Source organism: Callithrix jacchus, chromosome 17 (assembly GCF_049354715.1).
Source record: "Callithrix jacchus isolate 240 chromosome 17, calJac240_pri, whole genome shotgun sequence".
Taxonomy (NCBI): Eukaryota; Metazoa; Chordata; class Mammalia; order Primates; family Cebidae; genus Callithrix; species Callithrix jacchus.
The window spans coordinates 74,871,909-75,094,593 of NC_133518.1; the positions used below are offsets into that span (position 1 = coordinate 74,871,909).

General features: G+C 40.8%; 3 protein-coding genes, 1 non-coding gene and 1 pseudogene across 77 annotated transcripts; 2 read left to right on the forward strand and 3 right to left on the reverse strand.

Annotated features, from left to right (window-relative positions):
• Positions 1–21,856: 21,856 nt before the first annotated feature.
• EPM2AIP1 (EPM2A interacting protein 1) lies at positions 21,857–25,610 on the reverse strand. The gene has a single exon (XM_002759726.6). The coding sequence runs from the start codon at positions 25,513–25,515 to the stop codon at positions 23,692–23,694; it is 1,824 nt and encodes a 607-aa protein (XP_002759772.1). The 5' UTR covers positions 25,516–25,610; the 3' UTR covers positions 21,857–23,691.
• Positions 25,611–25,914: 304 nt separating this feature from the next.
• MLH1 (mutL homolog 1) lies at positions 25,915–79,709 on the forward strand. 25 transcript variants are annotated; one of them, XM_078354589.1, is made up of 20 exons: positions 25,915–25,948; positions 28,722–28,812; positions 31,735–31,833; positions 35,231–35,281; positions 36,579–36,652; positions 39,398–39,470; positions 40,618–40,709; positions 42,793–42,835; positions 42,982–43,070; positions 45,404–45,516; positions 50,272–50,365; positions 52,928–53,081; positions 59,427–59,803; positions 62,217–62,365; positions 69,261–69,369; positions 71,322–71,385; positions 76,176–76,340; positions 77,184–77,276; positions 77,567–77,680; positions 79,389–79,709. In XM_078354589.1, exons 4-20 carry the CDS (start codon positions 35,255–35,257, stop codon positions 79,554–79,556), a joined length of 1,998 nt encoding a protein of 665 aa, XP_078210715.1. In that variant the 5' UTR covers positions 25,915–25,948; positions 28,722–28,812; positions 31,735–31,833; positions 35,231–35,254; the 3' UTR covers positions 79,557–79,709. The 25 variants fall into 25 exon arrangements, 23 of the variants coding, with proteins under 23 accessions (XP_078210715.1, XP_078210716.1, XP_078210725.1 ...); XM_078354590.1 differs by having other exon boundaries at positions 28,727–28,812; XR_013528741.1 differs by lacking the exon at positions 25,915–25,948 and adding an exon at positions 25,951–26,104 and having other exon boundaries at positions 77,551–77,680.
• A 1,182-nt stretch (positions 79,710–80,891) lies between these two features.
• Positions 80,892–201,170, reverse strand: LRRFIP2 (LRR binding FLII interacting protein 2). 50 transcript variants are annotated; one of them, XM_078354606.1, is made up of 32 exons: positions 200,884–201,170; positions 199,357–199,423; positions 179,434–179,558; positions 177,879–177,993; positions 174,262–174,406; positions 155,264–155,350; positions 153,544–153,594; positions 149,039–149,095; positions 148,896–148,940; positions 146,499–146,567; positions 144,273–144,314; positions 142,152–142,217; positions 139,928–140,002; positions 138,595–138,642; positions 138,472–138,513; positions 137,589–137,636; positions 137,084–137,140; positions 133,832–133,900; positions 132,655–132,744; positions 125,152–125,196; positions 123,333–123,449; positions 120,494–120,565; positions 111,741–111,911; positions 103,100–103,192; positions 100,523–100,615; positions 93,630–93,731; positions 93,216–93,348; positions 91,195–91,244; positions 86,650–86,770; positions 83,305–83,384; positions 82,626–82,730; positions 80,892–82,192 (listed from the first exon to the last, which is right to left on the reverse strand). In XM_078354606.1, exons 5-32 carry the CDS (start codon positions 174,349–174,351, stop codon positions 82,082–82,084), a joined length of 2,229 nt encoding a protein of 742 aa, XP_078210732.1. In that variant the 5' UTR covers positions 174,352–174,406; positions 177,879–177,993; positions 179,434–179,558; positions 199,357–199,423; positions 200,884–201,170; the 3' UTR covers positions 80,892–82,081. The 50 variants fall into 50 exon arrangements, with proteins under 50 accessions (XP_078210732.1, XP_054103221.2, XP_035133889.3 ...); XM_054247246.2 differs by having other exon boundaries at positions 138,595–138,645; XM_035277998.3 differs by lacking the exon at positions 179,434–179,558 and having other exon boundaries at positions 138,595–138,645.
• LOC144579971 (prefoldin subunit 1 pseudogene) lies at positions 127,828–128,338 on the reverse strand (annotated as a pseudogene).
• Positions 161,620–161,725, forward strand: LOC118149018 (U6 spliceosomal RNA). The gene has a single exon (XR_004736192.1). It is a non-coding gene; the product is annotated as a U6 spliceosomal RNA (small nuclear RNA).
• Positions 201,171–222,685: the final 21,515 nt, after the last annotated feature.

Sequence of the window (222,685 nt, forward strand, 5' to 3'; positions counted from 1 at the left end):
ATCCATGCAGCTGCAGCACACACACACACACACACACACACTACTCTGTCTTGATTTCCTCATTTTGAATGAGCACAGCCATTCATCTAGAAACCAGTGCTCTATCTGACCCCTGCCCTTAGCAAGAGCTGCTTCTCTCAGTCTCTGAGCCAGCCCTGACAGACACAGATATATAATCAATGGCCTTCACACTCACAGTCCTGACTACCTACTACACCCACATGGATGGGCTAATTCTGGTACCTCCCAGACCCTTAGAACAAGTGATTCTCAACCTAGGGTGATTTTCCTCTAGGGAATATTTGGCAAAGTCTAGAGACATTTTTGATTGTCACAATTCTGCTGGAAGGGGGAAGGGTGCTTCTGGCATCTGTTAGGTGGTGGTCAGGGATGCTGCTAGGTAGTTTAGAATGGACAGGTGAACCCCTACATTAGAGGCTCCCCTACTCCAAAATGACCTCATTTTAACTAATTATACCTGCAACAACCCTATTTGCAGAACCCCACAACAAAGATTTACTCAGCCCGAAATGTCAGTAATGCCAAGGTTGGGAAACCTTGTCTTAGAAAGAGCAATGGGCAACTGCCTGTCCTTAGCCACCTGCTAATAAACCATCTAGGCTGCTTCCCCGAGATAAATGGCCATGGATACCACAGACACAGCTACTTGGACCTGAGTGGGCAGGCACCTATCCCTAGGGCAGCCAATATGCAGATTATCCATTTTCCCCTGAGGCAAACTGGTGAGAAAGCTATGCCAACAGAGACCACAGCAATTTGCTGGACCAGACCGTCTCTCAGCAATTTGAACGGGAGGTTAGGGGCAACCAGTAGTGGGAGCAAAAGATGAAAAACAATGAAAGAGCAGCTATAGGGGCCACAGGGCCAGATTCAGCTGAAGCCATCAGGTCGAGAGAGAGATACACAGAGTGAAGGCAGGTGGTTGGGAAAGCAGCAGGAGTGCGTGAAGCTGATGAGTAGGGACAGGGGCACTGTGCTATTAGATGATCAGTAAATCTGTTAGCAAGAGTTAATAAGCCAGCCTGGGCAACATGGTGAAACCCTGTCTCTACCAAAAATACAAAACATTAGCCGGGTGTGGTAGCATGCACCTGTGCTCCCAGCTACTCAGGAGGCTGAGATGGGAGGATCACTTGAGTCTGGGAGGTGGAGGTTGAGTGAGACCCCCATCTCAAAAAAAAAAAAAGTCAGTGAGAACCAAGCTGTCCTGGGGAAACATCCGTCTTGTTCCCAAGCTGTAGGAGGCCTGGCTGCAAGGTAGTTTCTGCAAATTTGTGAGTCCTACTTCCCTTGTCGGTGCCTGTGACTTGATGATAGACTCTCTTGTGAGTTGTGCCCCCCAATAAGGACACATGTAAGTTTTCACTCCCAGTAATTCAGAATATGGCCTTATTTGCAAATAGGGTTGTTGCAGGTATACTTAGTTAAAATGAGGTCATTTTGGAGTAGGGGAGCCTCTAATGTAACATGACTGGTATGCTTATAAGAAAATGGCTGTATGCAGACACAGAGAAACAGAGAGAATGCCAGGGAAAATGGAGGCCGAGATAAGAGTGATGTATCTGCAAGCCCACGACTGCCAGATGTCACCAGAAGCCAGGAGAGAGGCAGGGAATAGATTTTCCCTCAGAACCCTCAGAAAGAATTAATCCTGCCAACACCTTAATTTTGGACTTCTAGCCTCCAGAACTGGGAGAGAGTAAGTGTCTGTGGTTTGCAGCCACCCATTGGTGGTACTCTGTTACAGTAGGCCGAGCAAACTAATACAGACCCCATTACCCATAGTAACCCAAGTGTGTCCCTGTTGCTGACAGTATTTCAGCCCTCACCCTCAAGTTTATAAGGCTCCAGGACTCTGGGTCTCTTCTGACCATGCCCCTCCGTAGGGGATGAGGACTCTACCAGCCCAAGGGAATGTGCCCATCCAGAGTCCACACCTAGCTTCTAACCCACATTTGGGCTACCTAGACCCCAAAATTTCCTGCCCAAACAGCTCTAGGAGTGATTTAAGAGCCTGGTCAGGCCTGGTTCTTGAGTCTATCTTCCTGAGAGTGGGCCAAGTACCAGCACACATATCCCCAGGTCCAAGGGTTGACCAAGGGGCAGCTGTTTGCCAGCACTTAAGGAAGCTGTGGACAGAACTTGGACTTGTGGCCTGCGTTGTGTGCACACATGTGTACTGTATTCTGTGGGACAGAGTAAGGATAGGAAGAGAAAGAGAGCAGGCTGTAGGCTCTGGATCTCCATTTGAACTCTTGCCCTGGCTCCCAGGACAGTTAGGGGTGGACCTATGACTCTTACCCCCACAGGTCAGGATGAATGTCCAAGGAATGGGTCCCAGCATCTTCATGCATCACTCTGTTCCTCCTGCAGGCCCCAGCCACAGGAAGGGACTGTGCCTCATTTCTCTTTCTGTGCTGTGACCCATCCCCCTCTGGGTAGCACCATACACAACCAACTTCAGCAGCTGAGTCAACTTCTGCTCCCCCTTCCTGCTTCCCCTTCATTATCACCTCCAGAAAGGGGATCTGCACCAGATTTCTGCAGATTTCTCCAGCATTCTGCACCAGAATCCTGGCCTACTCCTGTAACTGGGGCCCCCAGGTGTATTAAAACAGAGGTCACATTCAGCTGTCTACAGAGCTCAGGCAAATATCACAACTAAATGTGTCTGGCCAGGTAGGTGTAAGTGCCCAGGAAAGGTACGGTCTCCAGCAAACTGGGATCTCCAGGCTCCTTCTCAAGTGGCTCCAGCTAATTGTTGCCATGGAGTTGGTGAGCTCGGTGCCAAAAACTTGATTTTCTGATAGACACTGGGAAACTTGACTTCATTATGTGAAAGTTTCTGTTAAGCTAATTCGAACTTTTGACACAGTGTTTTACCAAATAAAACGCAGCCACAGACAGGCCACATAGGCTGGCAAGCTCCTTACCACAAATAAAATCAAATACCTCTATCAGATCTAGCTGGCAACCTGAGGAAGCCTGAAGCTATCCTACACCTGGTTTGTCCTGACCTTACTGAACTCTAGACAATTTGAAGAACTACTGATATTTTCACGTGTTCTTATTTTTGCGGCCTGATATGACCGTCCCACCTCTTTCCATCTGGCAAACTCCAAAAGATTCTTTATGACTTATCTTTATCATTACCTCCCATGTGTAAACCTGGACTGTCCCAGACAGACAGCCCAGCCTCCCCATTTTCACCACTTCCTGCTCAATACTCCTTATTCATGCCTCTATTGCAGTCCTTATCACATCATTTTATAACTGCTTGTCATCTGTCACTAGATGGCGAGCACCTCGAAGTCCAGGACTTTTCTTGTTCATTCTGTGTTCCCAGCTCCCTGGCACGTTGCTGACACAATGCTTGTGGAATGAACGAATAAACAGCACCTATCAGTACTGAAACCAATGTCATGAGGTTACTGGATATAATTACAAATTAGCATTCATGACAATAAGTTTATCATCATAAGAGCTTTGGAGTGGAGGAAAATAATATTCAGCAGGATGGCTAAGGAATTTGCATCTGACCTGGGAAACATTCTCATAGGGAAGGGGAGGGAAAGAGGAAGAACAGTCTGGAAATGAAACCAAAGGACTAAAGGACAGAAAGCCCGCAGTGGTCTCTGATGGCGAGAACACTAGGGTGTCGAGTAAGGCAGCAAATGGAGTAAAATAATTATAATAGCCGGGTGCGGTGGCTCACGCCTGTAATCCCAGCACTTTGGGAGGCCGAGGCGGGTGGATCACGAGGTCAAGAGATCGAGACCATCCTGGTCAACATGGTGAAACCCCGTCTCTACTAAAAGTACAAAAAATTAGCTGGGCATGGTGGCGCGTGCCTGTAATCCCAGCTACTCAGGAGGCTGAGGCAGGAGAATGGCCTGAACCCAGGAGGCGGAGGTTGCAGTGAGCCGAGATCGCGCCATTGCACTCCAGCCTGGGTAACAAGAGCGAAACTCTGTCTCAAAAAAAGAAAAGAAAGAAAGAGAGAGGGAGGGAGGGAAGGAGGGAGGGAGGAGAGGAAGAGGAGGAGGAGGAAGAAAGGTTACAAGTGGTTGTTACCGGGAATGGGGTAGAAAAGAAGTGGGTAACGATACTGACACTTTTTATTACGTCTTTCAGTACTCTCTGTTCTTAAAGCATCAACAGATTTGAGTACGTAGACTAACAGGGACTATTTGGTGAAGAGATCTTTCACTATGTGCACTTGCTACGGATATGTTTATGCTTGCTGCCTGGTAGGCATCCTTTACTAAGTAGGCCCCTGTTGCCAGGGAAACCAGCTCTCCACTGATACCAGAGATAATGGGGAGGCCTGCTGCTCACCAAGCAGCCTTCCTCGTGAGCTATGCCCGCACCCTCCTGAACTGTCTCCTGCTCCTGTGTGATACTGTCCTGCTACAGGAAGTTTACCTTTGCTATCTCTCACTTCCCTCTTTGTGACCTGTGATACTGGCTAAGGGAGCTGAGCCATTCAGCAGTGACCTGTTGCCCTTGGTTTATTATAAGCAACCTGTTCACAAGAAATGAGCTGCTATTTTATAAATGATATGCATCACAGCACACAGAATCACATCAAAATCACATTAGTTTTTTCATACTCGCTTCATTGACCCCAAGGGAAGAAGTGGAGAGCAGGGAGAGGACTTTCTCTTCTTTTTAATACCAATTATGTTAAGGTATAAAGAACATGTAGTAAGTTCACAGACTTTAAGTATACAGTTTGATGAGTCTTGGCAAACATATAGAACCTGTGGAACCAACACCCGAGTCAAGATATAAATACTTACATCAACCAAGAGCCAACCCTTCTTGGACCTGTCTAGTCAGTAACCCATTCCCCTCACCCTTGGCCTCCCTGCCTTCCTATCTGCACTCCTACCCCTCACTGCTCTGATTCTGTCACCGTTGTTTAGATTCTTCTGCTGTTGATCTTCATAAAACCAGTATATTTCCTTTTGGGTCTGGTTTCTTTTCCTCAAGAATAATGTTCTTTTTTTGAGACAGAGTTTCGCTCTTGTTACCCAGGCTGGAGTGCAATGGCGCAATCTCGGCTCACCGCAACCTCTGCCTCCTGGGTTCAGGCAATTCTCCTGCCTCAGCTTCCTGAGTAGCTGGGATCACAGACACGCGCCACCATGCCCAGCTAATTTTTTTGTATTTTTAGTAGAGATGGGGCTTCACCATGTTGACCAGGATGGTCTTGATCTCTTGACTTCGTGATCCACCCACCTCAGCCTCCCAAAGTGCTGGGATTACAGGTGTGAGCCACCATGCCCGGCAGAATAATGTTTTTAACATTTATCTATATTGTTATATGTATCAGTCGTTTCTTCCAGATTAGTACTCTACTGTATGGATGGAGCTATTCTGTTTATCCGTTTTCTGTTGACAGACATTTTTCGTCACTAGAAGTCCAATGCGCTATCCATTGTGTCACAGAGCCACCCTGTTGACAGACATTTTTCATTCCCAGTTTTTGGTTATAATGATTAAAGCTGTTATGAATATTCTTGAACAATGAACATTTTTGTGGACATATGTTTTGATTTTTTTTGTGTGTGTGTAAATCATCACACATGTCGCTCATGTAAAGACACTAGCAGGCAGGCCTTGTGTGGGCAACAGGGCCATTTATTTCGTGCTCGGGTACAAGTGGGCCAAGACCGAGAAAGGAGTTAGGCCAAGGGGGTAGGAAAGGGGATTGGTTATATAGGTTGGGGCAAATTATCTGTTAAAGGTGGTAATCTGCCGGGCGCGGTGGGTCACACCTATAATCCCAGCACTTTGGGAGGCCGAGGCGGGTGGATCACAAGGTCAAGAGATGGAGACCATCCTGGTCAACAATGTGAAACCCCACCTCTACTAAAAATACAAAAAAATTAGCTGGGCATGGTGGTGCGCCCCTGTAGTCCCAGCTACTTGGGAGGCTGAGGCAGGAGAATTGCTTGAACCCAGAAGTCAGAGGTTGTGGTGAGCCAAGATCCGGCCATTGCATTCCAGTCTGGGTAACAACAGAGAAACTCAAAAAAAAAAAAAAAGGTGGTAATCTATCTTGGGGAGGGGAAGGGTATCATGGGATGCATGGTCACAGAGATAGGGGTCATTGATTACAAACAGGCATGACCATAAGGGTAGGGGGGTATTTGTTGCAAGCAGAGGGGAGGGTGTGGAACATTACATAGTTACAGGGGTGGGGGGCTTGAGAAAATTTTCACAAGGCTGAATAAAAACAATGGTTGCAGGTTGCTAGGGGAGAGTAATTAGTTGAGGCAGGAACAAATTGTTTCACTTCTTTCTGTGGCCACCTGGTTACTTGTTGTTACTTCAGACTTCCTGACTCCTGGGGACCATCCAGAGGTATACTTGCAGGTCCCCAAAGCTATAATGGCCAGGCTTGGACTTGGAGGTCTGACGTAAATACCTAAGAGTGAAATTATTCAGATATGGGATAGGTTTATGCTTAACTTTATAAATAAACTTGATTTTTTTGTTTTGTTTTGTTTTTGTTTTTGAGACGGAGTTTTGCTCTTGTTACCCAGGTTGGAGTGCAATGGTGCGATCTCAGCTCACCGCAACCTCCACCTCCTGGGTTCAAGCGATTCTCCTGCCTCAGCCTCCCGAGTAATTGGGATTACAGGCAGGTGCCACCATGCCTGGCTAAATTTTTTTGCATTGTTAGGAGAGACAAGGTTTCATTGTGTTAGCCAGGATAGTCTTGATCTCGTGACCTAGTGATCCTCCTGCCTTGGCCTCCCAAAGTGCTGGGATTACAGACCTGAGCCACCATGGCCAGCCTGCAGAACTATTTTTATCTTGCAAAATTGGAACTCTGAGCCAGGTGCTGTGGCTCACAACTGTAAGCTCAGCACTTTGGGAGGCTGAAGCAGGAAGATCGTTTCAGCCCACGAGTTTGAGACCAGCTGGGGCAATATAGTGAGACCCTGTGTCTATAAAAATAAAATTTAAAAAGGCCAGGCATGGTGGTTCACACCTGTGATCCCAGCACTTTGGGAGGCCTAGCTGGGCAGATTGCATGAGCTCAGGAGTTCAAGACCAGCTGGCCAACATGGTGAAACCCTGTCCCTACTAAAAATAAAAAATTAGCCAGGTGTTGTGCTGTGTGCTTGTAGTACCAGCTACTCAAGAAGCTGAGGCCGGAGACTCACTTGAACCTGGGAGGCAGAGGTTGCAGTGAGCCGAGATCGCGCCACTGCACTCCAGTCTGGTGACAGAGTGAGACTGTCTCAAAAAAGAAAAGGCAATAAAAGGCGTAATGTAGGCTTTAGAAATTTATTTTATATTTATAATGGGTTTGATGTACAATAAAGATATATTAGTTATTGAATAAGGTATAAAATAACGAAGGATATGGTGGCCGGGCGTGGTGGCTCACGCCTGTAATCCCAGCACTTTGGGAGGCCGAGGCGGGTGGATCAGGAGGTCAAGAGATCGAGACCATCCTGGTCAACATGGTGAAACCCCATCTCTACTACAAAAAATTAGCTGGGCACAGTGGCGCATATCTGTAATCCCAGCTACTCGGGAGGCTGAGGCAGGAGAATTGCCTGAACCCAGGAGGCGGAGGTTGCGGTGAGCCGAGATCACGCCATTGCACTCCAGCCTGGGTAACAAGAGCGAAACTCCGTCTCAAAAAAAAAAAAAAAAAAAAAATCAAGAATATGGAAAAATAATGAAAAAATAAAATAGGAAGAATTAATTTTAAAAAGCAGAAGTCAATGAAATAGAAAATAATACTGATATATAGGCTGGGTGTGGTGGCTTATGCCTGTAATCCCAGCACTTTGGGAGGCCAAGACAGGAGGATTTCTTGAGCCTAGGAATTGGAGACCAGGCAATATAGGAAGGGTAATATAGGAAGACCCTATCTCTACAAAAAATTTAAAATTAGCTAGACATGGAAGTGTGTGCCTGTAGTTCCAGCTACACGGGAGTGATGCTTGAGCCCAGGAGTCTGAGGCTGCAGTGTGCCCTGTTTGCACCACTGCATTCCAGCCTGGGTGATACCTCTCTCAGGGGAGACCCTGTCAGGAAGGAAATAAGAGAAGAAGGAAGGAAATAACAATAATAATAATATATAAATAGAGGAGCAAAAGACAAAAATCTGTGGTGAGCCTAGTTAAGAAAAAGAGAAAGCCCATGAGAGAGGGAGCATAACCTGAGCTACAGAGAAAACTAAAATGTTAAAAATAACTCAATAAATTTGAAAACCTTAATGAAAAACTCCCTAGGAAAATTTGTTAAGATTGAAATTAATTTAATATGTTTAAGAGAAGAAATGGAAAAGCTGTCAAAGAACTACCTAAAGTGAGGCTGGGTGCAGTAGCTAACACCTGGAATCCCAGCACTTTGGGAGATTGCGGTGGGAGGAGCATTGGAGCTCAGGAGTTCAAGACCAGCCTGGGCAACATCGGAAAACCCCATCTCCACAAAAAAAATATTAAAATTAACCGGATGTGGTGGTGCATGCCTGTAGTTCCAACTAATTAGGAGACTACGGTGGGAGGATCACTTGACCCTTGGAGGTCAAGGCTACAGTGAGCTGTGATTATGCCACTGCACAGCCTGGGCAACAGAGTAAGACCCTGTCTCAAAAAAAAAAAAAAAACAAAAAAAAAAACAAAAAACAAAAAAACAAGCAAACAAAATGTAAAGTGGCACCATTCTCATTCTTTTTTTAAAAAATTGACTTGCCAGGTCCGGTGGCTCACGCCTATAATCCCAGCACTTTGGGAGGCCGAGGCAGGTGGATCACCAGGTCAAGAGATTGAGACCATCCTGGTCAACAAGGTGAAACCCCGTCTCTACTAAAAATACAAAAATTAGCTGGGCATGGTGGTGCGTGCCTGTAGGCCCAGTTACTCGGGCAGCTGAGGCAGGAGAATTGCTTGAACTCAGAAGGCAGAGGTTGCGTTGAGCCAAGATCGTGCCATTGCACTCCAGCCTGGGTAACAACAGCAAAACTCCGTCTCAAAAAAATAAATAAATAAATAAATAAAATAAAATAAATAAATAAAAATAAATTGACTTATTGGCCAGGCATGGTGGTTTACGCTTGTAATCCCAGCACTTTGGGAGGCCGAGGTGGGTGGATCACGAGGTCAAGAGATCGAGACCATCCTGGTCAACATGGTGAAACCCCATCTCTACTAAAAATACAAAAAATTAGCTGGGCACAGTGGTGTGTGCCTGTAATCCCAGCTACTCAGGAGGCTGAGGCAGGAGAATTGCCTGAACCCAGGAGGCGGAGGTTGCGGTGAGCTGAGATTGCGCCATTGCACTCCAGCCTGGGTAACAAGAGCGAAACTCTGTTTCAAAAAAAAAAAAAAAATACAAAAATTAGCTGGGCGTAATGATGGGTGCCTGTAATCCCAGCTGCTCAGGAGGCTGAGGCAGGAGAATCACCTGAACCTGGGAGGCGGAGGTTGCAGTTCGCTGAGATCATACCACTGTACTCCAGCTTGGGCGACAGAACCAGACTCCATCTCAAAAAAAGAAGCAATTATTTTACTGATGTATAATAGGTGTACATAGATTTGGAGTACATGTGATTTATAAAGTTCAAATTGGTGTACTTGGGACATCTATTACCTTAAATATTTATCTTTTCTTTATGCTAGAAACATCCAAGCTATTCTCTTCTAGTTACTTTGAAATGGTCCAGATTACTGTAAACTATAGTCACCCTACTGATCTATCAAACACTAGGTCATATTCTATAAACCCATGTTTGTATCCGTTGATCAATTTCTCTTCCTCCCCTCCTCCTGATACCTTGCCTGGCCTCTGGTAACCATAAATGTACTCTCTATCTTCATGAGATCCAATTTTTTAGTTTCCCCATATGAGTAAGAAGAGCATGCAATATTTGCCTTTCTGTGTTTGGCTTATTTCATTTAACATAATGACCTTTAGTTTCATCTATGTTGCTACAAATGACAGGATTTCGGTTTTTTATGGCTGAATAATATTCTATTTTGTATATGTACCACATTTTCTTTACCCATTCATCCACTGATGAGGACATTGACTGATTCTGTATTTGGGTTATTGTGAGTAATGCTGCAAAGAACATGGGCGTGCAGATACCTCTTTGGTATATTGATTTCCTTTCTTTTGCATATATGCTCAGTAGTGGAATTGTTGGATTATGATTGTTCTAGTTTTAGTTTTTTGAAGAAACTCCATATTGTTCTCCATTGTGTCTGTACGAATTTACATTCCCACCAACAGTGTATGAGGGTTCCCCTTTCTCCACATCCTCGCCAGCATCCATTATTGGCTATTGTTTTGATAAAAGCCATTTTAACTGGGGTAAGCTGACATCTCATTGTAGTTTTGATTTGCATTTCTCTAATGATTAGTGATGTTGAGCATTTCTTCATGTACCTCTTTGGCCATTTCTGTGTCTTCTTTTGAGAAGTGTCTATTCGGAGGGGTTGGGAAAAAAAGGAAAGTGAAGTGTCTATTCAGATTTTTTGCCCATTTTTAAATCAGAATTTTTTTTCTATTTGTTTGAGCTCCTTGTGTATTCTGGTCACTAATGTCTTGTTAGACGGATAGTTTGCAAATCTTTTCTCCCATTCTGTGGGTCGTGTCTTCAGTTTGTTGATTGTTTCCTTTGCTGTGCCGCTTTTTACTTGACATAAGCCCACTTGTCTGCTTTCACTTTGGTTGCCTGTGCTGCTGAGGTCTTACACAAAAAAAATCTTTCCTAGACCAATGTCCTAGAGCATTTCCCCAGTTTCTTTTAATAGTTTCACAGTTTCACATCTTAGACTTAGGCCTTTTTTTTTTTTTTTTTTGAGACAGAGTTTCACTCTGTTGCCCAGGCTGAAGTGCAATGACTTGATCTCGGCTCACTGCAACCTCCTCTTGCTGGGTTCAAGCAATTCTCCTGCCTCAGCCTCCCAAGTAGTGGGACTACAGGCATGTGCCACCATGCCCAGCTAATTTTTTGTCTTTTTGGTAGAGATGGAGTTTTACCATGCTGGCCAGGCTGGTCTCAAACTCCTGACCTTGTGATCTGCCTGCTTCAGCCTCCCAAATAGCTGGGATTATGGATGTGAGTCACTGTGCCTGGCCTCGAGTTAGTTCTTTAATCCATTGTTTTTTTATAGGTGAAAGATAGGAGTTTAGTTTAATTCTTCTGCATATAGTCATCCAGTTTTCCCAGCAATACTTACTGAAGAGACTGGTTTTTTCCCATTGTATATTATTGTTACCTTTGACAAAGATGAGTTGGCTGGGTGGATTTACATACAATTTCTCTATTCTGTTCCATTCATTGGTCTATATGTCTTTTTTTATGCTAGTACCATGCTAATTTCGTTACTAGAGCACTGCCGTAAATTTTGAAGTCAGGTAGTGAAATGCTTTCAGCTTTAGTCTTTTTGCTCGGGATTGTTTTATCTATTAGGGGTCTTTTCTAGTTCCATATGAATTTTAGGATTTTAAAAAAATTTCTATGAAGAATGTGATTGGTATTTTTATAGGGTTTGCATTGAATAGGTAAATTGCATTGAGTAGTATTGTCATTTTATTTGAGACAGGGTCTTCACTCTGTCATCCAGTCTAAAGTGCAATGGTGTGATCATGGCTCACTGTATGATCATGGTTCACTGTAACCTTGACCTCCTGGGCTCAAGTGATCTCCCACTTTAGCTTCACAATATGCTGGGATTACAGCTATCATTTTAACAATATTAATTCTTCCAGTCCATGAACGTGGAATCTCTTTGTGTGTGTGTGTATGTTCTCTTCAATTTCTTTCAGGCTTTATAGTTGTCCTTGTACAGATCTTTCACTTCTTTGGTTAAATTGATCCCAGGTATTTTATATTCACTGCAGTTATTGTAAATGGAGTTGCATTTTTTTTCTAGATTGTTCCCTTTTGGTGTACATAAACGCTACCGTTTTTTGCATCCTGCAATTTTACTGAATTTATCAGTTCTACTAATCTTTCTGGTGATGTCTTTAGGTTTTTCTAAATATAAGTTAATGTCATCTGTGAACAAGTCTGTCACCCAGCCTGGAGTGCAGTGGCACCATCTTGGCTTACTGCAACCTCTGCCTCCTGAGTTCGAGTGATTCTCCTGCCTCAGCCTTCAGAGTAGCTGGGATTACAGGTGCCCACCACCACTTCTGGCCAGTTTTTGTATTTTTAGTAGAGATGCAGTTTCGCCATGTTGGCCAGGCTGGTCTTACATTCTTGACTTCAGGTGATTCACCTGCCTTGGCCTCCCAAAGTGCTGGCATTACATGTGTGAGCCACCATACCCAGTCCTTCCATTTCTTTTTTTTTTTTTTTTGAGCCGGCGTTTTGCTCCTGTCGCCCAGACTGGAGTGCAGTGGCGCATTCTCGGCTCACCGCAACCTCCGCCTCCAGGGTTCAAGCAATTCTCCTGTCTCAGCCTCCCAAGTAGCTGGGATTACAGGCATGTGCCACCATGCCCAGCTAATTTTTTGTATTTTTAGTAGAGACAGGGTTTTATCATGTTGGCCAGGATGGTCTCCATCTCTCGACCTCGTGATCCGCCCGACTCGGCCTCCCAAAGTGCTGGGATTACAGGCGTTGGCCACTGCACCCAGCTCACTCCTTCCTTTTCAATTTTTTTTTTTTTTTTGAGACAGTGTCTCACTCTGTCACCCAGACTGGAGTATAGTGGCTTGACCTCAGCTCACTGCAACTTCCACCTCCCGGGTTCAAGCGAGTCTTCTGCCTCAGTCACCCTAGTAGCTGGGATTACAGGCAAGCGCCACCATGTCCAGCTAATTTTTGTATTTTTAATAGAGATGGGGTTTCACCATGTTGGGCAGGCTGGTCTTGAACTCCTGACCTCGTAATCCACCTGCCTCGACCTCCCAAAGTGCTGGGATTACAAGAGTGAGCCACAGCACCCAGCCCGTTTTCAATTTTAATGGCCTTTATTTATTTTTCTTGCCTAATTGCTCTCGCCAGTCCCATTCCTTTCAAATGTTTAATTTTTTTTTTACATTTTATTTATTTACTTACTTATTTATTTTTGAGACAGAGTCTTGCTCCATCACCAGGCTGGAGTGTAGGCTGGAGTGTAGTGGCACAATCTTGGCTCACTGCAAACTTTGCCTCCCGGGTTCAAGCAATTCTCCCGCCTCAGCCTCCCAAGTAGCTGGGACTACAAGTGCACGCCACCATGCCCCGCTAATTTTTCTATTTTTAGTAGAGACGGGGTTTCACCATGTTGGCCAGGATGGTCTCGATCTCTTGACCTCATGATCTGCCCACCTCAGTCTCCCAAAGTGCTGGGATTACAGGCGTGAGCCACTGCGCCCAGCCTATTTATGTTTTTACAGAGATAGGGGTCTTGCTCTGTTACCCAGGCTGGTCTCCAATTCCTGGGCTGCAGTGATCCTGTCACCTCAGCCTCCTGAGTGGCTGGGATTACAGGCACACACTGCTGTGTCCCGCTAGTTACATTTTTTTCAGATAATTTTTTTTTGAGACAGAGTCTCGCTCTGTCACTCAGGCTGGAGTGCAGTGGTGGGATCTCTGCCTCCTGGGTGCAAGCGATTCTCCTGCCTCAGCCTCCTGAGTACCTGGGACTACAAGCACATGCCACGACGCCTGGCTAACTTTTGTATTTTTTTGTGGAGATGGGTTTCAACATGTTGACCAGGATGGTCTTGATCTCCTGACCTGGTGATCCACCTTCCTTAGCCTCCCAGAGTGCTGGGATTACAGGTGTAAGCCACTGTGTCCGGCCCTCAGATAAATTTTTTCAAATCCTCTAGAAACAGGGAGTATTTGTGCTTTTTAGACAATTCAGAATACACACACAAATATAACTTTTTTTTTTTTGAAATGGAGTCTTGCTCTGTTGCCCAGGCTGTGGGCAGTGGCATGATCTCGGCTCACTGCAACCTCTGCCTCCCAGGTTCAAGCAATTCTCCTGCCTCAGCCTCCTGAATAGCTGGAACTACAGGTGTGTACTACCACACCTAGCTAACTTTTTGTATTTTTAGTAGAGACGGGGTTTCACCATCTTAGCCGGGATGGTCTTGATCTCCTGACCTTGTGATCCGCCGGCCTTGGCCTCCCAAAGTGCTGGGATTACAGGCGTGGGCCACCGTGCCTGGCCAAAGTGTTTCTAATATTTATTATACATAGAACATATTGATTTCTCAAAGATTTCTAGATTCCTAAAGGATTTCTGAGTAAGCACTGAGAGATAACATGTCTTAGCCATTGCCAGTGAGAACCAAAGAAAATATCATGAAGATTCTGAGGTCTTCCACCAAGAGAAGTGTCTTAAAAGAAATGGAGGCAGGCCAGGCACGATGGCTCATGCCTGTAATCCCAGCACTTTGGGAGGCCGAGGCAGGTGGATCACGAGGTCAGGAGATCGAGACCATCTGGCTGATATAGTAACACCCTGTCTCTACTAAAAATACAAAAACTTAGCTGAGTGTGGTGGTGTGCGCCTGTAGTCCCAGCTACTCGGGAGGCTGAGACAGGAGAATTGCTTGAACCTGGGAGGCAGAGGTTGCAGTGAGCAGAGATTGCGCCACTGTACTCCAGCCTGGGCTTCAGAGCGAGACTCCGTCTCAAAAAACAAAACAAAACAAAACAGGAAATGAAGGCATGGAACCAGTCAGGTAATGACAGCAATGATAGAATGGGAAATGTACTGCACCAGGTCAAAACACTGCTTTTCTTCCTGGTTCTGCTACACAATTCAGGATAACCTTAACCACCTCTCTGGGGCCCAACTTCTTTACATTGCAAAGAAGTTGGAATAAGTTATCTTCTATGGACCCTTTAATACTCAGTTCCATAAATTCTGACTCAGAGGGGCCAGTGAGAACTCTGATAATTGGAGGTAATATATGGCTTTGAGTAAGACAACTTTGGTGTGCCTGTCAGTTCAAATCCTCCTATAAAGTCTCCAATCTCAATCCACCCCAACCACAGGCCTGGGGGCCTGTAGCTGTATATTATGGATCCTTTTAGGAAAAAATACCTTGCTAGTCACAACTATGTTCTCCCTTGAAGAAACATGAGTAGGTGAAGCGAGTGTTGAGAGAGAATGAAGCAGTTGTGCAGAGATCACAGACAAGCATCAGGGTAAGAAATACATCTTGCTTTACTGCTGAATTTCCAGTACCTAGCCCTAGCAGACTTTCATGACATAATTTTTTTTTTTTTTGAGGCGGGGTTTCGCTCGTTTCCCAGGCTGGAGTGCAATGGCGCGATCTTGGCTCACCGCAGCCTCCGCCTCCTGGGTTCAGGCAATTCTCCTGCCTCAGCCTCCTGAGTAGCTGTGATTACAGGCACGCGCCACCATGCCCAGCTAATTTTTTGTATCTTTGGTAGAGACGGGGTTTCACCATGTTGACCTGGATGGTCTCGATCTCTTGACCTCGTGATCCACCCGCCTCGGCCTCCCAAAGTGCTGGGATTACAGGCTTGAGCCACCGCGCCCGGCCTTTCATGACATAATTATTGAATGACCACTGAATTCCATTCCCTCATGTGGCTTCCATGAGAGACTTCCGTATTTCTCTAATCATTCCATTATTCCTCCCCCTTAAGCTAGTGCAAGTTGCTTTCTTAACAATCAGAAAGCCCTCCCAAATATATTGTGATATTCTCCCCTTCATAACCACCACTTACTTCACTACAGGTATATGTCAAGCCTCAGGAAAGACAACACCAAAGATGGGATCCCACGTTCCCGCTCAGGAATATAGAATTGGCATATGAATTAGGTCGGTTTGCGAGTAGCACTGGAGGTGATGATGTCTTGGCCGGTAGGCGAACTAAGAAAGCAGATAGAGAGAGAAAGTAGACAACAGTGGTTCTGAGACATCCCTATATTTTCCTGCTAGGGACTGAATGTTTGTTTCCCACACCCCCATTATGTTGAAATTTTTTTTTTTTTTGAGACGGAGTTTTCCTCGTTACCCAGGCTGGAGTGCAATGGCACGATCTCGGCTCACCGCAACCTCTGCCTCCTGGAATCAGGCAATTCTCCTGCTTCAGTCTCCTGAGTAGCTGGGATTACAGGCACGTGACATCATGCCCAGCTAATTTTTTGTATTTTTTTTAGTAGAGACGGGGTTTCACTATATTGGCCAGGATGGTCTCGATCTCTTGACCTTGTGATCCACCCACCTCGGCCTCCCAAAGTGCTGGGATTACAGGCTTGAGCCACCGCGCCCGGCTATGTTGAAATTCTAACCTCCAATGGTATTTTGAGGTGGGGTCTTTGGCAGGCAACTAGTTCAATAAACGTGGAGCCCTCATGATGGGATTAGTGCCCTTGATCATGATGGTTTCACACATATGTCAAAACCAATCAAATTTTATTCTTTAAATAAGTGCAGTTTCTTGTACTTCAATTGTACATCAATAAGGTTGCAAAAAATGTGTTCAGTTATTAACTGATTTCATTTAGAATAACCAATAATGTACCAATAATAGTACAACATTTAAGGCAGTCCCTTATGACTGTGCTATTTTGGACTTAATAACAGTACTTACTGATTTATTCCACTGCTTTCCCAACTCCCTTTACCCTCTGCTCCCAGGCTCTACCTAGTCCTCATAAAAGTGAATGATTATGAATGTCATAACCAATCTGGTAAATTCAGGCCAGGCATGATGGCTCACGCTTATAATCACAGCACTTTGGGAGGCCAAGGCAGGGTGGATCACTTGAGGTCAGGAGTTTAAGACCAGCCTGGCCAACATGGCGAAACTCCGTCTCTACTAAAAATAAAAAAAAAAATTATCCTGGCGTGGTGGTACGTGTCTGTAGTCCCAGCTATTTGGGAGGCTGATGTGGGAGAATTGCTTGAACCCAGGAGGCGGATGTTTCAGTGAGCCGAGATCATGCCACTGCACTCCAGCCTGCGTGACAGAGCAAGATTCAAAAAAACAAATAAAAATTGGTAAACTCTAATTCAGAATTAGTAGAACTGGAATGCAAGATCTTACACATTCCTCAAATTTGTTAAGGTTTTGTATTTTAATCTCTACACATCCCTTCCAGGAGTCAAACATCAGTTTAAACTGGGGTAACTGATTAAACATATTCCAGTGTCATAGCTTATGTCAAAATTATCTACTTAGATTACAACCTCTTTTAAAGACAAGGCCACATCTTTAATTTTGATTCCCAAGTTTCCAAGCACCATGTCTAGTACAGAGGAGAGTGAGAAGGAGCAGGGAAAGGGATAAAGGATACGAGGTAAGATAGGAAGAAAAATGGTGTATGTGCAGAGTATGTGTGGGAGATTATGCAGGGCCTTGTAGCCCATGATGAAAACACTGGACTTAAGTTTGATTGAATACAAAGCCACTGGTGATTCTGAGCAAAGTGGCATGGTCTGATTTATATACACATATATATATATATATATATCTCGATGTATACACACATTTTTTTTTTTTTTTGAGACAGAGCCTTGCTCTGTCACCCAGGCTGGAGTGCAGTGGCACAATATCAGCTCACAGCAACCTCTACCTCCTAGGTTCAAGCAATTATTCTGTCTCACCCTCCTGAGTAGCTGGTATTACAGGCATGTGCTACCATGCCTGGCTAATTTTTGTATTATTAGTAGAGACAGGGTTTCACCATGTTGGCCAAGTTGATTTTGAGCTCCTGACCTCAGATGATCCACCCACCTTGGCCTCCCAAAGTGATGGGATTACAGGCATGGGCCACTGCACCCAGCCTAATTTGTATTTTAAAATAAGGATCATTCTGAATGCTATGTAGAGAATATGCTATTTGAGGAAAATATGGAAGCAGGGTATATACCAAAGAGTATACCAAGAATGGGTGCACATGTTCACTGAAAGACAGATGTGATTATTTTCACAGTAACTTTATTCATAATGACCACAAGCTGGAAACCACCTAAATTTCTATCAACAGTAGAATGGATTAGTAAGTTGTGATGTAGTCACACAATGGAATACCACACCATGAACTGCTACTACATATATCATGGATTACTCTCATAGATACATTGTTGAACAAGACATGGAAGAGTGCATATAATTATTTCACTGTTTTAAAACAGGCAAAACTAATTCGTGGTGATAAATGGGGTTGGCGGGGGGCCTGGGGAGCACAGGGATACCTACTGAGGTCCTAGAAATGTTCTACAATTTGACCTGGGTGGTGCATTCAAGGGCATATATAAAAGTCCACTGAGGTATACACTTAATATTTGTACACTTTTAGATTTTTACCTCAATAAAAGGTTGAAAATATATTGGAAGAAAGCATATAAATGAAGACGTTAATCAGTGTTGTTGTCTTCCAAATACTTCTGGTTTTCCTCCTAGGTATATGTAAGGATTACACTCCTCCTAGCACGTTAATGTGGCTATGTGATTTGCTTTGGCCAGTGAAAGTGCTTGAAGGGTCCGTAAGTGATCTGCCATCCTCTCTTTTTTCATTTCCCAAAGTTAGCAGCCACACTCTCAGTGGTATCTGCTTTGTTAGCCTGAGACCCAGAATGAAGGCAACTTAAGAGCACAAATTGGTCAACTTTTTCTGTAAAGGGCCACAGAATAAATATTTAGGTTTTATGAGATGTACACTCTGTTGGAACTACTCAACTCTGACATTGTAGAACCAAAGTAGTCACAGATAATAAATGGACAAGGCTATATTCCAGTAAAACTTTATTTAGACAAGAAGCTAGACAGATTTTGCCCATGGGCCATAGTTTGCCAACCTATGACCTAGACCAAAGTACCTAGCCAAGTTGCAACAGAAAAGTTATGTGAGACAGTGAGATTTTGCCTTTGTTATCCAATGACAAGCTAGCCCACGATGACACAGAAACTGGTCCCTTGTTTTAATTCACTTACTGGGTAGGATGAGGCAACATTTTAATGACAGAAGGATAAAAATGAAAAATCCTTTTAAAAATAAACAAATAAAAATAGTATTTTGGCCAAAACATTGATCAAAAGCCAGTTTTGCCAGCCAGGTGCAGTGGCTCACACTTGTAATACCAACATTTTGGAAGCCTGAGGTGGGTGGATTGCTTGAGCCCAGGAGTTTGAGACTAGCCTGGACAACATAGCAAGACCCAGTCTCCACATAATACAAAAATAAGCTGGTTGTAGTCGCGTACACCTGTAGTCCCAGCTATTTGGGAGGCTGCAGTAGGAGAACTGCTTCAGCTGGGGAGGCAGAGGTTGCAATGAGCTGAGATTGCACTATTGCACTCCAGCCTGGGCGACAAAGTGAGACCCTGCCTCAAGGGGGAAAAAAAAAAAAAAGCCAATTTTGCAGCAAGAACCAAATAACTAGATGACTATGATACCTACTGTTATGATATCTGAATGATTTAATATGCCTCAGACTAAAAGTCCAACTAAGATTATACTAGTAAATCCCTTAAATTGGACAAAATGGCTTATGGAAATAGACTAGGGAATGGCTTTCCCACCTACCCCTGAAAAGCCTCAGTTACCCAGAAATTAAGTTAGAGAGGCATGGGAACAAAAAGGCAAAGATACACAGCAAATTTAAAAAGTATACATTAACTAGATATGACTTTTCGGTCATCTCCCTTTGGGTGATAAGGACATTCTGCACATATAAAAACAAGTGAACTGAATATATAGTGACCAGAAAGGCTGAGTCATTCTTCTATTTTGTCAAATTTACTTACTTTTAAATCCCAGAAGAGCCAAAAATCATCTGTAAAGCAAAGTAGCAAGTAAATAGCATGCCATTTTGTCCTAGTGTTGATGCCTACAAAGGGAAAAATGATTATTAACTCTTAGGTGGCATTATCTTTTTCCAATACGAAACGTAACATTTTAATCACTTATGTATTGTTTTAGTTCACTAGATATTTGTCCAATCTTTTCCCTCTCTATGTAGGTTCCTTTGAAAATAATTTTAAAAAAAGAAAGATTCTATACATGGATAAAACTTAGTATCAGTGGATTTAGGTGTGTATATCTGGTTTTGAATTCTGAGTTTACTACTTACTATGTTTACTAGGGAAAACTGCAATTTCAGTTTGTTTAACATTCACATAAATATGAGTCACATGCTAAGCACTACACTAAATTCTGGGAATACAATGAGATCCCTAGTTACAAAGAACTTAGCTTCATTTCTCAATTAGTCATATGCGGATAGAAGTTACCCAATGGACAGTCTAAGGCAGAATGACTGTGGAGGTCAAAGAAGACTGTGAAAGAGCTTCAAAAATTCTAAAACACTACACAAATATTCATTTATCCAAACATTTATTGAAATGCCAGGCATTGTGCTAAGCACTAGCGATATAACAGTGAACAAGGCTTATATGGTCCCTGCCCTTACAAAGCTTACAGTCTAGCAGTGATCAATAAGCATTAACAATAAAGTGTGCCAAGTGTATGTTTAGGAAAGAACAGGGTATACAGAGAATGCATAGTAAGGGCACCTAATCTAGAGGGCATCAATGAAGGTTTCCTAGATGAAGTGGCATACTGAGACCTTAAAGATGAAGATAAATTTGTATTGTATACTAAGAGCAATGGTGTAAGCAGTAGAATGATATGATCAGTAAGTCTTCTGGAGCAATTTGGTTGTAGTGTCGAAAGGAATAAAAATAAAAAACAGGGAGACTAATGAGGAGGCTGTTGCTATAATTTAGGTAGGTTGATGGCCTGAATTAAAATGGTAGCATTGGAGAGTTGGGTAAAGTCATGCACAAATCAGTTTTTGGCTTGGGTAAGGACAAACAAAGGAATGGCTGGTAGTGGTAATGCCATTTGACATGAGAGGAAGAGCAGGATTGGGGGCAAAATCAATGATACGTAGTGCCTGAAACAGCAAAGAGGATTTGTTAGCAATTAGACGTACGAATTAAGAAAGGTCTAGAAAGGAGATATGAATCTGAAAGTTATTTGCATATAGGTGGTAATGAAGCCATGGAAAGAAATGAGATCAGCTAGCAAGATGACATAGAATAAGGCAGTCTGAAACAACGGTTTTTAAACATACAAAACCCAGATATTTAAGGAAAGAGATGCCTACAAAGACTAAGAGAGCATACCCAGAGACGAATCTCCTCAAAGCTAAAGTCATCAAGTGTTTCAAGGAGGGCAAGACTATTAACAAGGACTTAGTGAGCTTAGTAGAGCAATTTGAGTGGCAATACAGGAGACTGGGAATACAAATCTGTCAAGAAAACTAGTAGGAACGAGCTATAGGGCAGGGCAGTAACTGGTAAAGACATAAGAGTTCTTTTAAAAGGTACTCATTTTAACTATATTCACCGTTACAAGAGGACCAGTAACAACTATATTTATATATATATATATATATATTAGAAAAAAAAAAGACTGCCATGCAGTTACAGAATTACTTATTACAGAAAACAGTAAAATACACTTTTTTTTTTTTTTTTTAAACAAACAAGACTAGTTTATAGCAAATTCTCTATAGCTAGGGTCAATTGAAAATCCTTGGCTTATATCTCCCCCTCAATGACTATATAATACAAACTAATTTTATTAACACCTTAAGCAAAACATACTGGAACTTCACAAATATACAAGATTTCCATATTTAAGGAACTGGGGTTAGAAAGCAGAAGTGGCTTTCAGGTCTTCCAATCTTTCTCTCAAGTAATAAAGCTCTGCTGTGAATATTCAAAGCTATTGGGAAAATACTGGTGGATGTGGCTGTTTTTTTGTTTCCCACTGTTGTTTTTCCAGATATGTAAGCTTACTCTGTTAACCAAAATCTCAACTTGACCATTCTTGATAAGTACCTAATCAACATATAACTTTTTGTCTTAAATATGTTTAACAAGACAGAGCCCTTAAATCGGATTCAATATTAATTCCTGATTTACAAGGAATATTGTGAGCTAACAGGCCTTTATCAATGCCTTTATTGCACTTTACCAGCCAAATGTGGAAGGTTAGAATTAGTCTCTCCTATCTAGTATTGTCAGTTTGCCCAACTTGCGCTTTTAATTTTGCTTCGACCACTTATCTACCCTGTCCCTTGAAATAAAATAATCTACATTTTGGGAGGGATAATTCTTCATTGTGCCAGGCTGTCCCATGCACTGCAGGGGGTGAAGGTCTCTAGGCTTAAATGCCAACAGAAGCTCCTAAATATAACAACCAAAAAAGTGCCCCTACACATTTCTCAGCATCCTCTGGAAGGACAGGTTACCACGTCTGGTTGAAAGCCACTGGCACAACTTTCGTTTTTAGGCCCTTATGGAATTTATTTTGATTGCCCAGACAACAACTCCATCCAGATTCTTAGTTGTAGCCCGGTTCCTTGAATTTGCTGCATTAGTAACCACAGATTAAGGTGTTTCAATAGTTAAGACAGGACTTTGGAACAAGAGTTTTTAAACTGCATAATACTTGAGAGGATCTATAAATATAAATTGGATCCTGTTTACAATTTGTTTTACATAGTAAACTTAATATTGCCTTTTCATGGTTAACAAGTTTGGAAATCACTGTTTTGGCACAAAGCAGGTATCTTACTAGAAATACAGAATTACTGCAATCTGTGAATAAGACTGCTTTTAAATACTTCTACTTGTGTGCTGTCTTAAGTACAGAATGTGTAAGACAGTTGCAAATTCTAGAATAAATCCATTTCTAGCATCTAACAAAATCTGATACTGTATCATTTTAAAACAAAGTGTTTCTTTTAAGCAGGATTTAAAAAAATAAAGCAATAACACCCATGCAGATAAGACAAAAAAGCTAAAGTATCTCACATCTCCTAATCTTGGAGTGCAAACATCTTTTCTCCTCATCCTTTTTGTTAGGGCCAAACTTCCGTTTACGGTTAAAAAAAAATTACTACCTGGTAACCGTTAAGATTCTATACTTACCATAGTCCTTTAATAGGCAAGCGGATAAAATAGCCCCCCGTTATAAAAAAAATTCAAGGAAAACCCCCAATAATTAGTCTTATCTCCAAACTGCAGGAAGTCTCCTATATCAGCAACTTAAAAATGATTCTAATTACTCCTTCTATCAGTTATGCCAGTTATCACTGAGGTGGGTGATTGGGAGGGAAGAGGAAAGAAATCTGTCAATATTACCTTCAGACTCAGAAATGTTTAAAAAAAAAGTCTCAAACATTTTGATGGTTAGACAAAACACCGCCACTGTATGTATGGTCTTCCTTTTTGGAAATTTATGAACTTGCTATTTGAGTTTCTGCAAATTGGTTCAAAAGCACATTTAAGGAGTTGATAATTTAAGATTATATGAATCAGAATTTTAACACTCCATTAAAATAAGAGCTGAAATTTTTGGCATATACCTTCAGAACACCTAAAAAACAGACTGCAAATTCAACTCACATAATTAATACTAAATCTCTTTAAAATTAACTATCATAAAAGACAATGATTTTGTCATTAACCTAAGTTTTAAAAAAGGTGGCATTTTCATGTTTCAGTCCCATGGTGCCATTTGAGATGAAAAAAAAGGCAACTGTCAGAATTTGAATTGTGATCAGTTTGGACGGCTGGTACGCGGTGCTTTCTCACAATCCAAATTAGCAAACTTGAAAACTCAAACCAATTTTTGCTTTTAGAATTAAAGTACTGTTGAGTTTCTCAATCTTGTACTACAAAGCCTTACGGATTCGATTCATTCCTTTCTCTCACAAGATCATCCCAACTGGGCTCCATTTCAGTTGTGGCAACCCGAAACAGGGCTTGGAGATGCTCATCTGTCAATGGCTGACTCAAAGTGTGTTGGTTTCGAGTCAAATATGAAAAAGCCTTTTCGCAGATTTGGTTACTATCAAACAAGGATGCCACCTTACAGGCAACCCCTTTGATAATTGGGTAAGATTCAGCAGACAATCCAGCATAAAACTGCCCCAAGTCTTTGATTCTGTATTCATTCCAAAGATTAGTGTTTGCCTGAAGTTTTGTTAGCTCCACCCTCACTGAAATAGGTGCATATTCAGGTTTAAAGTTAAATGGATTTGAAAACAGTTCTAAGTCCTTTTTAATGAACCGGAGGTCCTTAAAATGTCTCTCAAATTCTTTTTGTAGACGACAGATCACCATTTGATACCTATCAGGATCAAATATTTTTTGATCTTCCTTATTTTGCTGTTTGAGCTCATCAACAACTTCTTTGAGGGCAGGAAAGTCCGTTAGATTTTTTTCCTCAATATGCCTTTGAAATAAATTCAGCTTAACTTCGAAAGTACAAATATGGTCAAAGGCGGAAGCAGCAAAGACCTTACTAACTCGTAATTCTTCACTGAGTACTCGAAGGTGTTCCATAATGTCTACCAAGAAGCCAAAGTCACAAAGCCACTGTTTGTCTGAGAAGTGGACTGTGGTTGCCCCTACTGAAACCAAGAACGCTTCCATCTCTTTTCTTAGAGAGAATATTAGTTTCAGCGTTTTCCCTCTCCTAAGCCAATTGTTCAGGCATCGTCCGTTAACCCTTTCGCCATGCTCTGATTCAGACTCAGTTAGTAAAGTCTGAAATTCAGGTCGCCTGACACCTCTGGTCTTAATCAAAACTATCCATTCGGATATGGTATTTATGATCTGATTCACGTCTACATCGTAGGAGCTCAAGAGTTCCAAGTGAAGAAATCCTGAATAGTGAATCACATTCCAACAGTTGGGGCTGACGGCCTTTTCTCTCATGTAAGAGACGAGCCCCGAGTTCTCCCCAATCATCCTCAAAGTATGGGTCGTGGTGAGTCCGACCATCCTCTGCAAGCTAAGCCCCGCCGTCTGCAGGGCCTCCAGGATGGCCGACATGAGCGCGCCGACGCTGAAATGATGAGTCAGGTTGATGATGGTCAGCAGGTCTTCCTGCACCTCCAGCTCAGCGCCCACACCGCGGATGAAGACCAGGAGGTAGTTCTCGTAGGCCACGAAAGCCTGGTCGTCCAAGGCAAGAGAATAGGCTTTGAAGTCCCTGGCTCGGTTAAAAAGCTGACTGCGTAGATTCCTGTCAATGCTCAGGAGCCTCTGCCTGGCGCTGTCTGGAGACAAGTCAACGCCTTGCAGGACGCTGACGTGCTCGGGCAGGACCTCTCGCAGCAACACCTCCATGCACTGGTAGACAAAGTCCCCCTCACCCCAGCCGCGACCCTTCAAGGCCAAGAGGCGGCAGAGCCCGAGGCCTGCACGAGCAGCTCTCTCTTCAGGAGTGAGCGAGGCCACGGGCAATTCGCCCTGACGCAGACGCTCCACCAGGGCCGCGCGCTCGCCGTCCGCCACATACCGCTCGTAGTATTCGTGCTCAGCCTCGTAGTGGCGCCTCACGTCGCGTTCGCGGGTAGCTACGATGAGGCGGCGACAGACGAGGCACAGGGCCCCGTTGCCCTCCGGGGGCTCCACAACCAAGTAACGCTGGGTCCACTCCGGCCGGAAAACTAGAGCCTCGTCGACTTCCATCTTGCTTCTTTTGGGCGTCATCCACATTCTGCGGGAGGCCGCAAGAGCAGGGCCAAACCGTTAGAAAGGCCGCAAGGGGAGAGGAGGAGCCTGAGAAGCGCCAAGCACCTCCTCCGCTCTGCGCCAGATCACCTCAGCGGAGGCACACAAGCCCGGCTGTGGCATCTCTGTTCCTATTGGCTGGATATTTCGTATTCTCTGAGCCCCCTAAGAACGAACCAATAGGAAGATCGGACAGTGATTTCTAACGCGCAAGCGCCTATCCTTCTAGGTAGCGGGCAGCAGCCGCTTGAGGGAGGGACGAAGAGACTCAGCAACCCACGGAGTTGAGATATTTGACTGGCATTCAAATTGTCCAATCAATAGCTGCCTCTGAAGGGTGGGGCTGGACGGCGTAAGATACAGCTGAAGGAAGAACGTAGGCCCGAGGCACTGAGGTGATTGGCTGAAGGCACTTCCGGTGAGCATCTAGACGTTTCCTGGGCTTCTCTGGCGCCAAAATGTCGTTCGTGGCTGGGGTTATTCGGCGGCTGGACGAGACGGTGGTGAACCGCATCGCGGCGGGGGAAGTTATCCAGCGGCCGGCTAATGCTATTAAAGAGATGATTGAGAACTGGTACGGAGGGAGTCGACTCGGGCTCATTTAAGGGCTACGACCTAACGGGCCGCTCCTCTTAATGGCGCGGACACACCTTGCCCTGGGCAGAGGTGTGTACAGCGCATGCCCACAACGGCGGAGGTCGAGGGGTTCCCTGGCGCGTGCCAGTCAGGCCTTCTCCCTTTCTGCCAACCGTGTGTTTACCGCTCTCGCGAGACCTTGTAAGGGTGATTTGGGGTGCGAGTGGAGGAGTATACTTAACTGTCGCCTTAATGGTACCGTTAACTAAGGAAGTCAGTTCATCTAAAATGATGCAGAAGATACAAAGTTAAAAGATGTATAAAAGCTTACAATGGGGAAAAATCTGTTTTTCAGAGGTGACTGTTTTCTTGCTAATTCCAGAAATCATCTGTACATATCCAAAGGCACAATTCATTTTGAGTTTCATTCAAAAGACAAAGTTGGAGTGTTAGGACAGGCTGATGCACTCTGGGCTTCACTTCTGATTACCTTGGGTTACACTATTGTTAAATTAGTGACCCCACTTAGTGTTTTCCTGTCGTTTACTTGGGAGGGCGCACTTCGAAGATACCAGATTTTATGGGTCGTCTGTGGATTCTGAAGCTTAGAACTGTCACAAAAAAATGTGGAGGGAGGAGATTTGAAACATGGGGAAGGAAAAGTGAGTGTGGACTGTAAACCTCCAAAAATCCGTTCCCAAAATATACCTAAACGTTATGTCAGATCCTTTTTGTTAAAATCAGTTGATGTTAGTGAAGTCTGTACATTAATAGGAAAAAAATGCTTCAGTGAAGAGTGGTAGGTTTCTAGAGGGATTTGTTGTGAAAGTATAAACTATTCAGGGCAATGGGACTGAAAGATCAGTGGGTAGAAAGGACCGCTGAAGGAAAGGAAGAGAATTGGAAGGTAGATGAAAGAAGTAGCAAGGAACCTGGGGATGTTTTCTCCTTTTCACTTGTAATAGCAGTAGTAGAAGCAGTGGCAGAGTGGCTTTTGTTTCTACTGTGTTAGAATGCTGTGACAGAACAACTGGGCCTTTTATTGTACTGTGCCAGAATACTGTAAAACAAAACTAAACATACTAGCTTGGTGGCTTGTAATTAATTCCTTAAGTGGAGATTTTTATATGGAGTCCAGTTATGCCCTTTTTAGCATGTAAGTTGAGATGACTAAATACAGCTTCACTACAGCAGCTCATGAGAAAAGTCTTTAATATTTAAGTAATTTACTGTCTTCTTTTTTTCTTTTTCTTTTTTTGAGATAGAGTCCTACTCTGTTGCCCAGTCTGAAGTGCAGTAGCATGATCTTGGTTCAGTATAACCTCCACCTCTCGGGTTCAAGCTATCTTCCTACCTCAGCCTCCCAGGTAGCTGGGAGTACAGGTGTGTGGCACCATGCTTGGCTAATTTTGTAGTTTCAGTAGAGATGGGGTTTCACCGTGTTGTTTAGGCTGGTCTCGAACTCCTGACCTCAGGTGATCCACCCACCTCAGGTGATCCACCCACCTCAGCCTCCCAAAATATTGGGATTATAGGCAGGAGCCACCGTGCCCAGCCTAATGTCTTTTATCTGAATAAAGAATTGTCTGTGTGGGGAATAGATAACTCTTTCTCATGCAGCCCCTGCTAGAAAATTTGTTTTCTCTAGCAGGTAGTCTGTGCTTGTAGGCTACTCTTTTGAAAGCACAAAATATTTATTGATTTCTTTTTTTTTTAAACCAAGTTTCACATTCTTTGGCTGAAGTGCAGTGTCTCGATCTTGGCTCACCACAACCTCCACCTCCAGGTTCAAGCGATTCTCCTGTCTCAGCCTCTTGAGTAGCTGGGATTACAGGAATGTGACACCATGCCTGGCTAATTTTGTATTTTTAGCAGAGATGGGATTTCTCCATGTTGGTCAGGCTGGTCTCAAACTCCTAACCTCATGTGATCTGCCCGACTTGGCCTCCCAAAGTGCTGGGATTATAGGCGTGAGCCACAGTGCCGGGCCAAGAAATTTATTGATTTCTTTTTTTTATGTTATTTTTAAAGATGGGGTTTCACCATGGTCAGGCTGGTCTTGAACTCCCGACCTCAGGTGATCCGCCCGCCTTGACCTCCACAGTGCTTGGATTACAAGCGTGAGCCACCATGCCCAGCCCATGGTTTCTTAAAGATGTGTTAACTTTCTGCATTACTGTTTTTTTCTTCCCTCCATCATAATATAAAAGGGGATAGTAGAGAAAAACATTCAGGATTTTAATTTTTTTTACTGACATTTTGTTAGAGTCACTTAAGAACCTGAGGATGAATAAAGTTCAGGTAAAAGTAAAATTAGTTGAGAAGAGGTATGTGCCAAAATAAATCTATTTTTAACTTCACTTGCTGTCTTTCCTAGAGGAACAGAAATAGTGCTGAACATCTATTAGAAATGATGGTTGCTTTGCCCCCTCTTCCTTCTCTCTCATACAGTGAGTGAACTCATATAGTGTATGAGCCTGTAAGACAAAGAAAAAACACATTGATGAGGCACTGTTGTATTTATTTGGAGTTTTTTTAATAACTGCTTGGCTCATTAAAATATGTACATTAGAGTAGTTACAGACTGATAAATTATTTTCTGTTTGATTTGCCAGTTTAGATGCAAAATCCACAAGTATTCAAGTGGTTGTTAAAGAGGGAGGCCTGAAGTTGATTCAGATCCAGGACAATGGCACTGGGATCAGGGTAAGTAAAACCTCAGAGCAGCAGTGTGTTTGTGCACTTCATGGAAGGGGCAGGACCGTTCTCTGTTCTGGGAACTAGGCTTTTGCAGATGGGATTTTTTTCGTTGAAAAATGCAATACCAACAATAAATATTTGATGAGTACCTATTTTTTGCTGGGCACTGTTCAGGGGATGTGGCAGTGAATAAAGCAGATTAAAATCATTTCACTTCTGGTGCTTACATTGTAGTGGTGGGAGACAGAAATAGTATGTCAGATAGCATTAAGTTCTATGGAGAAGACTAAAGCAGGGAGGAAGATAGGAGCGCACAAGCCGGGAAGTATGGAATTAAATTGAGTGGTTCAGGAAGGCTTCAATGTGGATGTGATATTTGAGAGACCGGTGGAGGTCAAGTAGCAAGTCAAGTGGCTGTTTAAAGGTATTCTTGGCATACGGAACAATGTAAACAAAGGTTATTAAATGGAAGCATGCCTGACATGTTGAAGAACTGTCGAGGAAGCTAGTTTGTCTAGAGGCTGAAAAGGAAAAAGTAATCAGAGATGAGGGCTGAGTAAAAACATGTAAGTCCTTGTGGGCCAATTTTTAGGTTTTTTTCTGAATATGGTGGGATACCATTAGAGGGTTTTAAGCAGAGGTTACCTGGTTGTGGTGATTTTTTTTTTTTTTTTTTAATCCTCTGTCTTTCAACGTGGAAAATAGACAGCAGAACAGGGCAGAAGGGGTCCGTCCTGCAGACGGCTTGGTCGCAGTAGAGATGAAAGAAGCAGTGAGATTCTGGGTTGATGATGGAGGCAAAGCTCTCAGAATTTGCTGATACAGGGTGTGAGAAAAAGAGGAATCAGGAATGATTTCAAGGTTTTGGCCTGGTAAGTGGAAGAAAGAGTTACCACTTACTAAGATGGGAAAGACTATGAAAGAAGCAGATTTTCGGAGAGATCAGAAGTTCATTTTGGGGCATGTTCAATTTAAGATGCCTGTTAGTTGGATGTTTGTGAGTTTGGAGTGCAGGATAGAGATTTAGGTATAAATATTTGGTGGTTGTCTGCATTTTAATCGTATTAAGTCATGAGACTCACCTGAAAAGATGCTCAACATCATTAGTCATTAGGGAAAGAAGGAAAAACCACAATGAGATACCACCTCACACCTATTAGGATGGCTCTTACCAAAAATAAAAACAAGTGTTTGCAAGGATGTAGAGATTGGAATTCTTGTGTATTGCTAGTGGGAATGTAAAATAGTGCAGGCTGTGGTGATTCCTCAAAAAATTAAACATAATTATCATATAATCCAATAATTCCACTTCTGGGTGTATACCCAAAAGAAGGGACTCAGACGAATATTTGGACACTTATATTCACTGCAGCATTATTTACAGTAGCCAAAAGGTGAAAGCAACTAAGTGTCCATCAATAGAGGAATGGATAAATAAAATGTATTAATTTCAGCCTTAAATAGAAATGAAATGTTGACACATGTTACAACATAAATGAACCTTGAAGACATCATGTTAAGTTAAATAAGTCAGTCACAAAAGGACGAATATTGTATGATTCCTCTTATGAGTTTCCTAGGGTAGTCATAGTCATAGAGATAGTAGAGTGGTGGTTGCCTAGGGCCGGGAGGAGAGGGGAGAACGGAAATTATTGTTTAATTGGTACAGAGTTTCCTTTGGGGAAGATGAAAAAAATTCTGGAGCTGGATCATGATGATAGTTACACAGTAGTGTGACGGTAGATAATGCCACAGAACTGTATACTTAAAAAATGGTTAAGATGGGAAATTTTCTGTTACATATATTTTACTGCAATTCAAAAAATTAGATTTTTTCCCCCTTTTTTTAGAGGCAGGGTCTCACTCTGTCACTCACACTGGAATGCAGTAGTGTGAACATGGCTTACTGTAACCCTGACCTCCTGGGCTCAAGCAGTTCTCTCATCTTAGCCAGCTAAAGTAATAACTATAGGCGCACACCACGCCTGGCTATTTTTTTTTTCTATTTTTGTTGAAATGGGGCCTTGCTCTATTGCTGAGGCTGGTCTTGAACTCCTGACCTCAAGGAATCCTCCTGTCTCAGCCTCCCAAAGCACTGGGATTATAGGTGTGAGCCACTATGCCCAGCCCTGGAGATTTTTAATAAAGAAGCTTGTCAATTAAACAAAAGCCCTGAGACTGAATGAGATAATCAAGAGAGTATGTGTAGATAGAGAAGAGGTCCAAGGATGGAGTCTTGGGTGACTCTGATGTCAAGAAGTGGCGACATGAGTCAGAAAAAGCAGTGACTGAGAAGGAGCCCCCTAGTAAGAAAGGAGGAATGCCAGGACCTTGTGGCATTCTGGATTCGAAATGAGGAAGTTACTGCTAATTTTAAAGCTCTTCTCAGGCTGGGTGTGGTGGCTTATACCTGTAGTCCCAGCACTTTGGGAGACTGAGGTGAGCGAATCACTTGAGCTCATGAGTTCGAGACCAACCTGGGCAGTATGGTCATCTCTACTAAAAATACAAGAAATTAAGGCCAGGTGCAGTGGCTCACGCCTATAATCCCAGCATTGCGGGAGACCAAGGCAGGAGGATCATTTGAGTTCAGGAGTTCGAGACCAGAATGACCAGCACGGTGAAATGCCATCTCTGCTAAAGATATAAGAAAAAAGTAGCCAAGCATGGTGGTACGCACCTGTAATCCCAGCTACTCGGGAGGCTGAGATGTGAGAATCTCTTGAACCTGGGAGATGGAGGTTGCAGTGAGCTAACATGTGTCATTGCACTCCATCCTGGGTAACAGAGCAAGACTCTGTCTCAGAAAAAGAAAAAAAGCTCTTCTTAAGAGGATTTTCTTCCTGGATTAAATCAAGAAAATGGAATCAAAACGATTTGGAAAAATGAGTAACATAATTATTTACCTGTCTTTTTGGTATCTAATAGAAAGAAGATCTGGATATTGTATGTGAGAGGTTCACTACGAGTAAACTACAGTCCTTTGAGGATTTAGCCAGTATTTCCACCTATGGCTTTCGAGGTGAGGTAAGCTAAAGATTCAAGAAATGTATAAAATATCCTCCTGTGATGACATTTGGCTGTCATTTTTTAGTATGTATTTCTCAACATAGATAAACAAGATTTGGTGCCTTTTACTTGTTAACTGTATGCAAATCTGAACAAAATTAATGAACTCTAACTTTTTAAGACAGAATTGTTCATAAATAAACTCTTTTACCTACAGAGACCTCTGATACTATATGTCTCTTGATGAAAGTACCCAATACCACCTATGAAGTTTCTTGTCAGAAAATCAAATGCAAATCTGATCATTACATATGGAAAATATAGGAGACAAGGAAGCATGATACATGATACTGAGATTGGGAAACTACATGAAAAAAGACTTGTTCCCTTCAACAGATAGATGGCAGGGGAAGAAAAGAGTAGAGAAGGGAATAAAGAACCTGTAGATTAGAAGACATTTAAGCGGAATGTGGATAACCCCCCATATAGGCACCGAGGAAGGAGAGCTAAGCAGAACCCTGGCACAATTAGGGCTTGAAGAATATCTCAGTTTATAGTGTTACTACTCAGTTATTTCCTTTTATATAATCCTTTATGTAATCATATATTAGTTTATAGAATTAGGGCTCAAAGAATATCTCAGTTTATAGTGTTACTACTCAGTTATTTGCTTTTATGTAATTCTTTATACAGCCATATATTAGTTTATAGAATTAGGGCTTGAAGAATATCTCAGTTTATAGTGTTACTACTCAGTTATTTCCCTTTGTATAATCCTCTATATATAATTGTATAAGAGTTCATAGTTTGAGTGCCTAAAAGTATTTCCCTACGTATATATATATATAGTTAGTTCATAATCAGAGGAATGCCTAGAGTAGACACAGTACAGAGCATGAATTAAGAAGCAGCTTATAATCAGAGGAATGCCTAGAGCAGACTCAGTGCAGAGCATGATTTAAGGGAAAAACAGTTATACCAGGACAAGAATCCATGGCCCAGGTGGCAGCATTCAGGATCCTAAAGATACCCGCTGTATGGCAGGCCTGGGACAAGAGCCACTCCTCCTGATAAAGGAGTTGTAGGACCTCGCTCCAGTTCTCATGGAAGGCTGCCCTCAGACTGGCAATCCACCTTGGTGACTGTGAACTTTATCAGCTCTTGCTGCTGTGCTGCTCGAAAAGCATCTTCCCATAGAACTCATTGGAAGCTGCCGTCAGGTGGCGGTAACCCTGACAGCTCTGTCACTACTGTGTGACTTAAAGCATCCCCCCATAAATCTTCTTAGAAGCAGTTTGCCCATAGATAGATGTATTGCACACTGCACCCTCTTTACTGCGCATAACCCGCCTTTAAGCCTCGGTGACCTAATGGGGGTGAACCCCTTACTGCACACGGCGCTTGCCTCAATGACCTAATGGGAATGGGCCCCTTGCTGTGCACTGTCCACCTCCTAGCCTAGGTGACCTAATGCGGGTGGAACCCTTGTTTACTTGCTCACCACCCTATCACTGTCCTTTTTTTTTTGAGACGGAGTTTTGCTCTCGTTACCCAGGCTAGAGTGCAATGGCGCGATCTCGGCTCACTGCAACCTCTGCCTCCTGGGTTCAGGCAATTCTCCTGCCTCAGCCTCCCAAGTAGCTGGGATTGCAGGCACGCGCCACCATGCCCAGCTAATTTTTTTTTTTTGTATTTTTAGTAGAGACGGGGTTTCACCATTTTTTGACCAGGATGGTCTCGATCTCTTGACCTCGTGATCCACCCACCTCGGCCTCCCAAAGTGCTGGGATTATAGGTGTGAGCCACCGCGCCCGGCCCCTATCACTATCCTTAAAGACGATTTCACTCACTGCCCTGCCCCCTAATCTATACACAATAAATACACACGCTTCTGGACATTCGGGGCCTCGCCTGACTCCACTCATAGGTGACGTGGCCCCTTGAGCCCAGCTATGTTTTCCTTGTACTTCTGTGTCCTGTCTCTTTATTTCTCAGATTCTGCACCTCAGCACAGCATAAGGGACACCTCACGACCCTGTGGGGCCTTCAGCCCCACGTCGGCATATGAACCAGGTCCAATGTATAGATCTTACCTAAACCCTGATTGAGCAAACTATTAAAAAAATGTTTTTTGAGACAAATATTTGAATATAGGTTGACCATTTGATGACATTAAGGAGAAATTATGAATTATCTTGGTATAAAAATATTGTCGTGGGTATATTTGTGGGTAAAATTATATGACATAGGAGTAAATGCTTTAGAAAACAGATTAAAATATTTTGAAGGCTAAAATAGGATTTTGTATTTTGTGACTCACTTCCTGATGGATATCTTTCCACCCAGTAAATATAGGCCTATCTAGTTTTTAATGACGACACAGTATTCCATTACATGTATATACTGTAGTTTGTTTAAATGGTTTCCTGTTGAACATTTATGCTCTTTGCCATTTTTTCCTGTTTAAGGTTCTTTTTTTTTGTTTGTTTGTTTTTTGGAGACAAGAGTCTTGCTCTGTTACTCAGGCTGGAGTGTAAAGCCATTCTCCTGCCTCAGCCTCCTGAATAGCTGGAATTACAGGTGTGCACCACCATACCTGGCTAATTTTTGTATTTTTAGCAGAGACAGGGTTTCACCATGTTGGCCAGGCTGGTCTAGAACTCCTGACCTTGAGTGATCTGCCTGGCCTTGCAAAGTGCTGGGATTACAGGCATGAGCCACCAATCTAGCCGTGTTTAAGGTTCTGATGAGTGAGTATTCTTATTGTACACTGTGTTTTGTTTAATTATTTCCTTAGGATAAATTTATAGAAATAACATTCCTTGGTGAAATAAAAATACGTATTTTAAAACTGTATTAGTTTCCTGTTGCTGCCAAAAATTTTCCAGAAACTTAGTGGCATTAAACAATACAAATTAATTTTTCTACGATTCTGGAGATCAGAAGATATGAGTCTTACTAGGCCTCACTAGGCTAAAATCAAGGTTTTGTCAGGGCTGTGTTCCTCTGTGGAGGTTCCAGGGGACCAGAGAAACTATTTTACAGTAGTTATTTTAAGGGAATGCGAGTGAAGTTGGGGTTGGGCTGTCAAAGAAGCTATTACTTTTCATTTTTGGCCTTGCTGTAGTTTGAATTTTTATCATGTACGTGCATTACTTTTTTTATTTTTTTTATTTCTTATTCCTCATGTATTACTTTAATTTTAAAAAGTAAAAGGCAGCTGTGACTCAGTTTCTGTAATTTAGATCAATTTACACCAAACTAGTGTGGTCTCATGTATCATCTTACTCACAGTGACTGCTAGATTATTCCAAAAAGGGATGATTTTCAAGACTTGGTTTACACTGAGACTGCCCCTGATTTTAAGGATATTTAGTTCAAACTCTATGAAGGAAGTTTCGTTTTGGCCTTGCAGCTCCCTGGGTCATTTTCCAAACCCATGGCCTCCTGGAGTCTTCGCCTGGATGTAGGTAATCTTCGTGGTTATTATTTCATGGTAATTATACGGGGAAGATTTATGAGGGATTTCTGTGTACCAGCCATGGTTCTCAGCACTTTGTATTAATTCTTACTCCTGACAGTAACTCTGCAGAGGTTCTACTGTTAACCAGTTTTACATGAGTGAACTATGGCCCAAGGACATAGTTAGAAAGTGGCAGAGTGTGGATTAGAAACTAGGCAGATTGACTCCAGAGTCTGTGCCCCTGTCCACTTGGCTCCACTACTGGGGAAGAGGCCTCTGAAGCAGCAGGATCTGTTGTGCCATGTGTAGTGGCACTCTCTCTTCCTGGAGTGTTCTACTCTGCATTTTCATGTCTTATACAGGTCTCAAAATCAAAATCATTTACTGTTTTTTTTTCTTTTTTGAGATGGAGTCTCACTCTGTTGCCCAGGTTGAAGATACGGGATTTCACCAGCCTAATCAGGCTGGTCTCGAACTTCTGACCTCAGGTGATCCACCCACCTAGGCCTTCCAAAGTGCTGGGATTACACGTGTGAGCCACCGTGCCTGGCCTTACATTTTTTAATGATGAAAATTAGTTCAATTACATTAACCAGGGAAGTCCAGCTAGGACCTGGTGATTTCTGAGCCTGACCCTTGTGCCTTTTAATGAACTGAACTTGCCACAGCTGTATATATTGTCTGCGGAGATGCTGTCACACAGACCCCATCATGGCATAGTTCCTGAGTTACACCTTTACATACTGTAATATCCTCCTTGTAAAAAAGAGACAGATTCCAAAGGGCTGACAAACCAGTCTTGGTTATAAAGGGGAAAAGTGATCATGGGTTTTTAAAATTTGTTCTGTCTTAATTGCATAATTTTAAATTTGTATTTCAAATTGTATAACTGCTTATATAAAAAAGTTTTGAGTAACTATATAAAACACTATTTGGAGTGTTTCCTTTATCCATTTATGAAAGCAAGTCATAAAAATTACTAGATGACACTTCATTGAGAATATTATTAAACATGTCTATAGTTGTACCCCTGAACACAATTGCTTATTAACCCATTAATGTTTTGGTGTGTTTTAAACTTTTTAATACATCTTTTTCACTTGTTCTAGTAATTATGCTACAGATTGATTGATCCTTTTTTTTCAACAAGTCACCAGATTGAGTGAGTGAGCAAAGTGCTCCTGGTTGCCACATATTAATACAAAATGATAGAGGCTATCCAGATAACCTTTCCCTTTGGTGAGGTGACAGTGGGTGACCCAGCAATGAGTTTTTGTTTCTATTTTCTTTTCTTCCTTAGGCTTTGGCCAGCATAAGCCATGTGGCTCATGTTACTATTACAACAAAAACAGCTGATGGAAAGTGTGCATACAGGTATAGTGCTGACTTCTTTTACTCCTAAATACTCATCTTGAAATGTATTTTTTTGCCTGCATTTCAGAGCAATCCTGTCTTAACATCAGTGTTACCTTTTTTGGCAGAGATCTTGGGTACATTTTCTTTTCTCCCTATTGATAAATTGATAATCCACAAGGATGATTATTAGGTGATACTCTTACTTCATGGATTTTTTTTTTTTTTTTTTTTTTTAAGAAGGAGTCTTGTTTTTGTCACCCAGGCTGGAGTGCAATGGCATGATTTTGGCTTACTGCAATATCTGCCTTCTGGGTTCAAGCAATTCTCCTGCCTTAGCCTCCCAAGTAGCTAGGATTACAGGCACCTGCCACCATGCCCAGATCATGTTTGTATTTTTAGTAGAGACAGGGTTTCACCGTGTTGGGCAGGCTGGTCTTGAACTCCTGACCTCAGGTGATCCACCTCTTTCAGCTTCCCAGAGTGCTGGGATTACAGACATGAGCCACCACACCCAGCCCTTTGTGGATTCTTTTTGTTTTGTTTTGTTTTTGAGACGGAGTTTCACTCTTGTTACCCAGGCTGGAGTGCAATGGCACAATCTTGGCTCACCGCAACCTCCGCCTCCTAGGTTCAAGCAATTCTCCTGCCTCAGCCTCCCGAGTAGCTGGGACTACAGGTATGCGCTACCATGCCCAGCTAATTTTTGTATTTTTAGTACTGATGAGGTTTCACCTTGTTGACAAGGATGGTCTCAATCTCTTGACCTTGTGATTCACCCATCTGCCTCCCAAAGTGCTGGGATTATAGGCGTGAGCCACCACGCCCTGCCATGGGATATCCTAAAAGATAGGATATAACATATTCCAAGTGCCTAGCAAGGTGTCTGTTACACATAGGTATTCCAAGTAAAGGGTAGCTGCTGATACAATTTCTGCCCCTTTGCCCTTCAGTTGAGGTATTGCTTTGGACTGATTAGAGGGCTGTGGTAGGGATGCTAAAGGTTCATGTTTCCTTAGCTGGCTACAGAGCCACCAGCTCCCAGCACCTGTGTGTACCTGTGCTGGTTTGCCTTCACACAGTGGCTGCCGGCTATCTGTTATGCTGGCACAGTTTTCAGAAGCTGATGAATGGCCTTGGGACAGAACAAAAATGAGATTCAGGATATCAAAATCGAACCTTTGTTTTTATAAGCATTGGCCATTCACTAGTTGAAGACTTGTAGGAGTACCTAATTCATGCCAAAAAAAGATAATTTTTAAAAATCACACAGATTGTTTGTAGATTAAAAGGGAAAATAGGCTGGTTATGGTGGCTTTGCCTGTAACTTTGAGCGGCTGAAGTGGGAGGAGTGCTTGAAGGAGTTCAAGATCAGCCTGGGAAACAAAGCAAGATTCTCTCTACAGAAAAATCTTTTAAAATTAGCAGGGTATGGTGTTGCACATCTATAGTCTTAGCTACTCTGGAGGTAGGAGGATTGCTTGAGTCCAGCAGTCTGAGGCTTCAGTGAGCTATGATTGCACCATTGTACTCCAATCTTAAAAAATAAAAAAGGGAAAATATCTTCAACAAAGGATAGTTCTGTTTCTCGTCTTACAGATAAATGTGTGAAGTAATGGAAGATGGAGATTTCAGAGTACACAACAGTAATACTAGGGGGGTTTGACTGTGAATTATAATTGCCCTAGATCCATATGGACTGATAAGATTAGAATCCCCTGTCACTAACTGAAGAGAGTTGTGAGTTAATGCCTTCCTAGATAGCCTAGATTGTAGTGGGCCCCCTTCCATAGCAGTCATCATCTTGCAACCAGCCCCATCCAACGTGCTCTCAGTCTGCCTTTCCAGCATCCTCTCTACCTATTCCAGGCTGCCTTGTATTCTAAAGGCTCTATACTTCCATTTTTGTTTTGGCCTTCCTGGATGGTCTTTCCCACTGTCTCCACCTGAAACCATTTCTCTCTAAAGAAGGATGAATTGCCATCTCTCTGGGATGCTTTAACCCACCCTCACTCTCACCCCAGGCTGAATGGATGCTTCTCTAGATCACTTAGCATACTGTTCTACAGTTAGGTAAAAAGTCTGCCCCTTGCTCTATATCAAGAGCTTTCCAAGACCTTTCTTTATTACCAGGCTTCATAGACCTGACACATGGTAGCCCCTCAATAAATAATTGCGGAAATTACTAAACAGTTTTACTGTTAACTTAGGCAGTGGCAAAACTATTTTTTTGGTAGCTCAGAAGTCAGAAAGTAAATAGCAACATTTGCTAGAAGAATAGATATTTTTTAAAAATCCAATTCAAGGGCCACGTGCAGTGGCTCATGCCCGTAATCTGAGCACTTTGGAAAGCCAAGGTGGGTGGATCCAGGAGTTCAAGACCAACCTGACCAACATGGTGAAACCCCGTCGCTACTAAAAATACAAAATTAGCCAGGTGTGGTGGTGGGTACCTGTAATCTCAGTTACTTGGGAGGCTGAGGCAGGAGAATTGTTTGAACCCAGGAGGTGGAGGTTGCAGTGAGCTGAGATCACCCCGTTGCACTCCAGCCTGGGCAACAAGAGTGAAACTCCATCTCAAAAAAGAAAGTCCAATTCAAATGATTATGGAAGTGGTGGAGAAATAAATAGGAAAATGATAAATAATTAAGACAGTATATAACATGGCTATATTTTAATGTATTGTTGGTATTATTTTCTTTTGTCCCCTTTGGATTACTGTCCATCTCTCTACTGGTTAATTAATTTGTTATATTTTCTTATTAGAGCAAGTTACTCAGATGGAAAACTGAAAGCTCCTCCTAAACCATGTGCTGGCAATCAAGGGACCCAGATCACGGTAAGAATGATACATGGGGGAATAAATTGTTGAAAAGAAGATTTGTTTGTATAAATATTGAAATATAAAATTATCTCTGAGTTTTCAGGGTAATAATAACATGAATTTGCACTAGTTAATGGAGGTCCCAAAATATCCTCTAAGCAAGATAAATGACTGTTAGCTTTTGTGGCATGGCCGCCTGCCACCTCCTTGTCTTTTTTAAGGGCTACGAGATTCTTTATTGGGATAGCAAAAATCAATGGCAGGGTAGTTGGCATTGAAAGATAATTAAGCTTGACCCCAGAAGGCATGGGTTAGAGCCCAGGCTTGTCACTCATTGGTTGTATGTCCAGAGGCAATTTACTTAACATCCCTTAACCTCAGTTTCCTCATCTATCAAATGAAACAAAGAATACTTGCCCTCAGAGATCTTGTACCAGGGTGACCACAGTGTGATTTCTAAGAACTCCAAATGATCTAAGAAATTTTGTGATTATTCTTAATTTGATAAGTATCTTTTTTTTTTGAGATGAAGTCTCACTCTGTCGTCCAGGCTGAAGTGCAGTGACTCGATCTCGGTTCACCGCAACCTCCGCCTCCCGGGTTCAAGTGATTCTCCTGCCTCAGCCTCCTGAGTAGCTGGGATTACAAGCATGTGCTATCATGCCTGGCTAATTTTTGTATTTTTAGTAGAGATGGGGTTTCACCATGTTGGCCAGGCTGGTCTCGGACTCCTGACCTCAGGTGATTCACCCACCTCAGCCTCCTCAAGTGCTGGCTTTACAGACATGCGCCGCTGCACCTGGCCTGAAAAATATCTTTGAATGCTATGTGATATTATAATTGTTTGTCGATTTACATGTGTGTCTCACTAAATCATGTACTCTCCTGAGCAAGATCATGCTTTGTCTTCATATTTTCTGCACAAAGCAAAGATTCTGACACAAAAATAACCCCCAGTACATATTTGAAAAAAATCAGTGAATGAATAGGAAACATATTCTTTAATTTTTCTGTTAATGCTGCCTTATCCCTGGCCCCAGTCAGTGCTTGGAGCTGTGCTGTTGGTAAATGTAATTGGATTCACCACCTTAAGACCTAGCTTCTTGGGTTTTAATTTCATGTATTTCTATGAATTTACAAGAAAAATTGATCTTCTGTTTAGGTGGAGGACCTTTTTTACAACATAGCCACGAGGAGAAAAGCTTTAAAAAATCCAAGTGAAGAATATGGGAAGATTTTGGAAGTTGTTGGCAGGTATAGTCCAAAATCTGGGAGTGGGTCTCTGAGATCTGTCACCAAAGTACAGTGTTCTAGTACACATAAGTTGTGAACAGTCATGAGCTAGATGGTGAAAAGTAAAACCAGCTTACAAATAGTTAGGTAAACTATGACATTTATACAGGTCAAGGTTTAGTCACCAATTTTGAGCTTTCTCTCATCTCCCCAGGAAAGAGCAGTTGGTCTTTAGATCAATGAGAGCTCTTTGATGGCAGACAAAACAAACTGGCTCTAGCCAACTTGAGCTAAAAAGAAATTTATTGGAAGGCTAGGGGTTATCACATGAAGTGTGTCCAGCTGCTCCTTGGAGAGAGTAAGAATCAGGGTGCCTCTGGGACCTAATGTCGTTACTGTACTCCAGTTGTTTTCATTCTTTTCCTGACTTTGCTCTAGAGTCAGTTTCTTAACAGAGTGCATCCAGTTAGGAAAGTTTAGGTCACATGATGATGTGCCCATATCTGTGGGGAAAAGGTTTCTTGATTGGCAGTCTTACTAAGGGTGCATGAAGTAGAATGGAATAGAGGTAGTTTCCCAAAGGAAGATGAGAGGCTGTTACCAGAAGGAGAAGGGATTCAGGACAGATGAAAACAATGTTATATCCATGATAGACTTACTCTACTGGTATAGATGGCTTTAGTATAGGCTCTCTGAACCCACATGTTGTTGAATGTGATAGGGATATGTTAACTACTTTCCAGTACTTTTTTTTTTTTTTTTTTGAGATGGAATTTTTTTTTTCTTTTTGAGATGGAATTTCCCTCTTGTGTCCTAGGCTGGAGTGCAATGGTTTGATCTCGGCTCACTGCAGCCTCTGCCTCCCAGGTTCAAGCGATTCTTCTGTCTCAGCCTCCCAAGTAGCTGGGATTACAGGTGCATGCCACCATGCCCAGCTAATTTTTGTATTTTTAGTAAAGATAGGGCTTCATCATATTGGTCAGGCTGGTCAACTCCTGACCTCAGGTGATTTACCCACCTCAGGCTCCCAAAGTGCTGGGATTACAGGTGTGAGCCACTGCGCCTAGCCATTTTTCAATATTTCTAAAGAAATCTAAAATGAATAAAAAATTTCCTCTTAATAAAATGACACAGGTTTATACATCAAGTTTCTTTGCTTTTTCTTGGAATTTATAAATCAACGTCAGAATATTTATTATCTCCTGAAGATAAAGGAGTTCTAGTTGACTGTTTTGGTTCTGGGTGTGGTAAAGTGAAATATTGTTACTTAATTAGTGCATTTTGCTAGACACAATCCTTCGGTTCATGGGCTCCATAGAGAAAAAAGAAATAAACAATTGCTAACCAAGAAAAGGTTGGGAGATACTGGAACAAGACCCAGGGGCAGGAAGAAGCCAGTGAGAAGGAGGTATGTTGAGGGCTCTGAGAGGGAGTAAAAGTGTTCAGGGGTTGTTAGAGCTAGCTTCTCAAGATGTCCTTTGAGACACCCTGAAATAAAACTGCAAGTGAAGAAGAGATTGTGGGCTAGGCGCGGTGGCTCACGCCTGTAATCCCAGCACTTTGGGACGCTGAGGTGGGCAGATCACTTGAGGTCAGGAGTTTGAGGCCAGCCTGGCCAACATGATGAAACCCCATTTCTACTAAAAATACAAAAAAAATTGGCTGGGCATGGTGGTGGGTGCCTGTAATCCCAGCTACTGCGAATGCTGAGGCAGGAGAATCGCTTGAACCTGGGAGGCAGAGGTTGTAGTGGGCCAATATCGCACCATTGCACTCTGGGCAACAAAAGCGAAACTCCGTCTCAAAAAAATAAAAAATAAAAAAAGAAGAGATTGTGGTGTGATATCCTTGAGTCTGTCAGCAACCTATAAAAGCAGAGAGGAGTCTGTTTTGATTCAGTCACATTTAGCATTGATATCTCCCTGAACTCTCTACTGGTTTATTTTTCTGTGGTAAAATATTAATAGGCCGTATGGAGATATTTTTGTTTATATGTGCCTTTGTTTAGATTACTCAACTCTGCTAATTTATTTAACTGAAAGGGGGCTCTGACATCTAGTGTGTGTTTTTGGCAACTCTTTTCTTACTCTTTTTTCTTCTCCAGGTATTCAATACACAATTCAGGCATTAGTTTCTCAGTTAAGAAAGTAAGTTCTTGGTTTATGGGGGATGGTTTATTGTTTTATGGAAAGAAAAAAGGGAATTTTTAATAGTTTGCTGGTGGAGATAAGGTTATGATGTTTCAGTCTCAACCATGAGACAGTAAGTCCTTGTGTCTTCTGCTCTTTATCAGCAAGGAGAGACAGTAGCTGATGTTAGGACACTACCCAGTGCCTCAACCGTGGACAATATTCGCTCCATCTTTGGAAATGCTGTCAGTCGGTATGTTGATAACCTATATAAAAAAATCTGTTACATTTCTTGTCTTGATTTATCATTTCCTCACATTATTTTGGAACCTTTCAAGATAGTACCTGCCTTAAGACTGAGTTTGCTGTAGTCAAATACGTGGGCTTGTTTTTATGCTTCAAATTTGTTAATGCAGTTCTTACTTCATGTAGTCAACACTTCCTCGGTACATGTAATCTCCTAGATGTTGTGGCTGTAAGTCATATGTTCTTTCAAGGTCTTGGTCTTTGTCTTCAAAATATTTATAGTGTAGTAGAATTATTTATCCTTCGGTGCTCCTTCTTTTCCTTGTATTTCTGTTATCTTCACTTTAGGATTTTACTTATCATTCAACATTTATCGCCCCTCATATTCCAGGCTTTGTGCTAGAAGTTAGGGATATAAAGACAAATAAAATATTTCTTGCCCTTAAAGACTAGATTTGTAAGTGCCAGATCTTCATTATCAAGGAAAGCGTAAGAGGGGAAAGAAAGTACTTGCATTATGGATTCCTTATAGTGCTCCCCTCTGCATGTAAAAACCACCATTTCCATCATAGATTCCTAGCTGTCTCAGGACTTTATAAACCCCAAAGTGCCTATGTCATGTGAGGGGGAAGAATACTGAGACCCTTCCACGTATGGGAGATATATGGATGAGACAGCTCCTAACTTCACATTTCCCAGAAATCTGAAAAGCAGCAGCAGTCATTTCAGTACCCAGTTTCTACTTTGAAGGACAAATAATTTATTATTATTATTATTTATTATTATTATTTTTTGAGATGGAGTTTCGCTCTTGTTACCCAGGCTGGAGTGCAATGGCACGATCTCTGCTCACTGCAACCTCTGCCTCCTGGTTTCAGGCAATTCTCCTGCCTCAGCCTCCTGAGTAGCTGGGATTACAGGCACGCACCACTGTGCCCAGCTAATTTTTTGTATTTTTAGTAGAGACGGGGTTTCACCATGTTGACCAGGATGGTCTCGATCTCTTGACCTCATGATCCACCCGCCTCGGCCTCCCAAAGTGCTGGGATTACAGACATGAGCCACCGTGCCTGGCCAAATAATTTATTCTTTAAGCTAAACCAACTAAGGAACAACTAGTTTGCTTTTAACTTACTATTTTCCTTTTAATTTAAATGAATTAATTTTTTTAAACTGTGCTCCTAGAGTGACAGAATTCTGTTCTACAGTGTAACTTTTCAGAGCATCTTTGACTAGATCTTAAGACTATACTTAGTTGTTATGAAATTCTAGGGACAGTACAAGATTAGAAATCCTCTAGAGCAGCATTTCCCAAAGGCTTCCAGAACACTAGCCTCTTAAGGCATTTTTGGGAAAAAAAAGTTTGCTAGTTCAGTGTGTATGGGAAATTTGACAAGCCATACCCTCCATTGAAGACACTCAGAGCACACATTACTGCATGAAAAGCTTCCATCCACCAGCCATTTGGCCCGCCCTTATTGAGTGCCTGCTATTTCCTTGGTATTGTACTATATGGTAGGGACATAGTAAACAAAGCAGAAATGACTCAGCTGACTTTTTAGTTGGAAAGACACATTAAATAATTATGCCATTCATTAGCAGATTGTGCTAGATGCCTCCCTGGAAAAATAAAGGACATAAAGGGAAACTCGGTAGGGTCAGAGAAAGGGGATCGTTAGAGAAGGTTGTTTGAATAAATAATTTTTGAAATATGAAGGATAAATAGGAATTAACTAGGTACCAATAGGTTAGAGGTAGAGTTTTCCAGACAGAGGGACTAGTTCTTAGGAAGGTCTTCAGAGAGGAATAAGTGTGGCTTGTCTGAGGACCTCTTTTTCGCCTATTAACCTTCCCTCCCCAATAAACACTCTGGGGAACAACACACATTGTAGAACCACATTGTGGTGCTATTCAGTATAGTAAGTAATTCAGCAGAAATAAGTTCTTGGAATCGGAATCTCATCTTTGGGATTTAGTTACTAAGATACTTTCAAGTTTCAGCAAAATAAGGTTTCGAGGTTGGACTCATTGTTCTATTCCAGCAATTAGAGCAGTGCCTAGCACATAGCACAAGTGCTTGAAAACACTGACTGAATAGGGTGGGTGGGTGGATGGATGGGTGGATGAGAGGGTAGGTAGGTGGGTGGGTAGATGGATGAACAGACCAATGGCTGCACGAATGGACAGGCACAGAGGACTTCAAATGAACCAAGTCTCTGTGTCCTTCATTTAACAGTTAGTTTATGGGAAGGAACCTTGTGTTTTCTAATTCTGATTTTTGAATAATGTTTGAGTTTTTAAGTATTTTCAGAAGCTTCAGAATCTCTCTTTTCTAACCAGAGAACTGATAGAAATTGGGTGTGAGGATAAAACCCTAGCCTTCAGAATGAATGGTTACATTTCCAATGCAAACTACTCGGTGAAGAAGTGCATCTTCTTACTCTTTATCAACCGTAAGTGAAAAAGAACCACATGGGAAATCCACCCACAGGGAATTTTATGGGACCATGGGAAAATTTCTAATCAACAGGTTTGATTACACATAGAGAAAGTTCATGGCAAAGTGTGGTTTTATTGGGAAGCATGTATAATTTTTGCCCTAAGTCTGTGCTCAGCCCTCCCACATGTGCTCATTGCTGGTTCACTGTCGGAGTCTGGTTCTCACCTCTAAGAGGAATCCCAGGAGAGGGCATAACAGGCCCCCTGTGAGCCAGCCCACCTTCCTCACCTGCTGGTGTCAGAGTCATTACAAGCAAGCCCTAGCCAGAGCATTGCTGGAAGAGATTAAGGGCCACTGTTTGAAATTGCACAGCAGGACACAGAAAAGGGGTACCTTGGGCATAGGCATTGTCATCAAAGAAATTGCTGAGATACTTGAGATTTTCCTCCTTAAGGAATGAGCTTTAGGATACAAAGAGCAGTTCTAGAAATTATGGAGGAAATTAACTAAATTAAATACTTAATTTTCTTAAATTCCTTTACAGTTTTTATCTCTCTGCTAACATAGTGTTTACATGATTCTTATCTACTAACCAAACGCTATTTTATATTCTGCTTCTTATAACTTAATTGTGTATTACAAGGTTTTGATGGTGACCTAGCAAAAACAATCCCAAACATTTTTCATTTTCCATCCGGAAATAAGATGCATCTTTCCATTTCCATGGTTTCAGTTTTCATTTTTATCTTATAGGTTGTTTATTGTTTTAGAGGATTTCATAATAATTTTATAGTTTTTGTTTTGTTTTGCTTGTTTGCTATTGGAAATGAAATATTCCCTCTTTCCATTTATAGTGCTGACCAGCTGTAAATGTTTCAAAATATGCAAAACTGTTATATATAGAGCTGTTTTACAGCAGTGTTCAAGCAATATGGAAACAATAAAGAGAGAGCCAATCGTTTACAAACAAATTCTGTTAAACTGATTTTTATTAGCAGGGATTTTCCTACTTCATTAGGAAAGACTTGACACCTGATGCATAACAAAGCTTCTTTTAATCAAGGCTCAGAAAATGCTTTTTATTAGTTTTTTTCTACCCATGAAGAATAATTGCTTTGTAACGCACATGCCGGCCGTAAAGCAGACAAAGGTGTAGGTGCTGTCTGACTGGCCTCTGTCTATTCTGTTGGGGCTGCCTGCCACAGCCTCTGCATTATGATTAGCTAATGTGTTCACAATGCCAAGTTCTCAGTAGCAAAGAAAGGTCAAGCTTTTATGTGTGCCATTCCTTCATTTATCTACACTGTGCAGGCACACTCAGTGGCAGAGACAAAGAACACTCCTTTGTCCCATCTCAGGTTCAGAATTCTCAGCAGACGGGCTCCAGCTGTCCTTTTGTCATGTGCCCACGCCTGCTCCAGGCCTGTGTGGTCAGGACACGTGTTACAGAGTATAGTGACGTTAATGATGGGACCCTGGATGTGGTGAACACTCAGAGAATGTTAATCTCTTCATTGATAAAGTCACAGCCACTCTTCTTGTTGGGAATAAAAAGATTTGACATATCCTTGGCTACAACAACAAAGGACAACAGATAATCAGCAGGTCATCTAAAATCTGTCCACAGGGAAAGGAGAGCTGTGTTCCTGAAAATACATCTTTCTCTGATTTTAGTATTATTTTTTCCTGCATTTATTTCTTTCTACCCTCTCCAAACCAGCCTCATTTCCTAAATTACCTTAAATATGCATTGACGAGGACTCTTGATCCAAGATGGCCGACCACTAACAGCTCAGGATTGTAGCTCCCAGTGAAAGCTCAGAGAACGAGACAGCGCCACATCTTTAGACGAATTTTCGTCACTCACGGATTAGCCAATTCCCAGTGGAGGAGCCCCACGGGTCGCCAGCGCGACTCTTGTGGCCGCCACAGCGGTTTTGCCGGCGTCTTGGCGCAGCAGCTCTTAATGCAGAGCCAACGGGACTGCTTCCCCTACTGACCAGAGTTTGGAGCTCCGGGAAGTCAGAGCCACTTGTTGCGGACTCAAGAGGGAAGCCAGACCAGAGATTCCCGGGCAGAAGAGCACCATCAGTCTTATCTCTGCTATTTAGGCTGCCACAGTGGGTTGCTCGGATCCCAGCACTGGGAATCAATAAGTCAGACGTCGACTCAGAAACCTAACTAGAAAGGCGGTTCATCTACAATGAAGGGAAAAAAACAGCCTAAGAAGGCCGAGTATACACAAAATCAGAAACCATCAGCAACGGAACAAGCCCTGATGGAAAAGGACTCATCAGCAACTGAACAAGCCCTGATGGAAAAGGACTCATCAGTAACGGAACAAGCCCTGATGGAAAAGGACTGTGTTCCATTATCTGAAGTAGGCTTTAAAAGGTGGATGATAAGAAACTTCTGGGAGTTAAAGGAACTTGTTCTAACCCAATGTAAAGAAACTAAGAACTTGGAAAAAAGGTTCGATGAAATGTTGAAAAGAATAGACAATATAGAGAGGAATACAAATGAACTTAATGGAGTTGAAAAATACAACACGAGAACTTAGTGAAATATGTACAAGCTTAAACAGCCGAATGGATCAAGCAGAAGAAAGGGTATCAAAGGTCGAAGACCATCTTAATGAAACAAAACGACAAGACAGGAATAGAGAAAAAAGGATAAAAAGGAATGAGCAAAGTCTCCAAGCAAGATGGGACTATGTGAAAAGACCTAATATACGCTTGATTGGTGTACCTGAATGTGATGGAGAGAATGAATTCAAGCTGGAAAATACTCTCCAGGACATTATCCAGGAAAATTTTCCTAATTTAGCAAAGCAGGACACTATTCAACCCCAGGCAATACAGAGAACACCACAAAGATATTCCTCTAGAAGACCAATCCCAAGGCACATAATCGTTAGATTCACCAAGATCGAAATGAAGGAGAAAATATTAAGGGCAGCCAGAGAGAAAGATCAAGTTACCCATAAAGGTAAGCCTATTAGGCTTACAGCAGATCTCTCAACGGAAACCCTACAAGCTAGAAGAGAGTGGGGGCCAATATTCAATATACTTAATCAACAGAACTTTCAGCCCAGAATTTCATATCCTGCCAATTTAAGCTTTACATTTGAAGGAAAAATAAAATCTTTTAGGAACAAGCAAGTACTCAGAGATTTTATTACCACCAGGCCTGCTTTACAAGAACTTCTAAAAGAAGCATTATACACAGAAAGGAACAACCAGTATGACCCTTTCTAAAAATACACCAAAAAGTAAAGAGCATTAACATAAAGAAGAATTTTTATCAACGAAAGGACAAAATAGCCAGTTAATAGCAAATGGCAGCAACCCTAAATTTAAATCGACCAAATCTCCCAATCAAAAGATACAGACAAAATCTAAGGGTATATCCAAAGATATACATAGACTCAAAATAAAGCGTTGGAAAAAAAAAAGTACCAACCAAATGGAGAGCAAAAATAAATAAATAAAAAGGAGTTGCAATTTTCACATTTGACAAAATAGATTTCAAAGCTTTAAGGATACAAGGGTAAAAGGATTAATGTAATAATAAGAGATCTTAACACCCAGATACATAAGACCCATAATGAGATTTAGATTAAACGAGACAGAAAATTGATAACGATATCTGGGACTGGAACTAAGATCCAGAACAAATAAACTCAATAGAGGTCTCCATTTTAAACACACAAAATATACATTATCCACAAAATCTAACGATATATCTAAAGATATACAAAGACTCAAAACAAGGGGATGGAAAAAAACTCACCAACCAAATGGAGAGCAAAAATAAATAAATAAAAAGCAGGAGTTGCAATTCTCACACTTAATAAAATAGATTTCAAAGCTACAAGGATGCAAGGGTAAAAGGATTAATGCAACAATAAGAGATCTTAACACCCAGATACATAAGACACATAATGAGATTTAGATTCAATGAGACAACAAATTGATAACGATATCCAGTACTTGAACTCAGAGCCAGAACAAATAAACAAAATAGAGGTCTCCATTTTAAACACATAAAATATGCATTAACCACTTTAAACACTCAAAATATTGATCGGCCATTATTGAAACCCATTTTAGGAATGAAGTAATATTCCTTTTTCCCTCTTTTTATTTTTTTCCCCTTCTTTTTCTCTTTTTCCCTAAAAAAAAAAAAAAAAAAATATGCATTGAACTTGTACTGACTGAAATTCTGGAAAACTGTGTGGCTACTCCACTGTTGAAACTTTCTGAGCAAAGTTAGTTGCTCTCTCTGCTCATCATTTAGCACACGCACCTTTATAACAGTGCTGACCACTTTGGGTTGGAATTAGTGTATTTACCAGCGTGTTGTCTACCAGTGCTTGGTGTGTGTGATATACAGTATATACTTGCAGAATGAAAAGTCTGAGGGCTGATGTCATACTTCCCACTGTGCGCAGTGAGAGCACAGCTGGTGCCTCTGCATTATGATTAGCTACATGGGGTGATGGGGGCAAAGGGAAGTGAGGATGAATGTATTGCCTTATCATGATTTATGTTACTTGGATGAAGGAAAAGAGTTTCAAGCGAATAGTAAGATACTGGGCTGGAAAGTGGCAACAGATAAAGGTGGCCCTTTCTTCCCAGGGATGTGATGTGCATATTTCTCCAGAAATGTTGTTCCTGAGGAAATTTCATGACTTTGTGTGAATGTACATCTGTGACCTCACCCCTCAGAACAGTCTTGAACTGGCTGCTTTCTTTTTATTGTTTAGATCGTCTGGTAGAATCAACTTCCTTGAGAAAAGCTATAGAAACGGTGTATGCAGCCTATTTGCCCAAAAACACACACCCATTCCTATACCTCAGGTAATGTAGCACCAAACTCTTCAACCAAGACTAACAAGGTTCAGATGTTCTGTAAGGCTCTCCTCGTTGAAAGAATGAGCATGCTAATGGTACAGTCAGAGTGAATCCTATACACCCCTGGCAAACAATGTTCTGTCCCTGCTCACAGGTACAAAGTATCGTTTTCCTTCATTTATTCACTAATTTAGCAGAACCTCACTAAGAGCCTCCTATATGCCAGGCTCTGCATTAGCAATACAAAAATGAATGCCATGCCTCACCCCTTCAGGAGGCGCTGACAGCTCATAGGCAGAGTAGAAACAGATGTGCTCTGAAGTCTCTAAATATTACTTCTGCTGGGGTTAGTTGGGAAGTTGGGAAGCCACAACAGCTACTGTTTTCTCTCACGCCCCCCACCCCCCCCCCCCCCCCCCCCGTAAAAGACCATCAGCCAGGTGCAGTGGCTCTAATCCTAGCACTTTGGGAGGCCGAGGTGGTCAGATCACAAGGTCAGACGTTCATGTGACCAGAGTGACCATGAATTTTTAGTGGAGACCAAACCCTGTGTCAAAGTTAGCCAGGAGTGGTTGCAGTCGCCTGTAATTTGAGCTACTGGGGAGGCTGAGGCAGGAAGATTTGCTTGAACCTGGGAGGTGGAGGTTGCAGTGAGCTGAGATACTGCCACTGCATTCCAGCCTGGATGACAGAGTCAGCCTCTATCTCAGAAAAAAGAAAGAAAGAGAAAAAAAGACAGTGTTTTGCTCTGGAGGTTCTTGTCTTAACATATAAACTGCTGATTGCCCAGATGTTCCTGTTACTCATGTAAATAATTTAGCAGTTGTATTTTAGCAGGCATCAATAGTTTAGCACTTGGATTAAATAGACCAAACCCCATAGTAGATGCTTGAAATGCAGAATAAATGTGAAGCACCCCCTCTCTAAAGGAATTTATAGTCCATAGCTGACTTATGGAGGATCTCTTTCCATTATTTCTGCCTCTGTTTCATATACTTAGCATTTTTATCCCAGCATGAGAAAAGATGACTCTTAGTAACAGTACTGTATTTGCATAGGACATAGTTCATACTAAAATCTCTTAAGTCTGGAGCCTTTTTGCCCTGAATAGAAATTGTGTTAGAACGAATTTATCTTTGTTTTAATTTTGATTGAAAAGGAAAGAACATAAAAATTATAGTTAAAGGTAGTTTATTTTTTATTTTTTTTGAGATGGAGTCTTGGTCTGTTGCCCAGGCTGGAGTGCAGTGGCACACTCTTGCCTCATTGCAACCTCCGCCTCCCAGGCTCAGGTGATTCTCCTGCTTCAGCCTCCCGAGTAGCTGGGATTACAGGTGTATACCACCACACCTGGCTAACTTTTGTATTTTTAGTAGAGCTGGATTTTACCATGTCGGCCAGGCTGGTCTGGAACTCCTGACCTCAGGTGATCTGCTTGCTTTGGCCCCCAAAGTGGTGGGATCACAGGCATCAGCCACTGTACTCAGCCTAAAGGTAGTTTTAGATGAAATGTTTTCAGGTTTTCTCTTGCAGAGTAACAAACTGGTCCAGTTATCACCTTGTTCCATCTCCATATTAATCAGGGTCCAGACAGGAGGTAGAAACCGTACAACGATTTGAACAGAGGAATAAAGAATTACAAACAGGAGATTAGAGTAATAGGAACAGAGTATTAGAGACAGGAATAGCAGACATAAAGAACAACCCACTTCCTCCTAGAGCTGAGATAGCATTCCCTCACCACACTCCCTCACTTCTGACTGAGATGCAGACCTTGTTGAAGAGAATGTAACTGGCTCACTGCAAGGTAAAGTCAATGAGGCGGTCCCCAGTACGACTCTGAGGGGATTCTGGGGAAAATTGCCCATGAGAAAAGGGCAGGTGCTGCTGGCCACCTGTGCTGAAGAACTTAAAGTCTCAGAAGAGTGCCCCCTAACCTGGCATAGAAACCCCTTCCTCTTCCTGAGTCTCTCTAGCACCTTCTACTGGCAAAGCTTCACATTGCAAGCCTCCATTATCACAGAGGAAGCAATGAAAGATGGACTCAGAGCTAAGTCAATAAGTTGGTAGCTAGCATAGCCTCTAAATTGACTTTTTATATCATTTTATTGACAGAAAGTGTTCTTGCATATATTGTTCCTCATATAATAGGGGACTTATTCATGGCTGTAGAGGAGAAAACAGATAGTAAGAAGTTAAGTGACTTGCCCAAGTTCACGTAATAAAAAATTTCACTAGTTCTACATATAGTATATGTGGCAGGTACATATAAAGCACTTGGCATGAATTTAATTCCCACTATAAACTTGTGAAATAGGTAATTCGGTTATGTCCACTTTACAAGTGAAGAAACTTAGGCAAAGAAAGATGATATAACTTACACAAAGCTACATGGCTCTTAAGTAACAGGGCTAATAGTGAAACTCACTCACTCAGACTTGATCCTGAGGTTTTGACCACTGTGTCATCTGGCCTCCCCAAATCTACTGGCCACCAAATATACCATATGTGGACTTTGTCTCCCCTCTCCCACTATCTAAGGTAATTGTTCTCTTTTTTTCCTGCCAGTTTAGAAATCAGTCCCCAGAATGTGGATGTTAATGTGCATCCCACAAAGCACGAAGTTCACTTCCTGCACGAGGAGAGCATCCTGGAGCGGGTGCAGCAGCACATCGAGAGCAAGCTCTTGGGCTCCAATTCCTCCAGGATGTACTTCACCCAGGTCAGGGCGCTTCTCATCCAGCTGCTTCTCTGGGACCTTTGAAATGTGCCCTGCCAGACATGAGAGCCCAGATTTCTGCCTGTTACTTAGGAACTTTCTTTGCAAGTATTACCTTGATAGTTTTGACATTTTCTTCTTTGAGTCTAGTTATAAAGGTATTGTGCTGTTGTTCCTGGGCTTAGAGTCATGAGGCCAGAGCTCACTACCTCACTTTGCCTCCATCTGGAGCCTTAGATCAACTTCCTAGGAAAACGAGCTGTGTGAAAACAGAATAGGGTGCCTCTTCAGTGTGCTCTTCACTGGAGATGTTCAAGAGGAGGATAGTCCCACCTACATAGGGCACAGTGGAGGGGCGAAGCCCCAGGGAGGCAGCAGGAAGAGTAGAAAGAGTGGAGGCTCTTTCTACTGTTGGACAGACCTGGGTTACCAGCCGTATGACTAACTTTCCCGGGCTTCCATGTCTCCTTCAGTAATGAAGGAATGGGTCATCCCCACATGCAAGGATAGTTACAAGCAGTCAGAGGACAGCAGATGTCTGGTACAGCTTCTAAGTACTTATTATTCTAAGTCACTTCACTTCTCTGAGTTCTGTTTTCCTATCTGTAAGATAAGCAGTTTGGATAAAATGATCTCCTATATACTCTCCTGGTTCTGAGATAATGTGGTTGTTGGCAGGCCTTTATTTGTGGTGAGGATGTTCGTCATAAGCACACTGAAACTACAGAATAGAAGTATTTTCTCCATTAGATTATGCTGGGTCCTAGAAGCAGAAACTGGACCTCTGTGAGACCCTGCTTCACAGAAAACTTAAAATTCCCAAGCAGATGAATGCTTCTCAGAAGGACATTCACAGTTATCCACCTGGAAAGAATCTAGATGGAAGGTGGCATGGGCACTAAGCAGTGTGATTAAACCCAGCCAGGGCAGCCCCAGCAGCCTTGGAACCCAAACACTGGAGATTGTTGATGCAGAGAAGAAGGGAGTCCTCACAGCTTCCTGTTGGTGACATCTGAAAGGGGTATGTGGCAGGTGGGAGGAAGAAGTTCTGTCTGGAAACCAACCCTTTTTCCTCTATTATTGATTGAATCCTGGTGCCAACATGAGCCCCAGGTCTTGTAGAGGCCATAAGTCCCTATGCCTTGTAGTGCCGTGAACAAGATGAGACCACACGTGCCCCCAGTGGGTTAACGTGTCTAGCAAGGCTCTTGGAGCACTATCGGATACACAGAAAATGCCCAGTAACTGTTAGTTGGTTTGTTATCTGTTGTTGTTGCTCACTTAGGCTCTATGCCCCTTTACTGCTCCTTTTATTCTACCTCCCTCTGCACATGTGCATCCAGACTCCTCTTGGAGCTACATGCTGGGTTGAGTGCCCAGGGATGCAGCATAGATGTTGCTGCCTTCCACAGAGGCGCTCATGGTCTACTAGAGAATATATCCCATGGGAGAGAAAAAAAGACTCGGGAGAATATAGGACGGGTCCGTGTCCTGGATTTGGGCAGTCACGAAAGGGAGGGAAGAGACATGGAGGCTGGGACCCAAAGGCTAAGTAGGAATTTGGTGGGCCAAAGGGGAGGGGAAATGGAAAGAGTGTTTCTGGCAGAGGAAATGGCAAGGATAAAGGCCTGGTGGTGCAAGAGAACATGTGTTCGAGAATCTGAAAGTTCAGTGCAGTGGGTCCAGTGTTCTCTACCCTGGCTGCCATTAGAATTACATGGGAAACTTTTAGAAAATTCCATGTCTGGGCCCTCCCCAGACCAATAAATCATTCTTGGGTGGTGGGGTCTGGGTATCAGGATTGTTTAAAGGTACTGTCACATATGCAGCTGGGGCTAAGCTGTGCTGGGGCCTGAGTATGTCAGGGTGAGTGGCAGTGGTGGAGTTGAGGCTGCAGAATTCAGGCCAAAGAGAGAGGTTTTCATCAGGAAGTTAAAGAGTTTCGATTTCAACTTGATGGGAATGAATGGGATTTTTTTTTTTTTTTTTTTTTGAGACAGAGTTTTGTTCTTGTTGTCCAGGCTGGAGTGCAATGGCACGATCTTGGCTCACTGCAACCTCTGCCTCATGGGTTCAAGCGTTTCTCCTGCTTCAGTCTCCCAAATAGCTGGGACTATAGGCACACGCCACCATACCCAGCTAATCTTGTATTTTTAGTAGAGACAGAGTTTCCCCATGTTGTCCAGGCTGGTCTCGAACTCCTGACCTCAGGTGATCCACCTGCCTCAGCCTCCCAAAGTGCTGGGATTGCAGGCATGAGCTACCATGCCTGACTGGATGGGATCTTATTTGCCTTTTATGAAGAGCTCCCTGGTTGCAATATCAGAATGGATTGGAGAGGAGCAAGATGGAAACCTACAATGATTTGGGAGAAGCGGTGAGAGGCTTGAGGCACAGGAAGTAGCCCCATTCACTAATAGTTGAGCATGTAGAATTGCCAGGATCTGGAAATGGTTTGGCTAATGGAGAGTGGAAGGAAAGGCCCAAAGTGTGAAAGGAAGATGGAGAGCATGTTGCCTAGCCCAGAGTGATTGCCGTTTGCTCTGTCCTAATTGAGGTCTCAGGGATTTGCCGGAGATCATTGAGTCTGTGGCTTCATGGGGAATAGAATTTCTCAGCATTCCTCCTTGTCTTATCCTGGGTTAGTCAGCTTCATTTAGTTAGATTACATTTTATTTTCCAGTAGAACTCTGCATACATCCTGAGCAGTGTGTCTTCAGAGGGATCAGAGGACCTGCCTCTTTCAGTTGGTGCATGACGCCAGCTTGGTGGTCTCCTTCCTGCTTCCTGTTTTCAGAGGGGTTGTCAGAACACCTTCTCTCCCTGCCAGCAGCAGGTCACACTGGCTCCTATCTCTTTGGCCATGGAGCCACCATCTTTCTACTCTTCATCGTGTGCCTTGCACTCCACTGATCTTGGCCAGTACAACAAAAGCCCTGGTTTGCAGTGAATGCATTTGGTATGGAAATCAGGAACCCTGGGGATTCCACTCATCATATTTGGTTGCTGTGTTTTTCCTCCAATCTTTCACCGTAGTAACAATTAACTCAGAAGACTTCTGTGACCACTTGTGTGGGGGTTTCTCCCCACATACTAAACAAGCAGGCAGTTCCACAGTGGACACCAGCCGGCCGCCTCCAATTTAATTCCAACACTGTCTTCTTGGAGATAGCATTAGATCCCACAGGTTGAGGGTGCAGTCCCCAAGACTGCCCCTAGTCTCCTGCTTCAGACGCTAGTCATAAGTCTAAGACTCTAGAAGTTCTGACTAACCAGTTTCAAGTTGGGGTTCTCACGATCCCCCACTTTGTTTTTGATTAATTTGCTGGAGTGGCTCATAGAACTCAGGGAAACACTTAGTTTTCTGGATTTATTACAAAGATTTTAGAAGATGCCAATAAGGGTGGGTGCAGTGGCTCATGCATGTTGTCCCAGCACTTTGGGAGGCTGAGGCAGGTGGATCACCTAAGGTCAGGATTTTGAGACCAGCCTGAGCAACATGGAGAAGCCCTGTCTCTACTAAAAATACAAAAATTAGCTGGGTGTGGTGGCGCATGCCTGTAATCCCAACTACTGGGGAGGCTGAGGCAGGAGAATCGCTTGAACCCGGGAGGTGGAGGCTGCGGTGAGCAGACATCATGCTACTGCACTCCAGCCTAGGCAACAAGAGTGAAACTCCATCTCAAAACAAATAAACAAAAGATACCAATAAATAGCCAAATAAAGAGATACACAGGCCTTGGTCTGGAAGGGTCTGGAGCGCAGGAGCTTCTGTCCGCATATAGTTGGCTCCCAGCACAGGAATGAGTTCTTGTTCATTTTCCTGTCAGCCTTGACATGTTCAACTCCCCGAAGCCCCCAAACTCTATCTTCTTGGACCTTTTATGGAGACATAGGCAGGCATGATTGACGAATGGGCAACAGGGTCAAAATATGATTGGATGTAAAGGGTATGGTCTAAACCCCGTAAGTCCTGTTTGTTCAGTGCAGTGTTCTTTACCCTGGCTGCCATTAGAATTACTTGGGAAACTTTTAGAAAATTCCAATGTCTAAGTCCTCTCCAAACCAATAATACGTTTCCCCTTCTCTTGGCCTCTCTGTGGCTATTCTTTCTTCCATGGTATGGGGCAGGACCCCTATGGAACGGGGGTCTTATGACCCACAATCAGATTAGAGTCCTGCCTTGGACAAGTGAAAGGAACAGGTGTTACACATATACTTATGTACATTAAGTACATACTTGTATATATATATTTATAAAATTTACACGTGGGTTTTGTGAAGCAGAAATTAATATAACTACTATTAAAAATCTTTTAAGTCTCTGAAGTGAGAAGAGTCACTGACTGTACCTTTTTGTTTCCATTGGCCCTGTACTTCCTATCATACCCCAGTAGGAGGTGCATGATGTCTTATTATAACATTTTGGTAATAAGATTCATCAGTGGGTTCAGCTGGTGACCTCCTGATTCCCTCATTGTAAACTTACTCATCAACATTTAGCTTAATGGTTTCACCTTTATTTGGTGACCATTACCTGAATCAGTTATTTCATTAGATTGTAAGATTTTGATTTTCTGATTTTATAATTTCTTCTGTATTGACTATAATTTTTTGGTATAGAAGAACTTTCCCTTCTTATAGCTATTTGGCTATCCTGAAATACAGTTCTTACTAGAAAGTAAGACTGAATGCTGAATTATATCCCTCTAGCTATCAAATTTCGAAGGAATGAATGGTGCCCTAGTAATTTCCAGTGGTATGTAATGATGTTTCCCTTTCTCCCTGTTACTCCTTTCCTCTCCTCACTTTCACTTTTTTGCTGTTTCACTGTTTTGTCATAGCTGTTAACAGAGCAACATATTTTAATCAATTGTAATCACTTTTCTTTTTGATGTTCAGATTATCCCATCTTATTCCAGTGGAAGCAAGCCCTTGGAGCTGGTGCCCTCTACCTTTTAGCCCAATTCCATTAGTCTTGGTAATTGCCTTGTTTCTGACAAGACAAGATGTTGCAGGCACATTTTATACTGTCCCAGCCCAAGCCCTGGAATAGGCCTTTTCTTTAAGGAGCTCTAGTTCATTTTAGTGGGGAATGATATTTAAAGAACTATAATCTGGGATCTGGGAGTCCTCATTACTACTGGGTAGTCATTACTTTTAGGCCTTTCCAGTGGTCAGAGCTAGGAAATATGTATATATAAAATAGACAGTTGAGTGGTTGTTGCCAGGAGCTAGGAGGAAGGAGAAATGGAAAATTACTGTTTCGGGATTTTTTTGTTTTTGTTTTTGAGTCAGAGTCTCACTCTGTCGCCCAGGCTGGAGTGCAATGGCACGATCTAGGATCACTGCAGCCTCCGTCTCCTGGGTTCAAGTGATTCTCCGGCCTCAGCCTCCCAAGTAGCTGGGACTACAGGCGCACACCACCACGCCTGGCTAATTTTTTGTATTTTTAGTAGAGATGGGTTTTCGCCATGCTAGCCAGGATGGTCTCGATCTCCTGACCTCGTGATCCACCCGCCTTGGCCTCCCAAAGTGCTGGGATTACAGGTGTGAGCCACCAAGCCCAGCCAGAAGTTATTGTTTATTAAGGGGCACAGAGTTTCAAATTGGGGAAGATGAAAAAGTCCTAGAGATAGATGGTGGTGATGGTTGCACAACAGTGTAAATGTATTTAATGCCACAAACTCTCACTTAAAAATGGTTAAAATGATAAATTTTATATATATCTTACCACAATAAAAAAGTCTTCTACTGCTGGGCACAGTGGCTTACGCCTATAATCCCAGCACTTTGGGAGGCCAAGGTGGGCGGATCACAAGGTCAAGAGATTGAGACCTCCTGGGCTAACACGGTAAAACCCCATATCTACTAAAAATACAAAAAAAGAAAAAATTAGCCACTTGGTGGCATGCACCTATGGTCCCTGCTACTCGGCAGGCTGAGGCAGGAGAATCGCTTGAACTGGGGAGGCAGAGGTTGCAGTGAGCCAAGATCACACCACTACACTCAAGCCTGGGCGACAGAGCGAGACTCTGTCTCAAAAACAAACAGACAAAGTCTTCTTTTGGCAGCCCCTCCCCCAAGACAAATATATGAGAATTTTACACTGATATTTCCATTTAAAGATAATTTTATGATTATAAGGATTTTGCTTAGTTCTTGAGTTTTATACCTATAAACCTTTTATACTTCACATTTTAGGCAGGATTGCTTCTATAACAATGAGAATTATACCTCATTCTACCTTCTTTCTTAGTACTGCTCCATTTGGGGACCTGTATATCTATACTTCTTATTCTGAGTCTCTCCACTGTCATTTTTTTTTTTTTTTTTTTTTAAATACAGACTTTGCTGCCAGGACTCGCTGGCCCCTCTGGGGAGATGGTTAAATCCACAACAAGTCTGACCTCCTCTTGTACTTCTGGAAGTGGTGATAAGCTCTATGCCCACCAGATGGTTCGTACAGATTCCCGAGAACAGAAGCTTGATGCATTTCTGCAGCCTCTGAGCAAACCACTGTCCAGTCAGCCCCAGGCCATTGTCCCAGAGGATAAGACAGATATTTCTAGTGGCGGGGCTAGGCAGCAAGATGAGGAGATGCTTGAACTCCCAGCCCCTGCTGAAATGGCTGCCAAAAATCAGAGCCTGGAGGGGGATACAACAAAGGCGACTTCAGAAATGTCGGAGAAGAGAGGACCTACTTCCAGCCCAGGCAATCCCGGGTATGGCGTTTTGGGAAAAGTGCAGCCTTTCTCCTCTATTCTGTAAGAAAACTGCCTTCTGACGTTGGCTTTTCATGAATCACTTCCCTCTTCTCTCTGCCTGACTTGCCCTTTGCCTTCACTGGAATGGTGCTGTGGCCTTGTTTACTGTCTGCCTTTGACCATGGCTTGAGAGTCACCCATCGTGGTGTCTATTGAAATTACTAAAATGTCCACAGTTCCAAGTATGAGTTAAAAACACTTCAGATTGTGGAATAGTTGCCCAATTTAATAAACACACATACTAGAAATAAAGCAGGTTTATCTTTTATTTTTAGTAAGGAATTTTGATAGAGCCTCAACACCAGAAATGGCTAGAGAGAGAAGCCTAACATACTGGAGGATTCTTTTTCATCCTGCCCAAAGCTGCTTTCACTTATTTTGGAAAAGAAAACACTTGCTGAATCTAATTTATAAAACTCCCTGGCTGGGTGCAGTGGCTTATGCTTGTAAGCCCAGCACTTTGAGAGGCTGAGGCGGGTGGAACACCTCAGGTCAGGAGTTCAAGACCAGCCTGACCAACGTGGTGAAATCCCATCTCTACTAGAAATACAAAATTAGGCAGATGTGATGGCACATGCCTGTAATCCTAGCTACTTGGGAGGCTGAGGCAGGAGAATTGCTTGAACTCGGGAGACGGAGGTTGTAGTGAGCAGAAATTGTGCCATTGTGCTCCAGCCTGGGCAACAAGAGCAAAACTCTGTCTCAAAAAAAAAAAAATGACAAAAACAAAAACTCCCTGAAGTTTCTGAGCTAGTGGTGAAAGAAAGCTGGAAAAAAGCAGCAGGAATAATAATAATTATTATTGTCATTTAATTTTGGCCACTTCAAAATCTCTAAGGTGGATATTCTTTATTTAATGTGTACTCCTATGAAACCTGGAGCTCAAGATGAAGGAATTTTCCTAAGGCTGTACATATATTATCATGGCACTCATTAGCCATTTGAACTGGAATGTGTTACTTCAGTTTGCTCATTTCTGAGTAAGCCCAGGAAGATGACTTCTAAGTTTTTTCCAACCAGGCTCATTGGCCTATAATCCCAGCACTTTGAAAGGCCAAGGTGGAAGGCTTGCTTGAGTCTAGGAGTTACACACATAGAGAGATTAGCCGGGCATGGGAGTTACACACACACACACACACACACACACACACACACACACACGAGATTAGCTAAGCATGATGGCAAATGTCTGTAGTCCCAGCTACTCAGGGGTCTCAGGTACAAGGATCACTTGAGCCCAGGAGGTTGAGGCTGCAGTGAGTGGTGATCACACCACAGCACTCTACCCTGGCTGACAGAGTGATTACTCTGCCCTAAAAAAAAAGAATATTTTCCAGGGAATAATAAAGGAAGCTAATATTTATTGAGCGCCTACTGTCTACCAGATACATTACATGCATTATCTCAATTAATGCTCTTATCATCCCTGCAGGGAAAGTATTACATTTGTTCAGCACTTGCAGAACTAAGTGATATTTACCACAGAGTAGTCAAAGAAATATTTGTAAGCCCCATATCAAATTATATCACTTTTCTGCTGAGAACGTTTCTGTGGTTTTCTTTGCACTTGGGATAAAACGTAAATCCCTCACCCCACCCTTGCTTTGCCCTCCACTTTCCTTCTTCCACGTGGTGCTTTGGCCACACAGCTCTTGTGGCTGATCGGAACTGGCTGAGCTTTTTACCCTTTTTGCTGTTGCTGTTCTCTCAGTCTGGGAAGCCTCTCAGTCTGGGAAGCTTCCTGTCACTCAGGTCTCAATTCAAATGTTACCTCTTAGCTGGGCATGGTGGCTCACGCCTATAATCCCAGCTAGTCAGGAGGCTAAGACATGAGAATCTCTTGAACCTGGGAGGCGGAGGCTGCAGTGAGCTGAGATCATGCCACTGCACTCCAACCTGGGTGACAGAGTAGGACTGTGTCTCAAAAAAAAAAAAAAGTAAGCATTGTGAGGGTATCTTACCTGTTTTGTTCATTGCTGAGTGTAGTTAGTGCAATGTCTGATGGATGGATAGATGGAGGAATGAATGAATGAGATTGGACAAATTCAGCTCACTTGTTTAAGGCCCTGCAGCTCTATGGGCCTTGAGCAAGCAAGCTCAGAGGCTGCAGAAATGCATCAAAAGCTGTACTCCAAAGTCCTGCTACACTGGCTGTGTGGCCAGCTGCTGGCATCTGACAGTTGTCAGAGAAGCAGTCACCAGAGAACAGACTGATCTTCTTGGCCTGCCACCAGCACGGGTTTATCCACAGATCTGGAGAACCAGCACAGAGAAGTTGCTTGCTTCTCCAAAATGCAACACACAAAATTTGGCTAAGTTTAAAAACAAAAAAGAAAAGTAACGATCTGTCACTTCCTTTTCTTCATTGCAGAAAGAGACATCGGGAAGATTCTGATGTGGATATGGTGGAAGATGATTCCCGAAAGGACATGACTGCAGCCTGTACCCCCCGGAGAAGGATCATTAACCTCACCAGTGTTTTGAGTCTCCAGGAAGAAATTAATGAGCGAGGACATGAGAGTATGTAAATGCTGCGGCCTCAACTGCTAGGGTTCTGGAAATGGAGAAAGCAGTCATGTTGTCAGAGTGGCCACTAGTTTTGCTGGGCAAACTCCTCTTCCTTTACTAACCCACAATAGCATCAGCTTAAAGATAATTTTCAATTGGGAGAAAAATAATCTCTGTTTATTTCAATTAGCATTAATTGGTATTCTTGTTAAACCATAGCAGTCAGAGTAAAATCAGTCATTTCACCAGTTTTCAGTTTCTGTCTTAGCTAAGAGCAGTGTAATGGTCAGCAAAATTCTTATCTTGTGTACTGAATGGCATGTCCTGTTGCTGAAAGTGCACAGGTTTGGGAGGTAGCCATGTGCTCAAATCCTGGCACTACCATGTCTCTTTTGTGACCTTGGACTCCTGACCTAACGTTTCTATGCCTCAGTTCTTTCTTACCTATAAAGTGAAATTAATTTTACCCTTAAAGATCATTGTGCTGATTAGAGATAAAATGTAAATAATAACACTTGTTACAGAGCAAGGAATTGATACTTTTATATCCTGAAGACAAAGTAATAAATCATTATCATCTTTGTCAGAAACAGCTTTTGAGAATATCTGAATATAGAACTCTATCTTGATCCCTGTTACTTCAAAACTAAAATAATGGTTTTAGGAATGAAAAGGTGAGTCTAGTCACCTCTAAGGGTTGAACTAACCCAGTGATTGAGGTATGTAACAGTGAGTCAGCCCAGACAACAATCCTGACCCCACTGTGTGAGTGAGACAGTAATGCTCTAAGTGTAGACATCACTGTCCAGGGCTCTGGTAGGCAGTTCTGTACTTGAGAATTTAGCAGTGACCTTTTTATTTTTCATCTATTATACTTTTTTTTTGACACAGGGTCTCACTCTGTCACTCAGGCTGGAGTGCAGTGGTGCAGTCATGGCTCACTGTAGCGTCAACCTCCTTGGGCTTAGGTGATCCTCCCACCTCAGCCTCCTGAGTAGCTGTAATTACAGGCATGTGCCATCATGCCCAGCTAATTTTTTTTTTTTTTAGAGACAGGGTTTTGCCATGTTCCCTGAGCTGGTCTTGAACTCCTAGGCTCAAGTGATCCTCTCACCTCTGTCTTCCAAAGTGCTGGGATTATAGATGTGAGCCACCACACCTGGCCTATTACACATTTCTTAATTAAAGTAGTCAAATTTCAAAACTGTTACAAAGTGTATTTTAAAATATGACAATCTGGTTTAATTTTTAAAAGGAAAGAGTAGCCAAGGAGCAGTTCTGTGCCTTTCCCACTAGTCCCTAACCTTTTAAAACAGCTGCTTCTGACTCAGTGGTTTCTTAAATGTTTTCTGTCTCAAGTCACTTGTCTGAGCAAATTCGGAAGGCTTCAACTTGCCTTTTTACATTCATTCCCTTTTCTTAGCATTTGGGCCTTTGTTTTCATGTGGGAAAAGGCCCACAGGTCTTTTCACCATTTGGACAGCATGCAGACTTCCTGTGACCGAGGTTTGACAGTTGTAGAAGTGGTCGCCAGTTGGCTTCTGGTTTTCTTTCCATGCTTTACTCCAGTTGCTCTTCCCTTCCATCATTGTTAGCTTTCAAGCTGGGAACTTTTAAAATGCTTTTACGTAAAGGTGAGCTATTACTAAAGGTGAGCTATTACTTGATGCATTTAGCAGTCTTCCTTACAGTGATTTTAGTGGACAGACTCCCTCAGTTTGGAATTTATGAGTTTTCTTTAAGGGTTTGTCTCCCTTATGCATAGCAGGGTGGGGTGAAAGTTACAGTGTCCGTTACTTTCTGAATAGTATCAAAACTGTTTTCAGTGCAGTGTATTAATAAAACTAATCTGCCTCAAGTTTGGTCAGCTTTGGAGTCTTGCTGAGGCTAAAATGATATATCTAAATGATTTTAAATTGTGTATTTCTACACAGTATCTCATCTAATTAAAGAATAGTCTTGTGAGGGAGATAGAGCAGAAGCTGTTTTCTCTATTTTAAAGATGAGGAAAGTGGAATAGAAAATGAGAGGACAGACTAATTGCAACATCCCCACAATCAAAACAGGCCCAGGTTCATGCCTTGTTGATGGTGGGTTGCTACTGGCAGTGGCCCTAATGCAGGTAGCCCAGATGCATAACCAGGTCAACAGCCTGTGCAGTACAAGCATGCCATGTAATTCTGATTCCGTCAACTGAGGCTTTTCAAATATGCTGGTGTTGGGTTTTACAGACGGATTTGTTGTCTGCTGTGGGGAATGGAATGGGCTCTTGCTTTGGAGCCAGAACTCCTCTGAAGCTCCCACCACCTGCACCATTCAGAGGCCAGACAGAAATTTGTTCACTATTTTGGGCATGATTTTCATGCTTTGTAAATTGTGTAACACTGAAGCCCTTACTGGGCTGTGGTGATTAACACTTAAGATACTATGTGTGTGCTTTATAATCTATAAGGCACAGTTTAAGGGGAGGGACCTCTGACATGAACCCTACCTGCTGGTATCTGGTTGACACCCAGAGCCCCAAGCTGGGAGAACTGATTCTCTGAGTTGACTGCTGTATAGGAATTTGACTGAGACTCAGATTTGGCGAGGAAGACCACTAACCTTAATAGACCAACAGGCTGGCTACTCCCTGGTGAAGTTCCCAAGGCCAGGAAAAAAGTAAGAAATACATTCCTTGTAACAGTGTTCTTAGTTGTGCCTGTGTGATTATTTGATCAGTGTGTTGTCTGTGCAGGGATCATGTCTGTGGAGCTCAACACCTCATCCTTGGTGCCCAGCAGAGTGCCTGGCTTGTGTACTCAGTAGATATTTGCTAAGGGAGCGAGTCTGTGATTGAAAGGAGCAGCCTGGGAGGTAAAGCCCTAGAATCTTTATTTTAAAGGGTTATCAAAGTTGAACATTCAGGTAGACAGCTCTCTTGAATCTAGAGATTTACCTGTCCATGGTAGACATGCTTGCAGTTAACAAGTGAGGGTACTTTTGACGGGTTCCAGTATCCAAGCAAGCACTCCATGGAAAAGGCTCATCTGAGGATTAGTAATGACTGAATTTACTTACTGCTAGTCCCATAATTTTGATCTGTTAATTAATGGGGTTAAGAAATGTCATAAGCTATTTGCTACCATTTAAAGTGAAAGCACCCTTCACATTCCAGATATCCACACTTCATTTTATTTTCTTGCTATTTGGTGAACTGTCCTCAGTCTGAATGTATATACTCATGGTTCATTACCAGGTAGCCAGTGTTTTTGGTACAAGAAATCAGTACAGTGAACATTTGTCAAGTATCTTCTCTGTACAGAATGCACCATGCCAAGCTCAGAAGTAGGAAGTTAAATGGATAAACCATGACCCCTGCCTTAAAGAATACCATGCTGTTATATGGGCATTGTTTAATAAAAAGCTGGCTGCAACATTAGGTAGAATGAAAGAAATCGTCTAATAGAGATATAAGGCCAGTTCAGCAGGAAGCCAGGGTGAGATCTCCTGAGAGGAAAGGAAGGGTGTCTTGATTATCTCTGGCAGCAGCAAAGACACTGGCATACAGTGGCCACTGGAAGGCAGCCAGCAGGAGATGGGGGTGCCTACCCTGCAAGTGAGCATTAGGAACTAGAGGACCAATCGCCCTTCCTTCAGGTTTGGTTTCCCTTGCTGCTTCTCAGAAGAATATGCTGAGACTCAAGGCCTTGGTTATGAACTCAGATGGGTGGTTAGGCTTTGAAGCACAGACGGATTTTGTCCCTTTTTGCTGTTCACAGAATGGCAGGGAAATGCCTCTGGACCAGCACTGTGGGGACATTTAGGTTAGGGATGAAATATAGGTTGCTTAAGTCCTGCTAAGAGGCTGTGAAGAGGTCCGAGAAGCCTCACAATGCCCAAGGAAGAAAAGGCCTGTGCTTGGTGGTGCTGCCTCCCTTCCCTGTCCTGTTGGCAGGGCTGCGCTTCAGTAGCTCTGGATGCGTCAGAGTAGTCTGTGAACATTCTGTATGGAAAGTCTCTGACTGTTTTAGTGGATTATACTGCTGTCCCTTTTCTCCAGTGCCTCATTATTCAGGATTATTTAATGTTCTCCAGCTTTTAAAATAATCATTTTCCGCCTACGCAGAACATCCTGTAGAGACATTGAGTTTCCAGTGGGAACAGAGGGGAATACTTATTCTAAAAATGAAGAAAATAAACCTCTTTTTATGGAGGAAGGGATAGTATTGCAGAACTTCTATAATACTATGAGAATTCACTTGTGATGCCAAAGCTTAAAAAACAAGTATATTAAAAACCATGATATATAATTGCTGTGCTATGACCCCCTATTTTCTGCAACCTCTCTTGTCCCCTCTCTTCCTTTTAGTTGGTGATATTTTTACTTAGTTCATGAAAAAATATATATATGTATACACACACATAGATATATGCACAAGTATATATATGCGCATACCCACATATACAGATACATTGGTAAATTTAAAAATCATATTTATAAAATGTATGTAGCAGCTATAGAAAAACATGAACACTTGTGAGAATAGCACCTTTCCAGGAAATCAGCCATTACTGTCATCTTTGAGGCTCTTACGTGCTGCTTCCTGTGCCATCCCCTGCCCTTCTTCCTTAAAGGTGATTACTATTCTAAATTTTGGAAGTATCATTTCCTTTCTTTTTATTATAGTTTTATCACCTGTATTTGTAGTCCTAAAAATTTGTTTAGTTTTGCAAGCTTTAGATTTTATAAAAGTAGAATTACACTGTAAGTTTCATTTTTCTGCAACTTATATGGCTACACATATATTCCTAAGATTCATCCATCTTATGTACAGCTCTGGTTTCCATTTCCTGTATAATATAGATTCTGCTTCATGAATATACAGTTCATTCATTCTTCTGTTGAAGGACAGTGGGAGCACTCACATGGCCTCAGTCCCTGTCTCACCACATGCTACCCTGGTTCCCAGCTTGATATGAGTTGATCAATGGCCTGGCATACTGGATGAGAAGCTCTAGGTTATCTATTTAGGAGAGTTATTGATTGTTTTCCAGAGGGGTCATATTTGTTTATATTATCACGAACGATTTACAGATGTGGCATTTGCTCTACTTTCTGTCCATTATTTTATATTGTCAGATTTTTACCAGTTTGGTGATTGTGAAATGGTATCTGATGGTAGTTTTTATTTCCATTTTCTTGGTTGTAATAAAATGTATTTCATCCAGGCGCGGTGGCTCACACCCATAATCCCAGCACTTTGGGAGGCCAAGGTGGGCGGATTACTTGAGGCCAGGAGTTCAAGACCAGCCTGGCCAACATGGCAAAAATCCGTCTCTACTAAAAATACAAAAAGTAGCTGGGTGTGGTGTCGCATGCCTGTAATCCCCACTACTTGGGAGGCTAAAGCACAAGAATCACTTGAACCAGGGAGTTGAGGTTGCAGTGAGTTGAGATTGTACCACTATACTCCACTCTGGGCAACAGAGCAATAAATAAATAATCAGTAAATAAATAAGCATATTTCCTCAACTGGTAAGTGCCCGTTCAAGTTTTTTACCCATTATTTGATGTTTTTTTTGGGGGGGGGGGGCTTTTCTAATTAATTTTTGAAGTTCTTGATATAGTCTAGATAGTAATCAGTTACATGAAAATATCTGTCCCTAGTTTAGGGATCATCCAGTAACTTTAAAACAAATACTTGTTTTAGGAACAGAAATTATTAGATTTAATATAGGCAGATTTTCTCAATCGTTCTTCATAGATTGGCTTTTTAGCTTAAGAAATCCTTTCTAACTTTGCGGTAATTAAAGATACACTCTTAGATTGTGTTCTAAAAGACTCATACTGAAGCCTCTAGCCCACCTGGAATTGATTTTCACAAATACGGCATTTGTTACTGGTTGAAGATTGGCCCCTTCATAGAGCAAGTCTGTTAATAGTGTGGTATAAACGTAAGTTTTATGTGCATTGAAAAACAAAATTTCATATGACTTGCTTTATTGTGTTACTGACTTCATTGCGGTAGTCTGAAACTGCACCTACAATATCTCAGATATGCCTGTATCTACTTGTTTTTCGATACCTGTTATTGTCAGTTTGTTTGGATTTACCACATATTATTTGATCATAATTTATGGTCTTTCTGAATCTTTATTGGGGCCTTTGGTGGCTTAGTTTTTTCAGGCTGCTGTAATAAATTACCTTAGACTAGGTGGCCTATAGACAATAGAAGTTTATTTCTCACAGTTCTAAAAACTGGGAAGTTCGAGATCAAGGCACCGGCAGATTCAGTATCTAGTGAAGGTCTGCTTCCTCATACATAGCGCCTTCTAGCTGTATCCTTACGTGGTGGAAGGGGATAGCTAGCTCTCTGGAGTTTCTTTCATAACAGCTAATTCCACTGATCACAATTATGAGGGAAGACCTAATCATCTCCCAAAGGCTCCACCTCCTAATAGTATCAACTTAATTTTTAAATCCGCCCACCTCAGTCCTTTGTGATCTCAGCACTTTGGGAGGCCAAAGTAGGCAGATCACGAGGTCAGGAGATCGAGACCATCCTGGCCAACATGGTGAAACCCCATCTCTACTAAAATACAAAAAATTAGCTGGGCGTGGTGGTGCACACCTGTAGTCCCAGCTACTTGGGAGGCTGAGGCAGGGGAATTGCTTGAACCCGGGAGGCGGAGATTGCAGTGAGCTGAGATCGCGAGCCTGGCGACAGAGCAAGACTCTGTCTCAAAAAAAAAAAGAGTAGTGATAGTTAATTCCTCGTTTGTGTTTGTTTTCAGCAGGAGTCTCGATTCAGGCCTCTTTGCTTATTGGTGTCTCTCGTTGCGGTGCTCGGTGCTTTGGGCTGTGAAGGGAGGCTGGTAGGATCCCATTACGTAGCTGTTTTTGGTTTTATTTTTCGTTTTGCAGTTCTCCGCGAGATGCTGCATGACCATTGCTTCGTGGGCTGTGTGAATCCTCAGTGGGCCTTGGCACAGCATCAGACCAAGCTATACCTTCTCAACACCACCAAGCTTAGGTAAATCAGTGAGTATATGAACAAGCAGAGCTGCTAGAACAATGCTCCAGGGAGCACAGGCACAGAAGCTAAGAGCAGCATGAGGTAGATGTGTGGGCACAGGCTTCAGAGTCAGACAGATGTGGTTTCAAATTCAGGCTCTACCATTTCGCGTTTATTTGGCTGTGGACAAGTTACTTTCCTAATCTATGTCTCAGATTTCTCAGCTGTAGGTTGTGATATTACTACTTAACATGCAGGGGTTTTGTTTGTTTGTTTGTGAAGGTAAGAAATAACCTAAGAAGCCTAGTCCTTGGTAGTTGCTCAGTGCCCTATAAATGTTGTGAACCAGTTGGTGAGCGTTTGATGCTGCTAGAGAATTCTACTATCTGCTGTGTGCAGCAGAGGACTGTGGGTGATGCAAGAGAAAGACCCGATGCCTTCTTTCCCCCCAGCTTTGAGAATGGAGTAAAGGCTTACTCCAGCCACCAAGTGAGCCAGTGGGCTTGATCAGTACGGGAAAGGTGTTTAATTTGACCTCCAAGGCCCTGCAGTTTCATTTGACTGTTGCATGGCTGGCAACATATCTGTTGATTGTTTTCAGGGACCTTGGTGGATGAGCTCCTTTTGAGTCTAGAACCTGTATTAAATCTGTTCTCAAGTAGGTAATGCATATGGGAGGATGCTGCCACCTTGCATCTACTAGCCGTCACCTATCTACTGTGAGACTCTCCCTCTAAGCCCTGCTGTGGCCTCAGAGTGCTTATTGGCCCTGTGAGTGGGACAGCCACTATACATTGCTTGGAGTTGGTACATGAGATAGAAACCTATTCACCATCCCTTGAAAATGCCCCAGTTCAGAAGATTCCTGTTAGCACATGTACCTCCTTGCGTGTATTCAGAACTCATTCCTCCCAGGCTCAGAAACCCATTTGGTGCAGCTCTGTTCAAGTTCCTTGTCTGCTTTGAGAATAATTGGGCTGTCACTTTTTAATTTGTTGGGAATTCTACTCCCCTTGCTTTTTTCTTTTCCAGCATGTCTAAGGGAATGACCTCCAAGGCCCCAAATCACAGTTGCATTCATGTTTTCATCTCACAGATACAAATCCAGGCCAGACCCAGAATTGCAGCTGTTAATAAATGTGGATGATCTTCCAGTAAGGAGGTAGAAAAACATAAGGAGAGAACTGGGTTCGGAGTTGAATATCTGGATTCAGGTCCTTCCTTTAGCACTTTACTAATGACATGGAACAAGTCAGCCACTCAATAGGTGCTTCAGTTTCCCCACCAAAATGCAGGTGCTTTGTCCGCTTTGAAGAGAAGAAGTCCTTAAGCAAGTCTTTGTGGTTCAATGTGTTTTGAGAGCTATAAAGTATCATATAAATGTGGCATTTATTCCCATTGTGTTTCTGGAAGTAATTCAGTATAGTATATACTTCATAGCTGCTTTTGGTCTATTGCCAGCCAGTATATCATCCTAAACTGCATGTCAGTGTAGTATAATCCTGCCTTATGTCTACTTTTGATTATTTAGAAAGAGTCCCTGCCCTCCCTATACATTTCATATAATTTTTAATAATAAGTTGAAAAAAAGCGATTTATTGGATTCTTTGTAAGTGGGAGAAAGGTAAGCAGACAAAAAACTTGTTAAATTTTACTGCAGAGTGTCAGAAACCTTTTATAGTGCCAGGCTAGGGACAGAACATGAGTGGTAGCAAGTCAAACTTTGTCTGGTGCTCTAACCTGTCTGTTAGACGCTGGCCACTCAGAGCCCTGGTTGAAGGCTTTGGGAATCCCAGCTCTTTGGAGGGGTAAGAGATTTTGTTACACTGTTAACCAGATTCCACAGCCTGGCAGAACTATTTCTGACTCATCCATGTTTCAGGGATTACTTCTCCCATTTTGTCCCAACTACTTGTATCTCAAGCATGAATTCAGCTTTTCCTTAAAGTCATTTCCTTTTTTATTTTCAGTGAAGAACTGTTCTACCAGATACTCATTTATGATTTTGCCAATTTTGGTGTCCTGAGGTTATCGGTAAGTTTAGATCTTTTTCACTTGTGAAATTTCAACTCATCATTTCTGAAAATAGCTCTCTAAATTTTTCTAAAAATTCTTAGGATAGTTTCTGTATTGTATGATTTGCATATACTTCTTAGCAAAATAGTCATTTGGTAGCCAACTTAAACAAATGTTTATTAGTATAGAAGTTAATAAATATCTACTGATAATTAGCCGGGTGCATGGTTCACACTTGTAATCCCAGCACTTTGGGAGGCCAAGGGGGACAGATAATTTGAGGTCAGGAGTTCAAGACTAGCCTGACCAACATGGTGAAACCCCATCTTTACTAAAACACAAAAATAAGCAGGGCATGGTGGTGGGTACCTGTAATCCTAACTACTCAGGAGGCTAAGGCAAGAGAATTGCTTGAACCCAGGAGGCAAGGTTGCAGTGAATTGCGCCACTGCACTCCAGCCTGGGCGACAGGGCGAAACTCCCTCAAAAAATAAATAAATATCTACTGATACTTAATACTTGGAAATAGATAAAAATAAACATTGTCTAAAGCCATGGTCTAAACACAGCCCCTACCAACAATTTTAGTCCATTTTTTCCAATACTTTTTTGTTTTCTTTTTTTTCTATGCCTTTTGTGGAAACTGTCAAAAGACTTTTTCAATGCCGAATTTTAGTTGAGTTAAAAATCATACTACCTGTTTATATGGTTTCATATCTTCTTATTTCATTTGATATATTCTACAAAAAAGCCTGCTGAGATTTTGATTGGGATATGTTGAATCTAGATCAATTTGGGGTGAAAAACTTTTGTTAGATAAATCCCTTAGTATTTCACATTTTTTAATGCTAAATGGCATTTTTCAAAAATTTTCTTTTTTTTTTGAGACAGAGCGTCTCTCTGTCGCCCAGGCTGGAGTGCAATGGCGCAATCTCAACTCGCTGCAACTTCTGCCTCCTGGGTTCAAGCCATTCTCCTGCTTCAGCCTCCCAAGTAGCTGGGATTACAGGCGTTGTGTCATCATGCCCAGCTAATTTCTTTTAAAAATTTTAGTAGAGATGGGGTTTCGCCACCTTGGCCACAGTGGTCTTGAACTCCTGACCTCAGGTGATCTGCCCACCTTGGCTTCCCAAAGTGCTGGGATTACAGTTGTGGGCTATAGTGCCCAGTTTCAAAAATTTTCTTCTTCTTCTTTTTTTTTTTTTAAGAGACAGGGGTCTCACTCTTGCCTAGGCTGGAGTGCAGTGGTATGATCATAGGTCACTACAGCTCTGAACTCCTAGGCTCAAGTAGCTAGGAATACAAGTGCATACCACCATGCCTGGCTAATTTAAAAAAAAAAATTTTTTTTTCATAGACACAGGAGTCTCGTGTTGCCAAGGCTGGTCTCAAACTCCTGGCCTCAAGCGATCCTCTTGGCTCAGCCTCCTAGAGTACTAGGATTGTAAGCATGAGTCACTACACCCAGCCAAAAAACTTTAATTTCTGCTTATTTATTTCTAGTACATAGAAATACATATAGTTTTGTACATTAAGGCTGTATGTTGCAACCTTGAGTTCTAGTAGATTTTTTGTAGATTCTATCAGATTTTCTGATAGAATCTACAAAAAATGATGATCATGTCTTCTGAGAATAAGGAAACTTTTACTACTTCCTGTGCAATCTGAATGCCTTTTATTTCTTTTTCTGTTTTGCTTTGTTTTGAGATGGAGTTTCACTCATGTCACCCAGGCTGGAGTGCAGTGGTAGCTCACTGCTACCTCCAACTCCCGGGTTCAAGTAATTCTCCTGCCTCAGCCTCCTGAGTGGCTGGGATTACAGACACGCACCACCACACCCATTTTTTGCATTTTTAGTAGAGATGGGGTTTCATGATGTTAGCCAGGCTGGTCTTTGAGCTCCTGACCTCAGGTGTGAGCCAGCCACCTTGCCCGGCCACCTTTTCTTTCTCTTGACTGATTTCATTGGCTACAGCCTCCAATACAATGTTGAATAGAAGTGGTAGGAATGGGCCAGGCATGGTGGTGGTTCATGCGTCTAATCCTAGCACTTTGGGAGGCTGAGGTGGGCAGGTTCCTTGAGGCCATGAGTTTGAGATCAGCCTGGCCAACATGGTGAAACTCTGTCTCTACTAAAAATACAAAATGTAGTTGGGTGTGGCAGTGTGGCAGTGCACATCTGTAATCCTAGCTACTTGGGTGGCTGAGGCAGGAGAATCGCTTGAACCTAGGAGGAGGAGGTTGCAGTGAGCCAAAATTGCACGACTGCACTCCAGCCTGGGCAACACAGTGAGACTCTGTCAAAAAAAAAAAAAAAAGGAAAAGAAAGGTAAAACAAAATGTAAGAATGGAAATCCTTCTCCCTGATCTTAGGGGGGAAGTATTCAGTCTTTTAACATTAAGTATGCTGTTAGCCATAGACAGTTTTTTTTTTAGATGCCTGCTATGAGGTTGAGGAAGTTTCTTTCTCTTCTTTATTTGCTTAGAGATTTTATTTAGGATTGGATGTTGAATTTTTTTCAAATGCTTTTTGTTTTCACATCTCTTGAGATAATCATATGATTTTTCTTTTATAGTTTGTTAATATAGTGAATTATGTTAATTTTCATGTTAAATCAATCTTTGCATTCCTGGGATGAATCCTGCTTGGTTATGATATACAATCCTTTTTATATATTATGGGATTTGATTTACTAAAATTTTTATTATAATTCTTTTATCTGTGTTCATGAATGTTACCAGTTTATAGTTTTCTTTTAGTCTTTGTGTGGTTTTGGTATCTGGGTAATGCTAGTCTCATAGAATGAGTTGGTAAGTATCCCCCCCTCCTTTTCCATTTTCTGAAAGAGTTTGTATAGAATTGATGTTAAAAATTATTCTTTAATGTTTGGTAGAATTCAATAGTGAAGCCATCTGGGCTCGGAGATTTTCTTCAAGGGAAGGTTTTTAAATGCAAATTCTATTTCTTTAATAGTATAGATCTATTCAGATTATCTATTTCTTTTTAGGTAAGCTTTGGTATTTTGTTTCTTTGAAGAAATTTTTCCAATTAATCTAAATTTTTAAATTTGCTGACATAAAGTTGTTTGTAATATTTCTTTTACCTATGGATCCCTGGTGACATAACCTCACTCATTCCTAATATTGGTAATTTCAGGCTTCTCTTTTTAACTTGGTCAGTCTGGCTAGAGGTTTATCAATTTTAATGATCTTCTCAAATAACTAACTTTTGGTTTCATTAAGTTTTTCTTTTCTGTTTCATTGATATCTGCTCTGACCTTTATTCTTTCTTCTACCTATTTTGTTTTAATTTGTATTCTGTTTCATATTTCTTTTTTTTTTTATGAGATGGAGTCTTGCTCTGTTGCCCAGGCTAGAGTGCAGTGCAGTAGAGCGATCTCTGCTCACTGCAACCTCAGCCTCCCAGGTTCAAACAATTCTCATGCCTCAGCCTCCCTAAGTAGCTGACATTATAGGCATGCACCACCATACCCAGCTAATTTTTATATTTTTAGTAGAAATTGGTTCTCACCATGTTGGCCAGGCTGGTCTCGAACTCCTGACCTCAGGTGACCCCCCCCTTCCCCGCCCACTTTGGCCTCCCAAAGTGCTGGGATTACAGGTGTAAGCTACCATGCGCATCCTGTTTCATATTTCTTAAGGTAGAAGCTGAGGTCACTGATTTGAGGCCTTTCTTCTTTTCTAATACAGGTGTTAAGTGCTATAAATTTTCCTTAAGCACTGCTTTAGCAGCATCCCACAAATTTTGATAGTTTTCATTTTCATTCAGTTCAAAACACCTTCTAATTTCCCTTTTGATTTCTTCTTTGACCCACAGGTTATTTAGAACTGTTATTTAGTTTCCAGTCTCTTGAGGATTTTTACAAAATGTTATTAATTTCTAATTTAACATCATCTTGGTCAAAGAACATACTTGCCTTTCGTTTACACTTACTGGAACTTGTTTAATGGCCCGTCATATGGTCTGTGTTGATAAATGTTCCATGAGTACTTGAAAAGAATTTGTATTCTGATCTCGTTGAGTCAAATGTTCTAAGTATATCAAGTTGATACTGATGTCCGAATCTCCTGTATCTTTACTGATTTTCTGCCTTTTCTATTATTGAGAAAGAGATGTTGAAACTTCCAACTGTAATTATGATTTGTCTGTTTCTCTTTGCAGTTCTTAGTTTTTGCTTTCGTATATTTTAAAGCTCTGATATTGGGTGCATAAACATTTAGGATTGTTATATCCTTTTGATTAATAGACTGCTCTATTAATATGAAAAATAATGTACTGTGGGTTTATAACATATGTAAAAGTAGGAGGAACAACATCAGAAGGGGGGAAATGGAAGATAACTTAGGGATCTTATTTTTAACCGTAGTTTTCCCTTTGTTTCTGGGTTAGATGATTTACCTGAAATGTCATTCAATTTAACTTACTCTCTAGCCTCATCCCCCACTTTCGTTATGAGGCAGTAGAAAGAAATGATCTGTCTCATGGTTTTCTACAAATAGGAAAGTTGAGGCTACACAGAAGGAAAGTACCCTCCCCAGGGCTTCACCCTTCCCATCCGTTCCGCAGACTTTTTGTCATATCTTCTCTGTTGAAATGGCTGTTGACAAGGAGGAGGAGGAAAAAGGTTTTGTTGTGGATTGTTTGGGCACTTCCTTTGGGGAATATGGGGGATGAGTGTTAATCTGTGGTTTCTCACCTGCCATTCTGATAGTGGATTCATGGGAATTCAGGCTTTATTTGGATGCCCTGTTAAAGCTTGCTCCTTCATGTTCTTGCTTCTTCCTAGGAGCCAGCACCGCTCTTTGACCTCGCCATGCTTGCTTTAGATAGTCCAGAGAGTGGCTGGACAGAGGAAGATGGTCCTAAAGAAGGACTTGCTGAATACATTGTTGAGTTTCTGAAGAAGAAGGCTGAGATGCTTGCAGACTATTTCTCTTTGGAAATTGATGAGGTATGACAGCCACTCTTACACCTCTGTTGTATTCTTAAAATAAAAGTTCTGGCCAGGGGTAGTGGCTCAGGCCCGTAGTCCCAGCAGAGGATTTGGGATTTGGGAGGCCGAGGTGAGTGGATGACTTGAGGTCAGGAGCAGGAGTTCAAGACCAGCCTGGCCAACATGGTGAAACCCCATCTCTACTAAAAAAAAAATACAAAAATTAGCCGAGTGTGGTGGCAGGTGCCTGTAATCCAAGCTACTGGGGAGGCTGAGGCAGGAGAATCAGCTTGAACCCAGGAGGTGGAGGTTGTGGTGAGCTGAGATTGCGCCACTGCATTCCAGCCTGGATGACTGAGCAAGACTCCATCTCAAAAAAAAAAAAAAGTTCCAAGGTGAGGACTAGGCCTCCCCTGAGAAGCAGCAAGTGACAAACATGTCATCCTCTCCACTCCCTCTTTGAATTTCTAGGTTATGTAACTGTACTATTATCCATTCATGCCTCTCCTGTTTCCAGGGTGAAGGACCCAGACATGGAGAGCTGAACCCCTGCAGGCGACTGTAAATGAGATTATGCCATTCGCTCCCATTTCTTCTTACTTCTTGATCTTTGGGGCTCTCCATCTTGATATACTCTTTGGATCATTAACAGATCCAAAGAAAAGGTTGTTCTGCTGTGTGTCAGGATGAAAAATTCTTTTTAAGTGTTTCGCTCTGTCCCGTGCCCAGCCCGATCAAGTAACATGGTCACCCAGAGTGGCAGGTATGAGGACAAGGCCTGGAAAAGCACTGGAGAAAAGGGATTTGTTTAAACTATAACAGCATTATTTTTTGTTCCCGTGTCCTTTTTCCTGCAAGCAGGAAGGGAGCCTGATTGGATTACCCCTTCTGATTGACAACTATGTGCCCCCTTTGGAGGGACTGCCTATCTTCATTCTTCGACTAGCTACTGAGGTCAGTGATCAAGCAAATACTAAGCATGTTGGTACATGCATGTGTGCTGGAGGGAAAGGGCACCTGACCACCCTTTGATCTGGAATGATAAAGATGATAAGGGTAGGACAGTTGAGGGCCTCCTCTCATCCCCACTAATATTCATCCCCAGCAGTATTCAGCAGTCCCACTTACAGTTTTAATGCCTAAAATGTCACACCTAGATTTTTAGCTTTAAGTAGTCTGTGATCTCCATTTAGACTGAAAATGTATTTAAATACGTACCTATTTTGAGGTATTCTTTGGACCAGGTGAATTGGGACGAAGAAAAGGAATGTTTCAAAAGCCTCAGTAAAGAATGTGCTATGTTCTACTCCATCCGGAAGCAGTACATATCTGAGGAGTCGACCCTCTCAGGCCAGCAGGTACAGTGGTGATGCCCATTGGCACCCCAGGACTAGGACAGGCCCCCATACAATCTTCAGGAAATGAAATTTGCCTATCTCTAAAATTTTGGGATTTCTTTGTGCCCAACAAGGTTCAAACACAATAGTCAGCTTTTATTCATTAGTTTTACTTCCTTCTGCTCATGGAGAACATATCTCCAGAGTGGCCTCAGAAATCGTCAAATATAAAAACACAAGCCATCACAGTGAGAAATGGGAGGTTGAGTTAGATTGCCTGAGGCTGGAGAGTCCATATACTCCCACTGATGGGTCTGAAGTGTGTAGCTAGTTTTCAGATTTTGGGTCAGTTGCGCCAGTCTGTCTGAGCTTTTGCCTTACTCTTTATCTGACCACTGCCTTGCCAGCAAAACAAGGCTCTGTAACTCCTCTTACAGGTCAACTTGACACAAAAAGGTTGCCTAGATTCCTAATGTTTTACTGTCACTTTTTCCAGTCAGATGATAATGCTTTTCAAATTAACAAGTATTTTGGAGGATGCTGGAGAGGAGAGTTGAAATATTCTAAGAATCAAAGGGTAGCCCACTTTAATCAGAGTATGACCCCTGATTGTTCACAGTCATCTCCTGAGCAGTGTGAGCCAGTTTCAGATGGGAGGCTGAAGTCCAGCTGGCATGCTCGAGGATTCCAAGTCTGTGGGTGGGAGGGCGGAGATTCAGTCCTCTTGGTCAAAGCCTCTAGGGAAATTTCTCATTCCAGTGGCGAAGGCAAGCAACACATTTACCAAACTGTGTGGCAACTATCTCATTTGATTGGAAATTTTACTTCAATAAAAGGAAGTACACCTGAGAAAGAACATTTTCTTTTTTTTTTTTGAGATGGAGTTTCGCTCTTGTTGCCCAGGCTAGAGTGCCGTGGCGCCATCTTGGCTCACTGCAATCTCCGCCTCCCGTGAGTGATTCTCCTGCCTCAGCTGGTCTCGAACTCGCGACCTCAGGTGATCCACCTGCCTTGGCCTACCAAAGTGCTGGGACTACACGTGTGAGCCACCGTGCCTGGCCAAGAAAGAACATTTTCTTACATGTGAGATAGCTAAGGCTCACATGGAGGAAAGGAATAATGAGGCAAAATCATCCCCAATAGTATTTTCATTACTTCCCTGGGGATTAGAAAACAGGACTACGTACAGAGTTTTCTAATGTTTGTAATGTAAGTTAGGTACTTCCTACTGTTGCCGTCCAAGTACAGGATCTGACATTATGTTCTATCTCCTGCTACAAAAACTATTTTCTCCCTGAATGAAAATAAAGGTTCCACAGGAGAGAGTCCCACAGAGCAGTGGCTTCTTTTCTCCCCTTAAAAAGCTCATGTTGGCCAGGCAGTGGCTCACACCTGTAATCCCAGCATTTGGGGAGGCTGAGGTGGGAAGATGGCTTAAGCTCTGGAGTTTGAGGCTATATTCAGCTATGATCACACCACTGCCCTCCAGCCTGGATGACAGAGCAAGCCCTTGTCTTTAAATAAATAACAACAAAAAAATCCTCTTCTGTTCAGGCCTGTGGGATCCCTGAGAGGCTGGCCCACCAGATGCACTTCAAAAGCGCTAGGTAACACAGCCCATTACAAGCCACCAAGTCTTTCCAGGCCCAGTGCACATCCCATCAGCCAGGATGCCAGGATATGTTGGGATGCAATCAGGGAGGCTTATGACATCTAATGTGTTTTCCAGAGTGAAGTGCCTGGCTCCATTCCAAACTCCTGGAAGTGGACTGTGGAACACATTGTCTATAAAGCCTTGCGTTCACACATTCTGCCTCCCAAACATTTCACAGAAGATGGTAATATCCTGCAGCTTGCTAACCTGCCTGATCTATACAAAGTCTTTGAGAGGTGCTAAATATGGTCATTTGTGCACTGTGGGATGTGTTGTTCATTCTTTGTATTCCGATGTTTTTGGGAGCACTTAAGACTTACACTTGCCTTCTAACTAACTGGTAATGTTCTTTTATACATGGTGGATTGATTATAAATAAATAGACGTGTCCTAGCATAATTTCTTATTGAATTTTATTATGTATATACTGTGTCAGTTCAGATGCCTTTTAAAGAGGCCCTGAACATGTCACAGGCTCTGATGGCATTGACCATGGAGAAAGCTTGACTTGATCATCTAGTGTATTCAATAACCAAAACTAGTAAGAAAAAAAAAACAAACTTGAGGAAAGGAAGAAAACAGTCCTTATTTCATCTATAGTAAGTATGAGTTGTTGTTTTTTTTCTTTCTTGAGACGGAGTCTCACTCGCTAGAGTACAATGGTACGATCTTAGCTCACTGCAACCCTCCACCTCCTGGGTTCAAGCGATTCTCTTGCCTCAGCTTCCCAAGTAGCTGGGATTACAGGCACGTGCCACTATGCCTGGCTAATACTGTATTTTTAGTAGAGACGGGGTTTCACCATGTTGGCAAGGCTGGTCTCAAACTCCTCACCTCAGGTGATCTGCCCGCCTCGGCCTCCCAAAGTGCTGGGAACACAGAGGTGAGCCACTGCCCCCGGCATAAGTATGAGTTAGTCATATTTATTGTGCCGCAAAATAGGCGAGGTCAGTTTTGAACAATAAGAACTCCACAAAGTAGACCAGGGCACCTCAGAAGTGAGGTTCCATGAGCCCAGGTGTGGCACAGGCTGAGTGACCTTGAGTAGAGAGGAAGAGGGGTTTTCTGAGCTTTAAGAGCTGGGTCACACAGTATGTTGCTTCTAGCGGGGATGGAGTTCTAGAATAAACCTGCACTTTAGAACACCTTTCCACCCACCCCCCAACCACACAATGTTGCTACTATTAGAAAAGGTATAGGCCAGGGCACGGTGGCTCACACCTGTATCCTAGCACTTTGGGAGGCAAATCCCTTGCTGTCAGGAGTTTGACCAGCCTGGACAACATGGCAAAACCCTGTCTCTACTGGAAGTACGACAATTAGTGGGCTTGGTGGTGCACACCTGTAGTCCCAGCTACTCAGGAGGCTGAGGCAGGAGAATCGCTTGAACCCGGTAGGTGGAGGCTGCAGTGAGCCAAGATTGTGCCACTGTACTCCAGCCTGGGTGACTGAGTAAGACTCTGTCTCAAAAGAAAAAATGTATACGAAAATCATCTGAATTCCGGAAATTGGTATCTGTATTTTTTAAATGAAGGGCTAAAGAAGGAACAAATATTAGAAATTTCATTCACTTTTGAGTTACCTTTTGAAAGTCTAGTTTTATTATCTCATGTGCCTTTAGTTACTAGATTTTCCCCAATATGTTTTCTGTGTAAACACTTTTTAAAGATAAATTAATAATTTCAATGAAACCACCTGGGTACTGAGAGCAAAAGAGAATCATAAATCCTGCAAAACAGTTGCACTCCATGGCTTAAAAAACCCTCTTGGACAGGGCACCTCTAAAGATGAAACTAAAGTCTTTAAAGTTCTACATTCCAGATTATTTTTCCTTGAGAAGGAGACAAAAGAAGACAGATGTGGTTGCCATGATTTGTTTTGAACTCTCCTGTAACAAAACGAACATGTCAGTAGCCAACTGTGGTTGGCAGAAGGGTATATTTAATAGAATCTTAAGGCAGATTTCTGACCTGCCCGCACTGCCCTCCCCTCCCCCTTTGGGTTTGTTTGAGGTTTCATTCCACACATAAGCAGCAGATAAAATACTTTACCAGGTACAGCACAGTTGTATTGAAGAATAAAGGACCTGACTCTTACTTTAAGAGTGTTAGGCCTGGACTTCCCCTGCCCCATGCAATAACGCAAGTTTTATATACACTCCCCATATTTTTTCCTAACATTTTCTTATATAAATTTAAATATTTTACAAAAAAAGGCTTTTTTCCTCCAGACATATAAATTTGAGTGAAACACAGATTTCTCACCCAAGAACTTGTTTCTTCACCAAAATATAAATGTTGTCTGATATTAAGGGTATATGTCTTTTGACCACTGGAGATCACTGTAGTCTGAATTGCACCGTGGAGAAGGCACTTGTGTTTTCTGAGGTCTCCAGCAAGTATTATCTCAGTGAGCACTCACAGAAATGCTGTCTGTCCTCCAAAACCCGTGCCAAGGCCTCCGAGTGCCCAGTTACTGAGGCAGCTGGGGGAAGATGTTAAGTAAACATGATTCTACAATTATGGAGATAAAAAATAAAAACAGCATGGACTGGTTCTTAGTCTAGAATCAAACTACAACAACATCCGAAGTGTTCATTCACGAAGATTCAAACTGGCTTCATTCGCTCATAAATTATAAAATACAAAGGTGGCTGTTTTAACGACAAAACTCAAAACAGTACTAAAAGGGGTTTGTGTCAATGGACAAAAGTCAGTCCCTCTAGGTAGGGGCCCAGGGAGCAGCACCCAGGTCAAAGGGTGGTCTTCCTACTGCTGGGCCAGAAGTGCGGTCCTATTGGCCTTCATCTTCTCCAGCCGCTTGGCCAGGTGGCTGTTGGTCATCTCCATCTCCTCAATCTTGTCCAGTGCTGTTCGTAACTGGAGACAGGGAGAGTGCAGTCACTACATGTGGTCAGAAACAACGTCCAGTGCTACTTTATTTTCAACTTCTGGAAAATGAAAGCACTGCTATTGGGATGGCCTTGTGCAGGACCCACAGCCTCATTTTTTCTGTCAGGTAGAGGTATTAAATGATGATACTGAGGATTCTTTATTCGCTTTAATCACAGAAAGGATGAAATTGGAGAAATAATCCTGATCTGAAGCAAAAACAAAAACTGTCTTTTTACTTACTATCTAACTGACCAAAACATAAAAGGAGACGGCAGTCAGTATGCAGGTCAGAAACCAACACAAATTAGTAAGTAACTCAACTGCTGTTTCCTTAAGCATCACATTTCTTACACAGCTAAGAAATTTATTTCCAAAAGATATTTTTAGGAATGTATTTTCCAAGAAGCCTGTGAAGTACCTCTCGTTGTAGCTTCCTTTTTTCTGCTTTCAGTTCATCTTCAACCTTCTCAGCATTCTCAGCAGCAGTTTTGTATCTCATAACCTGTCCCTCAAGCCGGCTAATCTGTAAGTGTAAGAACACAGGCCTCTAGCACTGGGCACTAGAAGTCACCGCTTTTTGGTAGCCAAGATGGAAATACAATGTTATAAATGCCAAGTAATCTAACACTAACAAGTCCCCTAAGGGAGAGTCATAGGTCCTCTCAGAACTCATTGCTATTTATAAATCAAGAAATGTCCCCAGAGAGGATTACAGCTGTAGAGTCATTTTAGGGCCAATTTCCCATGCTAAGTTTTATGATGACCATAGTATTTAAGTCCCAAAGAGACTCACTAAATGGAAAAGTTCTTAGACTTTCTGGAATGTATACTAAGGGATTTTGTTGCAAATGATGATCTTGAATTCTCTTGAAATAGCTACAAAAACCAGTGATAGCTATAGTTTCCTATGTTCTAAGAGAAAACAGAAGGCTAAAATGCCCCACCAAGTGCTCTCTGCTGGCTTTTCTATTTGAATACAGAACTTTAATGGATCCAACTGCAAAGCATCCCGAGGCAACCCAGGCACTCCTGGGCTGTCAGCCACTTAGATGCAGGAAGGACATTTCCATCACCTGGTACTGTATACAAGTACTTACACTTTGCTCCAAGGTGGTTATATCTTGTTCTGCTTTTGAAAGCTTAAATTTGTATTCGTTAATTTGTCTGTTGGCATCTCCTAGAACAGAAGATAACAATGAATTATCTTCACCTGTCAGAGATGGACAGTATGAGCCATCAGAAAGTGCCTTTGCAGCACCGAGAGGACCATACAGTATTATGATTAGAAAATACAAATGCACACACAACAACCACAGCATCTTCAGCAGCCCATGTTCTGGACGGTATATATTACAAGATGCTCTAGCACATACGATACTACAGTATAACTTGCAACAAGAGTTAGAAGAAAATTCATTCTTCACCCTATGATGTGTGTGAGCAGAGCTTCCCTGCCACTTCAGCAGCAGCCCCTGCCAACCTTATGTGGAGCCTGTGGAGCCTCCATGGCCATGGGACTGGGCCCTCTGGTTCCTTGAATCCGGCCCCATACCTTCCCATCTCCCAGGTTTTGCTTCTGCTGTCCAATACCCTAAGGGTCCTTTTCTCCCACTTTAGACTTAACTCATAAACAACTTTCAAGGCCAAGCTCAATTTTCACCTCCTACATGTCTCTCCTTAGTTAATTATAACTCTTTCCCTTTCTGTATTTTATTTGCATTTTATAACATTTATCATGCTTTTTAAACATCGTATATGTATATAAGGAGGGGGCCTGTCTTGGCCTTCGTAAATCTTCCTCTGTACCTAGCCAAGTGCTTTGCACGTAGTGTATGCTTAAATAAATATATGTTGGAATAAATCCTGTTCAGTAACATGATAATGTGTTACAGGTAGAGCTATAAGTTATCAGATGAACATCTGACCTAGGAAGTAAATCACTTAAAATGAAAAGTTTAGAAATGATGGGGGGGACTTTTAAAATCCCTCCAAGAATCCAAATTTAGCAAAAACCAGTCTGGCATGATTAGAGTAATAAGATTTCCAAAAGATAACCAAATCTAACCTACCACAGGAAATATTCCGATTATCTAACTTAAGAACTTTGCTACATTTCCACATGACCAAGGTACAATTGTCTATAGTCTTCAATGTGAGAGATTTTTCTAATTAGACCGTCACTGTCACCTTAAAAGTAACAAACAGGGTTACCATTTCCCCAGAAGCCATATCTGATAGTGAAAGAGAACTATTCCTATTTCTGAACTAAAAGAAGCTTCAGGATCTTATTTTTAAATTGTTAACCTCAGCAACCTATTGATTATCCAGTGTGCTGCTTCCTTCTCACTCTCCACACTACCTTTCCCTTCTTGTTTTCAAAAGCTTAAGTCCCTTGTCTCAGTAATTTCACGTGTGTTTTGAAATCCCATTCCAAAACACTCGCATAATAAGCAAGGCACTATCCAGAACCTACAATTGCTCCACTCCTGGCCTTCTGGTCCAGGGGAGCTGCTTGCTTTTGTCTTTGCCAGCTTTCCCACAGTTCTGCAAAGCTCACTTTGTTCTACACCCCCTCCCAGGTACTTAACCTTCTTCAAATACCAGCTATTTGACGCCTACCTACTCTAGGAAGCATTCGCATATAAATGCCAGCCCATTCCCCCTCAACCTGTTTCCTTTTAGATTTCCTGCATAAGAACAGTCTCTCAGGTCTACCCCCTACCCTCCCTCTGGGACTGCTGACAGACACGGAACTGGTTCAGGCTCACCATCATAGTAGCTTCCTAACTAGTCAGTCTGCCTCTTCCTATGTCCCTGTCCTCATCTACCCTCCACACCAAAACGGCACTTTTGAACAAAATATTCACCAGGAAATGTCACAAGTGTCCCAACTGACGTCTAACAGAAGAGATAATACCAATGTCAAAAGTTAATAAGGCTTAATCCAAAAAATCTTTTTTTTTTTTTTTTTTTTTTTTTCTCAAAGAGACAGGTTTTCACCACATTACCCAGGTTGGTCTTGAACTTCTGAGCTCAAGCAATCCACCACCTCAGCCTGGCCCCAAGAACTCTTTTCTTGGCAGCCTATCTCAGAAGATTTAGATGAAAAGTCCAGGAAATAAACAAGATTTTAATATTAGTTATCAGAAAAGTCACTATTTTTATTGGAAAATAAAAATCTTCTCTGTCCGAGAATTATACAGAATCACTAACAAAGGCTAACTACAAATTGCTGCTGAAATCTTCCTACCATGGAAATTAATGTGAATACAGTGATCATTTTATTATGAGGTCAAAAGTAGAAACTGAGAAAAACTGGAATAATCTGGGTAAAATGAATAGATGTTATTTTGTGGACTTATATTTCACCTAATAAAGATTAATTTGGATTAATAAAAATACTTCTAGGAAAATTCTTAAACTATTCAGTTTAGTGTAAAATAGTTCCAAATATATTCCTCCAATTATCCAAGATAAATTCCAGAGAAAAAAATCTTTAATGGGGAAGGCAGCTTCCTGTATGGGAGCTTAAAGATGACACATGGATGTGGAAAAGAATAGTGCCAGGTTATCAAAAGGCATTTCTCTATGTGCAAGAAGTTCCTGGAAATCACTTTACTCAAAAAGAGGAAGAGCAATAAACCTCATCATCCCCTGAAGCACACAGGCTAGGAGAGCCTCTGTTCAGCCATATTGCTGACTAGGACTGTTTTTCTGGACTGGCCAAGGACCAATCTCTGCAGCATACCTCTTAAGAAAAGTGTATTATGGCAGGGTGTGGTGACTCATGCCTGTAATTCTAGCACTTTGGGAGGCCGAGGCGGGTGGATCACCTGAGGCACCAGGAGTTCAAGACCAGCTTGGTAAACATGGTGAAACCGGATATCTACTAAAAACACAGAAAATCAGCTGGGCATGGTGGGAGGCGACTGTAATCCCAGCTATTCAGGAGGATGAGGCAGGAGCATTGCTTGAACCTGGAAAACAGAGGCTGCAGTGAACTGAGATCGTGCTACTGCATTCCAACCTGGGCATCAGAGTGAGACTCCAGTCTCAAAAAAGAAAAAAATGTAAGCAGGTGGTTCACGCCTGTAATCCCAGCACTTTGGGAGGCTGAGGCGGGTGGATCATGAGGTCAAAAGTTCAAGCCCAGCCTGGCCAAGATGAAACCCCATCTCTACTAAAAATAGAAAAATTAGCCAGGGGTGGTGGCAGATGCCTGTAATCCCAGCTCCTCAGACAGGGAATTGCTTGAACCCAGGAGGCGGAGGTTGCAGTGAGCTGATAATCACGCCACTGCACTCCAGTGTGGACAACAGAGCGAGACTCCTCTCAAAAAGAAAAAAAAATTGTATTACGAGACTCCAGCAGCCTGCTAACAAACCCACTCCTGGGACACAGTCTATATACAGACTGGGACTGGCCTGTGCCCTGGTACCTACTCTGCATTTCGATGAACTGCAAGTCTGAGCCATTCTGCAGTCCGGCCGGGTCACCCACTGTGCCATCATTCCTGGAGCATTTCTGTCGTTCCTCTTCTAACTGAAGCCTCAGTTTTCTAATCTGAAATGAAAATAAAGGTTCATCAGCAAGTTCCAGTCTCTCAAATGAAGCCAATGCTTATTCTATGGCCACATCATAGAACAAAGCAGACCCTTACCATAATAGCCACACAAATCATTAATTCATTCAAAACCCGTTTTCTTGAGTGCCTAATAGGAGACACGCTGTCCTAGGTGCTAAAGATAAGCTATGAACAAACATTGAAAAGAGCAAGCCCCAGGACCAGGTGTCCCAATAAAAGTAGCCATATTTTAAATTTTCTCTGCTTATGGAACAGTACATCCTTGGGGTATTTTTTGTTACTTTTATTTAAAATGGAAAATTCCAGCCAGGCACCGTGGCATGTGCTTATATATCCGGCTACTTGGGAGGCTGAGGCATGAGAATCACATGAGTCCAGGAGTTTGACATAGTAAGACCTCATCTCTAAAATAAAATAAAAATGTACACAGCTAATTGATAGGATATATTCAAGGGATTATTTTTAAAAATGGAAGAGTCCATGAGCAGTTTTTTATTGTTGTTTACTTTTAGACATAGGTTAAATTTTCTTACTTAGAAACCTTTCTGTATATAAAAATAATTGGATATATAGAGATGGCTTCCCAGCTGTCCTTAACTCTATCAAAAGGGGTCAAAGGGAAGCCTCTGCACTAAGATTAAGTTTGCTGTTCCCCAATGGGAGAAGAGTGAGCTCTGTATTGGGACTAATCTCTATACTTCCCAGACATCTCCACCCTTTCAACACACATAGTAGGGTCACCATCTTTAGCTGCCTTGAAGGAACCAGGACTAATCTCACGTCTATCATTACTATTTACGTGCATCTTGCAAAGGGTCATGTCCTTCTGCACTCTTTCTCACAAGGGTCTGTATGCCACTAACCTTCATCTCCTAACCTTTCCCAATGCCTGAAACTTTTCCACTGTGCCTTCTAGAATTGCCAGTCCATTATCAGCAAACCATCTGCCCTCAATCTCTTCTCTGAGCATCCTCCCTTTACCCTCATGCTGATGAGAACCCTCTCCCTTAAGAATCCTGCTTCTGCAGCTCTCTCACTTTCTTTTTTTTTTGAGACAGGGTCTTGCTCTGTGGCCCCGATTGGAGTGCAGTGGTGTCATCTCAGTTCACCTCCACCTCCCAGGTTCAAGCAATTCTCCTGCCTCAGCCCCCCAAGTAGGTGCGATTCCAGGCACATGCCAGCAAGCCTAATTTTTGTATTTTCAGTGGAAGGGGTTTCACCATGTTGGCCAGGCTGGTCCTGAACTCCTGACCTCAAGCGATCCACCCGCCTTGGCCTCCCAAAGTACTGGGATTACAGGCATGAGCCACCGTGCCCAGCCAAGCACTGGCTTTTTACTTCCACAGCCTCTTACCACTGAACCTAAAAATGGAATAGGTGTCCTCTTGCTTTCCTTAGGGTTATTTTCCCTCCATCTTCCCTAAAAGTCCCAGGTCTTAATCTCATCTCGTCAAATTATATATACTAACTACTTATCATTGCCATAATCCCATTCCTTCATTACCATTTATTAAATAGCTCCCAATTTGCACTTCCTCTGAACTATTCCTGTCTGAATTTTTGGCAATTTCAATGTATATCTAAGTAGAGGATCTCCCTTACAAATGATCTCTCAATTTCTGGAACACCTCCTAAGGTTTGGATGTCTGTCGCCTCCAAATCTCATGTTGAAATGTAATCCCCAGTGCTGAAGGTGGGGCCTGGTAGGAGGTATCTGGGTCATGGGGCAGATCGCACATGAATGACTTTGCACCATTCCCTTGGTGATGAGTGGGTTCTTGCTCTGGTAGTTTACACGGTATCTGGTTGTTTAAGAGTGTATGTCACCTCCCCACTCTCTCTGGCTTCCACTCTTGACTTACGTGTCTACTCCCTCTTCACCTTATTCTGTGATGAGAAGGTTCCTGAGGCCGGCTGGGCGTGGTGGCTCACATCTGTAATCCTAGCACTTTGGGAGGCCAAGTTGGGCGGATCTCCTGAGGTTAAGAGTTGAAGACCAGCCTGGCCTGAGGCCTCAGGAAACAGCTCAGAAGCTGAACAGATGCTGACACTATGCTTCCTGTGTCAGCATGGAAGAACAATTGCAGAACCATGAGCCAATTAAACCTCTTCTTCTTTTTTTTGGAGACAATGTCTCACTCTGCCACCCAGGCTGGAGTGCAGTGGCTCGATCTTGGCTCACTGCAGCCTCTGCCTCCCTCCTGCCTCAGCCTCCCAAATAGCTGGACTACAGGTGCCTGCCACCACGCCTGGCTAATTTTTGTATACTTTTTAGTAGAGTTGGGGTTTCACCATGTTGGCCAGGCTGGTCTCGACACTCAACCTCAACCACCTGCCTCAACCTCCCAAAGTGCTGGGATTACAGGCATGAGCCACTGCACCCAGTGAAAACATTTTTCTTTATAAATTGCCCAGCTTCAGATATTCCTTTATAGCAAAGCAAAAAATGGACTAACCCACCTTCCTTCTAAGGATCTTGCCATCTATCCCTTCTTACCCTCAGCTACTCACTCTCACAGTCAAATACTAGATCTCATCATTAGACAGTTGTAATCCCTACACAATTTAGTTCCATGGATCCTCTAACCACTATTCCTCATCTTTCTAGGTCATTCTTTCTAGACCAGAATTCCAACAACCCTTCAACCACACTGGTACCACTAATCTACAGATTACATCTTTCTACTATACCTAATGTGTTCCCAAATATCTCCCAAATCCTCTTCATCCAGTTTAATCTTAAGGTCCATCATTATAATCATTTTCTTACAAACTCCCTCACCTCTCCTGCTCCATTAATACTGTCCTGGTAAAATCTAGCTCTCTACCCATTCCACGCCTGTCCCTATGCGCAGAAAGTAGGCAGAGAAAAACATAGAATAAATGCATTCACACAAACCTTCTCGATCATACATTGTTTATTGTCTGATGTTTTTGTACTAGAATGTCTCTCAGGCAGGAATTTTTTTCTAAACTGACTTATTCACTGAAATATCTCAAATACCTAGAATAACACATGTTAAATAGCAGAATCTCAACACTTGCTGAATGACTGGAGTTCCAAAACAGAGAACACAGAGGATATGGGAGGGAAAAAAATCAGTAACAAAATCATTCAAGAAATCTTCCCAGAACTAAAGAATAGGTGCTCCTAGAATTGACAGGGGCCCAGCATCATACATGAAAACTTAAACTCACATCACTATCTTCAAATTACACCAGAATACTAGAGACAGAATAGGACACAAGCTTCCACAAAGAGGAGAAAAATAGATAACAAATCAGAAAAGATCAGAACTCAAAACGTTCATGAAATCTCAATAGCCATACTTAAAGCCACAGCACAACGAGGAAATGTCTTTTAAAAAAATCTTAAGGAGAACAACTGCAACTCAGGATTCTATACCCAGCTGAACTATTTTAATCAAGAGAGAGTGCAAAATGAAGACATCTTCAGGCCTGCAAGGTCATGAAAAATTAACAACCCACAAACCCTCTTCTCAGGAAGTTACTGGACAATGTACCAAAATAAGAGAATAAATAAGGAGCAAGGCATAAGACACCAAAAAAAGGAAACCCAATCCAAAGAAAATCCCCAGATGTCACTGAAGGGGAGGACCATCATCTATGTAAGGAGAGAGCAAGCCATTAGTTTAGAAAGGGACAAGTCAGATGCACCAAGATGCAGCAAACTGGAACTGAAAGAATGTCATATGCATCTGAAAATCCTGAGTGGGTTTAATCTACTGTTGGAGACTGCCTAAATTGATGACAGAAAACCAAGCAAATACAAAGAAAAACTATAACATTAACTTTAGAGGAAACTAACAGTTGTGAAGGAGAAACTGTGATCCTCAAATGCAATCTGGCTCCACTGTGAGCAGTGTTCAGAGGGTCCTAATGACACAAGCAGACTGGAATTACACTGTTTCTTTATTAGGAGGATATGGGAGTGGGAAATATGTGTATGTGTGGCAGGGACAGAGGATGAAACAGCGAAATCCTCATCTTCCTAAAGGGATGTCAATATAGAATGCCTGAAGCAGAACGATCAAGAAGCAACATAAGTATGTTATAGAGACACAAGGACTGTACACAAGAATCAGCTAAAAGCACTTAACAGAAATGGTCAGGGGTGAGGACAGAGGTGCCAGGGCAGGGGATTGCTATGCTCATAACAAGCTTTGTAGAAAACTATATGACTCTTTAAACTATGTGCCCTTAAAAATTTTTTAAGAACAGAAAATAACAGGCAAAATATCAATTATCTATCCTTCAAATCTCACTTGAGTACTGATGTGTGAAATAAGTATATTTCTTTCTAATGTACATTTCGGTTAGCTAGTATTTTACCATGTAACTTCGTTAAAATTATATTACATTCCAGTAAGAATGCCTTTACCTGTGACAGCAGTTCTTCCTTTTCTCCAGCAAGTTTTCGTAGCCTTACATCTAAAACAAATGAAAAAGATCGTAAACTAAATGTGATAATACAGTATATACACAATTAAAACTTGTTCAGAGTCATAAGCTAATATTATCTGATAAGCTACATTACTTGCAGCTGTGGCTATCTAAAGAAATAAGGCTTTAGTAGCATTACAGAACAGTTCCTAATGATCTAAAACGTACTTCCACACACTGATACTTGTCAGGGCACCAAATACAACATTTGCTCCCCAAAGCAGTGATTTGCCACTTAAAGATAAACTGAAGTAAAAGGAAGTCCTTGTTTCAAGTTTTCACTAGTAGACAGGCAGCTCATGTCAAGTGTGTTCCCACAGGCTGAGCCCTCAGCAGGAGAGCACCAAATATGTGAAAGAAGATGGGTAACAGCAGGACTGGGCGAAGGAAGCTGGAGGAGAGAAAAAAGAGGAACACAATGCTGGAGGAAGCAAAGTCCCCAAAAGCCAGTGGGGAGGGAAGGGGACCCACTCCAAGATGTGGGCAGCTGGGCCAGGCGCGGTGGCTAACACCTGTAATTCTAGCACTTTCGGAAGGCCTAGGTGAGTGGATTACTTGAGGTCAGGAGTTTGAGACCAGTCTGGCCAACATGGTGAAACTCTGTCTCTACTAAAACAATTACAAAAATTAACCAGGTGTGATGGCAGGTGCCTGTAATCCCAGCTACTCAGGAAGCCGTCTGAACCTGGGAGACAGAGGTTGCACATTGCAGTGAGCTGAGATCACACCACTGCACGCCTGACTGGGCGACCAGGTGAGACTCTGTCTCAGATTAAAAAAAAAAAAAAAAAAAAGATGTGGGCATCCATGGGTGATCTGAGGCTTGGTAGCAGCATCATTAGGGCTCACTCCTGGGCTCTTGAGGGGTTGACTCTTCCCAAGCCTGCATTAAAATAGGCCCCTTCAGCTGAAGAGATACTGTGGTTCAGTTAAAAAAGCAGCTAACACCTGGCCAGCCACTACCCTCTATAAACAGTTAGGGTCACAGCCAAATATAGATCCTGGTTTCTTCTGCACCTTCCAAGCAGGTCTGCCTGTTTGGACCTGCAGACCAGGGAAACAGCTGCAGGGAACACCCTGGGCTGCCTGTGGCCGTATTCTCGTTCCATTCTCCAGATGTCTCTTGCTCACCCAGCATCCTGCTTTATTCACAGTGCCCTACAATCACGTTTCTAGAATGCTCCACGTCAGAGAATGTGCTTACTTTTAAATGTTTTTCAGTTTGCTTCACACTTCCATCGCTCACTCCTCTAAGAAGCTAACACATACATGAAAACAAAATGAAAAAGGGAAAAAAGATTTCAAAAAAAAAATAAAAGTTAGCTAATAATACGGTATCTATCTGTGCCATTTTTCTTCCTCTAGAATAGATTTCTTAGTGGGGTCAATGGATGGGCGGCTTTGGTTTCTTGGAGAGACATGTCAGCAACTGTGGAGTTTGTTGGAGAGAGGTGTCAGATTCTCAAAAGGTTACATTTAAGAGGTTTAGACTTTAAGAGTCTGGGAAGCCCTGCTTTGGAAATCACACTTCTCTGATATCTATCTTTTTGGTCATCTGTTTCTTGGCTTAAGAAATGTGGTGGAAAAGAGGTACAGAACCCTGGGGCAAGCAGCGGAACGTAAAACCAGATGTTCAAGGGAAGTAGCACAGGTATACTAGACTCTCTCTTTGCAGGAAGTTTGCAGTTAAGTAAAAAAACAATGAGTATAGACCCACAATACTTCCATCCACAGACCTTACAGTTACACTTATTGCTTACAATGACTCAGATCCTGGTTTCCCAAGGTCAAGGATGTCTGAAGACAGTGTGCTAATGTACCCAGATTCTTCTGGCTAAGGATCCACTTCAGTCTCAGACAGCCTTTATGCTGTTTTTGTTTTCCAAGCTGGGATATGAAAAAGCAGAAAACCCAATAGGGCAACATTCATCCACGTCAACATAGCAACCAGTATCTCACCTAGTGGCCCTTCTCCTGCTGACTCCAAGACCTGAGCAGCTTCCTGAGACACAACAGTGATGGCTCCAACCACGGGTTCATGACTGACATCACCATTGGGAGTGCCATCGGGGATTATAACTAAGCCATGTTTCTGCAGGGAGAGGAAAAATCCACCATCACAAAAGGCCCACATGGAAGCAGTAAGCTCTGTGAGGTAATTCTGTAAGAATACATGTTTGCCACAGGTAAAACCTGGTTAGAATCAGTTACATGGATTATAGCTCTGTGTAAGAAGTAGCTTAAACCTACCAAATCTGGATTAGGGAATAAACACTGTAGTTTGTATTCCAGCCAAGAAAGATGGCAGGGCAAAAGGAAGAAAGCCGGAGTAGAGCAGCGAGGGACCTGAACCCCAGGCTCGTGCCGACATACCTCTCCTGTCTTCACTGTCTTCTGCAGGTCAGCCAGCTCCTCTCTGAGCATATCTCGCTCATTCCTAAGGCAGGCAATGTATTCTTTCTGTTTCTCTAGGGCCTGGTTTTAGGCAGGGTAGCAAGGAAAACAATGGCACAGAAAAAGAGCAGGTGAAAGGTAGCAGAGAAGTACCTAATTCAAATAAGCAAAGATAAAGGCATAAAAAGCAAGGAAGCAGTCAAAAGATTGGAACAAGCAGTCAGATATGGGAGGAAATAGAGTTACATGGATATACATCTCCAGAAGAGAGTTCTCATAGAAACTGGCTCTCATGCATCAATTTGGCAAAGTATGTTTAATCAAATTAAGCAGGGAAATAAATCTTTCTTTTCCAGTCAATGAAACAAAACAAAACAGGAGAAGAAAGATGAAGACAGCGGCCAGAGTAAAATAAAACTTTCCTTACTGCCTCAGTACGTTTTCATTTGATGAACAAAACCCACATTTCATGTTTAACTAAAATAGTTTATTCAAGAATATAGCCGATTTAAAAAATATATTCTGGAATAAAAATAACTGTGATACGTAAGGTATTCTAACTAAATACTGGCTATAGATTGTTCTCCAAGTAGTGAGGCAAAATACTCAAATACCACTTAATTTAAGATAGGTAACCTCCAAAAGAATTCAAGGATCATTTCTGAAAATTTAATTAAATATAACTGAGACTCATTTGGCTTTCTGTTATACTCTCAAAATGTGAAAAACAAAACACTGACAAAATAAATACAGCCAAGCTATAGAGAGTTACAGAATATGGATTTCAGAATCAGGTTTGGGTCCTGGCACATACTTGTCCTATGCCTCAGTTTCCTTACCCGAAAAGCAAGGGATAACAGCACCCAACCCAAGGGCAGAGGCATCAATTAGGCATAAATCAGGGTAACACATTGCCTATTATGCCTAGATAGCAGGGACAGTTCAGGAGGAGTAGGTTGGTGATTTCATTTGTAAATTTCCTGCCATTTCCTTAATCTCACAACTGTCAGCTGAGGACAGTGCAGAAGCAGAAACATACTTTGGTCATCGATGAAAAATAAAATCTATTGTAAAAGAAAATAACCCAGAATTAAAAATACACCCAAGGGGCTGGGTGCAGTGGCTCCCGCCTGTAGTCCCACCATTTTGGGAGGCCGAGGCAGGTGGATCACAAGGTCAGGATATCAAGACCATCCTGGCTAACATGGTGAAACCCCGTCTCTACTAAAAATACCAAAAAATTTAGCCAGGCGTGGTGGCACATGCCTGTAGTCCCAGCTACTTGGGAGGCTGAGGCAGAAAAATCTCTTGAACTCAGGAGGCGGCGGTTGCAGTGAGCCGAGATTGCGCCACTGCACTCCAGCCTGGCCGATGGAGCAAGAATCTGTCTCAAAGAAAATCAAACAAACAAACAAACACCCAAGGTAAGTAGCCTACGCACGAATCTGACAACTGGCCTATTTGAAAATGCCTTTCCCCACATATTTTTGTTCATATATTTAATGTCTTCTGAACGCATTGCCATTAACCCAAGAAGTTAAACTACAAGAAGTAACTTTCAGTTCACTGTATTTGGAAGTGGGACAACTAACTGCTGAGTTACTGAGGGCTGAATAGCTGGGAAATTTAAAAAATCATTTTAATCCTATTTTGCAACTAAATAGGGAGCAAGTAAGTAAGGGATGAGAGCAACTACCATTTGTACAGCACAAATTATATGGCAGGCACTATTTCATATCATTGCTCTCATGTTATTTTATGTATGAAACCTCTACATATCTTGTGGAGTACCTGCAGTATCACCATTTAGCAGATCAGAAAATTGAGGCTCAGAGTGGTTATTTTTTGCCCAAAGTCACAGTAAGTGGCAAAGCCAGAAAATGAATCTGGTTCTCTTTGTTTCCAAAGCCCTTGCAGTTTTTCAAATATCCCAGCCCTATGAAGGCCACATTACCTTCCCTTATTGTTAGCCCAGATGACGCTAGGAAAGCAGTCCGTGGGACAAACCCCACTCCTCACTTATCCAAACTGCAGTGTCAGTGTCTGACTTCCTTTCAACAATTTACATCCACAGTATACGATGTGTCTCAAGTCTGCCTGTGAATTAACAATGTGGTTTCTGGCACCATCTAGCTAGTATTAGCACTCCATTACATTAATAATTAATAATAAATGGAACACTGGGAATGTTGAGTGTCACTTTAATCTCTGTGGGTTAGGTGTTTTTGGTTACTGCTATGTGCATGCACAGTTAGGCCATGCGTCACCGCATATTACTGGGTAAATGGTCACTGTCACAACATGCTCTAGATAAACATAAAAGACCTCTGAGGAACAGGCCAATTTGAAACTGGGAATTCTAGCAAATTATATACATGACATTTGCTCCTCTTCCACATCTTATTGCACTGGGTTTTATTTTTACCTTCAGACTTTTAAATTTCCTCTTCCCATAATTATAGACGGGAAAATAAAATACATCCTGTAAATTCACCCATTTCACCACAAAGTTTGAAGACTGCTAAAATACCTTATAATTTGATCAAATGTATCCATGCTAAGTCTAAAATCTTCCCTATTACCTGACCATATAACCACTACCCTTGTGTTTGCATGCAACAATAGCTCCTACAGAATTTTTTTAGGGTACAAAGTACATGCTGGTAGAGTTCAAAATAATTCTTTATCCCTGACCTAACCTCAAATTCTACCATCCAGAAGCCAAAAGGATGTGTGTAATGGGCTGAACTTTTGGGCAAAAAGTTAATTCGCCACATAATTATATTGGGGAACAAACATCTTTGGTCAGAATGGAACTGAGTTTCTCCTGGGCCTGGGCTATAGAGATACGCAAGTTGTTTGCATACACTTATTCTATACATGGGCTCTAGGTGTTTAGAACCACAGTGGAGCCAGGCGCGGTGGCTCACGTCTGTAATCACAGCACTTTGGGAGGCCGAGGTGGGTGGATCACAAGGTCAAGGGATCGAGATGGTGAAACCCTGTCTCTACTAAAAATACAAAAAATTAGCTGGGCATGGTGGTGCGTGCCTGTAATCCCAGCTACTCAGGAGACTGAGGCAGGAGAATTGCCTGAACCCAGGAGGTGGAGGTTGCGGTGAGCCGAGATCGTGCCATTGCACTCCAGCCTGGGTAATGAGCGAAACTCTGTCTTAAAAAAAAAAAAAGGAACCGCAGTGGAGCTAGAGTTAAGAGCAGCACTAATGAACTGCACTTTAACCTGGGAATAATGGACATGTCTTCATCCTGAAAATCAAGCTAGAGACAAATGATTCATTACGTAGTTGCTGACCATACTGAAAATGTGTCTTTTAAGTCAAGGGAGGTCCACTGCCCTTGTTATCATAATGATAACAGATGTTGGCAAGAACATGGAGGAACTGGAACCCTTGTTCACTAGTGGTAGGAATGTAAAATGGTACGGCTGCTACAGAACACTAGGTATAGCTATCACTCAAAAAAATTAAACACAATTACTGTAGGGAGGGAAGGGGACCCACTCCAGCAATTCCACTTCTCGGTACCTACCAAAAACTGAAAGCAAAGTCTTGAAGGGTTATTTGTACACCCGTGTTCACAGCAGCATTATTCACAATGGCCAAAAGGTAGATGTGTCGATACATCGACAGAAGAATGTGGTGTATACATAATGGAATATGATTCGGCTTAAAAGGGATGGATATTCTGACATAGGCTGCAACATGAACCTTGAGGGCATTATGCTAAGTGAAATAAATCAGATACTCTATGATTCCTACAGTATTCAAATTCACAGAGACAGAAAGTGGAATAGTGCATGCCAGGGGTTTGGGGGAAGGGACTGAATGGGGAGTTGTTTCATGGGTACAGATTTCAGTTGGGGAAGATGAAAAGTTCTGATGGTGGTGACAGCAGCACAACAACATGAATGGACTCAATGCCACCGAACCGTACACTTGAAACTAGTTAAAATGGTAAATTTTATGTTGTTTGTATTTTAGCACAATTTTTCAAATTAAAAAAATAGAACCAACTGGCGATTCAACAACTTGGACGAATCTTGAAGGACTTATACAGAGTAAAAAGGGGTGATTCCAAAAGGTTTATACTATATAATTCCATTTTTATCACATTCTTAAAATAGCAAAACCATACAAATGGAGAAAAGGTTAGTGGTTCTCAGGGCTTGGGAGGGAAGGGGAGATAAAGGTTATGACTATAAAAAGGCAAGAGGAAGAGAAATCCCTTACAGTGATGGTGATGGACATGTTCTGTATCAAGGGCAGTATCCTGTTGTGACATTGTACTGTAGTTTTGTAAGACGTTACATTTGGGGAAAATTAAGCAAAGAATATATAGGATCTCACTGTTAAGTTTTGTTTCTTCTTCTTCTTCTTCTTTTTTTTTTTTGAGACCGGGTCTTGCTGTGTTGCCCAGGTTGGAGCACAGTGACACGATCTTGGCTCACTGCAACCTCTCCCTCCCAGGTTCAAGTGATTGTCCTGCCTCAGCCTCCCGAGCAGCTGGGATTACAGGTGTGCACTACCACACCAGGTAATTTCTGTGTTTTTAGTAGAGACGGGGTTTCACCATGTTGGTCAGGCTGGTCTCCAACTCTTGACCTCAAGAGATCCACCATCCTCAGCCTCCCAAAGTGCAGGGATTAATGGCATTAGCCACCGCGCCCAGCCCTGTTTAGTTTCTTAACAACTGCATGTAAATCTAAAATTCTGGTCAGGCAGTGGCTCATGCCTGTAACACTACCACTTTGGAAGGCCTGTAATACCACCACTCTGGAAGTGGCTCATGCCTACCACCACTTTGGAAGGCCAAGGTGGGCAGATCACTTGAGGTCAGGAGTTTGAGACCAGCCTGGCCAACCTGGTGAAACCCTGTCTCTACTAAAAATACAAAAATTAGCTGGGTGTGGTTGTGCATGCCTGTAGTCTCAGCTACTCAGGAGGCTCAGGCAGGAGAATCGACTGAGCCCGGGAGGTGGAGGTTGCAGTGAGCCGAGATCATGCCACTCCACTCCAGCCTGGGAAACAGAGAAAGATTCCATCTCAAAAAAAGAATACTAAAATAAAATCTTCTCCAAATAAAAGCCAAATAATGTATATTTTGAATTGAGACATTTGAGGGGTTTCTATGACTGGTCTAAGATTATCAGTTTAAAATACTGAGGCACTCATACAAGCTAGAAATCCTGGACATACACATCTGTGTTAAAGAAAATTATGTAAAGTCCTAAAAGAAGCCCATTCTAGGCCGGCCACCCACCTCAGCCTCCCAAAGTGCTGGGATCACAGGTGTTAGCCACTACACCTGGTCCAAACTTGTTTTATTTTTAAAGAAAGGGTATCACTTTGTTGCTTAGGCTGGGGTACAGTAGCATGATCATAGCTCACTCCAGCTTCAATCTTGTGAGCTCCAGTGATCCTCCCACCTCAGCCTCCTAAGTAGCTGGGGCTACAGGTGCATGCTCTGCAAATTTTAAAATTCTTTTGTAGACACAGGATGGGTCTCTCCCTGTTACCCAAGCTGGTCTCAAGCTCCTGGCCTCAAGCAACCCTCAATCTTTGGCCTCCCAAAGTGCTAGGATTACAGACATAAGTCTACAAACTCTTAAGAGGTAATGGGATCTTCCCAGGTGTATATTAATGACAGAGGTCCTTGGAGTGATGAAAAAGACTGGATCCTGCTGACCACTGGTCGGGCTTCAGAACATCTGTAACAACATTCTGAGGGTATGATCCAGAAGGTTTCATATCCAGGCATGTCTCTCAGAGATGCTCAGGGATCTTTAACAACTATTCCCTATCCCACCTAACCTTAAGCATGTTGTTTCCTCTGCCCTTCCCTGACAAGGTAAGCCTCTGGCAGCTATGGCTAAGTGGTTCCCCTACTGCAGAACAGAGAGCTCAGCCAGGTGATGGGACTGCCAATCAAAGTCCACATGAGATGAACTGGAGGGAATTTTTTCCAGCCTTTGGTGTATGTGCAAATCTACCTGCAGGACTTAGCAAAACAGCAATGAAGACATTTCATTTATCTGGGCCCTTACTTGGGGGAGTTCTGTGGTTATAATTACAGACAGCCACCCTAGGAAGTCTTACATTCCTATTCATTTCTGTAATTAAATTAATTTTAATCCCTTCCTATTTTATTCACCAAGGATTTATAGGATGCTAATAATTTTCTCCCAGCTACTCTCTTCTTATCCAAATTCTTGTAACGTAAGGATAACAAGTTAACCACAGAGTTTGAACTGAATGCCTATGGCTGTTTCTGGATAAGAATCCTAAGGGAGGCCAGGCATGGTGGCTCACACCTATAATCCAAGCACTTTGGGAGACCGAGGTGGGAGGATCACCTGAGGTCAGGTGGTCAGGAGACCAGCCTGGCCAACATGGTGAAATCCCAGCTCTATTAAAAACACAAAACATTAGCTGGGTGTGGTGATGCATGCCTGTAATCCCAGCTACTGGGGAGGCTGAGGCAGGAGAATCACTTGAACCTGGGAGGCGGAGGTTGCAGTGAGCCGAGATCACACCACTGCACTTCAGCCTGGGGGTCAGAGTGAGGACTCCATCTCAAAAAAGGAATTCTAAGGGAATACAGAGGAATTTCCTTTAAAAGTTCCTACTTACACATTTTACAAGCCTAATGTTGGCTGAAAAGTAGAGTTCTTTCCAGGCACAACACCAGGTTTTCCCATGGAAGTCTCTTTCTACTCCTGCTTATTCATTTTTCATACTGTGTAAATGGCCAAGAATAATCAAAAGGACAGGTTCTTTGAATCTCTAACTTAAATTCCATTGTTGTAGTCCTCATCAATGAGCTTCTAACCAAAGCCCAATTTCATCTCATACCCCAATTTTTTTATCTTTCCAAAGAAGTGTCTCCTGGAGGTCAGACACCTCTTTTGTCATGGTGTCTATTTTCTGCTGCATGCGCTGCTTCTCCTGCAGAGGAAGAGGGGAAGAGAAGTAATAAAAGAGCAGAAAGAAAAGGGAGGGGGTTTGAGGAAAGAAATAAAAATAAAGCCGATAAAGAAACTTAACCAAAAGGGAAAGTCTGTGATGAACAGGAAAAGCAAAGTTGGTTTGCCAAAAGAAAAGATGACATTCACAGTCTTGGCCACATGATTCCCACTGGCTTGCCCCTACAAAAGTAAGCAAAGGAACCAGGAATAACTGTTCCAACCACAGCTATGTGGCAGCAGACCAGCTAGATTTTCTGTGTACATACAGCTCCATATGTGTATTCATGCTGTGATAACTGCCTTTTTTCAAACAAGAATTTACATTCCTAGAGAGGGAAATTTAGGTTTGCTTATGAACAAATGATCTTTTATCTTAGAGAACAAGCAGTAGTTTTGAATTTTATTTTATTTTTTGAGACAGAGTCTCGCTCTGTTGCCTAGGTTGGAGTGCAGTGGTGCAATCTTGGCTCACTGCAACCTCCACCTCCTGGGTTCAAGTGATTCTCCTGTCTCAGCCTCCTGAGTAGCTGGGATTACAGGCATGCGCCACCATGCCCAGCTAATTTTTGTATTTTTTAGTAGAAACATGGTTTCACCACGTTGGTCAGGCTGGTCTCAAACTCCCGACCTTGTGATCCACCCGCCTCGGCCTCCCAAAGTGCTGGGATTACAGGCGTGAGCCACCGCGCCCGGCTTGTTATTTTTTAAGCAGAATTGATCATTTTGAATTTCTGTTAGCAAAATCTATGATAGCAAGAACACCATGAATTTGGTATTATTTTAAAATTATTTATATTATTTTAAAGCATTTAAAATTGGCATTTAGCAATCTGCAAATGGCCTTTCCAATTAAGCAATGGTGCTTAACAGGTTTTCTTCTTATGCATTATTGGTAAATTACCATCTCCTACTTTCCCTACTCATACATTAGGTACTTTACCATGGACTTTTCAATTCCAAAGACCAAAAAGCATTATTTGTAATATTTAAAGTTTTTCAGCATAACCATATATACTAACATCTAAAAAATGTTAATTCTAAATGTAAAAAACCTCTCAAACTAGTTTTCAAACTTTGTATGCCTAGCATCTAAGCTAACGCAGCCACAGTGATGAACTATAGAAATCAAGCATTATATCCTTCTTAAACGCAATTACAATGAAAAACTAGAACACTTTACCGGTCCTAACTTAAGCTATTGCATTTGAGAAGCAGCCCCCAAAGCAGGCTTATTTTATAAAATCATAAAAGTGGTAAATTATATGTTTTAATTAGAAAAAGAAATAAGAAGTGGTTGGCATTTTGGCACAAAAAGATTTAGGAACAAAAAGGGAAAGAATTTCACATTATTTTAAAATACCAGCAGGATGCAGATTCTGGAAAATATGCTTCCTACCTCATATGGAGAAAAACTAAGAAAATTAACTTCACATGTAATCCTTTTTGGATAGATCCAAAAGGCTATCTGTATCTGCACTTGAAATCCACAAATTCTGGGTATGTTCAGTTATTCTTAATAATGACAAAACACCAATCTTCCAAATTTAAAAAGTCATTTATTTTTCTCTACTAAATGGTTTTTTAAAAGTCATTTGTAGAGAGAGATATTAAGAGGTAGGTCTGAGGGGAAAGAGGAAAAGAGGGAGAGAAAAAGAAAGGCTAGGGTCTGAGTAGCCAGGAGTGTGGACAAGTGTGGTACGTGAGTGACCTCCCCTGGGATCATTAACATCTATGCTTCCTAACATCTCTGGCCCGTCAACACTAAATTAACATTAGAAGCCTTTGAGAGCCACGCCTAGATAGTGGGCAGGATCTCCCCTCAAACTTATTTCCATATTTATGTAAAAGCCTCATCTCAAGAGGGAAAAGCACATTTAAAGAAAGAAGATGCATGCAACGGAGTAGGCCTACAAGGAGGACAAATGCAGTCAAAGATCCTGGTGTTCTGTGCTTCTTTCCATTCCTAAGATGCTGCCAACAATGTGGGCGTCCCTTCGCCTGCAGAAACCTGAACCTTCAGAGCAGCCATTCTTAAGCTTTTTGTACAGAAGGTATCTTGACATTTCTTCTTTTTTCATTTAGCCACCTCAGAATGTATCTACCTGAGTGAAAAATCAAACTTACTCCCCAAGAATCGTGCATTCACTAATTCCAAAGAATAATGTTACTCTCTAATTTTTCCTTTTGTCCATTTCCTACGATATCTTTAAGAAACAGTGTGCTGAGAGGAGTAAGAGTCACAAACATTTCTGCTACCAAGGGGGGTAATGTTTACAGGATTTATAGTATCAATTTTTAAGCATGATCTGGTTTCTGTTTGAAAAATTTTAGTTTACAGTCAAATGTAAAGAGACAAGTAAACCCTTGGATGCATCTTAACGCTCCTTCCCTCCCAAAACACACATCCTCATCCCATCCAACTCATTTTTTTCAAAAGTCAGTATTTCCACGTTCATGTGCGTACCTCAATAAGCTCATCTCTTTGCCGAAGGCCTTCTTTAAGTTCTTCCATCTTATGCTGCAGCACACTACACAGATGTTTCTGCCTTTCCAACTCCTGTTAGTAAACAAATGATATCATTTACACAGGTCATGGCACACAAGAAATCTGAAAACATACAATACAACACACAGGTTAAGTATGACCTTCAGAAACATGCCCAAACTCCTGATTCATAGTAACTTAGGACAATTGTGTAATTATTTATCTGGAAAACCTGAACTAATCAATGGCAAAATTATTATAAACAAAAGATAATTTAGTAAAGTAACAGGTTATAAAATGAACATGTACAATTCAATAACATTCATAGATACAAATAAAAATTTAAAGGAATAACAAATGTAATATCAAAATAAAATCAATATTAAGTCAAATATATATATGTAAACTTACAAGATATATCAAAAACCTATATGAGGAAAATTATAAAAAACATTCCCAAAAGACAGAGAAGTACAACTGAATAAATGGAAAGGCATACCATCTTCTTGGATTAAAAGTCTCACAACATTATAAAAATGTCAGTTCTCCCTAAATTAATCTATAATTTAATGCTGTACAAATAAAAATACCATCAGGTATTTATTTTCTCATCAGAGCAAGGCAAGTTGATTTGAAAGACAAACACAAGAAAAAGTAGCCAGAAAAAGACATGCTGAAAAAGAAGAAAGCCGGCCTTACCAGATCGCAAAACATATTATAAAGTTTCTATAATTAAAACAATGTTGTATGGCACATGAATACAGACCAACAGAGCAGAATAGAAGATTCAGGAAAAGACCCATTTACATATACAAATATATTTAAAAACAACAAAAATAGGAGCATCTCACATCAATGAGAAAAGAAAGACTTTTAAATTTGTAATGTTGGGATAACTGGATATCCATTTGGAAAAAGATAAAATTGGAATCATACCCCACGTCACAGACCAGGATAAATTCCAAATCAATCAGAGGTGCACATAAAGAAAGAAAGTCAGGGTGAATGGGGAAAGAGGGAAGGAAAGGGAGAACAAACTGTACAGGAACTAAAAGAAAAGTAACCAAGGAGTAGAGCAACCTTTACTAAGAAAATTACTCAGAAATCCACAAGCAATGAGGTAAAGGTACAATAAATTAGACTACATAAAAATAAAAACTTTGCTAGGCACAGTGGCTCATGCCTGCAATCCTAGAACTTTGGGACGCCAAGGCAGACAGATCACTTGATTCGATCACAAGTTCAAAACCAGCTTGATCACCATGGCAAAACCCCATCTCTAGTAAAAATTCAAAAAATTAGCTGGGCACGATGGTGTGCACCTGTAATCCCAGATACTCAGGAGGCTAAAGCAGGAGAATCACCTGAACCTGGGAGGTGGAGGTTGCAGTGAGCAGAGATCACTCCAGCCTGGGTGACCAAATGAGACACCATCAAATAAATAAATAAATAACTTTGGGCTGGGCCTAGTGGCTCACGACTGTAATCCCAGCACTCTGGGAGGTGAGGCAGGTGGATCCCTTGAGCCCAAGGATTCAAAACCAGCCTGGGCAACAAAAAAATCCAAAAATTAGCCAGGCTTGGTGACATGTGCCTGTAGTCCCAGGTATTCTGAAGGCTGAGGTGGAAGAATGACCTGAACCTGGGGAGGTCAAGGCTACAGTGAGCCATGATGGTGCCAATGCACTCCAGCCTGGCAACAGATAAGACTCTGTCTCCAAAAAATACATATGCAAATAACTAAAATTTTTGAATGGCAGAGAATCTTTAAAACTACAAAGAAAAAAAGCACTAACTGCACAGAAAAACAAGCTACAGAAATGGACAGTTTACAGAAAAAGAAATGAATAACTCTGAATACGAAAGATACTCATACTAAGAGAAATGGAAACAAACTATTTGTCTCACCAAAACACTAGTAAAAGTTCAAAACCTTGACAACATACTCCAGGATGGAACTATGGGGAAGGAAACTGGCCCTCATACGTTTTGGTGAGCATACAATAGTATAAAGCTTACAGAGGATCTTGGCAGTATCTTGCAAAACTACAAACCTTTCCACACAGCAGTATCACTCTTCACCATAGATACACTGGCCAAAATACAAAAAGACCTATGCAGTATGTTATTTCTGCAGGACTATTTTTAACAGCAAAACATGACAAACTTGAATGTCTATTAATAGGGAACTGGTAGAATAAAGTGTGGTACATCCATACTGTGGAATAATTATGCAGTGGTGAGAAAGAATGAGCAAGATAGCTCTATACTACGTCATCATAAAGTGATAAAATATAGTGCAGAACAGCATTTACAATAGTATGCTACCATTTCCTAAGAAAGGAGAATAATGAATACATATATTTTGAATAAAAATATATATATATACACATATATATCTTTTTAGATTAAAAATGGCTACCTAATATATCTTTTGAGATTTGAAAAATGGAAAGATAAACCATTAAATTTTTAAATTCCCTAAAGGAAGGAGAAAACAGGGATAAAGACACAGAGAAAGAAGATTAACTTCTTCAAATATATTTTCTTTGTTAACTTGACTCAAGATCTATAAAACTATTCTACATAATTGTAAAACAAAATTAAATTTAAAAAGCAGTTCCTAGTGGAAACAACTCAAGTGGCCATCGATAGATGAATAGATAAGCAAAATGTAGTATATATACAGTGGAATATTATTCAGCTTTAAAAAAGAAGAAACTCTTGTCACATGCTACAACACGGATGAGCCTTAGGACATTATGCTAAATGAAGTAAGCCAGTCACGAAATGATAAATTATTATATGATTCTACTTACTTATGAATTTGGTACATAGAGTAGCCAAATCCACAGAGACAGAAAGTAGGAGAACAGCTGCCAAGGGCTGGTGGGAGGGAGAAATGGGGAACTGTTTAATGGGTATAGAGTTTCCATTTTGCAAGACGAAAAATTTCTGGAGATCTAATGCACAATAATAATGTGAATATGCTTCACACTACTGAACTCTTTAAAATGGTTAAGATGATAAATTGTATGGTGTTTTTTTATAACAATTAAAATTTTTTAAATAAAAATTTTAAAAGTAATTCCTAAATATTGAAAATAAAATGCAGTGAATCTACCTATAGATCCAATTAGTAGCACAAAAAGAAACTATTTCAAGCAACTTCTAAAAACAATAGTTTGGCCATACAAGGACTGTAGTAAAAATAACAGCCAAGCAAAACAAACAAAATAAAAATCTTTTACCTATTTTCAGTAATTAAATTGTTAGTGTTAATGTTGGTATTGTTATTCTAGATAACTTGGGATAAACCAAAGAGAACAGAACGTAACAGAATTACTATCATCCGTAGAAACCTTGAGAACTAGGAACTGTAGTGTGGGGGAAAAAAAGATACAGATGGAAGACAGAAGACTTATGAACTGGAGGCATGAAATCATAATATATTTCTCATTAAAAACAAAAAACTTCATACATGTTTCCCAAATGTATCCACTGAAAAAAAACCCATAAACAGTGACCAACCTGGTGGCAATGAGCATCTCTAGCACTCACACTAAAAAAGAACTAGGGTGCCTTGTACAAATGCCTGATCCCAGGTTTGGGGCAGAAAATGTACAAGGTAAGACTGGAAAATCTTCTGCCAGAAAGCAAAGAATCTATCAAAAACAATTAGACTCACCAGAAGTACGTGTGAATTGACCTGAAGGGGTTCACATTAGCCAAAGATGGGACAATTTTAGCATCAAAAAGAACAAAAGCTGCAATGCACTGAAGACATCAAATGCTTGAATTTATAAATTCATATTGATATTTTAAGAGAAAAGTAGTTGGTCACTGTAAGAAGACACTCAACCGATTCATTTTTTGAAAACTCACAAAGGGAGAAAATAATTGCAAATAATATATCTGATGAAATACTTATATCTAGAACATATAAACAACCTTATAACTCAGTAATAAAAAGACGAAACCCAATTTTAAAATTTGCAAAGGATCTGAATAGACACTTTGCCAAGGAAGATATGCAAATAAGCAATAAGCCCATGAAAATATGCTCAAAATCATTAAGTCACCAGGGAGATGCAAATCAAAACCACAGCTTTTAGGATGGCTGGAATAAAAAGGTCAGATAACAGGTGTTGATGAGGATGTGGGAGAATCAAACCTGCATACACTACTGGTGTGAGAATATAAAATGGTGCAGGACTTTGGAAAATAGTCTGGCATTGTTTAAATGGTTAAACACAGATTTGTCATGGGAATCAGCAATTCCACTCCCAAGTATATACTTAAGAAAAGGGAACGCACATGTCCAGACAATGTACGGTGGCTCATGCCTATAATTCCAGCACTTTGGGAGGCCAAGGCAGGAGGATTGCTTGGGGCCAGGAGTTACCAGCCTGGGCAACATAGCAAGACCCTGTCTCTTAAGAAAAAAAAAAGTCCACAAAACAACCTGTACACAAATGTTTATAGCAGCATTATTCTTAACAGGAAAAAGTATAAACAACCCAAATGTCCATCAGTGCACAAATGGATAAACAAAATGTAGCATACCCATAAAATGGAATATTAATAAGCTATAAAAGGAATTAAGTATACTGATACAGGGTACAGCATGGATGAACCTTGAAAACATGATGCTAAGTGAAACAGCCAGTCACAAAAGACTATGTATTACATGATTCCATTCATGTGAGTCAGGAATAGGGAACACTATAGATAGAAAGTAGATCAGTGGTTATTACAACTGAGGGGTTTGGGGAAAAGAGGTAATAAAAACATACTGAAAGTAACTGTCATGAAGGTTACACATATATATGAATATACTAAAAACCACTGAATTGTACACTTTAAATGGATGATTTATATAGTATGTAAATGTATCTCAAAAAAGTTGCTTAAAAAGAACATTAAATAAGCCAAGAGCAATGGCTCATACCTGTAATCCCAGCAGTCTGGGAGGTAGCAGATCACCTGAGGTCAGGAGTTTGAGACCAGCCTGACCAACATGGTGAAACCCCGTCTCTACTAAAAACACAAAATTAGCTGGGCATCGTGGTGCATGCCTGTAATCCCAGCTACTCAGAAGGCTGAGGCAGGAGAATCAATTGAACCTGGGAGGCGGAGGTTGCAGTGAGTAAAGATTGCACCATTGCACTCCAGCCTGGGCAACAGGAGCAAAACTCTGTCTCAAAATAAATAAATAACGTTAAATAAATAAACTGGTAATGATAAAATCAGAACATCCCATTTTGCAGCCCTATTCAATTAAAGGATCTAAGCACTCACCTACAGCTTAACAGCTAGCCACACATCTGGACCTCCTGAAGGAAGACAACTGCACCTTCTTTGCAGCAGACTTTCCAAAAAAACTAAAGTTATATTTGATTAAGTCTCTATGCCTTACTACCTATGTACAGAGAATACAGAGGAAAGGGGAACATGGTAAAGACACTATGGGGATGAAAACAGACAACCTGTAAGACTGGGAAATATTAAGCAACCCGGTTTCTTCAACATATAAGGAGAAAAAAGGTGAAAGGAAGAGACTTAAACATTTATCAACTAATTTCAAGGTGTGAAACTTATCTAGATCCTGACTTTTTTAAGTGTAAAAAAGAAAAATCATTTATGGCATTTTGAAACTGCTAAAATTTTAACACTGACTGAATATGTAATATGAATTATTGTTAATTTTACAGGGGTGAAATGGTCTTTTGATTATGCTTTAAAAGAGAAACAATGGGCTAAAAGCAGGGGCTTGTGTCTGTAATCACAACACTTTGGGAGGCCAAAGAAGGAAGACTGCTTGAAGTCATGAGTTCAAGACCAGCCTGGGCAATACAGCAAGGCCTCATCTCCACAAAAAGATTTTTAAAAAACAGCCAGGTGTGGTGGCATGTGCCTACAGTTCTAGCTACTCAGGATCGCTTGAGCATAGGAGATCAAAGTGAGCTATTACTGTGCCACTGTACTCCAGCCTGGGGAGCACAGCAAGACACTGTCTGTAAAAATAATAAAATAAAATAAAAATATAAAACAAAATAGTTACTGTAATTCCAAGAGGCACTAAAGACATTTAGAAAAATTTTATTAATACTGCATAATTATTATTGAACGGTCCTTCTCTACTCTCACTATCTGCTTCTGTAAGGAAATACACCAGAGTGCCTGACCTCTTTGTTTATCTCTGAATATTAACATTCTACTGTACAAAGCAATAGTTATTTAGAACGAGAGAGCTTGGAGTAAAGCTATGTTAGAAAGAGATACTGTCGACCATCCTGGTCAACATGGTGAAACCCCGTCTCTACTAAAAATACAAAAATTAGCTGGGCATGGTGGTGTGTACCTGTAATCCCAGCTACTCAGGAGGCTGAGGCAGGAGAATTGCCTGAACCCAGGAGGCGGAGTCTGCAGTGAGCCGAGATCACGCCACTGCACTCCAGCCTGGGTAACAAGAGCGAAACTCCATCTCAAAAAAAAAAAAAGAGATACTGTCACAAAATCTTCTGCAACATGGTATGTGAAGCAAATTTCCAGGGTATTAAAAAAATTTAATAAATTTTAGGTTTGAAAAATATAAGAAGGCCCATCACGGTGGCTCACAACTGTAATCCCAGTACTGTGGGAAGCTGAGGTGGGGAGATTGCTTGAGCCCAGGAGTTGGAGACCAGCCTGGGCAACACAGTGAAACCCTGATTCTATAAAAAAAATTTTTTTTAATTAGCCAGGCGTGGTGGTACATGCCTTTAGTCCCAGCTACTGGGAAGACTGAGGTGAGAGGATCACTTGAGCCTGGAGACAGAGGTTGCAACGAGCTATACTCCTGCCACTCCACTCTAGCCCGGGCTACAGAGTGAGACCTTGTCTCCAAAAAAACATACAAGATTAAGAAAACAAAAACTATGCATACTAAAAAATCTATTACCTTCTAAAATAATCCAGAGAAAAACTAAATTGGTTAAAATAGCTAATTATAAGGGTTTTCTTCATTTTAAAAAATGCCCAAGTATATTTGAGATGATGGAAAGATAATTCATTTTAGTACTGACCATTATATACTTAGCATGAGATCTTACTTTAGTCTGATAGAGGCAAAGAGCCAAAAATAGATATTAAAAGATGTGTGGGACGGCAAAAAAAAGGAGTCCATGGGCCTCTAGGAAAAGCATGATGGCTCAGAATCTCCAAAAATGGCCTATAGGGTTTACAAGAAGAATCAAAGAGGAAACCACCTTTTGTCAGCACATAATGCTCTTCCACAGGCCACTGTCAGTCCAATATGAAAACAACCAGAAGCCTCTTCTTCACCATCTAAATAACAGTCCTAAATAATTTTAGAGCAGTTTTAGATTCACAGCAAAATTATGTTGAAAGTACAGAGAGTTTTCATATGCTCCCTGTCCCCATACATGCACAATCTACCCTAATATAAACATCCCACACTAGAGTGGTGTATTTCATTCTATCAGTGAACCTACATTGACAGATCACTGTCACCCAAAGTCCAGAGATTACCTTAGGGTTCACTCCTCGTGGGGTACATTCTATGGTTTTGGATTAATGTATCAATTCATGCATCCATAATAACATGTATCCACCATTATAATATGATACAGAATAGTATCACTGGCCTAAAAATCCTTTGTGCTCTGGTCTATTCATCCCTCTCTCCTCCAAACACCTGGCTAACACTTTTTGAATGTGACCAAAACAGGCCGGAATGGGCATTTCTAGCCCTCAAGGGAAGAAATTCCTATAAAGACGATGGCAGTAATGCTGGTCTCTTGGAGATTATATAAACAGCTTCTCTCCCTTTGTTTTGTGCAAATTCAGATTGTTGTCTCTAATAATTTATCAATACATATTTCCTAAAATATTTTCTGGATTTTTTTATATTAGCAATGTAGTAGCAATCCATTTATGGTAATAATATCCGTTTGACCTCTGCTTGAACTAACATCAACACTGTAAAAAGTCTGAAACATATGCTTTTAAAAGATCCCAATTTGTTTTCTGCAGTTGTCAAAGAGCAAATCCTGGTCTTGGGCAATGAGTTCTATTCTCCATCTGCACATTTTAACATTATAGCTTATAAACCTCTAAGGAAAACATCTTTCGATTTCTGACCCACATCTCCAAATTGCTGATTTAAAATAACCGATTAAAGACATCTATCCAATTATTTAGAAAATGAATTCTCTTGAACCGTTCAGAAGTTCATAGAAAAGAATGAATCATTTTGTTGAGAGTCTTTGGAACTTTGCGTGAGTTCCAGCAACTTATAACTGGAAGAAGTAAGTAACTCACCGTAACTGACCCGATTAAGAGACAGAAAACGAAGATAAAACTTTACTTCTATTCTATTTTCAGAAACTTAACAGAAGACATAAGCTTTTCCTTAGGAAAATAATTTTTGAAAAATAGAAAAGGAAAATATGTCAGGGCCTGAAACCTCATGGTGTTCTTTCAATTTCCTTGGGCCACTCAGTTTTGACTGAAACATCATTCCTAAGTAAGTATGCCACAATATTCCATCACTTTATAAGTGGCAGGCTTTTATTTTCTGTCCCACGAGAAAATATCAGATAATATTTTACGTTACCTTTGATTTTTCTTCATTTTCTCTATAAAATTCCGCCATCTGTTCCTCCTGCTCTTCGATAACATCCTTGAGTGTATCTACCTGGTAGATCAAATTGTTCTTCTCATTGTCTAACTGTGCATTGGAAACCATGGCCTTCTTGTATTTTTCTTCCACTTCAGACAAAGATTCCTAAATGACAGTTGAAGTCATCAGTCTGATATCTAAAATATGCTAATTGTATATGCAATATAACAGGAAATAACAGCACTGCCACAAACACATAAAGATGCATTTTCATAAAATACAAGTGGTTTGGGGAACTCCCTGTTTAGTAACATGCACATGAAACAGGAAGACAATAAGCCGATAATGCCTGTATAAAAACAATATGTGCTCTCTGTTCCCCAAGAAAACAAAATTAAGCAGCAATATGGCCTCTGAGGGATGAAAGAAGTACAAACAACGTATATCTGTAAGTCATTCAATGAATCAATATTTTCAGAGATTTTACTCTTACAGTTTTGATAACAAACTGGTGGTGTTCGGAATGCAGTGAGACCCCAGAATATGGCCTCTCTTTACATAAGTGCACTTCATACTCATTTGAATTTTGCCACTTTCTAGACAATCGTTTCCAGTACTTTCCTGTTCTGCATAAAAATGCCGATATAAAGGTAAATATTTTTTTCCCAGCAATTACCCACATTTCAGTCATGTTTAAATAAGCAATACAAAAATGTGTATTTTAAAAAAAGCTTGGCCACGCACAGTGTTTCATGTCTGCAATCCCAGTACTTTAGGAGGCCAAGGTGGGTAGATCTTGGGCCCTGAAGCTCAAGACAAGCCTGGGCAACATGACAAAACCCTGTCTCCACAAGAAAATACAAAAATTAGCCAGACGTGGAGGCCCACCTGTAGTCCCAGCTACTTGGGATGCTGAGGTGAGAACACTGATTGAGCCCAGGAGGTCAGGGTTGCAGTGAGCAGTGACTGTGCCACTGCACTCCAGCCTGTGTAACAGAGCGAGACCCTATCTCTACCAATCAATAATTAAAATAAAGAGCTTGATCTAGAGCTACAGTTTTGAAGTTAAAAAAAAGAAAAAAAGGCACCACAAAATGCCTGAAATGTTATATACCTCAAATTTTTCTGCCTGAGAAAACTTACACGTTTGTGTGTGTGTGTGTGTGTGTGTGTAACTGTATCTAATTTGGTAATTACTATTGCTTAGTGACTTTTTTAAAGCTAAAAAGAAGGTTTCAGATAGGAAAAGTAATCATTTATGGAAATAAATTTTTAAAATACTGGTGCAAATGTTTATCAATGAAATGGAATTAAGAGCCCAGAACTCTCACATTTAAAATCAGTTAATTTTGGACAAAGGGTTCCATATAACTCAATGGGAAAAGAATAAATGGTATTGGGACAAGCATGGGTACCCACGAACAAAAGAATGAAGTTGGACTCCTACCTCATACCACACACAAAAATTAACTCAACATGAGCCAGGATCTAAATGTGAGAGCTAAAACAATAAAATGCTTCAAAGAAAATATAGATAAATCTTCATGACCTTGGGATAGGCAATGTTTTCTTAGATACACCAAAAGCACTATAAACCAGCGGAGTGTATGTAATCCTAGCAGGCTGAGAAGCCAAGGCAGGCAGATCACTTGAGGTCAGGAGTTCCAGACCAGCCTGACCAACATGGTGAAACCCTATCTTTACTAAAAATACAAAAATTAGCAGGGCATGGTGGTGGGTGCCTGTAATCACAGGTATTCAGGAGGCTGAGTCAGGATAATTGCTTGAACCCATGAGGCAGAGGCTATAGTGAGCTGAGATCATGCCACTGCACCCCAGCCTGGGTAACAGAGTGAGATCCTGTCTCAAAAACAAACAAAAAGCACTATAAACCATAAAAAGATAAGACTTTGTCCAAATGTAAATCTTTTCTTTTCTGGGCACCGTGACTCATGCCTGTAATCCCAGCACTTTGGGAGGCTAAGGCGGGCGGATCACGAGGTCAGTTAGTTCGAGACCAGCCTGGTCAACATTGTGAAGCCTTGTCTCTGCTAAAAATAAAAAACATTAGCCAGATGTGGTGGTACGCACCTGTAATCCCAGCTACTTGGGAGGCTGAGGCAGGAGAATCGCACCATCACACTCCAGCCTGGGTGACAGTGCGAGACTCAGTCTCAAAAAACTTTTTTTTTCTCAGCTCACTGCAACCTCCACCTCCTGGGTTCACATAGTTCTCCTGCCTCAGGCTCCTGAGCAGCTTCGATGACAGGCACATATCACTACACCTGGCTACTTTTTTGTGTTTTTAGTAGAGATGAGGTTTCACTAAGTTGGCCAGACTGGTCTCAAACTCCTGACCTTATGATCTGTCCACCTCAGTCTCCCAAAGTACTAGGATTACAGGTATAAGCCACTTCACCTGGCCCAAATGTAAAACTTTAATGCTGCAAATGATATAATCAAAAAAGTAAAAAGACAACCCATAGAATGGGAGAAAATATTTATCAATCTTATATCTGATAAGAGACTTATACGCAGAATAATATATATACAACTCTTACAACTCAACAATAAAGGACACATAAATTAATTTAAAAATGGGCAAGGACCTGAATAGATATTTCTCCAAAGAGGATATACAAATGACAAATAAGCACAGGAAAACATGCTCGGCGTCATTAGTCATTAGGAAAATGCACATCAAAATCACAATAAGATACCACTTCACATTCACTAGGATGGCTATAATCTATAGCAAAAAATACAGAAGACAAGTGTGAGTAAGGATGTGGAGAAACTAGATCTCCTATATATTGCTGGTAGGAACATAAAATGGTGCAGCTACTTTGGAAAACACTTTGACAGTTCCTCAAAATGTTAAACATAGCGTTACCATATGACCCAGCAAACTACCAGAGAGAATTGAAAAGATATGTCTGGCCGGGCGCAGTGGCTCACGCCTATAATCCCAGCACTTTGGGAGGCCAAGGCGGGTGGATCATGAGGTCAAGAGATCGAGACCATCCTGGCCAACAAGGTGAAACCCCGTCTCTACTAAAAATACAAAAATTAGCTGGGCATGGTTGTCCATGCCTGTAGTCCCAGCTACTCGGGAGGCTGAGGCAGGAGAATTGCTTGAACCCAGAAGGCGGAGGTTGCGGTGAGCCAAGATCATGCCATTGCATTCCAGTCTGGGTAACAACAGCGAAACTCCGTCTCAAAAAAAAAAAAGAAAAGATACGTCTACACAAAAACTTGTACACAAATGTTCACAGCAGCATTACTCATAATAGCCAAAAAAGAATAAACAACCCTAATGCCTATCAACCGACTAATGTATTAACAAAATGCAGCAAACCCATGTAGTGGAATACTATCCAGCCATTAAAAAAAGACTGACAGTTATTATGACATAGGTGAATATTGAATATATTATGCTAAATGAAAGCCAACCACAAAACATCACATATTGTATGACTCCATCTGTATGAAATCTCCAGAAGAGGTGAATCTCTAGAGACACAAAGTTAGTGATTGGGTTTCTTTTCTGGGTGATGAAAATGTTCTACAGATGAGTTGTGGTGCTAGTTGCACAACTCTGTGAGTATGCTAAAAAAAACCACTGAATTAAAATTTTAAGTAAATTTTTATGGAATTTGAATTATATCTAAATAAAAATACACACACACACACACACACACACACACACACACTTTTTTTTTTTTTTTTTTTTTTGAGACAGGGTCTCATTCTGTTGCCCAGGCTGGAACCTCCCCAGACTCAGGTGATTCTCCCACGTCAGCCTCCTGGGTAGCTGGGACCACAGGCACGTGATATCACACCTGGCTAATTTTTTTTGTAGAGACAAGGTTTCACCAAGTTGCCCAGGCTGATCTCAAACTCCTAGGCTCAAGCTATCCACCTTACCTTGACCTCAGAAAGTGAATTACAGGTAGGAGCCACCATGCCTGGCCACACACACTTTTAATTATGCTTCATAAACCAGAATTGAGTTGTCAGGCAAGATTTAAACTAGGATTAGAAACAAATTTGTTTGTTTGTTTTTTGAGATGGAGTCTCACTCTGTTGCCCAGGCCAGAGTGCAGTGGCGTGATCTCAGCTCACTGTAACCTCTGCCTCCAGGATTCAAGTGATTCTTCTGCCTCAGCCTCCTGAGTGGCTAGGATTACAGACATTGCAACACCATGCCCAACTTATTTTTTTATTTTTAGTAGAGACGGGGTTTGATCATGCTGGTCTCAAACTCTTGACCTCATGATCTGCGTGCCTCAGCCTCCCAAAGTACTGGGATTACAGGCATGAGCCACTGCACCCAGCCTAGAAATAAATTTAACCAAAACAAAGAATATAAGCAGAGTCAATTATATGGTGCTCTAAATATATCTAAATGTAGCTTACTATAATGCAGACTTTAGAATAATTATCCATCTGAGAGGGTAATAGCAGAAAAAAGGTCTCATCACAACTCAGTCCCACATGAAACCACATGAACACCAGAATTTAAGATAGCCCAAGTACTAGATGCATGCACAAAATATGTAACACAATAAATAAGACATAAAATGTATGCAATGTCATCTTCCTTTAAACAGTAGACCACAAAAGACTGTTTTAAATGGAAGTGTCAAAGTATTTTAGTGATCTTAATCTTATTCACAGAGTGATACCCGTTTGAAATTGGTTTTACTTAAATGCTTTTTATTTATTTAGAGACGGAGTCTCACTGTGTCACCTGGCCTGGAGTGCAGTGGTGCAATCTCGGCTCACCACAACCTCAGCCTCCCAGGTTCAAGCGATTCTCCTATCTCAGCCTCCTGAGAAGTTGAGATTATAGGCTCCTACCACCTAATTTTTATATTTTTAGTAGAGATAGGGTTTCACCATGTTGGCCAGGCTGGTCTCGACCTCCTGACCTCAGGTGATCCCAGCACTTTGGGAGGCCCAGGTGGGCAGATCACGAGGTCAGGAGATCAAGACCATCTTGGCCAGCACAATGAAACTCCATCTCTACTAAAAATATAAAAAATTAGCCAGGTGTGGTGGTATGAGCCTTTAGTTCCATCTACTTGGGAGGATAAGGCAGAATTGCTTGAACCCAAGAGGCAGAGGTTGCAGTGAGCTGAGATTGCGCCACTGCACTCTAGCCTGGGTGACAGAGTAAGACTCTGTCTCAAAAAAAAAACAACATTGGCTAGGCATGGTGGCTTACATCTGTAATCCCAGCAGTCTGGGAGGCAGAGTGGGAGGACTGCTTGAGCCCAGGAATTGTAGACCAGCCTGAGCAACATGGTGAGACCCTGTTTAAAAAAAAAAATTTTTTTTTAAAGAACAGCACTTTCTAGAAGGCCTTAATTAAACTTAAAACCAATAAAATTGAGGCAAGTGCATATTTCGGACCCATATATGAACTATATATTCATATGTGATACCATCTATATATAAATGAGATTTTCTTAAGGTTACACTTTTTTTTTCTTGAATGATTCAGGTGAGTTCCTGACTAATATCCTAACATCTAGTAATAATAATGAACCTTTACGTTTTCTTTACACGCCTTATTGTGTTTAATCCTTTCAGTAACTCCCAGCAGGTAGGTATTATTTATCATCATGCCCATTTTACTGCCCATTTTACACATGAGAAAACTGACAGGGACACTAAGTCACTTGAGGCTGGTCAGTGTCAGGAAGAGGTAAATCTAACTTTTTCAAGAATGTTTTATTTATTTTATTTTTTTAGACACAGGGCTTCACTCTGTCACCTAGGCTGGAGTACAGTGGTACAATCATAGCTCATTGCTGCCTCCCTCCTTGGACTCCCAAAGTAATGTTATTATAATAAATGATATAGATAAGGCAAAAGTCTTCCTTGACCATGCTCCCTCCAGAGGCACAAGAACTATTGGTTTGGTAGAGTATCTTTAAGGTCATTTCCTATTTGTTTATAGTATAAAATATATACCCTTGACTTCGTGTGTGTGTGTGTGTGTGTGTGTGTGTAATTTTTTTTCTTTTGAGACGTCTCGCTCTGTCACCAGGCACCAGGCTGGAGTGTAGTGGTACAAGCTCGGCTCACTGCAACCCCCGCCTCCCGGGTTCAAGCAATGCTCCTGCCTCAGTCTCCCAAGTAGCTGGGATTACAGGTGCCCACCACCAGGCCCAGCTAATTTTTGTATTTTTTAGTAGAGATGGGGTTTCACCCTGTTGGCCAGGATGGTCTCGATCTCTTGACCTTGTGATCCACCCGCCTCAGCCTCCCAAAGTGCTGGGATTACAGGCATGGGACACTGCGCCCAGCCGACTTCATATATATTTTTAATACAAATTATATACTCTACATTTTGTTCTATAGCTTTCCTTTTTTCAATATTATCTTGGAAAGCTTTCGGTCACTATAGATTTACTATTGTTATTTATTGCTATAACTCTCTACTTAAATTTAATAAGGTATTAATTTTAATAGTTTTTAAAATGGGTTAATGGGTTTAATCCTTTGATTTACAGAATCATTAATCTTTTATGAAATAGATCACTTACATTTTACAATTAATATTTTACTACATTTTCTGGGTAATAGTACACACTATATACTAGTACACCATGGGCAAATACTGTATTAGCAATAATAACCAACCTTCCTGATATAAGGAAGGGCAGAGGGGAGAGTGGCTGAGAGCATCCCAAAGGCAAACATAACAAGAGTAATGTCACAAGCAGTAAGCCAACATCCTTCTTCAATAGGATACATCACACCACCAGCTTGGTCACCAATCAGACAATTTTTCTTTATTTTTGTGGTGTTTTTTCCACTTCAAAGAGTCAAGGATAAATGTAATCTGAAGTCTAGTTCAATTATACTCTGACATAAATTAGAAAAAGGGATCTCCTCTGTTCGAATCTCAAATCTAATCTGTTTTTTTGTATTTTTCAAAGAATGCAATAAATGGTAGCTCTAACATGTAAGGAAGAAATGTTTTAAATAAAGTAAAATGGCAGTAAGAATGCCCCTGAATCGCATGACTGCTTTCCTGATACACTGTTACACATGTGACTTCAATATAAGCATATTAATTCAATGTACCAGATTTGTTTGATCCAAGATATTTCTAAAAGTTGCATCTCTAAAATCTTAAAAGAGAGATCAAATTCTAAAGATTAAAGAAGTAAGATTAAATGAGAACATCAACTAATTCTGTAATTCTTCTGATGTTTACTGAAAAATGCATGCTGCTCTATCAGCAACTTTCAGACTTCCCTCATGGGACCATTGGAGGTCTCACCTTTGTTGGTCCTGAGTCTTACTCTGTTTCTCATGGACCATACCACTTGCATGAAGGGGTACGATAGCTGGGCTACTTCAAATCATGCCATGGAGCATGACAAAAGCCTTGCCCATGAAATCCATGCTTTGTCCTTTGGATATATCCCGAGTCATCTTTCTGATTGTCTTGCTTTTTGCTTTTTTAGAGGTGTAGTGTGTATTTTGCTTTTTTGTTTCTGTGTGTGTTTGTTTTGAGACAAAGTCTAGCTCTGTCACCCAGGCTGGAGTACAAAAGCATGACCTCAGCTCACTGCAACCTCCACCTTCCTGGTTCAAGCAATTCTTCTGCCTTAGCCTCTCAAGTAGTTGGAATTACAGGCACCTGCCACCATGCCCAGTGAATTTTTTTTATTTTTAGTAGAGACCGGATCTTGCCATGTTTGCCGGGCTGGTCTTGAATTCCTGACCACAGGTGATCCACCCACCTGGGCCTCCCAAAGCGCTGGGATTACAGGCATGAGCCACTGCGCCTGGCGTGCAGTGTGTATTTTGATTTCAAATCAGGACATACATGTGCTGAAATAAACTTTTGGCTTCTTCATAATAGGAGGCTTGAACTTCAGAATGAAACATAAGAGAAAGAAGAGCATGATAACCAAATGCTATTTACAACCAAACTGTCTGCCTCACACATTTATACAGAAAAACGTTAGTCATCCTTTCTGGGAAAAGATAAAGACCATTTAAATTTACCTCCAAATTCTTTAAGGCACTAGATCTGTGTCATGCCTTTTGACCTATAGGTTAAGAAAATCCCAGCCAAAATAAAATACAGGCCTTATGCCTTCAGGTTCCTTCCTCCAGGGGGCATATTTATAATAATGATGTCTCAGTTGCTACTTCCTCCCACATTTAATTCTGACAGTTTGGTAACAGAAATATGCAACATTTTTTCATTTAGCATGGAAGAATTTTGAGGTCCAATTCTCAATAAAAATATTCTTAGTATTTTTTTAGGTGTTTGCCCAATTTAATGTTGTATGGCTAAGACACAAGGGATATGCATGTATTTTTACAAGGTTTTAAAACTGTAAAGGAGGCTGGGCACGATGGCTCACACTTGTAATCCCAGAACTTTGGGAGGCCAAGCCAGGAGAATGGCTTGAGGCCAGGAGTTTGAGACCAGCCTAGGCAACATAGTGAGACCCTGTCTCTATAAGAAAAATAAATTTTAAAAAACCTATAAGGATATCTTCTGCTGAATATTCAAAAACTGTATTACACATTTAAACAGAAGCAGAGATTGGAAAGTTCACCATTCCTATGCACTGCAGGTTAAGCACATGCTTGAAAGACAAACACTGTTAGTACAGCTATGTGCAGTAGGTTAACAGAACTTGCAAAGCCATCGTTGCCAACACTTGTGCATACAGCGCATGCTTGGGCTGCAGAAGGGGCCCTGATACCTTTAGTTCCTTAAGGCCCTGCATGTATCTCCCTTCTACATCCTGTATCTGGTCCTTAAGGTCATAGAGATCCTGCAGGACATAGGAATGAACCATCGCATAAAACCATGCACAAACAGATCTTAAATCACAAAGGATTCAGATGAAACATGACTCACTTTTGTATATTCCAGACTAAAAGCAGAGAAATCAAAATACGAAAACATAACTCCCACTCCTAACCACTGAAAGGGGCAAACAGGTCAGGGGATAGTGGGACTGGGGAAGGTCCAGAGTAATCAATCTAAAGTTAAATATTTTCTTGGCATTAAAATCTGTTGATAACAGCATAGCAAATGGAGACCGGGCTCTACATAAGGGAAAAAGCTATATAAATTATAATACTTAAAAATCTTACCATTTAAAATATTTTATAAATCATTTTAAATTTTTTAGTATAATGCTTCACCTAGAACTAGTAAAATATACAGTAAATTAGTAAGAGGCAGAAAATTTTAATGATTCATACACAAGTTTTTAAAAATATAATAAATGAACATGAACAAAGTTTTCTTTCAATGACTTGGTTACCGGCCACAATTAACTAGAGAGAGAGGGAGTAAAGGGAGGGGAGTTAAGCACAAGCGTTTTGAACACAATGTCAAATAGAGACTATTTAAATGATGAGAAAAGCACTTGCTCCAAATGTTACCATAATCCTTATAAAAAAAGTGAAACAGGTCAAATTTTAAATGGAAAATACTGTTTCCCTCGTGCCTGACCTTGTTATATAAGGTCTATTCTGAATGCTCGATTTATGTCCAAAATAACTGCACAGGGCCCTAATTACAATTCTGCAATTATAAGCAGGATCAATTATTACAGGCTGATCATACACATTTTTAGTATTAAACTTTCCCCGCTCCCTTCACTGTGTCTCCAGTAGGTTTGACTGTCTTTTACTCATTGATTCATTTAATAGACATTTACAGAGGACCTATTAGGAGGCAAATGACAGGATACAAAACATCAGTTCCTTCAAGAAGGTCATTCTCTCAAGGAAGAAAAACAAGCAGCAAGCAGTGTGACAAAAGCAAGCTAAGTCTAAAGCTGGAGGGCCTTGTCCTCATATCCTTCTGTTCCACGAGAACGTCGCACCTAAAGGCAACTTATTCAACTTTCCACCCAGGCACTTATGTCTGGCGCATAGTAAGAGTTACTAAGAACTCAGTACTGATACCTTCAAAGCCATGGCCAGGCTGGCCAAGGTGCTCTCCTTCTTTGACACTGCTGCAAGCCTCTCCATCGTCCTCTAACCCCCAGCCCATTCCACAAGTAGCTCATTTCACAAGTCAGACTCCTTTTCCAATCTTACTGACAATTTTTTTTAAGGCTAGTCAAGTGAAGCAATGAAAGGGGAGAAGGAACAAAGAAATCTGTAACTGATTGTGATCAATTACTTGTAAACAGCACTGCACTTAGACCAGCCCCCACCTCTTACCGAGTCACCACCTGTCCTACTTCGTCTACTGTGTCAGTGAAGAGGGGACCTCCAGCCCAGGCAAGCCCATCCATCCAAGCCCTGGACTCTCCTCTCACCCACTCAGGCACTTTGATCTGTCAGTTACCCTCTCTCCTTCCTCAACCTTCATCCTCTCTCTCCACTGGCTCAACTCAACCAAAGAAATAAATAGTCCATCTCATCTTTAAAAGAAAGCTAAAACATTTGCTTAAATTTCTCTCTCCCTACCTATTGCCCAACCAATTTCAGGTCTCTTGTATTCACTCCAGAGCAAGTTTCTTACATTTTCTCCCCCGGCATTTTTGACTGCTCACCTCATCCTCACTGTTGAACCACAGAGTTACTGCTCTTCTGTCCTGCAATGCTTCCTCTGACTGTGATCAAAGTTATTTTTTAAGAATGCAAAGCAGATAGTATTGCTCTCCTGTTTAACATCCCATAGTTATCAGGGTAAACGGAATTCCTTTCAGGCTAGAATACAAGATGCTTTGTGATTTGACCCTGCACTACTTCTCCAGCCTTCACTCTTACTGTTCTTCACTTCTCATCCTACCCTCTGGCAACTTTGCTACACAGCGTGCTTTATGGGTTCTCTGAATGCATCTCTTTGAGAAAGGCTTCCCCCTTCAATTTCTTTGCCTGGTTAATTTTTATTTTTCCTTCAAACCTTAGCTTTTCTTAATTACCTTAACAGCCCTATTCTTGCTACTATTGTATAACACCACCCAGTTTTGTATTAGTTTGTCTTCCCTATGAAACAGGGAAAGCCTGAAGGCCAGAACATGTTTTGCTGCTTAAATCTCCAAGGCCAAGTGCTCAATAAATGTTGAATGAATGAATTAATGAATGCAATTTCTCTGACTACCCCTTGCCTCACAAATAGCAGGTTCTGTTACCCAAATATTATCACACTTCTGTTAGTATGAAAAACTGAGAGATAACTATATTCAAGCAGCTGAATACCATCATGGCTCAAAAGACTAATAATTCCCACAATCTAGATCTTTGTTCACTCGCATATTTTCCATTGAAAACATGGCCAGTTGTTTCTGAGAGAATTACTTTTACATGCATTACAAAGCGCATTTTGGCATCTGTAAATTAGCAGAAATTCCAACACCATCAAATTTTCAGGAAAGAGGACAGAAAAAAGAATTAACTAATCTCCTTCCTTTCAATTCTGAAACACCTGAGTCACACTTTTTAACTGTACTAATTTTTTTAAAAAGAATCATATTCCCTATTTCTACTAAGTCACATTAAAGGTTAAAAGTTGTAGTATATTACCAATAAGTCAAAAAACTGCTTTTAAAAAGAAAACCAAAAACTTTAGTTTACCCGTAATTCACTTAATGAGGTGTCTGGATCTATTAAGCTGCTGGTGTCCCCACTTCCTCGTCTGGATGAGTTTCCACTTAGAGGAGTTGTTGCTGAGGCAGAATTTCGAGATGAAGGCTACAAAGAGAAATATGACACTTCTAAGTCTCATTTCTTTAAAAATATGTTTGCTGTGGAAACTAAAAACAGGGCAGGGTGGCTGGGGGAAGATGTGGCCTTCAGATTCATAAGTTATCGTGTGTAATCAATGGTCAATTTCGATTGGCTTTGTGCAAAGAGGTATCCAGAGAAGGGCCCGAGCATACTAAGCAAAATTTCATTAACACAAATACCTTATCAGAATCTAGAATTCATGATAACCAAAAAGAAAACAGTTTTATGAGGGTGGTTTATTTTCTAAGTTTCTCTTTGCTATCCACTGAAGTGAGCACATCAGATTAAAGCAGTTTTGTATAACTAATATGCTAATCAGCACTTCCCCTTGTGAGTTTCTGAACTGCGTATGAATCTCTTCTTTCTCTAATACTTTGTTGATAAAGATGAAGACACTATTTGCCCTGGAGAGCAGCAACACTGGATATTACTATGAATGTAGGCTGTTCTTCCCAAAATTCGTTTAAATGTGAGATTATGCTATTCATTAATAAACAGCATGAATCTGTGCTGGTCAATATACTTGCAATTAGCCACTGAGCACTTGAAATGTGGTTAATCCAAATTGCGAGTTGAGTATAGGATGCATACCAGATTTTAAAGGCTTAGTGTAGAAAAAAGAATAAAATATATCTCATTAATAATTTTATATTTATTAGTTTTGTTTCTTTCTTTCTTTTTTTTTTTTTTGAGGTGGAGTCTCGCTCTGTTGCCCAGGCTGGAGTGCAGTGGCAAGATCTCAGCTCACTGCAACCTCCACCTCCCAGGTTCAAGCAGTTCTCCTGTCTCAGCCTCCCAGACTGAGGAGTTGCTGGGACTACAGGCATGGAAAACCATGCCTGGCTTTTTTTTTTTTTTTTTTTTGCATTTTTAGTAGAGACAGGGTTTCACCATGTTGGTCAGGCTGGTCTCGAACTCTAGACCTCAAGTGATCCACCCACTTTGGCCTCCCGAAGTGCTGGAATTATAGGTGTGAACTACCGAGTCCGGCCTAGTAATTTTATATTGATTATATGTTGAAATAGTTTCAATATTTGGATTAAATAAAATATCTTACCTAAATTAATTTTACCTGTTTCTTTTTACTTTTTAAAAGTGGCTACCAGAAAATTTAAACTTACATATAAGTTCAGATTTGTGGCTTGCACTATATTTCTACTGGACAGAGCTAATTTATCTTTCTTGGGTATAGCATAACATTAATTCTGATAAATCATTTCCCTAATTGACTTTCTAAAAATACTTTCAGAAGAAAGAGACTTTAACACAAAGCAAATCCTAGAAAGGAGTATTTTAACTTCAAGAAACAATTTATATATAAAAGACAATAAAGTCTCAGAGTTTGTCACCACCATTCCTAAAGAAACTTCATATTCAGTGTTTACTGGCTTCTTCTCAGGATCAATTTCTAGAGGAATGAAAATCAAAAAAGAAGATAAAAGCTAAAGAGGTGACATTCAAGGAAGTAAAATGCAGTGCGTTTTTTCTTCCCAGGGCCTCACATGATTTAACTCCGAAAGAATTTTGGAGGGTCAAGGACAGGAAATAGATGAAGGGAGGAAGAGCAGCTACATCAGACCAATTGTTGTAAAATAAATAATGAACAAGTCACAGATAACAAGTTTAATTGACCTTGATAATTTCCCTTAGGAATTTATATACTCACTCTTGTATAATTTTCAGCATACTGTTTGTCAGATTTTTCATCCAACTAGAAAAGAACAAAGATAAAAATCAGGAGAGATGCTTAGCAAGCTGTTTTTTTAAGGAGGAAAAAAGTGATCTTAATTTGAGTTTTCCAAGTTCAGTGATGTTTGAAGCCTAAAAATAAACATTAAAAATGAAATAAAAATTCCAGTTTAACATAAGACAAAATGTCAGCAACTTTAATTTTTATCCTAAGGAAGACATTGAGTAAGCAATCTATGTTTATGCTTACTCAAAAGTTTAGAACTTAGATAAATTTTCTAAGATATTTAAAACACATTAAAGAAGGCTACATATAAACAAGTTTTAGCGCTGCAAATGTTAATACAAAAAAAGCATGTACATATTAAAAGGAAAGGTCTGATAAAACCAAAAGTGAAAAAACTTTATTTCTAAACATTGTTAGAGCACAGGACACATAGATAAAGACTAGTACACTCAGCCAAAAAGTTCAGATTGGACTAACGCATGTTAAATATGTCACCAGAATATTTTCTCTCACATCATTAAGCATTATTTTTTTCAGTAATACATGCACATGTGACCCCCCCCCCGCACCAAAAAAAATCAAACAGCACAAAAGGATATGAGTAGGGCTCTCTCCCTACACCAGTCTCTTTAATAGCAACCAACCCCAAAGTCTTTAAATCATTCTAAAAGTGTCCCATATATGTTCTATATCTTCTTTTCCCCCTTACCACGTCTCAGAGATTTGAGAAAGTACTTCATCTTTCTTCATAACATTTATCACTCCCTGACACTATGGTATTTATTCACTTATTTATTGTCTGCTCTCTTTCTATAATGTAAGCTCTGTATGAGTATGTTCTTTTCTGTACTCCTAGTACCAAGAATAGTGTCTGGCATACAGAAGGATATTTATTTATTCATCCAAAATTTGTTGGATGAATAAATAAATCATACTCCATCTATACTAACAGACTTCCCTCATTTATTTTAAACAGCTTCATAGTAGGCTGTTTGGAATGGAAAATTGTCTCAATTTTCCATCATTAAGCTAACCTATCTTCTGCTGATAGGCCTTAAGGTTGTTTAAGACAGTGCTTCAAGAAGGGAGGTACCTTAAAAGTCTAGGCCAAGACCTTGACTTTAATAGCTAGGGAAAAAGAAATTCAGAGGTGAAAGATTTTGCTGAAACGTGCAGAGTTAAATCCAAACCTTAGTTTTGTAAATTTTCAGTTCAGTGTTCACATTGTTTACCTGTATACATATATATATGCTTTTCCAATTATCAGGAGAAAAAAGTCACATAGAGATTTAACTAAATGAAAATAACTTGGGCCAGGTACGGTGACTTACGCTTGTAATCCCAGCACTTTGGGAGGCCGCGTGGGCAGATCACAAATTTAGGAGATTGAGACCATCCTAGCCAACATGGTGAAATCCCATCTCTACTAAAAAATTAGCCAGGTGTGGTGATGTGTGCCTGTAGTCCCAGCTGCTCAGGAGGCTGAGGCAGGAGAAGTGCTTGAATCTGGGAGGCAGAGGCTGCAGTGAGCCAAGATCACACCACTGCACTCCAGCCTGGGCAACAGAACGAGACTGTGTCTCAAAATTAAAAAAAGAAAAAAGAAAATAATTCCAATTCCTACACAAACCTTCTAGGCCCAATCTAGAGACGAGATCTGAAAACTGTTCTCAGTTAATTATTAAAACATGAAACATCATTTCTGACTCTACTCAGATCACTTCACCTTAACTTCCCTATATCTGAATGTTCTTAGTGTTCTTTTTATTACCCACACTTATATTTATGAATATTCTTTATTATGATGAAAGTATTACATCAATAATATAAACACTATTTTTAGATACTTGTTATTTCTTGTAAAAACTCTCAAAAAGAAACTTTTAGTTCTTTTTTTGAGTTTTAAATATTTTAATTTTAAATATTTATTGTCCTTGTTTTTAACATAATTTGCACATTTACATAATTATAACGGCTGTGTTTAACAAGTGGCTTGCAACAAAATTCTTAAAAATTGAGTAACTGGCCCACCTGGGCTGGGACGAGCCAGCTGGAGCATACTGCTGCCCTCAGCCTCTAGGAGGCCTCAGGATTACAGCATCCATCTTATGATACTGGCCTGAAGGCGATAGTCTCGGAGGTGCTGCTGACTGTTGAACTTCCTTTTGGAATGTATGGGAGAAGGCAGGAAAAGGAATCTTGAGGCAGACTGCCATCCAGGGACTGCTATCCTGTTCACTTATTCAGCTGTGAATGTCAGTGTTCTTTCTTCCTCTTGTCTACTGCATGCAGGCCCGGGAGCTGAGGGGTTAGTGAAAGGTACAGGAAGGGAAAAGAGAAGAGGGCAAGAGCCCATCCCGCAAGGAAGGAAGGGCTCCAACGCAGAGGGAGCAGGAGCTGAGGTGGAGGCCACTGCCTCCCTAACCCTCTGTTCCATCCCTTGGCTCAAGAAAAGCAGGCTTAGCAGAGTGGACACTTTTTATTGGTCTGGCTGGCATGCCTAGTGGAAAGCTCAGGCAGAGCTTCCTATCTGCCCTGGCTCCCATCTTCCCTCTCCTGGGAGTTCATCACACACCCTGAGAGGGAAGAGTGTCCTGGGTTGAGGTGGGAAGTAAAGCCAGGGTAAAAACTCCAGGGCTGGGAAGCAAAAAGGGCTCAGGGTGATGCAGAAAATGTGACGCTGCCAGGCCATCCAGATGAAGTGTCCATGGGGCAGAGGAGGAGCTGTTTCCCTGTAGAGACTCCTCTGCCCTCATCAGGAATGGGAGAGGCTCCCTACTAGGCCCTTCGTGCCATCAGCATCTCCCTGATGTTGTCCTCAGCTTCCTTAACGCTCCGCTCCAGGTAGGACTTTTTCTGTTCTAGCTAATGTTTTCTTCTACTATTTTTTGCTTCTCTAACAGTTGATTGTGAATTGCTTCCTTGGACTGAAGAATAAACATTCTTCCTACACTTTCATATGTGTTAGTCTCATCTACCAAAGTCAGGATTTCTGTATCTCTAAGATGTGCATGGTTCTTTGTTCTGTTTAGCTGTTCGATCTGTATGTCTGCCAGCTTCACCTTCTGCTGAGTGTTAATAACTTTGGCCTGAAGCTCTGTGAAGGCCTTCCTCAGCTCAAGATCCACGGGGGCGGACATCTTGGTGCACTCTAGGCCTCATTTTGATTTTTTAAACGACATATAAATGTTTCAAAGCAAGTAATGACAGTGACTGAAATGATTTTTTTTAATTTAAATTTTATTTTTTTTGAGACAGAGTCTCACTCTTTTACCCAGCTGGGGTTCCGTGGTGCGATCTGAGCTCATTGCAGCCTCTGCCTCCCAGGTTCAAACTATTCTCCTTGCCTCAGCCTCCCAAGTAACAGGGATTAGAGGCACACACCACCACACCTGGCTACATTTTTTTGTATTTTTAGAAGAGATGGGATTTCACCATGTTGGCCAGGCTGGTCTGGAACTCCTGACCTCAAGTGATCCACCCACCTCAGCCTCCCAAAGTGCTAGGATTACAGGCATGAGCCATCATACCCAGCCTGAAATTTGTTTTTAAATACTATATTGCCAATTATTGCCATCAAAAATCCTTTTATGCATCTATAGTGCATTGCCCAATATTTAATGTATTATTCTTCAAAGCAAAATAAATATTATATTTGAATAAATTGCCTTACTTTCCTCAAAATATTTTCCAACTCTTTTCTGCCAATGTGTTAAAGAGAAAAGCAAGTAGTATTCAAAATTAAAGCAGTCTTCTAAGTTTATTTGAAATCCTTCCTCATACCCACTTCTCACAGAATGACCTCCAAACTCACCCAGTTTTTAACAGGCTGACCCTGGAATAATCTTACATTTCAGAGATCATATCACTGAACTAATCCATCACAATACTGACTCTATTGCTTTCACTATCTTCTGACAGATCCCAATTGTCGAAACCCAAACTGAACATACACCAAACCTCAGAGATTGTCAAGCCAGCAAAAATTACCCAAAGCCACCACGACACAGTTCTCTTATTTTGGCTATACTAACTTGCCCAGTTCTCACTTTTGAGACTTGTACTGCATTATGTGCTGTCTTCCATTTAGAAAAATACCTAGCTGAAACTTGGTATTCTAAGAGCCCAAGAGGATCCAACAGCCAAGAGTTCCACATGGCTGCAATGCAATGACAAGCTAATGTTCATAATGATGATCCAGAGTCTGCCAGATCCAGAAAAAAAGCTTTTAAAATGGAATAAAATTAACCATATCTAATATATTACGGCATAAAACTGTAATGAAGTATTTACAGTGTAGTTTCTTTAATGCAGTCATTGGATCTTGATCCTTTATTAACTTCTAATTTATATATATACTAACTTGATAATGCTACTGAAAAACTGTTTGAAAAAATATCCAATTCCTCAACCACAGAAGAGAAGACATCAATTGATTTTAACAATTTCCTACTGCCAAACTGGCTAAGGATTCCATTTAGAAATGGGTTTAATTAACAATTGGCAAAATTTCAGTTTTACTTAAAACACATTTGCATTTGTTTCCTTTATTGTAGCCCGACTTACACAACAGAAATAAAGCCAATGGAGAAGAAAATAAGAGTCTAGAGTCACCAAAAATATTACATAGGCTTGCAGAATCATGACCTGGCACCCTTTTTCAGGACCTGCTAGCTCAGAAGTTATGAACTATAAGCTTACAAACATACATAGTACATAATGAGGTAACCAGAAAATGTCTTTTAGAATTCTGAATTCATTGCCAATATTTTAAAATCAGAATATTTTATGTTGAAATGGAGATTTCCAGCTCATCTTTTTATAAAAGTGGGAGGGGAGGGGGGTCTATTAACATGAAGTCTCCTTTGTATTCATCTACAAGATGAGCTGGACTACAGCATACCCTTTAAAAGAAATACTACTAGAGAAAGTTATTTGCTCCAGAAAGAGGCCCAGAAAATATTGTAGGCTTTGCCAGGAGGCACAATTAATGATAAAGTACTTATATACAAATCGCCTGTAATCCCAGCGCTTCGGGAGTCCAAGGCAGGAAGATTACTTGAGTCCAAGAGTTTGGGGCTGCAGTGAGCTATGATGGCCCCACTGCACTCCAGTCTGCAATACAGAGCAAGACCCTATCTCTTTAAAAATATATATAGTTATATATGTACATATACATACATTTATGTATATATAAACATGTGTGTGTGTATACACACATACGTATAAATAAACCATTATGTATATATAAACATGTGTGTGTGTATACACACATACGTATAAATAAACCATTGGTTTGAAGACTAAAATAACAGGGGGCTAGCCAGATTTGTAAATCCCTGCTCTAGAAAACCTTTTGCTTATGTTAAAGAGTTATATTTAACTAGTAGGGGCAGGGGGAGATTTTTTAAACTTTCAGCATTTTCACTTATATGTAATTACTAAAGTGAATCACCACAAAAGAAATACAAGAAAAAGATAACTATTAATTCAGACATTATAAATTAAGAGGCTGACAGAATCCAGTTTTTAAGAGAACAGATGTAAACTATAAATTTAATTATCTATACTTATGGGGGCGGGGGCACAGAGAAGGGATTACTAGGCAAATTTAAAAGGGCACTATTTCAGGGGAATGACGTGGATCCAGTGTTCTAACCTTGTATGCAGAGAGTTACTCATTTGACCCACACCAAGATGATACTGCTGCATAGCCTGATTTGAGAACCAATGATCTGGAATATTTAAGGACCAAAAATGAAATTATCTTCTAGAATTAAAATAGTTCAGAAATAGCTGTTTAAATATGATCAGTGAAATGCTAATTACAAATAATTATTTCTTCATTAAAAAATGAATGTCTAACTTTTCTATTAAGAAGTGTTGGCCAGGAGTGGTGGCTCATGCCTGTGATCCCAACACTTTGGGAGGCTGAGGCAGGTGGACTGCTTGAGGTGAGGAGCTTGAGACCAGGCTTGGCAACAAAGCAAAACACTGGCTCTACAAAAAATATAAAAATTAGCCAGGCCTGATGATACACGCCTGTAATCTCAGCTACTGGGAAGGCTGAAGTGAGAAGAAAAAGAAAAGAAAGAAAAGGAAGGAAAGGAAGGGAAGGAAGGGAAGGAAGGAAGGAAGGAAGGGAGGGAGGGAGGGAGGGAGGGAGGGAGGGAGGGAAGGAAGGAAAGGAAGGAAGGAAAGGAAGGAAAGGAAGGAAGATGCTGCTTCTCACCCTCTCTAAATTGGTATAGTCTTAGTGTATGAACAAAACATCACTAATGTCATCAAGAGAGGAGAAGTGCCACAGAGAAATCAGGCTGTTATTTTGAGATGAGCAGATAGATCCTAAGTTGCTGGCTGGAGTTCATTCATTAACACAAATGCCCCAAGGACAACCTTTCCTAAATTTGGTTCCTGATGAATATGGAAGCAATGAATAGGCACACTTCTTCAGAACAATGCCATAATCCAAATGTTTAAAATCAATTCAGATTCTTACAAGTTAGTACAAATTCGTGACACTTTACTAAGTAGTGTATTTCATTATTCAACTTTCAAAGTCTACCTATCACTTTATAGATTCACTAAAACCGAAAAGGAAAAATAATTTTTTAAACCAATAACAAATGTCTGAATAAGGACTAGGTATTAGATGATACTAAAGATTTACTTATTCCATTTTCACAATACTAAGAAAAGAATAACAAAAAAAATTTTTTTTAATTAAAAAATTACTTATTTCATTAGTTATGATAATGATATAAAAGATCTGAAAAAATATTCGGTTAGAGATACATATTGAACTATTTATTGGGAAGTGACATGATGTGAGATTTGCTTTAGAATAATTCAGGGAAAAGAGGGAAGGGAGAAAAAATCCATGAAACAAAACTGGCAAAATATTGGTAACTGTTGCAGATGCTGATGGGTTCTATGTGGAGATATTTTCACAGAGGGGGGAAAAGGTTTTTTATAAAAAGGACATATTAATAAATACATTCCAAAACAGAGCAAATGTATTTGATGTTAACATGTTCAAACAATTATTATATTTTTTTTTTTTGAGATGGAGTCTCACCCTGTTGCCCAGGATGAAGTGCAGTGGCATGATCTCAGCTCACTGCAATCTCCACCTCCTCCTGGGTTCAGGCGCTTCTCCTGCTTCATCCTCCAGAGTAGCTGGGATTACAGGTGTGTGCCCCCCACACTCAGCTAATTTTTTTGTATTTTGAGTAGACACAGGGTTTCACTATGTTGGCCAGGCTGGTCTTGAATTCCTGACCTCAGCTGATCTATCTGCTTCAGCCTCCCAAAGTGCTGGGATTACAAGCAGGAACCACCGTGCCTGGCCCAAACAAATATTTCTTGAGACAATAAATCAAGTTCCCACTTATATTATAAACTAGCTAACATATTAGCTGTTAGTCACAAGCCTAGGGCAATATAACCAAACACCTCATGCAGTACACTCACACTGGACACATCTGGGATACTGATGTCATCCACTTCAGAAACAACACTTCCCCTACGATCGGAGCGACTAAAACAATCGGCGGCAGAAACCTTTCAGTCAGAAAAAAATGAGATGTTTTAAAGGTAAGAAAATAAGGAAGAAAGAAAAAGGTAAGAAAACTGGTCAACTGGGGAAACGTTTTTAAAATTTTCATGTGTGATAAAGTATCAAGAAGTAAAATGAGGAAACTGCTGCAATTAATAACGTACTCATCAAAATAAAAAAGAAAAGAGGTTCCTAAATGAATTCACAGCTCTACAATCAGCTTTTTTACTCATCTTAACTAGTCTTATGCTACAGAGAACATTTACTTCCTGAGGACTAGCAAATCTCTCATGTTTAAAACATTCATCACCCTAAACAGAGGCATTTCTAAGATAGTAGCTACCTAAAGCCTCTAATATAATTCTCAAAATTTACAATTCATTACAGCTAACAACTGTTAAGAATATATGTGCTGAATGCAGAATTATTTGCAGGGTGTTTACTGCACCTTTTCTCAGTTTACACAGTGTTCTCTTTGTATATTCCCATACACCAGGAAACGCAGGACAAAATAATGAAGGAAATGAACTATACTGGCCTCTTTTTGGTTCCCCAAACACACCCAGTTCTCCCTCACCTTAGGCCTTACATTAGAAGGCCTAGAAAGCTCTTCTCCCAGCTCTTCAGGCAACTGGCTCCTCACATTTCAGGTCTCAGCTCAAAGATCAGTTTCACAGAGAAGCATCTCTAATCACCCCATCCAAAGGGTCACCCAAAAACATACTGACCCCTCCATGTTCCCTATCACATTATCTATTCTCTTCACAGTCCCTGATATTTCTTTCTGTTTCTTTCACTACTAGCTTATTTTCCATCTCTTTTCACTAGGATATAAGCTCCATAAAGTCAGAAATCTAGTCTGTCTGGCTTAAAATAAAATTTCTAGTGCTTAACACGGGGCTTTGAATATAACAGGTACTCCACAAGATGCACTCTCAACACATTTTATAAGGCAAATTACTTATATAACCAAATTTGAGGAATATGCTCTTTTTGTCAAATGGAAATTTCACTTCCCAACAGATTTCATGTGATCACACGTTGTTGTCTCTTACAACTCATTTTATACTTTTGTATGCAAACCATGCTCACCACACTCTCCCTTCGTCCACGACTGGAACGATCAGAGGACACAATGCTTGCGGTGTCATCATTGGTAAACTACAGATATTAAATGCAGATAATGAAAAATGCAATTTTGTATGATCTTAGCTAATTATAAGCACGTTAAGGAAGATTTTGAGATGCATACAAGTATCTATAGAAGCAGCATAATTGGTACTATTGTGTACCCCTATATATTAACAGAAAAACTGGTACAAGGCATAATAAACTGCCATTAAAAATCAGGAGACATTTCCAAAAAGCACAAATAAAGTAAAACCTTACATTTTACTTTAGTTAAATTAAATTAAAGGTAAAGTGGCTCACACCTGTAATCCCAGCACTTTGGGAGGCCAACGCGGGTGGATTGCTTGAGGTCAGGGGTTCAAGACGAGCCTGAACAACATGGTGAAACCCCATCTCTACTAAAAATACAAAGATTAGCTGGGCCTGGTGTTGGGCGCCTGTTAACTACTTGGGAGGCTGAGGCAGGAGAATTGCTGGAACCCAGGAGGCGGAGGTTGCAGTGGGCCCAGATCACGCCACTGCATTCCAGCCTCAGGGACAAAGCGACACTTGTCTCAAAAGATTAAAGAAGGGGAGGTGCATAAGTAAGCCAACTGAAACGAGCTAGGGATTTCATACTTTTTAAAACTCTGGGCCCTTTGGGATCCTATCAGGGGTCAATAAATATACTTAATGTTTTGCTTGGCAGAGAAAATAAAAGAATATTTTCAAGCACAACAATGTAAGTCAACAACAGACTTTCCTACAACAAGGACAATAAAGTAATGATTCTTATTTTCCCTTCTTCATTGCTATGCAACTAGTGGAGATGTTGCTAATATCACCCTACACGGTTCTTCCTGAAGACTCATCTTCAGTATGTGTAGTTTATCTCCATTCTAACATCACTAGGCAACCATGCTGGCATCACTACAATAGTTATTCTAACCCCAACCTGCAAATGAAATAGGATCTAGCCAGCCTATAAGAACAAGATCCTATACTTGACTGAAAATATAAGCTGGATACAATAATACACATTTGCAGTCCCAGCTACTCAAGAGGCTGAGGCAGGAGGATTACTTGAGCCCCGCACCACATAGAAAGCTACCCTCTCTAAATAAAAATCAAAATTAGGCTGGGTGCAGTGGCTCACGACTGTATCCCCAGCACTTCGGGAGGCCAAGGTGGGTAGATCATCTGAGGTCAGAAGAAGTTCGAGACCAGCCTGGCCAATGTGATGAAACTGCATCTCTACTACAAAAAAAAAAAAAAAAAAAAAAAAAAAAGAGCCAGAATGGTGGTATGTTCCTGTAATCCCACCTACTTGGGAGACTGAGGTGGGAGAATTGCTTGAACCCGAGAATTGGAGGCTGCAGTGAGCCAAGATTGCACCACTGCACTCCAGACTCTAGGTGACAAAGTGAGATCCCGTCTCAAAATACATACATATATATATATATGTATTTTTAAAAGTGTGTATATGTATGTATAAAATCAAATTTTATTTGCAAGGGACCACCACACTCAGGAAACTAAAAGTGCTACCAGGACCAATAATTGCCAAGTGAATTTTTTTTTTTTTTGAGACGGGTTTTGGTGTTGCCCAGGCTGGAGTGGAATGGCGCAATCTTGGCTCACTACAACCTCCACCTCCCCTCCAAGCGATTCTTCTGCCTCAGCCTCACGAGTAGTTGGGACTACAGGCGCGTGCCACCATGCCCAGCTAATTTTTGTAACTTTAGTAGAGACAGGGTTTCACTGTGTTGACCAGGATGGTCTTGATCTCTTGACCTCGTGATCCACCCGCCACGGCCTCCCAAAGTGCTGGGATTACAGGTGTGAGCCACCGTGCCCAGCCGCCAACTTACATTTTATTACGAGGTGGGTTAAAAGTAAACTTCTTTCTTATGTGAAAAAAAGCTCTTATCTTCTTAAACATCCCTGTGTAACTTTTGTTAAATATAGCAGTGGCATTTTTGAGCAGTGCAACTTAGAAATGGTAGAACTGAGACAAACATATATAAAAGAAAACCCATATAGCTTGCGAATTCCACTCTACAAAGTTACCTTTGATGACCTTCAAAAAACTGCTTCAATTATTTCTCTAGTTTTGACATTGTCAAGGATAACAAGGTAGCCTGTAAAGTCATCAGTTGCCATTGGGAATGTAAATTAGTACAGTCTTTTTGTTAGGCAACATGGTGATTTACATCATAATTTAAATGCATATCCTCTTTGACTCCCTCATTTCACACTTGCAGATTTACCCATGTAAGTACACAAAAATACACTTGCATAAGGATGCTCACTGTGTAAATGTCTATAGTAGCAAACATATGACAGCCTAATGTCCATCACGGTGAAATGACTTTTAAAATGTAATCTTATGCACTAACGGAATATATTGCCATTAAAAAGAATGTGCTGATATGAAACTATCTCTAAGAGACATGAAGTGGAAACACTAAGGGTCACAGCTTGTTTAAAATTTTTATTAATAAAAAGAATGAAATAAATCTATAGGTGCTGATACAGAAAGCTACTTTAAATTTAAAAAAAATATATTGAGGAGTAATATGTATATGAACCCATTGGCACTCAAAATAAAGAGCACTCATATATGCATAAAATATCTCTGAAATGTTATTGAAGAACAGAGGTAACATTTGGGGTATGAAAATGGAGAAGGAGGAGTCTGGGGAATTTTGGATTTTCCTTAACTGATGTTATTTTTATAAATAAAAAAAAATACTCCAGAAAGATTAGGAAATTATAATTGTCTCAGTTTTGTCTTTTGTATAACATTTTTTTTGAAATCAGCTTGCTTTATTTCTTCTGCTCACTGCACTGATAGAAGTGCTGGCAAGCAGATGAAATGGCTCAATGTGCAGAAAGTAAAGATGGAAAGGAGAAACCTATACACTGAATTTTCATCACTGAAAGACAAAAAGTTCCACACAAATGAAAATTAAGTATAAAAACTTCAAAAATTCTAATGGCACTGTTTGCAGACTCATTTAAGAAATTACATGCTAAGTCACAGTTAGAGAGAAATCACCAATTATTAGAACAAATTAGTGCTTGAGTGCTTGAGTTTGTGTTCTAAGGGTGCACCAAAATCCATGCACAACAAAGTGAATCACACCATATCCTCAATATTCTAAACAGTGAGTACAGATTAACGCAACAATCAAAAGTTTCTACAAAGCATGCAGAGACCAGACAGCTCACCACTGGACTGCTTCGGACTGAACTTGTTCTTGATGAGTAATAACTGCATTCAGATGGCTATAAGGTTTCCAAGAAGAAAGGTTTTACAACAATGATCACCTCCTTTTTCTAATGAGAATACATTAGTGATCATGGACCTAACTTGCCCCTGGTTCTCAGGATAAAGGTTACTGTTATCCCGTGGTTCTAGAACTCTACCTCATCCCCACCCTCAAGATCCACCAGCCCTTGGATAGAGCGAGAAAAAAGGGGATGCCCTGAGAAGTGCTGCTCAGAACTTCTTCAGGAGGAACTAATGAACAAGAGAAGTGGTTTTTCTGTGTATTTCCCTAATACTTGAAGCTATGATTTCCAGCAGGCATATTATCACAGCTTGGGGAGTCACAGCTGGCTAGCTGAATGCAGAGTAATTACAGGTCAGATTAAATGACTTTCTCTTTGAAAGTAAACTGTGCCCACCTCCATCTCCCTCCTCCTCTTCAGCACCTCCCCTATTTGGACTTACAGTTCGAGAACCATAAGGGTTATATGATCCACCACTGTACAATGATGCCTACAGAACAAAGGAAGTATCACTTAGCTATTGAACATCAAGGTGGTTTGGAAAATGACTCAATGTTTTCACAATACTTGGTACCAAAAAAGTTTTGGAGAATGGCATAAATGTGTAGCCTCCCAAAACGAAAACTCCGAAGGCGGTAATACTCATTTATATGCGCATAGACTGCTATCAACCTTACACTTCGTTTAAAACACCCCTGGTTATAGTATTTTCTTTCACTGTTATGTTATGAAACTGAGAGAATTAACATGTATAAATTTATTTTCTCAAAAAAGGAACTAGAGCAGGAAAGGAAACTGAGGTACAAGGAGCATTTAGCCCACTACAACAATAAAATTAAGTTATAAAACATCAGGATCGCAGTCCACTAAAACAGCCCACAATACAACAAACAACAGCTTGAAAGCAACAAATTCCCAGCTCACACATTACACGGAGCTATTGCTTTTACTTTTCTAGTCAGCTTGCTTTATTAAAACCTAGTATCAGAGGCCAAGATCATAACTGTCCCAAAGAAAAACAGCATCCTTTCTGTAAGCAGCCATCTCACAGAAGTACGTGAGTGTGGTGGGACTCAAGCAAATCTATCTTCTCTATAAAAAACTGATTCTAAGCAAGGGCTACCAACAGCCCTCTGTAAAGGGAATATGCTCATTTTTAATACCCTTAAGTTTTATATTTTAAGCACAGGCAGCACATTCTGCAATACATGACATTAAAGTCATGTGTCCTCAACTATTTTGGAGAAATGCTGTCAAGCCACAGAGTTAGCACCATGACAGTTACCCCACCAGCAGTGCACACACTGGAAGAAGAAAACACAAACCAGACTGGCACTTCTCAGCAGACCAGAATTTGCAGGAGAGGCCTATGAAAAAAGTTCATTATTAAACCCGAAGAAAAGCAACTGGTAGCTCTGAAGGCAGAACATTCCTCAAAAAGTACTAACCCTGTCACTCTTAGATGTGGCCAGAGGGTCACTGTACAGAGAAGAAGACTGCTAAGAGACAAAAACAAAATAAGTAAGCAAAAACAAAAGCAAAGATGAACTGTCTCACCATCATGAATGCAGAGGACTTAAGTTTATGATTTTATACTCCATAATTCATTAGCAATTCCTGAGTGCTGAAGGCAGTTCAGAAAACCTTAAGTCATTAGCAATTGTTTTGAATTTCAACTATAAGGGATAAGAAAGAAAAACAGTTGGAACAGTTTTCTATAAATTATAAACATGTTTATGTCCTATTGGTGGTCTTGGAGCATTGTTGTTAGGATATGGAATGGCAAGTAAGAAAACATTGAGGAAAAGAGAGCTGTGGCACCAGGAGTGTGGCAAACAGTGACCACATCCCATTCACCAGCTCCTGGGGTGTTTTCAGCGACTTCATGACCGACTCCTAATTGGCTTACACTGATTTTTGGAGAACAAGATAAATAAGCTCCAAGTTATCATAACAAACACTTTTTTCCAAATTGATTAGAAAAACTGTTCTTCAAAACAAGCTATGGACAAAGGGCTTTAGTTGAATGAGATCAATTGTACTAGTCAATGAAGCCATGCACTAAAAGGGCACGGCATGTTTTTAAAGGAATTAAATCTTCCTTTTCCTGATGTCACCTGAGGACACTTTTCAAGTTCTTTTTCACCAAACCCAATCAGGATGAAAGTAAGAGTACTTAAATTGTGTGTGCAGGTTTTTAAAACATTATTTTAAATGTACTGTGTGCCATACATTTAATGTGTCTTACATGCATGATGTGTTAAATGTCTTTTAAAAAAAAACAAGAGATTCTAACATTACATAATTATATTCCTCTCATCCCATGTATAGTTTACATTTTTATATGTAAGCTTTTTTAAAAGGGTACCCACTCTGAAGTAAACTGATGCTTGCAACTTATTTTGAAATGTATCAAAAACTAAGATGAATTGATGGTTAGAGGGACAAATAGATAATTATGTGATAAAGGAAATATAATGAATTGTGTAATCTAAATTATAGGTATGTGATGTTCACTATATAATTCTGTGAATGTTTTTTGTAGATTTAAACATTTTCATTAAAAACAATTCTAATGGTACTGATTTATAAAGATGGTGATTCAATAGTTCCTACTGTTTAAAGAGACTCTCACAGACTATATAAATTCATTTACCAAAAACTAGTGTACACATACCCATTTACAGATTAGTTACAGCTAGTCAAAATGTAAAATGGGGAGATTAGAAATATGTTAAAAGTAAATCAAACACATAAAGCCAAAAAAGACTTTGGACAAACCCGAGTGTAGTAGGCAGAGGTGGGTTTGCAGTATCTAAGACTGCTATACTTTCTCTGGTCAAAGTAGAGGCCACTCTGCAAAAAGGAAAATTATACACATTTTTCTCAGGTTAAATGTTAACAACCTAACAACATACAAAGGCAAAATCTGATATTGCCAAATCCCTTCTTCTCCAAAATAATGTTTTAAAATCATTGGATCACATTAAGTCAATGTAACAATTAGTTCAAGCCCCTCAAACAACATTGGCATTAAAATTTGTTTTCAAAGACATCACTTTTTAAATTTAAAAACAAGACAGTAAATCCTCAGGCAAAACGGAAGGCAAACAATTTATTCTCATGTCATACTTGAGAACGTCCTTGAATACTCCTGGACAGCTGAATAATTACCAGTTTTATGATCCATCCTTAAAGCCACAGAAGTGATTAAAGAGCTTTGTATTTGGTTTCAAACATTTCCTAGTCCCATTCCTTGTCAAAATAAACTGACAAATTAAATTACCAAAAAGAAAGAGAGAGTACAGGCTGGGCACGGTGGCTCACACCTGTAATCCCAGCACTTTGGGAGGCCGAGGTGGGTGGGTCATGAGGTCAAGAGATCGAGACCATCCTGGCCAAGATGGCGAAACCCCGTCCCTACTGAAAATACAAAAATTAGCTGGGCATGGTGGCTTGCACCTGTAGTCCCAGATACTCGGGAAGCTGAGGCAGGAGAATTGCTTGAACCCAGGAGGCGGAGTTTGCATTGAGCTGAGATGGTGACACTGCACTCCAGCCTGGGCAGCAGAGTGAAGAATCCATCTCAAAAATAAAAATAAAAATAAAAAAAGGGACAGAGAGTATAATAAATTTGGTTTGATCTAAAACACCTATGGCAGGTTAATTTTCAATACAACATACATAATAAGCAATAATAGTATACATTACAGCTAACTGGGGGAGAGAAAACCACCTATAAAATTCCCTTCCCAACTTTTCTAGCCATCTTTTTTACTCAAGGTTAAGCAAATTTAGGCAATCTCTGACTTAAAGACTCCACCAGTGTTGACATTGAAGTTGAGGATGCCCCTAGTCGCACCCCACCCCTACCACTCGTGGCCCTGCTGTCCCACACCACTCCTCACTCCCCACTTACAACCTCAACTAGGCACTAAGGCTCACCTTTCCCTAGAGATTCCAAGATCCTACCTTCCAGGGCCTCTCATTAATGTCCTCCCCATTACATTCTCCCTTCTCTCCTCCCTTGTACCAACCAAAGCCTTCCAACCCTCTCCCAACCCAACCCAGGGGAACCCTAAATTAGCAAAGGGTTGAGACTGAACTTCCTTTGCTAGTACTGTAGAAAATGGGTGCTCCTAATGTACCAAGTGAGCATTGTGGAGACATTATTTTCCTCTCAGAAATTTGTTTAGTGGCGGGACACTGTGGCTCACGCCTGTAATCCCAGCACTTTGGGAGGCTGAGGCGGGCGGATCATCTGGACAACATGGCAAAATCCTGTCTCTACAAAAATACAAAAATTAGCCAGGCATGGTGGCATACGCCTGTAATCCCAGCTACTTGGGAGGCTGAGGCAGGAGAATCACTTGAACCCGGGAGGTGAAGGTTTCAGTGAGCCCAGATCTTGCCATGCACTCCAGCCTGAGACAGAGCGAGACTCTGTCTCAAAAAAAAAAAGAAAAAAGAAATGTTGTTTAGCAAGGTGGCTAAAATAGAGAGTATATTAATTCTGCAGTTTAATTACATTATAGTTTAACGAGTTTTCAGCAAGCTAGCATGGGAACTTTGCCATTACATATTTACTGCAAAAACCAGAAAATGCATTCCAAGTTCCCAAAACACAAACTTTTAGAATGAAACCTATTTGTGAGTTTAGTTACTGCCCATAATACCACAACTAAACCAATTTGAATTCTAAAATAAAGATGAAAATCTCACTAAACCTATTCTTGAGGTATATTCCAAAGGACAATTCATAAATGAAGATACTTGTTAATAAGCTTCTAGTGATGTATTACTAACTGGCTGCTGGGGTTTGCACATGTTAACGAGATTAAAACTTGCAAATGAAAGCAAAATTATTTTTAAAATTTCTGATGCATCATGTTTCAGCAGATTATCAAGTCTCAGTAATGCCTTAGTAGCACACCAAAGCAATCATAATTCTTCAGTTTCCTAATAGTATTCCATGAACTGTGGCATGAGACACAACAGAACTAACCAGTAGGTCTTTATGAGAACCGGAAGACCTCTTCTTCATTCCATGGGAGTGACTGTAAGAATGATGCTGGAAGTAAATGTTGTGAGTTAACTTTAATGACTGCATAGTGAAGTTATGAAAATAATTTAATAAAATTCATCTTGAAAAAAACACAAAGGTCTCTATAAGAAACACAACAGTTTACATGCAATTTATTTCCCAAAGGTTAGTGAACAATTCACTGCACTTTACTAGCGAGGCTACCTGGCTGTCTACACATCTGCATTCCTCCGTCACCTCCCTCTGTGCCAAGCATCTGTGTGTCTGGCCAGCTAAAGAAAACTTGATTATGACTTAGAGCCAGGCAGGATATTTGTGGAGAGCTTCACACCACACTTGAGTCCCTCTGATGTCTTTTTTTTTTTTTAATTTTTCAATAGAAACAGGGTCTTGCTCTGTCACTCAGACTGGGATATAGTGGCACAATGGTGGCTCACTGCAGCCTAGAACTCCTGGAGTCCTGCCACAGGCTCCTGAGTAGGTAGGCACACAGGCTTGTACCACTACACCCAGCTAATTTGGGGTGGGAGGTGCGTAGAGACAATGTCTTGCTATGTTGCCCAGGGTGGTCTTGAACTCTTGACCTCAAATGATCCTCCTGCCTCAACTTCCCAAAATGCTGGGACTACAGGCATGAGACACCATTCCTGGACTCCCTCTCTCTTCTTTATAATGGTATGGGTAACAAGATAATTCACTTCCTCCTATAGTCTCCCTTACCTAAAGGTAAAAAAGCAATCCTTTGGAACAATTATAACAGGACTCAGAGAACAAAGAACGTGACATTGCATTGTCCCAGAGAGTACTCTTAACCCGAATTAGTGAACCCACAGTATGTAAAGCTCAGGAGGAGAGCAACCAACATGGTATGGATTGCCCAGCATACCATAAATGGTCACCTTATAAAAGGGTCCTTTGAAGACAGGACTGTCTCAATACCTAACTTTTCCTAGGAGGACAGAGCCAAGCGCATACAGGGAAATTAACGCCAGGAAGACTACTAAATAAGGTAAGTTGGTAGATAAGAAATCTAATCTAGATGCATACTACTTGCCTGAAATAAGAGGGTGAGGCTAGATGTACCCTACCTATCAACAGCCAAAGGCAACAGACTGCTCCAGGCAAACCATCTCACATATATACAGCTGTATCCTCAATCAATGATTAAAAACTCCTTTTTCTTTTTTATTATGCATCTTTTTACATTTTACTCTAAACATATTAAGAGATGTCTACATAATTTAGAAACTCAGGCAACCTATTGATAAAATATTAACCCAAGAAAAACAAGCTATAACTTAACCTCTTCATTAAGGACATAACAAAAAAACATCAAACCAAAATGTTTGGACAAAACTGATGTCTTAGGTGTCCTCTAACATTATGGATGTTTTCTACCTAGCAACTTTACACCTGCTAGCTTGTGACATGTGACATAAAAGAGTTTGGGCTTGTGCTCAACATGAAGACCTGTTTCTAACAGTGTTAGAATGACAACGAGTATGTGTTAGGTGAGTGGCTCATCGTTTTAAGAAAAGATATACTGCTACCAGCTGGGCATGGTGGTTCACACGTGTAATCCCAGCACTTTGGGAGGCCAAGTTGGGAGGATCACTTGAGACCAAAAGTTTGAGACCAGCCTGGGCAGCATAGCAAAATCCCACCTCTACAAAAAATATAACAATTAGCTGGGCATGGTGGCACATGTTTATAGTACTTGCTACTCAGAAGGCTGAGGTAGGAGGATCCCAGGAGTTCGAGGCTGTGGTCAGTAAGCTATGATTGCATCACTGCACTCCAGCCTGGTTGAAAGAGAGGGACACCATTTCTAAAATTAAAAAAAAAAAAAAGATATTACTACCAATCCTAGTCCTCAATAGAGAAGAATAACTTGTATCTGATTTAGAAAAATTACTATTCACGCCACAACAACAAAACATTAGTTTTTTTGCTTTGTTAGTCATACATTTTCCCCAAAAGTTCACAACAAAGTCATGAAAGTTAGTCATCTTCTATAATTAGCATCAACAGATGTTTATAAAGTAAAACTCCACATGGAACACAAAGTCATGCACTACATACTAATGATGAGAGTCTTGATGATCTATCCTTGAACATATCAGACTGGGTTTCAGCAAAACATGAAAGTTGGTTTGTTTCCAAATTCAGAAATATAGAGAAGAGAAAAAGTAATATTTGAGGTTATTAAAAATCCAACACTACTATAAAGAAAAAAATTATTAAACATGAAAGCTAATCCAGTTGAATTAAAAAATATTCTTCCTCCTACTTTCCTAGTATAAAGTATTGCTAAACTGTTTGTATATTCAAAACTACATATTTGTTTTTCTTTTAAATGACAAAATTCATAATCAGTAATAGTGATATGAATTAATCTCAGCACACTATAGCATAAAACATCCGAAGGGAGCCTTTAAATACAAGAATTAAGGATCCTAAAGTCAAAAATGCTTTTTAAGAAAATTATCATCACTTTTAACATCATTTCCTATTGTCTGAAAAATGGCAAAAGCAAAGGATGAATAGGCAATGAGGCAAGTGCACGTAACTCGCATAGCCACGTTTACATAAGAACAAATGCAGCACCAAGATGGGGAGCACTCCTTTGGATCTGCCTGTGGACAAACACCTAAAAACGTCCTTCCTCAAGAAAATGCTCATTTCTCATTTTGGGAAATCTCGCCAACTCCACAGTACACATACAAGTGTGACACTGAAAATAAATCAAAGAAAAATATACAATATTCATGATAAGACCAAAACACCCACATTTCATGCAGGATCCTTTTAAAAAGCAAGATAATATGTTGCAAATCCAGGGAAAAAAAAAACTAAACAGTAACTTCATAGATTCATGGTTTTCACACATCATTTCAAAATGCTTAAGAAATGATGATATATATAATATGTATTATAAATGATATATATAAACTAGAATGCTTAAGAAATATATATGTATACATATGTATACATAAAATATATATATATATACCATTTTACCACTGGCATAAATTCATTGAAAATGTTATTGTAATAAATGCCAATTTTATTGGAGCAAAATATCTGCTTGTTTTTCTTACATTATCCTGAAACTGAGAGAATATACAAGCAATAAAAAATGTTATCATTGCATGTGTAACAAAACCTTGTTACAAAGTTTCTATAATGCATGATAGTAAGCACTTGTTAAACTGTGTAGTGGTAAAATGTCACTTACCATTGGAGTGACACTTCCCCAAAAATAAAGTTCCTTCTCTATAAAAATTTCTAAATTAACGAAATATCTAACCCCTTTGTTTTAAAAACAACAACAACAACAACAACTTCCATGAACAAAACACATATTACTCAAGTCACATATTCTAGCAATCAGGTAAATTCACGAAAGAGTAGCTGTCTACTCTCTCATCAACTTCTCTGTAGCACCAGTGGCATTTTAAACAGGCATAGGATTTAACAAGCTAAATTGAAATTAACCTGTTTCAATTTCCCTTTTCCAAAATATAATGCAGAATTCGGCTGGCTTTAAAAAAAAAAGTTGAATATATCAGGTAGGGAAATCAATAATTTGGACATACCAGTTGCTACTACAACAATGGGTAAACAAAAAGAATCACCCAATAAGTATAAGTTGGCATTTATATTATTAAAAAAAAGATTATATTATTTTAAAAAAGATTCAGTGGCTCAAGCCTGTAATCCCAGCACTTTGGGAGGCCGAGGTGGGTGGATCACGAGGTCAAGAGATCGAGACCATCTTGGTCTCTACTAAAAATACAAAAAATTAGCTGGGCATGGTGGCACGTGCCTGTAATCCCAACTACTCAGGAGGCTGAGGCGGGAGAATTGTTTGAACCCAGGAGGCGGAGGTTGTGGTGAGCCGAGATCGCACCATTGCACTCCAGCCTGGGTAACAAGAGCAAAAACTCTGTCTCAAAAAAATAAAATAAAATAAAAAAGATTCATCAAAGGAAGTAAAATTGAAAATAGTAAGGGCTCATCTCCAAATTTTTGGTGCCATAACCATAAAGAAAAAGAATTTTTTTAACTTAGAGTTAAAAAAATTTCCAAATTTGCTATTTTAATCTTTTAAATAAATTTTTTAACTGTCAAACTTGCCTGAAAGTTTTCTTTAGGAAACAAATTAGAAAGAAAGTACATACAGCAAGCAAAGTTCAGCAAGTGTCAATTTCTATTAGAATGTACCTATTACTCAAACATTCAGGACACTGAAAGTCAAAAGTGAATTCATAATACTAATACCACACATTTTCCTGGGCTACACACCATGGGATCTTTCCTTTTGGGTATACTGGCTCTGCTCCAAAGTGTCCCAGTTACATCCTTCGATGGGTTCTTCAGTGGAATTAAACAGTGCAACAGTAAATGATAAAACACAAAACTGTAAGTATATCTTAAAAGTTAAATATACCTTGGTATAATTTCACTAAAATTATACCAAGGCCACTGGTATATAAACAATAACTAAATACATGCAAGAGTAAAAATAGCCACCAATGAGAAAAGGTGATGTATCCCCACTGCTCTGATTCAATCGAGATCACTTTTTCTTCATTTTTATGCTGTGGCACAATCAAGGCTCACCACAGTCTCTACCTCCTGGGCAGCTCAAGCAATCCTCCCACCTTAGCCTCCCAACTAGCTGGGACGACAGACATGCAACACCACACCCAGCTATTTATTTATTTATTTTTAATTTATTTATGTTTAGTAGAGACAAGGTCTCACTACGCTGCCCAGGCTGATCTCAAACTCCTAGGTGGTTCTGCTGCATCAGCCTCCCAAAGTGCTGGGATGAAAGTTTGAGCCACTGTGCCTAGCCAAGATCACTTCATTTTCTAATTTTGGATCTCTACCCATTGTCTTCTTATATTTCAATGTATAAAGCAGTGACCAAGCAGCTACTAATGTTCTGCATTATTAATAAGCTAATCATTATACAAAACTAACAGACATAGATGGTTTCCACTCTAAATTTATAATTTTGTTTTAATCCTCCCTCCCCAATCACACTCTTGAACTACCTTTGCTGTTTCTATTTTTATATGTAATATCTATAGCATTGACACCAACATTTCCAGTCCAGATAGCTTCTGGTAAGCCACCTTTCAACAACATCATATATGAACGTTAACTGGACAAAAGGCGAGATCAAAAGTCCTAAGAATGCAGCATAAGACCACTATATTCACCTCACATTCAGGTAATGCTAATGTTCACACATCAAATACTATGTTCAAAAAGTATTAGACCTCTTAGTACATGGCCTTAAGTTTTTAAAAATAAGTGGCTGAGATATGCACAACTCCAAAATTATATAGCAAATCATAAGGAAATTCAGATCAGGGCTTTATTTCTAAAACTTAAATTTTAGAATGTCACTTTAAATGTCATTTAAATTTTAGAATTTAAATTGTAGAAATAAAACTCTCAATATTATTTAGGTAAAAGAAAAAAGTTTTATCTCAATTATATTTCTTTTAAATGGTACCATTAGTGAGCTTTCAGACTTGTTTCCAGGGAAGTCTAAACATTTAAACTGTGTTAGATATATACTCACAGACAGTAATGTACTATTACTATTAAAATTGTTCTCCTCTAAAATCATTTCTAGCCTGCCAATTATCTTAGATTTCTGTAAATATCTGTTAGTATTCTTAAAATCTAAAGTTTCATACTTAAAATATTCCTGATTTAATAACTAGTTTTCTAAAAAGATAGTATATTACATTTAAGAAAAATAACCAGCCTGGAGAACTTATTTATGAATATAAACATGTCAATAACTAGTATGCCAAAACATACTCAGTTTTTTAGAGTCTATTTTTATCATTTATATAAGGTAGAAAGAAAATTACAGTTGGGGAAAACAAATATAGACTTTAACATGAAAGATCATTTTAGTGATTAAAAAAGCTACATGGAGGTGTACGTACAGTATCATTACCAAAATGCACTTGTACACTAAAAGCTATTGAAATTTAGAAATTTTTTTAAACAAAATGGAAAAAATATATACATACAGCATTATCAATGTGCAAATTAAAAGTGCTGCTTTAAGGTTTAAAGTATACTTCTTTAAGAGAGAAATTAGGGTCTTGGCGTAATATGACGGTTTTTAAGGAGCAACTTCTCCTTTCTCCTGACTTATAACAATCCATGCAAAAAAACCTGGGACATTCTATAAAATGTTAATCAAAATGTCAAAGCACATACATCTTCAGGGAATTTTTCAAATCAGTTGTTCAAATTTTCCACATAATCATAATTAATCATCCAAGCCCCAAAACTATTTCTCATTTAATATGTTGTCATTTTCTAAGGTATGAAAGTAGGAAAAGTATGAACTTAGAACCAAACAAATGTTATTCTACAAGATCAATCTTAATTATTTTGTGATACATTTCCAAAATCAAAGGTCCCTCTATAGAAAAAGAGACTAGATCCCATGTTAATAGATCAAAATATTATTTTAGAGCTGATTTACTTATGATAATAATTTGAAAGAAAGCATAATTTTCCAATGAAAGGTCTTTGCCAATATCTTATAGTTTTTTATAAAAGGCAAAGAAATAAATTAATATTGTCAGATTGTTTAGGCAATAGTATTGAAGAAAGCTCACACGTAAGCTTTGTATTGTTTAGACAAGTTAAAATACCAACCCTGTGACTGCCAAGACTTCGAATGGACAATGCATCCTCAACTCCCTGATAAAAACAGAAATAAACACAGTAAAAGTTTGTGAGTGACTGCAGTAAGCTAATGAGGAAAAGTATTAGACGCAAGTTTATAGGTTATTACAAACCAGATAAGGACGATGGTGACTGGACCGGTGGGAATACCTGGCCCTTTCCGAGTCTTCCTGGGAAAGGAGAAAGTACATGGAGAGTTAATCACTGAACTTTGTCAGAACAACTGAGCAAAGAGCAGTCAGTTAACAGCACAGCAACAACTCCTGAGAGCAGACAGGTTTGGACATCTTATCTTTGGGGCAGCCACATTCTTTATTTGGAAAGAAAGGAGAAATAATCTTGGCAATGTTCTTATTTTATCAGGAGTATGTATGTCAGACCAATTGGAATGGTCTGTATAAGACCAAGAGAGTTTAATATACCAAGATAAAAGTATCTTGCAAGTATACTTTACAAACAGTTGAGTTCAGCATTAAAAACAGACGTTAATCTATTTTTTTCATTGTGATCATCGGTTTATGCAGGCAGGAAGAAGTGTTTACATTATCACTGATGTATTTCAAGAAGACAGTATATGGTTCTAAAAATACTTGGGTTATAATTTTGCACTTACTGTAAAGATTTCTTTTTTTCTTTCACCATTCTAACTAGGAAAGAACTAAGTGAAACAGAGCCTGGGTGTTGCTAATATGAAAAACTATTTATACTTAGAAATAATTACATAAATATTTTAGAGTTGGTCAAGTTATCTCAAGTAATGCCATAAGCAGATTATTTTTAAAAAATGACTGCAGCCTAACAGTTGACTAAATTAAGTTTAATTCTAAACTTTTCCACATTTAGCTATTTGGCGATGGAGTATTTAGGCCTGAGTCATGTTAAATAAAAATGGCTAGTCCCTAGAACCTAATCATCAGAAACAGTAAGGAATTTATCATATTTCAAAATTTCCAAGTCCAAAGTATTAAGTAACTTGCACTGACTGAAAATCTAAACCTTACTGACCAGCTGGGTTCATAGCTTATCTATGCTGTATTTTGCAAAACAAATCGGTGCCTCAAAACCAGGCACATAAGTGCCTGGTTGACATCTGCTATGACTGATGCCCTTGACCAAATCTGTTCTGAAGTCTGCTTATAGCATACTATGATTCAGTTTCTAATCATGTATTCTGATCTTTAGGAATTCATCACTGATTTACATTTTTTGTCGTGTCATCGTTTTTATGAGAGTCTTGCTCTGTCGCCCAGGCTGCAGTGCAGTGGCGTGATCTCGGCTCACCGCAACCTCAGCCTCCCGGTTTCAAGCGATTCTTGTGCTTCAGCTTTCTGAGTAGCTGGGACCACAGGCACTCACCACAACACCCAGCTAATCTTTGTATTTTTTAGCAGAGATAGGGTTTTGCCATGTTGGCCAGGCTGGTCTCGAACTCCTGACCTCAAGGGATTGGCTGGCCTCAGCCTCTTACATTTTTTGTTATGCAATAGACACATGTAGTCTGCAAGAAGCCAAGAAAATTTCTTCCCTTTCTTTATCAAGTGATACCACAAAAGTGTTGAGGGCATGTGTGTTAGCCTAGCAGGGTGGGTACAGCTTATTAAATCAGGTCTACGTTACTTAGTTTGGTTAGTTTAAAAAACCTTTACTATAAAGACGAGTTAACTCAACATGCTCCTTTGTAAATATATGGTTTAATATCTAATCTTCCCTTTATTCTAGCCTTTTTCTCATTCCATCTACCACACAAGAGCATTTTCTTTTCTTTTCTGAGACAAAGTTTCACTCTGTCACCCAGCCTGGAGTGCAGTGGCGCTATCTCGGCTCACTGCAATCTCTGCCTCCCAGGTTCAAGTAATTCTTCTGTCTCAGCCTCCCAGGTTCAAGCAATTCTTCTGCCTCAGCCTCCAAGTGCTGGGACTATAGTTGCGTGCCACCACACCCGGCTAATTTTTTATTTTTAGTAGAGATGGGGTTTCACCATGTTGGCCAGGCTGGTCTTGAACTCCTGACCTCAGGTGATCCGCCTGCCTCAGCTTCCCAAAGTGCTGGGATTACAGGTGTGACCTACTGCACCTGGCCCCAAGAGTATTTTCAAAAACCTCATCGAAAGAGTACATCCCATGAAATATGCAGCAAAGACAGATGAATTCATACTTTCAATTATGCCCCTTATATTAATAAAAAAATTATAAATTAGAATACCTTATAAAGTATTGATATGAAATACCTCTATATTTAAACAGCTTTTCTTTTTAGCTCCATTTCAAAAACTAGCCGAAAAAGACTTCAGAAAACTACAGAATAAAATATAAACCTCCATATGGGTCAGTTAATTTAGACAGAATAACTATAGATATTTACTACAGCATATATAGTAAGCTATATAGCATAATATATAAACTATACCTTAAATTAAGCGCTGTCCAATAGAACTTTCTGTGATCATGGTAATGTTCTATATTTGTACTAATGTAGTAGCCACTAGCCACACGTGGTTATTGAGCTATTGAGCACTTGAAATGCAACTGAGAAACCGAATTTTAAATTCTATTTAATTTTAGTCAATTTAAATTTAATTACCTACAAGTGGTTATCATACCTGATAGCACTTCTCTAAACCTACTTGACAAATATATTTAGGTAAAACAGTAAGGTAAGCTCAAGGTAAATTTTAATTACACCAAAAACATTCAAACCACATATTTTACTAAGGGTCTGCCAAGTAGGACCACTCTCATAAAGAAAGGCAAAACATTTGGGTCGTTTTTAATTACTTCTACCTTGAATGCTTTTGCATAGTGGCAAACATGAGGGAAACAGAAGGAAATTCCTGTATAAATGACCCTGGTAGCAACTCTATTTTTTTTTTGAGACAGTCTCGCTCTGTTGTCCAGGCTGTAGTGCAGTGGTGTAACCTCAGCTCACTGCAATCTCCACCTTCTGGGTTCAAGCAATTCTCCTGTCTCAGCCTCCCGAGTAGCGGGAACTACCAGCGTGCACCGGTAGTTCTGTCTCTACTAAAAATACAAAAAACACAGAGCTAAGTTTTTTGTATTTTTAGTAGAGACAGGGTTTCATCATGTTCATCAGGATGGTCTTGATCTCCCGACCTCTTGATCTGCCTGCCTTGGCCTCCCAAAGTGCTGGGAATGCAGGCATAAGCCACTGAGCACGGCTGCAACTGCATTTTTAAGAGCTAGAAGAGTCCTTAGAGATCATCTAGTCTGGTCCCTTCATTGTGCAGTAAGAAAGCTGCAGCACAGAGTTATTAAAGTAAGAATCTTTAAGATCACAAAGCTGGGACCAGCATTTAGACGTTCTTACTCACCAGACAACTGAATTGTAAAGATAATATCCTACACTGGCTACGTTTCCACTAATTACATAAGAAAAAAAAACAAAGAAAATGGCAAGGTATTCTGTTTTTTTACTCAGAGATTCTTCCTTCTCTGAAGAATAAAAAGCTTCATTGCCCAGGTATTTCTGGAGTACTATTTATATTGCCAATTGGTGTCTCTTGAATAAATTATACCAGTGGACAACTAGAAAAGATTACAGCAAACTGTGTTCTTAGGTGCCAGTTACACAGTGTATCCCTCTATTCCATAGTGAGGAAAATAAGACATCATCATTATCCCGAAAGTCCTTATTAGTACTAAAGAGCTAAAGGATGAACAAATATTATGATACCTTAATTTGTTCAAAATGATGCTTTGATACATTTAATGAAAATGAAATACACTCTTTGTTTTTAAAAGTTCACCTGAAAAAAGGATGAATGGTTTTATTAAAAGAAAACCACAGTCCCATGAATACACCTGGCCACCTTATCTGTCCACAAATGGTATTTATTAAGTTGAGGCTAAAGTCATTCCTTCAGTTTCAAATTAGGAAACTTCAAAAACTGTATTTACTCTTTCAGATACACCACTGATTAAGACAGATACTCAGTTTAAAAACAGAATCATTAGGTTCATGGAAAGTTGACTAAATTAACACTAATGGGAGGCCCAGGAGGACGTCGGTCCTTTTCTTCCTGGTCCTTTCACCTTCCAACACGTTAGCAGGTGTGGCACTCTCTCATACCTTCAAATACTGGTTCTGCAAAGGACCATGCAAGTTATTTTATTCATCAATTCTTTATAAACATATCTATAAAATTGAGGCAGTAATACCTGTCTTATAATATGAAATAAAAACCTATGTAAAGAGCACTAGCACAGTGCTGGTACATAGTATGTACTCAAAGTTGAATTCATTTCTGAGCTTCCTACCTTTTCATTTCCTATTCATGTCCCAACAGCACACTCCCACCCAAAAAGGGTATTATAATTAGAGGAAATTGTAAATACAGAAAAATTTCCTTCGTTCTAGTAACTGACACTCCTATTGTGGACTGGATTGTGTGTGTATGCATCATTTATTTTACTATAAATATTAGCCATTTGTATTTTGTATTGTAACTATTACAATACAACTTCTGCTTATGTGCTCACAATAAAGCAGCCAGAGAGACAAGGATAAGTTTACTTTGCAAACTATTAGTTAACGTTTTACTTCAAGACTGCATTACTTCAGCAACTGATCACAACATGCAGGACAGGCAATACTGGCCTACCAGCCACTTCTGAATCTGTCCCCATTTCTGATCAAAGGAATGATGAGAGTACTAGAAATGCAAAAGTTTCATAAACCAAACAGTTTCCATCATAATGCATTCTTCAAAAGCCTTAATCATACACATTTTCCCTAAAGAGCAATGATAGCTGACTCAAAGTCATACATTCAAAATACAGAAAATTCGTAAAGTAATTATGTTCAATAATAAGAGATGCATGGTTCCCTGTATTTTAGAGAATTGTGAATAGAACTTATATTTAATAACTGTCTCATTCATGCATTTATTTATATGTATTTTTCGGAGACAGGATCTCACTTAGTTGCCCAGGGTAGAGTGCAGTGGTGCCATCATAGCTCACTACAACTTCAAACTCCCAAGCTCAAGTGATACTCCCACCTCAGCTCATCCACTTACTATTATATTTAGTATAATTTTAGGAGTGAAACAACAATGAATTGTAACACATTCAATTCACTCAGAGAACTGCATTTCATATTTGAAACTATACACTAGGTTAAAAGGAAATTAGCAGCATGTCAATTGTTACTGTTTTACTTGAGCTGTGACAATATAAAATATTTATGTTGCTTTGTAACCTGCTCACAGAAAATTCAGCACCAAAATTAAAAGAAAATGTTTAATACTGCCCCACTGGCTTTTCCCCTTCATACTACACCACCACCAAAAATATTATGGAAAATTTCAGGGCCAAGTCATTGTCAGAAAAGTGAAAGCATATTTATTTCCTTTTAATCAGCCCAATTACCATATGCCTTTTTTTTTTTTTTTTTTGGAGACAAGAGTTTTGCTCTTGTAGCAGGTTGGAGTGCAATGGCACAATCTCGGCTCACTGCAACCTCCACCTCCTGGGTTCAAGTGATTCTCCTGCCTCAGCCTCCCGAGTAGCTGGAATTACAGGCATGCACCACCATGCCCAGCTAATTTTGTGTTTTTAGTAGAGATGGGGTTTCTCCATGTTGGTCAGGCTGGTCTCAAACTCCCGACCTCAGGTGATCCACCCGCCTCGGCTTCCCAAAGTGCTGGGATTACAGGCATGAGCCACCGTGCCCAGCCCCATATACCTATTCTTAAAATTTTTTTTTCTTCTTTCCTTCTGATGATACAAGCACATTGAAAGTTTGTAAATTATAGAAAATCATAGAAAGAAGGTAAAACCAACAATAATTCCACCACAGACAAACCACAGTATTAATAATCATTTCTTTCTAATAGATGCCATATATGGATACTGGTTTTTGTAATATAAAATTGGAGTCCTACCAATTTTATTGTTTTGGTTTGCTTTTTTTTCATATTCTGACATATTTTCCTCCATTATTAAATATGCTTTAAAACTGTAAGTCTGTATGACTTTATAGTGTTTTATGACATAGATATCATAATTCATCCACATTTTAGGACAATTAGAGCTATGCTAGTTTGTCATTGCTAAAGTTACCTTAGCTAACATAAAAAAGCACTCATAATACTAATAACATAACAATATACATAATAACAGCTAGATATGTGTTCGTTGTTACTACTTAAACAAATATCATTTTTAATTTGCTGGCACAGAATGGCTTGATAAAACGCACATATCAGTTTATACTATTCTCAGTGTTTCAAAGGAAATGAGATTCACATCAGAATAACCTAGTCAAGTACTGATTCTGGCGGAGACAAGCATGAAATTAGGGTTATTCCTTCAAATTACCTCTTTCTGTTGCCGTTCCAGTTCTCTCATGCGTATATCTCTTGCTTCTGCCCGGGCAGCCCGTTTTGCTGCCAGCCTTGCCTCTGCCTGAAAAGTAATATAAAACTCAGCTTTATACAACAAAAACAACCTGTACATCAGATTCAAAAATAAAGAACAAATGGGACTTTGCAAAGGAGATGGGAGGACAAGATACTATCTTTCAGCAAGTTTGATTGATTGCTTCAATCAGCTCTTATAAAGTCATTTCTTTCTCGAATTCCTAAGTCTCTCCTCAAATTTGGGCCTTTACCTTCAACTTCTTGATTACACACTCAACACATTTCACAGTTTGTTAGATGCCTCTCCAAACTTGCTCTTTTTCCAGCATTTTTTTCACCATTAATTCAATCACATAAACTAGAATCTTCAAAACCAAACTTACTTTCTTTTTGGAGACTGCCAGTAATCAGTCTCCAAGTACTGATAATTCTCTACCATTGAGTCTCTACCAAACCCATCTCAGCTTTCTTTATCTCACTGTTCCTGCTCATTTCGGGAACTCTTCATCTCCCTACTCCCCACCTCTCTCTGTTTTAAAATTAAGACAGAATTCACATATCATCAAATTCACTATTTAAACCTATACAATTCCAGCTGGGTGCAGTGGCTTATGCCTGTAATCTCAGCATTTTGGGAGGCCAAGGCAGAAGGATTACATGAGGCCAAGAGTTTAAGACCAGCCTAGGCAACATGATGAAACCCCACCTCTACTAAAAATACAAAAATTAGCCAGGTGTGGTGGTGCATACTTGTAATCCCAGCTACTCAGGTGGCTGAGACAGGAAAATTGCTTGACTCTGGAAGGTGGAGGCTGCACTGAGCCAAGATTGAGCCGCTGCACTGAGCCAAGATTGCGCCACTGCACTCCAGCCTGGATAACAGAGTGAGACCCTGTCTCAAAAATAAATAAAAGTATACAATTCCGTGGTTTTTAGTATATTCACAGGATGTATAATAATCATGACTAATTCCAGAACATTCTCATACCCCAAAATGAAACCTGGTACCCATTAGTGCTTCCTCCCAGCCCCTGGCAACCACTAATCTACTTTCTGTGTCTATGCATTTGCCTATTCTGGACATTTCATATAAACGGAATCATACCACAGGAATTTTTCATCTCTTGCTTGCACTATTGCAATTACCTCCAAATCCATCTACCTACTTCCAGAATCTGCCTTATAATTCATCTTCTACATGGTTATATGATAGACAAATCAGCCTTTCAAAATGTATTTCTTTTTTTTTTTTTTGAGACGGAGTTTTGCTGTTGTTACCCAGACCGGAGTGCAGTGGCAGGATCTTGGCTCACCGCAACCTCTGCCTCCTGGGTTCAAGCAATTCTCCTGCCTCAGCCTCCCGAGTAGCTGGGACTACAGTTGTGCACCACCATGCCCAGCTAATTTTTGTATTTTTAGTAGAGACGGGGTTTCACCTTATTGACCAGGATGGTCTCGATCTCTTGACCTCGTGATCCACCCGCCTCAGCCTCCCAAAGTGCTGGGACTACAGGCGTGAGTCACCGCACCCAGCCTTCAAAACGTATTTCTGATCATGTCATCCCACTGTGTAAAATCCTCTGCCAGCTCCTTATTACTTAAGGTTAAAGCAAAAATTCCACAGAACAGCACAAAGGGAAGAACAGAAAAAAAGAGAGGCAAAACAGAAATAGGACTTCTCATATTCAGGTCCCCATCTTACTTCCTAATCCAGTAGTCCCCCACTTATCTGTGGTTTCAGCTTCCCATGGTTAACTAAGGTACAAAAATATTAAGTGAAAAATTTGAGAAATAAACAATTCATAAGTTTTAAATTGCACGCCATTCTGAATAGCATGATAAAGTCTCCCAGCACATGAATCATCCCTTTGTCCAGCACATCTATGCTGTCTATGCTACCTACCTGTTTGATAACTATCTCAGTTATCAAATCACAGTGATTGTGTTGAAGTAATCCTCACCTTAATTAATAATGGCGCTGGAGGGCAAGAGCGATTCTGCCAATTAGGTATGCCAAGGAGAAGCCATAAAGTTCTTCCTTTAAGTGAAAAGGTGAGTGTTTTAAACTTAATAGAAAGAAAAAGGAATCATGTACTGAGGTTGCTAAGATCTATGGTAAGAACAAATCTATCCGTGAAATTGTGAAGAAAGAAAAAGAAATCGTGCTAGTTTTGCTGCTGCACCTCAAACTGCAAAAGCTACAGTCACAGTGCATGACAGCTACGATGGAGAAGGCATTACCTTTGTAGGTGGAAAACATGAACAGAAACGTGTTCTGATTGATGGCAGTCAGGTTTGTTACTATCCACAGTTTCAGGCATCTGCTGGAGGGCTTGGAATGTATCTCCCATGGGTAAGAGGGGACTACTCTAGTTGGTTCACGTGTACTGGATGCATCCCATCTCTCTCCACTCCTGGACTCTATTGCGTTCTCTTCACAAACTATTTGGCAGCAGCTGTTCTCCCTTCTCTTACCCAGTAAAATATCACCATCTACGAAGATTTCCCCCATTCCCTCTTTCATAAAGTAAGGCTCTATACCCACGGCTCTATTGTGACTTTATTATGTTGTATTAAAATTCCATGCTTCCCTCACCCCACAACCTTTGTGCCTCAATGTCTACTAAAAAAATAAATTAAGGTCGGGCATAGTGGCTCACACCTATAATCCCAGCAATTTGAAAGGCCGAGGCAGGCGGATTATCTGAGGCCAGGAGTTCGAGACTAGCCTGACCAACATGGAGAAACCCTGTATCTACTAAAATTACAGAATTAGCCAGGTGTGGTGGCACATGACTTTTGTCCCAGCTACTAGGGAGGCTGAGGCAGGAGAATCGCTTGCACCTGGGAGGCAGAGGTTGCAGTGAGCCAAGATCAGGCCACTGCACTCCAGCTTGGGCAACAAGAGCAAAACTCTGTTAAAAAAAAAAAAAAACCCAACAACAAATGAGTTGTAGGCCATAGGTCACAGTATCAAGGAAATGAGATAAGGAAATAGCTTAGTGGAATGATTTTTATCCTTCTAAGATTGGTCTGTAGCCAATTCTGTACAATCTACACTAAAACGAGACGTCCTTCATAAAACCCAACTTAGAGATCATTAAAATCTATTCTTTAATAAGACATTTTTAACTATGAAAAGGAAGGGAACAGAATGAACGTGGGCTTCAGAGACACAAACACCCAAACACCCTTCCCTCTGTTACTTAGCTAACTCGAGTTATACATTACCTCCCTTGGAGATTGTGTTAAAGAGAGGCCACTAAAACCACATGCTTTAGAAGAAATAAACAGGATTTAAAACTACTTTATCTAGTTCTTTCTGCACATTGTTACTACATGCTTGAAACAACATGGATAAGCAACAGTAGCAAGAAGCCAACATTGATTCCAACCTACTAGATGAAATATATGCTCTACAATTTATTGTGACATATTTTAAAATTATTTTTGAATAGACAATTATGGTACATAAAACATACTTTGAGATCGTTAACACTACCATTTTTACCTCAGAATACAATCAGATGAAAGAGCTGCTACAGATTAATTTTAATATACACCTCATATATACAAAATAAATGGGATATAACAATAAAGGACAACCAAGATTTAACTCAATTCAAAGTAAAGGCTGGGCGTGGTGGCTCACGCCTGTAATCCCAGCACTTTGAGAAGCCAAAGCGGGTGGATCACTTGAGGCCAGGAGTTCAAGACGAACCAGGTCAACATGGCAAAACCCTGTCTCTACTAAAAATGGAAAGAATTGGCTGGGCATGGTGGTACACGCCTGTAATCCCAGCTACTCAGGAGGCTGAGGCACAAGAATCACTTGAACCTGGGAGGTGGAGGTTACAGTGAGCTGAGATTGCACCATTGCACTCCAGCCTGGGCAACAGAGTGAAACTCTGTCTCAAAAAAACAAACAAAACAAAATAAAGTTGGCTAAAACACAGAATTACCATTTGATCCAATAATTCCATTTATGGGTATATACATACAAGAGAACTAGAAAGCAGAGACAACTTTTTTTTATTTTGTTGCCATGCTACCCCCATCCTTACTATTCCATTGTTGAATTAATTTACCTGAAACACCAAGGAAAAAGTGAGGTAAAAATGTCTCGAAGTAAAATGTTATTAGCTACATTCTGTGATGCCCAATACTCAAAGCAGTCTTAAACGTTCTGGATTTTAAATTTGGATTTTGTTACTTCTTCAGTTAAATAAACAGAGGGAAACAGGCTAAAATAAACTTGCTGTGGCTCATGGTGGCATTCCAAATCAGAGACTCATGCACCGCCAATCAATTGTATTCTACATTTTCCATACATCCAGTGGGTCTACAAGTAAGAAGGAACCTATTCAATGGGTTAGACAGTGTTGTTTCCCTAAAATATAATTCATAAATTGAATCTCACTTGAGTCTGCTATCTGGAAAGAGGGGAGGTTGTGTATATTTAAGCCCTGCATGTAAGGAACCACAAATAAGTGTATTTCTTCAGGGTGTATGTAGTACTCTAAGTATACAGTAGCTCCTCCTTATCCAAGGACAATCAGTTCCAAGCCCTCCTATAGATGCCTAAAACCGCGGATGGTACCAAGCCCTGTCCCACTGTCATAAATCAGAGCACGTTTCTGTTCACGTCTTCCACTCAGAAATCTAGTCTTTTCCATCATAACTATACTTATCACACAGTGGCTATAACTTTTGCAGTCTGAGATGCAATAGGAAAACCAGTGCATAATTCTTTTTCTTTCTTCACAATCTGAACAGAAGATGCATTCTTGCCACAGATCTTAGCAACCTCAGCACACAATCTTTTTTCCTTACTGAGAACTTCCATCTTTTCACTTAAAGGAAGAATTTCATGGCTTCTCTTTGGCATATCCAAATTGCCAGAATCCTCTTGCTCTTTGGGGTCATTATTAAATAAAATAAAGATTACTCAAACACAAACAATATGATACCATGACAGTCAACCTGATAACAGAGCTGGCTCCTGTGAGACGATTTGGCAGGTAGCATCCACAGTGTAGCTACACTAGACAAAGGGATGATTCATGCACAGGAAGATGCAAGATGTCATCATGCTACTCAGAACAGCGCACAATTTAAACAAAAACAAACTGTTTCTTTCTAAAAGTTTCCATTTAATATTTTCAAACTGTGGTTGAACATAAGTAACTGAAACCTCAGAAAGCAAAATCACATGAAGAAGAGACTACTGCACAAAGGTACAAGGTTTTTAAACAACTGTACAAGGTTTTTAAAAACGAAATGGGTACCAATCAACACTGTGTTACAGTAAAAATGTGTGGTCTATTTAAAAAACAACAACAAAAACCGGAAAGTATTTCCAAGATACATAATGTAAATGATCTGAATTACCAATGGAAAAAGTTTCTCTGCAAGATATTACCAGTTCAGCACTTTTTTCAGGATTCCAATTCTGATACTTTCAGTATTTCCACTCCTGTGCCAATGTTTTCATGACAAGACATTTTAAGGTCTGAAGAAGGCATTCCCTCCACACCCCACAAAGCCACTAACAGACTTCCCAGTCTTACCCTTTTTTCTTACTTTCCCTGTGGTTCTACTGGAAGAGCTATCTCTTCTGTTGTTGAAAGTCAAACCCTCCCAAGCCCCTCCAACACACATTCACACACATACACACCCTCCATTTTATGATGTCCTCCCTAAAACTTTGTCCCAACTATTTGATCTCTCTTCCTCATCTTCACTCTCTTCATCATAACTAGGTTCAAAGTCTCTCTGATCTTTAAAAGGCAAGTGAAAAATCTCACCCTGGTCCAATTCTACCCTGTCTTCTCTTTACAGCTAAGTTTTCTCACACCTCCCTCCTCACTCTCTTCAAGCAATTGCAATCTGGCTTCTGCTCACATCGCCTTACTGAAATTGCTCATTGCAAAAGTCACTAATGACCTCAACCTATCAAACCCAATAGAATTTTTCTATTCTTAACTCGTCTGTCCTTTCTGGACTTCCGATATCACTAAACACACGTTCCTTCTTAAATCTCTCATCTCTTAGCTTTCTTTCCCCAATACTAGTGTCTCCTGGTTTTCCACCTTATTCTCTGATTTCTCTCCTTCAGAATCCTTCATAAGCACATTTTTCCCTGTTAGTATCTTAAATTTTAATATAACCAAAGTTTTCAAGCTTGATTGATCTCTTGCTCTTTTCATTCTATATTCTCTCCCAGGTCATACTGTTACTCTGTAAATCTCTATGCGCAACCTAGAATTTTCTCCCACAATCCTGATCCAACTGGTTATTAAAAATTGAGGCTGTGTACTCAATTATGTGCAGCACATATACTAAAACTGGACAGATACAGAGGTCAGCATGGCCTCTGTGCAAGGATGACATGCAAATTTGTGAAGCCTTTTCTTTTTTTTTTTAATTGAGGCCGGAAGCAGTGGCTCATGCCTGTAGTCCTAGCACTTTGGGAGGCCAAGGCAGGCAAATCACTTGAGCTCAGGAGTTCAAGGCCAGCCTGGGCAACATGGCAAAACCCTGTCTCTACTAAAAACAAAAATTAGCTGGGTGTGGTAGCGCACATCTGTAGTCCCAACTACTCAGGGGGCTGAGGCACAAGAATTACTTGAACCTAGGAGGCAAAGGTTGGAGTGAGCTAAGATCATGCCACAGTGCTGCAGCCTGGGTGACAGAGTGAGACTCTGTCTCAAAAAAAAAAAAAAAATAACACCTGAGGCTCTCCCACTAGAACCTCAGACTCAATGCAACCCTAATTTAATTTATAATCTTTCCCTTAATCTTCCTCTTCTTTTTTATATTCCCCATCAACTACCCCATTACCCAAAATATGAAACAAAGATCATAAGACTCCTCACTCTTTTCTATCCTCCCTCCATATTTCAGTTGCTAAGTCTCAACTAGCTTCCATCAAGACTCTCTTTACTTTCCTCTGTGTTCCCACTGTCACTGTCTTAAAACCCGTCTCTGTAAGAAACACAAAAATTAACCAGGTGTCGTGGTGTATGCCTGTAGTCCCAGAACCCAGGAAGCAGAGTTGGCAGTAAGCTAAGATTGTACCACTGCACTACAGCCTGGGCAACAGATTCCCGTTTCCTGCCTTCTACCTCCTACCACTCACTCTCCACTGGATGGCTAAAGCAATTATACTGTAATTCAAATCTGAAAAAGGATTTACCCTTTAATGGCTCCCCAAGCTTTGAAAATCAAATGTAAATTCCTCAGCACACAAATTCTTTCATGATTGGTCCCTATTTCCTCTCTAACATCACCTCCTCCCATTTCCTAACCCCGCCCCAGCCACACTGAACTACTTATTATTTTGGCAGTTTCCCATCATAGTGCTAGCTGTTTTACACACCTGTCTCTACAGAGCTCTTAGAAGGCAATACACAAAAACCCATTAAGCAAGGCTGTTTATGGCGATACATATTAAAACTTTTTCTTGAAACCAGACAAACATAAAACCAGACAAACATTTATTTGCATTTGGTTTCACTGGTTCAAATGTCTAAAAGCTGGAATAAATCCACCTGCCTCTCTTCCAGGCTCTTCCTCCAACGTGTGTTAAACTGGCCAAGTATGGCATATGCCATTACTGATTCCTGGTCCTCCAAGGCCTAAGAGGCTCACCCCCGGGCAGGGCCCAGAGCCAAAGCAAATGCAGAAGGTGGCCACAGGTACAGTCTCCGTGGCATCAGGCATTGTTTGGGCTGAGGCACCCTAAGAAGTAGCTACTGGCTCACGATCATATGACTACTGCAGGAACAGCAACCCCAGCAGGTCCCAGCTCTAGCCAGTTTCCTCTGGGCAGCACGTGAGAATGGGCTCCCTGCCTTTTTGTTTGTTTTAATCTTTATCATCCAGATCGAGTTTCAAAGAGCTCAAAAATGTCCTTGCCACATGTGGACCTGAGAGCAACAGATGATTTTTCAGAGCCATATTCTTGTTAAATTTGGACAAAATGAATCATGTCTTTCAAAGTTTCTTTGTATTTCACTTCAGTTGGCAGTTGACCCAACATCCTTCCTAGTTGGTTTTGTTTTTTGTTTTTTTTTTTTTTGAGACAGGGTCTCGCTTTGTTGTCCAGGGTGTGATCATGGCTCATTGCAGCCTTGACCTCCATGAGCTCAGGTAATCCTCCCACCTCAGCCTCCTGAGTAGCTGGAACTACAGGCATGTGTCACCCTGTTACCCAGCTGGTCTCAATTTGTGAGCTAACACAATCCACCCACCTCGGCCTCCCAAAGTGCTAGAATTACAGGGGTGAGCTACCATGCTCAACCAACCCAACATCTTTACGCTATGCAATGAAAATACAAAACACAAAATGAGAATACAAAAAAAATGAAGCATTACATTGTAAAAGTGTTTGGTACAAAAATATACTTAAATAAAATACACATTTCAATAAAAATGCCTACAGTGAAAGCTCTATGCATTCTGAGAAACTTCACAACATCTAGACAGAGCCAACATTCATGGAGGATACCTGACCAACATGGAGAAACCCCATCTCTACTCAAAGTAAAAAATTAGCCAGACATAGTGGTGCATGCCTGTAGTCCCAGCTACTCGGGAGGCTTAAGCAGGAGAATCACTTGAACCCGGGAAGGGAAGGTTGCAGTGGGCCGAGATCCTGCCATTGCACTCCAGCCTGGGCAACAAGAACGAAACTGTCTCCAAAAAAAAAAAAAAAAAAAGAAAAAGAAAATGACTAACTCAGGGAGCTAAGACTCAGAGTTCACTGTGTCTAATTTTGTTTACTCTTCCATGACACTCATGCCAAAAGAACACTGAAAGACAAATTAAGTGACATAATATAAGAAACATAATATTTACTGTGTTGCCATGGTTTCCAAATTAACAAAAATTATTGCTCTATTTCCTAGCAACTTCCCTTTTTTTTTTTTTTTGAGACGGAGTCTCGCTCTGTCTCCCAGGCTGGAGTGCAGCGATGCGATCTCGGCTCACTGCTATACCCACCTCCCAGGTTCAAGCAATTCTCTGCCTCAGCCTCCTGAGCATATGGAGTTACACGTGCCCGCCTGGCTAATTTTTGTATTTTTAGTAGAGATGGGGTTTCACCATGTTGGCCAGGCTGGTCTTGAACTCCTGACCTCATGCCTTGGTCTCCCAAAGTGCTGGGATTATAGGCATGTGCCATCATGCCCAGCCTCAACTTCCCTTTAGTACAAAATTTTAAAATTATATCTTACAACATAATTATGTTTAACCACTTTTAAGTTTTTGGTAGTTGAGGACAAATATTTAAATTTTTCTGAGCATAAACACCAACATGTAGTAGATAAAATCTTAGATTTTTTTGTTTTTATGTTTTGAGATGGAGTCTCTCTGTCACCAGGTTAGAGTGTAGAGGTGCGATCTCAGCTCACTACAACCTCTGCTTCCCAGGTTCAAGCAATCCACCTGCCTCAGCCTCCTGAGTAGCTGGGACAACAGGCATGTGTCACCACACCCAGTTAATTCTTTGTATTTTTAGCAGAGATGGGGTTTCACCATGTTGGCCAGGATGGTCTTAATTTCCGGACCTCATGATCCACCTACCTCAGCCTCCCAAAGTGCTGGGATTACAGGTGTGAGCCGCCACACCTGGTCAAAATCTAGGAATTTTAACTTATTTTTTTCTGATATCAAACAACTCATATTTCACATGTTTTTTTAATTATAAAAAACCCTGTCTTTTCTAAGAGACAGGGTCTTGCTATGTTGCTGAGGCTAGTCTCGAACTTCTGTGCTCAAGTAATCCTCTCACCTCAGCCTCCCAAGTAGCTGTGACTACAGGTATGCACCACTGCACCTAGCCATTTCATAATCTTCTATGAATTGTTGTTTATCACCACTGAGAACATGAGCATTTTAAATAAGAGTAATTCTGCCTCCTGTGGAGTTTCTTTTCGGACAAATCCCATTTGCACACAACAACCTGAACCAAACACATTGGATAGTATCACTGAATTGTACACTTGAAAAAAAAGAAATCTAGGCTGGGTACGGTGGCTCATGCCTGCAATCCCAGCACTCTGGGAGGCTGAGGCAGGTGGATCACCTGAGGTCAGTAGTTCAAGACCAGCCTGGCCAACATGGTGAGATCCCATCTCTACTAAAAATACAAAAATTAGCTGGGTATGGTGACATGCGCCTGTAATCCCAGCTACTCGGAAGACTGAGGCAGGAGAATCGCTTGAACCTGGGAGGCAGAGGCTGCAGTGAGCTGAGATTGTGCTGCTGTACTCCAGTCTGGGAGACATAGCGAGACTTGATTAAAAAAAAAAAATCCACATGTTATAGCAAACACAAATGTAAAACAGCCATGGAGCTTCCTTTCTTACCTCTTACAAGTAAATTTGCATATCATATATATATATATATATTTTTTTTTTAAATATTTAGAGGTGGGTTATCACTCTGTTGCCCAAGCAGGAGTACAGTAGCAGGATCACAGCTCACTGAAACCTTGAACTCCTGGGCTCAAGCAATCCTCCTACCCCGCCTGCTGCGTACCTGGGACTACAGGCACATGTCACCACACTCAGCTAAACCAAATATGTTCACATGTAAATTCTGCTCAACAATCTCTGGACACTTTTTACTAGACTCCAATTCTTATTATCCTATCCTGAATGAGCTCAGGGATTCAACACCAGCCTGGGCAACAGAGCAAGACCCTGTCTTTATTAAATGTAATTGTTACTTAATAATTATTATAATCATAGTAAGAGGTTAAATGTACAGACTCTGGAGCCAACCTTTATGAGTTTGAATCCAAGCTCTGCTATTTCCTAGCTATGTTACCTTGGAGAAGTCACTAATGACTTCCTCATCAAGATCCTATCCTCTAATCTAGAAAAAATAATCATATGTCTGACATTCATTCTCTAGATTTAACAGAGCTGTGCATATGGACATCAACTTTCTTTGGGTCCTGAACTTTGGAAGAAATCACAGAATTTTAGAATCAGGAAAAAATTTCTCAGATCATCAGGTACAAAAATCAGCAACATTCTTGTGGCTGGGCATGGTGGCTCATGCCCATAGGCCAAAGTGGGCAGATCACCTGAGGTCAAAAGTTTGAGACCAGCCCAGCCAACATGGTGAAACCCTGTCTCTACTAAAACTACTAAAATTAGTTGGGTGTGGTGGTGCACGCCTATAATCTCATCTACTCAGGAAGCTGAGGCACAAGTAATCACTTGAACCTGGGAGACAAAGGTTGCAGAGCCAAGATGGCACCACTGCACTCCGGCCTGGCTGATGAGTTAGACTCTGTGGAAAAAAAAAATTGTAACTTTCACTTAAAGAAGTAGGCATAAAATGCATTTTCTTCATAATTTCAGCTCTAAAACAAGGAAAGCAGTAATACTCCAGGTTTCTGTAATACCTTTAAGACTTTGCAAACCATTCAAGAAGCTTCAATTTCTTCTCAAAAGGAAACTCCCCAATAACACTCATGAAACTGATTGTGGTAAGGCAGCTTCACTGGCTTTCACTCTACTCTCATCATTCTCCTTTTGAGAGGCTGGGTAACTTAGGGTCCCCAATCTGATACACAAGGCATGTGCTTTCAGACAATATTCATTGAAAGTCAACTCTCCAATTGCATTTTGTCTATGAAAATATCAAAGCCAAACACACACCCATGAAAGGTAAGCATTCAGATTGGTCTTCTGAAACCCTAGGGGACTTGCTAGTGATCCCTTCCAATGTGTGCTCTTTTGAGATCTTCCTACAGATATAACAGCTTGAGCTCCCAGAGCAAACATCAACATGCCTATTACAGACATGACAGGACTTATAAATCTACCCACATTCCTGCCTTCACAGAAGAGTCTTCAAATATTTCAATATATTTTTAAAATGCACTCAGAGGAGGCCAAGGCAGGTGCATCACTTGAGGTCAGGAATTCAATACCAGCCTCACCAACATGGTGAAACCCTGTCTCTCTTAAAAATACAAAAATTACTGGGTGTGGTGGCAGGCACCTGTAATTCCAGCTACTCTGGAGGTTGAGGCAGGAGAACTGCTTGAACCTGGGAGGCAGAGGTTGCAGTGAGCTGAGATGGCACCAATGTACTCCGGCCTGGGCAACAGAGTGAGAGACTGTCTCAAAACAAAAACAAAAATAAACCATACACACTCAGAGGCCAGGTGTAGTGGCTCAAGTTTGTAATCCCAGCACTTTGGGAGGCCAAGGTGGGCGGATCACTTGAGATCAGGAGTTTGAGACCAGCCTTGCCCACATGCAAAACCACGCCTCTACTAAAAATACAAAAATTAGCTGGATGTGGTGGTGCACACCTGTAGTCCCCGCTACTCAGGAGGCTGCGACAGGAGAATCTCTTGAACCCAGGAGGCAGAGGTGGCAGTGAGCCAAGATCACACCACTGCACTCCAGCCTGGGCAACAGAGACCTTGTCTCAAAATAATAATTAAATTAAAAATAAAAATGTATTCAGGTTTTTCAAGATGAAAAGCATTCTGGATGTGGACAGTCGTGGTGATGATTGTGCAGCAGTGAAAATGGACTTCATGCCAGAGAAGGACACCCTTAATGGTTAAAACGGTGTTTACTTTACTATGATTTTAAATGCACTCAGTTCCATATGGTAGCATACAAATGATCCAGTTTGTACATCATTTTGCTTCTTTTCCTCTTTATTCAGATTACCTGCTTTTTGGCCAATTGAGAAGCATGGAAACCTGAGCAAATACTAAGCAGCAAGAAGAAAAAGAGGCTATTTTTCTTTAATGATGGCATTCCCTGTTCACTTCAAAAAACAATCTGAAATTAGGAAAAGATAAACTCTTCAGATCTAACAACAACAACAACAAAGATTAAGCAGATTGTCTTCTTTACTGTTGTGGGGATTTTGTTAGTTTTTATTTGCTTCTAACTTAAGGCAATGTTTTTGGTGAAAGGGATAATCCTATTGGAGAAAATGAGGATTAGGAACCATATGTGAATGTCAACCATTCAGTGTATGAACAAACAGTATATGAGTGTTTAGCTATGAAAACTTGAAAGGCAAAAGAGAGACTAAGAAGGAACATATGAAAGAACTATTAAAACAGCTAAACATATTTCCTCTGAAGTTTGACAACTACTGTGTCACGTATTAGGTACTCCTCATGCAAATAAAGTCTTGAATCTTAACAATGAAAACTGGTCCTTTCAGGTTTCAAGTTAAACTTGAGCCTTTTTATCTTGTTACTAAAGTTGCCATATGCATGTTCAGAGTTCTGAAGATAGAAATAAAAACTAGAATTATTGGGTTTTTTAATGTCTTTTTATAGTACTAGTTTTATTATTACAGTATACATTCTATTAGAATTACTACTAAACTCAGTTATTTCATAACAAAATAATAGCATAAGGGAAGGAAAATAACCTGGAGGTATTAAAAACTGACCATTCAGGATAGGATCATCTGTATATTTTGGTTCATGGTCCCCAAACCTGGCTGGCCATCAGAATCTCACAGGAAGGGCGGGGAGAGAATGTATGTGTGTGTAAATACAAATTTCTACCTGGGTGTGGTGTGTGTGTGTGTGTGTAAATACAAATTTCTACCTGGGTGTGGTGTGTGTGTGTGTGTGTGTGTGTGTGTGTGTGTTTGCCTGTTTAAATACAAATTTCTACCTGGGCGCAGTGGCATGCACCTGTAGACTCAGCTACTCAGGAGGCTGAGGCAGGAGGATCACTTGAGCCCAGAAGTTTAAGTCCCACCTGGACAACATGGAAAGACCCATTTCCTTCAATCAATCAATCAATCAAGATTTCTGGGCTCAACCCCTACAGATTCAGATTTACTGAGTATGGGGTATAGTTAGGGAATCTGTATACTAATAAGTCTCCCTGGGAGATTCTGATGATTAGTCATGCTTTAGGAAACTTAGCTTAATAAGTTTCTTTTGCAAAAAGAGCCCATTTTACCTTTCTACTAGTCTTCTATTATCACTTTCAATTTCTGCTTTTTAATAAGCAACAAATAGCCTACTGCAAGCCTAACACTGTTCTAAAGGTTCACAAGCATTATCTCCTCTAACCATCACAACTCTGTGAGACAGGAAAATAATATTATTCCCATTTTACAGACAAGGAAACTGAAGTCTAGAGAAGTTACTTAAAGTTATTTAAGCAGCAACTAGTATAGCCGAACTCAAAGTCACACCACTAAGACTCCAAAGCCCACCTCTCCTGGAACATGAACAATGACTCTAAATGGCGGAATGTCAGCCTTGTTTCTGACACATTCTAGACCGTTATCTAACATCACCTGTTTACCCAGCTGTAAGCACGGCTGATAATAATACCTATCCTACTTAGCTCAAGACTTGTGAGAATCAAGATATGAAACTGCTTTCAAAGTCATGAAAAGTTCCTGAAAACAACAACAAGCAGCTATGAATGGTGGAATTAGAAAAGACTGATTGAGAACAATGTGGCATAGTAAGAGGTTAAATACACAGACTGTGGAGCCAAGCCTCAGGGTCTGAATCCAAGACCTGCTATTTCCTAGTTATGTAACCTTGGGGAAGTTACTTAACTTTTCTGTGCAATGGTTTCTGCCTCTGTAAAATGCGGATGGGAAAAAAAATGAATCCGGAATTTTTTCAGGATGAAATGAACCCATGTACATAAAATGCTTACAATAGTGTTTACCACATAGTAAGCACTCAACAAGTACTGGATGTTAAATACTACACAATTTTTTAAAGAAAGCATCACATTAAAAATAAAAAGTAAAATACTTAGTGACAACACACACAGAGACTAGAAGGTGGTAGCATTTTCCTCCCTTACAGAAATCTGGGTAAATCTCTCCAATTTTGAAAGAAAACATTCTGGGTAGTTTCAATTTTCAACTATAACTATGTTGCTTCCAAAATGCTTCATTTGTGCAAATACTTAAGATCACTCACTATATAAAGTAGTATCTACTTTTTCACTTTTAAATATCTTTCATCTTTTAACTGAAAAAGATCTCATTGATTTTTATTTCATTTTATTTTAAGTTCTGGGATACATGTGCAGGACCTGGAGGTTTGTTACATAGGTAAACATGTGCCATGGTGGTTTGCTGCACCCATCAAGCTATCACCTAGGTATTAAGCCCCACAAGCATTAGCTATTTATCTTGCTGCTCTCTCTCACCCCACCAAAACCCCCCGCCACAGGCCCCAGTGTGTGCTGTTCCCCTTCTCCTGTATCCATGTGTTTTCATCATTCAACTCCCACTTATAAGTGAGAACATGTTTGATTTTCTGTTCCTGTATTAGTTTGCTAAGGATAACGGCTTCCAGTTCCATCATGTCTCTGCAAAGGATAAGATCTTACTCCTTTTTATGGCTGCACAGTATTCCATGGTATATATGTACCACATTTTCTTTATCCAGTCTATCATTGATGGGCATTTGAGTTGATGTAAAACCCAAAACTATAAAAACCCTAGAAGAAAATCTAGGCAATGCCATTAAGGATATTGCCACGGGCAAAGATTTCATGATGAAAACGTCAAAAGCAATTGCAACAAAAGCAAAAATTCACAAATGGGATCTAATTAAAGAGCTTCTGCACAGCAAAAGAAACTATCATCAGAGTGAACAGACAAGCTACAAAATGGCTATCCATTTGACAAAGGTCTAATATCCAGGATCTACAAATAACTTAAACAAACTTAAAGGAAAAAAACAACCCCATTAAAAACTGGGCAAAGGACATGAACAGACACTTCTTAAAAGAAGACATGTATGCAGCCAACAAACATTGAAAAAAAGCTCAACATCACTGATCATTAGAGAAATGCAAATCAAAACCACAATGAGATACCATCTTATGCTAGTCAGAATGGTGATCACTAAAAAATCTGGAGACAACAGATGCTGGAGAGGATGTCGAGAAAAAGGAGCACTTTTACACTGTTGGTGGGAGTGTAAACTAGTTCAACATTGTGGAAGATAGTATGGTGATTCCTCAAAGACCTAGAACCAGAAATACCATTTGACCCAGCAATCCCATTCCTAGGTATATACCCAAAGAACATAAATCATTCTATTATAAAGATACATGCACGTGTACGTTTACTGGAATACTATTCACAATAGCAAAGACATGGAATCAACCCAAATGCTCTAATTGATTTTTAAAGTCATTTTGTGATAGTAATATCACAATTTTTAAAATCAGGTTTTGTATAACTTTCCTTTGCTTCAAATAGCTTCCTACAGCATTTGAATTCTAATTCAAAAGCTAATCAAGTAGCTTCCGATAGGAAAATCATAACAATGAGCTGAGTCAAAAGACTGTGTAATGCGTCTAAAGGAAATTATGCTATTCCTAAATGAGCTATTTATTAATAACAAAGAAGAAGTGATATGGTAATAATTCTCACCAAAAGAATATAATGAACCTCTAAGCAATTCTTTATTATTATTATTATTATTATTTTGAGATGGAGTCTTGCTCTGTTGCCAGGCTGGAGCTCAGTGGCACGATCTTGGCTCACTGCAACCTCCGCCTCCCAGATTCAAGCGATTCTCCTGCCTCAGCCTCCTGAGTAGCTGGGACTACAGGTGCGTGCCACCACACTCAGCTAATTTTTTTTTGTATTTTAGTAGAGACGGGGTTTCACCATGTTGGCCAGGATGGTCTCGATCTCCTGACCTCATGATCCGCCCACCTCAGCCTCCCAAAGTGCTGGGATTACAGGTGTGAGCCATCCCGCCCTGCACAATTCTTGTATCATATTAGTTCATGGTCAGTCTGCAGTTGCAGATCGAATTCGAAACAAAGTTGGCAATTCATTAAGAAATCCCAGCTAGTAGTTATCTTAAATCTCAAATACACAACAGGAAATGTTGCCAGTGATTCAATAGGTGACACCCCTTCCTTTTTTCTGAGTTACAACAAACTGAAACAAAATTGTCCCAGAAGCTGTTACCAGGTAAGAGAATTAAACATAAAAATTCCACTGCAATGTTTCAAAAAATAAAACACTGAATCTGAACAGACAGGAAATATCGTTTCCATCAACATTTATACAGTACATCTGAAGCATATCAACGGCATAGCCCAATGAGTATTTCTATAATATAGTCATCGTATCTTCAATTTCTTTTTTTTCCCCCCCAGAGACTGGGTCTCGTCGGATGTCCAGAGGGGAACTGCAGGTGTTGCTCGTGGGCGCGGTCCCACCGCCACCCAGCATGAGGAGTTTCACCTGCTCCGTGTCGGGCCTGGGCCTGGTCCCCCACTCCTTAGACAACCTGGCACCCCCGGGCTCCCCCGGGAACCCCATGTTGGTGCCAGGCCCGGTGCGGACGCCTGCTCTACACAGCCGCAGCCCTGAACTCCCAAGCACCCATGATCCGCCGACCTCAGCCTCCCGGGGAGCTGGGATTACAGGCGCCTGCCACCCCACCCGGCCGTATCTTCAACTTCTAATTATCCTAAGTTTACATTCCAAAGATTAATTATACATTTTAGTACACTAGAACTAGTACATGGAACTCAAGTAACCCACAAAAATATAAAGAAAAAATAATTTTTCATGCATTGGATATTGTGAAAATTGATTATATAAACTGGAATTATCAGTCAGGCACAATGGTTCACACCTGTAATCCCAGCACTTTCGGAGGCCGAGGCAGGTGGATCACAAGGTCAGTAGTTGGAGACCAGCCTGGCCAACGTGGTGAAACACCATCTCTACTTTAAAAACACAAAAATTAGCCAGGCATGGTGGCGCATACCTGTAATCTCAGCTACTCAGGAAGCTGAGGCAGGAGAATCGCTTGAACCTGGGAGGCAGGAGGTTGCAGTGAGCCAAGATTGTGCCACTGCACCCCAGCCTGGGGGACAGAGCAACACTCCGTCTCCAAAAAAAAAAAATTCCAATATACAGCAGGAAATGTTGCCAGTGATTCAATAGGTGACACCTCTTCCCTTTTTCTTTATTCTGAGTTACAACAAGCTGAAACAAAATTGCCCCAGAAACTCTGTTACCAGCTAAAGAATTAAACATAAAAATTCCACTGCAATGTTTCAGTAGAACTTTTAACCATAAGGCTCTGAATCCGAACAGACACGAAATATTGTTTCATTTATATCAGCACATGCGAAGCATATTCACTGCAGAGCCCAATGAGTACTTCTATAATGTAGTTACCGTATCTTCAACATTCTCATTATGTTTACATTCCAAAGATTAATCACAAATTTCAGTACATTAGAAAAAGTACATGGAACTCAAGCAACCCACAAAAATATAAAGAAAAAATAATTTTGGATGCATTGATTATATAAATTGGAATTATCTTGTCACACCCAATTAAATTAGAGACCAGGGGGAAGAAAAGGAAAAGAAAAGTACTTAGGGCACAAGCACCTGCCCAGGGATTATCTGACAAGCCAGCTGCTGAAATACCCTGCCATAACTTTAAGACCAGTTTTTCCTGGTAGCTGCGGAAATGAACTGCAGTAACTCTAAGAATAGTTTAACCTACCACAGTCAATAACCAATCAGAGCGTGCCAGCTCCCAAAAACTTTGCTAGTGGTGATGAGTTTTCTTTCAAAACAAAAGATAACATTTCTCTAATAAAAAACCCAATCTTTTCTTTATTCTTTGGACATACCAAAGACCAAAGCAGTCTGTGTGTATGCCCAAATTACAATTCTATTGTCGCAAATAAAATGTGTTGTTCAGAGATTCATCTCTATATTTGATTTCTTTTGATAATACCCAACTATATTTTATTCTAATACACTATTTTAGAGACCAGCTACAATATCTTCCTCTTAACAAACATCCAAAACTTGTTAAATGAGTAAATGTCTGTATCTCTGTCCCCTGGGCATGGTTATAGCACATCTGTGCAACTCAGTGTGGAGAGGGGATTTACCAAACATACCTACCTCTCTGGCAATGTTACTCAAAGCTTCATCTTCTGCAGAAAATCGGTCTTTCACAGGTGTTCTTTTCCTTCCAGACCCAGGAGTCCCCATCTTGTGTACTTAATAGCCTTTTAACTTTGACAGTGATTTAACTGTGTTTTCAGCCCTGAAATAAACAAAAACATAATAATATAGGATAGTTCTCTTTGTGCAGTTTTCATGCTCATTTATACACTCACTTTTAACAGAGAAATTAGCTTTCTTCTTAGAGAAATTAGTCACCAAATACCTCTCTTCCTACTATCAAATTACTCCAATAAATTTTGGAATATTTAATTTTATACTAATTATTAAACCTCCTAACTCTTTTGACTATGCTACCCACAGCAACCTATGAGAGTGTATTATAAAATTAGCCTCAGAAAGCTGCCGTCAGCAGAAATTCTACTAAACCATTTAAAATTACCATAGCTGGGCAGCCTAGTCAACATGGTGAAACCCTGTCTCTACCAAAAATACAAAAATTAGCCGAGCATGGTGGTATACATCTATAATCCCAGCTATTCTGGAGGCTGAGGCAGGAGAATTGCTTGACCCCAGGAGGCGAAGGTTGCAGTGAGCAGAGATTGCGCCACTAGACTCCAGCCTGGGTGACAGAGAGAGATTCCATGTCAAAAAACAAAACAAAATAAAACCCACAACCATATAAAAGAAAAAATGAAGGTTTATTATTCCGCAAATAACAATAACCAACACTGTCCGTGTAACAAATACCTGAGTGTCTGTCGTTACCAGGTACTACAAAAAGTGCTAAAGGTACAGTGATGAACAAAACAAATGTAGTCAAATGGTTAAGAGTATCTCGCTGGGCGCGGTGGCTCATGCCTGTGATCCCAGCACCATGGAAGGCAGAGGCAAGTGGATCATCTGAGGTCAGGGGATCGAAACTAGCCTGACCAACATGGCGAAACCCCGTCTCTACTAAAACTACAAAATCGGGTATGGTGGCGCATGCCTGTAATTCCAGGTACTTGGGAGGCTGATGCAGGAGAATCGTTTGAACCTAGAAAACAGAGGTTGCAGTGAGCCGAAATTGCGCCATTACACTCCAGCCTGGGCAACAAGAGTGAAACTCCATCTCAAAAAAATAAGTAAATAAAATAAAAAGACTATTATCTACGAACCTGTTACTATTACTTATTAAACCTATTTTAACAAAAGGGAGAAGAAAAACCCATCTGCCAGGATTAAATAATAAGGATGAAAAAGACCATCTAACCTTTCTAACACACGGTATTTGAGATTGAAGATTAATTACCATGAAAGAATGCAACACAAATCTCATGACCTCTTTTCTTCTATACACATTGCTAAGAAGCATAGCTCATTTAGCTAAATATTCGGTAACTTAAACATTTTTGACTTGCTTTACCAAAATAAACCAGCAAAATTTCATTACAGTATGAATCACAAAGGAATTCTCAAGTAAGTCTGTCCTAACAGAACTGGCTATATTGAAACTCTAAATGACTTTAATGCACTGGAATTTACTTCATTCAGGCAAAATAAAGCAGAATTACTCCACCAAAAAGCTTTTTTCAATAAAGATTCAAAACATTCCCAACTTATCTGACACCATTTCTCATTCATCAGAGCTAGCCTGTTATTCTGTCCAGCCAAATAAAGACTGATGATGCTTTACTACTTCACTATAGAAGATATATCTAGATCTGATTAAGAACTCATTTAAAAATGGAAACAGTGGTTGGGTGCAGTGGCTCACACCTGTAAATACCAGCACTTTGGGAGGCCAAAGCAGGCGGATCACTGGAGATCAGGAGTTTGAGACCAGTCTGGCCAACATGGCGAAACCCCGTCTTTACTAAAAATACAAAAATTAGCCAGGCGTGGTGGTGGGCACCTGTAATCCCAGCTACTCGGGAGACTGAGGCAGAAGAATTGCTTGAACCTGGTAAGTGGAGGTTGCAGTGAGCCAAGACCATGCCACTGCACTCCAGCATGGGTGACAGAGCAAGACTCCATCTCAAAAATAAAAATTAGCCAGGCATGGTGGCGCATGCCTATAATCCCAGATACTCGGAAGGCTGAGAGAGGAGAAAAGCTTGGACCCAGGAGGTGGAGGTTGCAGTGAGTTGAGATTGCGCCACTGCACTCCAGCCTGGGCAACAGAGCAAGACTCCATCTCAAAAAATAAAAAAAGAAAACACACAAAAAATATACTTTTTAATGTAGCAGCAGATATATCCCAGACACAAATCAGAACAACTCTTGAAGAGGACAGAAGAGTTTTCTCAGAAGTTTTCAATCATCTTCAGCATAATTTTAAAGATTATTCACTTACTTAATAGTAATAGTGTATACGTTGCTGATGGGAATGATAACTAGTACAACCACTATGGAAAACAATATAAAGATTTCTTTTTTTTTTTTGAAATGGAGTCTCACTCACTCTTTCACTCAGGCTGGAGTGCAGTGACCCAATCTCGGCTCACTGCAACCTCCAGCTCCTGCATTCAAGTGATTCTCCTGCCTCAGCGTCCCGAGTAGCTGAGACTACAGGTGTGTGCCACCCTGCCTGGCTAATTTTTGTATTTTTAGTAAAGGCAGAGTTTTACCATGTTGGCCAGGCTGGTCTCAAACTCTTGACCTCAGCTGATCTGCCCGCCTCAGCTTCCCAAAGTGCTGGGATTACAGGCATGAGCCACTCTGAGCCTGGCCCGAAAATTTCTTAAAGAACTAAAAGTAGAGCTACCATTTGATCGAGCAATCCCACTACTGGGTCTCTACGAAAGTTATTATGTGAAAAAGACACATGCACACACATGTTTATAGCAGCACAATTCATAATTGCAAAGAGATGGAAAAAACCTAAGTGCCCATCAACCAATGAGCAGAAAAAGAAAATGTGGTATAGATACACCATGGAATACTACTCAGCCATGAAAAGAAATGAAATAATGTCTCTTGCAGCAACTTGGAGTTAGAGGTCATTTTTCTAAGCGAAGTAACTCAGGAATGTATCATATGATCTCACTTATAAGTAGGAGTAAAAATACACAGACACAAAGGCATAAGAATGATATAATCAACTTTGGGAACTTGGTGGTGAGGGCAAGGGCAGGGAGTGAGGAATAAAAGACAACACACCGGGTACAGTGCAAACTGCTTGAGTGATGGGGTACACTCAAACAGTTTAGAAATCACCACTAAAGAACTTACCCATGTAACCAAAAACCATCTGTACCCCAAAAACTACCGAAATAATTTTTTTTTTTTTGAGACAGAGTCTCGCTCTTTCTTGCCCAGGCCGGAATGCAGTGGCATAATCTTGGCTCAGTGCAATTTTACCTGCTAGGTTCAAGTGATTCTCCTGTCTCAGTCTCCCGAGTAGCTGGGACTACAGGCATGTGCCACCATACCTGGCTAATTTGTATTTTTAGGAGAAATGGGGTTTCACCACGTTGGCCAGGCTGGTCTCCAACTCCTGACCTCAGGTGATCCACCTGCCTCAGCCTTCCAAAGTGCTGGCATTACAGGCATTAGCCACCATGACAGACTGAAATTTTTAAAACATTCTTTTTAAATGGTAATGATGTATACAAATATTAGCCACCTACTTAAAAAAAAGCAACATGCAACACAATGTTCCTTTTCAGACTAGAGTTGACAATTTAGCGAATGCATTGCGGTATCATCCAGTATTTATCTGTCAGCCAGCTTTCCAAGGACACACTGAAAAACATTTCACAGAAGCAAAAGACAAAAATGTAAGCATTTTCTAATTCCAGACACATAAAAATAATCAGAGAATAAAAATAGATTTGGCTGGAAGTATGTCAATAGTTTACCAGTGGTTTTGTTAGGAGGTTAGGATTATGGATACATTTTTTTCTTAATTCTCTAAAATTTCAATAGCATTGAGGAAAAAGAGATATTTTCTTTTTTTTGAGACAGAGTCTTGCTCTGTGGCCCAGGCTGGAGTGCAGTGGCACGATCTCGGCTCACTGCAATCTCTGCCAGGTTCAAGTGATTCTCCTGCCTCAGCCTCCCAAGTAGCTGGGACTACAGGTGCACACCACCACGCCCAGCTAATTTTTGAATTTTTAGTAGAGACAGGGTTCACCACGTTGGCAAGGATGCTCTCAATCTCTTGACCTCATCAGCCATCAGGCTTGGCCTCCCAAAGTGCTAGGATTACAGGCATGCGCCACCACACCTGACGAGATGCATTTTTTAAAAACTAAAACCAGGCATGGTGGCTCACGTCTAATAATCCCAGCACTTTCGGAGGCTGAGTCAGGAGAATTGCTTGAGCCCAAGAGTTTTAGACCAGCCTAGGCAACATGGCAAAACCCTGCCTCTACAAAAATTTTGTATAAATTAGCCAGCCATGGTGGCACACCCTTGTAGTTCCTGCTACTTGAGAGGCTGAGGTGCAAGAACTGACTGAGCCTGGGAGGTTGAGACTGCAGTGAGTCATGATTACTGCACCCCAGCCTGGGTGACAGAGACCCTATCTCAAAAAACAAATAAATAAAAATAAAAAACATTCCAATCCAAGGCTCAAAAAATAAACTAGCCCCCAACTGGATTACATGAAATTAAGCATAACATGCTATACTACTGAGAGGCTCATCTGAAAGCACTGCAGATAGCATTCTTTTGAATGTGCTTCTTTCTTTTCTTTCTCCTCTACCCCCATAATCATTTTTCTTTCTTTCTCACTTAATATCGCCTGTGCCTTAGACCTGCCAGAGTACTACTGGATCAGAGATTTATGTAAAAATTATTCGTTCTTAAAATTACTTCCAAACAAAATGGTTTCAACAGCTCCAGAACAGGCAGCCCTGAGAAAGAGATGACAGTAAAAAGCAGCACAGGATAAGCAGGAAATAGCTATCTTCCTTATCCTTCTTGTAATAACTGCAGAAAGCACCTAGGTGTTTATATGACTGACTGGCCAGTTCCTGTCACCTTTTTCAGTTGCACACGATGCAGATCAAAGACTACTTAGTTCAAAGGATAACCTAGTACTTTTAAAAGAATTGTATTATTTGTACCCTGTAGCCAGGTATCCTTACCAATATTAGAAAAATGACCAGTCTGGGCAACATGGTAAAACACTGTCTCTACAAAAAATTAAAATAATTATCCAGACATGTTGGCACACACCTGTAGTCCCAGCTACTTGGGAGGCTGAGGTGGGAGGACTGTGTGAGCCCAGGGAGGTCAAGGTTATGGTGGGCCGTGATAGAGACACTGCACTCCAGCCTGGGTAACAGAGGGAGACTCTGTCTCTAAAAAGAAAAGGGAAAAAAAGAAGAAAAAATTACAAGTTTTTCCGTTCTCATGCAATCTATTTTCTAGTAACTCCATGTCCTTCGGTATCAGTGATGAAGGAAACCTTGAAAGAAGTAAGATTCCTAACATAGCCAATGGAAAACTTTTCAACAAAATGACCAATATGAGAATGTAGACTCAAAGGAAACCTTAAATAGCTTATTTTGTTTCTGATCCTAAAGGACTTGCAGTACATTTCTATCCCAAGGTTTCCTCGAGAACACTTTTCTTCAGGAGCACTTCTTCCAGTGTTTCCTGGGTGGTGTTAAACAACTTCAAGAGCTAAAGCTTTTCATCAACTGATAAGAACAAAATTGCCTGTATTTTTGTCAAGTCCTTTACCCACACAGTGACAAGCTGATTTTCCCCAGATGGTTTTGTCATGAAGTATTTGTCTACTTAAGGAAAAGAAGGAAAGTATCTTCAGGATCTTGTGGAATATAAAACTTCAAAACAGACAGATATTTCACTAAGGCTTTCTCTTCTTCAATGAGCTTCTCATATAATACACGTCTGAAAGAATAGGCATTTTGCCACAGTAAAAGTGGCACTTCAATCATGATACTGTCCAGTTCTTAAGAACAGAATGTAACATCAGTATGTCACATTCTAAATATAGAATACTTAGAAAGTTCTGTGCCTAATATGGATCCTGATATAGTTCTTTTATATCTAAGTACTGCATCATGGAGAATTCAAAATATTGTCCTAGTAAGTCTTTGCATCACAGCTGCCATTACAGTGAACACTAGTCTGCATAAGAAAACATTTCATAGTTATGCATAAACAAATCCCAGTATGTGGAAGGGTCTCTGAACTAAAGACTTAGTGTGACTGCAGTTGTTAGCACTGGACAAAACTTACAATGAGAAGATCCAAGTTCAGCTGACCGCACTACCACTTGCTGTGTTACCCTTCCCGCTTTCTAGGCCTGCATCTCCTCAGCCAGCAGTTTCGTCTCTCTAACATGGTTAATGTAAGGCTCAAATGAATTTTTTTTAAATGCAAGCATTCAATAAACTAGAAATCCCTTCATAAATATTTAAAGCATTTTGAATTAACTACCTGTTTTGCATATTTAGCTTGTGAATTTGACAAAAAAAGCAATCCTGGCCTTTATGATTTCATACTTTTAACTAAACAAAAATATCAAGTTACTTCCTCCAGCATGCACTGTGTAATAGCACTAAACCAAGTTAAGAGTTTCTGCTAAAGTACAGAACAATTTGGAAAAAATAAATGCCTTGACTATAATCATTTTGCTGTCTAGCACATGCAGATAATAAAAACAAAAAAGGAGACATTTTTAAGGTACTTTGTGTTATTCAAAGTTTATTTTTGAAACTCCAAATGAATACCTAAGTTTTGGGATGGTAGCCTTCTAATGGTTGTACTAGTTCTCTTAGTAAAACACAAGTGACTTGAAAGGAAACAGAAGACAGAGATCATTAAATGGTATATTTTAAATCTTTGCATATTGTTCAATGTAAATTTTACCACAAAAGAAAAAAGTCCTCTACACAAATATTAAACTCCAGCCAATCATGTGCATGCTAAAATACTTAGGGTTGAAGTGTACTGAGATCTGCTACTTTAAACTGCAACAACAGCAGCAAAAGATAAAATGATGGAATCCAGATGGTAGGTACATGAGTGTTCACAGCACAACTCTTTCGGTTTTTCTGCATGTTTAAAAAACACTTTTTTGAGACAGGGTCTTCCACTTTGTCTCCCAGGCTGGAATGCAATGGCGTGATCTTGGCTCACTGCAACCTCTGCCTCCTGGGCTCAAGTGATTCTCCTGAGCCTCAGCCTCCCAAGTACCTGGGAATACAGATGTGCACCACTGTGATTGGCTAATTTTTGTATTTTTGGTAGGTGCAGGGTTTCACCATGTTAGTCAGGCTCATCTTGACTGCTGGGCTCAAGCGAGCCACCTGCCTCAGTCTTCCAAAGTGCTAGGATAATAGACAAGAGCTGCCACCACACCCAGGCTATGTTTAAAATGTTTTATCATCAGCCAAGCACAGTGGCTCACACCTGTAATCCCAGTACTCTGGGAGGCTGAGGCAAGCAGATCGCTTGAGCCCAGGAATTTGAGACCAGCCTGGAAAGTAAAGTGAAACCCTGTCTCTAAAAAAAATTTTTTTTAATTTTTTATAATAAAATGTTGGGGAAAGAAGTAACTGCTTAAGAAGTGTGGATGACTAGGTGAAAAAAGGCAAGGGGATTAGAAATTGCAATTAAAAATCTTGAGTGAAAAAGAAAAGGAAGGCAGAGGTAATCACAGTACTGAAGAATGCCAATAGTTATAAACACATTAAAAATAAAGATTATGGCCAGGCTGCAGTGTGCCTTGATCACACCACTGCACTCCAACCTGGGCAAAAGAGCAAGACTATGTCTCTAAAAAAAAAAAAGAAAAAAGAAAACAGGAAAAAGACTAGAAGTACTAGAAAGAACAATATAAACCCAGGTAGCAAAGAAAGAAGATCAAACAAAATATAAGAAAAATGGGAACACATGTAAGAAGGATATGATATTTCAATATTTTTAAAATGCAATTAATATGAAGGAGGCTCTAAAATTAGAAAATTTTCATAAAATAAAACCTATCACATACCTTTAGTTTTTCCCTTTCAACAAATATATACCAAGAATTTACAAGGTACTATTTATATAGCACTGTCATTGCCTTGTAAGTAGGCAAAATAGAACACTGGGAAAATAAAAGTGGTAAAGAGACCAGAGTACTTCTACTATCTCTACATGTATTTCCTGGATGGTGTTCTCTGAAGCACAAAATGTTTGTTTTGAAGAAGTCCAATTTAACCTTTTCTTTCTCTTGTTGCTTCTTTTGATGTCATATCCAAGAAACCTACCCCAAGGCCATGAAGACTTATTTTTATATTTTCTTCTAAGCATTTTACAGTTTTACCTATTATACTTAGGTCTAGGATCCATTTTCAGTTCATGTTCATATATGGTGTGAGACAGGGATCCAACTTCACATTTTTGCACAAGGATACCTATTTGTCCCAGCACCATTTGTTGAAAAGACCACACTCTCCCACTAAATTATCTTGTCACCCTTGTCAAAAATCAACTGACCACAAAAGTAAGCGTTAACTTTCTGGGCACTTCATTGAGCTAAATGTCTATCCTATGCCAGTATTACATCATCTTGATTAACATGGCTTTGTAGTAAATTTTTAAATTGGGAAAACTGAGTCCTCCAAATTTTTTGTTCTTCCTTTAACACTGTTTGGCTATTCTGGGCCCCTTGCATTCCTATATAAATTTTAGAATGAGTTTGCCACTTTCTTTATTTTTTATTTTTTTGACACAGAATCTTGCTGTTGGCCAGGCTGGAGTGCAGTGGCGTGATATCGGCTCACTGCAACCTCCTTCTCCTGGGCTCTAGTAATTCTCCTGCCTCAGCCTCCTGAGTACCTAAGATTACAGGCATGTGCTACCATGCCTGGCTAATTTTTAGTAGAGATGGGGTTTCACCATGTTGGCCAGGCTATTCTCAAACTCCTGACATCAGGTGATCCACCTGCCTCTGCCTCCCAAAGTGCTGAGATTACAGGTGTGAGCCACTGCACCTGGCCTGAGTTGAAAGGGAAAGGGAAAGGGAAAGGGAAAGGAAAGGAAAGGAAAAGGAAAAGGAAAAGGAAAGGAAAGGAAAAAGAAAGAAAAAAAGAAAAAGTGTGGGGGGGAACAGCAGCTGAGGTTTTGATATAAAAATTAGCCAGGTGTAGTGGCTCACACCTGTAGTCCCACCAACTATTTGCAGGGCTGAGGCAGGAGGATTGCTTGAGCCCAATGAATAAGCCCTAGGCCAAAAAAAAAAAAAAAAAGAGAGAGAGAGAGAGAGATCACTTAAAAGTCTTTATATGAAGTAGTTAGACCTCCAGGTCCCCTTTCCATTGGTATCCTGGGAAACAGGAGATGAAGCACAGATAGGCTACTATCTCAGCTTCAATTTTATCTCCTAATCCTCAAGACACCAGAAGTTCTAGAAGACAAAAGGGACTCTGGGGAAGGGTAGGGTGAGCAATGGGAATAGGGATGAAGTAGGAAGTATGGGCTTAGGTGAAAGCCTGCATTTTGAAATGTGGGACTGCTTCAGCCCCCTTTAAATCACCCACCCTGCTCCCAAAATATAAACTCCTCTTCAAGGGAGGTCAAAATTGACCAACTCCACCTATTCTCAAATAAAGAAGTATATGAAAACCCACTAACTCAAAAGAATAACTTAGTGAAAATAAACTATGCAGGGAGAAGAAAACTTCAAAAATATCCATCACTAGTATCTTCATAAAATGAAGGCAAATTATAGCTATGAAACAAGAACCAGAGGCTATTAAAAAATTCAGAGAGTAAGGACAGGCATGGTGGCTCATGCCTGTAATCCCAGCACTTTGGGAGGCCGAGGCGGATGGATCACGAGGTCAAGAGATCTAGACCATCCTGGTCAACATGGTGAAATCCCATCTCTACTCAAAATACAAAAAAAAAAAAATTAGCTGGGCATGGTGGCGCGCGCCTGTAATCCCAGCTACTTGGGAGGCTGAGGAAAAAGAATTGCCTGAACCCAGGAGGTGGAGGTTGCGGTGAGCCAAGATCGCGCCATTGCACTCCAGCCTGGGTAACAAGAGCGAAACTCCATCTCAAAAAAAAAAAAAAAATTATATATATATATAAAATTAGCTGGATGTGGTGGCACATGCCTGTAATTCCAGCTACTCAGGAGGCTGAGGCCAGAGAATCGCTTGAACCCGGGAGGCAGAGGTTGCAGTGAGCCGAGATCACGCCACTGCACTCACGCCTGGGCAATGGGAATGCAACTCCATCTTAAAAAAAAAATTCAGAGAATAAATACAAGATCTTGGAAATTAAAATATAATAGTAGAAATTAGAAACACAATAGAAATCAGCAATTCTACCCTTAGGTATATACTCAAGAGAACTGAAAACTTATATCCACACAAAAACTTTTAACTGAATGTTCACAGCAGCATTATTCCAAATAGCCAAAAGTGAAAACAATCCCAATGTCCATCAACTGATGAATCGATAAGCAAATGTGGCATTTCCATACAATGGAGTATCATCCAGCCATGAAAGAAATATATTGGGCCTGGCATGATAGCTCATGCCTATAATGGCAGCACTTTGGGACACCACGGAAAGCGGATCATTTGAGGACAAGGGTTTGAGACCAGCATGGCCAACATGGTGAAATCCTGTCTCTACTAAACAAACAAAATAGCTGGGCGTAGTGGCATACACCTGTAATTCCAGCTACTCGGGAGGCTGAGGCATGAGAATTGCTAGAACCTAAGAGGTGGAGGTTACAGTGAGCCAAGATCGCACCACTGCAGTCTGGCCTGGGTGACAGAGCAAGCCTCTGTCTCAGAAAAAAAAAAAAAAAAGGAATAAAGTATTGACCCATGCTACAACAAGGGTGAATCCTAAAAACATGAGCAGACACAAAGACTATACGCTGAATAATTTCATTTATGTAAAATGCGCAGAACAGGTAAATCCATAGGGACAGAGAGTATAATAGATTCGTGCTTTCCACAAAGTCTAGGGGAAAGAGGAAATGGAGAGTGACTGCTATGGTATGGTTTCTCTGTGGGAGTCATGAAAACCTTCTGGAATTAGTGCTGATGACTGCACAACTGTGTGACTACACTAAAAAACCACTGAAAAGGTCACGACTTTAAAGGGCTAAATTTTACGATACATGAATAGTACCTCAATAAAAAAAATTAGTCTTAAAAAACTCAGGTTGGGAAATAAAGTTCAGGAAGTCTTACAGAAAACAGAAAAAAAAAAAAAAAAAAGACAGAGAGGCAGAAAATAAGAAAGAAAAATATATAGGGTTAAAGTATCAGTCCAGAGGGACCAACGTTCAAATAACTAAAGAAAGAGAAAACAGGCTGGATGTGGTGTTCATGCCTGTAATCCCAACATTTTGGAAGGCCGAGGCAGGCGGATCTCTCGAGCTCAGAAGTTGGAGCCTGGGCAACATGGCAAAACCTTGCCTCTACCAAAAAATCCAAGTATTAGCTGGGCATGACGGCACACACCTATAGTCCCAGCTACTTGTGGGGGCTGAGGTTGTAAGTCATGTTCACACCACTGTACTCCAGCCTGGGTGATAAAGCGAGACCCCACCTCAAAAAACAAAAACAGAGAGAGAGAGAAAGAGAAAACAAAAATAAATTATTAATAAAATAACTTCCCAGAAGTTAAGGACATGAGTTGCCAGACTGAAAGGGCTCAGTATGTTCAACAAGTCCTGCGTTCACACCAACGTATATCTTATTAATTTTAAACAATGAGAACAAAGATGATTTTACAAGCCTCCAGAGGTGAGAAAGTCAGGCCCACATATAAAGGATTTAGGATGGCTTCAAGACATTCAGAAGTAATTCTGGAAACAAGAAGATGGCAGTGATGCCTTCAAACTCCTGAAGGAAAATTGTAGACAATCTATAGGCAGCCTGTATCAGTCAGATCACTCTCTTCTCATACTTAATTATTAAAGACATTTTCACACATGAAAGGTCTCAAACATTTACCTCTTCTACATTCGTTGTCAATAAGTTAGTAGAAGAGAGGCTGAATCAAGTAAAAGTGAAAAACCAACAGAGAGGGAAACTTAGTATACAGGAAATAAATCAAACACAGAAGAGGGGCAAAAGGGTAACTCTGGAAGAATAATAGGTGTCTCAGAAAAAAAGCTACAGATTGGAGCAATATGATTCAAGAGACATAATGAACGACTGTCATTACCAAAATCCCCACAGCCCTTGGTACACATCCATTTAACATAAGATGTGCCTAGTCCAGGTTTTCACTGGAATTTAGTTTGTTTTGACCCGGTATGGATAAAGTTCCTGGTGCCCAGATGAGCTAAAGACTTATTTCACAGCACAGAAGTATTTTGCTTTTCCTTATTCCTAAGAGCTAGAGCATGATGAGCTTAGCTTAGAAGCAAAACCACATAGAGCAATCTACCCTCCCAATCACGTTTCTTCTAGATATTTACTGTAGTATCTTGTAAACACTTTAGTTGTGCCAGGTTCCCTGACTGTGGTAGCCTGTGTTTCTCCAGACTCAATAACAAATGTTCCCAATGACTCATCCAGAAAGGATCAAGGAAGACTCTTCAGCTTACCTTCTGGCAGCCTTTGTCTAATAACAGCAACATGCACCTTTCCTTTCATAGCCTCAGTTGATGCTTGCTATTCAATTTTCCAAAACAAAACGATATACTTCTTAGGGATACACACTACGGCAGAGATTGGCTTAATTGTTCACTAAGGCATTTTCTCTTTCCTTCCTTGCAGTTAAGTGTAGCCATCTGACTCAGTTCTAGCCAGTGGAATGTGGACAAAACTGATGTATACCACATCCTGGCCTGGCCCATCAAGCTTTCCATGCACTCTACCACAGTGTCTCTCTTTGCCCTTGCATCTGCCAGCCAGACACAGGAAACTCCAAGTCTCTGAGGCCCCAGGGGGTGGTAGAATCACTAGTGGAAAGCAGCCTGAGTCCCTCCATGACTCTGTGGAACAGACTACCACTCTGTCACTGCTTTTCAACTCATAGCAAAGATGTGAGAAATGTTGTGTTAAAAATCACTGAGATTTGGTAATTATTCATTAAAGTAGATTAGCGTATCCTGACTGACAGACTCAGAGAGGTAGTAGAGCTTTTCAGTTTTTCAAAATTAAACATTTTGGCTAAAAATACATGTATGAAGATGGAAGATGTTGCAGGCTTGAGCAGAGAATGGTCCCAAGAGAATGACTAATGTGTTAAATAAATATGTTATTTCTTGAACTAGGTAGTAGGACCACAGGTGTTCATTCATGTATTCTTCTTCCTAAAACTGTATTTTTGTTTTCTATTTCTCTATAGTTCACAACTATTTTTTTTGCCCAAAATAGTTTTATAACTTATAAATTAATTTACATTATAAGCTAAGATAGACAGATAGATAGACAGATACTCTTGAAAAATCTGTTACAGCATTTGAAGAGAAAGCAACAGGGAAACAGAAAATTATGCAAATGTAAAAAGCAAATTTTAACTCCCTGAAAAAACAAAGTTAAACAAGAAAGGAAACCAGCATGATATACTACATGGCTGACCAGTAAGCAATATTTATTTCATTATAAAGAAAACATCAACTATTGATTTTAAATTTCAAAACTGGAATGCTGCAGAGAGGGAAAGTGGGATGAAATAGTGAAGAAATACAAAATAACAATAAAACCACCCACCATCTGAAGATACTCCTATTCTAATAAAGTTGTTTTTTAAACAAAAATTGTTTTACATGGCCGGGTATGGTGGCTCATGTCTGTAATCCCAGCACTTTGGAAGGTAAGACAGGCGGATCACCTGAGGTCAGGAGTTTGAGACCAGCCTGGCCAACACAGTGAAACCCCATCACTACTAAAAATACAAAAATTAGCTGGCGTGGTAACAGGTGCTTGTAATCTCAGCAACTTGGGAAGCTGAGGCGGGAAAATTGCTTGAATCAGGGAGGCGGAAGTTGCAGTGAGCCAGGATCATGCCACTGCATGCCAGCCTGGACAACTGGGTAAGACTCAGTCTCAAAAAAAAAAAAAAAAAAAAGTTTCTGAAATATACTATCTTGTAACCAGTTTGGTAGACAAACTCTAAGATGGTTCCCCACCCTAATCCTCCTTCCTAGTGTTCACACCTTTGTGTCATTATTTCTCCATGAATGTGGGTGGGTCCTGTGACTTACTTCTAGCCAACAGAATATGGCAAAGGTTATATAGGATGTTATTCCCATAACTATGTTACATTATATAAGACGGTCCTGCTAACAGACTTACTCTAGAGGCTTTAGTCATTTAGACACAATACCATAGGGGACGTGTCATACTGAGAAATATGGGGCCAGAAACAACTACAGGTTCCCTCTAGGAGCTCAGAACAACCTTTAGAAACCAAAGTTGCCTTGAGATGACCAACTGACCTCTCAAGAATAAGAAGCCTCAGTGCTAAAACCAAAAGGAAATTAATTTTGGCAACAACCTAAGTGGGTCTAGAATTGAGTTTTTCACCACTGAAGTCTGCAGGTGAGAACTCAGCCCAATCAACACCTTAATTTGCCTCAACACTTTGACAATGGATGCTAAATAGAGGACCCACACTCTGTTTGAGACTCCTACCCCAGAGAAACTGGGAGATAATAAAATGAATGTTATTTTAAGCTGTTCAGTTTGTGTAATTAGTGGCATGGCTTAGAAAACTAACAGGCTAACTTTTAAAACTTTGGATAAACCAAATTCAGCAAAGCTTCAGGATACAAAATCAACATTTTACAAAGTTGCATTTCTATATGCTAAAAATGAACACTCTACAAAGTAGAATAAAAAACAATTCCTTTTTTTTTTTTTTTTTTTTTTTTGAGACAGAGTTTTCGCTCGTTACCCAGACTGGAGTGCAATGGAGCGATCTCGGCTCACTGCAACCTCCGCCTCCTGGGTTCAGGCCATTCTCCTGCCTCAGCCTCCTGAGTAGCTGGGATTACAGGCACGTGCCACCATGCCCAGCTAATTTTTTGTATTTTTAGTAGAGACGGGGTTTCACCTTGTTGACCAGGATGGTCTCGATCTCTTGACCTCGTGATCCACCCGCCTCGGCCTCCCAAAGTGCTGGGATTACTGGCGTGAGCCACTGTGCCTGGCCAACAATTCCATTTTTAATAGCTATCAAAAAGAATAAATTACTTACAAATAAACTTAACTAAGGAGACAAAAGACTTATAAACTGAAAACTATAAATCATTGTTAAAAATTAAGGAGCCATAAATAAATGGAAATACATCCCCTTCTCATGGATTAGAAGACATAATACTGTTAAAATAATACTACCCAAAGCAATCTACGCATTCAATGCATTCCCAGTCAAAATCCCAATTTTTTTGCAGAAGTGAAAAAAAAACCCCACACTAAAATTAAAATTCATATAGACTTTCAAAGGAATCCAAATAGCCAAAACAATCTAGAAAAAGTTGGAAGATTCACACTTCCTGATGTGAAAACTTACTACAAAACTACAATAATCAAAACAGTGTGTTACTAGAATAAAGACAGATATATAGACCAACAGAATATAATACGGAGCCCAGAAATAAATATATGTATAGTCAAATGATTTTTGATGAAGTTGCCAGTCAATGGAGACTGGACAGTCATTTCAACAGATGGTGCTAGGAAAACTATCCACATTCAAAAGAATGAAACTGGAACTTTACCTTACACTAAGGGTCCCCAACCCACAGGCCATGGACTGGTGGCAGTTAGGAACCAGGCCACAGAACACGTGGTGAGCAGTGGGCAAGCGAGCGTTACCACCTGTGCTCCGTCTCCTGTCAGATCAGCTCTCAGAGGAGCACGAATCCTATTGTGAACTGTGCATGAAAGCAGTCTAGGATGCATGTTCTTTATGCGAATCTAATGCCTGATGATCATCCGAAGTGGAATGGTTTCTTTTCTTTTTTATTCCCCAAAACTATCCCTCTACCCACCCCACTCCTGTCCATGGAAAAATTGCTTTCCACAAAACTGGTCCCTGGTGCCAAAAAGGTTGGGGACCACTGCCTTACACCATACAGAAATCTAGTTAACTCAAATTGGATCAAAGACCTAAACAAATGAGCAAAAACCATAAAACTTGTAGGAGAAAATATATGGGAAAAACTTCATGATACTGGATTTGGCAATGATATCTAGGACATACTAAAAGCACAAGCAACAAAAGAAAAGGTAAGCTGGATTTTATCAAAATTTAAAACTTTGTTTTGTGTTGTGGCTCACATCTGTACTCCCACCACTTTGGGAGGCTGAAGTAGGAAAATCACTTAAGGTCAGGAGTTCAAGACCAACCTGGCTAACATAGTGAGACCCCATCTCTATTAAAAATAAAAACTGGGCCAGGCATGGTGGCTCAAGCCTGTAATCCCAGCACTTTGGGAGGCCGAGGCGGGCAGATCATGAGGTCAAGAGATTGAGACCATCCTGGCTAACCTGGTGAAACCCCATGTCTACTAAAAATACAAAAAAATTTAGCTGGGTGTGGTGCCATGTACCTGTAGTCCCAGCTACCCGGAGGCTGAGGCAGGAGAACTGAGTGAACCCGGGAGAAAGAAGTTGCAGTGAGCCGAGATCGTGCCACTGCACTCCAGCCTGGTGTCTGGCGACAGAGTGAGACTCTGTCTAAAAAAAAAAAAGAAGAATTAAAAAATAAATAAATAAAAATAAAAACTGGGCTGGGTGTAGTGGTTCACGCCTGTAATTCCAGAACTTTGGGAAGCCCAGGCAGGGGGATCAAGGTCAGGAATTCAAGGCCAGCCTGGCCAACATTTAGTAACCCGGCTCTACTAAAAATACAAAAATTAACCAGGCATGGTGGTGCACACCTGTAATCCCAGCTACTCAGAAGGCTGAGGCAGAGAATAGCTTGAACATGAAGGCAGAGGTTGTAGTAAGCCAAGACTGTGCAACTGCAATCCAGCCTGGGACAGAGCGAGACTCCATCTCAAAAAAACATAAAATAAAAACTATGTACCTTAGAGCACACTATAAAAAAGTAAAAAGACAACCCATGGAATAAAAAAAATTTGCAAATCACATAGCTGATAAAGGGTTGATAAAAAGAATTCCTACGACCCAGCAACAACAAAAAGCCAATTAAAAAGATAAATAAAAGACAGAAGTAGACATTTCTCCAAAGAAGACGCACAAATGGTCACATGAAACGATGCTTAGCCGAGCATGTGGGCTCAACGTACGTAATCCCACCACTTTGGGAGGCTGAGGCAAGAGGATTGCTTGATCCCAGGAGTTGGACACCAGCCTGGACAATGTTGCTTGAACCCAGGAGTTGGATACCAGCCTAAGCAATGTATCTCTACAAAATATAAAAAAAGAGGCTGGTCGTGTAATCCCAGCACTTTGGGAGGCTGAAGTGGGCAGTTCATTTGAGGTCAGGAGTTTCAGACCAGCCTGACCAACATGGAAAAACCTGTCTCTACTAAAAATATAAGCCTGGCGAAGTGGCGCATGCCTGTAATCTCAGCTACTACAGAGACTGAGGCAAGAGAATCGCTTGAACCCAAGAGGTAGAGGTTGTGGTGAGCCGAGACTGCCCCACTGCACTCCAGCCTGGACAACAAAAGTGAAACTCCATCTCAAAAAAAAAGGGCCAGGTGCGGTAGCTCACGCCTGTAATCCAAGCACTTTGGAGGCCAAGGCAGGCAGATCACCTGAGGAGACCAGCCTGACCAACATGGTGAAATACCATCTTTAAAAAAAGAAAAAGAAAAAAGAAAATCAGCTGAACATGGTGGTACATGCCTATGGTTCTACTCGAGGGGCTGAGGTGAAAGGATCACTTTAGCCCAGGAGGTCGAGGCTGCAGTGATGCAGTGAGACAGTGATTGTGTCACTACACTCCAGCCTGAGTTCCAAAGCCAAAAAAAAAAGGGAGGGAGGGAGGGAAATAAAAGATGTGCAATATCACTCATCATCAGGGAAATACAAATCAAGACCACAGTGAGATACCACCCTATTAGAGATTGTATTTTAAAAATAATAGACTTTTGTTGTGTTAGAAAACAGGGCCAGGCACAATGGCTCACACCTGTAATCCCAGCACTTTGGGAAGCCAAGGCTGGTGGACTGCTTGAGCATAGGAGTTTGAGAACCTCCTTAGGACACATGGTGATACTTCATCTTTACAAAAACTACAAAAATTAGCCAGGCATGGTGGTGCACACCTGTACTCCCAGCTACTCAGGAGACTGAGGTGGGAAGGATTACTTGAGCCCAGGAGGTCAAGGCTATAGTGAGCTGTGATCAGGCCACTGCATTCCAGTCGTGGTGACAGAGTGAGACCCTGTCTCAAAATAAATAAAAATGAAACAATCAAAAAGAAAACAGAAAATAACAAGTGTTGGCAAGGATGTTGAGAAATTGGAACCACTGTGCATTGCTGGTGGTAATGTAGTATGGTGGTTCCTCAAAAAATTAAACATAGAATTACCAAATAAAATTTTGTAATTATCAAATTAGCAGCAATTCCATTTCTGGGTACATACACGAAAGAACTGAGTGGCACTTGAACCGATACTTGTATACTCATATTCATGGTGGCATTATTCCCAAGAGCAGAAAGAAGGAAACAACCCAACTACCAACAGATGATTAGACAATATGGTATAAACATCAAAGGAATATTATTCTGCTTTAAAAATAAATGAAATTCTGATACATGCTACAACGTGGATGAATCTTGAAGATATCATGCTAAGACAAATGAGACAGACACGGAAGACAAATATTACATGATTCCACTTATATGAGGTACCTAGAGTAGACAAATTCATAGAGTCAAAAAGTAGAACAATGGTTACCAAGGGCTACGAGCATGAGGTGTTATTGTTTAATGGGCAGAGCTTGTTTGGGATGGTGAAAAGGTTACGAAGATGGATAGAGGTGATAGTTACACAATAATGTAAAAGTACTTAATATCACCGAATTGTACACTGAAAAAGTGTTTAAATAATAAATGTTATGTTACGTATAGTCATGTGCTGCATAACGATGTTCCAGTCAACAATGGACTACACATTTGACAGTGGTCCCATGAGATTATAATGGAACTGTCCTATACAGGTGTACCCTTTTTAAGAGATGGCGTCTCACTGTGTTGCCCAGGCTGGTATGCCTTGGCTATTAACAGGTGTGCTCATAGCACACTACGGCCTAGAACTCCTGGTCTCAAGTGAGACCTCAGCCTCCTGAGTACCTGGGATTACAGGTGCACACCACCATGCCTGGCCTATTTTCTAACCTTTTATATAATATTTTAACTGTATCTTTTCTATGTTTAGATATACAGAAACTTACCATTGTGTTGTAATTGTCTACAGTTACAGTATTCAGTACAGTAACATGTGCACAGGTTTATGGCCTAGGAACCACAGACTATAACGTATAGTCTAGGTGTGTAGAGGCTACACTGTCCAGATTAGTGTAAATGCACTCTATGATGTCTGCACGAGAAAATTACCTAATGATACAGTTCCCAGCACATATCCCTGCCATTAAGCAACACATGACTGTATTTTACCATAATAAAAAACTTTTTTTTTTGAGATGCAATCTTGCTCTGCCGCTAGGCTGGAATGCAGTGGCACAATCTCAGCAACCTCCACCTCCCAGGTTCAAGCAATTCTCCTGCCTCAGCCTCCCAAGTAGCTGGGATTATGGGTGCTCACCACCACACCCAGCTAATTTTTGTATTTTTAGTAGAGGTTTCACCATGTTGGCAATAACAAATATTTTTTAAAAAGGTCAACAGAGTAAATTTTGTTATCTATATTTTACCACAATTTTAAAAACAAAACAAACCTTATTTGGATTGCAAAGGATGAATCTGGCAAGACAAAGAGAAAAATGCCCTCTCATTTCCTTGACTGTTCACCTAGACACAGCGTTATTTGTGACAAGGAAAAAAACATCTAATCTGAAGCTGAATTTGTTTCTATATTTAGTCTATAATCCTTGGGTCACCTGACTGGAACACTTACTTTTTAAAAAAACGACAACGCTGTATATTCAGTTTGCTCATGATTAAGCCATTTAACAGGGAAATACATATTTTAACATCCTAATCCTCTGCACACAGTACAGTATACTCTAACTTACAAAACAGAAAACCAAAAGATTGCTCCTAGCTGTTAATATATTTCTACTTAGGAAAGTGGGCATATAAGGAACAGCAACACGGTTAGAACCGTAACAAAAATTAATTTGCTTCCGTAAAGCAGTAAAGATAGCTGTTATACCAAAACTAGTTAGAAATGTGGTGTTCGTAATGAAAGAACATTAAGATATACAGGGTTCAAAATGAAAACAACGGAAAAAGATAATCCATGATTCTTTAACAAAGATTTTAATATTCCACTTGGGAGAAAGCATCCTGATACGTATTCCAAGGCTTTTCCCAGTTCTTTACCACTCTCTCTTTCTCTGCTGTTCTTTATTTATTTTCTTTTGCTTTTTTCTTTTTTTTCCCCCCCCCGGGGAGGAAAGGAAGGCTGAGGCAGAGAAGGGAAAATAAGATAATGGGAATAAACTGATAAGAAAAAACAAAAATACGAGTTTATTTTTTCTCCTCATACTGAATATACATCATCCTCATCATCATAAATGTGAACAACCCCAATTACTGAGGGCAAAGGAAAACTAAATTTCCTGCAGTCACAGCCTAATCTAAACAAAAAAGTGGGGGCCGGAGAGAACGAGCTGGGCTTGCAATTGTAAATTAGATTTGTATGCCAGATTCTCCAAATGATGTTGACTGTAATACAAAGCTACAGCTGAACATGGTGACATGAACCTTGGTCAAAGGGTGGAACACTAAGTTTTTATCACCTTTCTAGCCTAAGAAGTGACATCAGTTAAAGAACTTTAAACTCAAGTGTTTCGCTCACTAAGAATAAAAAACACCAAGGTTTTCGTAAGACACCACATAATACAAGGAGGTAACTATGCTAGGAGAGAGCACCTGGTAATAACCAAGAGTTTAAAGACGTGACTTCATGATACTCTATAACCACAGGAAAAACAGAATGACAACTTGGGAAGAAGTTAATGTATCTGAACTCAAAATCATCCTGTAAAATAGTCCATTATTCCAAGAGTCCTTTTGACCCTAATGGCAAGTATGAAGGGCTCTGAACTGGACTGCTATTTTACTGTGGGCCTCCATATGCCAGTAACAATAATGCCTTTTCCCTGTTGTAAAACATTTGACTGATTCTTGGCAAACACTCTCATATAACCAGAAGATAACATCAATGCTGGCACATTTTCTAAAAGCTTTCTTGTGGATTATTTTTCCAAAAACTTTCCTCCTGGCCAGGCGCAGTGGCTCATGCTTGTAATCTCAGCACTTTGGGAGGCCAAGGTGGGAGGACGACGTGAGCTCAGGAGTTTAAGACCAATGTGGGCAACATGGGGATACTCCATCTCTACAAAAAAGACAAAACTTGGGCCCTGTGTGGTAGTGCATACATATAGCTCCAGCTACTTGGCAGGCTGAGGTGGGAGAATTACCCGATCCCAGGAAGTCAAAAATTCAGTGAGCTGTGATCTACCACTACACTCCAGCCTTGGCATCAGAGTAAGACCTATCTCAAAAAAAAAAAAAAAAAAAAAAAACCTTCACTCCTTAGTTTTCCTCAATAAGAGGAAGAAGCAAGGCAGGGCGCAATGGCTCACGCCTGTAATCCCAACACTTTGGGAGGCCGAGGCGGGTGGATCACGAGGTCAAGAGATCGAGACCATCTTGGTCAACACGGTGAAACCCCGTCATTACTAAAAATACAAAAAAAATTAGCTGGGCATGGTGGCACGTGTCTGTAATCCCAGCTACTCAGGAGGCTGAGGCAGGAGAATTGCCTGAACCCAGGAGGCGGAGGTTGCGGTGAGCCGAGATTGTGCCATTGCACTCCAGCCTGGGTAACAAGAGCGAAACTCCGTCTAAAAAAAAAAGCAGGGGAGGAGGAGATGGCAGCAAAAAACTTGGATCACAGGATACACAGGCTAAGTAGATGTTCACCCCAAAACTTAGCCTTAATCTTCTGAATGCAAAATGCCCTTTATAACTCCCCCTTCTGTGGTTGCCACTGATCCTAAACCACAGGCCTTCCTGACGTGCAGAAGACCAGGCTAGATTATGGTTATGTGGTAGGTTCTGTCAGGCAAGCTTTGACAAGGTCTCAAAATAAACCCTGGGTACAAGCCAGGGAAGCTGCCACTCACAGGCTCTGACTACATCAAGCTGTAGTCCTTCAGCTTGTAATTTTTTTTCTCTTTGTCTCTCATTTCAAAAAGGAAAAGAATCCTGAACCTCCTCCTGGCCACAAGTAACCTGTATAACATCAAAACATAAAACTTAAGCCTCCTTTATTCTGTTCAGAAACACTTTGCAGAATAAAGATTGAATCTGTACCTACTTCCTGTCTTGAGAAAGTAATCCATCAATAGCACCCTGGTTTGCAAAAGGATTTTTGGATCTCAAACTCCACAGAGGGTTTATTTTATTACAAATAGAGTAGGAGGTGGAACATAAAAGAAGAGAGAAGGTAGATTATTTACTTCTTTCCTGACTAATAACATAGTAGCCAACTTATATGGGGCAGGAAGTTAAACTATACACAATGCTTTTAATTGATACTGGTCATAAAATTCTGAAACAATCAACCTACTATAAAACTATTACTAAATAGAAATGCTTTCTATATGACAGCACCAGTCTTCAAACCACAATAGTTCTACTTTTACCAGTACGAATAAAATTAACCACCTGACACTCAAATGTTTTTAAGTACCTTATAAAATACATTTGCAATATGTTTTAATGGAGAGATACGTAAAGAACACATAGTAATTAAGAGCTCCTTTCCCCTTCCACAAGCCCAAGAAATAAGTTAAATTCCATTATAAATAAAGTCCAATATAGGATTGAGAGCTTTTTATAGCTTCAGTCCCAATCTTAGTCACACTTTGAAAATACATTCTATATACATTATTAACTAGCGCAAAGACTTATATACAAATTGTTCATTATAGCAGTGTTTGTAGAAGGCTAAAACCAACCTAAATGTCTGTCAATAGAAAACGGTAAAATAAATAACGGAAAAAGAATAAATTATGGTTCATCTATACTAGGCAAGACTTGCAGTCTTTTAAAAAAAAAAGTGAGATAGAAATATGTGCTAAATATAGAAAGATCATCATATGGCAAAGAATGAAAGACACAGTATATTTCTCCTAAACATATGTGACTGTATATATGATAGAAATCTGAAAAGAGATACACAAGAAACCATTAACACTGGTTGCTTGGATTGGGGGTGGGGGCAAGGAAAGGGTGAGAGTTTGTGGTGGAAAGCAGATTTTCTTTTCATCATATACCACATTTTTAAATGTTTTATCAATTTTTAAAAGTCCCAAAAACATCTACTGACCCTATGAAGTAAGCATTCTCCTTCTATAATGCCATTTCTTCCCCTCCTTAATCATCTCTACTTTTATCTACTGTTCTCCCTACCACTATGCTAAAACAAATGGATACATATGTTCCCTATGAAATGGAATTATTTCTTGACCTCCCCATAGAAATAAACAATGGAACAAATAAAAAGGTATAGCATATGATCAACCCAGTTTTTAGCCCAGTGTTTGGCTCCTTTGAAGTCTAGAATAATTTATCATAAGCCAAAAAGTTCATAAGGTAAGTTTTGCTCAACTCCCTCCTTCTGAAGTTTTAAAAGTTGAGTTTTATTTATTTTTGAGACAGGTTAATTTTATTCGTACTGTCTCCCAGGCTGGAGTGCAGTGGTGCTTTCAGGGCTCACAGCAGCCTCAACTACCCAAGCTCAAGTGATCTTCCCACCTCAGCCTCACAAGCAGCTGGGACTGCAGGAGCAGACCACCAGCTAATTGTTTTTTGTAGAGACAAGGTCTCACTATGCTGCTCAGGCTGGTCTTGAACTCCTGAGCTCAAGCATTCCTTCTGCCTTGGCCTTCAAAAGTTGGGGTATAAATGATGATCATAGATTCTATTCTTTATTTGCAAACTGGATAAAGTAATACACTTTCCTGAGTAAGGGACCATCTCTCCATTTAGATTTTCCAGATAGAAAGCAACTACTTAAAAGTAAAAAGCTAACAAACAGCCTCTATTTTGCAGGTGCAATGGATAACGATCCTAAGATAAAGACAGAAGAATTTTCTTTTCTTTTGAATGATCCTCATCAACATTCCCAGGACACTGCAGGAATTATTTTTTTCTATATATGATCAACACTTCCTTCTCACACTAGGAACAGGGTAAACAATCCACAGAGTTCTGCAAGAAATTGTTCCCTCCCTCTTGCTAAATTAATTTCTAATAAAGACTTGCTTTTATTTTGAGAGGCAGAGACACTTTGCCAAATATATTCTCCACATCACCTTTCCCTTTCGTTATGGAGATACTTAAATCCTGACGTGGGAAGGTTTCCCTTGCATATTTACCTATAAAGACTGTCGGTTATGGTAATTTCCACAAGGGATTTTCCAAAAGGGAATCTCTGTTCACAGGGAACTGAAACTCTTAAGTCACTATTAGCTGGACAAAGGTCAAAAGCAACATTAGGAAACACTCTGAATATACTGGATAGTCAAAGTAAAAAAAGACAGCAAAATTTAGTGAAAGAAGTAAAGGAATTTAGTAAGCTGGATCGACAGGACCGACTTGGCATTACTTTATCACTAGCTAACGTTCTTTACAAAGGAAAATCAAGGTGAAAAGCAGGTGAACTCCAACAGAAGGAAAAGAAAAAACAAGGCTAAGGGTATCAAGATAATTCTCTGATTTCAACCTTATTTTACCTAACATTTTTTAAGTGAAAAATGATCAAATTACATTTCAGCAATAAAAAGTTATTTCTAGTTTAAAGTGAATTCATTCCAATCACAACTTCAATACACACTTTCTTCTAGAACAGAAGTCAAATAAGAACTCAGCATAGTTTCATTCTACATTTTAAAAGACAGAATCACAAAAATAGGTGATGCTTTCCACTCAAAATATGTTGCATTGTGCAAATTCTTTCAGCGAACATTTTCTTACCTTAGTGATGGTAGCTCTCCTTTCCACTGACATTTACTTCTAGACCCCTTCATTTATCTTCCCACATCTGGCAAAAAAAAAAAAAAAAAAAAAGTGGGAGGGGGCGGTAAAACCACAGCAATCACTTAAAAACTAATATACTATTCTAAACTCGAGCATTCTGCAAATACTTCAACTTTTATTTCATCACCATTCTTAATGATGATAAATATGAAGCAACAGACCTGACAAAACATAACACCACATTTCCTATAAAACGAGTAAAGAACACCAGCTCATTAGGCAGACACGAACTTAGCTTTTCTCTATTTCACTTTTTAGATTCATAGCAATGATTCCCAGAGTGAACTAACTTCGAAATGAATCACACTTTCCGAAATTCTTATTATACATGAGTGTAATACTAGGTCATTATCTCTGTATCTGTTAAACAGAGCATGATGTTGGTTAAACAGGGTTAGTACTGCGAGATATTCAAACCACAACAACCTTGGAGTCCCTGCCAACTAACTCTATTTGCAACACAGCATTCTCCAATAATTGCACTTTTTCACGCAGATTTATCCCCAAATTAAAATGTTATCTTGAAAAAACACTATTTTAAACACTGATTAAGAACTTATCCACCCATACCCTGCTCTCCCTCTCTCGTTTCATGGCTGCACCCACATTCTCCTCCCATTACGACAACATAAAAAAATTAAGAGCCACTATTATCCTTACGTATCATTTTTAGTCGGTCAACCCACTCTATATTTTTTTTTGTTTATAGTAGAAACGTGAATCATTAAATGGAAGCTCAAAGAAAACCAGCTCGTAACAGTTAAAGTTTAGGATGCAGTATTTATCTAGCTGGCCATCTCTCAGCAGCCTGTATTTGTATCTCCCACGGTAGAAAAAGTAAAGCAAACACTTGAACATTTTCCCTCTAAGAAAGAAAAAGTGGGTTTCCTTAGGTCCTCCTGCATCCTGCTGGTAACTCACTGGCAGGGCTGACTGGAGCTCCGTAACTTAACAATCTAGGTGTCAATAACGCCTCATAGTAGTCAAGTATTAACCCAGCAAGGGCCTGTTAAACCTGCGCTCCAACTAGGGTCAAGGAGGAAGGAGTAAAATTCCCCCAAAAACGTTACGCCCTACACCGTCCCAACACCGTTCCCTGGGGTGCTCGTCCGGGGACAGAACCGGAGTGTGGCGTCTGGGGAGGAAGAGAAGGGGCCTTGGGCACCCGAAACGGAGGGACAGCTGCCCAATTTGATTTCTCGGACAGTGGGACTAACACGTACCTTTCCCCAGCGCGGAGGAAGGGTGAGCGTTAGGAATCAGACTGGATGCCTGAGAACGCCGCAGGCAGGGGGCGACCCCAGCCCGGGAGCCCGCCGGGGGCCGGCCAGTCCCCAGGGAAGCCCGGCCCCCTAGCTGAGGCCAGAGGCGGCGCGGATCCCACGGGACTGCGGAGGCCGGGAAGGAGGCCCCTAACTCCCTGCTGCCCGCTCCCATCGGGCCGGCGGCAGGAGCGGCCCGTACCTGTGTTTGGGCGCCGGCTGTGACTGCGTCGCTGTCCGGGAAGGGCCGAAGCGCTGCTCGCCCGCCCGGCGCCCGTTGGGGCGAGGGGCGAAGGGCGCGGCTGGTCGACTCCCTGTCGGGTCCCTGGCAAGGCGGGCGGGGATGGGCGCGGCGGCTCTCGACTCCGGCAGCCGGCTAGTCGGTCACGCCGATGTGCCTTCGGCGCCGCGGCGGAGACAGCGGGAACCGGCCCCGGGAGGAGCCGCAGCCTGAGCGGCCGACTAAGGAGGCGAAGGATGGGCGGGGCCACAGGGTCGACGACCCGCTCACCCGGAAGCAGTTGTGGCCGCGACTGCCCAGGAGTGGCGCTACCGCGGGCAGGGCTCGTGCCCCGCTGGGCAAAGTACCCGGGGCTGTCACACGGCGAGCTGATCCCTGGGCCGCAGGGTGAAGTTCCCCAAGCGGCCGTGCTCGTGCCTCCCTGTTCCGCCATTGCGAGCCGGAGGGAGGGCGGCGAGGCGTGGCTGCCGGTAGGGCGGCGCCCGGCTGCCGGTGGGGCGGAGGCCTGAGGCGGCCTTGGCGGGGTGGCTTGTCTAGGTCCCACGGTTCCTGCGCTGTCTCTCCGAACCAGTACCGGTGCCAGTAATGTGAACTGATAAGTGTGCCGGTTTAAGGCTGCCCCTGCCCCGGTTGCCTCTAAACCCTGCGGCCTGGTGGGCGTGGGAAAGTGGACTGCAGTAGCGCTGTGTTAGAAAGCGAGTTTGCGCGGGAGGGTGGGTGTGGTCGAAATGCCAAAGCCTTATCTCAAAAATGAAAACGCGTGACCTGAAAATTATTTCTGGTGAAGAACGCTTGCCCGAGAGGTGGGGGGCGGAGGGGGGAGCGGGATGGAGGGAGGAGTACGGAGTCTGCTAAAAATCTGAAAGACGCTGGCTTGTCATTTATTCCGGAAGTATCCATCGAGGCTCACCACGTTTAAGGCACTAGGGGAGGACCAGAGTCGTGCATTTGGAAAGCTTACCTTCGAATGGAACAGACGGACTGAAGTAAATAAGGTAATCACAGGTGTGGTAAGGCTTTGCCGGAAACAGAATGATGAAAAAGATTTTGTGGGCAAGGCCTCTTTGGCTGGATAGTAGGATGGCTAGAGAAGACCTCCAGGAGAAAGTGATAATTGAGGAGCCTCCTGACAAAAAAAGGCATGAAAAACACCTAAACAAGACTTTACATATAGGGACTGCAGATTTCAGAACCCCCTGAATAAGCCCACTAGGTCCATGTTGAGTGTCTGTCTCTGAAGCCTTGTAAGGGCTGTTTCTGTACTGTCCACTTCCCCTACAATTTCAGAAGGCTTGATCACTCTTAGGGGTTATGGAGTCTGGCGTTGTGGTGCTAATGAGAGAATTTCTAGAGACAGGGCATTATACCTATCAGCCTTGAAACACAAATGCTTTAACCTTTCACTGCGTCTATGTCCCTATTTTTCTCAGAGCCATGAGTAAACATTAAAACTATGATTTTTACGTTGGCATGTTATGATCTGAATAAAATGATTAATGACATCTTTTGCCAAATTTGTTGAAGACAAAATGGAGAGGGATTTATTCAGATGCAGTACCTGAATAATACCAACAAACCCAAGATGTATTAAATATTAACTGCACAATTAATAAAAAATTGTCTAGATAATACATTAGATTCTCTTGCCCTTTTAATTTTACTCCTTTGCCACTTGTTTTGATTCATGCAAACCAGCAGAAATATTTTGCATTGTGTTTCTGGGTAAACTGGGACTGAGAGGTAGCTAAGATTACTGATCACTTTCTGTTTCCACAGCATTGTGTTAGGAACTTAAATATCTCTTCCAGTATTAGGACTGACCTTGAGATATGGGTTTTGTTTTGTTTTGTTTTGTTTTAGAGACGGGGTTTCACCGTGTTGGTCAGGCTGGTCTTGAACTCCTGACACTTCATTGATCCACCGGCCTCAGCCTCCCAAAGTGCTGGGATTACAGGCTTGAGCCACCACACCCGGCCTGAGATATGGGTGGTTATTATACCCACTTTAGTAACAAAGACATTGAGGTTCAGAGAGATTGTGATATATCTACGGTAGCAAAACTAGTAGCTGGAAGAGCCAAAATTTGAACTCTCTTTGGCCCTACTAAATGCATCACCATGAATTATTTCATGGGCAGTCTTTCCTTGCACATTTCCTTGTGACTTTTTTCTGTCAAGGATATGTGTTCCTATATCTTTTTGGAATATTCTGACATGGGAATGCCTCCAGGTCTGTGAGGACTGACTTCTCTGGGGTTGTATCAATAGATGAAGGAAAAATTTGCAATTGTTTGTACAGTTGGGGGGATGAGGTAGTATAATGTGTACATTTTTGTTCCTTTCATAACAAATTCTTCACAGTTTTTATTGATGAGGCCAAGAAATAAATGTTTGGATACAACTTTTATTTTTATTAGTAAAGTGTGTCTAGGTCAGGCATAATGGCTCACACCTGTAGTCTCGCTATTTGGGACTCTAAGGCAGGTGAATTGCATAAGCTCAGGAGTTCAAGACTAGCCTGGGGAACATGGTGAAACCTTGTTTCTACAAAAAATTAGCTGGGCATGGTGGCATGTACCTGTGGTCTCAGCTACTTGGGAGACTGAGGTGGGAGAATTATTTGGGCCCAGGAGGTCAAGGTTGCAATAAGATGTGATCATGCTACTTCCCTCCAGCCTCCATGACAGAGAAAAACTGTCTCAAAAAAAAAAAGTGTGTCTGGATTCGTGTTAGATACATTTTTTCTAATTTTATTTAACTCCTTACATGCCTGTGGAAACCTAGCAATATAACTGTCTTTGACTGTGTATATTTGTTTTAAGTTCTCCTGCTAAGAGTTCTCATCTAGATTTAAATTTTTTTTTCATGATGTTATGTTTTTCTTTTTTACTTTTTATTTGGAAATAATTATAGACTCACAAAAAATTGCAGAAATAGTACAGAGGTCCTCTGTAGTATTTGCCCAATTTCCCCCATTGGTATCTTACATACCTGTAATACCTTATTAAAACCAGGAAATTGACATACCGCTGTCTTCTTTAAGTTTTTAATTTCTTTTTATGCTTAATCATATCAAAAAGTTTCCATTTTGCAATAATTCATTTCTATTTTATTTGACTTCACCCTTCCTCTCCTAAATTAGCATATGTTCATAAGCTTGCCCTGGTACTCATCTTGAATTACAATTTTATTTTTTAAATTTTCTGGGTCAGGCTGGGCACGGTGGCTCATGCCTGAATTCCCAGCACTTTCAATGGCCAAGGCGGACAGATCACAAGATCAGGAGATCAAGACCATCCTAGCCAACATGGTGATACCCTGTCTCCACTAGAAATACAAAAAATTAACCAGTCATGGTGGTGCGCGCCTGTAGTCCCAGCTACTCAGGAGGCTGAGGCAGGGGAACCCGGGAAGCGGAGGTTGCAGTGAGCCAAGATTGCGCCACTGCACTCCAGCCAGGTGACAGAACAATACTCCATCTCAATTAAAAAAAAAATTAGCTGGGTCAACACAATTGAAAGTGATTCATTTGTAAGGTTGTTGCTTTTTCTGGTCATACTGTTCCATGTCATCCTGCCTGAATAAACCTGCAAAATTATACAACTTATGTGTGTATATTTTAATACATCTTCTGACCACTGCAGTTTTTTCAGAGATTGTTATCAAAGGAAAACAGGAATACAAGACTCCTCATTTGACTGGATTTGAAAAAAAGTTTCTAAACATCTAACTGTCAAAACAAGAATACTGGGTAGGCATGGTGGCTTAATGCCTTGTAATCCCAGCACTTTGAGGGACCAAGAGTTCACGAACAGCCTGAGCAACATGGTGAAACCCTGTCTCTACAAAAAAAAAAAAAAAAGGCAGATTGTGGTGGTGCACACCTATAGTCCCAGCTACTCTGGAGGCTGAGGTGGGTGGATCACTTGAGTCCTGGAGGTCAAGGCTGCAGTGAGCCATGACTACACCACTGCAAGCCAGCCTGGGCGACAGAGCAAGATCCTATCTCAAAAAAAAAAGAATGCTATGGTTTGTTGGTTACAATGCAAAATCTCACTTATGGCTAATTCTGGTTCTACATAGATTCTCCTACCCAGGGCACTCACCCTTTGCTCCACTAGTGATTATGAATGCCTAATCACTGATTATAAAGTAATGGTTTTTCCATATTATATACTTACTATGAATGAGTAATAAAACATCCTTCATATTACAGCTTATTTAACAAACGTTTATCTGGCGTGTATCAGGCACCCAATTAGGTACTTAACACAGAGGCAAAACAGAATCTATGCCTTAAGGAGCTAGAATTCCAGAGTTTCTGTTGATAACATATATTTTAATGAGTGTTAAGCTCTCACTATGTGCCGGGTAATTTGCAAATGCTAGGCATCAAACGGGAAGCAAAAACAAAGCTGTTTTCTTTTTCTCATGAAACTCGGTAAGGGAGACAATCTCACAAAAATACCTTTACAATCTAACAGGTATTACAAAAGGTAGGTATGTGCTGCCATGAGGGCATAAAAACGTTGGGACTTGACCTAAGCTGAGGTGTCAGAAATGCCTTCTCCTGGGAAGAGATGTTTCAAGCCGACATTTAAAAGTGCTTCAGACAGGAGAATCACTTGAACCCTGGAGGCGGAGGTTGCAGTGAGCTGTGATTGCACCACTGCAATCCAGTCTGGCGACAGAATAAGACTCCATCTCAAAAAAAAAAAAAAGTGCCTCAGAGTATAAACTACATGCAGAAGTGGGGGAAAGCAAGAAAGAGCATATGTGGGCTTCATGATGGAACCAACAGAGTCCCAGGGACTGAAATGAGAGAATGTGAGATGAGTCTGAAGAGCTAAGGTCCATCATGCCAGGCCTTATAGCTACTCATTCTTTAAATAAATGCATCCTGAGGGCCTGCTATGGACCAAATCCTATTCCACACACAGAGGACACGCGGTGGACAACAAATTCCCTATCTGAGCATCTTACACACAGACAATACACAAATAATATATAAGATAATAGTGCTGTAGGAATATTTGAACAGGGTGAGAATGAAAGGGTAGGGTAGAGTTGCTATTTTATTAGTCTGAACCCTATGAAATTACTGATTTTTTTTTTTTTTTTGAGACAGTCTTGCTCTGTTACCAGGCACCAGGCTGGAGTACAGTGGTACAATCTCGGCTCACTGCAATCTCCGCCTCCTGGGTTCAGGCAATTCTCCTGCCTCAGCCTCCCTAGTAGCTGGGACTACAGGAGCATGCCACCACGCCCAGCTAACTTTTATATATTTTTTAGTAGATACGGGGTTTCACCATGTTGGCCAGGCTGGTCTCAATCTCTTGACATCATGATCCGCCTGCCTTGGCCTTCCAAAGTGCTGGGATTACAGGCGTGAGCCACTGCACCAGGTCGAAATTACTGATTTTTTAAAATAATTTTTGACCTGAGAATGACGTTAGGTTCGTGTGGTTCAATCAGTTGTGTGACATTAGGATCATATGGTTCAATTTAATACTTGGAAGAGTCAGAACTAATGAGGTGATCTAAAGAAAGAGAAGCCAGCTGTGTAAATACCTGAGAAAAGAGCATTTTAAGCAAAGGAACAGCAATTGCAAAGGCCCTAAAACAAAAATGTGCTTGCCATGTTTGAGGAGCAATAAGAAGGCTGAAGAGTAAAGGACAAGCGGAAAGGATAGTAATAGGATGGTAATAGACCAGATCAAACTGGTGACCATGGTAACAAATTTTCTCTTTTTTTCTTTTAAAAAACAAGGTCTCACTTTGTCATTCAGGCTAGAGTGCAATGGCATACTCATAGCTCACTGCAGTGATCTTCCTACCTTAGCCTCCTTAGTAGCTGGGACTATAGGCATGCACCACCATGCCCAGGTAATTTTTTTTTTTTTTTTAAGTAGAGACAGGCCAAGTTTGTGCCTGTAGTAGTAGTTTCAGCTACCTCAGGAAGATTGAGCTCAGGAGTCCAAGGTTATATAACAGCACAATTGTGCCTGTGAATAGCCCCACTCTCCAGCCTGAGCAACATAGCAAGATCCCATCTCTTAAAACGAACAAAAAACCCCAACCAGCTCTTCTCCATATTGGCTTTATATGCAGACTTCATCGTGTGGTAGCAAGACAGTTCTTAAAAACTTTAGTTCTGTATTCTCTCCAGTCCAAGGCCAGCGAGAGAGAGAGCTTTTCCAGTAGCTCCTAGATTCACTGAACCAATATGAGTTACCTCCCATCCTCTAACAAATTACTGTAGCAAGGAAAATTCTGTGCTATGATTAGCCAAATTTGAGTCATATGCTGTACTTCTGGTCCACCCAAAGAGCATGGATTATAAGAGAGGAGTGGTTCCCAGAAGGAAAAAATGGAGTACTGTCACCAAAACATGGAAATAGACACTGATGGTCAAAACACAATGCTTACTACACCAACTAACCCAAAGGCCTTTGCATGAAGCTTTTAAAAGAAGTTAGTTGTTGCCATGGCACTCATTTTGAATCTCTTCCAGTTCCACACACAATACTGCATTTTTTCCCCCTGAATCATCGGGCTTTCATATATTTAGTTGGCACTGATGGATGTACGTCATGAAAAGTAAATGCATGATTACGAAAGTTAACCGGCTGGAAGGGTCAGTATTTCAGCACATCGCGTTTTAGGACACTCCCACCTGGTATTGCAGGTAGTTTCTTGTCCTTATACTTCTTTCCTATTGTCAGCCTACCTGAAACATATTTATTTGTCCTTGATACCCTAGAGGCAGGGTGGCTGATAACTAATGTGCCTGGGAAACACTTCAGAAGCAAGTGACAATGAATTTGCTAAAGTTCGTCTTCTAGAAGGATAGACGTCTTGTAGAATCTGGAAAGGAAAATTTATCTACAGATATGTCTTTTCAGTTTCCTTGTTGCACTAACAAGTTATTTTCCCCATATGACGTTTAATCTACCTTACATGACATTTTTAACATTTTAGTTCAAAATTTGCTGCAGAAAATGGATAACTTTGGTATGAAAAGATTGTTGGCTCTCTTATTCTAGAATTTGGAATGGTTCCTCTAGTTTGCTGCTGCTTCCTTGGACACCAAACATAACATTCTCTGTTCTAGGACATGCTTCAAGTTAGTCATAAGACTGGCAGAAAATCAAAGCAAACTGAATGAATGGTTGTTGAAGTTAATCTCCCATCCTGGAGCTGTTCATGCCATGGAGTAGCCAGCTTTTATTACCAGGCACAATCATGATCAAAATCACTGCTCTGTGGTCCTGTTCATCAGAATTTCATGTTATGGAAACTAGACTTGGGCCTTGTTTCTTTAAAAATAGATGTGATAATGAAATAATCATGTCTTACAGCCATTACATTTTCTATTGTATGAGAAAGTGGATAACATATGAATGTAAAAGAGTAGGTTACTAAACCATATGTTCTAGATGAACATTTAACATTTTTATTTTAATTAGCCAGGCATGTGTGGTGGCCAGTGCCTGTAGCCCCAGCTACTCAGGAGGCTGAGACGGGAGGATTTGCTTGAGCCCAGGATTTCAAGGTGAGCTTTCATCACACCACTGCACTCCAGCCTGGGTGACAGAGCAAGACACTATCTCAAAAATAATAATAATATAAGCATAGAAAAATACTAGAAAACACATGCAAATGTTAACCCTAAGGAATGGAATTATCAGTGATTTTATTTTTATTTTCTAAAATACTCAAACATGAAATGTACTACATCTGCAATCAGAAAAATTAGTTTTTAAAGAAAAATAGGTGTGGTGGCTCACACCTGTAGTCCCAGCACTTTGGGAGGCCAAGGCCGGTGGATCACCTGAGGTCAAGAGTTTCAGACTATCCTGGCCAACATGATGAAACTCCATCTCTACAAAAAATACAAAATTAGCCAGGTGTAGTGGTGCATGCTGGTAGTCCCAGCTACTCGGGAGGCTGAGACAGGAGAATCACTTAAACCCAGGAGGCGGAGGTTGTATTGAGCTGAGATCATGCCATTGCCCTCCAGCCTGGATGACAAGCGCAAAACTCTGTCTTAAAAAAAATTATATTACTGCTATGGTCTGAATGTTTGTGTCCTGCCAAAACTCGCATGTTGATGCGAGTTAAGACTTCAACATGTGAGTTCTGGCAGGTGATGGTTAGGACTTCAACATGTGAGTTTTGGCAGGTGATGGTTAGGACTTCAACATGTGAGTTTTGGCAGGACACCTCGGGGCCTTCCTTAGGTGATTAGGCCATAACAGCAGAGCACTCATGAATAGGATTAGTGCCCTTATAAAATAGGCCAGAGAGACACCCCTTCCTGGTCCACAATGTGATATTAGAATGAGTAAACAGCTGTCTATGATGAAGCAGGTCCTCCTCAGACACCGAATCTGCTTGGCACCTTGATGTTGGTCTTCTCAGCCTCCAGAATTGTGAGAAATAAATTTTAGTTGTTTGTAATCCACCCAGTACATATTTTGTTATAGCAGCCTGAATGGACTAAGACAAATACCAATACCACAGAGTCAAAGTAAAAAAGTAAAAATTCAGTCTCGGCTGGGCGAGGTGTCTATAATCCCAGTGCTTTGGAAGGCCAAAATGAGAGGATCACTTGAACCCAAGAAATTGAGATCAGCCTGGGTAACATAGGGAGACCTCTTTTAAAAAAAATTTTTTTTAATTATGTGGGTATGGTGCCTATGGTTCTAACTGCCTGGGAGGCTGAGGCAGGAGGATCGCTAGAGCCCAGGAATTCAGTTTCAGTAAACTATGATCATGTCACTACACCACTCCAGCCTAACTAAGCAAGACCCTGTCTCAAAAAAAAAAAAATCTAATTATGTATCTCACTGCTCAAAATCATGGTAGAGTTCTCTCCTGTCTTGCATATATCATTAATTCTTTCATTTAAAAAAAAAAAAAGCCTGTACAGTGGCCGGGTGCAGTGGCTCATGCCTGTAATCCCAGCTTTTTGGGAGGCCAACGCAGGCAGATCACCTGAGGTTAGGAGTTCGAGACCAGCAAGACCAACATGGAGAAACCCCGTCTCTACTAAAAATCCAAAATTAGCTGGGCATGGTGACATGCCTGTAATCCCAGCTACTTGGGAGGCTGAGGCAGGAGAATTGCTTGAACCCAGAAGGCAGAGGCTCAGTGGGCGGAGATCACGCCATTGCGCTTCAGCCTGGGCAACGAGAGGGAAACTCCATCTCAATCAATCAATTAATCAATCAATAAAGCCTATTCAGGGCAGGGTGCAGTGGCTCACGCCTGTAATCCCAACACTTTGGGAGGCCAAGACAAGTGGATCACCTGAGGTCAGGAGTTTGAGACCAGCCTGACCAATATGGTGAAACCCTGTCTCTACTAGAAATACAAAATTAGCCAGGTGTGGTGGTACATGCTTATAATCCCAGCTTCTCTAGAGGCTGAGGCAGGTGAATTGCTTGAACTCAGACAGAGGTTGCAGTGAGCTGAGATTGCGCCATTGCACTCCAGCCTGGGTAACAAGAGCAAAACTCCGTATCAAAAAAAAAAAGATGTGGCTCCTGCCCCCCAAGAACTAACTGTCGTCTAGTGGAGATACAACAAGTACACTAACAGAAACAATCCAGCATGTCACAGTCAATAACAGGGTTTTATGCTTCCTCCATCAAAATGCCTAAACCTTCTTTGAAGAATCGAATGTTGGCTTTGATAGCTAAGCCACCAAGCAAGCAGAACTCACATACAGTGGCGCTGACTGTCATTGCTTCGGTTTGAGCAGCATCCCTGTGGTTGTCCACATGGTGTGGTAGTGTCCAGTTACTTGAGTAGTGTTCAATTATTGGAATATTTATTTGCTCTTATTTTAATGAAAATGCAGATGCGAATACTAGTTATAGGAAATGTAGGTCTTATAAATGTAATTTGAATGACATAAAGATGGAAATCATTAGTAAGTTTGCCAGAAGTTGTCAATCTTTAGCCTCAATCCGACACCAAAAATTCCTTTAATAAGGGCCAGTACACTGGGCAAGGAAAAGGAGAAAATCAGAGAACAAGTAGAGAATCCTGGAAATATTGTTTAAGTATGTTTAGATATTTTGATCTTATGTTTTAGTTCTTCAGGAAAGTGTTTCTCTTTAGAACGAAGTAAGTTTATTGTTAGTTTTTTTTCTTTCTTTCTTTTTCTTTTTTTTTTTGAGACGGAGTTTCACTCTTGTTACCCAGGCTGGAGTGCAATGGCGCGATCTTGGCTCACCGCAACCTCCACCTCCTGGGTTCAGGCAATTCTCCTGCCTCAGCCTCCTGAGTAGCTGGGATTACAGGCACGCGCCACCATGCCCAGCTAATTTTTTGTATTTTAGTAGAGACGGGGTTTCACCATGTTGACCAGGATGGTCTCGATCTCTCGACCTCGTGATCCACCCGCCTCGGCCTCCCAAAGTGCTGGGATTACAGGCTTGATCCACCGCGCCCAGCCTTTTTTTTTTTTTGAGACATAGTCTTGCCCTGTCACCAGGCTGGAGTGCAATGGCACAGTCTTGGCTCACTGCAACCCCCACCTCCCAGGTTCAAGCGATTCTTCTGCCTCAGCCTCCCGAGTAGCTGGGACTACAAGTGCATGCCACCATGCCTGGCTAATTTTTGTATGTTTAGTAGAGACGGGGTGTCACCATATTGGCCAGGCTGGTCTCGAACTCCTAACCTCGTGATCTGCCTGCCTTGGTCTCCCAAAGTGCTGGGATTAATGGGATTACAGACGTGAGCCATCACACCAAGCAGATTTTTTTTTTTTTGAGATGGAGCCTTGCTCTGTCACCCAGGCTGGGGTGCAAAGGCGCCATCACACTGCAACCTCAGCCTCCCAGGTTCAATAGATTATTCTGCCTCAGCCTCCTCAGTAACTGGGATTACAGGTGTTCACCACCACACTCGGCTAATTTTTGTATTTTTAGTAGAGATGAAGTTTCACCATGTTGGCTAGGCTGGTGTGGAACTCATGACCTCAATTGATCTACCTGCCTTGGCCTCCCAAAGTGCCAGGATTACATACATGAGGCACCGAACCTGGCCTATTGTTAGATTTTTATTTTATTGTTATTATTTTACAGAGACTAGGTCTTGCCATATTGCCCAGACTGATCTTGTATTGCTGGGCACAAGCAATCTTCCTACCTTGGCCTCCCAAAGCACAGAATGTATTTTAAATCACTTATCACATCACTGATGTTAAAAATCACAAGTTTGGCCGTGCGCGGTGGCTCACGCCTGTAATTCCAGCACTTGGGGACGCCAAGGTGAACGGATCACGAGGTAAAGACCATTCTGGCCAACATGGTGAAACCCTGTCTCTACGAAAAATAAAAAAATTAGCTGGGTGAGGTGGCACACACCTGTAGTCCCAGCTACTTGGGAGGCTGAGGCAGGAGAATTGCTTGAACCTGGGAGGCAGAGGTTGCAGTGAGCCGAGGTCTTGCCATTGCATTCCAGCCTGGCTCCTGGCAACGGAGCGAGACTCTGTCTCAAAAAAAAAAAAAAATCACAAGTTCATAATGATACTAAGAAAATAAATTCATGCCAGGTGCACTAGCTCACCTGTAATCTGGGCACTTTGGGAGGCTAAGGTGGGAGGATTGCTTGAGGCCAGGGGTTCAAGAACAGCCTGGGCAACATAATGAGACTGTCTCTACAAATTTTCTAAAAGGAAAGAAATTCACTAACCTATAGAAGTTGCCATAGCAAGTTGCTAGTTATATGGTAATTTGTAAATAAAGGGAAAGAACCAAACATTTGTTCTGCCTTTATTGTACAAACTGTATTTCAGTGTAGCCAATGAATTTTAAAGGAAAAGTCCTTTTGTATAAAATATTTCCAACTAATAAATGTAAAATAAATGATAGGCTGGGTGCAGTGGCTATGTAATCCCAGCACTTTGGGAGGCTGAAGCAGGTGGATTGCTTGAGGTCAGGAGTTCAAGACCAGCCTGACTAACATGGTGAAATCCCATCTCTACTAAAAACACAAAAATTAGCCGGGCGTGGTGGCAGGTGCTTGTAATCCTATCTACTCAGGAGGCTGAGGCAGGAGAATTACTTGAACCCGAAAGGTGGTGGTTACAGTGAGCCCAGATCGCCCCATTGCACTCCAGCCTGGGCAATAGAGTGAGACTCTTGTCTCAAAAAAATAATAGAAAAATCATCATTTCAGAAACTACTAATAAAACAATAGATTTAAGAAACAGTCAGCAATGGCTGCTAAAATCATTAAATGAAAAATTGGTGGGTAGAGTTAATGGATGGATCAGGCTGACAACACCTGGATCCACTGAACGATCTTTACATCACTAACATCAAACAACCATAAATCATATGCATCCCAATGTAGTATAATTTAAAATATATGAACCATCTATGAAGTATTTTTGTCCCCCTGCAGAAAAATTTTGAATCTGAATCCAATCAAACCTTTAAATCTAACTACCAGTTTTTGAGGAGGAGAATGAATGATAGAGGAAGGTGTCAAACACAACCAAAACTACAGTCAACTAAACGCAGAATGTGAGGAGCCCTACAGACAGATGACAGGGTTTCTTCAACAATACGTTACTTAATAAATTAAAGGAGACTTAGGAAACATAACAATTCGACATAGTATGTGGATCTCGACTTCATAATCCAATGATTTAAAAATTTCTCAGACAATGGGGAAATTTGACTATAGGCTGGATATTAGATGATATTAAGGAATTCATTACAGATTAATACTTGTGTCAATGTCGTAATGATACTGTGGTTGTGTTTTTGGAAACAGTTCACCTGGTGTGGTGGCTCATGCCTGTAATCCCAGCAATTTGGGAGGCTGAGGCGGGTGGATCATTTGAGGCCTGGAGGAATTCAAGACCAGCATAGGCGCTGTAGGGAAACCCCGTCTCTACAAAAAAAATACAAAAATTAGCTGGTCATGGTAGTGCATGTCTGTAGTCCCAGTTACTTGGGAGGCTGAGATGGGAGGATCTCCTGAGGCTGGGAGGTGGAGGTTGCAGTAGCCCAGATGAAACCACAGAGCAACAGAGTGAGTCCCTGTCTAAAAAATATAGATATAGATATAGATATAGATATTTCCTTAAAAATACTTCAGAGGAGAGAAAGTGGCAGCACAGAAATAAGATTAGGAGAGAGTCAGTAAGTATTAAAGCTCAGTGATGGATACATGGGAGCCGGGAAGAAGCCTAATATTTTATTTGTATGTTTGAACATTTTCCTAACAATAAGTTAAATTTTAAATAAGTAAATAAATAAAGGTTTTAGTGCAGTTTATGTCTCCACTTGGCTTATGCCCTGGGGAAGAGACTGAGTGAATGAATCCAAAGGACTGTACTATTGAGATCCCTGTACCACTGGGTTTTGAGCGCCCTTGTCTAAATGTGTAATCCTAAGGAAAAAGGCATCTCCCCTCCTTTATTAGTGGAAGCCTTGAAAGAATGTGTATCAGTATCAGCCACAGCGAGGACACAAATCTCAATCCAAGTCATTTCTTTCAGATGGCCTATGTATCTGCAAGAGATCACAGTGTTGGTAGCTGGAACTTGGGTCTGAGATGGGCTGGAGCTTTAGTAGACATAAGGACACTGTGCTGAAATCCTGTGGGCAGCAGTGGAAGCTGACAAAGGCATGGCTTTTCAAGGGTATAGCTTTGACAAAGGTACTGCTTTTTTTTTTTTTTGAGACAAAGTCTCACTCTGTCACCCAGGCTGGAGTGCAATGATCTCAGCTCACTGCAACCTCCACCTCCCGGGTTCAAGCGATTCTCCAGCTTCAGCCTCCCAAGTAGCTCGGACTACAGGCATGCTCCATGGTGTCTGGCTAATGTTTTTTTGTATTTTTAGTAGAGACGGAGTTTCCCCACGTTGGCCAGGTTGGTCTCGGCCTCCTGACCTCAGGTGATCCACCTACCTTGGTCTCCCAAAGTGCTGGGATTACAGGCTTGAGCCACCGGGCCCAGCCAGTATTGTTTCAAAACATTTCAAAAGCAGCAATGACACCAGGCTCTCAGCTTCTGCAGCAACTAGGGTGATGCCTTCCAGAGCAATCAGCTGTGGTTCTGTCCACTCTGACTTCTAAGCTTATCAGGGAAGGAGGTCAAGCTAAGAGGAGAGAAGGAAAGGTCCAGATTTTCTGCTAATCTAGGCACATGGAGCTTGACATAACAAATTAAAGGCATCCTTACGGTGAGATGTCATGTGTTCCTCAGCTGGTGAAGGATTTGCTCATTACCCTGTTCTTGAATTGTATGATTGTAGTATTATATTTTACGGAAACAACTTTTGGCTATGATTCAGAGGTGTGGCTGGAGTATTTCGCCCGCGCCCTCGTCACTTGCGTAAACCGGGACAGGGTGATCTTCTTTAAATGAGGGTAATAAGACCTTGCCTATCTACCTCCAGGTGGTTGTCAGGATCATAAGAGACAATATATAAAACTATATTTTTTCTAAACTAGCAAATGCTGCCTAAATGTAAGGCATCATTATTATTGTAAGTGACTAAGTGATTTATATCTTACAGCCTCTTATTTTCCTTGATTTCTTTTTTTTTTCCAGAGAGAGTTTCGCTCTTCTTGCCCAGGCTGGAGTGCAGTGGTGGGATCTCAGCTCACTGCAACATCCACCTCCTGGGTTCAAGCGATTCTCTTGCCTTAACCTCATGAGTGGCTGGAATTACAGGCATGTGTCTCCACACCTGGCTAATTTTGTATTTTTAGTACAGACGGGGGTTTCTCCATGTTGGTCACGTTGGTCTCAAACTCCCGACCTCAGATGATCCACCCACCTCAGCCTCCCAAAGTGCTGGGATTGCAGGCATGAGCCACCACGTTGGGCTATTTTCCTTGATTGTATGTTAACAATAAATGTTTAATTAGTATTCTATAAAACTAGTGCCAAAACAACTACAAATAAATTTAGTATATAGTATGATCTTTCTGTATTCTGCTACGTTACAGAGGAATTCCTGGGAATAAGAAAAACTTTTTCCAGTTAATATTTTATAGTTATATCCCTGAGTACATTCTCATCAACTTAGGAGACAATTAAGTTGCTATTTATTCCATAAATAATGCCAATTATTTTATCATCTCAGTTTCATAAGTCAACATTTCTTCTGTTCAGTAATGTATAATCAGACCGGGCACGGTGGCTTATACCTATAATCCCAGCATTTTGGGAGGCTGAGGCAGGTGGATCACCCGAGGTCAGGAATTTGAGACCAGCCTGGCCAACATTGCAAAACCCCATCTCTACTAAAATTACAAAAATTAGCTGTGCATGGTGACTCACACCTGTAATCCCAGCACTTTGGGAGGCTTAGTAGGATGGATCACCTGAGGTCAGGAATTCCAAACTGGCTTGACCAATATGGCAAAACCCCGTTTCTACTAAAAATACAAAAATTAGCTGGGCATGGTGGTGCTTGCCTGTAGTCCCAGCTACTTGGAGGCTGAGCTGTGATTGTGCCACTGCACTCAAGCCTGGGCAACAGAGTAAAGACTCCATCTCAAAAATAAATAAATAAATTGATTAATTAATTAAATTAAATTAAATAAAGGGCTGGGCTCAGTGGCTCACACCTATAATCCCAGCACTTTGGGAGGCCAAGGCTGGGATTATAGGTGTGAGTCACCATGCACGGCTAATTTTTGTAATTTTAGTAATTTAGATCACGAGGTCAGGAGATTGAGACCATCCTGGCCAACATAGTGAAACCCTGTCTCTATTTAAAATACAAAAAAATTAGCTGGCATGGTGGTGTGCACCTGTAGTCCTAGCTACTCTAGAGGCTGAGGCAGGAGAATCACTTGAACCCGGGAAGGGGAGATTGCAGTGAGCTGAGATCACACCACTGCACTCCAACCTGGCAACAGAGCAAGACTCTGTCTACAAAAAAAAAAAAAAAAGCCTCCCTCCCTAACCTATCTCTTTCATCTTCTCTGTTGAGAGGTTCATGCATCATGAGGAAGTACCAGCTGCTCTAAATGATTTCAAATTTGTCTGATCCAAATCAGTTGCAGACCAGCTATAGATGTCAGGACTTTGTCAGCTATAAGCACCAGAAACCTGAGTAAAACCAGCTCAAGCAGAAAGAGAATTGTTTTGATTCAGATTACTGGGAACGACCCTGGGCTAGTTTAGAGGGTGGAAGGAAGAGCCCAAGAATCTAGGACCTCAGAGACTTGAACTCTGGGCTCACAGTCAACCGGACCTCTCTCTCCATTCAGTTCCCAACACAGTTTGTCACAACTTTTTTGGCATATTCACCTTTTCCTCTCTTACTGCAGACAGAACTTTACAACACTTTTAATCTCGCCAGCAGCCTAAGTCACATGCTGTCATGCAGCTGGGCCAGCTTAGGTCAGGACCTCACTGCCCTGTTCCATCACTGGTTTGGTCCTGGGGGGCAATGGAAGAGGAATGCCAGCAGGAAGAGGTCGGTATATTGCATCCCTGGAAGAACACTGATTAGTGCTGCCTGGATCTGATACCCGTTTCATGGCCCAGTGTATAACAGACAATCAATAAATACTCTTGAGTGCATGAGTAAGGCTATCATGAATAATATGACAGACATAGCTCTCATTGTTGTAAATTACTAAATTAATATACTTTGTGTCTGTCTGGAGATGCTGGTTCATGTGCACTTGCTTCTGAGAAGATGTCTGCTGTCTGTGTTTTGAGGAAACAGTTTCTGAGTCTGCAAGACTGAGAGCTTTGGTAAATTCAGCAAGGTAATTAAATGCCACCCTGGGAGGTTTCCTGGGTAACAGTCTGTTCTAGATGACCACCTAGACTATGAGTGTTGATGGAGAATGCCTTTCTCTACTTGAATAGAACTTATTAATGAAATGTATAGATTTTTCAAACTTATGTTTACAACATCATAATGAGGTAATTATAGCCAGATAAGCTAGTATTGACTCCATTTAATAGCTAGGAAGGTCCAGGCATATATTGGGTAAGTCAGTGTTTTTCAAGGAATGTCTTCCAGAACACAAGACCCCTAGGTGATTCATGAAAAGGGGTTCTGTGGTAAATTATGATTGGGAAGACTCTGAATGATTTCCAGTATATGTTAGTATGTTAAAGGTTCTGAAGGAAGCAGTTAAGAACTCTATATAGGGCAGATGCAATGGCTCATGCCTGTAATCCCAGCACTTTGGGAGGCTGAGGTGGGAGGATCACTTGGGCCTAGAAGTTCAAGACCAGCCTGGGCTTGTAGAGACCTGGTCTTTACAAAAATTAAAAAGTTAGCTGGGCATGGTGGTGCACACCTATAGTCTCAGCTACTTGGGAGGCTGAAGTGGGAGAATCACCTGAGCCCAAAATTCAAGGTTGCAGTGAGCCAAGATCATGTCACTGCACTCCAGCCTGGGCAACAGAGTGAGATGCTGTCCTTTAAAAAAAGCAGCAGCTGAAGAAAGCTACATGAACTAAAATCTGTTTAACGTTGATCAAAATGATTTAGCAAAATTATTGGACCTTAAGCCTCCTGTTTCTGCATATATCTTCTCTTATGCCCTCCTGTTTTCATAAAAAATTTGTCTCTTTCCACCTAAGGCCAATCTCTCTTTCCACCTAAGGTCCTATACCTAGGACCCTATCTCCCTCTCCCTCCATTCTTAGGAATCTTCTATTTCTCAGTGCTCTCCCTCCTCATCCTAGGACTGACATCATCTCCGTACTTTTGCTAATCATCCCATTTGATTTTCCAGTACCTATATAATTAGTTCCCCATCCTGGTATGAGTTATGTTTTCCTGATTTGACCCTGACCGATGATGATACATGGAAATATCAGAAAATGGGGGAAAGGGGGAAGGAGAACATTTGAGAATCAGGCAAATTCTACTTGACTTGGTAGATGACCTTGAAGTCAAGGTACCTCGGGGAAAGTAGTGGAGATCAGGAGACAATGGCAGTACATTGATGTTATGAGCTCTTACCTAGGCATCACTGTTTCCCATGAAAGCAGATGTCCTCCAGACTAGGGGTTGTGGGGAAGTTGTATGAGTAGAGAAAAGAGCAGGTTACAGAGGGAAGCCCATCTCCCTGCATATGAGCAATTCTCTCTGGTTGTCAGTAAGTCACAAATAAGTCAGTGCTGTCATCTAGCTGCCTGGGGTGGGGGTCAGAGGACTTGCTCCACAGCAGAAACCTCTTCATCTGGGAGCAAGTTGGGCACAGCTTCTTTTGGCTGCATCTGTAACCTGTCCTGGATTGGGCCAGCTGCTGAGTTGGTCACAGTTTGTGGTTGACGCCTATTGTTAAATGTCAATATTTTAACAGTCATCCCACACTGCTATGCTATGGCATTTGTCCCTTGACCCTAGGAGGACAGGCAATTCTTTCATACATAATAGGAAAAGATAGAAGAGAGACTGTCTTTTTTTCTCAAAGAGGGTTCGGGCCAGTAGCAGGTCATTGTACTCTGAATAATGCCCTTTCAAATGCAGAAAAAATATAATTCTCACACACACACTTCTGGGGCCATTAGAGACACCAATTTACTGAGCGTGAGTTTTGCAAGATGATTCTGTAATGAAATGTAATCCTCAGAGTCTGAAATAAGTAAAATGTGCTCGAAGTATAGACTGAATTGTGCTTGAAGTATAGAAAACACTGGGTCCAAAAGTGCTGGGCAGACAGGAAGTTCTGCACGTAAGAATGTCTATCAGTTGAAGTGTCTCTGGAGTTCTCTGGAGGTTGAATCTGGAATGACCAGTTCTTGGGTGTGCCCTGTTGAGGAGCTAACTGGTGCAGGAGCTATCTGGGGTGAAATCACTACTCCTGAGAAGGAAAGTCTCTCCTCCACCTCTCCCAGGCTGAAAAGACAGCTTGGCTTGGGGGTGGCATGGGTGGAGCTTTCAGCTGAGACTAGAAGCCTAGCTATCCTCCTGGTGTGAGGAGAAGGTGACCCTACACTCTTCCTGCTGTCACAGGAACCATGGAGTGCAGCTGTTGGGGAATTACCCCTGATGGAAGGAGGGCATAAATGCTCATTCTCCTCTGAAAGTCTGTAAAGTGCAGCCATAAACATCCCAGACTCTTGAATGTGAAACACTTGTCCTTTCTCACCTGGGTTGAAAAGTCAAGCCTAATTCTTTTAATAATGCCCCAATGCCTTGAACTTCATCTCATCTATTCCTATAGGAGCCTAGCACCCCAGAGGAAGGAAACCTAGCACCCCAGAAACCCTGCTTAAGACAAATGATCTTCAGCTGGACTTGGTGGCTAATGCCTGTAATCCCAGCACTTTGAAAGGCAGAGGTGGGAGGATCACTTGAGGCCAGGGGTTCAAGACCAGCCTGGACAAAATAGGGAGATTGCAGCTGAAGAAAGAAAGAAAAGAAAGAAAGAGAGAGAAAAAGGAGAGAGAAAGAAAGAAAGAGTGTTGTAAAAATCCTTAGTGTTTAAAATAAATTTCCATGGTTAGGAAAATGTCAGTAAAAGGTCTTTATTTATTATTATTTTTTTTTTTGAGACAGAGTCTTGCTCTGTCTCCAGGTACCAGGCTGGAGTGCAGTGGCATGATCTTGGCTCACTGCAACCTCCACTTCCCGGGTTCAAGCAATTCTCCTGCCTCAGCCTCCCAAGTAGCTGGGACTACAGGTGTGCACCACCACACCCAGCTAATTTTGTATTTTAATAGAGAGTGGGTTTCACCATGTTGGCTAGGATGGTCTCGAACTCTTGACCTCAGGTTCTGCCCACCTCAGCCTCCCAAAGTGCTGGGATTACAGGCGTGAGCCACAGCTCCCAGCCTATTATTATTATTATTTTTGAGACAGAGTTTCACTCTTTTTGCCCAGGCTGGGCTGCAGTGGTGCAATCTCGGCTCACTGCAACCTCTGCCTCCCGAGTCGAAGTGATTCTACCACCTCAGCCTCCAGAGTAGCTGGGATTGCAGGCATGTACCACCATGCACAACTAATAATGTATTTTTAGTAGGGACAGGGTTTCACCATGTTGGTCAGGCTCGTCTCGAACTCCTGACTTTGTGATCCACCTGCCTCAGCCTCCCAAAGTGCTGTGATTACAGGTGTGAGCCAACGTGCCCAATCAAAAGTCCTTATTTTTTTAAGATTTAATTTTCTTAAACTTTAAGTGCTACCCTTTAAAAAATTATTCATGATAGAAACAAATAAACAAACAAATTTCCTTACTTCCTCCCCAGGAGACAGTTCCTAGTAACAAGAGGATATTTTTTTCTTTTTATCTAATTGTAAAATCGTCCTCGTAACTTCCTTATAACAATTGCCTCTCCTGGCAGGTGAGGACAGGGTTCAGTGATAAGCGTTAGAATGGAAGATTGGAGAGGTGGGGCAGAGAAAGCTCTGCTTCAGGAAGGAAGAGACAAAGATTGCCAAAGTCCCTGTACTGGGTAGAGAAGACCTAAGCCAAACAAGGCCAAGGTCTGCATGGGGAAGATCAAGACAGCAACCCAGAGGGCAGCAGGGAGAGTTGCTTGGGGAGAAAAGATACTTTTAATAAGATTATTCTGGGTAAATACTGTGCACTGTACGATGTAGAGTATGCCCTTGGTTCCTTATAGAAAACCTAGACTCTAGAAATTCTAGATTCAAGAGTAAAATATCTGTTTTCAATAGTGTGTGGAAGAGTCTGTTTTCTTTTGGAGATTTGGTTCCAAGGTTGAGACATGAAGAGCATAGCTGCTGCCCTTGGGTCTCAGCTACATGCTGGCTACACAAAAGTATTAAATTCTCATGGTAAAATTTCAAAACATAGAAACACACAAAGTGAACACTGAAATTTTCACCCCCCTCCTGATAAATTACATTTTTCAGAGTTTACCTGTCCACAACTCATAGTTTGGTGCTTTTATGTTTCTCCTAAACATTTATGGACACATATGATTGAATATTTGTCTCAAAAAGAATTCAAGGTTGAAAGTAATTTTCCTTTAAAGTTTTGATGGTAAAGGTCCATTGCCTACTTCTTCTTTTTGAATAGTTAATATATGCTTGGGGTATGAATTCAAAAGATTAAAAGGATATAAAATAAGTCTCTTCATCACTGATCCTGCCATCTGCATTTTTTAGGAGTGAAAAACGCATCCAACTTAATTCCTTCCATCCCCCACCACCGAAAGATACCAACCTATTACCCAAATACTCATTTAACCCTTACAGGAACTTTATGGTGGATACAAGTACATGTCTTTATTTTAGAGATGAAGACACTGAAACATACAGAAGTTATTTTTCCTGATCACAAATAATAAATGGCAAAGCTGGGATCTGAACCTAGTCAGTTGACTTTAATGCGAAATGAGCTTATTCATTACTCTATTCAGGCTTTCTGTGAGAACCCATCACCCATTATCAACATGAGGCAAGCACTTCTTCTTCTTCTTTTTTTTTTTAATTGCATTTTAGGTTTTGGGGTACATGTGAAGAACATGCAAGATAGTTGCATAGGTACACATGTGGCAGTGTGATTTGCTGCCTTCCTCCCTTCTTTTTTTTTTTTTTCAAACCAAGACAGAAACATAGTGTTCAAATGTTTGCAAGAGTGAATTAGGTTAGGTTACTTAAGAGTCTAATTAGCAAGTTGTTACTTAGTAAGGAGTAGGGAATTTGACACCTCATTTCCATTTCATCAACAGTTCTCTCTCTTACCAAGGGACCTCATTCTTAAAATAAGACTTACTTCTTAGCTCAGTGTTGTCTTTTCTCTTCAAATGATTGTTCTGATTCAATTTTTGAG

Excerpts from the sequence above, each read along its gene's own strand:
- MLH1 (XM_017965934.4), top strand. The coding sequence starts at position 25,989 with ATGTCGTTCGTGGCTGGGGTTATTCGGCGGCTGGACGAGACGGTGGTG. Across the intron at positions 50,366-52,927 it reads CACCCATTCCTATACCTCAG|TTTAGAAATCAGTCCCCAGA; the intron begins GTAATGTAGCAC and ends TTTTCCTGCCAG. Across the intron at positions 69,370-71,321 it reads CTCAACACCACCAAGCTTAG|TGAAGAACTGTTCTACCAGA; the intron begins GTAAATCAGTGA and ends TTTTATTTTCAG.
- EPM2AIP1 (XM_002759726.6), bottom strand. The coding sequence starts at position 25,515 with ATGTGGATGACGCCCAAAAGAAGCAAGATGGAAGTCGACGAGGCTCTA.
- LRRFIP2 (XM_017965938.4), bottom strand. The coding sequence starts at position 174,351 with ATGGGGACTCCTGGGTCTGGAAGGAAAAGAACACCTGTGAAAGACCGA. Across the intron at positions 125,197-132,654 it reads GTATCCCAGATGTGTCCAGT|TTGGATGAAAAATCTGACAA; the intron begins GTGAGTGTACTG and ends GTTCTTTTCTAG. Across the intron at positions 123,450-125,151 it reads ATGCTGAAAATTATACAAGA|CCTTCATCTCGAAATTCTGC; the intron begins GTGAGTATATAA and ends TTCTCTTTGTAG.